A 243,793-nucleotide genomic window follows, 5' to 3' on the forward strand; every position below is an offset into this window, starting at 1 on the left:
CAAGTGATTCACTCGAGTGCACCGCCTTTCTATCGACCGAGAAATTCGAGCGACATAATATTCGAAAGGTAGAGTTTCTGTTTCCTAATACGTTCTATGCTGTTTAGAGATGACGTAGATAGACGTATCTAATAAAATAATAAAATAGGTTGAAAGTTATTAATTCTGTACAGATCATAATCTTCCGAAAATCTATTGTAAAACAAGTGCAACGAATGAATAATTAAATAAATTAAACAAAATCGTTTGGGGAATCGTTGCGTCGTCTTCTGTTAAAGTATCTTTAGATAGTAGACAACTTGTGACCAATAGCAGTCAATGCTAGTTAACGAACAATAAATGAACAGTAGCAAAAAGTTACACATTAAAACCCTAATTTTATAAAAATCGATACATAGATACAAAAATAAAGAAGATTAAAGAAGAGCGTTCGGACGATCAATATTATTGTCGGTATTATCATCGATATCTAAGATTTTTAACGTTGTATTGACAATAATATCGGTCGTCTGAACGCTCCTGTATGATAATCCCTTAACCACGACAGAATTAGCGGAACTGTATTTGAAATTGATAAACCAAGCGTAAGTAGTCACAGTACGTATATGAACATACAGAGTGAAATTTTGTGGTACGAAGAGTTTGTTCCCTGACACGTAAATGAACGTGATTTATAAACGAGAAATGGACGACATTTTGAATGAATAAAACATAGGAAAAGAAGGCAGTTTTCTCGTCGAACGAACGCGGTTTTCTGCACGGATGAGCATAAAATGTAAAAAATGGAAATTTGCGTGACCTAACGTTGGCCGTAAGCATTCTGTTGCAAATTTGCTCGGTGAGGACGGTGGGCTGCCGTGCGGTTAGGGAGAAATCACTTTGGACACGTCACGGTGCGCAAAGAGTCTTTCGACATCGCTATTCGTCGGAGATCATTACAGGTGTAATCGGCATTCGTTCGTTCTGACGCAACAGGCGCATTGTTTCCACCACAACGAAATGCATCTACGTCGCTCTTGTTCGCGCGATCTGCTTGTCGGCTCGCCTGACAAAGGACTAGGAGGTACGCGACGAAATTGAAAGCGAATTCTTCTTGTTGTTATTAGCGTTCCTTCGTTGTCTTCGCCAATTTCTATTTGACCAATAGTACTAGCGAAGTATTTCATAAGAAAAATATAAGATTCGAAGATCTTTCGTTCTTGAAGTTACTCGAAACGTGTAAATGTTTTTGACGAGACCATTATAATTGACTTTCGTTCAGGTAAAATTATAATTACATGTATATTTATATATTTTAATCCTTATTGTGATAGAGACATAGCTTCCAAGTTGTTTTTATAATTACTAGAAACAGATGCTCCTGGCAAAATTAACGTTGATATTTATCGAACAGAAACATAAATTATTCGTCCACGTGATAAGGATTAATTTTCGTATTTGGTTGGAGTCAGATGGAATGTTGTAATTAAACTTATCCAAATTCATGTTTTTATCAAGCAACGAGACATAAATTTACACATTTTTCCATCTACTTGATATTTTAACGAGTATTATACTTACAACGTGCCTTTCCTCGCTTTTAACTTTTTCGCATACTTTAATAAACTACCACGACCGATTTTAATAAAACTAGCCTTTTAAATTTTTCCACGTTACTTCTTGTTTACGAAATAATTAATAATTTATAGAAATACACATTTTATTGGAACGGTTATATTTCCCATAGATGTATAAATATCCAGTTTAATATTCAGTGTTAATGACGCCAGTATGAATATCAAGTTATAATTAATTCTAACTGACGCGGTATATCTCTCAACTACGGAACACTTGCACGATATTAATCGCCATTGCCTACGTATGCAGTATTGATTTGGAACAGTATAAGGGACGTTATGGATACTACTAGAATAATGATAAATTCGAGTAACGTAAAAAATTGTAAAGGGAGAAATGTGAGAAAATGTATTAGAAGTCGTATTTATTTGAGTTATGTCTCTTGTCTCGAACGTCTACTCGCGGACTGACTCTCATTCTTTTCTGCAAAATACGAGCTCGTGGTATTAAACACGAGTCAAGGTCGATATATTTCTTAGAATGTACTCTAGAAAATTGGTAACGTGCCGTGTTAAACTAGTACGAGTTCCAATATATTCTTACAATATAAATGAAATTATACAGTAGAGTAAAAAGAAATATATACACTTTAGTCGATAAAAATACTGATAAAATAAAGGATATTTCCCAAAAGATTACTTTTTAAACCATTTACAAAGCGAAATATATTTGGAATTAGTTCTCTAACAATTAGTTTGAACAAATATTTAAAGCAATGGGGCTTGATAACGTTAAAATGAACAGTACCAGGAACTTGTGAGATAACCAATGATATTCTGTCTATGATAAACATGTCAGTAATTACTTATACTAAGCGCTGTCTCAATAATTTGAAAACCGACGACGATAAGAAGAGGCACTAACAACCACGTGTCAAACGATATTTAAAATAAAAAGAAACAGTCCTTTCTAAAACAATGCTTATGTATTTAAACAACGATGTAACAAAATAGACAGATACGTGAGATAATATCAGAAAATAGAAAGATACGTAATCTGGTAACAATTCCGGACGACATATGTCAATTCATTCACAGATTCGCAGAATTAATTTAAACAGAAATTGAATGTAAACTTGTAACGATTCTACGAGATGATATAACTGATTGAAAACACGACCGGAATACAAATATGCTCAACCATCAAATAAATACAGGAAGAACAAGATTGAGTACGGTTGTTTGCTCGAGTAACATAGAGGAAGAGTGAAGTGTGACGTGCGCTCGTGCTTGTTCAACAGCAACGTACATGCAAGTAAACACTCCGACGAATCGATTTAAAGTATTTCACCGATTAGCATTGTAATAGCAAATCGTAACGGAATTTGTCAGTGAACGAGTTTACAGAGTCAGCCCTACGACTACGTGACACAGAAGGAAGCGTCAAATTTATAATATCGTAACGATCCACTTTGCGTATCTCTTTAAATCGGCAACACCGTTATTTGTTGCATGCGATGTAGAAACGAAGATTAATTATACTCGATTAATCCAGACTTCGTTACAGAACGTCACGCAAGGAATTATGAGAGAATTATCGTCCAAAGAGTATCGTGATTGCGACGTTTCTATCGATCTTCCACGATGTCAAGAAAAAAAGAAGAGAAAAAGGGAGGAAAAGGAAGACATCGCGCGAGGGGTTCCCAGAGGAAAAAGTGCACTGTTTGGAAACTTTTCCAATGAATAATGAATTTTTTATGCGTATATCGTACCAATAATGAATATGCACGAGGATTAAGTATAGCGTTCGAAATCACCATACCAACTTATGCGACTTTGGAATGACGCGGGTCGTTAATTTATCTCGATGGCCCCTGTATACACGCGTATATACGCGTACGTTTCGTATACGTGCGATAATTTGTAACCCAATGTAAGCATTTGGTCCACCGGTTTCAAATGGTAATAAGGCAGCGTTTATCAGACGTCGCAAAACTACTCGGTAGATCACCGGCAACTGGCCTTTCACTCGAAGTCGAAAATTCTTTACGGACAACGGTACACCTGATAACCGGGTTGCGGTTCCGATCGATATTATTCACCGGCGACAGCTTTCAATTCGCCTTTTCCCTGTCGACTACTTGTTTCAAAATTATTCTTTCTTACGGTCGCTGATTTCCCAGTAAATCGAACGATAGATGAACCCAATATGGCTATCCTTGATTATCGTCAATCCTGTAAGAACTTGGTAAATGTTTATCATATGAAATTTATGGGACGATACTGATATAAATTTTGTTGGCACGATCCACTTGTTTTATTTCTATTGGATCGAATTTGTAATGAACGTATGTACAATATATAGACTGAAGTCCATCGAAATGTATGAAGTTCAATTACGAATAAGTTACAAATCGTTTTCCGTCTGTCAAGTTGCATAGATCTGGCATATTTGCGAGTCAGAGATGCAGAACGGATCTGAAAACAAGTTTTTGTCCTATCTTGAAGAAATGAACCGACACGTTCACGAAACGTCGTAAATAATCATTGCTCGTGCGAACGTAGTCCGCGAATTTTCATTTTTGTCCCGAATCTTCGTTGAAATGCCGCCACGTGCGTCGGAACGAAGTGCAACGCGCTAACAACACAATTGAAAGCCCAAGTATCAACAAGCTTTAGAATCTAAAATTGCACCAAGTTATCTAAACTTCCGTTTGATTTTCTTCATAGACGATACACTACGTACAAACTTTACAAAGCACAAATAACTTTACGATATTACAACCACGACTGTTAACGATCACAATTCGCACCTAATATCGTTCCAAAAGCGATTTACACAGCCGTGGCTTGCCTTCGTCAAATTCCAAAGTCGACGGATCTCACTCGGCCGCGCAACGAACGAAGCTGTCATGACGTCGCCTTGTTGCAAGATCAACGCGATGGCGAATTCCATAACCACGCGATTACAGGAATAACAAACGACCGGGGGACGCCGCGTGACGCATGAAAACCGCGCGTTTATTAAACGTTCCGGGGATTTTTACGGTTTCGTCACGCGTGCGCGCCTTTCTATCTACGCTGCTCACCCCGAAGCCCACACCCTGCGCCGATCGGATCAAATCGGATCGTATAGATCGTTATCGTGGCAACGGGCCGCGTAAGTGCATAGATCACCGGGAGTGCAGTAGCACTGACAGTTAACTGCGCCCACGACATCGACCTCCCACGCGCTGACTTTTCTGAACATCGACTTGACCGATTACAAGTACGAGCCTGGCTGACGTGTATCCACGGATTTCGCGGCCACGTCGCCATCGCTAGTCGCGTCGGTTCTCATGATTTACGATTAAAAGGGTTACCAGAGACAGATTGTCGACCGAACGACAGTTCCAATGGTTGGACTTCGCAGAATTTTCTGGTAAACCACACGATGGTTTTAGCTGGGCAGCTTATTGCGTATGCCTGTTGTTGTCATGCGGAATATCGTTTGTCTTTGGATTTCAAAGTGAATAGACGCGGAATATTACGAAGTTTGATAAAGATTTTATGAGTGGTTGATGAAGAACATTGAGTTACTGATATTTCTTAGTACGTACGTTGACTATCTCTAGGGAATGAAGTTTATCCATTGGTATCGTACTGTTTACAAATTTTATTGTATATTTTTCTCTTTTCGCAAAGGTATATTGTATCCCTTTTCTTTAATCGAAATATATTACACGAATTGTGTAATTTTGAGAATAAATTCGAGTTTATATAGGTACATGTGAAATGTTACGAAGTTAGATAAGGATCTTCTAAACGATTGGTAAAAAGGTTGGGTATAGGTTCATGATGTTTATTGATATGTGGATTAACTAATTCTGGAGAATAAGAAATTTGTATATCGATATTGTATTATGTAACAATTTTGTATGGGTAATTTTATTTTATTGCAATGGTATATCGTGTTTCTCTTCTTTGCTTGCAGTACATTATCATATTGATTATGAAAAGTATATAATTTTGAGGATTAACTTAAACTTATATTGATATCATTTATTTATTAAAATGTAGAAATGTGATGCTGGAAATTGTACGTAATTATCTAATTATAATAAGTGTTACACGCTACTGGTACAAAAATTCTGTTCTAAAGTCTACGGTTGCAAAGAGGTTGCACTATCCGTCGTGAATTTCATTATACCAATTCACGAGAACAAATAATTTTACCATTTCCAAAACACGATTTTTGCATTAGTAATCTTCTAAAATAGTCAAACCAAAGGAACCATAGCCATCATAATAATGATATACTATACAATCTTTCTTGAATTTTTAAATTCTGTTCTCCGTGTTGTTCGAACAAGCAAGAAGACATAATATTTGTAGAAAACTTTCAGCGCAAGATTGAAATAAAAATTCATGCGTACTAACAGCGATTTTTGTATTTCCTTCAAACTTGAGAAATTTGAGAAATTGATTCGAAAATCACCTAAAAAATACCGGAAGTTTGATGTATATTCAAAGGCAAATTAACATTTCACAAAGCTTACTAAACTTCAAAGGAACGCGACAAAATATAGCGGCTTCTTTTATTCCACTACCGTGTTATATGAAATTATTTCTTAGAATTTTAGAATTCGCAAAATTGTATTGAAAACTATTCTCACCGTCTACCTTTCCACTTATAACAAAGAATCAAACAAACGAAACGACAAATTTTCTGACAATTTTTCGTCATAAAATGTTTTACAAATATTTCAAGTTATATTTAAAAAAAAAAACTCAAAATTATCGCCATAAAAATATAGTCACAGTTTCTTCTGTCAGTTTTTCCAAATAAAAAAATCGTTTTCCTCGTTCCAAGCGTACGCACGGTGACACAATTTCGCAGACAGCATGCGACTAATCTAAATATATCGGAAATGAGTGTGTCGGCGATTCCGTACAGAGGCCGTGAGGTCAAGACTGCCCCCTTTCTACGAGACCTTGGCGAACGTCCAGTCTCGTGCATAGCTAAACTAACCTCGCCCAACCTAACCTCACCTTGCGCAGACTCTCACCTTCTATTTCGTTCTCTTTCTCCGTTATTACAGTCGAGGAGAATCCCCCGATCGTTTCTGTCCCACCTTTCTATTCTAAGTTCTTGCGCCTCCTTTTCTGGAGGCTCGTGTCAGTTTCTTCTTTTGTTCCCGGATACTTTCACTGTGCTTCCTCCCTTTTTCTCTCTCGACTTCGCGATGGTTTTCCTTCTTTTTTCTTTTTTCCTCTTTTCGAGATTCCCGCTGCACGAGCTTTCTCTTTTAAACCTACCTCTATTCTCACTGACACCTGTCTGCTTCCGTTTTCGATAATCATTTTATCGAATCGTCGCTCACGTTTCGTTAGTTAATTTATTTCTTTGTTCAGGCATTTCATTATTCTTTGACCTCTTCGGTGATATCTCGATGAATTATTTTTTTCCTTTTGTTGGTTCGTATCATTTTCTTTCTCTTTTAATCGATATTACATGGAAACTACGGGGAGAACGCGGAAAATTATATTTCTCGCTGTATACATCAGAGCAATTTTAGAATTCAGTATATCGTCAATTAGTTCCGTGTTATGAAAATTATTCTTTTTATTCGATTTTAGAAGTATACTTGTGTTTTCCACTCCCCTTCGTAATTTTAAAAATAATGCTCGTCAAAATATTAAAGTATTGTTCTAACAGTTATATATCTACCTCTTGCAAAACTTCATCAACTATATCTCTGAACTTATCGGACCTTTCATCTTTATTTATTTTTGTTCAAGAATTTCTCTTTAGCCATAAAGTGGTGTTAAAATAAAAAATCAAATCAAAATATATTTATCGTGTTCTTTCCTATGATCTTTATATAATACAAAATTTGTCTTCTTATAAATTCACATTTTCCTATAGTATTCTTTCTCTGAACCATCGTATGCGTTGTTTTTAACTTTTTATTAATAATTGTCTTCCAATTTTTTCCGATTTGATCTGCAATTCTTCATTAGAGCCATTCACTTCGTTGCTTGCTCTCTCTTGATTTTAATTTTCCTTTCCAAGAAGGTTAAATAGATTTCTTTTCAATTTATGTCCTTTGTCAATAACGAGTAACTGTAAACTACGTGCAATATTTCGAATCAATCTATTCCGCGAACCATCGTTGATAGCGTGTCGCAACTGTTCGCAATTTGTACGAAATCGGTAAATTTACTTCAATTTCCTTTCAATCTCGACTATCCATCGATTGCAACTCTCGATTCCAACAGATGTGGCCGATGATCGTCTTGAATCTTAGATTGGATAGTCACCGAACGAGGAAATGCTTAAACACGTCTTCCTCATTCTTCCGTCATTCCGTCATTACTTTATTATCTGTAATATTATCCCGTCTAAATACGTATACGATGACTAATAATTTTGTTATACTGTATCAACGATGGTAATCTAAGAAATAAACCATGTATACGAATATTTATTTGCGCATGCATGTGTTGCTTCTTATATAAACCTTCTTTCGATTCCTACAACCAACGTCGAGAAAACTTTCACGTTTTATAATTTCTATTGAAAATTGGCTATTGCCATTAATTAGGACTTCAGGATATATTTCGCTAAATTGGCCGAAAAGGATTATTCTCCATGTACTCGTACAGTTAACGTAATTACGAAAGGAAAACTTGATTCCATGGAATATTTCTCATAATTGTATTAATATATAAATATACTCTGCGGTGAGTATGCTTTATATATTATATACTTTGTAAATAAAAAGGTCGTAAATTTTTTGAATATAATAATAAAGATCGTATCTAAAGCACTTGCTAATTTACCGAAATACCTTTGTTACGTACCTAACTATTCCAGATCTCTGATAATTTCAATAATAGCGTTATATTAGACTATAACATATATCAGTCCTGTTTTCTCCGTTTATGTAACAAATATAAAAACAAGACGAATTTAGAAACTAATTTTTTTAGAATTTAGAAATTGTTAGAAACTAATGCAACTGAATCCAACGCAACAATACTATGTCACTTTATCAATTCCGTTCTACCCTATTTTACCTTTCTCCTAATCGAATACAGGCTTGCGAATCTTTTCTATTAACCGAACTATTTCCATCGATTAGAAAGAATTCGTTAATCCTAAAATTATCCGAATATAAAAGAACAAATATCAATAACAGTCGTAGAAAATCAAGCTACGTAGTTAATTTAAATGCAAAGAATGTTCGTCGTAAGGATACGAAACACCGTGAAAAGTCGTAAAAAGGAATTAGTATGGAGGTGTAAATAATCGGGAGACGAAAGGCCGCTTTCCTTGAAGCGACGAAAGTTCGTCGACTTCCGCTATCGTTACAGCAAATACCGATCGATAGGTACTAAAACGCGGACGCCATTTACGGTGTTGACTGTTGACGTAACATTACGTCAGGTATTACCGTAATGACACCTCGTTGTTTGCCGGTTGACCCGTCAGAGAAGGATGACACGAACGATGAAAAGAGAGACACGCCATGGGGACTGAGCCGTTAGACAATACGTAATTAGACGACACAGACCATGAAAGGTGAAGGAGGTTGACCGAAGTGAAGTAGAAGGAGGAAGAAGAGAAGCATGGGAAAGAAGGAAAAGGGATAAGAGGCCTTGACCGACTCTGCGCCGCACAATTCCCCTCTAATGTTCAGATTGAATTCGTCCTTAAAATATAAACAGAAAGAAGACTAGCTCGAGTCTGTTGCATTGCACCAGCAACTGTATTTCTCTGTTATATAGTTGTAGTATTTTTCGTTACTTTTATATAGTTAATGTTGTATCTTTTATAAATATATGTATAGCAACGCGTTGTATGCAATTTAGGCATTGACACCGTTGTTTTAAGATTCGAACGAAACTTGTCAGCGTATCCTCGTTTTCCCATTTAGTTAAAGACGAATCTGAAGGAATTTTCTAACACGTCAATTATGGATTTCGTCTTGAAATCTGTCTATAACGTTAGACTAATGAAAGAATATGCAACGCTAAAAATTTGTCTTGATACGAATGTTGTTCATTCGTTGTCCTGAGCTGTTAAATAATAACGGAGGAACTATTGTCAAAATAAGAATAAACGCAAAGAATCTTGGAGGATATATTCACGTGATATTGCTGATTTCTTTTTCTTATGTATTTTTGTGTTTCATAGTTTTCATTTTATTTAGTTTAACGTAGATTTTCGATATATATCCATCTCTCGTTAAAGCAAGAATAGACTTTGATAATTTAAGAATTCGTTATTTGCTGATTCATTGGTGAATTCAAGGAATTCGTTAACAGTATTCAGGTTTTTATGCGCTTACAGGAAATTTGAAAGTGCAAAACTATTCGTAGACACGATAATACACGTGATGTACAAAAATATGCAAAGTGTAATGCTGGTTATAATATTTCATAGCTACAACTTTTCTAATCATTTCTATAAAAATACGAATCTGCATAAATATCCTCAGTGTTCTGTTCGTTAACACGTGTACTACATAATGCAAAGCATAAATTGGAGAAAAAAAGAAATGACGTGGAAATAGTCGGTGCTTTTGTAACATGAAAATTTATGTAAATCAAGAGGATTAAAGAAAGAACATAAATTTGTCATGTTGCTAGTTTAACACGATTCACCATAATGCCCATTTGTCAAACTGGTAGGTTTAAAAATGCGATAGAAGAAGTTAGAAGTGTATACGATGTTGCATAAAAGGGGGAAATCATAGGCGCGCGTGTAATCGTCATGCAGCGATGAATTCCTTTCTCGTAAAGCATAAAAAGTTTTTATTCTATCTTATGATAAATAGTCTGTTTATACTGTCACCATTCGGCGCCTCTGTTTATGAATCATTGGCGAACGCTTTCACTTCCTTCAGCTAGAAGAACAGCTTTTTATTACGAGAAATATTGTCCGCTGCGTAATTACATTAGAAACTTGTCAATGAAAACTCGCTAAATTAATTATCAAACAGCGCTCTGATTATTCGAAGCGACAGAATAATAAGTGAAGTAAATAATTCTCGATCGCTTACCCAAACATTTGAACCAAATATTACCGATCAATGCAGTTTAACACGTTCAATGTTTACAATGTAGATACGACAGCATTCGTATAGAATGCTGTCCATAAGTATTTGAGTACTTGATGCGATCACTGACAATTGGTGCAATAATCAAGTGTGTAATTAAATTGAATACTTGATGTAATTTAGTCGAAAGGTTGATAATTTTGTTAAATGACGTAGTAAATGTACATAGTAATATATACAGTAAATAGCGAAACATATTATTATTATGTTTTTTTGCTAATTAATTATATAGTCTAGCGACTCCGCAAAAAGGTAGCAGGTAATGTGTCTAATTACTAATTCACCATCAATTTCGTACGCTTTTGTAAAATTCACGTACAGTTGCTATAAAACAAATAAAATCTGTGGATAGTTACGAGCTGATAGCACGTGTAAAATTTTACGATAAAACGGTAAGTATCGTATGAAAAGTATATGCTGTGAAAGAGTATCATAGAAAACGTAAATCAGATCCTCGAGCAAGTTATTAAACGCGCTAACGCACAACTAAAAAATACGAACAATAAAAGAAACACAATGAACATAAATATATGCATAGAGAAAAGTATAGTCATTAACAGCAATTCTTAACACTAATAACACTCCTGTGTAAATGTTAATCACACGTTTCTCAAATATAATTCTAAATGTAAAAATCGATTTCAATTATCCGCCCACGCGTTTCACAATCGGTCGTTACCCACTCGTTAATAAAACTTAATCTTTCATCGTTACTTTTACACTTACACAAATTCTCCACTCGACACAAATTCCTCCCATGGAAAAATAAAAAGCTGGGATACCATCAGGTCGGTAAACCCGGCTGAAAATCGCGTAGCGTGCATGCGTTTCGATCGATTCAGCCTCGCCTTGGATCGTTAATCAGACAAGGATCGAGGGACACGAGAGCGGGTGACACGATCGATCCCGACTGATTACGTTAAACAATACATAATTAAAGAACGTAAATAACGGAAGGTGAAGGAGGCTGACCACAGAAGTGGAACGACGTCGAGGGAAATGAAAGCGAAAAGAAGAGAACGATAGGAATTTTATAAAGGAGATACAGAAAACTTAATAGCGAAGGCGATAAATAACTGCGAAAATCTCAAATAAAGATCTTGCACGTTTGCATACTGGATATAGCAGATTTTAGTTAGAGTTAGATTAGCAATAAAGTATGGTGCAGCCTCTGTCGATCGTTTCAGCACAGACAGGTTGCAGATATTTCATCAGAAGGCGATTGAACGCGAGAAGCACGTTAGGTGTTTGAAACTTAGGAAATATGTAACTTAGAAACGCTTTCTCCAAAATATGCTAAATCTGCTTCAGAATCTTGTTCGAGATTTCCATTTGTTTCAAGACTTAATAAATCAAATTTTTTGTTTTTTATGCCACTTAAAAATACATTAAAAAGAGATACATCGCTACAATACACTTGGGCAGAGAACAGTTTTTTAGATCCAAAGATACCTCGTATAATAAAAATAGATGACGCGAGTACATTTGTGAATTATACAAATCCAACGATTGGTAATTAGTGCTATGATTATCAATGCTTCCTAAGCGTGGAAAATATCGACAACAATACAGATGTAGTTCGAGGACTATATAAAAATAAGATTAATTAGGTCCTCGTATGGGAGCAATATTAAAATCCAATATTCTTTATTTCTAAAAATTATTTTGTTGCCTATTTTATTAATTCCTATATAATCCTGCGCTGACTCAAATGATCCTACCATAAGGGTTAATCGAGTCATTTTTTCCTGTTCGATATTTCCTCCTCCACCTAAAGTATACGATATTTTCTCATTCTTTCGTTATTATATCGAAGATTAACGTCTCGTAATATACAATAAGTTTGATCATTCTATGCAAAGTTCAAGACTGAATTTTAAGATGTCGAATCTCGGGTTCCCTGTTATCTTACCATACTTCAATTAATCCGCGTATTATTTAAGAAATTTTAAGACCAGAACTACACCGGAGAATCTCGTTAAAACGATATCGTGAACAAGGGAACTAACGATATATTGAAGGCAGGAGCGGGTGACACGATCGACCAGATTCCAGCCGATTATGTTAGACAATACATAATTAAAGAACGTAAATAACGGAAGGTGAAGGAGGCTGACCGTAGAGGTGGAACGACATCGAGGAGAGGGAAAGCACGAAGGAGAGAAGAAAAAAGGTGGAGGAAGGGCCTTGACCGAACCGATGCGTGACCATCGACTATAGACAACACAATCGGCCAAGAAGACTGATTCATTCAGCCAGGAATGTCTGCCCGTACCGTTATGCCATGATTTTGCTGCCACGAGGATAAAATGATCGATCTACTGTGCCGATTGATCAACAAACCAAGACCCAATACCAGGGCAATCGCGTAACGAAAACCATGGAACGTGCTATGAAGTACGCATGAATCTTTTATTTTTATTAAAAGTGTAAAGTTGGAAAGGTGTCGCAAGAAAATTAGATTCTCGATTGCCTGCAGCGTGGAAAATAACAGGAAAGCAGAGCGGAACAAAACTCGGACTTTTTTTACATATGAAATTGTAGAGAATAGAAAGAAAGAGAGAGCGGCGTACTATTGTAGAACGACGCGACGATTATCTGTGACGTTGAACGTTCATGGTCGAGGATAACGTAAACTTACCGAGTTCTGTAGTTTTTTGCGTGAATATGTTGCGTGCGACGAAGGTTGTGAATGAAAGGTAACTAGTAGAGATAATTGGTTGAATTAATGAAGCAACAGTGAAATAGTGATTTAGTGATAGAGTTAACTGTATATAGAGTGGTTCAGGAAGGTATGTGAACACACATATCGTATCTATCGTATAAAATATTTTGAAATTTTATTGTCGTTGTAAAGGAACGGGCACATTTTTGATGGTAAATAAATTAATAAAAATTTGCTGGTAAAAATAATTTTTAATCTCTTGTCGTCGAAACATATCGGTATTCAGCTTATGTTTGCTTGATTATATAGGTCGATCTAATTTTAAAGTTTACGTATAGAGGTATTTAATATTGTAATTTATATTTTGATGCTAATATATTTAAATGAAAATCTTAATACAATGCTCGATGGTATAATACCAGAACTCGGCAAGTGAAATCTTTTGAAAACTAATGTTTATTTCCATCGAAAGTTTAAGTATGTGCATTTTTATGATCCTACAAGTAGGAATCTGTATATTTATAACTTTTAATATTTTGAATACAGCGTACGATTCATATCGTACATATACATATTCGAATCATAAAAAAGAAAAGGAATTCTAGGTTACGTACCGTAGGAAATATTTGGATCTAACAAAGTTAGAGAGTACGTTCGCCTTTCAAAAACAAAATTTATAACTCGAAACTAACTAGCAACTATGTATAGTGACTGACAACAATATTGGCATGTTTATCACAGAAAATTTGTATGAATACATTTTGTACGACAGACGAAACATTTCAATGTTTCATTAGCATCACAGTGAGACATGGCTATCGGGTTATTGTTGCTAACATTTGAAATCCAACCCGAAAACGTATGTAGAAATTACAAAATTATTTATTGTAATACATACATTTAGCATAAAATTAGTACGCGGCATAAATAACAGTCTTAAACGTTAAACTCACGACACTATGCTTTTCTAACAATGAATAATTGACTGTTCAAATACTTTGATGATCTTTGCGAAGCGTGTGCTTGCCACGAACATCTTATACTTTCTATATAAGCTTCTAGATTCATTTCAAATTTTACTAATGTAATCGTAATAGTCGTGGCTCGTTACATTGCGAATGAAGTTTGAAAATTTCAGAAAGTATACGCATTATGGCATAACACGTTCGTAAAAGGTTTCTACGAGAGTGGAAATACATTCGTGAGATATTGTGTATGTATTTGATGGAACCAAACAATCTCTTAATCTACAGAAACTACCGTACAGTCGCTTTCCTTTCGATACTATGATTTACGATGGCCAGAAATAAAAATTCGACACCGCGAAACAGCGGTAGTCAATCAATTTATTAGCAGCGTTATTAGCAATTACCTGCAACAGGAGAAAGTGGTTTTAATCACAAGGAGGTTAGACCTGGATTTCGATGGTGGATTCCTTTTTCACACCGATCCTATGAGATCGCCGAGAGAACAAAAGGAGAATAACGGCGAGGCACAGATACCTGAATTATTCTCTTTTCTCCTCCGTGGCTTTAGAACAATACACTCGCATGCCCAATAATTTGTTTGTAATAACGATAACCGCAGTCTCCGCTACGGTCTCACCGTCTCGACTGTTTCGTCGTTTCACGGAAGCTATTAAATTACGCAACGAAGCGTCACTTCCTGGTTCTTGGTTAACGTGAAAAATGAGAGCCGAATATTGTAACACGGCTATCATAAAGATGATATTTTCCAAATACGACTAGTTCCTTTCTTTTTCTTTAATTTTACTTTCCTAAATGAAATTTTCCTCTGTTAGTTTTAAAACGCTCGAACGACAGATGTAAAAGCTGCTACCTTTCGTTAATGAATTATTTACGCGTTGCATTCGAAAGATATTGTTACGAATACCGAATAGATTTCACGGAATACTTTGGCCTGAAGCGGAAACAAAACGACTACCGCTCGGTGAGGACCGGAAGTATTGATTAATCAGGGAGCGCTCCCTACTAAGTTGATGGTAACAGGACGTGTATAAACTTTTGTAACATAAACCGTAAAATTATGTAGAGAGAGAATCAAAAGTAAACATACACCTTGCAAAAATGAGATTCGTATAATATTGACGTTTCTACGTTTCTACGATTTACTAATGTTTTTTTTTCATTTTTTTTAATTATTAATTTGTATTCCTTATATTCTTTCCAACCGTTTTATAATTTACGCGTCATTTTTGGTATCAGAGATTTTGACAAAATTTTGTGCCTTTAATGTATATACTATGCACCAGATTTTCACTGTACATAAAATTTTCCAAATTATACAGACTTGACCAATTTGGGCCATCTTGTACGATCAAACTAATAGTAGCATTATTATTTAAGTTTACAAGTAAATTTTATAAATTGTAAATCATCCGACTATGAAGAAATGAAATCTGACTATGAACTATGAGGAAAAGAGATCTACAACCTCCAACCCGTAACTTGTCAATTTATTAATGTTATTAATCGGTAAAATATTGTGCAAGAGATTTGCTCTATAGATAAAAACCTTTCGTTAAAGGTATCAAAAACCAAAGTACAGAGAATTATTATTAATATTAGCAACGTTAATTTCAGATTCATAACGAAATTATAAAAAAATTTACGATTGTTAGAACCAAAAAAGTGCATAAATTACACGGATAAACCATGAAACATGTCTGTTGAATTAATTTTTAACGTCTGTAGGTCGATTCGAAGAATGCCATCATATCCATAAACGTCTATAAAGAGTCCGAAATGAGGCCTCTTCCATCAGAAAGATCCTTGAAAGCTTGTAGCGGCCCAGTTTCGTTGATCGTGCGCTGTTTTAATCATTAAAATATGATTAGAAACGAGCAATGCCAAGTAGATTAATGTCAATGATTTGCCTGAAGTTCCGGTGGAAGGTTCGCGTCTCTCGTGCCAAGCAGCATTGAAATCTCTTTCCCTTCGTTCTGTTTTCTTATTCTCTCTTTCCCCCTCCCGCCTCTGCTCTCACTCTCTCTTCTTCTCTCTTTCTACCACGACTCAGCCGGAACTTATGTTTCTTTATAGTGGAATAACGCGACAGACCAATTGAATAAACATTCTTTTTCGTACGAGGAGAAATATTATTTGTTCGTTATAGGCGAGATACATATCGACTTCGATATCTCTTGAAGGCCATCGATTCGAAACGAAAGTGGAACACGAAACGGTATGCGAAAAAAGGGAAGCTAGAAAATAATACGGAATGAAGATTGAAACTTTCGATGCTGGGATGCACCTGTGAACGTTGACTTTAATCGTATTAACGCGATTGTGTTTCCATCTGAACGAGTCGCAAGCCTAGAATCGTAGATCGGGTTCCTGGTAAGCCGAGCATTATAATCTGAACAATTACCAGCTATCCAAGGATCGTGCTGGCTGAAGTTCGAGAATCAATCGCGAAACACCATTCTGAAGTGTGGAAAACGGTGAAAGGAGAAACTTCGAGTTGAAGAGAAATTGAAGCGTAATCGAAATGTGCAACGGTAGAAACGTGAGTTCTACGAAAGATCTATTGATAAAAGGTTCCTGGAAATTGTTGCAATATTTCGATGGATTGAAAGTATCGTACAATAGTATCTACAGTAAGATGCACTTCCTCGTATGAAAAGTATCATTATGATTATATTTGTAACGAAAAGGCGTGCATATTTTATTTTATTTTATTATTTTATAGCGATCCACGATGAGTTTATTCGTATGCTTCGCTTTATATTTTTATTGCTACAGATATTAACCTTTTATCTTTAAACAAGTCATTATAGAAGGTTTCAGTTCTATCGTAAAATATGTTTTTTAGTGAGTTTAATTATCGTTTATTTTGCCAACGATCACGTAAATATCGCATATAATAATAACGTTACCGAATTATAATTTTACAACTACCTTATCTGTTTCAACTATTAGTAGATCTTGGAATTTTGTCTTGAACGTACAAATTCACGAAAATGCTTCGCCATATTTTTGATTGATTCCAGTTAATTATCATTTTGTATTCCTGTGTTTATCGTGGATTTACGTAGTTGGCTAATTATACGAAAGACTTGATTTAACGTTATTCGTATTTATTCCACGTCGGCTGGCGCGTTTTGTTTTATCATATAACATGACGTAAAATTTCAAAGAGATACCTCATTAAAACATCACTCCCAAAATAAAAACGGTCCGTATTAATCTCGTTAAATCAATATTGGAAACAACTTCTCCTCTGTTATTGCACGCGATCCTTTCGTTCTGCGTGTTACTTTCAACCGAAAAAGGAGCAAAAGTTTTTGCTGGCGTATAAAATTTCAACGAGAAGCATGGGTAATGGCAGAAAGATGAAATAACGGTAAAAGGTAAAATGCAATGGAAAGTTGGCGAAACGAAATACTCGTTCGTCGCTGGTAACGTTTGACAACATTGTAACACAGAACTTGGACGAACTCGATCTTATCTTGGCAACTGGCCACAAGTCGAAACCGAATGATTGAATTACACTTTGCACGTCTTACGCATGGTACTCAGATATACGGTTTTTGCATTATAGAACGCAACAAATATCTACCAATCGTGTGACCAAATTGAATTTTAAATCGAACTGAATTGAACGTAATTAAAATTGAATTTTCCATACCCTTCGTTTCATTATGAACACACTATGATTGATGGTTTTCCATCTGACCGACAATGAGAAAAGACAATCTACAATGTTTCACGAAAGTAGTTGCAGGAACTTTTTATGAGTATACTATGTATCTTATGCGAAATATTTATTCATTAGCACCAACTATCGCGTGTATATCGGTGAAGTTTGAAAGACATTTGAAAATGTACGTAGAAGCTATATATATATATATATATTGCAGACATCAGAAAAGTTTTTAAACTGCCAGCTATCGATTATATTAATAAGCCTCTGTATTCAATCGGATTATCATTAACACTTTTAATATGTTTAAAACGGGTGTGCGTGATGTATATTAATGTTTTATTAAGCGTATGTTAGCGGTAAATGTCTGGCAACTTCTATGTATATTTTCAGATGCGTATTAAATCTATCTTGGTTTTACTATTTACAACCATCATACCTATATATAATAACATATAAGCCTATAAAATTGATTTTCGAAAACGAATATTTAATAATAAATGTGGTATTTGTAATTGTCCAAACATTTGTCTCATAGACAAACTCGTATCTTCGCCTTTTTTAATTTCTATATTGTAGATTAAATTAAGAAGCGTGTTGTAAACTGATAGAAAGATTTCTGCTGTTAATGTAACCAGTGGTGTTTAAATGGCAAAGTAGTATAATAATATACGTACATGGTAAATGTAATAATAAAATATATGGTTGATAGGATTTTTAATAAGTGGTTTACAGTCTGGTGGCTGCATAAAAAGAAAGTGGGTACTGCTTCTAATTACTAGTTCATTATTAATTTGTGCTCTTTGATAAAGTTTACATACTGTTATTACAAATCAAGCACAGTGTGTGCTCATGAACAGTAAAGTATCCTGAAGCAAGTCACGAGTTTGCGATTAATTACGATCGCTGCAAATGACGGCAATTGCCCGAACAGTTCGTGTAAAAAGCGAAACATAAATGGGAGGTTATCGATAACGGGGAAAACGAGGTGAAAAGTAGTCTCGCGTTAGTTTAACGCGCTCACCGTTACAAATTAAACGACGGTGCTCGATTCCTTGCGTGGTAGAGCCGAGTAGAGCGTAATATAGCCGACGATTTCGAAACTATAAAGTATCGCTTCTGATAATTACCGATATTCGTCTGGCTAGTAATTTATAAAACATCGGAGACTCGACTAAAAACTCAAGGAAGAGCGTGTGTCCCGCTAATGACACGATTTCCTTTTCTCTTAACGCGTTTCATGCAGCTAGATAAGTAAGCGTTTGGCCCATTATTATCTTTTGTAACTCAACAACTGTTCGCAAGCTGTCCAACCGTTTAGCTGAATAAACTTTTAGAAAACGCTATACTCTTGTGTACGGTATCGAGCGGTTGCAATTATGCGATCGTAATGGAATTACGTATTTCGTAAATATTCGCAAGATCGAAAGATATTTATTTACCAATGAAACTCGCAGAGTATTCGAAATAAGCTATTTGTAATTTTTCATAGAAATTTTATTGATTTACGGTGATGTATTTCTAGGGATTCGCATGGTGTATTTTTATAAAGTGAACATATACGAGTGAAGACTCGTTTTCCTCTAGTATTATGTAGTTTTTCATATAAGTAGCTTTCATTCTGATCTCTTTCGGATAAATTTTATAGTTGCTTCGCACGTTCTTTCAGCGCTAATGTATTATCTTTTCAGATCAGTAGAGCTGGATATAAATATACTAAAAATAGGTTCTGAACTTACCTGGGACGTTTTGAATAATATAAAAGTGAAGAGAAGAAGAAATACTTTAAAGAATATTTAGATCCAGACGAGATAGATTTCAACTCTGTACGTATACCTAAGTGTTTCGAAAAATGTACATAAGCAGTATCTTTGAAGATAACCGATTCTTTACAAAGTATTAGATCATATCTCGTAAATAGTCATTAAAAATTCAGTTTGGAACAATATTATAAAAATATTATGATAGCAGTAATTCTATAAGAGAGCATTAGATACCTAAATACGCGATAGAAAGATAGCAAACTATAAATTGTAAAAGCATGGAAAAATACATCATTGATTAATTTCTGACAGAGAGTTATCTACTTGTGGCACGATAAAATAAATTTTATATGTATTTTAGCCAGAAGCTTGTTAGATCTTATACTGTACGATATTTGTATGTATTCTACTTGTGGTATGCCTGGCTTCCTATCTTTCAAGGTTTCAATACATTTAGAAAGTTCCACTTTTTCAAATGTTAAAGTACTTGTAAATGCACTCTCCGACCTTACTTACTTAGATACTGTTTTCGAAGCTCGAGTCCATCCTATATCGCGAACCAAGTACTTTGTAAATATAGAAAATGTGCGTGAAACATCATTTTAGATGAATGATAATTGAACGCCACGAATTAAAATTTCTGTGTCGAAATTGTTTTAGATTCTTAAATACACGTAAACATCAAATCGTGGACGTGATCTCTCTTCAAAAATTATTTCATTTTGTAAAAAATTCGGACAATTCGGATGAGATCGATATCCTAAACGGTAAAATATAAAATACGTATTGTAACGTACGCTCATAGAAATATCCACTTTAATTCAAGTAGGTACGCGATATATTTATGTGATGTTCACAAACGATATAACGGTGTATAATACTTTCGATTAATATAAATAATTTGACAAAAGAAATTGTTTCCTGCAGAGAAACAAATGTTCACGATCTTATGTTATAAATAAAATTGTCCCGATGACCTGGTATTTAATATGAAATTTGAAGACGAGAACCGGGAAAACTCATTAAAATCACATCGTAAACAAGAGGACCGAAGGACTATTCGATTTCAAAACGAACCAGCCGAGAAGTAAGCCTTCCCTTAGGGGGGCGGGAAGAAGAAAGAAAACGATTTAAATAGCCGTCTTGGAAGGTTCACGTTTCCCAATTTAGGATGAACAGAACCGGTTCCAGAAGAAGGTTCAAGGAACCCCGATAGATTTCTGTGGATTATTCTAGAAACTTAAGGGTAACCATAAGTTTCAGTATTTCGTGATGAATACCTTAATTTATTTCATCCAAGATGAACTCGCTCAAATAGCCATTTTTGTTGCGTTTCGTCGTCATGGATCGTATCGTCTTTGTTGTTGTGTTTCGTTGTAAATTTCGTGAATTGATGGTTCCACACAAACTGTACGAAAATACACTACTGTCTATAAATATTTCGACTTACGTCCAGATTTTCACATTCCTTTCAAATTTTACCGATATAATCTCGATAGTCGAGTTTCATTACGATGCTAATGAAACTTCAAAAGGTTCGAAGCGTAACAAACGCAGCAAAAAGTATTGGCGCGTCGTTGTATTTATCGTAGCATTTGTCATCATACCAATAAATTAGGTCTAAATATATTCGCATCATTTATCATTACTCTTACACGACTACGAAGATTCGCCACTACAGAAATAAAATGTAGAACCTGATAAAAAAAAGAAAAAAAACGCTACATTGAAAAATAAAGATGCTTGGCAATAATTTTTGTAGCCACTGTATAATATACATTCGTAAAAGATTCCTACAACGATCGGAATAATTTTGTGAGCAATAATTCTCCGTGCAATAAATTGCAAGTGTTCAAATATTGTTGAAAATGACAATGTGAGTTCGCGCTCGCCAACCATATGCAGATGCGCTGGTTACAATAAATAGTAACTAGAAGATAGACTATAGATTTAATCGATAAGTTTAAAATATTCTTTTGTTTTTATCCCTAGTCCGTGTAAGAAAGTGCAATAAATGTTTTTCGGCTCAGAACGGTGTGATAGATTTATCCAAAAAATAAAATAATAACTATTGCGATGCTACCTCTAAATACAGAAATAAGAACAAATACTTATGAAGGATAGTGTATTTTTGAAACGACGGGTTTAGTCGACATTTATGCGCTTGCTAGGTAATTTTGAACGCTATTCATTGGGAAACGTTGCCATGGAGGTGATCCGTTAAGAATTTGGTTAAAAGCGCAACGGACGCGCCCAGCATGTAATTACGACTCGATGAGACGGCTGGAAAGTCGAGTCGCGTCCTAAATAGCTCCTTAATCCTTTTTATGTTTTTGTTGATATTCGAACATAGCTATCGGCGATTCGATTTCTTCCTCGGTTTTCGGCTCGTTCTTATCTTTCCGTTCGTTAAGTATGTCCGAGTTGAATAGTTCAAATCAAGTAGGTGTTAATTAGATTTTACGAGGTTTTTATCGTCCAACACAATGATAAAATGCGACTCATTAGGTTTGAATAATTGAAATAATTTGACATTCCTTGATATATATACATATAGGTATCTTGCGAGTATCTATTTTTAATAATTTAATACGAATCACCTAATCGAATAGCTTCGTAGAATTTTCTACATTATCTTTCCCGTGTTTCGGTGTTGCGCAGTTGTGAACGTGAGAATGAAAAATTTATATTTCGCGTTAGACAAGTTTTAAATATTTTATTTAACATAAGTATTTGACATATGCACACGTTACTTTGTTTTGTAAAGCGTTATCACTATTCTGGTAAGATAATAACACAACTGCGAGAATGTAACTTTTCAAAAGATGAAAGGAATCAATTTGACTTATAATACCCTTTATAATACATTTATAATACTTTTTACACTTGTAATTAAATATGAAAGAATTGTTTATTGTTATTGGAAGAGCTACTTTTAATATATTTCGATTACTTTATTTTATTGGAGAAAGTCGATGTTTCTGACATCAATCACGCGTTATCCAATTTTGCGACAATTTTGCTGTTACGTTTCTATCGATGTTTAATCGTATTGTGAATTTATAGAAACAGAATTTATAAATCAGTCAGTAAAAATCTAACGGTACTGGTCGGTGCACATTAACGTGCACATTCCACAGTTTAATTTTCGCTCATCATTTCCTAATTTTCCTATTTCTCACTGCTCGGCGAACATTTAAAAAATTGCAACCGTACCATCAATTTTAACTTTCTTTCTTAGAAAAGCATAGAAAGCGGTCATCAAACGAGTCGCTGCTGCTTGTAATTCCGAACGAAATGATCACGATCAAATGGTTAGATCGTTCGTGCCCGGCACGCACATATTTTCACGTGTTTCACGAGCCGTTCGAAGCCATCGCCAGGAAAGCACCTGCACTCCGGTGACGAACGCATCGTTCACGCAGCTCATACCGATAATCACGTAGAACCAGCTTGACAGAGGTGGAAACTCATTCCCACGCGTGTCGTGGCTTTGAACAGCTTACCTGTATTTTTCTTTTTCCTCTTTCACCGACCAGTTCGATCGACGCACGACTCGACGATCCGACCGATCCTCCGAAAAGATTTGGTCGCGTGGCCCGTCATGTCTACCTTCGATCCTCGATTAACCGCAAGATCGTTGGTTTAAAAGCCTGCAACGATCATTTGTATAATAATTAGAAGTTAATCCTAATACTTTAACCTGTTGTCCAAATCGTTCTAATTACATATGTACATATGTTAAATAAATAAATAATAAATATGTATAAATACATGTATTAAAAGGTTAAACGATGAGATAAATTGATGTTATTTCGGTCAAATTTAATCACTATAAATGTATATTTGTATTTATGTAATTATATATTATCATATGTTTTATTAATAATTTTATTGCAATATTTTTATTGTATTAAATTTAATCACGATGAGAGCGTAGGAACATAAAATGAAAGCATAAAATAAAATGGAAGAAATATGGGGTTCGTAATTATCATGTTAAGACATTTACATACATTATAAGAAGTTAAACTTTGCTAGGTAAAATATTTTATATTAATAGGAGCTCGTTTATTATAGAACTTGATTAACTATTGTATAAATGATGACAATTTATATCTTTCAAAATGTCTATGCACAGATGTATTTAATAATATTTATCGACAGTTTTTCTTAGAGAGGTGGTTGCAATAAATAAATAATGCAGGTGGTGATGTTTTAGAAGAGTTTGAAAAGGATACGATAGATTATATTCACTTGACATTAACTTAAGTTATGAATAAATATAGAATTTTACATTTGAATTGAGAAATCACGAATTTAATTAAATTTCCTTTCATTTTAAATCCTGAAAGAATGAAGACTATCTAAGCTACTAAATTTATAACATTTTTTGAATGAATAAAGACTGGGCAAAATAAATACTTCATTAATCATTCAACTAAAAAAATGCTAATTAATTAAAGAAGAAATAGGAATGTCCCATGGCTCTTCAATATAAATTTATTTTCGAATGATTTACATTCTGACTACCGTGATGGCAGTTATTGCCAATTATGTAAAATTCTTCTATGAAAGAACTTATTTAGGATTTCTGCTTTTAGGTCATCGTGAGTCGTGACAAACTATTATAAAACAGACTAGCTCGTCGAATCGTTTCAACTTTCTCATCGACTTCGATGGAATTATCGAGAACGCAAAAGTTGATTATCAAATTAGCCTGATTCATCAATCAAGAAGCTACTTTAATCAGGTTCCGTACTAACATAGAGTTAGTAAATTAATCTGAACAAAAGATCCTAATTACATTTCTCTCGTTAAAAACAGCGTAGTAAAATTTCATAAAATATGTTAAAATATAAATATAAAATCTTCTCGATGAATTCAAACATTTCTACGATATAATTCACGACAATACTATATCAAAGCTCGATTCTATAAAACATACTATTTCTATTCAAGAAAATATATCTTTAAAAAGTTGATAGATAGAGGTTGACTCATATCTACCGATTCAATTTTGCTAAAATAAATCTCTTCTCTCTTTTCTTAAGAATTTTCAATACTTTTGATTTATATTCTTCGTACAAAATTTTCTTCAAATTTTACTGAAACGAGTTTCTTTATTGAAAACACTTGCCATTCCTTGCCTCGACTTTAATAAAATACCTACGTACCGAAATCTAACTCGCCAATGAAATGAAATGCAAACTTCGGACTGAATCGAAACTAAGTAGATGCTGAATGCACGAGAAACCTAGCGACGTTGAAAACCGGAAGTTTCTCTTTATTCAACGATGACCGATAGCCACGAATCAGGTGTGACAATGACTTTCTTGCTGCATATAAATTAGAACGAGGCTACGACTTTCCCTTTCTTTTTGCGGCGCGCTGCAAAAATCTAGATTTTGTCATGAGCCACGGAACGTCAGTCGCAAAAATAACGAATGTAAACAGGGTGAAGTAATTTATCGTCGCGACTTAAAAGTTGCCGCGTTGCCTGCCGCTCGTAAATTAAAACGCATTTTCACGGAAGAAGAAACAAAAACCTTACGCGTATTTCTATGTTCCATGACATAATTTCGAGCGCATAAACGTTCTTGCTTCATTCTCGGAATCGTTCCTGTCCGAAAGTAAACCATCGCGAGATAAAAGGTATTTTGTGAGGAATATTGAACTGTAGTCAGGTTTCATTCTTGGAATCGTTCCTGTCCGAAAGTAAACCATCGCAAGATAGAAGGTATTTTGTGACGAATATTAAATTGCAGTCAGGTTGCTGACTTAAAGAAAAACTATTAAACGAGTAATTATTAAAAAACAATTGCACATATAGACGAGACATAGAAAGCCATGATAAGTCATCCTTTTTTAGAAGAGGAACTTTGTAATTCGGTACGTTGTCGATCAATTCCACGCTAAACTTATCTCTTCGTTTGATTCTGCGATTGAATAATATGCTTTTTCGTACTTTTATTGAATATTTAATTAGACAGAAATATTATTTATTGCTTATAAACAGTGTAGATTTATGACGATTATTATAAATGAGATATTCCCTATACTTATAATTACCACTTACTAATTAAATAATCTCTTGATCCTGTTGCGTTCCGCTGATCATTTTCGATAAGCTAATAGTGTTTCTCTATCATCAAAGAATCTTTACGCGTGTAAAAGAAATATGAAATAACCGTTATTAATGTGCGTAATTTCGTTTCTATCTTATGCTAAAAATCTTTTTGAAAACATACAAAATTGTCTTATCTATCAAAGCGAGAAGAATTTGGGTTATAAAAATTCGAAGATCGAAGCGGAGTTAAAATTATGTGACGCAAATTACGAAAAGTTTCCTATATTTTTCAAACACCGACAGGTGTATATCTTACTCAGACTGAAGCACTTCAAACGTTTGCTATCTCATAAAAGATAATAACACAGTCGAAAGTATCTATATATATATATATAAGTTAACGTAATACAGTTACAGCAACGATGCAAAATATTCAGATGGAAGAAAATTGAGGAAATACGATGTTCGTGAAAAATACGCGAGCAAGTTTCCCTTTTCAAGAAGCTGTTAATACCACTATTCGTAGCTTAACGATCGCGTAACCGGGATCGTGCCAAAATGAAAATTTCACTTCGGCTTTTTGTTCGTTCTCGTGTAACGCACACGTTCATCGCTGGCAAGCAACTTTCTTCGTTCGCGAGCTGCTCCTGGAATGTAGTCGTGTTCACGCACTAATTATTTTAGATAAAAAGTCGATGATACTCGGGCAGCACGCGTTGCAAGAAAGGAAGAAAGAAAGAGAAGCTTGCGTGTTTATGTTTGGAAAGAGGAGAGACCGCCAAGTAAAGAAAAGAGAAAATGATCGGAAGCGGAATGAACTGCGGCAACGTTTTCTTAAACGTGACGAACGCGCTTTCTGAAAGCTCGGGACAATCGCCTCTCTTCTTCTATCGAACATGAAACAAACGACACCCAGATACGTTTTAAGGATATGAGGATGTTTTTTTTTTGTATCTGTGTATAGAAAATATATAGAAAACAAGCTTCGTATGCTAAAATGGGAAAAAGTTGCTTTGTGACATTGACCAAATTGAAAGATTTTCATATTTCTAGGAATAGTATTTAACTTTTGAAACAAAAAATATTGAACATGTTAATTTTGTTATAAAGGTGTTTTGATGTTTTAAGTTTTGGAGATACTTTTTAATAAATTGAAATATAATTTTGTTGTTAGAATAAAATTTCACCTATGTATAATAATATCTTATAATACGATAACTGTAACGTGTACACGAGAAACGTTATCTATTCTCAAAAGTAATTACGTTTATTCGTTCTATATTTATTTAATCAGAGTATGAGCAGTTAAAAATATTGCGTTATTACATTAGCGTTTAGCTACCGTAAATTAAAGGTACGTGTTATATCATCGTAACAATTAACGTATGTATTTGCAAATAGACAACGAAGGATCATAGTGATCTAAGTCGATTCATTGCTACATTTCGCAAAATTCTGTCCTACGTTTATCGTTGTAAAAAATTCGTTATATCTTCTGCAACTCGTAAGATCGTACGATAGCGAAGAACGAAGTTACAACTCGATCGATCATGAAATTAGAGAGATAATATTTGTAAGAATGGAAACGTACTTATGCGAGTGTATCGAAATTCACAAATTCTTGACTCGCACCGCTATAATTTCCAATTCATCAGATGTGTCGAGGTACAAGTATCCAATTAACATACTAACATAGTGCTCGTACGAAATACATAGAATCAATTACATAGAACGATTTATGTAATCAATATCTAAATGTTTCAAATTAACATATTCTCTTTCGGTTTGGACGACGAGAAACATTTCTATCGCTGATAATATGTCAGCAATGACAGAAAAAAAAAAAAGAAAAAGAATGAGATCTATCGAGTATCAATTAGACAGTGGAACGTTCAACCATAGCCTACTGGAATATGCTAAAAACGAAAAAATCAGAGAAATTATTCGACATTATCGTGAGTCACCGATTCGAGACGAACGGCTCTCGATAACCACGCCTCTTTAATTTATTCAACCAGGCACGAGGGAATGTAACTTTCTTGGCTTCGTTAAGTCCGTTTAAATCGAATATGATAATTTTATGCGAATATTTCACGTAACGCTGGTAGCGGTGAAGTACGCCGTGAGTCGAAGTGCGAATTTTTTTTATTTTTCCATGCCACGCGCATAGACCCGAGGAAGAAGAAAAGAAGGAGAGAAAAAGAAAATCGAATATACTTTATGTTATCGCACGCACTTTCTAATCGTGTTTCCACGGTGTGAATTATGCTTGCTGTCGCGAACTATGCACGACGATTGTGCACCTTTTATAAAAGGACACCGCGTACACGATCCCTCTGCTGATATTAATAAGTACAGTTATAGAAATACACGACAATTATTTCATTACGTAAATCTGTCCTGTCGCTGAACAGTGGCATAATATTTCCTCCAGTGTCATTCATTTTGTGAGGAACAAGAGGAGATTTTCATTCATTATTTAAATATTTTTCTGAGAAGCGTGATACATACGATATGACACAGGTATGTTTATTCCTATAATTTACGTACAACTTTTTTCCTTTATTTTAAAATTCTTTTTGTAGGACAGACAGGCTTGTCTCTGTCTTTGTTCGTATTTATCCTGAATTCTTCTAAGTCGTAAACTTTGGACTCTTACCATTTCTAAACTATACGACAAGTATAAAATGCAAATTATACGCTTACATAATAATATCCTAATGTTATAAGAAGTGATATTTTTTAAATTACTATCTAAGATTACTAATCAAGAAACTAAATATAAGAAGACAATTTTGGTAACATCAGACTGATCGACGATGTATAGAATTTTAAAACTGCTCGCGTATAAAAGAAAAATGGAAAATATGATTCATCGCGTTCTTCCTCTTTATGGTTCAAACTCATCCAGTTATAGATTGATCACGCTGTATGTAACGACGACAAACGGCAAAATTATCGACTGGTAGCTGGGAAACGAGCGAGAGAACGGAGCCGATGCGGGTCATTTTCGATCGTTATTATTCGTTCAAATACAATAACGAGCAATCAGTTTGCGTACGTAAGCAGAAGGGTGGATGATCGGAAAAGGAGAGGAGGAAAAAAGAAAAGTAGAAGGAAAAAAGAACTACCGACAGTCTCGTCTTGCTATCTGTTTTCAAGTGGTCGTAATTATATCGTAAATTTAACAACGCCAGGGCAGCATCGACTCTCCGTTTATGGCTCGGTTCGTTAAAACTTTCCTCGAAATGAATTCTGAGCGAACGATGCTCACGTAACGATCAAAAAACGATTGTACCTACTCTCATTTTGTGACTCCTTTTAATGCCGACTCCTTCGTTCCCCTCGCTACACCGCCTAAGAATTCCTGTAATCTTTTAATCTTGAACTTTCACTTCTACCCTTTTTTATCCTGTTTTTATATTAGGTCGCCAGTAGACGAATCTAAATGGCACGGCGCGAACCGCAAAGAAAAATCAGGATATCTCGGGCAATTTAAAAAGTATCGTTCAATGCGCTGATAATTGAACGAGATACCGCTGCCAGCGACGTTATAATGCACGCGTAGAAAAACCGATGAAAAAGCGGGAACCAGAAAAACCGTGATACATCGACGCGATACTGAATTTGCTTCGAGTTACGAGCCACTTTTTTTCAAGTTCGTGTGGTTGCGCAAGAAAAAGTTCGGCTCCATTTCAAAGGGCGTAAATCTTCTCTCTCAGCAACGTAATTAGAATTCTGAAACTCGTATGACTATTTGGTCGATCGTTTCACTTTGTTTAAATCATGTTATATGTGGCACGTAAACGAATAACGCAAGTACTTGTTATAATAAGAATATTCAGATACGAAATAGGCAAAAGATTCTCGCTCTTTTTCCATGCTGGTTTAATTTGCAAATTAGTGTTTAAAAGATCTCGTATAACATTTTCATCGATTTTGAAGATGTCTTTACAGTGAAACCTAACTACAAATCTTCCAATTACGAATTTCTATAATAGGTCACGAAAATTGCTTTGAAAGCTTGATACGATACTACGTATGTGATTTTACACGATACCTCCTCTTCAAGATAATTACGTTACACTAAAATCTATGAAATCTTTCCAATTAACCTGATAGAAAATTGCAGGAATTATTTTCAAAACACCTGCGTATCTTATATTTTGGTATTTAGCGCGTTACATTCCCATACTATCCAAACATGTAATCCACGTCAAATGAAAGAATCAGAGAAAATGTGTCACAAGGGAAAAATACTTAGATCTGAAGAAAGACTGTAACTAGAATTAAACGAATATAAATCAAATAATTTATATAAACCAAGAAATTCATAACTCCTTTATATAAACGCGGATTTCACGTATCATTTTCCATGTTTATCTTATTTTTGACGAAAAATTCACTTGCACATCTTTTTCATCGATAAATTGAAATAATTGCACACAATTATTTTGCACACGATCGCTTCTCGAGTCAGTGGACGCGTATTTGTCGTATACATCGAACGAGCGTACATGTTCGATACATCGAACGACTGTACAATACGTGAAAAGTGGAGAGGCTGACAACAGGTTCAAATAATTATTACGATTAGCCGTATTTTTTGCCTACTTTAGCCACGGCAACGAGGTACAAAATGTATAAGTTAGGAATTGCCGACAGGCTCAGCACGCGATAATTGTGCGGTTGCACAACGATCGTTAAGGTTTCACGAGTTGCTTGTATTTCATCGAAAAAAGGAAAAGGAAAAGGAAACTAGACGAAAGAAAACGAGAATGATTTTCCATTTCACTAGGCACCCGCTTCTGCCGCGAAACCGTTTTGTTTCCGCTGGCCACCGATACCGATCGACGTAAACGTCCAACACGATACCACACTGTCCGCACCATGAATAAAAATGTCTGAACGAAAGTTGCCAGGTAAACGTTTAATGATGCAAAGCTTCCACGTTGTCCTGGATTCGTTTCGAGAACGTTGCAAATGACAGATGTAAAATACGTCCAATTACCAATGAGAAAAGAATCGAAGTATATTGGGAAAAAAATCAGGCTGTCGTTTCGTTATTGCACGTTATGAAATGAAATATGCAGACAGATTATACATATACAAAGATTCATACAATCTACAAAGATTGTTATAACAACAAGATGGCTATAATTATATGTATATATCATTTTTTTTTCAAATTACTATTTAGGTTCTCTCGTAATGTATAGGGAACGATATTACACCGTGTTGTTAATGATTACACGAAATGGTGGTTGAGTAATTTGTTACGAGATAAGCGATCAAGAATATATTGAAATTATTACTCGCGTCGATCGACGTTTATGTGTATTTGTAATATGAAAAAAACAATTAAAAATTGATATTTTTGATTCGGCCTCGTACTTTGATGTTCGTAGAAAAAGATCGGAATAACAATCCTCGGTTTGTATACAAGTTTGCTGTCGTCGTGTCAAGGAACTTCGCGATCTTCCAGAAATTCCAGATGTACGTCGAATGATACCGAGAATAGCCGGTTCGAAGTTTCGAGCGCCTTCTACGAAGGTAAACAAATAGTTGCGGATTAATGAAACACAAAAGTGGCTATAACATTGAATCAAGATCAAATAGGACACGTATTTATACGAACATCTTTGTCCCGCATGTTGTGAAACACTCTGCATATGTGTGTAATAAAAATATTGTCATTTCTATGTATATTAGGTTGTCCGAAAAGTTTCTTTTGTCTTATAAGGAAATAATAGACGCACAATGTTTTTGGTTTTATATTAGTTTATTGAATTATGCACGAACGTAATAATAGTAATATAACGAAATGGGTCATACTTAATTCAATAAAATAATATAAAACAAAAATTGTTGTTCATCTATTATCACCTTATGAAATAAGAGAAACTTTTTGGACAATCTAATACATACGTCTTTATATTTGTTTGTCAAACATTGCCAATAATCGTAACATCTTCTGCAAAATCTTCAACGTAACATACACGTTTATATGTAACTTCCGTAAGCGTACACTTTCACGCGTTTCAGCTACAAAGCGGCAATAATAAAAGAAAAGGTAATTTCTCGGAAAAAGAAAAATTGAAAGTAATCATTCACCGATCCATTTTGAAGTAGGAGATCCTACGACGGTCGAGAAAGAAATTCCGGTGATCGTCGAGGAATTTTATCCCGAGACGAGGTCAGACGTATTTTCCCAGGCCGAATCCCCGGAGTCGAGCAACTACTTTTCCCAGCCTGGGAGAGGCATTTCCTCGTAGAGCGGCGTCGTTACATTGTCAGGAAGAACATTTGCATTGACATAGCAAAGCGCCGCAAATGGACAGGCAGCAGAAAGTCGCGAGGCGTTGGCCGTCGTTTAAAAGTAACTTTACGGTGCGCGCCGCGCCGCCGCAAAAAGATCTGGTTCACGTCGTTCGGTAAAAAGCATTGAATGCCGATACCGGGCTGAGGCGGAGGCCCCGAGTGAAATGTGGCATAGCAGAGTCGATAACAACGACACAAGCCCGGGGACCACAGGCCAGGACTTTCACGCGTCCTTCGACGAACATGCTCCTTCGAGTTCTGCACGCGCTCGGCCATTCGCAAAAGTTTCCCTCTTATCGTTCCCATATAACGCACGCCACGTCGCTTTTTGTCCGGTGCAACCAACCCAACGAAAACTTATTACTTATCCCCGCTGTCTCGTTGTATTCGAGCGTCGCTATCGTTCCCGCGATTGAATAATTGCACCCGTGAGCCGGTATACCCGGCCAACCGTGCACTTTCCTCGGTTCTATAAAGGGGATTTTAAAATTAGAAGGGCGGAAGAGATGCGTTTCGATAAGCATCGATACAGACGATTGACGATCGAAGAAGACGTTTTTAATGATTCGAGAGAGAACTGTTAACGACGCGTTCGTAACGCGATCACAGGATGATCCTTTTGACGGATAATTATTTTTGTGAATTTGAGAGGGCTTGGAGAAAGAGGGAAGTGGATATTGTTGGAAATGAAAGTCTAACACTCTCAGCGATCGTGTAGTATTTATTGGAAGAAATGAAAATTGTTCGAATACGTTGAAGTTGAAATTGATTCTTTCTATGATATCTGTGAAGATTAAATTATCGAAAGAAATGCAGGTTTGTCTGCTACTTGTTCGTATATTTATTGAACTTTCTGTACGATTGCGAGTATACGGAAGATAAAAATTGTCTCGATAAGAGACATAACTTTTTGAAAATTTCTAGAAGAGATTGGGAAGGCAATGGAGCAGAAATATATTCTATCGAAATCAAATTATCGAGAATCAAGCAAATTTTGCCGACACTGTTTCTTAAACTTAAGATGATAATTTTGGAAATAAAAGGATATACCGATAGCAAAGCGAAAGTTTCCCATTCACGCTTTTATAACGCACAATTTTTTTTATAATAGAAAACAATTTACAACGCAGATATACGATATATTTTTCATAAAACGTATATATATTAATCGTAGCTTCTAGCTCCATAAAGATCAATATCTAAAATAATTGGCTAAACTTCACGGACGTTTGCGTTAATTGGTAAAAAAAATCCAAGGAAATAATTTCGTAAAAAGCAAAAATACTGCGGAAGAGTCAACACGCGTTGAACTTTTACCGAAATCAAGCGATCTCGATGATTCATTGCTAGATTTCCACCGCTCGAAGCGCTCTTGTTCTGATCGTTATTCTATCAGACTATAAAATAGCGTCGCGCCAGACAATCACGCTCTCCTACGTGGACGTTGTAATCGTAAAATATGGGGCGTCGCGTCGTAGCCGCAGAATCCAAAGTGAAAAGTTATTGCTTGTCGTGCTGCTCTGGTGATTTTGAATGGGGCTAGAGTTGAACGATTGGATAATTATGCGCTCGATACTTGAATAATTCGAGACCCTGTTATTATATGCGGTTATAGCTTCGCAGAGTATTTATAAATCGACGATTCTGTTTGCCTCCGTAATTGTTATCGAATCGTCTATTTTATCAGCGATCACGTTTGTGGTCACTGCCAACAAAACTTCGTCATTGATTATCAACTCGTACGCGTTGTACCGAATGATTTTGATTTAATGGAACGAACGATTTCTCTTCTATGGATTCGTTAATTTAATTTGTTTATGTGTGCAGATGTGTAGGTGTATATAACGGAGTGAAAAGTTACTGGAATATTTATGCCATCTATGTTTGACGAACTGCTAAGAATAATCTATTTAACAGGTGAGTTGCAAACGATAATCAATTTAACTGTTTGCAGTTTGACAAATTGCAAGTCGTAGTGTATTTAAGTGTGATGCTTAAAAATTAGTGAAAATAATATTACTTTTATTTGATAATTAATAGTTTATCGTTTAATTACCTACATTTGACGACATGATGAAAATAAGACGAATTTTACTAATACTAATTTCCAAATCTAAGTCATCGTCTTTGAATTCATTATAGTTCGCAGTTAACGTAACAGCAAACAATTAAATCTCTCTTTCTCTTTAATTTAGATATGCTACATTTATAATATATAACAACGTGTACCTATTTTTAATATAATAAATTTAAATATATATCAATGATAAGGAAAATCAACGCACTTGTTCGACTTAATATGTTTGAAGCCATGAAACGCTACATTATGCTAGCACAATTATGAAAGACAAGATTCTTATTTGCTTAACATCGTTGAAAATGGTAATAAAAATTTCTCCGATTTAGATAAAATATTCAGTTGCAACAGATTCATGAATGCTTAACGATTCGTTAAATTTATTGTAATTATATAATCATTCATGATATCCTTTTATGAATAGTCGACTTCAGATATGTAAATATAGCTTTTTAAATTCGCTTCTTATCTAGAATAATAAATTATTTTAAAGTTAGCGTATCGTGACTAGTAGTATTTATTTATTACAACGGGAGATGACCCGTGAAAGGCGAATATTGTTTTCAGAAACATTGCTCACGAGTTAACTATGCTCGCGACCGCATTAAGAATTCACGTCACTTAACAATTACCAATTTCATACGTTCACCTGCAACCACCTACGCTAACATTAAAGTCGACTGGCATCGACAGGTACGCGAACAACTTTGAATACTAGTCTGTTATTACCAATATCATTTATTGTGTTTTTTATAATGCACGCAAGGCCAAAAGTGTTAACCATCAAACGATTTAACCACTGCCATTTTCTTGCCCTTAACAATTTTTTAGCGGAAATGAATTGCTCAACCCTTGTTAAAGTACTATATTTCAAAGTATAATACACAAAGTATATAGTACCGAGATACGAAACTATTTCGTACAATAGTTTACGAATTTGTATAAAAAAATTAATAATACGTATAATATTATTTATTGTAGATAGTCATCCAGGAAATTTGTATTTTAAATAAAATGCTTCAAAATTCTAAGGGTAAAGTTGATGTGTTCTATACCAAGTTAGTCACGAGCTGCGTTATTATCGTCTTAATTGTGTTACGTATTATGTTAAGAAATATAATATATATAAATGTTATATATGCTTTGTTTAAATCAACATGCCCTTTCTGTAAGATGTACTAAAACTTTTGTCAGTGATGATATTGCAGAAGGTAAACTCGTAGCAAACATTCGCAGTATTATATATATATATATATAATATATATATATATATACATATAAAACATAGCATTATATAAGATAGAATATGATGTACAAAATGTAAGAAGTTGCAGAAAGATCGTTCAAAATAATTACAGGATCTCGTCTTACATACCAGGAGGACATTATTATTACATGATAAAAATTTATTCAGCGTATAGTAGTATCTAAATATCAGAATAAAAAGCATACTAAGAAAAATATTTAAAGAAACGAAATAACCAACGATATCTAATTTGAAGATTAGAGACAGACGTTTGTAATGATTCTACAATTTATACGTAAATGTATCCATAAATTAAACTTATGGTAAATTATGACAGGCCAATAGTCGATAGAAATTCTGTAAAGTTCAATTTTAACATCAACTCTTAGTATTTACCTCTTACCGTGTATCCTTGTTCTACAAAGCAACTCCAAGATATGTACATTAAACTAACAACTGCGTGATGTAGAAACTACAGCCATAGAATTCAGCAGAAGACACTATCGTTTGCGTTTAATATCCTTAACGAACGGGTAAATTGAATTGGATAATCAGAATCGACGTACAACAACTGCGCGTTAATTGACATTGCATGCGAAATCGGATTCAGACGCGTATGTATGTATTGTACGTATGTATATAGCGCATTTAGAACGATGGCCAGTAACCGCGTTTACCGGCAAATAATTGTTGGCCTTAATTAGAAAAAGCATATTTCTTGATTACAACGTTAAATGCAAATCTCGCGAGGAATCAACACAGTTAATACACAGTGAAATTGTGAAAGTCGATTAGATTTTTCAATGCACGAAAGATAAAAATTGACTTGATGAAGATGTTTCGACAACTATGTTGCATGAAAGCGTGCATTGAGCAATTTTTAAAGAACATGAATTTCCAATTAATTCTAGTAAAATTGCATTTCCAACGGTCTATCCGACTTTTTAAAGTTTGCAATAGGGAAACTTAATCTTGTGACTATACTTACTATAATGCTCTATACTTCCAATGTATTGGGTTATTCGAAAAATTCCTAAACTTCTTAGTATGAATTTCTATGTAATAATAAAATATTCAAACAAATACAGTACCCAGTTGGATGTCAAAGAGAGCTAAGGAAAGATATCTAAATTTCGTTAACAGAGCAGATTTCTTTTTCCCAATGACACAATATTGAACTTCGTATGTACGAGAAATTTTTATTTGCTATAATTTTTGTAAAATTTATTCGCAAGGGCGAGATAAAAAATTTAATTTTTTGAAAGCTTGTAAGAATTATCTGAAGGAATTCATTAAAGAAGAGTAGGAGAGATTTTACAAGAAATGATTCGTAAAATTATAAATGACAAAACGTCTAGCTGTTATATTTAAATCTTCGTTAGGTTTCTCTATGAATTTACCGAGAAACATTAAAAATGTGAATGTAGTTATAATTCTTAAGAACTCTCGTGTCTTGCTCATAATTCTCTTTCTTATAATGGTGTTTAAAAGTATTATAAATGTATTTGAGGAAATATCACACTCAACTCGATGATTAATATTAATATTAATAATTCATAAAATATGTTTGTCAATGCCTGAAGAAATTCGAATTTCCGATTTGAAGCGCAGTTTATACAGTTTTTCTTTGGAGATGAATTTAACGACATCCACGTTTTTAAAGTGTGTAAAAAGGAGACGATAAAACATTCTAAAAGAATTATACCAACGAATAAGGTCCAGTTAATAATTTCCATTTGATGATATTACATTTCCTAACAAAATTATTTATCGTACGATGCACAGTACGTAACTGATTCTACAATTTCTCTACTGCAGAGTTTACAGTAACAAAACTATTAATTGAATATAATTTAAAACCCACAGAGGTGGAATCTGTTATGATAGTAATTTACTGCATTAAAGTAATAGCGTACAACTAGGTTCTTCGCTACGATCAGTGGATAGAATTCTACTTTAAATTTGTTTGACGCGAGTAAATATACGGCGTGGCCTAAAATAATAGGAATTTTGTCCGTTACCGCTATTATTAAATCCTGAATCACTTAGTCGTACGACAAGAATACTCGCAATAAGACAAGTTCTCGTTTGGACGAGCATTAAAGCGTATTCATTTCCAGTAATGAGATACAAAATGCAAAAGCAAACCGTAAAATTTCACGAAACTCGTCGACCGTTTCGTTGCAGCGAATTTGTTGCGGACGATCAAAACGATTTTGTGCTTCGATAAACCAGCCATCGGTCAGAGTAATGGAACTGCAATAAAAACAAGGCAAAAAAAAGCGTAACGCGTAAGATAAAAATTCTACATGGTATACAAATAATTTCATCACGCTGAATGGCGACAAATTATAATATGTGACACGCGAGGCGTTAGAATATATATACAAAAAGATTAAAAGTAATAATTCAACGATAGATTACGGAAGGTTATCTCTAGACAGAAATAGTAGCCTACACTATATAAACGTACTTAAACACGTTTCCATAATTAATACAGTTAATTTCAAGCCACTGAATGACCAAACGTCACAACAGACAATGCGATTCGTGTTTCCAATACGATAACCTTATCTGGAGGTTTATTCAAAGCAACGAGACAGCAGAGACCGACGGACTTTTAAGAAATAGTTTTCATACGTATCGCTTGGTCGATGCTTGGCAATAGTAATTTCAAGGAAAATACAAGTCCTCATTGTTCGTGAAGAAAACGAAACACATCGAGTAACCCGCTTATCTCGCCGACCGCATGGCAATTATAAAGAAGATTTGTAAATGAACTCTAAAAGAACAAACAGTCTTTAGCGCGATCTAGCTGTATTATTGTTAACGAGCGTCTTGACAAACTTTCGATCCGAAACAAAGAACTCCTGATTTGTCTATCTTGCTAATTATAGGCGAAAAACGAACGTTAACGCGCGACTTTATTTAACCCTCTCGGAAATCAGTGTGCCACAGGCATTCTCCTTTCCCAGAGTGATTCTCACGATCTCGTTCGTACGTACATATATACACATCAAAGTGAATTTCATCGACGTGAAAAACGTCGCTCAACGAACGAAGAAAAAACATACAGCTGTATGTAACGATACGACAACATTTGAAACTGAAACATCTAAACCTAAAAACTAAAAGAAAGAAGCTAAATATTAAAGATGAAACCTAAAGAAACTAAAGAAAACTAAACATCGATAAGGAACATCTTTATTTAGTCGTAGACTAATCGGGTAGAGAGCAACGATAATGTTCGATAAATGACCGAAAAATATACGCACGATATCAGACATAATTATTGGGACGATAATGGATTCCAATTTAGCTCCCGTCGTACGATTATTGTTCGAGATGATGAATTTATTTTTGAAAAAACGGATGAATGGTATTTTTCTGTTGCCAAACGAAAACATCTTTGTTCGACGTTGGATTAGGAAATTTTATTTGAACTCTATTAATGTATCTTTTGTTCGTTGATAATGATCGTAATTACAATATAATGTAACTATAAATTTAGTTGGTAGAATCGGGTCACTCGTTAAGCGTTAACTAGCTCAAAATATTCTCTTCAGCTTTTCGATCATTTTATATTATTGCATTCTACATTATGATATCACGATTACGAAAGGGAATTCCAAAGATTTGCTTAATACTTTTTATCGTCGTTATTCCTTCTTCCATCTAGATGCTGCAATTATATGAATTATTTATGAAAGTCAGCGTAATAGTAACGTGAAAACAATCTTTTTTAAATCATAGAAATTCCATTTTACGCTTCTAATTCTTATAACGTGTGCCTATAAAATATCTATTATTCTAATAATTTTTTCGTACTTTGATAAATAATCTGTAGGTTATTTTATTTCTATTTTCCAATAATACGACATTTATTCAACTTTTACATAATATTTTACTGCCTCATCTTTAATGGTTTAACGTAATTGTGGGAACTAGGTTTCTTTACGATTATTTAATGTTACGTACTCATATGGCTTTTGAGGACAGAACAAGTAGGTTTCCTTTTGTTGCTTTTAAAATATTAATAGGTTAATGCGGCCAGAATCAAGCAAAAACTCTAACAACAAAAAACCATCATAATGATGCGTTTCAGATAGTTTGTTGATCGTATCTATTACATCATGAGTAGCTACAAACTGGTACTAGTTCAATAGAGACTACAGTTAAGTTTAACGCACCATAACATGTTTCCGTCTAATATTATACAATTGAAAATCGCGCGTAACATAAATTAAAACAGATAACAGATAAAATTACGCTATTTAATTAACTAAGATATCAATTACATTGAATCTCATTAACCAACATTATACGGAAGTTCACTTGTATAATAACTTACCAAAGTTACTAAAAGTATTTATATCTGTTTTTGAACGTTATATTTTTATTCGTTTCTCATAATGTTTTTAAATTCTTTACATTTGTAAAGTTATTTGTATAGCTGGCCAGCTAGAATATCTGAGTTTATCGAGAACGTTTACTCAAAATATCAATATTTGATATTGTCAAATTGAAGATTTTAATTTAGCAATGGTCCTTAGCTGGAAATTATATGTTGTTTCCCAAAACAAAGATGTAAGTTTATTGAAAGTTTTGAGCTGTTTTTCGAATTTAAGAAGCACAAACGGAAGTCTATCGACAGAAAATTATGTTTCTTGAAAACCGAAGATATAAATTCATTGGAACAGTGTTTTGTTGTTCCCAAATCTAAAATCTAAATGTGTCGCAAATCTTTCATTCAAAATTGGTTTGTTTCGAGAAACAAAGATATAGGTTTATTGAAAACATTCAATTACTGTCAAATCTAACATTTAAATTTATCAGAACATTTTAACTCAAAATTATATCGCCTGTCAAAAGCAATTTCGTTTAAAATGACACTCAAATGTTAAGCTGGTATTTTCTATGAAATCTTCTACTACGAAAAGTACGTAAATATTTTATAAATGATTATACAATCGAAAAAGAATATGATATCACAGAACAAAAGAAGCTAAAGATATAGAAAAACATTTTTCATTTGTTTGTGACAAAATTACGTGCTATCTGTTGAATACGTATGCATTTAACTACCCTCTGTCTAGACTTGATGATCCTATCGTAGACTAATATCTCTACGTATTTGTGTTTACTGTATTGAGTAACGAAGAACGCACGATAAAACAATTTCTTCACGCACAATAAATTTTATTAATTTAGAAATTGTTGGAAAAGCGTTTCTTATTCCGTTGAATACAACATTTTGCTTTTCGTGTCATATTAAGTTTCTATGAACCCTTTCTACTTTTTTCTAATATTTTATTTTATCAAATTTTTTCTTTTTAATTGCTCGGTGCTTTAACTTCTTCGGAGTAGGTTAATTGATTTAATACGACTGATATATAATTATGAAGTATATTAAATATATAATTATGTCGAAAATAAATACATATTATTTACATAATCGCGATTCTACTGCAATGAAACTCAACAATAATTTTTCCATAAGCACTTTTTAAGCATATTTCAGTTAATTGAAGAAATAGAAACTCTGAAACTCGTTTGACGGATTTGCTAAATGTAGAATAAAATACACAACTTCAAACACGATCATTTGCTCAAAAAGCACAAGTATACGTTTACTACAACATACGATCGTTTTTATTCCCTTGTACACTATAATACATCGTAATTAATTATTGACTTATTATTCGATACAAAGTATTTAGATGATATTCGCGTGTATGTTTTTGCTTTGACCTATATATATATATAGCAGAAACGTCTTTAGTTCTAAGAATAGCGTACCGGAAGGGTTGAAGAACGGTATTTAAATTCGTACACGATATTCAAACCCACTTAACTTCTGCAACCGCAAACAATTCAGCATCGTTTCATACATCCTTGAAACCGGTCTCGTCTATGCGCACCAAACCGGGCCAATAACCTAAGTCTTTGCTGTTCCAGTGAACTACATAAACCTTCCGTCTTAATGCTTACGTCTCAAACGTAATCCTTACTTTCCCCGACGCATAAATCGCTGCAGCCAATCGCGAACCAACCCTAACCTACTTCCATTCGGTTATGTTAAAATTGCTAAAAAAGGGTTATTTGACTCGCATCAATGTTCAACGTTGATCGAGCGCAAAGTGCAGTCACCTAACAAAAGTCACTTGCACTTAAAAACAAATACAACGCGCGACATATATTTTGGTAGATTTTTTGTGTAATATAATGTAAACATAGGCTTCTATCTACAAAATATTATACTCGCGTGTATATTATCAACTTTTTGTCCCGTGAGCTTTGTTGCTTGCTTCCTCTTTATCTGCTTCTTTTTATCATTTTCAATAACATTTTTAATATTAATATCACATATCCAAGTTACTCAGCTTTTGACTTTTTTCTAACATCCTCTAATTACCTAATATCTGATTAATCGAACGCTTATCGATCCAATTATCTGAACACGAAACTATTATTTAAACGACAAATCATCGATAACGGAACGGAAAAGGATTTCCTATTACATAAACTGCTATCTCTCCTCCGACAATTTCAAATAAGTAGAATCCTACCGTAAGAAAATCGCACGTTCTATCATTCAGAGTACCGAAGATCGTAGCGATATAAGTCAAGATCATTGGAATTTGAATTTAGTCACGTACTCAAACGTCATCCCTTTAATTTCGTAATAAATTATTTCGTGATCTCATTCTTTGCCACGGTACGTTTTCACCATTTGAAAGAATATAATATATTTTGCGTAATAGCAGAACACCATTTTATGAAAATTAGCGATACTATTAGCGCGTCTATTTCATGGCTAGAAACATAAATCTGGCGAATCGTACACGGTCATTGCAACGAAATCGTATCGAAATCGTAACGACGTCGAATCACTCGACGTGCATTACGGAAAGTAGCACATTTCAGTTGCCTTAGGAAAAAGAACAAGTCTATGTTTGATATGTTTGAACGTGCGGCTGCCTGTTTGGCCGCAACAGAGTCATCGCACCATGTGCACACTAATATTGCCTGACGCTTGAGTTTGAGTTATTGTATTTATTTCTTCAGGTAAAATTACCTTGTTATGGGTAGCTTTGTATAGGCCATAGATATTCTAAAGATATAACATAACCTAGTAACTGAAATAGATACGGAAAAGGATTGCAAAAACTAGCACTTTATTTTTACAAGGGTCAAAGCATTGAAATTATCAAATAGCTGTGCGATTTCGAGCAATCCGCATCAATCCAGATAGCTTTACTTTTAAAACCGAATATCAAATATTCGTTCTAAAAATGATTATCTTTGAACGTATCTATTCAGAGGCGTCGTCAAATCTTTGTAATCTCTTTATTACGAATCTTAGAAATGCGCTTTTCTCTACATATACATGTAATACATAAAACAATTCGAAAGATAAGTGGTATTCTCTAAGACAACAAAGACTTCTACGTACATGTTTTTTTTATAAGCAAATGGCTTTTATTTAATTCTAATTAAAGATCCTTACAGATTTACAAAATACAAAAAGCGCAAAAATAGAGTAACTGAAAACGATCAGAATTATGAGTTTTTCCCTGTTAGGCAGTCATTTTAAAGCACTGTGCGTGGCAGGGATCCGCGCCAGGGCTAAGACGCGCGATCTCGTACGCTGGATTGAAAGAGCAGAGGAACCAGAGCCGGCGTATTTCGGCCAGAGCCGGTTCAAGGTGGAAAGACCGTGTTGCGCGTTTGCTCTGTTTGGATTCGGGCGGGCGCAGTATCGGTGGCGGCGGCGGTGGCGGCGGCGGCGACGGCAGCAGGTGGAAACGCTTCTGAAGCGGAGCCGACGAAGGTGGAAGTGGCGAAGCGCATCGAAAACTGGTTTGGAGCGGGAGTTCGGCGGCGCGGCGGCGTGGCGCGACGCGACGCGGCACGGCGCGGCGTGGCATGGCAGTTGGCGAAGTGGGGAACGATCCGTTTCGTGGCGGCCGGTGGGGGCAAGCTTGGCAGCGACAAGTGATGGTTTACAGTTATAGTCAGTCCGGATCGGGCGTTCGGTCAGCCGAGACTACTTGTGCCAAGCGTTAAGCTCCACAATCGATTCCGATTTGTCGAGCCGGTGTATTAAACGCGACGTCGCTTATACGCGCATACACGCGCGATCGTATCGAGACGAGAGAGTTTGAGAGTGAAGTGTCGTCGTCGTCGTCATCGTCGTCGTCGTAGTCTGTCCACCCCTGTCGACGTTTCTCTACTTTGGCCACGCAACGAGCATCGTTCTTATCCAAGGATCGTACGTTCATTCTCGGCCTCGACGATATCGCTACAGTTGCACCGTGTGGCCGTGCAACTTTTTTTCAAACGAACGAGTTCAAGCTGGAGCACCGAAACCCTCTGTGAAACTTGACGAAATCGAATCGAGCACAATTAACGGTATATACCAGACTGGCGGAAAGGAAGATCCGCGTGGACGAAACGACAGCGCCGTGAATATGTGTACGTCATCGTTCGTGGGTTCATTGTGCACGATTAATTGGATACGGGCGCACGTATATCGGCCCGTCGTTCGCGTTTCTTTTTACCTTCCAGTTCGATTCTTTTCGCGTTTCGATCTCGCGCGACTATCACTGCCTTGCCTGCCTCGTCTCTTACCGATCGTGAGAGTTCCCCGATGAATCGTCCCGTTCTAACTTTCTTCTCGTACGTTTATTTAGCCTGTATGCAACGTAAAAGAGAAACAATCTTCCCGTCGTCTTTATCAGATAGATCGTCAGAACATTCCGGATCGATAACCAATCGGAGAGCGCGAGAAATATTTCTCAATCGTATTCCACGACGAGTAAACGAACGAACGATTCGAGGAAACGACCATACTCTTTCGCTCGCCAATTCGATTCCTCCGTTTGTTTCGACGAATTTCTTTTGTATCGAACGCGCGACATCCGCGAGAAAAGCGACGCCTCGATGCGCGTAAGAACGCACGCGAACGAATACGGTCACTCTCGTACGCGGATGTGACCTCGTAACACTCGGCGAGGACTTCGAGACGATCACGATGGAAATGGGAAATGAAAACGCACACGCGGAGATAATCCGCCTCGTAGCGAGCGTTTCCGTCGCGTGCTGCATTTTTCTTTTCTTTCCTCGTTCTGCGCGTCCTACGCGCTCGCCAAACAAATACGCTGACTCAATGTACGTTGCGTACCGCAAGAAACAGGAATTCCCTGAAAAGCGTTCAGGCTCATGGGAACGAGTTTCGTTCACGCAACCAACGTTCGCGAAATTCCATACACGTGACTCGAAATAGCTTTACCAAACTCGTTATCTCCGAACATCGTTCTTGAAAGTCCAATGCATTATTTCTTTCCTACAAACCTATCGAATTTTAATACATTCGTTATATCGTTCGAGAGATTTTCCATAGTTAAATCGTTTTAAGAAAAAGAGAAAGGAAGATTCTCAGGGATAAATTAGAACATAACACGATCTTATTTGTATTTAGGGTGAGAATGATAGTCGCCGATTTAAGAGGCTTAGAGAAAGAGGAAGCGACTAGTAACACGGTGAGAAGAGAAAATCACCTCTCGCGTTACATTGTTGAACTTGAATCTAGCGTTAAACTCTAAATTCTCATTCGGCTCGTGTCGTCATCGTTAAATTCGATCGGAGCTGTTCTTTATTCGACGCGCGAAAGCTAAATTTCGTGGATGCGATACTACTCGCCGATCTTTTTCTAAATATAAACGAAAAGAACTCTGCGAATATGCATAGAAGCGATGTGAACAACATTTAGATCAGATTTCCGATTGCACAGTATTATTTAGAATACAAAGAATGAATTGAAATAATGAATTCGATGGTTCCAATTATCATACGACGTTAAAAGTTTTTTAAACGATCCACCGATATTTCAAAGGTGCGGATCGATCGTGCAACGATACTACTAAAAATGTTGGAACGTTCAGTTACACGATAATTCTACAGATGCCACAATAAGGATGAAAAAAAGCGAAAGGAAGCAATGATGGCAGGGAGAAAGGAGGAAAATCCCGCTAGTCGTACAACTCGTTTCTTTGGTCGTCTCCAACGGAGGTTCTTCTCCCATTCATAAATTCGAATCAACAATAACAACTCGCGGTGTTGTGTTGCTACGGTCGTGTATACGTGAAAACGTATTCCGTCGCGCGATATCGATTCACCACCTTATTTACGATCGCTGAGAGAGAAATTAACCCCCTATAATTGCATAGTTGGTTATAGTTTGCCACGTTGATAAAAAAAAAAAAGAAGTAGAAAGTAGCACGTAAATTATTTGATGGAAATACGAGGGTATAATAATAATAAAAGAAATATATATACAAATGTATGTGTAAAATAGAAGTAACATGATAACGTATCGTATCAGATGTGTAAAAAAAGATTCCGTGCTTTTAGTTTTATGTCGATTTACGATTTTTGTGTCTTTCGTTCTTAATCTTATCCTTGGTATAGAAACGACTAAAATAAAAATAACACAGTGTATATGTATATTAGGCGTAGAAGAAAAATTCTGTACCTTTAGTTTCACGTTCTTTTGTGAGCAAAATGTACTTTCCAATTCTTAAAAATTAAAATTATTTCCTATCTTCTGATTATTCCAATGTTTTCTTTTCCATTCTTTCAGTCGTTTTCACCCAGCTGTTTCTGCATCTCGAACGTTTTACGATTACTAGAACGCGACGTACGAAGCATTTGACGAGTAAAAGATTTTACTCAAAATCTTGTTTAAATAATCTCCGATATTGTTTCGTATATGTTATATTATCTATCAGTATTATCGCCAACAAAGTATATCGTTCTTACAACTTCGATAGATAACTGCAGGAGGAACATACTCATAAATACACGTTTTATCAGAGACCATTATATTTGCAATTATTATTTTAATTATGTCAGAATCAGAATATTAAAGGACACGTTAAGGCAGGCACACGCCATGATATAAAACTAAATATAAGACTGAAGCACCGAATTTTTTTTGCATCTAATAGATACATAAATAAAGCATATAACTTTCAACTCACATAACATTAGAAAGCATTAACATTAGAACTATCAAACCAATCAAACCGACTGCTATCGGATTTTTCCTTTTCGATAATATTAATATTTACTTTTACCAAGATAGAAACGTGATTTCATCGAATTTTTATTATCGATCAAAAACGTAGTGAATTTCGAAACTGTTTCTCCGCGAAAGACAGGAAATTCCGTACTCTTCACCTCTAGCCTTCTTGTATAACGTATTTAGGTACGTATTAAAGATGATAGCTCTAACGTTAAAAGAAGGACGATAACATTCTGGGTTCTCAAAGATATTCTTTGATCCGTTATTTTGTATGACTGAAGCTCAAATTCGGGAGCAGGCACGGCGCGCGTAAATTTCTTCTCACGACGACTGTTTGCATAAAAATATCTTGCCCGCGATCGTTACGCCGTCGAAAACTTTCAAACAAGAGAGAAATAAATCCCGTTTAAACGAGTTTGAACGTGGATTGCTAAACGTTGGCGATGCAAAATCGACCGAATCGGGTGAACGCGCAACAGGTCTCCTATCCGAACGAAAGAATTGTCAATTTTCTGTCGTTTCGTTCTCGCGGCTGCGAGATAAACCGTGGAAGTCTTCTTTTCTTCCATCGAAATACGCGATAATACGCGACTTTCACCTCGTCAGCCAATATAATTTCCACGTGTTGCGCAGATAGTGCCTTCCTCCGCTGGCAATCGAAGGTAATTTCATCGGATGCCCGAGAGATCCAGCTGGGAATCCCCGAAAGAAACTCGAAGCACGAGTTATTGATCAACTCTGGCCGCGAGCGACAGGCAGAAGAGGAGGAGAAGGATTCGTTGGACGAAGGAACCTGAATGACGGGATAAAACTTGTGTCGGTCGAAGCGAGAAGGAAAAGTGTCGTGTGTTAAAACAATTTGGAGCGAACAAGAAGCAAAGAGGAAATATTTTTTCGTGAAAGAAGAAAACGTAATTAAAAAGAAACGGAAGAATAATCGAGAATTTATATAAAGTGTCAATTGGAAAGTGTCGATTGTTCTGCGTGGAAATAGGAATATAATAGAATTGATATATTTAAGAAGATTGGCAAACGGGATAATAAACGGATTCTTCGAGTTCGTCGAAGGAGAAAGCATCGATTTTCATCGAATTCGAGTGTCGTAGAGAACGAGAGCTGGTTTCTTCCATGGACGCGCGTCGAAGATAATCGAACGCACCTCAGCCAGGACCGCCGACATCCAAGGTAAATATAGCACCTGTTTTCCCGTCTTTCTGTTTCACCTTTAATGCCCACGCGTTTCTTCTGATCGAGCAGAAATACCGGTGCGTGCGTGCATTCACCTACGTTTGCATAGCAATGCGCATTTTTGCATCGCGGCCGTGCGCGAGCGCCAGTGTCTCGGCAACGAGAGAAAAAAGAGAGAGAGAGACAGAACGAAGAATGGACGAAGAATCGAGTGAGAAAGAGAAAAAGGCAACGTGTGCATGCGTCAGGTTTTCTTTTTGCTCGCGTATAGCGAAATGTAAATGACGTATGTTGCCGTGATACGACATTATTCCTTCGTTGACAACGAACGTAACAATTTCGTTACACGAGTCGATCGAACTCGCTTTCCATTTCTTTCCAGCGTTGCCGCCAAACATTTATACATACTTTTATTCTCGATTTGTCACGGCGTTGCAATGAAATATAAAAGCAAGATTACGCGGTTTCGTGATAAGTTCGCCGTTCAGTCGAAGGTTATCGTTCGTTTGGTAATTACTATCGGCGGCCGTTCGATCATTCATTAACCGCGTCTTGTAAAACCTTGCACGAGAATGTCCTCGGAACATTTTCTCTCTCCGTCTCTCTCTCTCTCTCTCTCTCTCTCTTTCTCTTTCTCTTTCTTTCCCTCTGTTCTTAGTCTCCGTTGGTTCTTTCTAAAATTAAGCGAGCCAACGATCAAGCCAACGAGCGAACTTTCGTTTCACGAACGAAGCGGTGTTTACGGGAACGGTTGCACGTTGCCCCGCTGTTTTCCGGTGTATCTGACGTTTCGAAAAATCGGCTCGCGTCGCCTTGCCGTGTCTGCAATCTGCTCGACTTTCTCCGGACCGGAGCGGCTTAGATGAGCGACGGAATTTGTTACGCGGAGACTCGCGTTAGAAATTCAGAAAACGGGGCACATTACTTATACAGGTACAGAATACGACGGCTCACGAAAGTACTTGAACGCTTGTAGAAATTTTTTACGAATATATTATGTGTGTCGTAGGAAACATTTTAAAATTTCATTAGCACCGTTATGAGAGTACACTATCACGATTACATTGGAAAAGTTCAACATAACATAGAAGTTGCAGGATATATATACCAAGCTTACAAGCATATACAACGGCTACAAAAAATGTTTGCGCAACACTGTATTTACATAGCGATCATACTAATCATACTTACTATTTTACGAAAATTTGATACTATGAGAAACGATAATGTTTTCATACTGTTAGCTTGATAACGAAAAAGTGTTTCATTGAAAAATGAGAATACGTGCATGTACTTCTTGTAGACACTGTGCTTCGCAATGATCATCAAGATATTTAAACGGATAATTACTAATTATATTAGTAAATTAGTATTACGATATTTAGTGAGATCAATTTTAATACCAATTATATGTTTGAAACTTCTATGTACACTGTATATTAACTTTTTATTAATCGTACGTGTATGTTTGTATCTTTTATGTACGTTTCCGGATTGATTTCAAATTATACCAACATAATCACGATAGTCGTGTTTCGTTAATGAAATTTCGGAAAGTTTCATATAACACGCGTAATACGTTGATTAAAATCTTCTACGTCACTATATATGTTTGCGTACTTGCGTGAGCCAGTGTATATTTTGAGTATATTCTTATGAAAAGTAGTTTCGTACATTCGTATTCTTTTGCCAAATGATCTTTAGAATAGCATAACAGAGCTTTTGTAGGTAAAGAAAGGGAAACGTGGATGAAATGATATATATATATATCTATACTATAAAATAGCATAAGACTTGAAATTATAAAATACCGTTAATAACGAAGTGCCATAATTCGTTTTCAATAAACACTTGAACGATGATTATTTCGTTTCGTGTATTGCGTACTCTGTTCGTATAAAAATAATTCTATAACCAAGGGTTTCGTTGTTGAAGTACGTTTTCGAAACCCACAATTATTGACAATTCTTTTCTTTGCTCGGTGACTAACATAGCATTTCTAAAGATGACATACTGTCAACGTTAAACTTCTTGTATTATCCGCATTGATAAGGAAATAAGTATGCTGAGATTGGAAAATATCTGGAGAACAAAGTGGGTTATCCTTCCAACATAGGTTATTGAATATTTCCGTAAACATAACGCTGGTATTATTAACTATATTATCATACGTTTAAAATCTAACACGAGATTCTCGAAATTTATATTTTATTTGTTCACGTATTTTCTTACATTAGTATCATTTTATTTATATCTTATATAACGACAAAAACATAATTGTTGAAATATTATCTTCCTCTCCCTCGCCAATAAATGTTATTTTTTATTAACACGAGTAATAAAAATATTTAACGAAATTGAATATTATTTATTATTTAATAAACTCAAAACTGTTTATTATCCGATAGCTGATATATGTAGGTAGAAAATTGCCACTGAATTCGAGTACTTTGGTACGTACAATCGTTAATTATCGATAAGCTTTCTTATTGCTCCATTTTAATACTCTCGATTTCCTCTATTGTAAAACATCATATTATTATTAAAGAAGAATTTTAAAAAAATATCAAATCTACTTAATGTTCAAATGCTAGCCAATGATAATACAAACAATAGGATTCCCATTGAATAACGAAGTCTTGTTTACATCGATTAACACACTTGTGAGAATCACTCCCTGTAAAGATTCCGAATATGCATTCTCGTGGAACATGATTTAATTAAATTGACACGCGTCATCGGAAACTGTTTCCTCACATCGCATTATTGCGAAAACAAGCAGAAGGTAAAAGGAAAGTTTCTTGTTTAGTAGCGTGTGTTATCGTTTTTATGTAGAATTGTTATCGTTATCGCAAAAACCCAACTGTTTGTACAAACGAGAGCAACTAAGTAGCACGTAAGAAAAGTCAAATAGGTTTTCGAAGTATAGTATCACGCGGATAGTGTTTACTATCGATATTAGAACACGACCAGCCCATTAAAACGTACACAGGAAACAACTTTTGGCTTAGATTAGTCCCCAGGAATTTGCATATAGAGGCTGTTCCTCCGCAGCGGTTCGATATACCAAACAAGACGAGTGTACACTTGAAAAGAAAACGTTCGTATTTCAATACACGCCGTTAAACATCGTAATTTACTGTTTACCAAAATTCCATTTCGTTTTGAAGCGTGTGAGTATATAAGGAAAAACGATTGGTTGATCAAACACCGTGGAAGCTAAGTTTAAGTTGTTCAGTTTGAAAAATTATTTTTGAAACTTTCAATATAGCAAGAATTTTATCAGAATTTATACAATTTATTACAATTTACTTGAGTTTTAATATCATGATATATGAATTATTTTGAATATAAGAGAAATACAGCAATGAGAGTAACAAACTTAGGCATGAACAATAGGAAGAAGTATGTGCAATTCACATGATTACAACAAATTACGAACGTAATTATATATATAGAATTCCTATTCTTGTTTGTCAGACGAAATAATTATTACATATTATTGTTACAACTACGTAAACACTCTAATGCTTAAATAACAGTTACCCCTCGATACAATTGCTGATGTTCTATTTACATTCTTCGATACACATCCGCACTTCTATTTTTATATGAGCAAACGTTTAAAAAGTACACGATGTTTAAAAACAAAGTAACTTTTATCAACTCGTTTCTCCGAGTATTTTATCTTTTAAGAAAAATTCTATCGTACAGTTTGTTACGAAATAATGACCAAGTATTTCAAGTTGAAGTTGAAAGTGGAAGATGGTGCGAAGAAGATGATAAAATTTCAGTTATCTTCAATTTCGAAATCATAGGGCGTTTTAACTAAGGAGGACAAACTCTAGTACGGTAGAGTTATTTTTAAGTCACCTAAGATTCCACACCTTAACATTCGATCTTCAACTTTGCTCAAAATAATCAAACTTGCGTGTGTAGTATGAAACGCCACCAATATAATATGTTAATCTTTAACGTATATTATCCTATCTATCTTATATACATATTAATCTTTAATGTATCGTAAAAACGAAAGAAAATATCGTCTACTTTAAATGTAGCAAGAAGAAGCATCAAAAGCCGGAAAATGACACGAATAACCCTATGATAAAGTTGAAGGTAAAAATAAATACCCTCCAGAAATAAAGTGACATACACACTGAATTGATACCTACAATCGAGAATATTAATTTCAATTGAAAGAGTTTTCCTCTTCACGAGCAAAAGACATAAATATAAAAATAAGTATAAAAAAATAATTATATATATATATATATATTCTTGTCAGGCTGTAAATATAAATACAAGATATATTTCATTGTTTAGCACGCGACTAATGACGAGTTAAACTAGTCCGGCTTTTAAATACAGATCGCTTAAAAGTGATTCATAACCGAATTTGTCGAATCACAACACGAATCACTCAGCTCGACTCAAATATCCTTCTGACCCAAATATAACCGTAATCTCAATAGCGTCCGTTCTATCCGTTATATTAGTAACATTTCGTGTTTTAATAATTCCGCGGTCATCACACTTTCTCTTATCATTTCACTCGGTTCCGTCACTCCGATTGAAGCGACGCTCGTCGCTCGAATTACTGATACCTCGTCGTGGCACGTGAACGTCATCGTCGAACAAATTTCCTACTTTAAAAAAATGATGGACATGCGTTAGTGTACTTCGTCGTTCTATATCTACAAGCCATTAATTATAGCAATAATTAACTGCAACGCGCATTAGCAATATGTGTAGACTAAGTCACGGACTCCGGTCGGTTTTAAAATACTTTCGTGTCGCGAGTGTCATAATAATAACGAGAGTTTAGGCCCGTAGTCAGGAAACCGCGCGGCCTGATAACATCTTCCATCGTTCTGCTTCCTTAAAACCATTTGTCGAAACGCGACCAAGAGGAAGGAGGGCGTGCTTGAATTTCGACCGAAAGTTGAAATTCACTCCACGACCGTGGTCGACTCGTCCGCTTTCACGAACGATTTGCTTGCAGCGAATAAAATCTTCACGGCGATTCGTGAAATTTTGACGTCGTTAAAACGAGAATAAATGAATGGATTTTTCGACGCGCCACGTCGTTCCGGTTGATTCGAGTGCACGTTGAGAATCTTTGATGAGAACCCATGTAGGTCATTCGCTATGATTAAATTAGCGGAGAATAATAAATTGATACTATTATTACCTTATCTGATAACTGATCTTATTACCTAGGATAGTAAATTGATACTATAAGTATTATCTTATGCAGTTTGTCGAGAAAGTAAGGAATTTTATAACTTGTTTATAATCTTTTTTAAATATAGTGAAAATTTTATTATTGAAATCTTCTCTTGGAACATTATTGTTCTGTGTTGTAAGTTTGGAAATTGTTGATATGAGCGAGATATAACTGATAATTCTGAATTAACAACTAGCGTGTAAAATTACATCTACTTGATGATTGACTCTTTTTTCGTTGATAACTGATTATCGCGATCGAATAGTATTCGGTGATTAAAAATGGAAACTTGTTGGCTAAAATGGCATTCGATTCCTAAAATTCTTCTTCTGTATTTCATTGGATGTACAAAATTCCGCAATTATTGGAGGCAAAATGGATTTTTCCGAACAAGGGGAAATAGTCAAATTTAAATTATTTTGGAAATTAAAACGAAAACATATAATAATTATAATTGTATAATTATATTAATTTAGTAATATACTATTAGTATACGATATAGCATGTAACAATTTATATTTTTTGTAATCAAACCTGTTCGAATCACAAGTAAAATTTTATGCAAATATACTTATTGATTTATATTATTAATTCGACATATGAAAATGAAAACAGACGCTTCAAATTTAAAATTCTTCTTTTCGGTAGACGTGTGCTCTTTAAATTCGTTTCACACCAATAAAATATCCTAAAATCTTTCACGAGAAAAAACTTATAGGTAGCTAAATATTCACAGTGCAGCGAAGAATGAAATAAAATGATGTTTATGAAGATAAAGGAATTCTAGAAGCAAGCGGATGTGACATTCTTTGGTTCGCTGTTCCGTGTGCTCTGTACACTTAATGGTTAACTCGTTGAGTGTGTCGTGTTTTTATCAGCGTGACGTTATCTTTGACGATATTGATCAAAGCTGAAAATAATCCGTTTATTGAAAAAGTCCTTAACGCAGTGTTTCTGGATTGTCTCCAAATATATAATATTCGTTCATTTATTAAACGAAACTTTTATGTTTTCTTTATTAAGCAATGCTCTTAGCTATCGCAATTTATTTCGTTATTTAAAATCGTGTCGATCGTTATATATTAATAACGAAAATTTTACATTTTTCTGGCTGGAAAACTACCGGAGCAGAGATTAGAATGTAAAGAGCCGTATTCCATAGAATGAAACTGTATTTCAAGAAAAGTTTTTTATAATCAAGCGAGATTCAGTTCTGCGTGAAATTATAATATTCGTCTTCGACGTATGGAACTCTTTCAAAAGAGAGCATTAAATATTTGGGAGAAGAACTTGGATAACATTCCACGTGAATGAACTCACAAACCGGATCTTTGAGGTGAGAAAAACCACTGTTATTTCCTGTCAGCAAAAATATATTTTTAATGAAAAAACAAGAAAGAACAAAACGTCGTCCGATCGATAACATTGAATATCTCGCTAATTTTCTGACTATTTCTATTCCTTATTTTGAATAAATTCTAGTTCCTTCGTCGATATTTTCATAAAATATTCGACTCGTCGAAACATTTGCGTTTTAGTAGCTGTTTCTTCAGGCGTGTCGTGTTCGGAACAGTTTCGCATTGTGAACATGGTGCTTTCTAAAATTCCACTTACGATGCTAAGAATTATCCAAATAACTGTGCACAGATATTGTCGAAACTACATATTCAGAAACGTAATATATTATTAGAGATGCTATCCGATTCTAAAATATGTTGAGGATCTTAAGTAACGATTCAAATATATTCAAGTTCAGAAATTCGTTCGATGTTATCTCTGCAGCATTACAAAATTCTATTGACAAATATCGTCTAGAAAATAATTGAAAGGTTTCATTTATACGCAAGATGAGAAGAATGAAAATGCCAGATAATTGCAAGCTACTGTGCATCATTCCGAGAAACATTTCTCTTTCGATTAGTTTGACATGTACACTATAATTCAGAAGTATCCTAATACTTACTTATTTTTTCGAAACTGTATATTTTAATAATAAACGATAATTTAATAATATATACGTATATATTGATATATTAACTGCCATGAATATTATTCTTTGTAATCATCGTAGCTGCATAAAACAGGATATTAGAACCGAATTAAATTTGGACTTTCGAACGACAATATGAAATAATAAAACTGGCGTTTGTAATTGATAAACATTATAAAACTAGTTTGTCATTTGATAGCTTAGATATTAGGTTGTCCGAAATGTTTCTTTGTTTTATAAGGAAATAATAGACGCACAATGTTTTTTGTTTTATATTAGTTTATTGAATTATGCACGAATATAATAATAGAAATAGAACGAAATAGATCGTACTTAATTCAATAAAATAATATAAAACAGAAATTGTTGTTCATCTATTATCACCTTGTGAAACGAAAGAAACTTTTCGGACAACCTAATACTTGTTAAGGAATCTGTTGTTCTTAATTATTTGTAGATATTTAGATGTAGTCATATACGATTCAATCGTACACAAGCAGAATAATATTTACAAACTGGATTTAAAAGTCACAACCAAGGAAAAACGTAAAGGCATGTGACGTCGAGAATTTCCACTCCCAGGAAGCGAGGTAGGAACGATACTCTCGAAATCATTGCTAATCTCACATTGAAATTTTACGTTTCTACGCGGATATGATATCGTAATGTCTGCAATTTGTCGAAACGAGGCATCGCTGTACGGACAAGTACGTTCCTCGAAGAGATTCGAAGTAACGAGACTTAGGTAAATACTGTACTACGCGAAAGAAATTTTGTTCTTAACTAACTAACTTAGTCCTAACGATGGAATTAAAAATTAATAAAGACAAAGTTACGTTCGTCGATTTTATTTCGTGCAGATGCGAAAAGGATACGATTTATTTTTATCGGGAAGGGTACAGTGCATCAAACGGTAAATAAGCGAACAAATGACTAAAAAATTATTACACCAAGATTATGGTAATCTGAACGAGTTCACTCGCCTTTCTAAGTTATGGAATTGAAAGAATATCACACTGATATGATATATATACTTTGAGAGTTTGCTTGTACGAAACTTACAAGTCGCATTTAAGAGCTATCGACAATCGAGTTAAAGATAACATTTTCTGTAATTAATCGTAGTTGACTGAGACTTGCAGAATCATTCGTGACAATTTTTCCACGAACGCAACTATAAAAATGAAATATAAGCAGGTATTCATAATAATATCTAATACGTCTGTTTACGTTCCACTTTTATAATCATGTCTATAGAAATACGAATTTGCGTAAACATCTGCAATTTACTTTCTAGGAATATTCAACGGAGCATACGAAACATTATCATCGAGGATTCTGACAGTCTTAGTCAACTTATGATTAATTACAGAAAATTGTAAACTTACCTACTCATAATGATATTTAATAGGTCTAACTTCGGATGTTTTATAACATTTGCGTATAAAACCTGCATATCTTTGCGCATGAACATTTTTCATAAATATACAAACATTTAGCCTATTAGTAAATACTCACCTACACGCAAGTAATGTTTCACGAAAAACTTCTATATATATATATACCACCTAGCTGATGTCCCATCATGTGCCATTAATTTTACGTGTTTTTGAAACGCTACACTGGCGTATTATATTGCCGGCATACGAAACATCGCAAAAAGTGGTTCAAGTCCCACGAGTTTGCTGAATTTTCGAGCAAACCAGTCAGTTTCTTTTTCCCGACTTGCTTCGCGAATATTGCGGCTACATATACAACACGGATAAATATGCCGACATGTTTCGCCAATAATATATATACAAATGATTCCTGGTGTGCAGATAATAATGTGATCCGGTGCATTATATCGCTAATGAATAGACGACACACGTCCAACTGCGAAGGACTTGACACGCGGCGCGACTTAGATAACTCCGGTAACGTAACGTTCACACAACAGAGTCGTGTGTGTTCGGTGTAATGGTCCCACGTGATACACCGTGTCCCCGTCATTAATGAAGTCGCAGAATGTATTCGCATTGGGTGCCATTATACGCGAGCTTCGAACATGTACTCGGCCGTGAGCAAGAATGCTTCTGTGAATGTCGTCAACAGAACCGCTGCGGTCTGAGGTCGATGACGGCGCAAAAAAGAAAAGAAAAAAAAAACAGAGGGTAAGAAAAAAGAAAGAAAAGAAGATAAAAAGTAACGACGACGAGAGAAGAGTAATCATTTTCTTTGGCCGTAAAGAAATGACGTTTATAATGTCAATGGGAATATCGCAGAGGAATTTCTTTCTCTCTTTCTTTCGATTCGACCGAGCCGCAATTCATCCAACGCCGATGGTGTTCGACGAACAGAAGGATGTATTACCAATAGATTTGACGAAGATTAATATCGAAGGATGCTCGAAGGCATCTCGCGAATCGAGCCATCGAGTCAAGTTGATGTCTCAGTTGAAGTGCACGCTGAAGATCTTATTGTGACACTCGATAAAGCGTGTAAGACTCGCCGAGTTTAATTGCCTTTTTCGCATGTAACGATGCTCGGTGCTCGGTGGCTCTCTGCAAACGTGTTTTTAAACGAGGAATCTTGCATGTTTATTCGGAAATCGCTTCCAGACATTTCGATGGGAGATGATGACATCGTGTTAGACTTTTATTTGGTGTTGTAATTTTCTATTATGTGTGATCTGATAGTGTTGTGAAATTATCTTGTACAGGATAATCGAATGATATGTGTGTATATAGAAAAAAAGAGGATTCGAGACTGATTTACGAAATAGTAAATAATTTACTTCGGTTTATTACCGAGTCATTAATCTTGTATAGATTAATTCGCGTTAATCTAGTTAAGAAATGGTTTTCTGTCTAATGAGTGGTATTTTTAAACCACTTGAGGAAACTTACTTATAGTTCGTTAGAAAGAATGTTTGAATTTCTAAAAAATAAAACTCTAGAATATCACGAAATTGTCATACTTTTATAAAGAAAATTGTAAAATTGAAATTTTCATGGGATTTTTCAAGAAATGGAACGACGAAATCCTTTCTAAATAAAATTTCAACCAGCCGCAAGGTAATTTTCTTTCTGAATGACAGCTCTTTTCCTTTCCATCTTTCACACGGTTAACCTTTCTCGAGCAAGAATATTTCACTGAGAAAAAAGGATTCGCAATATTCCACTTCCTGGCTAGCTGGAATCCACGTTCTCTGTGTCAATATGTACGTAGCCTGTGCAATTATGCTTCTACACTAGATTCTATGGAAATAATAGGTGCCTTCTGCAAATTTTTATTGCACCGTACCAGTATGGAACGCTGTACGAGCCAGTACATTAGAAACAATTACGATAACAGATTATAATGTGGAATGTATAATTATTTTCACATGATCGTAAGTTACTCGCTAACGTAACAACATCGACAATCATGAATTTCGCCAGTATATTATTTCGTAACTTACTGCCATAATTATTTATTAGCTCCGTTTATCCTATGTAAAACGTTTAAAAATTATCGTCTGAAATGTTAAAACTCCGTTAGCGTTAAATCTGTTCAGTGTTAGATACCTAGTTGGGAATATTCAGCGAAGAGTATAAAAACGCAGAATTATTACGAGTCAGTTTCCCCAACGAGAAAATCGAACTGACCAATCCAGAAGAAAGCATCAGTCGCAACAGGCTTTCTCTCCATATTTTCTTCGCTGCTTTTTCTCTTCAAAGTAATACTCGAACTTAACAAACGCTAGAACTTGTCTATTTCTTCAATTCTATACATATATACACTAGGAATTTTAATTACCACCGTGTTTTGATAATAATTATACAACGTTATTTCAGTTTCTACGTATATTTTTCTTTCGGATTTTGTAAACTCGTTGTTTGTGTTCAATAAAATAATCATTCGTATGTATGTACAATATACAATATGCATTTATACCAACGCACGATATTTTTAGTAAATTCTTGTAATATATATATCTACTAAATACTAGAATTAAACATAGTAATATCAGTGAATTTTAAATTTAATTTGTCGATCGTTCTTATCATAGTGTAATTAAATATGACGTATTAATTAAATAATATCGACCCGATAATAACAGTCTATCGAAATATATACATGTATATATATCGTATTAATAATAATAAAAATACCATTTGGAAACCATCTTTCCCGATTCAAGCATGCAGAAAAAATAGAGAAAAATGAAAAATCAAACAACGTTACGAACATCGAGAATAATAATTAAAAATGGCAGAAATCGTGATTACATTATTTTCTTTAGTCGATAATTCCTCGACCTATAACTGTCCATACGTCGCGCCGGGTCGTCGCGTTGATACACACAATTACTTAATCGCAGATCGTAGAGCACAGCGAACGACGTAATTGTGTGCGAAGAATTCTTGGCATTGAATCAAGCAGAGTCAGGGAAAACGGGATATCCTAGTTCGATTATCTCTCGGTTTGCGTGCACGTCTCTCGTGCGAGTGGTTCTTGATTGTCTTGAAATGTTTATACATACATCCGTTCAAATTATCGGGAGATCCCCCAGTTTGCTTATCTGTTTGCTATGGCAATCTTCCACTGTTTACATTTGTACTTCCCCATTGATTTTAAAAGTTGAACACTCTAGACCTTTCAAATTTTTCTATATAGTTTTCCACGCGTTTTTGATCGATCAAAATAATAGACAGACAGTTTAGAATTTCGGTATGCTTGGAATTCGACGAATGCTGGATACCGAAATTAGAATTTCTCTTTACAAACTGTTAATATGCGCGCAGTATCGTTGCGTATTTACTGTGCTTACCTCTAGTTGACATTAGGAATCGGCGACTATTGCAACAACGAATTATCGAAATTCTTACTGCGTACGTTTGTCTTCTCGTAACTTACAGGAATTCACAGTTAGCTTCACCCAGTTCATAATTGATATCGAGTTAACACGGTTACGCGTCGAACTGTTAAACTACTTACGATGGTTTACGAAAATATTTGAACACTTATCGACGAAAATTTTTTAAGAATGTTACTATTACACGTGTTATATGAAACTGTCTGAAATTTTATTAGCACCGTAGTGAAACAGTCTATGGTGATTACGCATGTGCGTAGACTGGTAAAATTTCACACCAATCTGAAAATATGTATAGAAGTTACAAATTGCTTACTGCAAACCTAAATAAACCAAAATACGAAAGACCTAATATACATTATTAAAAGTAGAAATTACAATTCTAATTCCTGCGCATCTTCAAAGTTTCAATGTTACCAAATAAACCGTAATAATTACGTCTTATTATAACGCTAATCAAATTTCTAAATGTTTTATGTAAATGTTTAAATATTTTCGTGGCACACTGTGTAGAAAAAGGTTGAAATCCTGCTATCTCCTGCTATCTAACGAATCGATTCTCCTGAAATCCGATGTAGCCCAACGAATATTTCTTAATCTTATAGAACACACTGAGGTTAAGAAATCGCCTATACTATATGTCACGTTATAAAGTATACATTTTTTTAACTAAATCCTTTTCCCAAGATATTTTGGACCGTTGATATTAATAAAATAAATATACATATACCCTTGAATCTTTACGATTATTTTCCACATGAAAACTTATAGAATAATACTAAGCTAAAGAGGTAGGGGTAATAGACCTGTCGACAGGCCAGACGGTACACTGATGTGATTTTTCCTTACGTCTGCACTGATGTGATTGTTGTCTACGTGTGCACTGATGTGATTTTTGTCCACCTGTGCACCATAGGATTAATGACTAACAACAGTCGACTTACTCAAACGCTTAGCTATTATACAGCAACATACACGAGAAGATCATTTATTGCTTTGTTAAACCGCTTAACGATTACATAGAAAAAAAAAGACAATGACCTGCTGTAACTCAAGAAGATGAATTGATTCACCTGGAATCCAATGTAGTCGAACGAATTTCTTAATGACTAACAACTGACGACTTACTTAGACACAGCAATTAGCAATGTAATTACACGACAAAATTATCGATTCTTTTCGCGATACTTTCTACGAATACTAACGGAACACAACGAAACACTAGTGACAATGAATCGGTGAATATCAATGATGAAATTAGCGGTATTTAAATATTTTCAAACGTTAAACGGAGATTAATGTTGGATCCGTGTACGATTGCAGGGGGTCCAAAGCGTAACTTTCCTCAGGATAATGCGAAGCCTGGAGAGGTTATCGGGTAGCGATCAAGACTGCGATCAGGAGATGTATATCGACCTAGACGACGCTTCCGTCGATTCGCTTACCGGAAAACGAAGTCGCCACCATGTCGTTGGCGCGGAGGTAAGGACTTTTCTTCTATTTTCGGTGTAATTAAGTCCGACGTTCTAGCGGAGGCACTTCGAGGCCGGATAAATTAAATTCTACTCAAACTAAAATAGCCTGTGTTACTCGTTTCTTTGCGCTTGGGCACTTCTTATAGCACTGTGCAGGAATAAAAATGCGAGAATACGTGGAGTTGTATATATATATAAATTATACGTGTATATTGATGATTAAAAACAACGGCATAAATCGCGTTTTCCAATATTTTTAAGTTTTTTCTAAGGTACTGTGCAAGAGTAAACATAAGGACACGATAAAATTCTGCGAAGAAAGCATAATAAATAAAAATTCTCACATGGTGTACATCATATTTTCTTGGTATGAGTTGTTATAATATGAAATTTAATAATTCATATGGATTGATTTACCTCACTGTAGTTACAGTATTGATTGATAAAGTTTATTAAGCAAGTATCGAGTCCTTAAGATTCGAGATTAATTACTAATTCAAGAACTTTACCTCGCTTATTATATGAAAAGTCATTCATAAAAATGAACAGATTTTTCGTCGACGGCAGCAGAATAAGATGAATAATATACGAAGATAAATTGTCAATTATTAATATGTCTGTACCATTAAAATAATACATGCGTATATTATGCAGTTAAACTATGATCACTGCATACATGTGAGAGTTACGCGTAAAAGAAAATACAAAGATAAAGTTATCACATACTGAGCTTTGTAAACGCTCTGAACAGGTTATTTTAGTTCTTGTAGAAGCATACAACATATACAGAGATAACAAAGAGGATATATTTAGAATAATATATATTCAAATGAAATCTAAAATTGCAAATATTTCTCATTATCATCGATTAAGATTCGGTACGTTCAACAGAGTTTCTACAATTTCACAATAATTTTGTTTCCAAGAAGAGCCGTACAGGTGCAGCAACTTTCTGTTATCTTCCTTTGATTAGAGATAACGTTTGTTGTAGTTCCAATTCAATTAACGTAACTGATATACGGAAATAAGTACTCGTGTACTTATTCTTTATAAATAACGATAAGACAATTAACTTGTAAATGAAATATTGGAACGATACGTGGATTGCTATACTCGCAAGAAATAACACCAGTAAATGTATCTGTCGATACATGTCTTTTTCGAAAAAAGGACTCCAAGCGAGAATCTAATTACGTATCATCGTAGTTTGTACAGAGAATATACGTGTAAGTGTAGCAGCAAATAAAATTATATTATAGATATCAGAGCAATCTTAATCTTATCTGTTACATTACGAGTAACTTGAATTTCCAGAGGATATTAGAATACGACTCGTTATATAATTCCGTGATTATACAGTACATAATGAAAATACATCGATGAAATGCGAGGATCAATGCGAGAAGTTTCGCCTCTGATACGTCTTGGAAAAAAAATGGAGAACACAGTTTCATTAATCAGCATTGTAATCAGTGTTTCTTATTAAAAGTAAACAGAGGTCACTTCAGAGGAATATTCCAAATAAAATTAATTTTTCTCTAATATCTTCTTCCATCGATCGGTCGTACATATAAATTCCATAAACCTTTCGTAAGTTTGTTTTCGTCGTTGGAATACTCATAGTCGATCCGGGGAAAATTGTTCCCTGCTAATTTAGGAACGAGAAAGAGAAATAATTAGCGAAGTAATTAGAATAGTGGAAGGAGCGAACATAACATTAATGAGTCTTTTCGAAACGATTAAAAAGGTGGGTGAGGAGAGTGACAGTAGTGGCAGCGAGAGGAGCCCGAAACAAGCGAAAAGAAGAAATCGCGGAGGACCACCGACGACGAGAAGACGAAAAAGTGGAATTTCTGCGCGGGAAAGGAACTTGAGGAGGCTCGAGAGCAACGAGAGAGAAAGAATGAGAATGCATTCCCTAAATGACGCTTTCGAGGTAATTTTCCACGCGTTACAAAATAGCTACGATTCGTGAGCAGCTTTTCACGACACACTTCAATCGTCCTAAAAAAAAAAAAAAAAAAAAAAAAACAATAAACGTCCACGGTAAATTTACTCGTTTGAAAGTTAATCGTAGGAAATCTGAAAATCTGAATTTACGCTAACTCACAAAGATATTTATATATTTGAATACTCGTTATCAAAATCTTTTACAATTATAGCATAACCGTTGCTTATGATGAAAATAATATTTATAATATATTATAAATATATATACATATATATATTTATTTATTTTATTACATATATATTTTGTGTCGATTCTATCGAATTGTTATATTCATGATATATTACAACGCACGTAATACGTTCGCAACAATGAGACGCTATATATTGAAAAGTACTCAAATTCAATTCAGTCTTTCAATTGGTATCTTTTTATCTAGAAAAAAAATTACACGTCAATTCGTGATATTATCAAACTACAAAATCTCCAACTTCTATTTCCAATATAATAAAGCACAGTTACCTAAGTCGATAGGAAATTTCATTTTTCAAACCACGTATTGAACGCGGTAACTTTATCCTTTCGAATACCTCGTTCCAATACGATCTTATTATTTCATATCCCCAAAGGCTTTTTCTTCCATGCTCCGCACAATACTCCGTTCAACGGAATAATAGAAGCGTAATATCTAGGAGATGTTGCCAGTCAGTGCCGGATCTGCCGTGAGCGTGGGCGATTCGTGTAGTACTTGAGATGTTATTTAAGGGCGGAGACGCGCGGTGGGGTGTGAAATAAGGGAATCCAGAGTTGTAAACTTCATATGGTAGCTCGTTGCATCGCCTTATGCAAAAGTCATCTTTCCGCAAAGAGGTCGAGGAGAAATAGACAGACAACGAGATATGGATATCGTAAGACATAGAAACATGTAGACATGTACAGGGTGTTGAGAACATTTTGAATATTTATAATACGATTGTAGATATCAAGGATATTGAAGGAATGAAAAAAGTTCATGTACAAAACTATCGTTTCAAATTATAAAGAATTTAGAATTTAGAAGAATTTAGAGATAGAAATATACTGATAGCTAAGGAAGGAATCGGCTGACGAACTTTTCTCTCTGTTTCACTCGCACTTCGCGTTTCTCGCTTTGATGACAGTTGGAATCCAATTATCATCTATTTCCTCAGAGTGAAAAACATAGAGTATGAGTGAGATAGAGAAAAATATTCGTTAGCTGATTCATTAACCTGCGTAATAACCTAACTATTTAGTAGTATACTTCTAACGTAAAGTCGAATGGTAATTAAAAAGATAGGTTCGAAGCGATATTTTTATACGTGAACTTACTTCATCGTCTAAAATCACAGCTTATCAAATGTCATTTATTTATTAACACCCTGTAAGAATAAAAACTTTTAAGGAACTTTTCTATGTTTAAATGGTTTCTATGGATAGATTCTCACTCGTGTCTTTATTTTATTAATCTTTTCTGAAATCTTCTCTGTGATATAAATATCTAGCTTCTCTAGCATACACAACTTCAATTGTAATTGAAGTGTCGACTTTATCGGGAATAATGTTATCATTTTCAGCAACTACGCGAAGTGATACCACACGTAAAAATGGAAAGGAAACTCAGCAAAATAGAGACGCTTACGTTGGCCAAGAATTACATAATGGCCCTGACAAACGTCATATGCGAAATGCGTGGCGAGGAGCAACCGTATACGTAAGTAGTTTTATCAATTCGTACGCGAATCCGTTTAAAAGGATTGTACGTAATAATAAAAAAAGATAAAAAAGAAAGCAGAAGGACAGAATCGCGATTATCGATAAGAGAAAATAAGACATCTGTGCGGCAAATCAATTACACTTGATTAACTTCGAGACTATCGCGGAATTCTGTTTTACCTGAGCGTTCTCGATAATCCACGGTAAACGTAATCTGTTGATAAAGATAATGTCCGTAGAGATATTCAAATTTCGTATTTTAAAATGCCACTCGAAACGTAATAACTTATTTTCTAGTTTCTAGTGTAACGACAGCTTGTGTTTCACGTTCACACACACATTCTATACGTCAGAAAAAAAAGTAGGACAGTCGTTAAAATATTTCTCTTTGGTTACTCTTCCTTTGTTATATCGTAAGAATTCTATATTTTATATGTATGTACTTCATTTATATTTCAATTAATTATTAAATGGATTTTCGCGGTTCAAGTCGAAGGCATGGTTTTAATGCACTCTTTTTTCTTTTCCTTTTTTTTTTTTTTTGTGTGTATGTTTTAACATCACATCAATTGCGTATAGTGAGGATAATAAAGATTGAAAATATTACGAGGATTAGATCTTGTTATGTAACGTCGCGTCTTTCAGAAAAAAGAAAACATGTGGTGATCAAAGCAGTTGAGACTTTTATTTAGAGTTTCCTTAATCTGGAATTTAAAACGAGACTCTCTGTATCTAGGGCAATTCGATAGGATGGGTTCAACGATAATTTCAAATATCACACGTTGGTGAGTGACGTTTGGAAATTCTTTAAATAATCGACTTTTGCAAGACGCGTTTCGAATGTCGTGTACGTCGATGTAACCGAGTTAGAGTACAACGTCCGATTGCCATTAAACGGTCGAAGATGCACCGCTTTTTCTTTATTTTCACCGTTCTTTCAACGCCTCGATGCTTTCTCGTCCGTTGCACTCGCATACTTACATATTTCCAAATATCTTGCTCCTTTCCTGTTTATCATTCTATCCCACTAATCGAAAACTATGATATAATTTCAAATAGGGTTACAGAATTCTTCTTTTGAATCCATTTAACAAATTATTAACAGGTACGTCAAATCTTTTGTATCGATATAGTCTCGATATTAGCAAAGATCATCAGTTTCTTCGTGGCATTATTATACATATGGTTTTTCATTGAAATTTTCGTAGAAAGTTTTGATCGTATGCAGTGAGAATTAATTTCCAAATTTTTTATTAAAAACTTACGAGTAAATAATTAACGATATAGTTTAATATAGATAAATACCTATCCAGTAAATTGTAAGTAAAGTAAATAATTATTCTGGATAAATTAAACTTCAGTTCTATGCTCTCGATGAATAATGAAACCGGAATTATTCTAGCGAAATTAATTGTCTTAATTCCGTGTGACAAATGCTCGAATCTGATATGATCGACAGGTCATTTAATCGATCTGTACCATCGTTATCAAAAATGGGAAGACTGTACAAAGACAGAGATTAAAGTAAGAATTTTATACGGCTTCGAACACGTAAAATACTCGTCGAAAATTCGAATCAGCTGAATTACTTTCCTTAACGCGTATACGTCATTTTATAAAGCGTTAAACTGAAAATATCGTTTCGAATATCGAAAGATATTCATACATATGAAGAACAAGTATATTGCTACGATTTATAGTTCTACTACCAAAAATAAATCAATTAAAGTCAAATAGGGTAATCATCAAGTAATCGATTAAAAATATTCAATTCGCTTATTTCGTTATAAAAATGGCACAAACTTTCTGTCTTTCCAAGTGCATTCAGGAAATTCCGATTTCTCAACGCGAATGAGGATTTTACAAATATCTCTATTAGTAATCGATTTCTGAATTCCCCCGACCTTCTTTCATTGATTGTAAATATCCGTTGCCGTGACATTATCTTCTAATTGCAAAACGAACAGCGAGCAGTAGTTGTTAATTCTGATAGAAGCTGTGCATACCAAGTAAATTAGTTACATGAACATTTATATTCCGATCGTACTGCGACTCGTTGCCACAAATTTCACATTTCACGGCGATTGCGCTCGCTGAACCCTAAATGGTGCAATCGAAATGTCTTCATTAACATCGGATTCGCGTTTTATCGAATTTGAACGTTCCGTGTGTATATATATATATATATATATATATATTATATTCGCTAGCCGACCACGTTCAAGATAAATAGAATATTATTCGTTATTATTTATTAACGTTAACATTTGCCGATATCGAATCGACATTCGAAAGCAAAGACAGCAATTTTATCGGCGACCTTTGCTTTATCCGTTGTCGGAATACTCGTCTTACTGGCATTATCTTTCCTTCTGCCGCGAATAAACTAAACACCGATTAACGCTTTGCTTAATTTTTGACTTTGAAATTCTTCTTCGGCGAAATTTATCGATTTCGCGAATATACAAAAATTGAATGCCTCTCTGTTTTCCTTTCTGCTCTTCCTTTCTTCGGATGATCAATCGATGTTTCATCGACAATCTCAGGATCGACACTGTTCGATGCGATGACACAAAGATTTGTTCGATCGTTGGCGAAAAAGGAAAACGAAAAAGCGAGAAAGATGCGAAGGAAAACACTTGGTCAACATCGAAATTATAAGATAACATTGTAAGATAACGGGCAAGATAGTGGCATCGTGTCAGCTTAATTGCATCATAGGCATCGAAGTTGTAATGCAGCGTCAGTAAATATTGGAAAATATCAAAAGTTGGTCGGTCGACATGTACAAACTTCGTTTCACAATTTTAAAAGATGACCGTTTAAAAGAAATTCGCCAATAAATATTTAGCGTGAAATCAAGAACGAGTTCAATTTTTTTAACATCCGTAATTTACGGAGCCACTCCGCTCCTCTTGCCTTTGTCGCGTGTTCAATGAAAGGAGACATCTCTCGCATGCACCGTACAATTCGTACCCAAATCCGGAATAATTAACGAAGAGAAATTCGAAAGTGTTTTCGGTAACCGCGTTAAATCACGACAACTCGATTTATCTCTCAGTCGTTGGCGTAGAGCCAACAGCCTGTCTTTGCCACAAAAACAGGCCTCATCAACGGTACATTGACTAAGAAAACAAAAGATAGTGACGCGATGTTGTTTCTTTCATGCTTACGTTTTTTTCTTTCTCGTGTGAGCGTCACAAGGCCAAGGTAATTAATTGCATTGTGATTCATTGCGTTTGAAAGCAGCGTCGTATCGTAACATGCAAATAACGTTAATAAACTATGGCATACCTTACATATTGTATATATAATGCTCGCAATATTGGGAATAGTAATGTAGTACGATTTAAACATAGTTCGATTTAATAAAATTGTCCTATTCCGAGAGGAGAGATATTGTCACAATGCGAAGCTATCGAATCTTGTTCGTAATTCGTAAATTGTTGGAAATATCATCGAATTTTCGATTAGCGTTCTATCTACTGAAAATGTTTTAAAATGCCCTTTAAGACGCTACAAGATCTATCGGACTGAGAGTAGTAAATACACGGAATAATACACCAGAAATAAAACGCATAATTATCTCTCGTCGTATTAAAGATATCCGAATAAGTACTTGAGATAAAAGTTAAATAACTTTGTAAAATGTTATTTCTTTCGACTTCTTTCGGTAGTATTTTATTTCAAAGCTTTTATTTCTGATTAAATCAACTATTTTTTTATTGACTTTAATTATTTATTTGTTATGTTATTATTTTCACTATTTACCCTTTTTAACGAATAAAAGAAGTACGTGCTGATAATTATCTTTAGACGTTCAATTTTTCTCTTACAAAGGTAAGGAAAAAAGTATAATTTTATTTCTAATAAAATATTGTCGATAGTTTAGTTTATTTTTTAGTCTGAAGGAGATAGACCTTTCGAAAACAAGCAAGAACACTTTGTGCTTCGTTTAAATGGTGCTCTTAATATTTCCCTGTATCTCTTACAAGAAAATAAAACACTTTAATATTTTGTTTCTGATAATTCATTCTGGGTGTACGATATTCATTTTAGAGACTTCGAAAGACCATGAACTTTATATCTCAGTCGATTGAACGCAAAAACTGCAAATATGTACACGCACGAGACATTTAAACGCGTTTAAATTGTTTCTCTATAAAATAGAAAGTAAATTAGCTAGTAAGTACCACTAGCCACGCACTACTCGAAATATCAATAGGATCGCCCACTCGAATGTTTTGCATTTCACAGAGAACTATTCAGCTCTTTGGTCGTTAAAAAATATTGCTATATCGTATACACTGTTGTCCATAAATACTTGAACAATTCCAAATTATTACAAAGATATAAAATACGCTTGAAATGGATCTCTTTAATATAATTTTCGCCTTTGATCTTATCTCGAGCAATCATATACAATTAGCAGATATTGATCGAAATAACAGTTAATATTAATTAATATAAACGAGAGAGCGATATAATTGAAGATTTATAAAAGTTGACGTGACAAATAGATTTGCAGTATTTGGGTCTTCGAACAATTGAAATATGTGTCTCGAACCACTTTCTAAACGTTTATATAGATTTCGTAAGGTGTTAGCTGCTCGTTACAGATACATAAAGAACTTGTACAGTACAGAAATATTCCTTGTTACGATTTAAATTTACAGAACGTTTGATTCCATCGATGGGAAGAGAAGGAAGAATTAATAATAAGAAAATGTTCTTCGATCAAGAATATCGTCCTTATGATTGATTTGCGCTAGATATTTATAGACGGTAGTGTACGTTATATTCTTGTGATATCTAACGTGTGATTAAACTGTCGAAGAACTATTTGAATACTATAATTATATGCTGTGATGTTATTAAAATATTGCAACAAGTTTAAAAATAACATTGAAACAATAACAGCTACAATGATAATTAGCAAAGCAATTATAAATACCAGCTTCGATATGGAGTTAACTAAATTTACAACAGAACAATCGTATTATGTCGATAATTACATTCCAATCGTACGTCATACGGTCTGTCTGGAAATCCCTTTGGCGGGCAAGGGGCTGTTACGAAAACAGAGAGCAATTAAAATAACACGAGACAATTGAATTTCAGATTCGTCGATGGCGAGTGTGGCTCTAGCAGCGGCGACAGCACAGGCCAATTAGAATTAAGTGGCGGTGAACAACCGGAAGAAGCATCTCCAGCATCGATGCACGAAACTAACAACAATAGCCTACTTCATGAAGATTTAGAGCGCAGGATACCGTAGCTGGTCCAATTGCGTGCGAAAGTGATCGATCCTCGTTGACAAATCCCAGTTCGATGAAGCTAAACTTCGTTCCAAGGCTGTCTTCTGGTAACGAACCGTGAAGAAAAAAAGAATCGGCCATGAATTTTAAAGCTTCGTAAATTAAAAGGAGTAAAAAAAGAAAAGAGAAATCATAGATAACGACAGTGACAAGAAAAGAAAAAAAGAAAAAGAAGAAAAGAAAAGAAGGCTTCATCGAACCTAAGTAAAAGAGGAACGGGAAAGCTAAGAGAGAATCATCGTCGTCGAAACGGTCGTGTTAAATAGCCACTCGAGATTTATCGAAGAAGATGCAATTCGGCTTTTACGAAATGATCCGTCCAAGGTCGACCTCTGGAGATCTTTCGAAGGCCAACAAGGTGCGAGGATGACAGAAAAAGAAAAAAAGACTGACTTCACGGCCAGTCCGGCTGCAGAATTCTCTGCTTCTTCGTCTCTTTTTTTTCTTTTCTCTTTGTCGCGAACTTTTTTTCCTCCTTTTTCCGGTGACATCGGCCCGTTACCTTGAAACACCTCGATCTTTCGACCACAAGCGACACCGATGTAAAATGGCTGAGACTGTATCGATTGTCACGGATCCGTACCATCGTTGTGCCCATTTTCAATGTATTAATCACGTGCCAAAGGTATCCGAACAGAAACGAGGAACGAGCAAACATCGAGATAGTTTAGTCGGTTCGAAACGATCGAAAGAAATAGAAAGGGAGCGAGCTTACTACTCTCCTCGAGATTCGCGATTGTTTGAAAGAAGATAATTCGAAGGAAGATTGGAAGATTCGCACGATGCTTGGCTGGAATTTGAAGGATTTCGAGGTCGACGCCGTAAGATCGGATCGCATCGACGACGATAAACGATCAGATTGCGACTCGATGAAAAATAAAAAGATATAAAGTGTGAGAAACTGTGATAGAATTTCGTATTAGAACCTCGTTGCACATCGTGCCGCGCGCGACACTGTGCTAAATACTTTTTTGTTTCTTTGTGGTAATCGTCTACGGGCTGCAAGTTGAATAGAAACCGATGGGGACGTTCGTCAGGCCGGAACGAGCCGGAACGAGCCGTCTCCGGAAGAGACGATCGAAACAGGACGACACACGACAGCCGTTGACCGCTGCAGAGCAACAACGAACGAAAAAGATGGAAGTGACCGCGGTAAAAGAAAAAAATATATATATTCGGTTCGTTTAACGCGGTTTACGCATCAAACGGAACGCACCGCTTCGAAAGTTAAAATATTTCCTTTAAAACTCGCTGTTACTACTGCCAAATGATTTTGATCGGAACGTAATGACGTTTAAAAATTTCGAAATGAGAAATTTTAAGCGATTCTCGTGTCGATAACTATGAAAGTGGGTAAATTGTTAATAGAGATAAAGATGACAAGGGGAAAATGATATTAGTGGTAGTAACAGTAAGAGAATTGTAACAAAAATAATATACGAAAAAGCAAAGGGCTCCGTTTAATGTCTGAATCGAGTAGAAAGAAACGGGCGTAAGTATATCTGAAGACACGGACTTCGAAAAATAACGCGTACCTTAGACATATACATATTATATATATATATATATATATTAATATATACGTGTGTTGATATTAGCACGTTGGTGATTGATGCGATGTATATTAATCACGAATGTGGTAATATAATAATTTACTGTATTATCTCGAGAACGGGGACCAGAGACATCGACTTAAGTTACCAGATCTCGCTGAAAGGCGAGGTACACACGCTTCGACTAGCTTCGTACGATCGACATCACGAAGTTTGCGCTTCTCTCTTCGGTAAAAGAGCGGGCGATGCATTTAATCGATAATGTTCACGGTCGATGCACGAAACTAGTCGCGCACGATTTTCATCTTTCGCTTTAAATTCGAGGATGTTTCCTTCTCTTTTTTTCTTTTATTTTTTTTTATTTTTTTTTTTTTTTTTTTTGTACTTGTCTCCTTTTATTACTTTTTTTTTTACCGATTCGAGCGCGAACAGTCGCTTCCTTTCGACGTTTTTCGTACGATTACTGTTCGATTGCGCGTAAAGTGGTCGTCGTGCATAGCTGAATTCTATGCGTTGGAGTTAACGAATAGGTTTCACGACCAAGTGAAAGTAAAATTAGCGAAGGTGAACGAATTTAACGAGAATCCGGATGTTACGCGTACGTCTGAAAATTGTGATACTTGCCTTGCGCTGAAATCAGCGTTTCTACCGAAAAAAAGAAAAAAAGAATTAGAAATTTATAGATAGTCCTCGTGACTCGTGCAGTCTGGATTTTTCAAAACTTCTAGAAAGTTTCAAACGTGAGCTGCGTCTTCTCATAAAATGACTTGAACGTTTCGTCAGTATTCCAATTGACCTGATCAGAGGTCCGAATGTCAAATTAAAACTGCATTCTTGGACCTCTGACGAGGTTGAATATAATTCGAGTGAAACGTTGACATTACTTCGTATAAAAGAAAATCAAGCTACATACATATGTCTAAGAATTTGTGTCAGTTTTAACTACTTAATATATAAATTTGTGATGTTTCGAATGGCCTGAATATAGTAGAGACTTATAGCAGTGTCAGATAAAAATTTCACTGTTTTTACCGTTAAAACTGTCGGATCGTCTTCCTTTTATTAATGCTTGATTCGAAAGTTTCGTAAATATTTCTTCCTTAACTTTCTACGAAACATAGCTCTCCTAATGTAAAGGAAAAGAATACGCGACTACTCTAATTGTTACGATATAGTATGTACTTCGATCTATGGATCATATTACGATGCCTAAATCATGCACAAAAGAATGTTATAAAAGAGTGATATCGCTCTGTCGAAATTTAAATACAAACGAATCTTATATTTGTGTGTGTGAAGCTTCCAGCTCTGTTTGACGTAATATACGATTACTATATAAGAAAGTGATATGCATGTTAAATCCTTAGTAATTAATAGTGTCGCTACGATTTTCATTTAACATATTGACCGAGCACGAAACATTCGAAAAGAGAAAAGCAGAAATAGCTTCAATATTTCATCGTATCGTATCACCACTTTTATATTGTTTCCTTGATTTTCGTCATTTTTAACTATAATAGAAAAAATTATACGTTTCGAGAGCATCGATCCTATCGAATTACTAATGGTTTTCAAGGATATACGCGATTAAGTACCATAAGATACGAGTAAATATAAAAAAGAAGAATGTATATATATAGGTACTTGAGTTATGTTTCTATGTAGTATATATTATGTATATGTACACACATACGCAAAATTATCTATAACATAATTATATATATATATATAATTATATTATATATATATATATATGTATGTATGAAAATATATTTTCTAAACGAAAGAGTTTTATAAGTGACCATATTCTGCATACGCATTTGTGTGCAGTCGTGTGTATACACGCACAGCGGTTGTGCGTTTGTACATGTATCGTCGCAAGAAAAAGAACGTAAGAAACAATATATGCATATGTAGATATGTATACAAATGTAACGGAGTATATATTATGTACATTGTATTCGATTCAAAAGTGCACAATCACTTATTTCTTAGTCTACCGAATAAAAAGTTTTATCGAAGATCTAATTTAAAAAATGAAAGTAGCAAGACGGTAGAAAATTTAATATTCTTTTTTAATTTCTATAGACTTAAAGAGTAAGTCTTTTATCTCGTTTAATAACTATCTGCATTTTTATTGTAATCATAGTTATCTGCAGATATCGGATCTAAAGAGAAAAAATTTAGTCGAAAGAAATCGACAACGAATTTCTCCCTCTCTCTCTCTCTCTTATTCTTCTTTTTCTTCTCCCTCTGCTTGGTTCATCTATAACCGCAATACTTGCAAAACTACCAAAACACTAAATTTCTCTTACTATTGATTCGGGGAGAAAGAATCTCTACGAATTCAATTCTCAAATCAATGTGAACTAACTTGATGTTTCAAATAATTTAGATCGTGCATGGATATTGCTGTTAAAATCGGGTCTATTAAATTAGGTACTATTAGAATAGTACCTAAAGATTATTTATCACTGTACGTAATTAATTTAGCATAAATGTTCACGCGACTCATAATTACATTGTTCAAGATAGAAAAACTGCACGAGATTAATGAAAAATACCGATGGCAGCTAATAATTAGAAAAAATTGTTCGATTTCATCGTTAGATTTTCATACTGGAAAGTTTTTTCTCTCGCGAGTATGTTTGTTATATCTACGATATCTAAGAAATAATTGAATGTGTACGACTAATCCGGATGTAATGTACAAACACACAAAGGCACGTACGTGCACGAAGAGTTTGCGCACACGTATATAAGCATACGATTAAATAATGGACACGAACGTCGCGAGAAACGGAAATATATTGTCTTACAATGATGAGTCTCAAATGCGGGAACTTCCTTTCGTATGTAAGAAACAAAATTAAATTATCGCGAATTGATATTTTTCGTTTAGGATACGTATGAATGCTAACTCTTCTCTACTTCGCTTCTTTCTTGCGTTTTTGTTCGTTGAAAAAAATCCCAGAAAGAACCAATATATATGTATATCGTGCAATCTTGAAACCGAATTTAACGTTAACGATAGAAAGTATGAAGAAGTTCCACGCCATATTTTTCATGGTTCTCTAAATGTAATTGTGCTCTTTCGAAGGAATATAACGATCGAAGCTAACGGTGATACACATTTACCATCCATTACAATTTCATACTCACGATCAGAATTGCATAATTCAAGAGAAAAAAACATATTCCTATGCCACATATTAGATTATATTGCGCACCATATTATTGTTATCGCTATGATTACTCTACGATTTGTATTATTATTATTAATTATTATTATTAATATAATTATTAATATTATTAATATTTTATTGCTGTAGTTTAATGTCACGTTAGTACAATTCTTGTCATTTCGAGTCGATCGGCGCACATACGCGAACTCTTTGTTTCATGATGAACATAGATCATGATATTATTTATCGCTAACAATGAAAGGAACTGAGTAAAAATAGTATTTGCAATAGAAAATAATCACGCACAAAGTTTTCTGTGCTTCTCATTCGATAATCGATATATCGTATTTTCTTGAAAATTGATCGTAACTGAACATACGAATCGACCATCATTTCTTCCTGTTTCTATTCCGAATGCTATTTTGTTCGGGTCTCATAACGAGTTACAGAATTTTACTAGCGTACGTACATAGACGAACGAGGGGAAAATTTTGTGAATACGGTAACAAATAGATGATACGTTGATCGAATATTACACGTAAAGCATAATATACTTGTATGTAGATACTAAAGGAATTTTTCGAAACATATTCTCCCTCGATCGAACAACCACTATTCATCTAACATTTCAACACGCATAAAATACGCGCTCATATGTTTTGCGATATAAAACGGTATGTAAACGAACTTTTAAGCGAATCAGTCTCGTTCGTTAATATTACTAAGGTACTTAATTTCTGAAAATAACAGGGTGCAATTTTCTACGGCATGTATTCATCTTTTAATGTTCTAAATGGAACTTCCTTGATTTTGTACACGAAGAAGAAAAGGATTATTTTATAGTCAGACGAAAGAAACTTTGACGAAACTTGGAAATAGCTATGAAAAAGAGAATTTGAAGTTTCTAACGTCGATTTTGTTTGACATAAATATGTAAATCTCACCATTGACACACGAAATGGAATATATGGGCAAAATATTACGTAAAAAAACTTTGACGACGTTCTAAAGATTGTATACAGCGCTTTAAATATACATATGTATATATATATATGCATATATATATATATACGTATACATTGTGTACAAAACAGAAATATAAGCCTCCTAAATAAAATGAGCTGGCCTCTGCAAGCCCTGTTTTACGTAAAAAAAATGTCTTTTTATTTTGTAGCCTTTTTATTCAGAAATATAAAATTTTATATCAATATAAATACATATATTGGTTTTTATTTTTAGCATTACAATTTAATCGTTTTAAATTATATTTGAGTTTAATATCTCATTTATAAAATTTATACACTGTTTTACGAAATGAATTTACATGCTTTTTAAAAAACTGCATGTTATTCGTAAATATTATCTAATATAACAAAAATGATCGTTGATTCAATTTTGAATAACCTTTCTGTGTAACCTATATGATTAACCTGACATATGTAGAAATTAATGGTGAAAACGTGTTCTACTAATTACTGTTGACTGACAATTTCGTAAACTTCCTAACATAACATTTTTTTGAGTTCAGTATTTTAATATTCATTTTCTAATTACAAGCTTTGATTAGTATCAAAATAGTAATGAATTTTTTTGGAAATATTAACATGACGATGAAATTTATATAGACTTGTAATTGAAAGTGTTACTTTCTATTAGGTTATATTTATATTGAATATAACAAAAATCTGTTCTTTCTTCTATCTTAATCAATTTAGTATATTATAATTTTCAGTTTATTAGTGTCTCTTTTTTTATGTGAAACATCAGTTAGTAATTAAATTTAAATGAAATATTAGTAGGTACTTAGCTATTAAGTTAAGGTAAATGTTGATATATAAAAACCTTTCCTATAGAATTCTGTATACACATCACTTGACCTTTATTTTGACTTGTTAAAATGTTTTAACTGAATTTTATGTAACATAGATATAGTATAAATAATATAGTTTTACATAGTTCACAATAAATATAAAGTATATAAAATATTATTTTGAATTGTTTGTTAGAGGTAATACAGAAACAGTGGACTCAATGGATTTGTTAAAAGACAATGCTGCAGCAAATGAAGCGTCTTCTGACAATAAATTAAAAATGTCATCGGCTCAAGAAAATAATAATCATATCCCAAATGCGACAACAAAAGAAATTTTTGGAAATATATCTTTAACGCAAATCAACTTACATGGTCTTCCTAATGGATTTATTGAATACATATCAAAACTTGTTGATCTAGATTTGAGCAATAGTGGCCTTCATACTTTACCAAACTCTGTTAACCTACTGAAGACAGTGGTATCTTTAAATTTAAATAGCAATCAATTTTCATCACTCCCGGATGTAATTTGTGAATTACATAATCTCGAGAAATTATGGGCTTCTGAAAATAAAATCGTATCTCTTCCATATAATTTAGGATATTTAAAAAAATTAGAGACCTTGTCTTTAAATGTAAATCAATTAGAGGATCTTCCAAATTCATATGCAAAATTAAATCAGTTAAAAGTTTGTCGTCTTAGCACCAATAAATTTAAAAAGATTCCAAATTGTATAGCCAGAGGAATGGAAAGTTTGCAAATCCTTGAGTTCTCACAAAATAATTATGTAAACTTAGATGTCTATCCCAAGAGTACTAATTTAACCACATTTTATGCAGAAGAAAATGAGATCTGTCCCTCATTTCCAAACTGGATATTGAGCAGCATTTACCAGAAGCTTGAAACGGTGTCACTGAATAAAACAAGGTTTGAAACATTCTATCAGCCAACGAAGATATCCACATGCTATGTTAAAAAGTTATTTATGAAAGAGTGCGATCTCAATAGCAAGATCGTTGAATTCATAGTCGCTGGAATGATAAATCTTGAAGAGTTGGTACTTGGAAATAAAAAAGTGCTTTACCAAAATTATTTCCCAACTATGCCCATTAATACAAAACAAGGACCATGTAGTCTTAAAGAACTTGACATACAGAGCACAGGACTTCCACAAGTACCCAGAACAATAAAAAGATTTTGTAATCTAATTAACTTAAACTTAAGCTGTAATAATATTTTCTTCTTACCTAAAGAAATTTGTACTTTGAAGAATTTGATTACATTAATAATAGACAACAACCATTTGACAACTCTTCCTAAGAATTTTGGAGAATTAACATCCCTAAAAGAGTTAAAACTATGTCACAATCAATTGAATAAATTACCTTCGAGTATGAAATCATTGTACAATTTGGAATATATAGATCTGTATGATAATGAATTTGAAGTATTACCAGAAGTAGTACTGATCTTTCCAAATTTGAAAGGATTGGATTTAGAACAAAATTACTTCCCAACTGAACATACAGCGGTAAGAGTATAAAAGAAACACAATTTTGTAGGTGAAACTAAGCCAAATTTCATTTAAAGTCAATTCAACAGTTGACTTCACTTATTTTCAAAAAATTACCATGAGTTTTTTATATTAATGAATTTAATCAATAGCAAACTAGGTGTCCTCGTTATAAAAATATGAGAACAGCTTTGAGAAATTATTGGATGGATTTCATGCATGGTAGTAGATCCTTCAACGGACACAAATGGAAGATATTTATGGATAATTCAAGTATCTTGCCATTGCCGAGCTCTTCTGATAGTAATTCAGAGTGTTCTTGGAACTCGTAAGTTAAAAATAATATTTACAGAAATCTTAGCTATATATATGAATTCTACTAAAATATTACATTTATTTCAGAGCAGATGATACACATACTAAACATTGGGATTCTTCGGAAGATTCGGCCGATGAATTTGATCCCCACGGTAAAACAAAATTATATGAATTTAATAATTCTTTTCGCATGATAAGAATTTAATTAAAATTGTATGGATGTATCGATTGTTAAACCGAATACATTTTAAGACACGTATGAAATTTAATTTAAAGAAGTATACTTCATCCTCATTAATTTATAAAAAATTTATATATCGTGAATAAATCATGTGTCAAAGAGACTAAAGATTATATAAATTAGTGATATATCTTATTTTCAGAATGTAGAAAACCAAAGCAGCGATATTATCCCCCGTTGACGTTTTATCAACCATACCAAGAAGTATATCGTCCTTCGGACTTACACGAAAGCAGAGTTCAGACACGAATTAGGAAGATGTTAGAATGTGGAGCTATAGTTAGGCGATCAAACTACGAGGAAGGTCAATTCGAGGATGCCTGAATTAAAATAGTGGAACGGTATCTGATTTGACGATTATACTTTTAAATCTTTTGTAAGTTATACGTTTCTAAATGGCATATTCTAAATTAAGAGAATACAGAATAATCAAATATCTTCTAAGTTAAATATGTTTAACAGGATAACTCTGTCGTACAGGATACTTTCAAAATGTTAAATAGCTTACTGCGAGAGAAAAGAAATTTTAGTAATTGATTCTTTGACTTTATTTCATTCTTATGTTTCATTATTTAATTACTTGCATAATCTTACTTCAATTACAGAAAGACAAATGAGACTGTTAATGTGATCTCTAGACTAAGTAAATAATTAATTAAATTACATTTTTACATAATTGCAGTAATTGACAAAATTACATTTTCATGTAATTTTACAGAATTCATTCCGTAATTAATAGACAATAATTTTTGATAATTAAAAAATAAGCTTAACTGAATAAATATTTTTATAACTATTTTTAATTAATTAAATTAATTTTAATTTAAACATGAAAGTTCAAATATAAGAAAATGGTTAATGTAATTTAAACGAACATTTAATTTCATGATATTTGATTAATAAGAAAAATAATAATAATAACAGTCATGCTGCAATTTTTAAATAAGTATATATACTTGTGAGAGAAATTGAAAAATATTTTTATTTCTAATTACATTTTATAATACGACATACATAATTTGTAGAAATAGAGATCAGTGAGTAATTTTTATCTGTTCTTATAAACTTATACATTAACATAAAATAATCAGTTTTTTGAAAGGTATTTGATGTTGCCAAATATTAGTTACTAATATGCAATTTATATGTATTATTTTTGTACTTGTTTAATTTATAAGATATACAATTTTCTTTCAGTACAGTACAATATAGTACAGTACATTGTTCAATATAATTCCTACATTGTGCAGTATTATTTTCAATTCTAATAACAGTTATATTCTACTCATATATTGATATATACAGTATAGAGATTAATATCGATAAACATTTATTTCTTTCTAAATAGTTTTGATGCCAATATTGAAATATGATATCTAACTTTATTATCGTATAGTTAAAAGATTATAAATGATATACTTTATGACCGAATTTTTATAACCAAAAATTTTTCTAGACGAATGTATAAAACAAAGAGTTCTAAATACATATCTGTAATAATTAAATTTGCTACTATAAAAAAAAATATAATGTACAAACTACAATTTTGCAGTATTAAATATATTATCTCTTATCGTTCTTTAAAAACATTTAATTTTATCTCTTACTTACATAGATGCAATATGCTAGAGTATTTTTGGTGAAGACGATAGTAACCAACAATATCACAATCTTTTTTACACAGAACGGTATTTTTTAACGTAACGAACTCACTACTAAAAAGACGAACTACAAAACTGGTGTACAGAAATGCGCGCGAATTCGCCTTCGATAATCGAAAGATCGATATTCTCGACTTGGAAAGTCGAGTATCACACGATACTCGATTTAAACGCGGGATTTCAATATTTCTTTCATAACAATTAAAATCTAAAATGATTATATATACAAAAATATATTTATATATTACATTTGTTGAACATAAAACAATTAAAAACAAAAAAGAATTTCAAAAACTGATTAACGATTAATAGACTATTATTTATACATAGTTTAACTTCTGCAATAATAAACATCATATAACAGTATTGATACTGGAATAAAATATATTAGCGTAATAATATTAAATTTTCACTTTCATTAATTTTTATTAAGTATTTAATCGAATCTTAATATTTCTATGACGTTTCTCTAATAAATTTCCTTATTTCCTTTTCTTTTCCCCTCGAATGTTTTAAATATTTGTTCTTAAATAATATTTAAAGCACTCAAATAACAAATGCAATAGTAATTTATTTACATATCTCTTTGAAACATACATTTGCGAGTTGTTTTGCTCTCTTTGATTCTTCTTTCTTCCTTCTCTTTTCTTCCTTCTTTCTCCTTGCTTTCCACTTGCGTATTTCTCTCTTCTCACGTAATATTCTGTCTGTACACACGTAACTTGAATATAACAATACACATAATACCAGTTTAAATATAAAAATAGTATTCTGTTTACCTTTAGAATTCAAGGTACATCTACAACATTTACATTGATCTTTTTGAACAATTTGCGGCATTTTTTCACATTTCTTCGCGGCTACGTTCTCCAAAATTTTCCTTGATTCGGAATGAAAGGAATTGTTACTAATAATTCTATAACAGGATGCATCACGTTATTTTAAATAAGATTATTAGGATAAACGATCGTGATGCATCCTGCATATATTCAAATTCTATCGTACCAGGATTCCTCCTTTTTACGCACTTCCTATCCCGATTTTCCTGATCCTTTTCCTTTTTCTGACAGCTTCTCTGAAAGAAACTGAACCGTTGTCTTTTCTTTTCTTCCTTCTTCGGTTGATGTATACAACTCATACTTTTGATAGAATCGTCAATATAAATTCGATGATCCGCTACGTAATGTGTTTGACAATTTCGATCACACATTTCACATTTTCCTGTGCAAGCTTCCTCAATATCCGAACAAGCACATACGTCTTCGTCGTTCCATTCCAAGCAATCAGTGAAAGTATCCTTATCCTTTTTACTTTCGTCCCAGACGTACCTGAATTCCGAATATACAAATAAATTGAATTTATAAAATACCATACTGAAATTAATCGAATGTCACACATTAAATCAATTTATAGCATTATGTAGAATTATTTATTTCGTAGAACTATCTCTATGTTTTAAAGAGATTGGTATAAATAGGTATGCTTTTTCTAAAATTAATTCGTTTCAATTGATTATTGTATCGATACAATAATAGAATGATGAACAAATTTTGTACATCGAAATTAAAAGAACATGCAAAGTAAATTGCTGCAGTTGCAGTTAGATCAGGAAATGATCAACTTGATAATAAAGGAAAATATGTACGTTGACAAAAATGTACGATCAGATTACGCTTAGGTTTCTCTACGATAATTACTTGAATCGCGTACCGCGTGCCTTCGAAACATTTCGCTTGTAATAGATGTAGACAGCGACAAGGCAAATGATAATAAAGAATAGAATGAACAAAAGTAAACACCAGACCGATGTGTGCGCGATGGAATTAGTCTTCTCTGAGCGATGATTTTCTTTCTTTTTTAATTTATGGTTCTCCTCGCTAAAAGAAATGAAAATTACAAGCTTGAACAACATTTATTACGTTCGAAATATATTTAATTGCAAAGTTATAGATTGAAAGTAGAAACTAATTGAAAGTTTTTGACAGAAAATTGTTGTTTGTGTGCCAATGATTGTACTAATTTTGTTGGCTTGAATAAATAACGTAGTATCCTGAATTATAGTTATAATTGGCAATTATTTTATTATATGGTTAATCATTCTAAAGAAAGACAATTAAATTGAAAATTCTTACAGCGCAGTATGTGCTGCTGCTACCATTCCCTTTTGAACTCTTCTATTTTGCGTATTTCGATCGCATTCTTTATGTACATGACGCATACGTTTTTTCTTTTTCTTTCTCTTTTTCTTTTTCTTTTTCTTCCACTTTGCATGATTTCGTAAATTTTTGTCCGTCTCTGAAGTATGCCTTCTCGACAATCTGTGTCCTAGAAATCCTAACGTATCTGCTGCATCGTAATCCCCTGTATTAAGGGATTTACTCAATCTGGGATTTTCTCTCATATACTTTGCCAAATCGGGTCGTCCTAACCATCTTAACGTCATTTCCATAGCTGCCCGTCCATTAGGTATCATATTTGCTACGAAAAATTTCATTGTCTATGTCGTTTTCTTTTAAACTTTATTTTTAGGAATTCTTTAAAATTTAAACAAAGTATTAACATTACGCGTATATCGTAATTTAAATTATTTATCGTTTCATCAATCATTATTCAAATTTAAATATCTAAAATCTTCGTTATTGTATCCTATGAAGGATGATTAACTATATTTTTCGCGAATGTGTTTAAACTTAAAGAAATATCAATTATATTGTATAGAAACTGAGAGAATCATATCCACGCTTCTTTAATAGAAAAAATACATTGAATAAAACAGTTTCATACGATATACACATAACAAATACTATACTATACGAATAGCGGTTTAATAACAGATTCTTCATCGGTTAATTATTTAAGTTAATTCCATTTATTAGGTTTTACTTGGAAAAACATTGTCCCATTGTTCAAGGTCAAGAAGGCATTCCTTCGACGTAATTGGCATACGATTCAAGTCTTCACGTTGAATCTCGTGTTTTCTCACGTTACGTTCCGCTCTTACTGGAGTTATTTCGTATATAGCTTGTATAAGTTGCAAACATTCTAAAGGGTTTAATTTCTGTGACAGGTAGACGAGCTCGTTTTCTTTTATATTGGCGATACATCGAACCAAAAATTTGTCCTTGTAAAACAATATTATCTATCTTACACCGTCTCGTTTTAAAGGATATTTATTACAAAAGCATTTCAAAAGCAAGTAATTTTTATAGTACTCTCATTAAGGAAACTATCGAATATTTCGCATTAATATTTTGCTAATATATTTGTTCTTTTTTCCAAAAGATTTGCACGCTTTTATAAGTATAGAAAATTAGTATCGGGAAGATTAGAGATTGGGCTTCTAAGAAAAAAAAAAATTCTCAAAGGACATCGTGCAGTTGAAAAATCATTTGATTATCTTCACACTGTCTTATCAGTGTATCGTCAACGTGTTCCATTGTATGATAAGATAAGATATTGATTTGTGCTAAATTTTCCAAAACCCCTCAAATTTGTTCTACGTAGATGCTCACCTTATTCTCCGCTAAAACCACAATCAAAATGTAAATCGAGCATACAAGTTTCATTGTAAAACGAACACAGGTGACATTCACTATGAATCGGTGAATTACATTTTGCTGTCAGGCGAGAAAATATTTTTTTTTCCTTTTTTTTTTTTTTTTTGACAGATCCATAATCGACAGTCGTTTCAATGCTATCGATTACGAACCGACTATGGCATCTTTCTTCAGCTCCAAATGTTTTAATGGATCAATTCGAAAGATGATCTCTTTGACAAATTATTTAATCGTGCAACGTTAAACACTATATTCATGGCACACGTATGAGCGTTTGCGAGACACATTAACTTGAAACATGAAGTTGGATGTAAAAAATATTTCAGAGTATTCTGTTTGTTCTGTGTCGCTGTTCTTGCATAGTTAATAAACTAAGGACAATTCTGTACCATTATTTTACTAAATAGAATTGTCAGTTATGTTGAATAGTCTGTTAAAGGAAATATCATTTCTAAGGTTCCATCCTTTTTATTACTTCAGTGTTGCCTCGTTCTTTCATACTGCTATTTCTCACACCTTCTGCTATCTTAACCAATCGATTCTACTTATTACAGAATATTGAGAAGATTTGACTTGAACATAAAAATCATACAATCGATATTACTTTTCCGAAGACTGTAATGAATTAACGTAAAGCATGTAACGAAACCGTGTTAATTCGTCGAAACTCTCGATGAATTTAAGAAACGTATTGAAAGATGCACTGTTTCTTCTTCTGCTCAACCTTACCTGTTCCTTTCTCCAGGTATGTTGTATTTCATGTAGATTAAGACATGTTATAACGCAAACAAAAATTCTAATTGAAATGAAAAAATAACTTTGTAATTTTATAAATTCGTATCTTCGTTTTGTTGATGTGAAAATAACTGTTACGTAAAGCATCATTAAAACGATCATTCGCATTATATAATCTGATCCTCTTTCGATCTCATTATCGCCGTTAATCCAAGGAGAACATTTTCCCTAATATTCGTCAAAGAATTAAAATGCTGCAAATCGTTCGTTGTCTGTTATAATTAATAACGAATCAATGTGACAATTTTGTCTTAAACAATGATCGAAGAGTGAAAGTCAATAAGGCTGTAAGTCCTACAACAAAAATTTTGTGCGAAACAACGTATTGCTTGCCAAAATGTTACTTGTTAATAAAATATAACGAAACTTATCTATCATATGTACTGTATATGCACTTTGTATAACTTTACGATATTTCTATTTTAATATTTCAAACAATTGTTAATTAACAACAAAAGGAAGTTTATATTTTAAAAAGGAATGTAAGTCCATCGTGTGTAGCTCTCTTAAAAAGGCTACGATCGCCAGTACCCGCGGCGAGTGATGAAAATAATAATAACGTCTTTTCGGAATCAAAAACGCAATGCTTACGTCCAAGCACGAGGAAGCAGCTCGTTGGCACATGCCATCTTACAATCTAATTTAAGAAACCGATCGTGCAACGTATACGAAATGCTAAAAACGAATTATGGTGATAACGTTTCTCTTCATATTTACCGAGCTATTTAAGGAAAGACAAAATTTTTTTCAAATGGCACTTACAACCTTTTTTACTCTCACTCTTCAATTATGATAATTATAATTAGAATAATGTACAGACACAGTTGAAATTGCCAAAAACTGCAATGTATTGTTTTTTTCTTCGCAAAGATCATTACCGAGGTTGATGTGCCAGAATTGCAGCTGTTAGCGTCAAATTTAAAGCCCGAAGAGTGTGTGAAACTTGTGTCCCTAGATTCTAATAGTAAGTAAATATTACATTCGCGAATTAACACTATACCGTGTATACCTTTTTATACATTTTTTCGAGGAATAGAAATATTATAATAGTAATTCTTATTTTTAAATGTAATTAATTACAATCCCAGCATATATCTCATACGTATAAAATATTTTTGTTGTACGACTGCTACTAATAAATCGCTTCTAATGTACAGAAATTTCTTATGCCTATGCGTATATTACGTATAAATGTTCCACGCTCGATTTTTTTTCTATTAATTTGCTAAAACATTTTCAAGAAATATTTATACATATACACAATAATAAGGAAAATATAGCTAGTGATATGGTTTTGGTAAATATCATAAGCAAATATCAAGATTACTTAATTACTAAATTTGTCCGTATTACTTACTGTAAAAAATTCTTTTCTAATATTCATAAGGTTTTCAAACGATTAAAAATATAGCGCGAAAGGTATCGGATGATGGTATGAAATATTGTAACAGCTCAACTATCGGAAGCACAAATACAAAAGTTAGCTCGAGAACAAAGTTGCTTTCGAAGACTAGTGAAATGGATTTGTCAATTAAGAACGGTTACGAGGAACACGTATCCGATCTTGAACAGTCTTCTTGAACGCATCGGAAGGAGGGATTTAATCGCGTGTCTCGCAGAACTCAGCATGAAAACTTCCAAGTCACCGAAAGTAATTCGCGAAGCTCAAGCGGACGATTTGGAGTGAGTTATCGTCGTTTAACGAACAAAATAAGCTTTAGATATAACTCAGGCGTAGTTTTTAAGAAGATATGCATTATAATTCCTCAAACAGCAATTTCGAAATTTTCAAATTGAATAACTCTTAATATTTAACATTAATTCGTGAAAATGATCAATAAGAATAGATGATAAAATGTAACAGCGATAATAGTATAAATGATTGTAACGGTGAAATATAATTTTATCAGATAATGGTATTTTTACCGAATAACGCCGATAATTGGTAAATAATAGAAACGAGTTCACATCAGCAATTAGAAGTTTCTAATATCATTATCTATCTTATAATTAATATCTCTGATATCGTTATTGATTTTCAAATAACTTCCCAAACTGTGTACGATCAACGCTAATAAGACTCTAGCGATGAAAGTTTTACGCATTAAAAGAACAATTCGTTGTTTATTTGGAAGAGGTGAAAACAGTTCTCACAGTTAGGATTTGAAAACATATTTCTTGAAATATTTTGGAAACTAGAGGATATAGAAAAGAGTACTTAGATTTTGTTTTTAGATAAAAAATTCAATCGTAAAAGGAATTTCTTTAAAAATACTCGTTTAAAAATTTCTATCTTTTTGATCATTTTTCTTTGCTGAATGCTGATCGATATTCATATAAATTTGCATATATATACGGTGCCGACGATTATAAAAATAGCCTGCGTTCAAGAATCTAAGAAAAGTGAGTTTATCGTTTATTTTCGCGATAAATCTACCTACATTACAATAATTTGAAACCATCCTTGCAAAGTAGTAGATATCGAGCCACTGCATTGAGTTGGCTGTTGCGTCGTTAAATAGAATTCAACTCGTACGTTAAACGCAAAGCTTTAAATATCTCGAAACGATACATCTCGAATATATAACTTAGGCCATTTTCATAATTGCTAGCGCATACATAATAGGAAAGAATGCTAAAACTGAGAATATAGAATGTGTTTTTTTAAATTTTGACGTATTTTTAAATATATAAATATTTTTATTATTATTAAATATTTTTAAATATTGTCGTATGACAATAATTATTATATATGGATAATTAAACGATTCTAACAATACCATAATATTTTCTTCGCGGAAGATCTTTTACTTTGTCCTCCGTTCCTATCACGTTACAGATAAACTATTTCGAAATTTTTTCTAAATGTACTCGTGACGCAGGCGATAAAATTATAAGAAACAATACTACGCGCATTCTTACAATACCCTTTGCGATATTACGATATACAGACGTTCGTTTAATTTTATCACGCTGTCTTTTTCATTCTGTAACATTCCTCAGCGAATACGAAGGAGTCGCGACAACAGCCACGCTGAAAGAGAAAGATAGTAATACAGAACCTCAACTCTCGGAGCAGATGATTCAGAAGATCAGTGGTAATAAATGTCACATTTTGGCTGTAATAACTCCTCTTTAATCTTAATGTATTACGTTCGTTCGCAGGACGTACTACTATCAAACTGTCGTTGCACAGCGCAGGCATCGTTCTCGCTTCAATCATAGTCGTATCTTGTTTATGTACTTTACTTATAAGGAACAGACTGATGAAACTATTCGATAGAATACGAGGGAAGAAGAAGAAAGGGTGATTATAATTATTCTAATTTGTTCTTCAAATCGATACGCTCCGGGCAATACTAAGTAATACTAAATACTAAGAAACCATTAGAACATTCGTAAAACTCTTTTATAAATCTATTATGCGTTACACGAGATATTTTGAAAATTATTACTGTGATAAAACCTATAATCATCATGATTATGTAGTAAAGATTGGAACAATTCTGAAAATGTAGCGTAGAAACTGCAAGATATTTAGCGCAAATATACTTCACGAAGATTACAAAAATATTTAAACGATCGATTATACGTTATATTAATAAGCCTTAATATTTAACGGGACTATCTTTAACACTATTTATACATCTGAGACCTGGTCGTCAACGCTATACTATTGCTATGCCATTGCCATGTGCTAATATATTTGTATGTTTGCAATAAATAACTTGTAACTTCTGTATACGTACATATTTAGATCTTAAATTTTATCAGTACAATAATGAGAATCGTGTCGCATTAAAATACTAATATTTCACAATGTTTTATGCAATACACATATACGTCACAGTTTTCTATGACAAATATTCAAATACTTTCACGATCCACTGAACATGAAAAGGCAAATGAAAAATGTAGAGTATCATTTTCTTATACCAAGCTTAACTTTTCAATAGATCGATGCTGAAGATTAGTTAAATACGATTTCACTCTGTACTACGTACGATTTTACTCGTGCTTACATATCAACATTGGTATTTGAACTTATCGCATTATCGCATTAGATAGCAAAGGATGAACAACGAAATAGAAGTATTCTTCGACAAAGAATCTTTTTCCTTTGTCAATGGAAAGATTGTCAATGGAAATGATCGCCTTTGTTCTGCCAGCATTATTGTGCCACGCTTACAATATTTTTGTGAACGCATGTCAGAATATTTTCCATCTTCAAATGCTTAAATACGGAAATAATTTTCCTGTTAACTTATTCTGATTCATACAGTTAACGCGTCACCACAAGGAAAATTATATTAGAGTTAAGGCCGAAAATTATGATAACTGAGCTATTTGAGCCATTATAAACGATTCAACGCGGGTAAATATTTAATAATTTAATAACAAATTATTCAAACTATTTTAAACTTATTCAATGTTTTTATCAACGTGTAACGATGATAATCTATCTTGTCGAAGAAATAAATTTTTTTCATTTAAAAAGTAATAGCATATAGTCTGACCAACGAGACGAGACAGTAAACGAAATTTGTTTGCTGCGGCTGCAACTTTTGGCTGGCGATTAATGAAACGTGTATCGCTAATAATAGCGGCTACTACGAAGTAGTAACATAATAATAGTAGTAGCATATTTTCTAATAACTCGAACGAATTATTGTCAAAGGTGTGCATGCTCGACGAACGCGTAATGTGGATTTATTCGAAAATGAAAAATCCTATGCAGCTACAATCGTTACTCTACATTTTGAATTTATTTTTTCATATAGATTTATTCTTTCTCTAGTTGTACCACTTATTCGAAGATATTCTACATAGTGAACTTATCGAGTAATAATTGCTTTCTGATCAGTAAATTTATCGCGATCGGAGATGACGTAGAGGATGTGTCTAGAAGTTACTTCATTCGAAAGCCACGAATAAAAAGGAAACGACCTCCGTCGTACGAAATGGTGCACACAGCCACGCAAAACACCGTGCCACTTCCATCCGTATCACAGGAACCGGAAGAACCAGAGCCGATGGCTTGTTACAGGTGTTACAAGAAGAAACGGAAGAAAAGCACCAAAAGACCGAAGAGATGAAACATGTAATTAAATGTACCATTTAAGATAAACGTGAAAAGACTCCTGCATGGGTTGTATAAAGCTCTCATTAAACGTTCACGCGTGTAATTTTTCTTTGCAATGATCGTACACTGGCTCACGAACACGTGCCATAACAAGTTTTCATCAACACGCAATTTGTTGAAATTTTAATCGTAATTATATTATTGGTCAAATTTCAAACTAATTTATACACATAGTACGATCTCGAGAACCAGTGGACGGATTTTCATGCGATTTTCACCATTTTTAAAAAGCATTTCTCCAGTAAGATTTAGGTTCGTGAAATGTTACCCTATGACAAAAGGAAACAGGAGTCGAAAATATTTATAAACCAGAGACAATTTACGACCATTCGCAACGCAACGGTGTGACCTTCTACGTTGGAATTGTATTTTGTTTAGAATCGCTACCACTATACATATAACGAGGTCATGCGATCCCCCCTCTCCAAGCAGTGTCTTTTTCTCTTCGGCGTGCGGCATGTCAGAAACTGCTTCGCGACGATATTGTCTCACGGACTATAAAACGTTTACCGAGCCAATAGAAATTCACAAAATCGTTGTCCATATTATATTATATTAATTATATTAAAACGATTATATTAAGGTTCAGGACAAAGACCAGTCATATGAACTGATTAGAAAATATATGTAGAAGCGACAAGATATTTATTGCAAACATGCACTTAGTAACTTAGCATACAACGGGAATAGTGGTTTTAAATAAACGATTAATACTAGAGATGATCTCATTAAATACTGTAGTTTCCTAATATAATTAATAATTGACCGTTTAAATACTTTCACGGTCTTTGCGAAATGTATACTTGCAACAAATATTCTGTAACTTCTATAACTATACATTTTCAGGTACATGCCAAATTTCACAACTTTTTTGTACAACTCGCATAATATGTCTATAAAAAGTTTCTTTAAATATCCAGCTACTTGCATGAGTCGCTGTGTGTCTATTTCATAAAATATAATTTGCCACTCGACCATGTATAACTGCATTCCAGCAACTGCAAATTATCGAACGATGAGCGAATCATCCGAAATTCGTCAGAGTCGTCTTATTTGAAACTCATCAAAGTCCGTCAGCCGTGAAATTCGCCGAAGTTAATTTCTCGCGAAACAATGCAAAGGACGATCATTTTATGTCGCCGTTTCGAGACGTTTCGTTTCGTGGACCTCGCAATGAAAGAATTATCAAGGACGCACGAATGGCCTACAAGGTTAAGCCTCATCGTTATTCTATTGCGATACGATGTTCTCGGCACGATCGACGTCAATTTAAACGAGCTGGAATATTTAGCCGCACGTCTTAATCCTTTTGAGTGTCGACGCTTGATAGCTGCGCTTCATTATATCACGTACGATCTACCGAACAATCTCGCAGCTGCTGGTAAATCGGTCAATGATCGAATAGAATACAATAGCGACCATATCAATTCTTCTTATTGGAAGAAATATATTGTAATCGTAAAAACAGTCGAAAATTGAAGTATATCCATCTCGAGTGGTATAACGAAGAGATTGATAGACGCGTCAAAAAACATAAGCTTTAATTTCAATCGAGATGTACATATTAACTTCTTCAATTCTTTCTATTGCTTCTGGGTGGGATTCAAGTCGGGAGATTGTTATAACTAGATCGTGAAGCGAATATTTATTTATTTTATGCGTATACGAAACCGCGTAGAATGTATATAATACTTAAAAATACAGAGTATAGTCCCGTGTAACATCGGACACGTAAAAACGATAAAAAGAGTTCGTGTAAACGCATGCGTTATTTAACTGCGTTTGCGAGCTATAGCAAATTTTATGTTTGGAATAATTTTCCCGTTGACAGCGTCGAAATACTTCGCGAGAGAATCGAGCAAGGCTTCCAGAAAATCAAAACAATACCTGGAGAAATAGAAAGGGTAAGACAGTCAATGGGTAAAATGTCACTGGGCTTGTGTTCGAATGCAAGAAGGGCATTTTCAATATCTTTAGTAAAGTTATGCAGATATAGTTCGTTAAAACTCGTAACTCGGAAAGTAGGTCAAATGGGGCATACGAACTTCTTTTTATTGTTCACGTGCAGAATCTATCGCCGAAGTAAGTCCCCGATGCTATGAGACGCCCTGTATTTAAAATATCCAAGGTAGATATAGTATAGTCTAGTTCGTTCTAATACTTAGCGAGTGATACAAACTTCTGCTTGTGTTTCAGTTCTTTAATCGTGTTTATAAAGATGTAAATTTGCATAAACATCTGCAATCTAGTTATGACTACGTTCGTATTTACGATAAAGTATCTGCTTGTTTTAATCCGAGATAATTCTGAATTATATTTCGAGTCAGTTGAAAGTACTTCAATAACGATTACTCTAAAACAGCATATTGTGTATATTTAATATTATATTATAATACTAATACTAATTAATTATTATATTTACTATATTACTATATATTACAATATTAGTATTATAATTATGCTAAATATAATAATATTATATGCGTTATACTTCTTCCATTAAAAATAATAACTTTTTTAATGGCTGATAATACTATTGATAATCTTGTGAGGAAGAACGTAACGTGGACGACGATATCCCTTGCATCCGCCATCTTTTGCACTGGAATAGTTCTCCAGCTGAAGGCAAAGGAAACACTCACGAGGTTTTAACACACAGACTTCGTCAAATAAATCGAAATGATCTGGCAGATTGGTTAGGAAAATCCTCGTTCGTGCAAATAGGGAAAGATCTCGACAGGGCACTGGTAAACACTTTCGATGAACTCGTCAAAGAGGAAACGGAATTACCGTAAGTTGCGTGTATCGTATCAAGATGAACGACTCGATAATCTTGATGAAATTTTTCGATTATCGTTTAAATAACGGTACGATATCGGTTTAACAAATTTTTCCTTCGATAGAATAAAACACGCCTGAAGTATCACAAAATATAAATACGAAGTTCTTTTTCTTCATCTAAATAAAAATTCCATTTAGTAGAAAGAAAACTCCCCTCTATAATATTATCATATAATACATCACAATTTTATATTTTATTTTAAGTAGATACTATTCCGAAATTATTTTTGTATTTTACAATCAACTTGAGAGTATTAATTATACATTGTTTTACAATCTTGAACATTTAGTGTATCATCCTTCAAAAATATGAGTTGCCATCACCTCTATGTCTATTTAATAAAATATAATGTTTCTTTAAAAATAAAAATCATAACCATGAACAGTCTTGATAGTCGGTACATTTGCATTTATCGTTTCAAATTTCACAGTCATCCAGTAACGCTTGAACCATTCAAACGCCATGAAGAAGAAGATCCTTGGTTACAAATTGATGTTATTCTCATGGCAATCTTATTAGGACTGCTAGGAACCCTATTAACACTGATATGTTACACAGTATTGCAAAAGATCAGACAGCACTTTCGCAAAACCAAATACAAGTACGATTATTATTCGATTATCATTTGCTGCATATTTTTGCCGTGTTATAGATACCAATAACAAAAATTGTCCATTTGTTTCGTGTTTCGTTTTACACAAATATATATAAATATATATATGCAGGATGTGCAAAAAATGGGGAAAATACTTTGACATAGTGTAATACTCATGAAAACAAGCTACGAGATATTTTTCTCAATAAGACATTACCTCTACGGTATATAATCAATATGCCTCTCGTTCATTCAACACACACTTTGGCACACTTTTTTCATACAATTGTGTACACGACGACATATCCTGCCATTTTTCTAATCTTTTGGCGGCAGTTTTCGATTCGTTGTATCAACACATTTCACGAAGCAACTACTGATTTACTTATATACTATACTTTTATACATTAAGCGATAACGATGGAACGGATGGTTTTTCGACCCATGTTTATTAAAACATTTTTCCTTGTTTTCACGAGTATTATATGCTCCTAAAGCTTTCCCCCGACTTTGTTTTATACATCCTTTATATACCCGTGCTTAATTTACAGAAAATTAAAGCAGCAGGAAAGTGAAGACGAAGAATATAAAGTGCAAAGGGAAAAAAGAAAGAAGAAATACACTACTGAAGCAAGCAGTGTAGCTACTGATTATATACATCCAGATAGCGATAGCGATACAGATGCTGATTAAAAAAATCGTTTAGTGGTTATACACTTGCTATATCATATCTTCGCCTTCGAATATTTTTGAAAATAAGACATCGATCGCTTTGTCCCAAGCGACTTCCACTTCGGTGGTAAATTTCGATCCAAACGCGCCCCTCAGTGCGTCCATCATCACTCCTTTCAAATCCTGAAATGTAACATAATGATAGTATGTAAGGACCGAGTAATAAATAATAATAATATAGAACATGTACGAAACATTTCATTTGTAAAATAATGTAAAGGCAGTATCCTGTATTATTCAAATTTTTGTGTCTGAATCACGATCTCATTTCAATTTTTGATTTTTTAAGGTATAATAAATTTAATTTCTAATAATTTTGCTATTCGAGATACTTTTAAGTTTAATGCATACACATAACAATCGTTTCATTTTTTCTCTTAACCTTAAATTTGTTAACGACGAAAAGATACAATTAGGTCAAAAATAGCTCTTATCTTATATTAATAGCTAAATCTTATTATCTACAAACTGCAATATTTACTGACACAATTCAAGAATCATTGCAGTACTCTGTAATTCTATAATACTTGAAGATTAAAACACGTTAACCTCGCTATGTTAACCTTAACGAGAGTATTGACAATATCTTTCGTCTCAAAGACATTACCAATAACCTATCATCTTTTATACTCTACAGTATTAAATTCGTTAACGATTATCGACTTGTACAATCTAAAAATCTTCGATATTTAATCAAATAATTAATATGGTACCTAATAATTAAAAAATTATCGATAACAAAATTTATTAATGTATTAATGTATGATATTATATCATTAATATTAAATGATTGAAGAAATAATCGATATTGAATTATTTCTATCTGAAAACGCTTAACGTTCTATCTTACTTCGGTTGTCGATACAACGTCAGTCTTGGTCTTGAAGCTATCATTATCAACGCGAACAACCTTGCTCGTCACATCTTAATATCCGGAAGTCTGCAAGCTATCGTTGATGCATGTTAAAACCATCCAAGACTTCCGGTTGCAAGTTTTGACCTTGTAGAAAAATGTTTCGTCAGCGTCGTTTCAGTTTCAATGCATTTAAAGTAGCAGTCTTAGCGAACGATAGTGCGGATTGCTGGATCTGATATTTTCCTCCCATTTCTTACAGTTAATAGTAATAATATTCTATAATTTTTCGGTGTAACGATAGACTAATTTGTTTTTAATAGTTAATGGTTTGCATACTTAAAAAAAAAAAAAAAAAAGCAAGATGAGGAATATACTTAGAAGAAAGAAGAATTATTATATCAAAAAAGGAGTAATTATTTCATCTCATCCTATGCGATAAAGGTAAAAGTCAATCAAACTGAAAATTAACATTTTAACAAAAAATGTTAATATCGACGAATAAATGAAATTGTGATTGGTTCTATCATCTTCTATTGATCATCCATACTTTTGCTGTTACGTATACATATAGCGATAATGATGTCATACAATATTCAGCGATAAATGATGACTTTAAGGTTTTATCTCTACCCAAGGAACATCGACGACTATCAATTTGCGCAATTAATCTAATCGAATCTTTATATCTGATACATAACGATAATATTGTAAGAAATATTTTCGCAATATTGAACGGCAATATATTTGGAACTAGAATTAAGATACACGTATAGCTCAAGAGGAATATTTATAATTTATAATTGCACTATATCATGCGCTTATTAAAAAGTTCAAGAGGTAAATTAAACAAAAAAAATTTGTGTTTTTGATCTTAGTACACGGACACTTTAGACAAAGATAATAATTGTTTGAATAATTTTAATTATTTCATTATCCTCAAAATTTAATTTATTCTACGTTATTGTCATGCGTTAATCTCTATGTTATTTAATAACAATACGATAAATATTTCACCAATTACATTTAATAAATAAATTATTAATAAGGAAATTCATAAGTTACACAAATAACGTTAACAAGATTAAGAATAGAAATCTTAATCGGACATATAGTAGTTAAAAATAAGAGACTTACAATAAACTCTTGTCTGCCCTGACCACGTCGTCCATGTCTCTTGCCAGTGGTATGCAATATCGCATCCATTAAGTCAACATCATCCAAAGCATCGATCGCATCGTTCAATGTACTCATAATACCCTGACAATGAGCGTGAAACTTTTTATTACCTACTAAATTATCTGCCGGAATATCTTTAAACGGAGGGAAAGCTCTATGATGCTGAGGAAATCTTTTAAAGTAACTGAAACAAAATAATCCCGTATACCTATACGTGACACACGTTTCGTCGGACAAGAGTTTCCATATTAAAATCGTATCACATTATCTCTTATATGGTAGTATTAATATTTCAACGATCAATATTTTATCTTATCGTTAACATAGTGATTGAATTTCGACTCTAACAAGTATTGCAAAATGTTACATTATATAATTAGCGCCAAAAAAAAAAAAAAAAGAATGATGCAATACGTATTTATATACATTGTCTTACCTTATCATAATATCTACGCCAACTTTTACCGAATTAGCACGTAATACACCCCATGTTTCTTTTATAATTCTCTTTTCTTTATTAGTCAAACCAAGTTTCGGATCTACGACATCATCGTCTGGATTGCCGAGAAAATAGGTTAGCATAGAACCCATCTTAAAAGGTGCCTCGTACTTTCTTTGTTATCAACTTAGTCTACTTACGATCTGCTTTCTATCAACACACTGTAGTTGGAATTTATTGTATTATAACTTCATTATTATAGTATAATCGATTTATTATAGCGAGCATTTATTGTACCTTCAAAATTGTATACCATAACACTACACGTGTCACATGTATGCATCGACTGGAATATTGCTAGTAATAAATTGCTACTAATAAAAATCAAGTAACGTACTACTTCGTCTTTTTTTTGTCTTTGATCATGCACATAGATGAAGATGTTGATAATATGTAGTCGTTTATTTCCACTGATGACTGGAAGAGTTGCTTGCGTAACGGTAACTCGAAAACGACTGTTCTTTGGGCCGAAGTACATGCTGCTTTAAGTGGACTAGCCCACTGATAATGATCGTTAAAGGTAAAAATAGCAGGAACCAACTTTCAGTTTCTCACGTACGATTTTGTAATAGAGAATCACATCAAAGAAAAATGCTATTCTGTGCGAATACCGAAATATTTTAGAAAATAGCTAATAGCTCTAGAGCTGTTTCTTTTAATATAAATGACTGTTTGTAGCATTTATAAAAAATGTATAAGGACTATTAAAACTGTGTGTAGAAAATATTAAAATATTATTGAAGTACCTGTGGAATTTATAAAATAAATGTATTGTGCTAAATATAATATAATAATCATTTGGCGATAGTCCTAATAATTGTGAACGTTCTAATACCTATTACATAACAAATTTAATACGCTATTATATAACTATACTATTATGTAACAAATATTAATATCAATAAAACAGAATTCTAGTATTAACGACATGTATTTTCTATATGCTCTGAATTGTGTTTTGATTTCGTTATGGTCTTACAATTAACTAAATTAACAATTTCAATAATTTCTTATAATTGCTTATACTTCACTATCAGAATAAGATAAAATAAAATAACATTGTTTTAAATCAGATTAATTTCGATGCTACGTACAAATAGAATAACTGCTTTGAGGATGCTAATGTATTGCTTAATACTATTATACTTAATAATAGAGTAAAAATAGTACGCCTTGTCCAATAATATAACTATCATGCTTTTTTTGCTGCAGCACAATCTGAGCAATTATTAAATTGAACATTCAGAAAATTCAACTATAATTCTTTCTGAATAAGGAAGTGGTTTTATTTAAATCTGCAAACAAATGAATTACGTACACTAATTTTATGCTGAAACGTATATATTGATCTTTCCGTTTAAGTCTTCCTGACTTGAAAGAACGGAGTTATAGTTATAAAAGCATAAAGTTATCACGTAACAAGAAATCTCGGCGTAACTTTTTAAGATATATTGTATATACCCAATGGAAAAGAATATATAGCAATAACTAATATGGTTGACCTGGAAATATTTAATTATCATAAGAATGTAATGTCAAAATTAATTAATTTTGTAAAATTATGTAGGCTTATGATTTATGACACGACAATCGCCATTGAAAGCTAGTTAATATTTCAATTTCTTCAAACTTTTATTGGTATTTACAGCTTTTCTGTTTGATAATTAATCCTGCCTATGGAACATAGCAAAAAGGAATATTCTCGCTTTATAGAGAGTCTCATTAAATTACTACCCATGTCGATGAATTACCCTAGGGAATGACAGTTTTTAAGGCGATTTCATTTGAGATAAGAACGTCTAACATCGAAGACGATGTCATTTATCCAAGAATTATATCTGATAGATAATGATAGATTATTAATATAAAAATTAACGTAGTACATAAAATATTACTGATAATACTACCGGGTATAACGATACAGTGAAACAGCTCATTCTACTATAATAAACAATATTATCTAGGCAAAAAGTAATTGATAATTTTATTGTCGGTTATATCTATCATATATATCATAGACAATGATGTAAACGCTGGAAAAGGGAAACCAATTGATATCGTGAATATACAGCTTTGCGAAGATCGTCGTTGCTTCTTGTGTGGAAAAATATCCTTATCTGATTTTGAGTAATCGAGAAAGTTTATAAAGTGGATAGATCGTAGCAGTTAGTATCAGATGTTTAACGTGTCCCAGAATTACACCAATGTTTTAATAGTGTCCAATTTCTGCAGCCCTTAACAAGTTATATATTGTTTTACTTACGATATTTTGTAGCAGGTGAGTAATTATTTCTTACGTTTTGGAGTGATCGTGCGTCTCTTCGTATACTTCTGATTCGTTTTGATAGTATTTTCGTTTCATCACGCTCTGCAATGTTTAATATTGAATTGCAATGCTGGACGGATGTGAAACTTGTGCAGAATTTCCAACGTTCCACCTTCTTCTTCTTCTTCTACAAACGGTGCGCTTCGCTTGTAATGTAAATGTGAATAGTCTTCTATAGAACTCTAGATGACACTTGACCCCTCTACTTATCCTGGAATTCAGTGCTTTTGATTGCACGCGAAAAATACGCGTCCCGCCTGGTTAGATCGGCATCGTACAAGTATTATGACACAATTTGTACTTAGTTTAATTATCTATCCGCTGTGATCGACCACGCTCAATCACCTGTTAGTTAAATTGCTCTTTCTGAAATATTTATTGAAGAAGCACAACTTAGTCCGATGATACCAGATGGTAAATCTTGTTTCCGAAGAAGAGACGTAAATTGAAATATGGTTATATTCTGGATGTGATAATAAGAAAGATGGCAATTTTATTATCTTTAATGGTATAAGAGATTATACTAAACACGCTTGCAAAACCCCGAAAATTACCTGCTAACACAGAAGATGTAGTCATCGTACATAACGTAAGATGCACAAAAAAAGAGATATCTTGTATATTTCCTTTGGAGTCGTTGCGTGTTTAAAAAATTATAATCATTGAGAAATCAACAGTCTAAAAATTATAATTCTCCTACTGTCAAATAGAATTTTATAATTCAAAATATAAATAATATCTAAATTTACAGACTCATTGCGTAATAAGTACGATTGCATTATATCTATCGGGTGAACGGATAAAATAAAACGAAGACAAAAAAAAAAATTGGAAGAACGTGAAAGAAGAAAAAGTGAAATAAAAGATTTATACATTTGGTTTAATAAATTGACGTGCAACTTTAATTCAAATATTCAATGGCCCAACATGCGTTACATGAAGTCGAAAATAATAAAATAATATAAAACCATGTCCATATATACATGCATTATACGATACGTTAACATTAGTGTGCGCAAAAATTTATTAAGCGTTGAAGATATAAACGTATATATTTTTGTTCGATATTCACGGATAATTTGTGAAACATTTTTTTCCATTTTCATCCAACGTAGCTCTAGTGATTGTAACTGTGCAAACATGTAAAACAGTGCATTTTATGTACAACATTTAATTCTTAACAACTATTATGGAGATTCGTTATTTAGGGTTAATTATATCAACGAGATTCATCTTTTTCGAGCGCGTTCAATCGTTTCGTCCTTCAAGAGGCGAAAACCTGATATATCTTCGCAAATACCCCTTCCAAGGTTTTGCTCCACGCCTCGGCCACTTCCGGTGTGTATTGTTTCCCTAGTGCTTGAGAAAGCACCTTCAACACTACTCCTTTCAAATTCTAAAAATCGAAATCAAATATACGATAAATCGTCATTATCGCTCGTTGATTTTTTTCAACAAATTTTTATAAATCAGATTTATTCTACTAATAAATTTTTAATAAGCGATAAATAACATTTTATCGGTTGCCACGTACAATTGTAGTTCTGAAAATTGTATAGCGGAGTTTTCTATCGAGAGAAACGTTCATCATTAGCACGTTGACCGCCAGGCGAATTTTATACAGTATCTCGCTCTATAAATCGCAATAGTTTAAAATATACTACTTTGTAACATTCAATTTTCGTAATATACGATATTGTATCTACGCGTCTGTTCCCTTACAATCTTATCTGAGTAGTTCACGTTATTGAAAATTTTTTAATTTCTATGAAATTTATCTTATTTTAATCATTGTAAAAAATTTATTAACGTGAGTCACCGACGATTACCGTGGCAGTTTTCGATCGTAATAAAAATCAATAAGTACTTCTTTTCGTTCCTAAACGACACGAGCAGAACTGCGTTGGATTTTTTACTGTTATTTTCGTACTCGTACCTCAAATTCTTCTTTCGTTTGGCCACGTTTTTTATGCCTCTCACCCAAGCTGATTAGGCTCGCCTCCATTAATCCTGGGTCGTGCAAGGAATCGATAACACTATTTAAGGCCGTAATTACACTGACACAATGAGCTTGAAACCGTTTATTAGCTGGTAATTCGTCTAACGGAACGTCCGCGAAGGCGCTAAAGTATCGCTGATATTCTGGGTATGTTTTAAAAAATCTGAAAAGAATTACCGGATAGTCGAGTTTCGTTATCGTCAAAATGTTTAAATGGACGTTAAATTTTATAAGCACTATATCACGTAGGAAACATATGATAGATTTATCATATCCATTTTTATCGGTTTTTTGACCTTTATATCGCTTGATGACTAAAAAGAAGCATTTCAATATGGAATAATTGAGAAGGAGAATAATCTAATAGAATTGAAAATATAAACCCGAAAATAGGCGATAAATCGATATTTTGTAAGTATTTATATATATTATATTAATTATTATATATTAATTTAATAAAAATATAAATAATTATATTAATTTAATTGTTGCGTTCATTTAAGATTAATCTGTATAACTAAAGTTATTAATATCTTTTTTGTGTTCCGGAGATTGGCAAAATCAAGTGTAGCGACAGTCTTGATATGAAATTGACTAATTCTAATTACTAACATATTGAATATTATATAAGACGCAGCAGATGTGAATTATTACGTTTCTCAACTATTGCATGCGTAATTTTAAAGAAATGTCTGTCGAACTTAAGATAAATCAGAGCAAACAAACGGAAAGTTAAAATCGTTTGACTAGGACGAAGAACTGAGTTATATAAATATTTTATATCGAAATTAAAACGAGAAAAAGAAAGAAATGACATAATAAGGGCAAGAAAAAAAAAAAGAAAACTATGAACTCATCAGGCTTGCAGATAACCACAAATTATAATCAACACGCTGTTTATTCAGCTGTATTCTTATCAATTCAGTAGTTTTCTGAAATGTATCTTCTTCGCTTTCTTAGATTCGCAATAGTTGACTAAAAGATATGTATCACTTACGTGGTCATCACGGCAATCCCGGAAGCCACCTCGTCCTTTCTGATAACAGCCCACGTGTTCTGTACTAATTTCTTCTGTTTCTCCGTCAACCCTGTAGCTTCATCGATTCTGTTATCGTCCGATGACGAGATTCCGAAAAAACGAAGGAACGTTCCCATGTTCGGTGGCTGGATATCGTCGAAAAAGAACGAAACCCTTCGCTGAAAGAGGATTAATAATTTTCGTTTCCCGAATCAAAAGGAACCACTGTATAAGTGGTGAGATGGTACGCGGTTCCACGATATGACATTTCGTTTAAGAAACGAATGAATGAAAAATGAAAATAAGAACGTGACAGAGGGTCTGAATGCACGTTGAATAAATCGATTCGATGTCTAGATCACGTCATGATCGCCGGTTATCAGTGTGCAAGCGGTGCACAATTACCGTAATTCTGTATGATATGTCACGTGCCACGTACTGTCGTTTCAATTCGCTCAATCGCTGACACGGTTGGACGACGACTACTCGTTCTTCGAGTCCGACTGACGGCACTGCCTATGTATCTAATGCTATTTTAAATCCACCCCCTCCGCTTGATCGTCGCTATGTACTACTAATACCACGCGGTTAAATGATTAAAGAATTAAACCTCTTTACACGATCTGCAACCAACTGGTTAAGTCGGTTAACCGATTCGACTAGTTAACGCTTATGGTCACTGAACTCCTCGCTCGTTCACCGAACACCAATAACGTTCGATCGTTCGATCCTTGCTGCAAGTGGCTTAGTGACGACGACCGCGACGAATGCCCCTACTTCGTTAGCCCCTAAATTGATTTACGATCGTGCCACCGGCATCCGGTTAATTAATTCATATCGAGTTATCTCGATATGGTAAACTCGTTACTTTTAATCGATTAACCTTGCGCTACACGTTGCCGCAATGCATCGACGATACATGCGCCAGTTGCTCCGCCAGATAAATGTTCCTTGTACACGCTTCCTTTTTGCTGTTTATATCCTTTTTGCCTTTGATATCCCTACCCTGCTTTTAATGCATCCCTTTCATCGATATTCGTTTTTCCTTGTTTACTATTTAGGAAAAGTTATCTGAAGTAAGTAAAATACTTTTTATAACTCTATATAGGTTCTGCTTTTTCGATTGTGAATAAGAACGCGAATCGGCACGGAGATCCACTACTTATTACGAATATCTTAAGGGTACGACAGAAGAAATAAATAAAAAGAATTAAGAAATTAAACATCGAGGAACAGAATATACATAGATATTTAAACAACAAGACTTGTTACAAGAGATCAGAAAAATGATAATTACGAGCATAATAAATTATGGCAGAAACATTCCAAACGACTTGATATACTCACACCAAAGTAACGTACTTTAAAATTCATTAGGAATATTATTCTGTGATACAGACGCGATTCATTGCCAGTCTAAGAACGAGCCAATGATATGATATAACATAGCATAACATAACATAATATAACATAAGAGAAAAACATCAAGATGAACCGGAACGTTAGTGACCGAATTTCCTGCAGGATCGTTCATTTAAATTGGAACCTGCGCCCGCAAGAACAGGTAAAAATGGCAACAATGTAACATGTACTCTCACTACCAAATCATGTGTCGATACATCTGCCATCTATGAGCTGTCCATAGAAATATAGAGTTATAAACATAGTTGTATTCAAATTAATTTCTAAACTAAAATCTTTAACCATTTTAAAGCTAGTTTCTCTAAATATGAATTCCCTGAGGTGTTTTGTCGTGCACTTCCCTTTGTTGAAAGGACTTATTTACTTTCCTTGCTTCTATTCGTAGCAGACCGGTCCAAAGTCAGATAACAGCGGCTAACTTGTCGAATGTCATTGTTACCTTTAAGTTGCAACGCGTGAGAGAAAATATTTAATATGTTAACAGTGAAAAATACTGAACGAAGAAGGAAGAAGATCAAAAGTTATGATGTGGACACGTTTGCTTACACGAAAGCTTCGTGAGCACGCAGGGAGATGAATGCTCGCTTCTCTTTGTGAGAAGAGTATACAGAAAGGCGATCGTCTTCTCCACCACTTGTGACGTCAAATTTACAGTTATATGGCGACAACTAAACTACTTTGTGTTCCCGCCTATCATCACATGTACATGTTACACCGTTGCCGTTCTCATCTGTTCTCACGTGCGCGGTTTCCAATTTAGGTGGATGATCCTGTATAATCCTGATCATAATTTTTCCCACTGACGTCACTCTACGAACTATATTAGACAAACCTAATCCCTTAAAGCTCTCATAGGATTCCCATATAGAATACAGAGAGTTATACATTTCGATAAATGTCGAAAAATCAAGAGGCTAAAAAATGTTCTGTCAAATAACGACAATGAACGATAAAATCATCGTTTCGTTTAAACCTTTGACAGATGTCTAGTACAAACAAGAAATTAAGGATTCTTAAAACGACATGATAACGATGAAACGATAATGATGATTGTCTCTCCAATTATGATGGAACGTGCTGTGATTGATAAGCATATTCCTCGTGACAAATACGGATTGATGTGCACCTGTCAGGTGGCAAAATTACGACATCATTTTAATTATTTCGCATGAGATTCACGTACAATAAGAAAAAGATGCAAACTAGTCATGCCACATAATCATTTCGAAATAAGTCGCCTTCCATGCAAGGGAAAATCGTCGATTCGGTCGATTTGTACTGTTTTATATTGCTAGCGATTGAATCGAATTTCAAGTTGCATAAAATAATGGAAAGTTTTGTTTTGCAGACAAAGGAAACAAAGACAGAAGCAACGAGCATGACGGACATAGAAGTCGATTTAGAAAAAGTAGACGATGGTGCCGACGAGAAAGTTAAGCCCGCCAAGGGGGAAAATAGTAGAATTTATTTACAATTAATATCAAGCATTGTAGGTAAATATCGTTAATTTGAACATATAAGACGAGTGGAAAAATTTTGTCGATTTTAAGCAATAAATGATTCGGCAAATCTCTCTCTCTCTCTCTACTTTAGTGTTACCAATTATCATCGTTCATCGATAGAATTCAATAAAAGATCAATAAAAATATCGACAGAATTTTTGTACTTGTATAATAGTCTATGAACATGATAATAGTGAATATAGGTATACGTTTAACTATACAATTGTAATATTGTCATCAATTTCATATTATTTAGTAATCAGAGACGATGAAAATATGCAGCTTCTGGAAGATTTTCGAATCTTGGATCTTAAAATTGTACCAATTTTCTGCTGTATATGTGCACATTATGAATATATTTTGTATAATGAAGTAATTTCCATGAAAAAGTAGTGTCTGATGATTCTAATCACGCCAAAAGAAACTTATCACATCTTGTCATGAAAAACCTGTCGAACTTTGCTTCTTAATAATAATCATTATCATTATCATTATATATTACAATATGTCGCAAGTTTTCTCAATAGCACAAATGAATGAGATAATTACATAGTTAAGAATTAACTATTGATAGAATAACGATCTCGTTAAATTCCTCAAAACTTCGACCTTCTTTAATTCTAGTTCATTTGAATATATCCGTACAGTCCATGAAAGTCTTGATGAAAATTAGTATAAAATTATAGTATACTTTGAAGATCACCTAGAAATGGAAATGGACATAATTTCTTGCATAATTGAAAAGTTTATAGGAAAAATGGTGCGAGTGATAAAATCTTCAATTTGGGAAAACTGTGTATTAAAACGCGCTAGATATTCATAAGGGCTTGGAAGTTCATAATAAAAAGAGAGGCATAAAATCCTCTGAATAAATACGGTTATTATGTATCATTTTCTGCTTGTTATCTTCCTTTTAGAAAAAGAAAGCAATGCACTTATACCACTTTTCCACTGAGCCTCTCAATTAGTGTAATCTGAATGTAATCGAGAAATATAATATATATCTTTTGTTTTTATTTTCTTTAAGTCAACCTAACACTACTGGTTTCTGGAATATGTTTCTCCTGGTCAGCAATTGCTATAGAACAATATGAAGATCTACAAAATGTCGACAATGCAGGCTGGGTAGTTGTTGCGTTGAATATTGGTGCCATCTTCGGACCTATTTTATCTGCATTACTGCTAAATCGCATCGGCAGGAAATGGCTCATCTATGCAACGAGCGCCCCATTTATCGCCTGTTGGGTACTCACGTATTTTGAAAAATCCTGGGTGTATCTTTTTGTGGCAAGATTCTGCGCTGGTATATCGATCGGTATCTTATACGCCGCAGTCCCACTGTACATCGGAGAACTGGTAGAGACAAAAATTAGAGGAGTGTGCAGCTCGATGATGCCTGTGATGCTTCAGTTGGGATATATGTTCGTATACGGCGCTGGTCCGCATGTGGATAAAAAGGTAATTGTTTCAGATTTTCGACTAAAAGGTTATGAAATCATTATGGAATCAAAACAAATTGTTAAAATAATAATCACGCGAAAATATGACTTTATCGTCTTAAGTAGATGAAATGTACGAGTACAGAAAATAATGAAAGAGAGAAATATAATGTTTGTAAATTTGTATATGAACATTGATAAAAATGTTGAAAAGAATCAGTGATCAAATTCTAAACGATAAAAATCGATAGATATTACATATTTCAACTTAAGAGTAATCATAAACGAGACAATATATATATATCGTATTTTACACTTGTTTCAGATATTCTCATTGCTGAGTATAATACCAACAGCCATATTTCTATTAACTGCTATATGGTTACCGGAATCGCCTTATTATTATTTAATGAAAAATAAGGAAAAATCTGCCACGCTAACCTTGGCATGGCTAAGACGTAAGAATAACAATAATGACGAGATGGAGGAAATGAAGAAATCGGCAGAAGCGGAAGGACAGGGTGGCTACAAGGAATTATTTATAGTGCCGGCACACAGGAAAGCGCTTTTTCTCGTGTTATTGTTACTCGCGGGTCAACAATTTTCCGGATATATGGGCATTTTATCCTACGCCAGCATTTTGATTAAAAGTTTCCATACAAATTTCGATAATAATTCCATTCTTCTGATAATAAGTACGGTGTCTATGATTACATGCTTAATATCTTCGTGTGTAGTCGACAAACTCGGTAGGAAACCCGTTTTCCTGATATCGTCGTACGGTAGTTCGCTATGTCTTATCGTCATTGGAGTGTATTTCTTGCTTGAGAAATTAGATATGGACGTTCGTAACCTCTCTTTGGTACCATTGATCGCGCTCATAGCTTACATTATTAGCGTCGGATTTGGTCTAAACTCGATTCCAGCGATCGTCACCTCGGAGATTTTTTCAATAGACATGAAAAATTGGGCAACCATGGTCACTAATGTTTACGGATCCGTACTCGGCATAATCGTGGGCAAATGTTACCAACTCGTATCAGATCATGTTGGAAGTCACGTAATATTTCTTGCCTTTGCTAGTATCGAACTTGTAATTGCTATCACTGCGTCCATCATCATGCCGGAAACGTCACGAAAGACTTTCGGACAGATTCAGGAAATTTTAAATAAAAGCACAGCTAAACATTCGAATAAGACGAAAGGCGAAAAAGAAGAAGAAGAAACGGAATAAAAAACCTATGCATTCTATTTATTTAAACTTCTTCTGTGATTTTCATTGCATCATTGAAACCCTATTTCAAACTGTTCAATTACCACGGGAAAGTGTGAGCGTCTCATATACGTTCATGCATGCAAATTCTTCAAACCTCTGGAAATGTTAACACGAAATAAATGAGTAGAATATTAAGAAAAAAGAATAAAAAACATTTTATTATATGCCAATACTAAATTTCAAACACCGAAATGAGTAAGATAGTGACGCATTCGTTTACGTTCTCTTGCCGTCTGGCTCACGATCTTTGCATTTGTATCTATAACGTAAGAATTTTATCTCGTGATTATATCAGTTGATAAAGAAATAAAAGGAAAATATGAAAATCAAATATGAAAATCAGATATGAAAATAAAGTATAAGAATATACGTATGTATATATAATATATATTTACTTTCCTGCAATTCCGCAGAAAATTGTTTTGAGTTCTGCGTAGTTGTCTCATTTAAATTTATCGGATCATTATTGCCATCACGGTCACTTTCCACCTTAAGGAAGAAGATATTACCAATACTGTGTCTATTTTTAACATTAATGCGTTATACATGTAAAATAATAAATTGTCATTTCTATAATAAAAGCAATACAAGCAAAGATTGTTTGTCTACCTCCAGAATAAATTCCATTGGAGAAAATTTAGATTTATCGTTTTCTTCAGTTTCTTGTCTTTCTTTGTTTCGTTTCGATAGTAACAACGAGATTCTTGTCGACTGGCTGATGCGACTGCTTCTTCTTCCTTTCAATAGTATAATCAAAAGAAAAAGAAAAAGATTGGAAAAACATTTTTAATCTCCTTAAAACTAAAATTAAAAACTATTCCCTTAAAAACTATTTACTTTACTGATTATATGTATATTCATAATTATGATTAATATTCATATATTACATACGTAACAATATCTGTAACAGTCTTAAATCTTAAGTAGTAGAAATAGTACAGCGGAAAATTGCATAACTTGAAATATTGCGTTACTTTGTCTTGGTTGATCCAACGTGTTGCTATCCGAACTTATGGTTATTTTTGGTGTTTTCGGTTTTATTTGTTTCTTACGATACAGTCTGTTGTTTTCCATAGACTTTTGATGAAAATCTCTTCTTTGAAAATTGCTTGCATTAGTATCATCCGTCGAATTTGTCAACATATCTGCTTCCATCGATGCCCACATCGCTTTCCGATATTCCCAATATCGTTTACCATATATCCAATATTTCAATGGCAAACCATATACAGTCTGTGACTCTGGATCAGATTTGCACACATAACACTATTTAAAATTTATTCTTAATTTTATACAAGTTTAACATTCCATCTCCCAACAGGTTCGTGAAATGAAGTTTTTTCTAAAACATATACTTTTCTTATTCCATTTTTCGTACGTAGTATTTGTGACATTCTTTCAACATAATTGTCCATAAGTTCTATCATTATCTCAATTACATTGTTAGAATATTTTGTCTGCGTCGCAATATACTCCTCGGTCATTAAGTATGGTAACTCGGTAATTAACGCTTCCATTAGATCTGACATAAAGTTCTGTAAATGAAATGTAATTTACATTATATAATATTTCTTCACCTATTTTATATGCACAGAATATAACAAACTGTGAGATCCCTAAACGTCAATCCCATGTCCTTGTGAACCATTGCGATGTAGCCAAGAAAATAATCTCTGCGAGACGGTTTATCGTAATAACTTATAAACAGAGCACATATGATGTCGCATATAGTAATAAATTTTTTTTTAATTATAGCTTCTTGAACGAATTCCGGAATTGAATCATCTTCGAAATACTTCATGTATTGCGGGTGATTTTTAAAAAGCCTGCGAGTTAGTATATTTCATATTTTATCTATTCAATAAATTTATATGCACTTGCATTTATAAAGATTACACTGAAATAGTTTATAATTACATAGTACAAATTGCAAATCCATAATGCGACGTATCCTTTTCCACGGCCAACCAAATTTCTTTTACTTTCTTGAGATCTTCGCATTCGTCTTGAACACATAGTTGCGTATCGCAATCTTTAACCAGTTTTAAACCAGCAAACTTATAATTAAGGAAATTTCCCATTTCTTTGGAATTTTAAATACTCGAAGGTATGGGCATATTGTGACACGTGTAATATTTGTACAAACTGAATATCGCGCTTAACACTGCTACGAATCTTGGGTATTTTTCAACAAATTGTATTCTCTTTGCATAGAAAGATTCTCTAATGTTAAGAAAAATATAAAAAGAGGTTATCCTATGCGTGTTTCCTTATTATGCTTTAATGCTAAAATTTCATTTTTGGAAGAAATTCATTTGAATAAACGAGAACACGATTCGATCGAAAATTTATATGTCCTTAGCTGCTTTCATTTGATAATGAAGGTAAACTACAATCATTAAAATTTAATACAATTAATATTGCTTATAATAAATTACAACATTTAGCAATTTCTACATTGAATAATTTTATTTTAGACACAATTTATTACATTAACATTGTATTTATAAGTATAGATGTGTAAAAATGCAATTTTAGGTAGTAACTTTCCCTAACGTATCCGCATATTGAAATTCTGTACTATTCTCATACTCGCACATGTCCAATGCAATTACACAACTTTCTCGTACAACTCTTTTACTGTCGTTTAAATATTCATTTAAAATATCAAAACAATATGGAGTAGCAATAGAACCCAATGCTTCTGCACATTCGTGACGCACCATTTCATTTTCGCTTGTGTTCCTTAAAGAAGCTTCTAAATGTGGGATAGCAATCTCTTTCTGAAGTTGTCCAAGAACAAAAGCTATCTCATGTTTGAACAAAGCACTGGCTGCTTTTAAACCTAAAATTATAAAAACAATAAATTATAAAAATATAGCTGAAAAAGGAAAAAAGAATCATTATTATTTTATTTACCTTCGCTAAGAGCAAGAATACTGTCTGGAGTACATATATTTCTCAAAGAGAACATGGCTCTGTATCTTTCAAACAAAGAAACATTTTCATTTAAAAGAATCTCTTTTAACTCCTTCACATCAGTAATATCTGCTGGTGGTGCTGGGTCCACGGACATATAAGGACTTTTTTGCAAATTTGTTGAATGACTATTTAATTTTAACCATTGCAATCTGCATAATGCTAATTCACATGTTTCTGCAACCTCTGGTACACAATCTTTGCTGTATTCTTCTAATATTGGTATTACAGTAGGATCTCCAATTGCACCTAAAGCTTCGCCTATTATAAAGAAATATGTTACTTATTATATATAATATACAGAATTTGACATAGAATAAAAAGTAAATATATAGTACCTGCTTCATGACGGACCATTGGTTCTTGTGTAACGTCTTCCAATATTTCTATAAGAATTGGTATAGCACGGGAATCTTGCATTTGACCAAGACAATATGCAAGTTCGTGCTTTAACAAAACTGATTTATCATTAAAGCAATTATTAATTTCTTGAATGGCTTTAGCTCCACCGATATTTTTTAATGTAAATAAAGCACGAAATCTTTCTTTTAATGGTCGATTTTGGTTATTTAAGATATGACCAATTGCAGATATTTGATTCTCATTTACTTGCAACATATTTTCAGGTTCTTACTGAAATTAATTGAAGATATAAAATTTGCTAATGTTTTATAAAATTTATTCCGTTATAATTACAATTGATGCCACTTTTTATAAATTCTAAACAAAAAAGTATTATATGTACTAAACTGCTGTTATATAGAAACATTTGAGGTTAAGTATCAAATTGAATAATGTGACATGGTCAAAATTTCGCGGAAAAAATAAGAGGATATATGTATACACAGTGTACATCAATTAAATACTACAATATACACATAAAATTATAATTCACGAATTATAACGCTATATTTAAAACATGGCACAGACTAGAACAGAAAAAATTGGAACAATATTTACAAGGTAAAATTATTTTGCAGATGTTTATGGAATTTTAAGGAATATATTCTATATAAAAATTAAGAATTGTACCATTACATAAATTGTTTATTATCATATAGATTATTTTTGACGTCGTATATTATACACGCTACTATTTATATACAAAATTAATGGCAACAATAAATATTTCCATTCTATTAAAAATGATAAATACGATAAAAGGTTAAAATTCAGTTATCTTGAAGTTCTCAGGATAAACAATTATCCTAAGGAAAACAATTTTATTTTAATCAATTACCATAGCTATATGAGAAAATAATTTTTTAGAATATCAAGGTAATTTTATTTTTCTAAATTATTTTCAGAATAACATCATTGTTACGTTCAGATGTATTACATCCTGATAATTTACCAATATGGTATGAGGTATACAAAGCCCATCCTCCAAAATATGAACCAGCTTTTAGTAGAAAACCATCAACAATGAATATACAAAAAATATTTTATGAGGAAGATGTTATAAGAGCGTAAGTAAAATTTCAAATAATATGTAAATAGTTGTAAAATATATATTTATATTTGTAACATACATTTACATACATACATAACATATATTTACATTTCAAATGTGTAATTTTGTAGAAAATTTCACAAAGATGTATCACTACCTATTATAGATATGAAAAGAGATAAGATTACCCAAACACAAATCTTTTTTACTATTTATGATTGCTTATTACAGGTAACATAAAATAGAAATTCTATTAAACATAATGCTATATGACATATATAATCATATGACAATCAGATTACAAATTTATTCTAATCGTTATAGGGTGGTGTTAAAAAAGAAGAGGTGTATAAGAAAGCATTGAAGAGTTATAAAATAATTTTTAAGACTCAAAAATCATTAGCAAGTATCACCACATCATCACAAGTACCACCACACAGAAATATTGAACATAATAAAGAACAAGAAACATAAGAATTTGTATATATTGTATTTATAATGATATACTGAATAGAGAAAAATATAATATTAAATTAGATGCAAAATGTGGATTTAATCATCACTGTGCATACTATCTCGTTTTTGTTAATATTATACATGTTGTTAATAAATATAAGGATTTTCCTTATCACTTTAAACATGTATATAATTTTGTAATATATCATTGCCACAATAATTTACACGCTACTATGCTACCTAAAACATATCAAATTGTATAAACATTTATAAACCTAGCTCTTAAGTCGCTAATAACCCATACAAATGATTGATGTGAGGTTAAATTAAAATAAAAAAATGAATAATTTAATAAAAGTGCTAATCTGCTTTTTTATTATAAATATTAAAATATAATTAGTAATACAAGATAAATTAAGTAGTAAAAATATATATTTCATTATAGAAGGTATACCATCATCAAATTTTCTACAACACTTCGGAGGATATAATATGTGCAAACGTACGTTCAGAAACTACCCTTATTGTTAGTGTACTTTAAGCATTCTAATAGCAGCATAACCTTTCAAGCAGTTCAACTACGTTCAAATTAAAGCGTGAAATTTTATATTATACAATAACTCTCTTATTGCAAATTCAACCTTTATCTAAGAAAGAACCAAAATTTTCAACTTTGAATTGTACAAAGTTAGTACTATATGAATGTATTACTGTTGTGATTTTCCAAAAGAATTTTATCATATGCAAAATAGAATAAAACTTCAAGTTTCTAGATAAGTTTATAGATCAAAATGTCTACAAAAAAAGTTTTTTCGTTAGTCTTTATTAGAAAAACAATAGAAATTTTATTGGGCTTCAAAAAAAGAGGATTCGGAAAAGATAAATGGAACGGTTTTGGCGGTAAAGTCGAACCAGGAGAATCAATTTTTCAAGGAGCTATGCGGTAAATAATTTTAAATAACAAACTGAAATTACCTCATGTAAATCGATAAGAAAAACGTTGTGAATTTCAATTATCACTGTAATACTATACTATATATAAAGTAAATAATACAAACTTTTTAAAAGAGAAATTATTGTTAGTAATAAGTTGAGAATATTATATTCAACAATATCTTATATTTCATAATAACTGATACATTAAATAACAACGAATTTTAACAAAGATTTTTATCACTTTGTTTAATTATATACAGGATGAGTCATGAAAATGATAATAATATAAATTTGACAAAGTTAAAGAAAAAATATTTATGAATATCAGAGATCTTTTTATTTAGAATATAGAAACAAAATTGTTATACACAGGATTTTTTATTTATAGTTTCTAATAACACCATATATCTAAAAAGCGTTATATGGCATTAAATTGTTCATTTAATCCTATTTAAATCTATTTCTGCACATAATACATCTACAAGATAATTCTAAACTATTTTTCATGAATCATCATGTATACACAGGTACAATTTTAAATAATTAAATAAATACAAAATATTACACTTAAATTAAAATTGTAATAGTAATTAGTAAAAATAATAGAAAAGATATTTGAGATAAGCTAAAAGTAAAATGTATGCAATATAATATGATTATTGCATGTAGTGTTTTATAATATTGCTATCACACATAAACAAGATAAAAATTAAGGTGTATACTTCTTAAATTATCAGTGTATAATTTTATAGTGAATTAAAAGAAGAATGTGGTTTATCTGCACAAAAATTAAAAAAAGTTGGAATTTTAGAATTTGAATTTGAGGGAGATGAAGTTCTATTAGAAGTTCATGTTTTTGAAACATATGAGTATTGTGGAGAGATAATAGAATCTGAAGGTATTTAAATTTCAAACATTAATATTATAACTAAAATTAATATTACATTATTATGAAGTATTTATTCTTATTATTAATTATGTATATTTTTATGTGCAATATTAATTATTATTCCATGTCTCTATATTTGTTTATTTTAATCATACTGCAATAATATTTATCTAATCATAATCATGAAATTACTTGTTATTGTTTAAACTATGTAAACTATAGAAACAATTAAAAGGACAAAGAAACTAGAATATGTTTGAGCAAAATAAGAAGGTTTAAAAATATATCTATTACACTTTTTTTTTGTAATATCTAATGTATACCTACTTAAAAATATAATAAATACACTGTAATTATATTTATATTCTTTTGTTCAGAAATGCGACCAAAATGGTATAATTTGAAAGATATTCCTTTCAAACAAATGTGGCCGGATGATGAATATTGGTTCCCTTACATGTTACGAGGGGAATTATTCAGGGGATATTTTTTGTACCGAGGTCAAGACCTAATTCTTAAGTATAACATTGAAACTATGGAAGAACTACCAGCATTAGATCGTATCTCTTAACATTCACCTTTCATTCTTAACACACACCCTGCTATACATTATTAATAATTTTAATTGTTATTAAAAAAATTCACTTTCACATTTTTATAATTATAATAAAATTTGGCTTTATACTAATTTGATAATCTTTTTAGTAGTAAAACCATCTTGTAATCATTATTTTTTATCACTCATTAATCTTAGACTATATCAAGAAAGATTTTTAAGCAGACATTATACAAATATATTACATTGGTATTACATTAATTGTACCTGTTTGCCGATTTTCCATCAACTAAAAGCACATATGCTAAACTGTATCTGATATACAAATATTTTGTGATATTTCAGAGATCATTAAATAATTTTTCAAATATGTTGCGAGGCTAATAATCCCTTCTTCTACCTTTTCCTTTTTATTAAATGAATGTATCATTACTTTAAAAATCTAAGTACTTATATAATAAGTTATAAAACTATACTGTGATACATCACATAAAGATAAAAATATCCTGCTTAAATTATGATTATTTTGTAAATGAAGATTTGCAGAGAATATATCAATCAAGCACCATATAGCTTGGACATATTAAAAGATAAATATTTTTATCTTCAGCTCAAAAAATACAAGATGAGGCAAGATAGAAAGCTTAAAGTCTACAGACTAAAATATATCATGGACGTATAGAATTCTCAACCAGTTATATCACTTTTATCTTTGCACCATAAAGCACTCTTGGCTTTACCTTGTCATAAAAAATTATAATTAAGCAGCTGACCAATGTTCAGATCTCCATAAGAGAGTATACATACTATGCTTAAGATCTTCTGCATCTAAACTGTCAATCAGAAAATCTGTATATCGTGAAATTAAACTTCTGTAACCTTGGCCAACAGTTGCTAGTACTAATTTCTTTTCATCTGTTGATTTAAATGATATTATTTGACATACTTTACCTTCGAAAGGTCTGAAAACGGTAATCGGTCTAAGAGAGTTACATTCAGCTACTACAATACATCCCCAAGTAGTACCAATATATAACTGATTCCTACAAGCTTCCAAAGCTGTTACTTGGCACTTTTCTGTTGATAAATTTTCTTCTATAGAAATGGACTTTAAACTTTCTGAACAAGGTACTAATTTAGACATATCTAATTTATTTATTATTTGCCTAGTATCCACATCCCATTGATACACAATACATCCAGGATATGTGTATGATAACACAGAATTTTCAGCACTCAATAAATGTGTAGCAAATAAATTTTTAATAGCTGTTTCCCCAGTTACATGAGAAAGTTGTACTGTATCTATTAAGCTGTTGTCTTTTAAAACATAAATTGATACTTTACCAAAACTTTGTCCCACCCATAACTCCAATATTCGTTTCTTTTTATAGACAGCTGCCAAGGAATATGTCTTTATATTATCTTGAATATCAGTTGTAATTTCCATCTTTTTCATTTGTGTGAAAGAATTTGACAATAGAAATGTCTTACCACTATGCAGTGCTACTGCAAATTGTTTTATTTGTTCTAAATAAATTAGACCTACTATTTTAGATTCCATACTATGATCAGGTTCAAGATTATAACTGGCAACACAACCAAAATTACTGCCTAAATAAACATGTACTTGCCCTATATCATCACCAATCCATATGTATCCATCTACTCCACACATTGCATATGGTATTATAGGAGTTTCAATCCTAACATGTTGTAACCAACCTTTCTGTGTTCCTAATAACATATCAACTTCACCATTATTATGTCCAAACCAAATTTCATCTCCACTTAAATTTTCTTCTATAGTTCTGTTTGTCATAGTAATAGCAGTTACTTGAGTTCTTTCTGTTAATAATATGACATCTATAAGATGCGTAAATTCAGGTGCTGATGCAATGGAAACTATTTGACTTGCAGTAGGTCTATCTTTTGGATTTTGAGCCCAACATATAACCATTAAATCAAGAGCATAACAAGGATGAAATGTTTCCCTGTATGTTAATGGTGGTCTTCCACCTTCCAAAATACATTCTTTAACTGCTTCATGACCCTCAAATGGTTGTCTTAAAGTGATCAATTCATATATAAACATTCCAAATGAAAAAGAATCAACTTTTTCAGTATATTCTTCTTCGCCGTTATATTTAATAATTTCAGGTGCCATAAATCCTTCTGTTCCTCCAAATCCTTTAGCACCAGTTGGTAATGTAAGTCTGGATATGCCATAATCAGCTACTTTAACATGAACAGGATGTTCAGGGTAATCTTGAAATGGTAAAGGCATCTGCCAAACTAAAACATTTTCTGATTTTAAGTCTCTATAAATCACATGTTGTTGATGAAGATATTCTACTGCTTTTGCTACTTGGAGAATTATAGCTTGTAATGTGTATGGATCTAATTTAGCACCAGAACGTCTGTAATTTTTCAATACATTATCTAATGCACCTTCTGGTGCCAAATCTAGTACTAGTGCTAGTGGACTGACCACTATTCCAATTAGAGGTACAATATTTGTATGTCTGAGTGTCAACAAAATATTTAATTCTTGTCTTGCAGTACAGTAGGCTTTACAAGCATACTGTAAAGGATCTCTATCCCATTTACTTTGTGCAGCTTTATAAGCAAGAATAGCAGATTGTTTTGAATTTGGACCTGGTGGAACTGGTTGCAACATTTTGATGGCAACATCAACTTTGTGATAAGTTCCTGGTAAGCGACAGACACCTTTAAATACAAATCCAAATGCTCCACGACCTAATAATTTCCCCAATTTAACATCCTCTGATTTTATTAAGTGTTTTGATCCTAAATCCATAAAAATAATATCTGGAGCTACATGTGACAATGGTATATCAGAGTGTTTAGGACAACTAATTGGTTTATTACTATAGGCAGACAAAATGCATTCTTCAACCATCCAGGAATATGCTAAAATACCTTCAAACTGAGTGCTTTGTTTAATAATATCTGGATGACCCTCTAAAGATGGCATTCTGCTTGATGTTAAGCTATCATATCCTACACCGCTATCGCCATCAGATTTATAACTATCCTGGCTTTGTCTTTCTTTATTTATATAATATTTTTGAATATCTTCCGTCAAACGATCAGTATCACTAATTTCATTTTCGTTTTCTCCATTATTTAATAAACAGCGTGGACACGGTATTAATCGTGTGACTAATAGTTTACCCTCGGATGTATGCACAAAACGTGTTCCTAATGTAGGATACCAATCTTCTAATAAAATATCAATATGATCGACTATTAGCGCCAATAATTGTGGCATACTTTCTGGTCGAGGTTCTACTACAATTGCTTGATAGCCCATTGGTTCTTCTTCAGCCGAGTCTGACATAATGGGTTGTTTTATCACTAAAGTATCAACTGGAAACCAAATTTCTAAAATTGCCGAATTCTTCAAATCTACTGTACACCATATTCCATCTTGTTTCAGTTTAAATTTAAACTGTCTATAGTCATACGGTGAATTCTTTAAGTTATAATTGACTTCTTTGAGGCGTAGTAAAGTAATATTAGAATATTTTAACTCTATCCCTGTTTGCCAGAGTACCCACTCAGCTTGTGTATCTAACAAGCTTATAAAAATATTATCATCAACGAAATCTTTGAAAGGCGCTAGAAATGACATCACGATCTCAACAATAGCGTCGTCGGCTAAAATTCTAGTTATGAGCCTCGACCAAAAACCACTTGGAAAATAAGACATTAAAAGCAGCCGCGTGACAGAGCAATCTGGTTGTGACCTAGACGTTAGTACACATTCCGTACTTGATTTACTTTCTCCAGTAGAATTTTGAAATGTTATCATCGGAGATGTAATCTTTTTAGAACGTATATGCCAGCTTCGTGTTTTTACAGGAATTTTGATTATTTGATTATTTCTTAAAATATCTTCTTCAGTTGGCAATAAAGAAGGAATCAATAGAGTACGATAATCCCAAGTTAACGCAACTTCAAACTTATTTAACAAGCTAACGATATATCCTTGGGTATCTATAGACGATATCGTAGAGGATTTAAAAACATGTTGAATATCGTCTAATTTCATTATACCACATCTGGCAAAAGGATTAATTTCACGTATTGTTACTACATGTGCTAACATATCGCAAAGCCATTGTGGATCAAGAAAGTATAAATCCTTTAACGTAGCGTCGTCATAATGTAAAATAATACCATTTTCATGGAGAAAAAGTGTTGCTTGATGTAGTTCAGCAGGATCTCTAAATGATCTATGCAATTTTTGAAGCTCGTTATTAACTGCTGTGTAATACTGATCAGCTTTTAAAACCGGATCTGCACCAGACAATTTCCTATCATGTGCAAGCTGTATTACCACATCTTCCAAGGCAAGATAACTGGCAGGAACTTTTTGTTCAAGCAATAATTCTTTGCTTCCGGGTGATCTTAAACTAAATACAACATCGTATATCAAATTACATAGCATTTTTATATTGTGTTTCGTTTTACAGCTCACTTCAATGGTCTCCATGACTTTTGGTAAGCCACATTTTTCAGCGTCAACCACGTTTATAAACTTATCACGAATATATTGTTGTAACGCCTCGCTATGCTCATACGATATATCATAATGAGTGCCAACAATGATTACTGGAGAATTCGGAGCTCTGCTTTGAATATTTACTAACCATTGAAATATTTCAGATACACCTTTAAAACCATCGATGATTCTCCATACAACCAAATATAGACTTCGTTTAGATAAAAAGTATTGATGTGTTGCATAGTATTCTCTCTGACCACCAAAATCCCACGTTCTAAAATAAACTGGGCCATGGGATGATTGACCTCTCACTTTTTTTTCATAAATCCAGTCTCCTATATCAACACCAACGGTAGATATCGTTGTTCCTCTGGCAGTCTTCGCGTTAATATTTTTATTACCCATTCGTTTTGCCCAGTGTTCTGCAGCCTTTTTTTTATTTGGAACTTCACCCTCTTGTCTCAACTGTTCCAATAAGCTAGTCTTACCGATACCTTGAATTCCTACGATCATTAACTTCATGCGTGCATACGGTTTAGCGTCCTCTAAAATTGATTTTAAATATCCAATCACGTCCATTGTTTTATATTTCTTCGACTCGATCATTGTTTTCAAAGGTTCTTGCAATCTACAACCTTGAGTATTTAAATTCCACAAACGGGAAAGCAGACCCATCTGTGGTGGCAATTCGATGATTTCCGGATTACCGCTTATATTTAAAACAGATAGATTATTAAGCTCGTAAATGTTCTGGGGAATTTCTTTCAATTTGTTATTGCTAACGTCGAGCATACTAACATTAGGAAACAGAAGATACAATTTTGAGCCAGAATAAGTGATTCTTGTGTCCCTGTCCATATTCTCCTCTTCTAAATTTGGCATTTCCCCGTCATCGATCGATGTTAATTGAATTCTACTCAACAGATTGTTAGCAAGAATCAATGTTCTTAAATTCTCTAAGCGTAAGTGACGTCTATGCGTGCAAACCGACATGAGAACTACATCGCGTAATGATGTAGCCGTTTGTCTGTTACTGCCTGGAACGATTGGTGACTGTACATTTGTTGCGGGACAATAACACGCAGTGTTTGCTTGTTCCATCAAGTCAGCACCCTCCACTTGTGGTAAACTGGGCCATCGAGAAATTTGATTATTGGATAAGTCTAACTGTTTTAAACTCGCCGGATATGATGTTATATGGCTCATGGATCGAAGAGAATTATAAGCCATATTTAATCTCACTAGATTAACAGCTAAGCATGGCAAAGCTACTGGAATACTATTAAATAAATTATGCGCCAAGTTCAGGGATGTAAGCACCGACCTTGCTCCACTTTCGTTATCGTCTGAAACCTTTTCCGATACTTGAACGGATTTAGTCCAAACATGAGGGCGATCCATCTCGATAATTTGTGCATTTGCTATTTTAGTGAATGACTCAAACTCCAAGGAATCTTCACGTGATATAGCCAATTGCGATGCTAAACTTCGACTGCTAGGGCTATTGTTTAAACAATCCTCCCTTTGTGTTTTTCGTGAAATATTTTGCGAAACTTGACTAGGTAAAATCTTCAACAGATTAAACGACGCGTTCAATTCCTTTAATTTCGGTGCTCGCCATAAATTATCTGGAAGACACTGCAATTTATTGTTTGAAACATCCATAATCTCCAATGCAGGTAAATTCATTATGAATTCCGGCAATTGTTCCAATCGATTGTCCTGAAGATACATCTCTTCCAAAACTGGACACAATTTGTCTTTAGGACTTTTTGGTTCAGCTGTAAGAGTGTCTATTTTATTTTGAGCCATATTGAGGTATCGCAGGCTTTGTAAATAAAATATGATAGGTGGTACAGAAGTGATAGAATTAAGAGAGATATCTATCCTTGTGATAGCATATAACACCAAATCGTTATTTTTAGCACTCAGCTTTTTGTTTACGTGTAATACGGCATCTGTTAACCACTGAGCACGTATTTGTGAAAGATGACATTGTTGATCATGCCAATTAATCATCGTTGGTGTATTTGGAAATAGCGTCGAATACGTTACGTTTCCAAAAGAGGATAGTGCAGAAAAGTGAGAAGTTTGGGTACATTCGGTCATAGCCTTTTTGTTAATTTTGTATTCTGAATCAGGGTAAGCTTTTATAGATAAAAGTTTTGCCGTGAGAGGTTCGTCTCTGTTTTGTGCGGCGATTTTGATTGCTTTGCATGTATTATCTACAGCACTGTGCTTCAGTAAAAGATCTGCAATCTTTATGTCACGCTGTTGACAAGCTATAATTAACGCGCTAGAGTAATTACTTTCTGGATCACTCTGATCGTAAGGAACTTTTACAGGCAAATTAGGATCGGCACCTGCCAATAATAAAGCGGTAACTACTTCTGTGTGCTTGCCTTTTACAGCCGCATGTAAAGCAGTTTCGGTAACATTGTTGCAATACAAATCTAAGTTTAATGGACATATCATATTGTCATCCTTTTTATCGAACGCTTTGCTTCTAAAATTTAAACTAGACATCAATCTTTGTATACCGCTCGAAATCTTTCTTTTAGACATCGGGAGTGGCTGCGCCACCCCCATATCTTCTTCTTTGATTTTTCTTGCTTTTACTTTATAATTTAGTAGTAATTCTACGATTTTTATGTTTCCAAGCATACTAGATATATAAAGAACATTTTGTCCCGTAACATCCTGAGTATTGATATCAAATGGCATTTCGTATTCATACTCTCCGGATGAGTCTTTATAGCGTTGATACGTAGTTTGTGGATATTCAAATTTCAATAGTAAATCAATAATTAAATGATGACCATTTATAGTTGCCACATGAATTGGTAACCATTTTTCCACAGTTAAAGATTGTACTTGTTTAGGAAAGTGTCGGAGAAGCAATTCCACTATTTCTACTTTACCATTGTAACAAGCTATATATAATGGACAATATTTGGTAACAGGATGCATTCTGCAATCTGCACCATGATCCAGAAGCAAACGAACTATATCTTTGTGACCCATCTCGCAAGCTATAAAAAGTAGAGTATTTGCACCATTTGGTGCCATGTTGATAATGCATTCCAAATCCGAAGTATGTCCTTGAATAAGATTTTTAGCTGCTACAACATCTCCTTGAATACAGATTGCACGCAAAGAAGCATGTACTGCAAGTTTTTCCAATTCATACTTTTCAGCTGCTGATTTGAGCAAATTTATGCTGACATCTTGCTTAGCTTTCTCAGCCACATCTAATGGTCTTTCACCATTATTGTCTTGGATCATTAGATCTGCATCGAATTTTAAAAGTTTTTCAATGTTGGAACTATGTCCATGTTCTGCACAAATATGTAACGGTGTCCGGTAATGACCCCGTGGTCCACATGGAATATTTGGACTTGCCCCTGCAGACAGTAGTACATCCAAACATCTTGAATTTTCAGTAATAGCTGCAGCATGTAATGGTGTTCTACCCCATGAATCCTGACTATTTATATATTGTGCATGCTCTCCTCTTAGAAGATCTTCTAATAATTCTGCATTATCCCACAAAGCAGCTTGGTGTAGCAGACGACCAGGAAAATCTTCATCAATAGGAGTATAATCTTCCATGATGTAAACTATAAATATTTACATTATATTCTTATATTCATATTTTTATAATATATATTCTACTCGCAAAAATATTATTTTATACTTACTATCTGTATCTTGAATATAGATATCTTGATTACATGATTATAAATTCATCTGATCATCAGTTATGCAGTAATATTGTTTGTATACTCTTCTCTTGTGATATTTTGCATATGACTTTTTATTCTCAATTTGATCAAAATTGAATGTTTTATATTCAATATAATTTAGTATGCAAAAAATTGCACCATTCTTTATAAATTTTAGATCCACTGTGTCTAAAGTGGAAGTTAAATATTTAAAATTGTTTACATACATTTGTAAAATTTCGATTATTTATTTACGTGTTTTTACATAAAAATTTTTATATATTTTAAATAGAATCTTTGAATCTTGTTACTTTCTTCTCATAATTAAATAACAACCTTGTTTATAATTTAAAATTTAGTGCATAAATACAAAACTCACATATATGTCAAAATACATCAATTGGAGTACGGTTTAAAAATATTCACAAAAATCATGTTCGATTAATATTTTCAAATTTTTCACTGTTCACTGTACATGCGTAATTTTTTCTCATAATTTTTAATTGTTTCCTTTTGGACTGACAATTAAAATAGTAGCTTGTTTTCTATGATAGGTTTGGAATAAAAAACTAGTATGATATTAAACATAACACTTAGCGACCGCCATTTTGTCAGTTCTCTTTATCGACTGTACGCACCTAACACACCTTTAGCTACAATTTTATGCATGAATAACATCGGATCGATTTAAATAAATATCATTACCACAGACGAAATACAGAGTATATATATTGCCTTATGGGGCTTTGTGCCACACAAACTGAAATATCGATCGTGTAAAAAAAAATTAGAGGTTTTGTTATGCCTCCTACGCTTTAAAGTAGTGGATTTAGAAAACATAATCAGTCCAATCACCGACTGATAAAGTCAGTGAATGTAGCAAAAAAACGTCTTCTGTTGCACCTACGAGTAAAAATTTTGTATCGTGTAGTTAGAACCATAGTAAACTGTTGACATATTGCACCCCACACGTAATGAATCATTCATGAATGAAAAATTACATTTTCATATTTCCTATTGTATACAGCGTAAAGAGAACATTATTAATAGATTTATAAGATAGTATAAATTCAAACGCGACCTTATTTGAACTCGTTTTAATCATACATATTATCATAATATGCACTATTACATTATATATATGTACATATATAAGTACATTCATAGACATATGTGTGTGTATATCGTGGTATTTTAGCAATTCACCGGTGATAGTTTAATTGTTGATATAGTATGGTACATACGAAATTTAAACCCTAAATCGATTTTTTTTTACTTTCTCCATAAATTAGATACACATCTAACAATAAGTACATGTTTTCTATAAGAGGAAATTTCACACTGAAGACACTACGATCATTGAACGAGCAAGTTATATTAATACTGTAAATTGTAGAATATTCCCAATATTATTTCGTGATACTTATCTATTTATAGCTCTTAGATTTATATTCTATTTCACATATACTCACAATAAAAATTCAGTCTTCTACAGAACGGTAAAAAGGATTAGGATTTTTATCTAAAAAGTCAAAATTTATGTAGTCTTTCCTCGCAATTATAAAAAAGCTGTTACCATAATCATTGCGTAAAGTGTTCGCGTAAAGCGAAACAGTTTTCAAATATAAAAGCACATTCGAACATTTGGAACGCTATTCAAATAAGATAAATAGCGTTTAGACACATTTTCACGTGAAGTACCTTACCTATTCCTTTTTTATCTATTTCTAATAGTTTTACGAAGATTCTATGAAAAACAATAATTCAAATTTTCACTGACGACCTTTAATTAAGATTGGACCTTTTTAAATTTGTTGCGATGATTCTTTTTCGTAAAATAAAATAATATAAATAATATAAATAATATAAATGTGTTATCATTCATGACTTTAATCATATAAATAATAAGAGGTATATATTTAATGGAAATAATATTGAAGTAGCGATAGTTACGTACAATTATGAAAGTAAGGAAGACAGTAATTTATGTATACGAAAGAAAAGCGGTCATGTTTCTCTTTTACGTAAAATTTATTCAAATTTCGGATGCACAAGGTAAATATTTGTAAAACCAAATTTAAGAAATAAGTTATCTAAAAAACTATAAAATGCATGATTTTTGGATTTTTTTTACATTTCTACTTACAATTATGTGAATCGATTAATTAATTTTTATGTACACATACTGTATATATATATATATATATGTCTTGTTTGTCATATTTTATGGTCAGATTTAATTTTAATTCTATCTGTTACTAATGTTGGAATCTATGTTAAAAATCGGTAACACGAAAATGATAATATAAGCTATATTGGCCTCGAAACACCTATATTATTACACCTATATTGAGTGATACACCTCTGTATACCGCGTTTGTGGTATTATGTCTGATATTACGTAACGTGATTACTGACTTTTTTTATCAGTTGATTACATTACATATAGTGCATGATAATAGCACTACATAGGTAGCACTATGCAATTACTTTTACTACCATTGAATAGATTATTTAAGTTAGAATATGTAATCTTTTTTTTGTAGATACACAAATTGCAAATTTTTATTAATTGTTTTTGTAATAGTGCATATTATACTTTAAGATAATAAGATTATTTGAAATTATATTCGTCTTAAACAATTAATGTAATTTGGTATGTATTAAAATTTAATTCAATATTGTGTATGTTAATTATAAGTGAGGACAAACCTTGGTCCCAATATCAAATGTGTGAAAACCAATGAATTTTTACATGTGATATTTTTATAGTTACTTATATGTATATGAATAAATATTAATAATAGTATTCTATTACTACATCTACTACTAATATATTCATATTTTATTAGAAATTTACCTTTACTTTTTATTAGAATTTTATATATTCTATTAAAAATCTATTTCTTATTAGATGTTTATCATAACGAAATAGTGTTAATAACAGAAAAAAAAAAATCATATTTGAGATTGAAATGTTAATGAAATCCATTGTCATTGTTATAAATAATTTTAATCGTATGTAAAAATATTTATTTACAAAATTTATCGTTATATTTTTAATATTAAAAAAATGTACTATGATTTAATGGAATACATTGATGATTATGCATGGAAATTCTTTTTTAATTAAAAAAATTAAAAAATTCTTTAACATAATAAGTTGATAATAAATCTTCTAATGTTCCACTTGGCAGCCTTCAAGACTCAATGCTCGAGCTAGATTCCTAGCAACGGCTAGTCGGAAGATTTCAATTTTATTTTGAAACTTTAGATCATCTCCATGTGCTTCTACACAACGTAATAATTCAAAACAATCACTGGAAGATAAAATTACATCTTTGGCTTCTAATAATGGAATAGCATCTGATAAAAGAATCGACCAAAAGCTGAAATAAAATTTTTCTATTAAATTACTTTTCAATTCAAAGTTTGGGTGTAGATATATGGATAGCTTACTATTTTGGTGTTAAATTTGAAACTAAAAGGGACACTAATAAACTTGCTGCTTCTTTAAATTCTCCGATTCCATACATTTGATGAAATTCGCAATACTTTCCTATTGTAAAAAATAATGAAAGTTATAATTGAATAAAAATTCAACTTTTTACTAAAAATTTGCTTGTGTTTATCAACTCAAACTCCAAAATTGATTTACCTAAGAATGTGAGTCTATCACTAGCCATCATACAGAAACCTAAATTTTCTAATAGATCACGACAATCTAATTCTCCGTGTTCTGCATAACGCTTCAAAAACTGATCTGCAATATATGTTATAAAACCACTATCTTGTGCTTTTAATGCCCATGCAAGTGCATTTCCCAATCTTCCTTGCCTCATAGATTTTAGTCCTTGAATTTTACAAATGCTAGTAACTAACAAAGAGAGTTTTTAGATATAGTAATATGTTTTATATTAAAATGAATTATATATATGTACATAATAATTTGAGAAACAATATCAACCTATATGATCCATCTTATTATCTCGTGCTATATCAAGAATTTTATTTACTCTTGCTTCTGAGCCCATTGGAAGTGACTGTAACAATATTTCTAGTCTAGCTAAGCCTTGAATAGGACAATGTATTAAGTAACTTGCACCACATTGCCACAAAGAATGATGTGCCATTAATGTATTCCCATATTCCAATATAAGAGATTCATGAAGTTGACTGCTAACTCTGATAAAAAATAAAATAATTCTTATTTCGTAAACTTTATATAACACAAATTATGTACTAACTTACTTTATTTGATCTCTATCCAATATTTTAAGTTTTCCACAAACATATAATAGATCTACCAAATGAGTAGCAAACCATCCATTATCACCCATATATTGTATTTCTTTAATAACATGGTGTAAGTCGCTTTCCATAACAGCACGTATAGCATTATCAGAAGGTCTATTAGCTTGCCATCTTTTGGAAATACTATTAGCATGATGAGAAAGTTCAGGTTGCTTACAACATGGAGAAGTATAAAATAACTTTGCTGCTAACAGTTCATACCAAGCATCTGTATATTGTGCAAATTGCCACAATACATCTTGTTCTCCTGCAATTAACTGCATTAAATGTTTTTAATAATTTAAGTAACATTATGTCATTGTATTTGTACACGTATATATTTATATAGATACCTTCATAATCATTTCTAAATAAGTATCAACGATAAAAGCTTTACTATTTAAATTTGAACACAACTCTAGTTGCCAACGTTTCCAACATGTAGTAAATCCATCTATAGAATAACCGCCATACACATTATAGATGGGCATTGTTTTAAGAATATTTTCTGCCATTACAAAAGCAGGATGATCTGCTTTGCTATGTAATGCTAATAAAGCTCTTACTAAATCTAACTTTCCATGTAAAGCACAGCCTATTACAGCTTCCCAATAATTTGGATACTCCAAATCAGCACCGATTGTCTTCTGGGCTAATATTTTAACTGCTACAAGTTCTCTAGATGGAAAGTGAAATCTAATCCATTCTAACAATTGTGGTAATACTACATCACCTAAATTAAAAATATTATATATTAGGACTTTTCGATATATATTTGCCATTTTCTGTTTTTAATAGATAATTTAAACAAAATAATTTACCTGGTACTATATCTACACAAAGGATTTCAATCAAGTGCCATACACACTCTATTTGATAAAAAATTGTCAGAAAATTTTCTAGTGATTCTTTTTTATCACTCAAACATTTTCCACATATATCTTGCAAACTTTCTATACATGCTCTTAAAATAGACCTGTATTGTTTGCTATGTTTTAAAAGTTCTGGTCTAACATCTCCAGAAGAAGATTTTATTTTTTGAATGGACAGAAAGACACCATTACTTTCGTTTACTAATTTACGTAATTGTGGAGAAAACAGAATTACTTCTGGCTTTAAAATATGTACCGTTGGCTCATATTTCTCTGAACTTTTTTTAGTTGAATTCTGAAATCTTTTATTCGTGTATATACTGATTCTGCTACTATTTACCCAACTTCCAGTAATACATAAATGTTTAGGAGTATTTGGAATATCCTACAAATAAAAAATATTTTTCTTAATATATTTTTATAAATGTAACATATAATTAAAATATAAAATATGATAATATTAAAATGGAGTAAGCTATATAACCTTATACATTTTAAATAACTCGTATAAGAATAAAAATATTAAAATAAAATTATAAATATTTTATCATGCCAGATGAGTTTTATAAGATCCGGACAATATTAATTGTATTAAACGAAAGAAATATAGGTTAAGTGTTAATTCAAAGCATGCATGTGGTTCACGAAGTTTTATTACTTACGATTGTAGGCGGACTGTAGTTTTCGTCCATACTTAATACGAGAAAGAAACTATTAGTCCAAGTATACTTTACTGTATAATGACATTCACGTCAATTTATTCGTAATTAACTTTATTATTTCTCCACAGAGTTAAATGCACGGTATTGTCAACTATTGGTACCTATATTTGATTGGGAAACAATCGATATATCGTATAATTCTGTACTGTACCTACATATCGATACTCGACAAATACTATCGATAATATGAAAAGAAACGTTCTATCGAAACCTACAAAGTCTATGTACCAGCCATATTAAGATTTTAAGAAGATTCAAAACTTTGACAGGATATATAAATGAAATTTTTATCTCGTAATTATATTCAACATTGTATTTTATACGTAAAAGTCTATGATTTCATACCTTTGATTGATAATTATCAGTAAATATATAGTCTGAAATTGGCGGGAAAAGAAACATCGATCAAAAAGATCAAAGTAAAATGTAATACCAAAGCGTAAGTAGCTATTAAAATATATTTTGATAATAATTATTATTCACATTAATTACTTATTTTTTCATTATTTACAATAATTACATCCTAATTTTTTTTAGTTTCTACATGTCCAATATTCTGCCGTATGTTTTTAAAAATTCAAGGATTTAAATTTCAATTATCAAACAACCGTTACATCAATTACCAAATAACCAATGTATTATAATGCCAGTGATTTATAGAATTTTATAATCACTATCGAAAATCAATATTTTTCAATATCACTTAAGACATATATATATATGTATACTGCATATAATTGGATCTATCATATACATCGAGTTATTATCAATCAACGAAACAATACACTATATAACATTGAAATTATTTCAATACTCATTACACGAATATCAAATATAAATTGAACATTCATATCCAATAATGTTTGTTTATATTTATAAATATCATTTACAAATTAAAGCAATACAACGTTGCTAAAACGAAGGTTAGTTCAGTAACATTTTTCTAAGCTTTTGTAATTTTTAAGCATAACAAAGCAGGAGTCAGTCTCACACACAAAATTCTTAGCAGGTCGGGTTCACCATTGGCGGTCGAACGTAGCCGAGGAGAAACGACCCTTAACACGATCGTGGATATCGGGTTGTGCACGAATAGCTTGAGCTTGCGCGGTGCTTTCGAAAGGCGCGTCCTGGCTTCGTCGTCTGATCGCGGTTGGGCTTTTATTCGTCGTCGAGCTTTCGTGCTGGAGCGTGCGCGTCTCTCTCACCGTAGCGAAATAAAAAGAGAAGAAAGAAGGAGAGAGCGGTCTCGTTCGCGTCCGGCCGGGTCACCACGTACTAATCTCACAAGTAGCAGAGACGCTGTATCCAGGAAGACTAGATATAGGGTCGTTTCGCACGCGAAAATGTAACGATCTCAGTAGTGGGGCCGGTTGTCTGGAAAATTGGTTTAGACAGAAGGGGAGAAAGAGGTGATATCCCTTTCCCCGCGTCGCGGCTCGCGAGTGAAGCATCTTGCAGAGGGGATCCATGGCGTGAAGCATCGGTTGGTTCATCCAACTATTTCTACACGGAAGTCTGAAGCTCGAGAAAATTCAGGTAAGTGGATACGCATATACGTTCTTTCTGTTTTCGTTTGTTCATCGGGTAATCAATCGCTCGGAGAATTTACGATCTACATAGTTGCTTCGCTTTCTTGCCTCGCTACCGGCTTCTTTGACCATTTTCGTTTGTTCGCGTAAACGGGCAAACGCTCGAAATCACTTGCTATATTGTATTCGAACGAAAGTTTGTTGTAATTTGAGGACGAGTCATGTTTTCAAAGGAGATGATGTAATTTGATATCGGCTTTTCGTATTGGCTATTAGGAGCATGAGTAAGAATATCGAGTTATATGAGTTTTTAAAAGTCGTGGTGATAGTCACAGTTGGCGTTTTGCGCAAAATTCCGCCCGACTGCGTGGTTCACTACGTACGACGCAGTACTTCGTTGGCCTCCCCTTTCACCTTTCGCTGACATGTCTTAATTCTAGCGACTATAGCTATATTTTAATACTTTTGCCAAAATAATTTATACATTACAATTTCGTATTAATGCTTGTTATAAATTTATTCGGAATTTTTATATAATATATATATATATATGTATATGAAAAATTAATATTAATAAATAGAGTATATATCTGCTTAAAATGAAACGAGACAAGATCAGAGTCACACAAATTTGTCTAATACTCGAAATAGTATTATGATTTATTAATCGATTATTGGACTTTCTTGTAGTAGCGTCCGTATATACAGTATATAGATTTCGTATATACATGCAGTATGTTGTATCTTGAATTTTCGCAACAGGTTATGTTTATAGAGTTCGAATAACGTAAGGAACAGTACGCAAAAACAATTTACAAACGTAAATAGACAATATCTGTCAATATATCTCACATAATTGAGTCGGTCAAAGGATATTTCAGACTTACGTATTACCTGTATACTTTGAATCCATCAATTTTTATAGAAAGTTCGGGGAATGTCATTTCATTCTTGAGAAATAATTTGATTATTTCTATATCTATTACTAAACCAAAAGACTATTATTTTAGAAACTACTAAGATACATAAAAATATCTAAATATTATTTTGAATTATTTTTCGATTCATTATCTATATAATTAAAAATCATGTATAGTTTTTAATGATATTTAACCTGCAGCATAATTTAATTAAATGAAAATATTATATAAGACCTTGTTATCAGTGTATCCTTACATCCTTTAGAAAGAAAACTATAAAATCGATGATTCTTTAAAAAAAATTTTTAACAAGATATTCCATATCACTAAAGTAACAGGTTGTTTTAATCATATATAAAAACATTTTTTTAAAAATATTATTATATATAATATGTAATTACTTTATTGCACTCTATCCAGGAAATAATTTTTTAATGTGAAAAATGTGTATGTTGTGTTTCAAATATTGAAACAAGTTCTCTATAAAATTGATAAACCATTTGATATTTGTTTTACCCAAGGAAGTTATTTCTACTTTAACAAAATCAAATTTAAAGTGCCTTATTTCTGGTGCAATGGGTAAATAAAATTGTTGTTCGTCAAGCGTCACATATCCTTCTTTTTATTCTTTTTCTTAGAGTCATAGATAAGGGGTAGGTTAAAGATCTCTGAATACGTAAACACTACTTCGGTCGATGACTGCTCGGGGGTGAAACAAAATAACAGAAACATTTTATTAATCTTGTTTCGCTTATGTTTCTTTTTTTTTTTTTTTTTGAACGATTGGTGATTTCTTGGAAAACTTTCTTTTGTTTATTATTTATTGTAACATTTTGATTGTTATTTTATTTTATTTTTACTAATCTTAACGTAAATTTCTAGTAGTAGTAACTTGGCAAAGTAAATCTGGCAAAAGGTGTTTTACTTGATGTAGCATAATACGAAATTAATTAAACGTATTATAATTGTTTTATGTGCTTATTTGGTTAGGAGGGTAAAATAAATTAATAAATGCAACGAAAATGTACTGCAACTTGCACTTAGGGACCGCAATTTTCTTTATTCCCCGTAAACTATGGGACGAATGTGTGAAGTATGGTTGGGGTCTCGTCATTCTCTCGGAATTCTTTAATTAACTATGCATACAATGCTTCGGTGCTTTCCCCTTTCTAGCTGAAAATAAGAATATTTAATTAGAAAAATGTGCGATACAGCGTATCGCATCAAAATTTATAGCCAACAGGAATCGTGATTATACAAAGTTTTAATATATGTATTAAGTTTTATTCTGCTTTGTATATTTCAACTTCGCTTTGTTTTCCTTTCTATCTGTGGTATATAAAAATTTTGCAAAACGTTATAACAATTTTATATTCAAAAAACCTTCATTTTACGTCAGAACGTTGAATATTTTTTAATTTATTACTAATTAATAACGTCTCCGAGTTATTGCGAAATAAATGAAATATATACCTTTAAATTCATAAAAGTATAATTTAATAATCTTATAGATAATACTCTTTACAGTAAGCTTTTTGATAAATATTTATACTGTTGCTAATTAATTATAATATATGTTAATTATGTACTATTATATATAATACTATTAATTATAAATTATAATTTGTGTAGATACATATATAAGAGAAGGAGTAATGTTACGAAGGTTAATAAAAAAAATTCGATTTCATTAATATGGAATCTACGTCGATACTGTTTCGTTAACGAGTAAATGTATAAATGTCAGACTTTTCAAAATTACCTACTGTGAACTTCGTAAAATGTTTACCTAAACTAAATACATGTATAGATATTTCCATGCACATAGGTAAACTCATTTTAATTTCGTCTGATTCACAAACGATAAATGTTACGAGTTCTAAACAATAGATTTCGTTAGAAATTCTACATTTCTAGATTTATAAAACGAGAACATATTACACAGTTTATGGTATTTTCCACGTTGACTGATTTTCTGATATGACTTCTTGTATGACACTTAATACATTATATATAAAAGAATTCAAAAGTAGAAATACAGTAGCTTCTGGATGTTTCCGATTAAACATCATAGTTCTCTTTTATGGATGACTCATAAGTAATATCTAGCAGATATTATGACTTGTAAAATAGCATTTCATTAAATTGTCTGCAAGAAATATTCCATTAATTGTATAATGATTTAGATTAATACAGTTTGACGCAGTAAAACAGTCCATAAAGTGAAAATAAATTTAAACATTTGCGTATTATAACAGTTTTTTAAACCTATACATACAGGCGCATAATAAAAGAAAAAAAAAAAAAAATAACTAAAACAACATAATAAATGAACTACGCACTTTCAAACATCAAATAACATGAAAATCAGAAAATTAAGAAAATTATACTTACCGTATCTTCGTTTCCATCTTTTTACTTATATTCCTAAATATTTTTGTATAAAAATCGATAGTCTACTTATAAATGAACTTCCTAACTAGCGTGCAGTAATATGAATAATTGAGAATCGGACGGATAAATTAAGCGATTATTGGATTAAACCGAAGAGGTTCGTGATGTCGAAAGTCGAGTGTTCGGCACACGTTATTCTCGTTGCGATCGAACTTTCTCCTCCGCTGTATCCTCGGTGTTTTTAGCCACGGTACACGACCTATCTCTCGGTCTCGTTTGATGTGATGGTATGTCCTCTGTTAGCCGTGGATCTCGGTGCGCGTGCCTCTTTTGTCAAATGCATCGCGTCGACGCGATGAAACACGATGAATCCAGGGATCAAAAGAAACGGGACTCGGAAATGTCTCGAATACAACCGGTTCTATCGACTGCTTTAACCTTTTCCTTGCAATATACTATACGTCGCGACGAATGCAAAGAGTTTCACCCTTCCACGGATTTCAAAACAAATATTTTCTTTGAAAGGAAACGCCGATAACGATACAGCTACTCACGAAAGTATTTGAACACTTATAAAAACCTTTTACGAATATATCTCGTATACTATATTAAAGATTCTGAAATTGGATTGTCACGATTATAGATAAGGTGGATGTTGGATGAAAGTGTCCAAGAAATACTCTTCATGTTCAACAAAAAAGATTTATTTGACAATTAACAGACATTTATTACAAGTATACACTTCATATAAATTACCAAAGTATTTGATCAGAAAATTATTGATTATGTATACCAGTAAACCACAACATTTAGTAAAACAATATATAGCTATTTATTATTCTATGTTTAAGACCACTATTCGTGCTGTGTATTAATTCTTTATATACGTTTAGTATACGTTAGCAACGATTGTCTCGTAATTTCTATTAACATTTACATCGACTGATTTCAAATTGCACCAATATAATTACAAACAGTTGCATCTTATCATAATGTTGATCAAACGGTTTCGTACAACACGTAATTTATAAAAATTTTCTATCGTAAGGATTCGAATAATTTTATGAACCACTGTATATTGAACGAATTGTACAGAAATGGTTTTTAGCTTTAGCAACGGGGAAAATCAGAACGGGCATTGACGAAGTACGAAATTAGCGCTATGAAAACGAGGCGAAATTTAGTGTTATTACTAACAGCTGGTCAAGACAAATGAAGAAATCGAGCCTTTGAATTGAAACTTATTGTAGCAATAAAAGTTAACATTATTTTAGAAACGAAGATCAAATACAGTTGATTCTGTGGACTGATTTAAGTATTTTGTCGCTGAAATACGTGTTGAATGTAAAAGGTCCTCCACAAGTTCATTGTATGTATGTAAATATTTTGTTGGCGGCAATCGTGTATCGTGTATCGTACGAGCTATCGCGTGTTAGGGAAATAAAGAAATCGTTTTTTAGCATTGGAAAAAATTGAGATGTGCTTTGACAAAATAAAAAGTAGCATTGTTGTTGAAACGAAGCTGAGTTCGAATACAATCGGTTCTATGGACTGTTTTAAACAGTTTTTTTTTGTCGGCATGCATAGGTTTTCATTCTTCTATAGGTTTGGAATAAATATTTTATCGGAAATCAAACGATGGCAATCGTGTATCAAATAAACTATCACGTGTTAAATATACAAAAATCATGTTTTAATATTGAAACGCATGTATATCTATAAAAAATATAGCGAAATTGTATTTTATCATTGGAACGCACGTCTAAATTGGAATACGCGTAAAAAGACTGATTTCGTTGAAAAAGTAAAAAACGAAACTCAGTTAACGAAATTCAGATCGATTGGATTTAAATCGTTTATTTAATGCGAAATAATTTATATTTTTTGTTCGCTTGTCCAATTATACGCGTGACATTAGGACAATACACATTTAAAATTATGTTTGATAATAGTGCACATTGTTAGTAAACATTCTGTCCAGTTAGGATATTTTTATACTTTATTTTAAGATAGTTTTCTATTTTGAGAAAAATTATTTATCTGAGGATTTATTCAAGTAAAACACAGAACGTTACCTAATATTGAAATTAAAAGAAATTTGAAGTAGCTTTTTTGTCTTATAAGATTGACGTTTAGCTATAAAAAATTACGAGCATTCTGTCTTTAATATAATCGAGTGTCTAATTATCATTTGGAAGATAATTTTCGTTCTACATACTTCTCAATTCAATACTTAATTAAAATTGTTATAAAACTTATTTATTTATTTATGAACCGAGGGAACGAACGTGAGGCACTTAATATAATTGCTATTTATCCATAAATCAATATACTTTATTATTTTAGTACGCATCATACATCGTTTATTTTATTTAAAGCAGAACGTGTTAATCAACTATTTTTAGAAAGATTCTCTTTTTCGTGGAAAAATTTCGACAGGCTCGAACATTCGTGGAAATCAAAGCCAGTTATCTATTAAACTACGTATTTTGGAGTGTACTGCGTGAACTTCAAGATGCTCGATTTCAAACTCACGCTCATCTGTCGTTAATAGAAATGCAATCGATTTTGAAGGACCACGACGATTGCTGCCAAATCGAAAATGTTATTCGCATGACCCATATTCAGCTTCTCCACGCGAGATGAATTTTCATACGGACGGAATAACGTGAATTGGTCAAACATGATCACACGGTTAACTAACTGCCCATTAAAATTTGACAGTGTCTAATATCTGTTCGATCATTCATATTGATCCATCGATAATATACTGACAGACGTAGAAACACGAAAATGATATTTCTTAAATTAGATAAAAATGTAAAATATGAAAAAGTATTTTATTTCGAGCGATTTAAACATGTTTATACGAGGTTGGAGCATTAAATATGAAAATTCGATTCTATAACAAGTCTTACTAAGGACGACGGTGGCGATGTGGTTAACGTAGTTGGCTGTTAACGCCCAGGACCTGAGTTCGAATCCTTGCACCGAGTTTTTACGTTTTTCATGGATCGTCGACGTTAGGGATCGTCCGGATGGAGGAAAGAGACCACACACCCCCCACTAAACAAACCGATGCTTAGGGCTTCTACTACACCATATACTGGCTTGCCATCCTGCGTGAAGCGCATTACCGGTATGGTGGATGAATTTCGGAGAATAAAGGGGAACCATGAGGGGGGGGGGCTCTGTTTTCCCATAAGGACACACCATCGTACACTCTGCTGTCCACCAAAAAAAAATGCGCCTAGGAGTCTGCTAGCGCTCTAAAAGAACCAAGAAAATAGGTAAAAGATATAATATCTACCAACCAAGAAAATTCGGGCAGCAGAGAAGGAATCGAAACTCCTGAACGGGGCGCAATCAGTACAGTATGAAATCAACACCCTGTGGCCGTTGATTCAAAATCTGTCCCTTCAGACCCATTCAGAAAGCACTTCGTGGAATTGCAGAGATAGGTGTCAGGAAAACAACCCGGGTTCTCTAACGTTTCCTAGCCAGCAGCGTGCGCCAGCCGGGTTTCGCGAGCTCGGTAAGCCGTCGTCCATTTTGCATCTTTTTTCAATTTTTGTAAGTTAATAAGTAAGGTTCCTCCATTTTCTATCAATCATTTTCTCTCACTTATATCCCTATCTTTTTGAAGAATTTTACAAGTAACGATTCAGGAATAGCTCTGACTAGAAGGTTTATTTTAATTATTATTATTTTAATAGATTTGTGTGAATATTTGTTGATGATAATGTATAATTATCTTTACAAATTTTATATTAATTCAAATTTGTCAAGGAAGTCGAGTTAGTCAGCAATGTGACAGCAAAGGAGCCTTATAATGAAATAAAAAATCCTATTACATATAATTTATTGTATTTGTTTGCCAGAAAAATTAGTTACAAGCCAAGAATATTTTACTTCTCGTGAATATGTTAGATTACTAATTCTTCTGCAGCTGCAATTCTGAATGATCTTGGTACATATTTGACAAAAATGTTTGTGTAACTTCTATCTCCAAAGCGACGTAACAATATATACGAGTCTATAAAAAAAAATCGGAGTAAGTTTCAGAGCATTTTTCATTTAAAAAAAAAACACCGTTTCTTTTTAAACTTCTATTTCTATTTAAGGAGTACTTGCGGAGTTCTGCTTTTGTTTTTTTATTAATTTCATACGTATACGGCCCCTTGTTATTAAGAACGAAAATTAGACTATGATTTATGATCCATGATTTATTTTTCAAGTACTAGAAACTTCGCGAAGTTAACGAACTAATGAATAACGATATGGTGATAGTTGATGTATCGATTGATTGTCTTTGAGAGCTTGTATTTCTTGAAACTCTCAATCTTTCACGATTACAAACCGTACTACCTACTTTAGTTATAGGTTAAATTATGCAGTATGATAAAAGAGGTAAGTTCGAGAGTCTCATAGTATGGATAAGACCAATTAAGCTGAATATAGGTCAAAAAGTTAACAGTGCCAGATTTACAGGAAAATTTCTCTGTTTCTAACGTTATCTTAATATATAAAGGCGTAAAATAACTTTATTTATTATATAATCCACTGTAAAACGAATCATTCTAATAACATTGATTTTAGAAGCTGTAATAAATTCATTGTCCATTTGTTATTTTATCTGATGTGTACTATCCAGTCTGCGAATCTTAAATTCTTTTCCCTAACATCACTTTGATCTTGAAAGAAGTATATTTTTGCTCGCATAAACTAGCTTTAAATCTTCCTCACTTCTTGATCCTATTTCAATGGAATTTGTATTCGTAGTTACGATTAGTCTTCTCAAAATATTTTGTTTCGCCCTATATATATATGCCACTTTCGTATTATATACTTCGTTTCTCGCCTATATTAATCGTGCTTGTAGTACAACTTTCTTAAACGAAGTTATAGTATCCTGTAGATAGATACAATATGACGCTTGATTGTACTTAACTTTTATTCGCGATCATCTTCATTTTTCTATATAGCTACGACCAAAAATAAAATGTACAAGCAGAAGGTAATTTCTTATATAAAAATAGATTAGAAGTGTAGAATGCAATTTATCATCCGAGCTGTGGACATGTATATAGAAATGATCGCAAGGATTTCCCAAGAAAGTAACATATAGAGAAGTGTTAAAATGTAATATAGTAAAAAAAAAATGTTAGAATATGATACATTTCTTTCTGTTGTCCTGACGCACCACGTGTCGAAAACTACCCTTTGCTTTTTTGGTCGGTGCACGCACGCGCGCGCGCACACACACACTCACATTGAGTCACGTCATGACTCAACCGTCGTTGCGTCGGCATCGGCGTCAATATCGGCTACTCAAAGATATTTTGAAGTGATATCACTTTTACCGCAGTTACAATTTCTATATACATACATGTATAACAGAGATACTGTTCATGAAGCTATTGTTTTTCTTATATATTTATAAAATAAGGAAGAATAAATAAAAGGAGAACTATTGTTTCTCCATATGATATTTACGTAACTTTGATAAGTTATTAGTTTCCAGAAAGTACAAAGGAAGATTTTATTGACAATACTTTACTTTATGAATTATCTTAAATTCGAGTTTTTTTTTAAACCAAGACTAGAGTGAAAAATATTTTACAATTTTGACTCATTTTTCCTATCTTCATATATTGTACTTTTCCTATAGTTATTATCACACTTGTTTTATACGAAAGTTGACTTCGTTCAACATCCATGAAACTTCAGTTATCTATGATTTGAAGTTTGAACGCTTGAAGACTACAGGAAAGAAACACGATCACGTAGTCCATCTATTTTAGAGGGAAGTTGTTTAAAGTTCAGTATGTTATTAATTAATTCCACGTTTCCAACATACTTGACATACTTGATTTTGGGACTAACCATATACTTTACAACATTTTTCATAATTCTAAAAATATTGCTTATCATATTACTGAAATATTGCTTGTCGTATTACTGAAATATTGCTTGTCTTAACTTTAAAATCATATCTATGTAGCTGCAAGACCTCGTTAATCATATTTTCGGACCTAGCAAATTCTTTTCATCTTTAGCTATTTTATACTAAAATATCACTTTTTAATTAGAATGCGATATTAAAATTTAAAAACTTATCATGTACCTATCATGGTTTTTTCGTTACGAGTTGTTTTCCGAAAAGATTAGTCTAATTATTCTAAAGATGTCGATACACACTAATAAAAGTGACAGCAACAACTACGCAAGAACGCCGTGTACCGGAGACAGTTAATGCAAATCGAGACGTATGCATCTGTCTTTCAAGAGGCACAACGACAGGCAGAAAGGATTGGCGCATCGCCAGTCTGAAAATAACGAAAAATAAGCAACGATCAGGATTTGCATAATAGCGGAGGGAACATCGTCCACGAACGGAAGTTTCGTGCGATGGGCGTCCGAGGCGTTGCGAAATATGGAACCAAGTATACGTTGGGTGCCTCGTGATTTTGATGAAAAACACCGTGTAACCCCGTGGAAAAATAGACAAGTCTGGGTACACGTGGTACGGTGGTCGTTTGTTATCTTCGCGCTAAAAACGAACTCCACAGTTCGCTACGCGTGAAAGATTACTCTGCACGGTTTCAATTCGTTTTTACGACCGACCCTTGTTTTATAGTCGATGCGCCATTACCTTGCCGAGAAGCGAAATCGAGGATGTTGTCGAATTTCTCGCAGATGTTCGTCGAATCGAGTGAATGCCACTGAAAAGAAAAAAAAAAAAAAAAAAAAAGGAAAAAAGACGCTGTATCGCGACGAAACCAGCGGGAGTTGTAGAAATGGATTCGTATCGATATTTGCAAAGGGAGATGGTAGAACTAGTATTATAGGATAAAATTCTTTGAGATTTTTTCTTGATTAGTCTTGATCTGCTTCGAATTATTTTTTGATCAATCTTTCTTGCAATTATTGGCTAAATGCGTGGAATATCGCTTGACAGGGAAATGCGTTGTTTCACAGATCTACAAAAAGGAGAAAAATAATTGTTATGGGTTTTGAAATTTTATAATGTAGATTTGTTAGACTAATGGAGTATTTGTGTGCCGTATAAAAATGAACGAAATACTTGTCAAGAATTATACGAATGGTTATGAATTATTTTCGAATTATTGAATAAATTATTTTCGATTAAATTTTTCGAATTTAAGCGTCTTAATGACTTTATAGAGAGAATACAAAAATCCAGCGATAAATATATAGAAGAATTCATCGTTCTGTTTGGAAAAATAGATGTGATTTTTGAATATTCAAAACGCCGTTCACATTGGATTAGTGTTTAATTTTATTTATTACTTTGTTATTTGGGGATATGGCTTGTCCTAGCAGCGTGGAATTTTACACATGAGAAAACCTCTTACATATATACAGCTTTATATATCTATAACAGATATTCGAAACTTAAAAGATATTATATGTTGTATCAATCTATGATATAAGTAAAGTTAGATTACAAGGTAGTTAGTAAGGTAGACTAAAATTTGAAGAAATTTCATTGAAAAAAGAAGGATAAGGAACATTTTACAAAATACTTAATTATAACAGGTTAAAAGAACTCCTATCGCATAAATAAGAATTTCATAGAAAATATAGTTTGAAATAAAAAAGCAGCTAAAAGATAAAATGATTTTAATGCATTAGGTATGCATATTATTCAGAAGGCAGCTATAGCATATTTTAGATCCTAAAACCACTCTTTACGATCACTCCAATAACGGAGAATTCCTAGTTTTAATTTTTAGAAGAATAATTTGTAAAATTAAGTATTTACGACATAATCGGATTTACGGTCGCGTGATTTGCTTTCACGCGATGAAGTACGCGTCGCGATGAATATCGATGAATCAAAATTTCCATCGTACACGGAGAATCTTTTAATTTATTATCTCTATTGCTGTATCTATGAGACTACACGATCGATCATGATGTCTGGTTAGAAGACACGTGGTTTAACCGAGAATAATGGCGGGAAAAATGCAGTAGCAATTTACGTGGCGGACGAATATCCAACTACAAGATTAATTATAAGAATTATTTCCTGGATTACGTTTGTTTCGTAGGGTCCTGATTTAGATTAGTCAGGCGATCGTTTCAAGATTTCTGCTAAATTAAATAAATCACGCACTTTCACGAACCGATTTGATTGTTACGTCGCTCAAGAGAATTGATTCGATTTGCTGCGTTAGTACCCAAGTATTCACGCTTGTGCATCGTGTTCGAAATAAATGTATCGAAAGTATTTTGATTTGGACTTTTTAAAAATGTTTCTCCGTGATATATCTCTCAAATTAATCAAATTAATTATTCACTGTAATTTTTGAATTATGTTATATAATTAATATATAATTTATAAAGATTACCTTGTAGTATATACCTTGTAGCAAATATTTTGTAATTTCTCTGTATATTTTCAGAGGAGTATCAAATTTTACCAATGTAATAATGACAGTCTTGTCTTTTAACAAGACTAGTGACAATTTTAAAATATTTTATGATTTATACAATAGATCAGTTATCAAAATAATCATAATTTTTCAGAGCAATTTAAAAATTGCGAGAAAACAAACATTTCTAGTAGACAACGTACAAGAATCATTCACTAATAAATACGATAAACTCAATATTTCAATCTTTTGAAGATATATATAATATAAATACGATATTACTTAAGGAATATTCTAATATTGTAACGTTACAAACTCATAACAATTTCTCTTCCTTTTCCCCCATTTTTTATTTCGATATTTATCACTTGCATCACTTGCACGCTGTTGAAGCGCGAATGCCTTTAACTTACCCAAAAATGATTAATTTTTGCGTATCGTTCACGAGGGTTAAGAATTGGCAGCGTGCCCCGTTTGCAGCGGTGTAAAAGCAATTCGAGGGTGTACTCGTGCAACCGTTTGTTACGTGTCAGACTTAATTAAAATTTGATAGACACGTCGAGCAAGAAAACGTTTTTTCACCCACGTTTTGTAGAACTGTGTTTTCTGTCGTCGATCTTTTTCTTCTTTCTTTATATAGATTTCAGCGTCCCATCAATTACACCTACGGTGAATCTTGATGGACGTGATTTTGCAGTTTCAATTGCGTTCACCTCGCTCGTTCGCGTTGTTTGATTTATCTTAGAAAAATGAGAAAAATTTCGAGAATACTTGAGCCGTCAAGCTTTTTGTTCCGTGAACAAAAACATCTCGACGGATATAGTTCCACGTTGTCCACGTATCGGTCATGATCTGCTCCGTTTTATTATTTGTTTGTTCAGGGGAACGAATCATTTTGGCGATCCGCCTCGCGTACCGAGAAACGTTTGAGAAGCGAAAATAAAATTGCTGTATAAACTGTTCCTCCGTCATCAATACAGAGGTAAATTATTCTCTGTTTCGTCATGTTTTGTATTCTGTAATTCTGCTACGTACGAATCAATATCAAGTTTGTTTAACGTTACTTGCATCAGTTTGTTTAACGTTACTTGCATCAGTTTGTTTCACAGACTGTTGCGAAATGCTATGCACCTTTTCATTGCTTCTTTGCATCGGCATACAATAACTATAGATATCATATGTAAGAATTTTTCCAAGAGTTTTGAAGAAGAGTTTGAAGAGTTTGAATGGTTAATTAATTAATTAGTTAGTTAATTTTTAAGTAGAATAAAAATTATGCGCGAAGTATACGAACTTACATCTAAATATATCATACGTTGAAGGAACGTTAGGTTTTAGTGTAACTAATATACGTATTGTTTAATTCTAGTAACAACAAAATTTCAATTCTTTATATATAATTTTCAACGTTTGACAAAAACGGAAAAGAACAAAGAGCGCGCAGTTATATATAGTGCATAGTACATACCTTAATTAAAAAGATCGTTTATCGTGAAAAGAGCAGTTATTCCTTTACGTTAGAAAAACTACTTGGATTTTAGTTAGATTAAAAATATCTTTCGTTCTTTACGTTTCGAACTCGGTAGTCGTTTCGAGCGGTTGTACGTGTTTAGTAACAGTATCTAATGTAGCATAAATTTTAATCAATGTGATGATACAGTTGCTCGCCACAGCTACTACTAATTTCAGTAATATAATCTGGAATTGCTATTAGCACTAATTGCACTCAGTATGCATCTATTTTATTATCATCCTTCAGAATCGCGTCGTTATTATCATGCAAATGATTTTTACAAAGTTCCCATGACGAAAGATTTACGTACATGCATAAATTTTATTAATTACATTGAACACTCTCAAATTAAAAATGCCTATAGAAAAGTATAAATTTTATTTTCGCTTGCAATTAACGAAAATATGGAATTGATACTTGAAAATTCTATTTTTTTTTTTTTTTTTTGGTCAGCTTAAAAGTGTAATAAAAAGATAATTTTCAGTTAAACTGAATTTATATCTTTATTAAAGAATAGCGAGAAAGAATATCGTTCACGATCGCTTTTTAAAAGAATTTTGTTACCTTTATGGAATTTTAAATGTCGCGTCCAAAATTTCAGAATCCTTTATATACGCTGTCTGCCTGTGAAACGTATCTTACAGTGAATGGCTTCTTTTTCCATTTGCGAGGCTTTACGAACTAACGATATCCGTAATCCGTCGTCCGAGTTGATTATGCTTAATTAAATTAGTATTGATGCCAAAATTCCGGCCGATAACGGGGAAATTTTGTTTTTTGGATATTTGTGCTTTTTGCATTGGATTAAATGGTTAAGTAGAAATTTAAGTAAAAAAAATTTGAAATTTGAATTCTTACTTGAACTTTTTTGGATTTGTTCTTTTCATTGATATTGTGTCTGTATTAACGGTTGGTAAAGAAGATGTAGTAATATTTCAGAGAAATTATACGATGAATGGACATTTTTAAAAATTTCTTATTTAATTGATTTTATTATGTTAGATATCAATCTACTTTGTTAAATCTAAGATTCGCTTACTTTTGCTACAACATTTTAACATAGAAAATTCCTGATCATTTAAATATTCCAACTTCCATACTCATTAAAATAATGTTATTCCTATATTTTCATGGAACAATTTTGTCAGGTTCGATAATTCGCGGATATCAAAGGTAGCATTACCTAGGATTAACTGCGTATTTCGGCGTGTACTGCGTGGACTTCAAGATGCTCGATTTCAAACTCACGTTCATCTGTCGTTAATAGAAGTGCAATCGACGTTGAAGGACCACGACGATTGCTGCCAAATCGAAAAGATTATTCGCATGACCCATATTCAGCTTCTCAACGCGAGATGAATTTTCATACGGATGGAATAACGTGAATTGGTCAAACATGATCACACGGTTAACTAACTGCCCATTAAAATTTGACAATGTCTAATATCTGTTCGATCATTCATATTGATCCATCGATAATATACTGACAGACGTAGAAACACGAAAATGATATTTCTTAAATTAGATAAAAATGTAAAATATGAAAAAGTATTTTATTTCGAGCGATTTAAACATGTTTATACGAGGTTGGAGCATCAAGTATTAAAATTCGATTTTATAACAAGTCTGACTAAGGACGACGGTGGCGATGTTGTTAACGTAGTTGGCTGTTAACGCACAGGACCTGGGTTCGAATCCTGGCACCGAGTTTTTACGTTTTTCATGGATCGTCGACGTTAGGGATCGTCCGGATGGAGGAAAGAGAACCACTAAACCGATGTTTTTAGGCTTACTACACCATACTGGCTTGCCATCCTGCGCGAAAGCGCATTACCGGGATGGATGTATTTCGAAGAAAAAAGGGAGAGCAGAGAACCATTAATGGGGGGGGGCTCTGTTTTCCCATAAGAACACACCCCATCGTGTTCACTGATCTGCTGTCCACCAAAAAAATTTGCGCCTAGGAGTCTGTCTAACACCACTTCTAGCGCTCTCTAGAACCAAGAAAATAGGTAAAAGATTAATATCTGCCGACCAAGAAAATTCGGGCAGCAGAGAAGGAATCGAAACTCCTGAACGGCGCAGTCAGTACAGTATGAAATCAACACCCTGTGGCTGTTGATTCTAAATCTGTCGGGGGGGGAAATCACCTTCAGACCCTTTCAGAAAGCACTTCGTGGAATTGCAGAGATTAGGTGTCAGGAAAAACACCCGGGTTCTCTAACAACGTTTCCTAGCCAGCAGCGTACGCCAGCCGGGTTTCGCGAGCTCGGTAAGCCGTATGTCCATTTTGCATCTTTTTTCAATTTTTGTAAGTTAGTAAGTAAGGTTCCTCCATTTTCTATCAATCATTTTCTCTCACTTATATCCCTATCTTTTTGAAGAATTTTACAAGTAACGATTCAGGAATAGCTCTGACTGGAAGGTTTATTTTAATTATTATTATTTTAATAGATTTGTGTGAATATTTGTTGATGATAATGTATAATTATCTTTACAAATTTTATATTAATTCGAATTTGTCAAGGAAGTCGAGTTAGTCAGCAATGTGACAGCAAAGGAGCCTTATAATGAAATAAAAAATCCTATTACATGTAATTTATTGTATTTGTTTGCCAGAAAAATTAGTTACAAGCCAAGAATATTTTACTTCTCGTGAATATGTTAGATTACTAATTCTTCTGCAGCTGCAATTCTGAATGATCTTGGTACATATTTTACAAAAATGTTTGTGTAACTTCTATCTCCAAAGCGACGTAACAATATATACGAGTCTATAAAAAAAATCGGAGAAAGTTCCAGAGCATTTTTCATTTAAAAAAAAAAACACCGTTTCTTTTTAAACTTCTATTTCTATTTAAGGAGTACTTGCGGAGTTCTGATTTTGTTTTTTTATTAATTTCATACGTATACGGCCCCTTGTTATTAAGAACGAAAATTAGACTATGATTTATGATCCATGATTTATTTTTCAAGTACTAGAAACCGCGAAGTTAACGAACTAATGAATAACGATATGGTGATAGTTGATGTATCGATTGATTGTCTTTGAGAGCTTGTATTTCTTGAAACTCTCAATCTTTCACGATTACAAACCGTACTACCTACTTTAGTTATAGGTTAAATTATGCAGTATGATAAAAGAGGTAAGTTCGAGAGTCTCATAGTATGGATAAGACCAATTAAGCTGAATATAGGTCAAAAAGTTAACAGTGCCAGATTTACAGAAAAAATTTCTCTGTTTCTAACATTATCTTAATATATAAAGGCGTAGAATAACTTTATTTACCATATAATCCACTGTAAAACGAATCATTCTAATAACATTGATTTTAGAAGCTGTAATAAATTCATTGTCCATTTGTTATTTTATCTGATGCGTACTATCCGGTCTATGAATCTTAAATTCTTTTCCCTAACATCACTTTGATCTTGAAAAGGGTATATTCTGCTCGCATAAACTAGCCTTATATCTTCCTCACTTCTTGATCCTATTTCAATGGAATTTGTATTCGTAGTTACGATTAGTCTTCTCAAAATATTTTGTTTCGCCCTATATATATGCCACTTTCGTATTATATACTTCGTTTTTCGTCTATATTAATCATGCTTGTAGTACAACTTTCTTAAACGAAGTTGTAGTTCATTGTGTTCATTTCTAGCTTATAGCTCGTATGATAAAGTTTAATGAATAATAGAGACTAAAAGAATCAATATTAAGGTATATAAGTATGAAATAAATGTTACAATGAAGTGTTCTTATTTAAGGTAAAATAGTTAAACCTTTAGACTGTTAGTTTTATTTCATACAAAGAACTCTGCTTAGTCTGTAGTCATTTATTTCTTCTTCAGAGCTCTTTGGTACAGCCTCACGATGCTTATGAAGTAAACTATCGCTAAAAGATGGTGCTCGTATGGGTGTGCTTCCTCTTTGTACTATTTGCCTAACGAAGTTTCGGTTCCTATCTGTACTTACAATTAGTATTGAGACTTAATTAATAAGAACACAAGTTTCCGTAGTACAGCTTCGCTTGTGAACGTTATTAAGTTATATAAGCGTTGATAACAATTGAAATAGTAGTATCAGGCTGGTTTTGTCTAAAATAATATAATGACCATGTTCAGTGCGAAAATAGATGTGGAACGACGCGGAAATGTTAGCTACATTTACTGTAGTATGTATTCACGCGTAGATCACGTTTATAGATTATTTCTAAGCTATATAAATCCATATTTACAGAATTCTATTAAAATAATTTATGTTATTTCGTTACTTTTTTAATTCTTCAAATATCGAATTTCTTAATTTTGGCTAAAATTTCATCCTGCTTCCCAGTCAAGTAATTTAAATTTCTAGTTAAATAATTTAGATTTATCTATCAGATAGATGTATAGATGGATAACATTATTAAATATTCTTTATTATTGTTTTATTATTGCGACATTTTTCTTTCATACTATTTTTCTCTTGATCGTCATATTATCGAAATATGCCTTCCAATATAACAATCTCAAGCAAACGATATTTATAAATGCCGAATACGATAAAACATTCAACGCGAAGCTTAAAATGTTGAAGCGTGAATGAATTTCATTTTCTGCTTGTCCATCGAATTTTCTTCGTTAATATACCATTTTTATTAAAATCCTTTTTCGATGAAGAATTCTTTCGCGATGATCCTCCTCTTTCGATTATCATCCTTGAATATTTTATATCGTTTTGCGCAATATCTACATTCTGTGCATTCTTAAATTTCCAACGAATGCATCAATATCTCCAATTTATTTATTATGCAAAATTATCCCAATAACGTAAGAATTTCCTTTCGTTCGAGATCAATTTAATAGTTATTTACACGAAAAAAATATGACAAACGATAAATTAGTTTATAGTTGGTGTGACGATTATTTTGCAATAGACAGACGATTAACGAAATGTCTCATGTACAATGCGTACAATGGTACGTACAATGTATCAAAATGCGTATTTTTCAAATTGTTACAAAAATAGACTCTGATGGATTTCCTTCGCCTTAACACGATTACTATTCAAATGACTAAAAATAAAAATTCCTAGAATTTGATAGACCGCCTTATCGGTTATTTTATATAGACCGTCTTACGCGTCGATACGAAAAGTTCATCGACAAAATGATCGCAAGAACCCATTGTCATGTAGCTACAATCCTCTCTAATCTCTTAACTGGACTTGTCGTTTTTTGGACGATCTCCTGACACGGTTGAAGCAACAGTTCTCAGCTGCTTTTATCTTCATCAGACCTATTTGATCCTCTCAAACGCACACGACAATAGCTTGGAAAGTTTCTTCCTTCCCCTTGTCTGTGTGTCCGCCCTTCTGTTCCTGTTATGGCTGATCATTCGGTAGTCTGCGAGCCTGGGAGAAGCCATGTGCGAATAGGCCTCGACCATGTCAGCAGACTAAAATCATTGGCTTTTCTTGCGCGACACGACGCTTGTTGCGCCCTGTAGATCCAATTTTCTCTTTACACATTGAAGCCACGATATTCGAACATGATTGAGCAAGTCGAGGATCGTTCAACGACTCTGTTCCATGATGCTTCACGACTCTATTCGCACTTGGGTAACTTTCCCAGTACACTTTTTAATCGTCTTCCTTGTTAAGAGCATTTTTCTGTATTAAGTATCGTGAAACTTTGATTGGTGTAAAATAATGTTATTTTCTGGAATCAGGTAAAATAATTTTGTAATTTCTCTGTATATTTTCACAGGAGTTTCAAATTTTACCAATGTAATAATGACAGTTTTGTCGTTTAACAGGACAAGTGACAATTTCAAAATATTTTATGATTTATACAATAGATCAGTTATCAAAATAATCATAATTTTTTAGAGCAATTTAAAAATTGCGAGAAAACAAACATTTCTAGTAGACAACGGATAAGAATCATTCACTAATAAATACGATAAACTCAATATTTTAATCTTTTGAAGATATATATGATGTAAATACGATATTACTTAAGGAATATCCTAATATTGTAACGTTACAAACTCATAACACTTTCTCTTCCTTTTCCCCCATTTTTTATTTCGATATTTATCACTTGTATCGCTTGCACGCTGTTAAAGCGCGAATGCCTTTAACTTACCCAAAAATGATTAATTTTTGCGTATCGTTCACGAGGGTTAAGAATTGGCAGCGTGCCCCGTTTGCAGCGGTGTAAAAGCAATTCGAGGGTGTACTGCTGCAACCGTTTGTTACGTGTCAGACTTAATTAAAATTTGATAGACACGTCGAGCGAGAAAACGTTTTTTCACCCACGTTTTGTAGAACTGTGTTTTCTGTCGTCGATCTTTTTCTTCTTTCTTTATATAGATTTCAGCGTCCCATCAACTACACCTACGGTGGATCTTGATGGACGTGGTTTTGCAGTTTCAATTGCGTTCACCTCGCTCGTTCGCGTTGTTTGATTTATCTTAGAAAAATGAGAAAAATTTCGAGAATACTTGAGCCGTCAAGCTTTTTGTTCCGTGAACAAAAACATCTCGACGGATATAGTTCCACGTTGTCCACGTATTGGTCGTGATTTGCTCCGTTTTATTATTTGTTTGTTCAGGGGAACGAATCATTTTGGCGATCCGCCTCGCGTACCGAGAAACGTTTGAGAAGCGAAAATAAAATTGCTGTATAAACTGTTCCTCCGCCGTCAATACCGAGGTAAATTATTCTCTGTTTCGTCATGTTCTTTGTTCTGTAATTCTGCTACGTACGAATCAATCTCGAGTTTGTTTAACGTTACTTGCATCAGTTTGTTTCACAGACTGTTGCGAAATGCTATGCACCTTTTCATTGCTTCTTTGCATCGGCATACAATAACTATAGATATCATATGTAAGAATTTTTCCAAGAGTTTGAAGTCGCTATTATTTTAAAATCTTTACACAATTTCAATTTTATATTGTAATTTTACATAATTTTACATATGGAAGAATTAAATGGTTAATTAATTAATTAGTTATTTAGTTAATTTTTAAGTAGAATAAAAATTATGCGCGAAGTATACTAACTTACATCTAAATATATCATACGTTGAAAGAACGTTAGGTTTTAGTGTAACTAATATACGTATTGTTTAATTCTAGTAACAACAAAATTTCAATTCTTTATATATAATTTTCAACGTTTGACAAAAACGGAAAAGAACAAAGAGCGCGCAGTTATATATAGTGCATAGTACATACCTTAATTAAAAAGATCGTTTATCGTGAAAAGAGCAGTTATTCCTTTACGTTAGAAAAACTACTTGGATTTTAGTTAGATTAAAAATATCTTTCGTTCTTTACGTTTCGAACTCGGTAGTCGTTTCGAGCGGTTGTACGTGTTTAGTAACAGTATCTAGAGTAGCATAAATTTTAATCAATGTGATGATACAGTTGTTCGCCACAGCTACTACTAATTTCAGTAATATAATCTGGAATTGCTATTAGCACTAATTGCACTCAGTATGCATCTATTTTATTATCATCCTTCAGAATCGTGTCGTTATTATCATGCAAATGATTTTTACAAAGTTCCCATGACGAAAGATTTACGTACATGCATAAATTTTATTAATTACATTGAACACTCTCAAATTAAAAATGCCTATAGAAAAGTATAAATTTTATTTTCGCTTGCAATTAACGAAAATATGGAATTGATACTTGAAAATTCTATTTTTTTTTTTTTTTTTTGGTCAGCTTAAAAGTGTAATAAAAAGATAATTTTCAGTTAAACTGAATTTATATCTTTATTAAAGAATAGCGAGAAAGAATATCGTTCACGATCGCTTTTTAAAAGAATTTTGTTACCTTTATGGAATTTTATTATTGTTAATTTTTCCAGTGTTATTATCGTTCATTTGCATTTGAATATTGTAAAACATTAACTACTTGAATCAGAAGCAGGACAAATCAGGTACCTACATTAAAAAAAGAATGAATAATTGAAGGCGATTGAAGTTTGTAACTGTAAGTAATTTGCGGACTGTATACTCGTTATTCATAAGGCAGAAACTTTCTTGGCTTTTGTACCCCGCCTTATTTATTAAAATTTATACTTACTTGCACAAATATGGAATAATATCAAATAAATGTTCTTGAAGTTAAAGCTTAAATAGGAATATTTCTGAACAATGAAACATTTGTACGTTCGTGATCCAACAATTTTTCGATATGTTTAATCAAATGATTAGTAATTTCACCACACTTATGTCTTAAAACTTTCTGAAAAGCCATGTTTCGAAATCCATAATATTTATGGATTTTTATTTATATAACAACCTTTTTCCCTTTCCATTTTTTGTTGCCTAAAACGAACATTTAACCAAAAATTTCTATTAAAAATTTTTTTGTACTAAGCACTCTTGTATCATAAGACATACAATTATGTTCTACATTCATACTTATTCCTAATCATAATTCAGATTTATAAAATTACAGCGTTTTCCTCGTTTTACTCTGTAAACTTTTGCTTCTCCGCCACCGTACACGTACACAGGAGTACAAAAAAATGATAATTTCTATAAATATAATTTTGATCAACTCTGTAAAATAGAGAATAAATATACTTCTATTGCAGATATAAAAAAATCGTAGAGGAATATTTGACATCGTATATCAGACACTATCATTGTGAAGTACCATCTTATTTAGAAATGCATCGGTATAGTTGCAAAGTTCGATCGTATTATTTTTTCTAAATGAAACTCTACGATCATTTCTGCATGAACTGATTCTTCGTGTCATTAAATGGTTTCCAATAAAAGAAATATTAGAGTAAAGTCAGGAAAAATGTAATACTGTTCGGAAAGATATAATTTTCTTTTTTATCGCCTTCAGCCTACGATTAATGTATAAAACGCTAAATTATTGCATTCTCTCACATATTCTGAAACATTTTACACAACTATTACATAATTCATTTGTACACTATTTACACTGAAGCAGTATCTTTCAATTCGTCGTTTCACGTCATCGATTGAAATAAAAGGTTTTGTATATACACTCTATATTTTAAAAAGCTCCACAATCAAAGAGATATAACACAGATGAATGTGTGTGGTCAAGACGTCGGAAGCGTCGAACCATTTTCCTTCGTGTACATCTACCACACCATTTGAGTTAATGTCGCACATGATGGAAATAACGAATACATCCACATCTTCGTTACTTGTAAAACCCATTGCAATGCGATTGTACAGTGTCGTGTATTGACGCAACTCTAACTATCGTAATGTTTAACAAGAGAATAAGGTGTACGTACATCTGAATATCAGGAAACATAAACAGAACACGAAAACACGAGAATTCTGTTGAACTGTAAGTATAATATCACTGTTGTATGTAAACATAGTATGTATGTAAACATAGCAGCGACGCGATGCGTCATTTTAAAGTTGATGGACATTGTATAAAATTTAAAATACATATCTCACGAAATACTAATTTTTTGCATACTGTAATCTTTTTTTTCCAAATGGCACGAGAAATCAATTAGTGTAAAAAAGGAAATCAGAGGATTCCATGCAAAACATGTGCAATTGCACTTCGCGACTGTGACGGTGCATTTCTCAACAAAATCGCCCTGCGAAATTGTCATTTCAACTGTCGTTTGATAAACGATGTATAATTTTCCTGTACAATTTTGTTATATCTGCGATATCAACAGAGCAATATAACCCGTTCCAGTTACTAGACTTACCCTTTGTATTTAATTCACTATTCTATAATTGATTTTTCTACAAAACAATACGCGAAACAGAGTGTGAAAGATAAATGCCTAAATGGAGCTTCGTCACCGCTGTCTGATCGAATCTAATACCTTGTGTCTTTTCATAGAACGAAATAAATGGCTTACTGTTCTATATAAGAGATAGTTAGCTTGTAATCCGAAGTTGAGACGTATTACGCGCTCAGTGGTTTACGAAGTTTTCAGGTGCGACGCGGAAATTGCTTGATTCACTTTCGACCGGTTCTGTCGTGTTTAAATAAAGCGTGTTACACAGTAGTTTGTGACAGCGATACGTTACTCTGGAAGAAATGCAAATTTACTCTTGTGCGATTAATCCTCTGTGCTTTTCGTCGTTAAATGTCGCGTCCAAAATTTCAGAATCCTTTATATACGCTGTCTGCCTGTGAAACGTGTCTTACAGTGAATGGCTTCTTTTTCCATTTGCGAGGCGTTACGAACTAACGATATCCGTAATCCGTCGTCCGAGTTGATCATGCTTAATTAAATTAGTATTGATGCCAAAATTCCGGCCGATAACGCGGAAATTCTGTTTTTTGGATATTTCTGCTTTTTGCATTGGATTAAATGGTTAAGTAGAAATTTAAGTAAAAAAAATTTGAAATTTGAATTCTTACTTGAACTTTTTTGGATTTGTTCTTTTCATTGATATTGTGTCTGTATTAACGGTTGCTAAAGAAGATGTAGTAATATTTCAGAGAAATTATACGATGAATGGACATTTTTAAAAATTTCTTATTTAATTGATTTTATGATGTTAGATATCAATTAATTTTATTAAAGTTGACATTCGCTTACTTTTCTTACAAAATTTTAACATAGAAAATTCCTGATCATTTAAATACTCCCACTTCCATACTTATTAAACGAAAGTTATTCCTACAAGTACAACTTCTTACATTTCTTTAACTATAAAGGTACTCTCGTACTATTAAAAAACTTTGCCATAAGAAATCCAACAATTTGTAACGTTTCCCAAATAATTACGTATAAATCAATTGTATTTTAATCATCAAGATTTTATTAAAATGTAAGGTGTTGTATAATTCTAATACTATCAAGTATGATACCAGATATAATAAACGCTATTTTATCATTCACTACTATTAAATATCGATACAATAATTAAAGATAATTGCTGTCACTAAATTTGTTAAAATTATTGCATATATTTTTCTAAAATATCTGCTCGTTCTGGCAAAAAGTAATTTTCGCGTAGCCGTATAGTCAGCCAGGTGAAAAAATGAACGCCAGTTCCAGAATTAGCTCATGTCTTCGACTGAATTCATCGCAACAAAAGCCCTCGCGTTGAATCGTTTCGACGCTATGCGATCCGTGCTCATTTCCGAGCATGTCTGATGATGAATAGGTTCACTTTCTGGCCATAAAGGCGATTTTACGGTGGTACGATATCGGTAATCTTCATTCTGTAAGTTTGGTTTAATCTTTAATTACATTATCGAGACAAAACCATAGAGTTTGTTGTGCGGCGAATACAGACCAAAGATAACGATTTATTTAATATATTTATTTATGTATTTAAACGCATTTACAGCGGAGAAATTCATTCAAGTGTTCTGTCAATTAATCATTCACAAATGGAAACTTATTTCTTATAAATTTGCATTCATTCTTTCGATGATATATTTTTGCAATTTTCTGAATATTAGTTTTTAAATTTACGAATATGATATTTTAGTTAATATCGAGTTAATTATTAGTTTAGTTAACCCTTAATGATCGATGATTCTGTAATTCTGTATAATATTATACGAATAAACGCTTATAATGCTAGAAACGTTCAAAACTATATTGAAATAAGACCAAGCAGAATCGTAAATAGCGATTAGCTTTTAAAGAATATAGATAATTTTTGTCTGTGTGATGCTATAATACTTATTATTCAAAATTGTAGCTACGGTAAATAAAAGTGTGAACTGAATTCTTCAATGAATCCTGTAAACTATTTCGAAAATAAGTATTTTGTATGTTTGGGTAAAAAGTAGAAAAATCTTTTCTGACAGAATTTATGTAAAAGTACCAAATATGCATGAGCATATTGCAAAGTATTATTTTTGTGACATCGAGTTGAGATATGCTACTCCCATTTATATTTATTCTTTGTCCTGTTTTATATACGTGACAGAAAAATGAATATTTAAAATTTCTGAATTGTACACTACTTTGGAAAGCAATCAGATGTTTCCAGTCACGTTTAACATTTGACGAGAATGAATTAAAAGAGAGATATCACGAGATTGAGAGATCGGTTGGTCAAAGCTGACGTCCGTATGTATGCTTTGAGAAATTTAAAACCCCAGTTAATTCAGCCTTCTCGAGTGATCCTTGACCTCAAAAAATTAGGTTCCGCGTTTGAATGAAGCAAGCAATTTTCTTTCGTATACGCACCATTCTTTCATTTTTCTATGACCGATTTTATTTCCTGCGTATTTTCATTATAGAGTTGCTAACTTGAACTACGTATGTATATCTCTCTCATTATATTCACAGTTTATTTCTAGATAGCTTTTTATTCCGTGGAGAATTTATCTGAGAATTTATTCAAGTTGAACACTTATCGTTATCTGATATTGAAGTTTTTAAAAAAATATGATGTGACTCGTTCTCTTATAAGGTTAACGTTTCTGTACGTAAAATCGCCAAAAAATTATGAGCATGAAATAATATAAAATATATACTATTCTTTTCTTCGTATAATTGAGTGTATCTAATTATTATTTGAAAAATAATTTATCATATTTCTCAATTTAATATCTAATTAAAAGGAATATAAAATAAAACGAACCAAGGAAATGTAGAGCACTTAAAATATTTGCTATTTTTCAAAATTGAATATTCTATTATTATTTTAGTACACATCATATATCGATTGTTTTATTTGAAATAGAATGTGTTAATCAATTATTTTTAGAAAGCCCCTCTTTTTCATGGAAAAATTTTGTCAGGTTCGAAAATTCGTGGAAATCAAAGCCATCATTACCTAGTATTAACTACGTATTTCGGCGTGTGCTGCGTGGACTTCAAGATGCTCGATTTCAAACTCACGCTCATCTGTCGTTAATAGAAATGCAATCGATTCTGAAGGACCACGACGATTGCTGCCAATCCAAAAGGTTATTCGCATGACCCACATTTAGTTTCTCCACGCGAAATGAATTTTCATACGGACGAAATAACGTGAACTGTGCAAACACGCATAATCACAGGCAAGTTAGCTGTCCATTAAAAACTGACGATGTCTAATAATGTTCCATCATTCATATTGACTTTTGTTGATACACTAAAAAAATATGGAAACACGAAAATGATGTCTATTAAATTAGTTAAAAATACAAAGTATGAAAAAATATTTTGTAATCGCAGTATCTATTGATATAATTCAATTAGTATGTAGGATTCTAAAAACGTGGAAGATTTGCAAAGGAATGTGCAGATAAAAAATGGGTAGTCAAAGATTTAAATATATGTATGTAACGCTAGAACCTTCAGCTTAAAAGGAGATTTTATAAATATAAATATCATAGGACGACGGTAGCGCTGTTGTTAGCGTAGTTGACTGCTAATGTCCAGACCTAGGGTTCGAATCCCGGCACTCATAGTTTTCACAATTCCTAGATCGAAAGGGAGCGTCCTGGATGGTTGGAAGAAAATTCCCCTCTCCGGATGAACACCAATTCTCAGTCAGCACCTAGATCGTTTAAAGTACAAATTAAGACTATTCATTAGAATAAGGAAGACGGGGAAGAGGAAGAAGAAGAGGGGAAAGAGAAGAAGAGCGGGAGGGATCCTGGATGGTTGGAAGGAAAATCCCCCACCCCTCCGTATATTATTCATCATTCATCATTGTATATTATTACATTAAACTTAGTTAGTAATCATCATCATCTACTCCATGGTATATAGCTTTAAACTAGAGTAAGGAAGACTAGAGTAAGAAAGACTAGAGTAAGGAAGACGAGAGGAGGAAGAAAAGGGGGGGAGGGTGGTAAATATTGTGGCTAAATACACGAAGTAATTAGGTGATTAATTACAACTTTGTCACCACCACCGTCCTAGGAAAGAGGAATGTTTTACAGTATTAATAATAAATGGGGAGATGTACCCCGGAACCTTATCTCTCGACAAATAATTTCGGCAATTAGATTAAGGAAAACGGGGTTTATGTTTACCCCATTATTATAGAAAACTGACAAATGGATTTCTTCTATCTTCTTCTACCTGAATTTAATAAGGGTGTGCTATATACATACATCCACCTTTTAGTGAAAAAGCGCAAGCTACTTCCAGAGGTGTTTGAAAACTCCTGTATCAAGTCAAGTCAAGAAAATCGAGCCTGGGTTTGGTCATTAGTAGCCCATTACGCGCGCTATTCAAGCCGTTGTCCTTATTTTGCACAATTTCTAGATATATCTCTGAATTTTTATAACACAATAAAAAAAAAAGAATTCCTTCATTTTCTGTAAATGTTTCATTTATATATATATATTTTTAAAAAATTTATAAGTAACGATTCAGAAATTAATTCGATATATTTTGATATCTATGGTAAAAATAGCAAAAGCATTATATGCTTAATGTTAATTACACAGACTAAAAGATTTATTGACAAATATTGTAATAGACTCGTATGAATATATTTTTTAATGAATATGTATAATTATCTTTACAAATTACATATTATTTTGAATCTATCAAAAAAAAAGTCAAATTATTAATCATGGAAAAGAAATCATTAATTATGAAAGTCATAAAAATTAGTAATTGACATATTGCTGGACCACATGGCCCATTGGGATTTCCCATTGGGATTTCCCATCCTTCCTAGCCCGTTAACACTTTTACTTTTCCCTGCACTATAGTTCCTCTTGTTTTTTACCAAATTGTTTTTCCACCATACTACAAGATTACTAATAGAAATATTTTATACCTATTTTCGATTGAAATGTTTTTCAAACACTTTTAAGATTATTCAAATACAAAAATATATATTCATCTCATTATTACGTTTTGTAAGTTATAATTTATTTTTAAAAAAGTAACCGTTTACTTTTTAGGTTTACACGATGGATTTATCGATCCACTGCTTCCAGTGTACCCTAGGTTTTAGTGGTTTCCCAGGCCTGCTGCCCTTTTTTTACAGACACGTTGCTCAGCATCCACAAAAAAGTTGGAAGTCAGAGTTTAGTCGGGCAAGTTGGAGTAAACTTGTGCTAAAAAAAAAACATATCGCTCTTCTTGCCTGGGGAACGTGTCTATAGATTTAAATTTTACCATCTCAAAAGTTGAAGATGAGAAATTAAATCAGCTGAGTCAAAATGAATTATCTTTCATAGTACTTATATTAAAAGAATTTTATAAATCTAATATTTCTTACAAACGTGTATTTAGTATTTTATGCTCTTTAGATTATAATATTTTTACGATTTTTTGAAAAACTTTCCTAAAAGTTATAAAGAAAGAAATATACAAATGTAGTATGAAAACATAATAACCGTAAAAATAAGGAAGAGTGATAAATTACTGATAAATAAGTAACAGAGAATCGTCTTTTTCTTTTACTTATTGTATGTATGCCTCGTAAAAGTCCGCGTTGCTTGTTAAGTGATTCAATACGAACCTTCCAGAAATTTTTTCATTTAAAAATTCTCTATTACGATAAAGGTAGTTCTTCATAACGATAGTTTTCCACCACTATACATTTCTCATAAATGAATGCATAATTTAAGAGATATGAAGAACATAACGAGTATCATAGAATCTTCCACATCTTTCTTATTAAATTTCGTAATTCACGTCTGTGTCATGACCAATATTAAGTAAATATAATTATCTGTATATGTAATATTTATCCATCTACTCCAAATCTGTTTAAAATGTATATGATACATTGAAATAGGGATTGAAAATGTCATGACTTTAACTACAATAAAATATATATTTCTGTACATAAGTACATTCTATATAACAAAAGATGTAACGATAATTGAAATTTATCATTACTAAATTTTTTATCTTTAAAAATATCAAGATTATTTTTGAACGGTTCCTTCTAAGTAGAATCTTTTAAAATGAAATGTATACATATACATTAAAAAATAGCAATCTAAGAAGGGAATTCTAAAAACACCAAATTTACTATTTCCCACATAATACACAAAGGAATATGATATATCAATTTACAAATCATAAATGATTTTTGCAACCTAAGATTCAAGGTGCCATATATCATGTCGTTGATTAATACTTTAATTTACAATATTATAAAGTACAAATATCTTTATCTTCGATGCAAAATCAAATTGAGTATCCTTTAACTTTCTAACGTTAGAAAAACACTGCCGAATTACGCATGACATCTTTTAATGGCCCGATAAATTTTCCAATCGGTTATATACATATATATGGTGACGAGAGAGCATATTTAATTCTGAAACGCGCGACAATCGACCATTGTGACGCAATTCGGATACGGATAAATGGAAAGCAATAGGAGCCTATATCTGATTTTTCGGTTGAATAAAGTTCGTCACTCACTCCTCGATGTTGTTATGGACACATGAAAATCTCTACTATCATCTAAACTAGGACAATGGAAATATTTTACACGAGCAATTTTTGAAAATAACAATAACAGTTTAATAATACCGTGATAACTCCGACTTTCCACATTTCCAATCTGTATTGTTTCCATTGTTTCCGGTTTTCTGCTTGTTCGCGAGTATAAAGCGTGTATAGTTTCCGCTTAACTATCCAATACATGTTTCAAAATGTTCAACATTTTGCCTCCTCCCCCACTTTTTTTTTGAAAAAAAGAAAGGGAAACGGTCTTTAGCTTTATCTGTCGTTTCTCTTTCTTTTTGCTTATTTTTTGCTTGAACGTTATCTTGTAATCTTTGTTCTTAATATTTCGTTTCTTGGAATTCTTTGTCAGTATTATTGTCATTCTTGAATATATAGTACAATTGTATCGTACACACACAATACAGCTAAACACGTACAAGTATGTATCCCGTCCCTAGTATGTATGTGAACGTCGAATGATGACCTAGGTCTCTGTTGCTACAAAACAGTGATGTGGTGAGCATAGTTGTGTAAATATTCAAGTAAAGTTCTTTGTAATACTTGTCCAAATTCTCTCCATACCTTAACATAGACTACCAGCCATATTAACGATGAGACTTGTTAACATTTGTTACAAATTGAATGCTTTTCACTGCGTTTACCTTCTAATTGTTTTATTATAAATGTTATTTCACTCGCATCATGTGTTTTATAATGGAAAATACTAAAAAGAAAGGATAAAATTTATTGAAATTTTCCAATATGTGTATCGAGTAAGTGTTCTAATATTTACAGAGCAGCAAACAAAAGAAGGTTTAAATATAAGTGATATAAAAAATATCATAATTTTATAAAGCAGGATTGTATTTGACAAGAGCTGTCCGGTAGTCTACATATTGTTTCAAAAACAGATTAGGAACTGTTAAACGTTTAAGTGCCTTTTAATAACGATTTTTAATTGTTTTTATCTCTATTTAATAAGATATAGGAATTACAATAGTAATTAAAATAGTACAATAGTAATAATGACAATAGTAATTTCCGAACCATAAATGGTCTTATTTGTTCAATTTATTCGGTTAAAAGGAAAGGAATTAGTATACAGAAGTTATTGAAGCTTCCTTTGTAAGGAGTTGATCAAATGATAAAGCTTTTACAGGAAGCTCCAATAACTTTGCTTTTCATTAAGAGCTTTTAGAGCTTCTTATATAGAGCATTTATATTTGATGAAGAAATTAACAAATGTTATATTTTCCCCACGGTGAATTTTTCCTCGTCAATTCATGTCAAACGAATTATCGATAATTCGATAAACTAGGGATTTAATATTTTCTTCCCCTTTACCTGCAAGACTGCAATTTGTGTCGATACTCTCCACGCTCGAGCCGTTATTCGCGCATATCTCGTTGAATTTTAAAGTTTGATACGTAGTACGAGAGGATAGAATTCTCCGACAGGATTTTTCAATCGAGCGAATCACGCTTCAGCATCATTTCTCACTTTCTTTTCCAGCTAGAAGAATAGTTTTCTCTTTTACCTCAGATTCACGATATATTACGTAGCTACGTGTGTACATGTATATGCGAAAGATCGATTCTTTATTGAGTTGAATACACGTACTTTTATTACGAGGTAAATAAAAAATGCGCCTACAGATTTATCGTATTATGCAAAATAATATTTTCCTTATTGTATTTTCGAAGAGTTCGCTCAATCAATTCAAAACTGTTCTTTAATTTAATATTTTTATTCAATCGTAAAAATAAATGACTTTAATAGTTTATTTGACAATTCGAATCCAGATTAAAGCATGAATTCTACGTATAATTTTAAACTAAATATAAATCTACATTTCTTAATAGAAAATGTTTCTCTATTTGTTAATTAATTTCTTATTGATCTGTATCGTTTATATAGAAAACTGTAAATAATTAAAAACGAATATTAGACAATGAAGTTTGAATTTAATAAAACAGTAAACTTCGTATAAAGAATATAAATTTCCCAAAGGATTACTAAAGCCGCTGAAATAAATCTTTATTTTATTAAATATCATTTTAGCTCGGAGTCCGATAAACAAACGTTCCATCTAAAAGTTTCGTTATTTAGTTAACTGAATTTTTAAATTTTCGTATGAACGCATGCCAATTGGAACAGCTAACCACCTTGCGCGTCGCTTACAATACAAAACAGCACCACAGACTTTCAACATCTAACGTGACAATTTTTATTATTTTATATTTATTATTTATTTTTTATAGTCTTCTTTCTCAAGATTAGGACGAACTCCTATTTGATTTACACTTATGGTTTACTTTACTAACCACCAAGCTTAACGTCCGTCGTATTTAACGTGATTTTTATTACATTCGGCAACAATAAATCAAAAGAATCTTTTGATGCTCTAAAATATTCTATAGGATCGTCTAATTCGAGTTCTCTGAGAAGGCTACTTGTAGCTCTAAACGAATTATTTCTGTTTTATCCATTTTCGCACCTATACACGCTTTCTTGTGTTCAGGTCTTTTTCTATTTCTTCTAGAATTCTTTCTATTGAAATCAGAGCAAGACTTCTGACAGCATTATACAGCATCGCACAACAATGCGTCGTCTGTCCATCTTTCGATAGTTCAATTGTACTTTGCGGATAGCTAAGCACTTACATGAATAGCTACTTGCCAATCTACTAAAATATTAGACGTGTCTGAACGAGCGTATTCAGACAGGTCGAACAAGGTTCGTTAAGCGGCGAGTTGGTCTGCTCGATCAACTTTAGACGAGCTGTAACAAGCTTTAGAATCGCTCAGTGTAATTACTAACGCTAATACCATTAACGATAATCTCTAATTATGGAAATTATGGATTATTATTATACTGTAGCCGAAGATATGGAATCTAATGTTGACGCGTACGAAGCAGCTAAGTAAATAAGAACACCGGTATACACGAGCTAAATATTACCAATCACCGATCCACACATGCCAGCTAACAAAATTAAAGTTCAATTTGAGTGCTTTCCAGTGAAATAATCAAATTTTAATTCAATGAAACGTTTTAATTAAATGTTATTTTCACGAATCACGTATTGATGGATTTTAATATTTTCAACAAATATTACAGCTTTCAAATTTTACTAATTAAGTGTCAAAAAATGTTTACGGTACTTTTAATTTGAATACCACAAACGGTACTTTGAATATCAGAGATAATAAAGCGTTTGTTCTTTCCATGCTGAATATTTACAAAATATATTATCGTGTGTAATATGTAATATAATATTTTCCCTGAATTATATACTTGTAATTCTGTGTTTTTACAAGCTGATCCAGGTTCACGCTAGAGCTGAATGATAGTAACTTTTCCATGCTGTATGTTGAAATAAAAAATTCCAGATCTACATGTATCAAATACTAACTAGATTTGCATAGATTAAGTATTAGCAATCATTCGAGTGAATTGGGTTAGCTAGCTTCATGCGAATTAAAAATATTATATCGATCAGAATTATAGTGATCTTTATTTATTATACAGATTTATTTACTGTGATTGAAACAGAGAACTGTGACCATTAATTAGAGCTATTTCTTAATGTAGTAATGTGATACATCTAAAACAACTAAATTTGTACAACTAATCAACTTACAACTCACAACTAATGAGCAACGACTAACTCGCAACTACTCGCAACTTCCTCGTAATTGACTATTCTCTCTACCAAAATGCCCTTTTATCCCATAGTTTTCGATATTACCACCATCTACTTGTGTTTTACAGCTATTAATGACTCAAGATGATCATCGATCAAATAAATTCTAGGAATAGAATTTCCTAACACGAAATATTTTTATATCGTTATATATCGTTATATATCTTTGTAAGAAGAAATACCTTTCAAGAATATCTTTTAAAGGAGAAGATCTTTTTCTTAGAAAAAAATGGAAAAGAGAAGACCTCATAAGAAATAGCTTAAAAAAAAAAAAAAAAAGAAAAAGGAAACAAACAATGTACGTCCTATGCTTCTAGCGAAACTCTCTTTCCGAAGTAATTGTTTGTTTTCATAGTTTACGTTTCTTTGCCTGGCAAAATGAACATAGAAATGAATTAAAAACGAATAACCTTATTACCTTTTGCCGGGGCCAATAAATCGATACAATGCTGCATTTCTTGCACAAGATGCAGAAATAACTCGGAATTAACTGAAGAAAGAAGGAGGAAGAGTAATAAACGAGGGTTGAAAAAGCAGTAATACTTTAAGTCCTATGAAAGAGAGCTGAGTAAGCAAATAAGACGTCTGTTATTAAGAAACATTAATGATTACGCCCACGAAGACGATGAAACGTGAAAAGTGGAGAACTATAGATAATAAAAGTGTCAAAAGACTGGGAGCAAATCCTGCAATTAGCGTTTGATAAATTGGCCTATCACCGTGCCTTTCATAAACAACAAATTGGTTATATCCATCAAAGCACTATCGAGGGTATTAATTTAAAAAATAGGTTCGAGTTACTTAAAGCGTGTTCGTTAAACATGGAAACATGAAAAGCGTGAAACACGTTTATTCGTTTAACGTTCTATTCTTAACTCAGCTTAGCTCAACAGATGTTATTAATTCGTATCTTCACTGATATACAATTTTATTAATTCCCATTTTTATCGATGTAAAACAAGCGATTCCAAGAGTTCGTTTTTAAGTATCTAGATGTAAATTACGCGTTTTCTTTGTTTTTATTACAAATTACAAGTTTTTGCACTATATTTTATCATTACAGCGAACATTATTAATATTTTATAGATGTCATTACATCTGAATACAATATAGATTTATGGTATTAGCACCTTATGCAACGATACATAATTCATACTTATTTTAATATTACAACGGTAAAATTTATGAAACAATGCAAGGTATAATTTTCCCTACAAACATAGCTAAAAACAATTGAAAGGTGAATAAGAATGTATTATAAAGTAACGTATTACGTTAGATACTCATCGTTAATACTTATTAACGTCAGAACTTATGAACCATCAATTTATTTATGCTATAAGAGGACAAAAGATCGTGACTGTATAGCAGTATGAGAAATGCAGAAGTAAAGTAAATTATATACTTGCTCCCTCGATTTAGAAATAACTGTAATCTCTTTCAGTAATTTCACGATAGTTTTCCTTATATCTATCAGAGTTTTTTTATTCCTTTGAATAAATTTCAGTATTTTTACTATTTGCGTATCTGATATTTAGAATTTCGTTTATGAATATCGGCAAGTTTAACATTCCGTTCAATGTGTGAGAAGCAACAAATTCTCCAACTTGGAAGGCGCTCGAACTATACGAGCATTAAACGATCAATCGAGTCAGTGAACCAAATATACCGAATACAACTGTTTGGAGCTTTGGTTTTGGAATTGCTGTATCAATGACTCACTATGTGGACCGTGATATCAAACTCAATCGTTATCTCAAAACGTCGATAGTTATCTTGTAGTTTCGTTGAGAACACAGATAAAATATAGAATGCAGATAGAACGTTATTCATTCGTAATGTTTAGCGTATTCTTATAATGAAAATTCGGATTTATTATTTTATCATTGTAAACAAATTTTATTAGAAACAGATCTTTGACAACGATTCACCACAGTTGATGTTAGAACTTCGATCAATGATATCCTTTTACCTTTGTTTAATTATTTTTATTGATAATATCAATTTTTGTTACGAAATTATTTATTCATTTATTTAACCGGTTACTCAATTATATTCACAACTTCGACATTTCAAGATATGATAAATGAACGATTATGAAAGCATTGTATCAATGTTAAATGACATTCAATTGTTATAATAACCAATGAAATTTTATTAGCCAGAGTTGATGTCATTGACTGCCGTTAAATATCATTTTTAAGATCGTTCATAGTATAATGGATAAAGGATAAAGGATAATCAATCAAATAAAAAGGAAATAAAAGAGGGAAAGAGCTATTGTTGCCATAACCAGCAATCTTCAATTGGCATATAAAATTCAGGAAAGCTTAATGTTTCTATGTAATAAAAATTTGATCAGAAATTTTATTGTCAATAACTCACTCTTCCATTGAAAGAAGTTCCTTTTATCATCACCAAGGTTTCATCTCCTCTCTCTGCTGACGAAATCCATTTGCCATTTTATGTAACTTCGTCTGCTTTTAACATCGATACTTTGGCGTATAAATCGATAAATTGCCATAGCAGCTGACATTTGACACAAATAGAAAAAAAAAAAAGGAGAGAAGTGAAATAAAGCTGAACGATCCATATAAAGTTTCCCTCTCAGGAATCCCCAAAATCTATTTTCAAATGCCTTTGCATTTTTTAAAGACATTTACGGAGATAAAAGTATTATTTATTTATTTATTATCACTTAGTCCGTGCCTTTCGGCTTTGGACGAGTTTTCGGTTTTACATCTTTTTTGCCTAATCACCATTTTTACATTTTCTCCTTTTTATGGCGTTATTACCTTATTGCCTCCTCCCTTATATCTATCTAACTAAACTTTTCTTTCTTTCTTTTCTTACGTATCCATCTCCCCTCTTATCTACTCCATTATACTGCACTTCGCTCTGTAAGGAGATAAAAATAATTATGTACATTGTGATTCAAATATACACAATATATTTACACGTTATCTATAAATTATATAAACGATCAAGCAAAGTCTCATTTTTTAAATGTTCGGTAATAGGAGCAAAAATATATATATTTAGTTCCATAACTTATTAAAAGAATAGTTTTGGTATTTATTATTATTTGAAATTTTATAATTCGTATCTTACTACAAAATTTTTAAAAATCTCTGGAAATACGTGCATAATCGAAATCCCACCATAGAGTTTCTTCAAACAAAGATCCTAACTATCTTGAGTATGGAAGTTGTATCTCTTTCATCTGATAATTATCCAAGCAGTTTCATTAAAACCATCACATTTTTCCATGCAGTTTATCTACCAGCTTTTCTTTTACCCGCTATTGGAAATTAAAGTTTAACGCACTGTAGGTATATTCATAATTCTCATCTTAGTAAAACTCCTTTCTCATATATTCTAAAAATCTCTTTTTCTCAAAATACCTGCATAATCGTTACGTTTTTGCCTGCTACCACTGTATTTGTAATTCATACCATAGTAGAAAATTTCTACAATTTTTTCCTTTTGAAAATGTATATACATAGCGATCTAAATTTTACCACAGAATTTCTCCACGCGCAAAATCTACCAATCCCTATGCTATCATGAAAATTACATCTTTTCCATCTGGTGACTATCCAAGGAATATCGACCACCATTGAACGCCAGCCAAGTTAAGAGCTCCACGTGCTGTCAACATTCGTAATTCCGAGTAGAGTGGTTTCTATCCGCATTGGGTGTCGTTTAACCGCTAACACATAGAAAGGAAGAAAAACGAGTAGAAATGAGCGAAGGAGAAGAAAAAAAAAAAAGAAAAATAGAAAGAGACGAGATGAAAGTATATTTTATGAACGATCGGTTGCGGCCGATGATTCGTCGAAACACCCCCGGGAGCCGATGTTTCGCATGAGAATTAAGGTCATTGCAGGGGGACTCGACCGTTAATTTCATCTTCTTCTCTGGCAAGCGACGAAGCGACGAAGCGTCGCGGCGCCTAGCATCCCACACAAGCTCACGCACTGATGCACGTGCACATGTGTGACCCGGTTGCGCGTGCTGCACTATCCCGAGCCATGTACTTTGCGTTTGCGTTCCGCAAAAGGGGATGGAGGATGGTTTATTGATCGCTCGAGGAAGAAACGATTCTGCGTCTCGCGTCTCGCGATCATCGCGAAACCCATCGGTTGCTATCCGTCCACCTTGCTCGACCAGTCTTACTTTTCATACTTTTCTACGTGGGAATCATCGTAGCTTTCCCGTTGCCAGTCGAATGACGTTACAAAGCTTATGGACGACCAGATTAAAACGAAGATTTAACGGAAGATTTCTCGTTTAAGATTCCTCCCTTAGAAAGTGCTATAGCAACCTGACAGTTTTAAAAAATTAAACTGTTCTTTTCGTCTTTTTATCCTAGTTACTCTCCACGGATCTATACGATCCAAAGTGGACGTTGTATTTCGATAGAAATATGCTGTTAAAAATATAAATAGTTTCTAAATATTTACAATTATTCGTATCGTTATTCACGCAATATGTATTGAAAACAAGAAGATATCTGAAGAGATACGAACGTGAAGGAGAAACGAGGCAGGGTTAAAAATATTAGGTTTAAACAGATAGAAATGATTTGTTATCCTTGAAACTCCCGTTTCCTTTCCGTTCCTACGATCATAAAAAGTCTTGAAAAATCCCACGTTATATCTTTGATAACTGATTCTAGTTTAGAAATCAAACAGAATTTTTTATTTCCAATGTCTTCAAACGATCGCTATCTATCGATATACTATCGGAACAGGTTTCACATATAACAGATAACTTCGTTATTTCGTAGAATGTTTCTTTGAAAAAATTGGGAAAAGAAAGCGATAAAGTTACATTGAAAGATCTGAACTTTTTGTTTGATGCTTTCCTACGAAAACTTAAAACTCGAAATTAATCAAATTTATATTCCCAAACTTCTATCTATTTCTCAAATGTCTCAGGGTAGTTCGTCTCTTTAGGAAATCACGTTCCCCGTATTTTCTGGGGAATGGAAGAGAAATGGACCTAATTAAGAAGAGATTTTATTACACCGAGGACGTAACTGCGTTGTTAGGCTGATACATTATCCCTGTAACACTTGGAAGAAGAGGCGGAGACAATATTTCGGTCGTTTCGTATCCGATATCGTAGATTTCAATCGAATTAATCGAGACAAATTGAGTTGCTCAAGAGAGAAGTAAATGTTCAACGAGTTAAATATAGGTTAGTTCTAGATTAGAGCTGACTGGACGGAGTTTGGAAGACGGGAACTCGTATTTGCGGAGAAGTTACTTGTTGCGACTCGTGTTGCGACTGATGTATGTACGTTTACTCGCATTTTCTGCTCTCGCTGTTATGCTGAATGTTCCGTTATGAGGAATTTCTGCTTATTTGATCTGTTGTTAGGAACTGTCTGGTATTTATTAAAGTTTCATAATAATTCGAATAGCTTTAACATTGTCGGGACGTATGTTTTCTTTCAACGATGAATGCAATAATACAATAGTACAGATTATAACATACTCAAGTTTGAAGAAGTATGAGTTAATTATAATTGTTTAAACGAGATACATAATTCTATTTATAATGGGATCTTATGCATCAATAGGTCTTAGTGATGTTAGAAAAATTATAACAATTCAGTCATTTTCATAAAATTATCTTGGGTCATATTACATCTCTCGTATCATTATTACTCACATAAGAGTTAGAGAAATTGTTAGAACATTTTTCCAAAATCTCAGTTTGTCTTAATTTATTTCTTGAAACACTGTTGCTATATTTTTCATTCAAAAAGCAGTATATATATATATAAGAAACAATATTTGTTTAATCTCATAAGTGTTTGGAACGAACCTGAAAATGTACGTAAGAGTTGCAAGGTATTTATCGCGAACATTCGTTTCGCAAAGTATTTGAACAGTTGATTATTAATTACGTTAGTCAGCTATAATATTTAGTACAGTCATCTTTAGCACTAATTGTGTACATATTTCAGATCGCTATTCGTACTGCATACTAATTTTTTACTGCTATATAATTGCTTTTAGCTGCTATATAAATCTTCAGATTGGTTTCAGATTTTACCAATGCGATCAGGATAGTTATATTGTATAGTCATATAACACACATAAAATTATGTTTTCTATGTTCAGTGTTTAAATATATTCGTAACTACATACTTAAGATCGCTTGTTAGTTCAAGAGATATACATGTTTGCCGAGGTATACTACACCATAACGTTAAAATAATTTTATTTTCAACTTCTAAACCACAAATATTTCTCATTTCCTTATATCGTGTCGCTATAACAGCGGAAATACGTATAATTTCAAGGAATTAAAATTATTTACTCAATTATCAATTTACGAGACAATTGTTTATCTTTTTCTGTAAGATTTAATACATCGTTTCACAACAAATATAAAACTTTCTGCGAGAAAAAAAGGGGATATTGCTATTGTGAAGTCATCTTAAGGATGAACGAGATGTCTTAACATCGTCAAACATCCTTTCGTATTCGAAGACTTTCAATTCAACTCTGGTACACAAGTACGCGTACAAACGTCTTAAATCGTACTTGGGAAAATGTACAATTTCTCCGCGTTACTTGTTAGGGCTCTTAAACGATAATTGGATCGACATGAAAACTCCAATTTTTCAACAATCGCGAATAGGAGAAGCACGTTCGAGACAAGCAAGATGAAACGCAGTTTCGAGACAATTTATGCGCGGTGCTGATCTACATGCTTTAATAACCGGAAACTGTTGAATATTTTATTCGACTAAAGAGATAAAGTGCTTCGAACGGGGACGCGCATCGAACAAATTGTATTTTTCGATCGTTTAATTACGTACAACGAAGTATTTTTAAATTTATTTAATTGGAAACTGGAAAATTTATATGGCCACGGATCGTTGCAAAAGTAAATTGCTTTTGAATGGGACTTTTCACCGATCGTTATGAAAAAGTGGCTGGAAAACGATGCTTAGTTTGCGATTAGTGCAATTAGAAAATAAATGGGGTTGATACTTTAAATCACAACGTTTTCGATCCGATTACTATCGCGCCTTTGTAAAATAGTATAGTGTTTTTATTTTATATTTTTATTTACGGCGATAGAACAGAAAACTATAATGATTTAACTAAAACTATTTCTTAATAAATTAATGTATTGCAATTAAAACAAGTATATCGATACTAATCGAACTAATTAACTCGTAACGATTAACGACAATTCATAACTCATGTCAACCAACGACAACAACCACCTTTTCCGCTAAAACGTCCCTTTTAACGGATTCCGTACTTAGGAAATATGATCACGTTCTCCTTCCAATGTTCCTGCTTTTCCGAAAGGACCACTTTCACCACAACACTTTCATGTTTTACCTGCACTGTAGTTTATGCCCCTTGCAAGTGCATCGAGTTTCACACGATTGTTTCTTGATACTACGATAGAAAATTCGAAAAAAGGCGCCAAGAGCATAGCTATTAAATGAAACTGAAAAATAAAGAAATAAAAGTGTGACTGGAAAATTTGTATAACGAGGGACTACTTTTACTCAGTTCATAAAAGAAATAACTTATTAAGTAATTAAACGTAAATTTTACGATCGGTTCGCGGAAGAGAATATCGAAGAGATTCATCGTAATTCTATAAGAAGATAGTTAATCGCTAAAAAATTTGTACGATTACAAGCCAGGACGAAAGTAAATTGAACAGGATTTGTCACAGACCGCCAAGAAAGAGTGTCCGCGAAATGGCTTTCTATTCAATTATTATTGCCTTTGAAAAATAGTAAATTTAAATAATGACGATGACGATAGTTGTAGTTGATAATTAAGAAAACAAAAGAAAAGAATGAGAATAAAAAGTCTTTCTAGCAAGAGCAGTGATCTTGTCAATTTATAAAAGACGCCTAAGAGATTAGAAGGAAACTTTATAATCACTTCGCAAAAGAGAACGTCAAAGATTCGACGTGATAATCCATGCACATTATCAACTCGGTTACAACTTTGTTCCAATAGTTAAGTACATGATTTAAATAATTTGAAATTACGAGTTAGACATGAATCTTAATAACTTATTTCCATAACGTTTAGAGTTCTTGGAAGAACAATATCAAAGTAGTTAGAAGTACCTAGTTTTTCCATTAAGTTACGGATTAGTCAAAGTCGAAAGATCGATAATGCTATTGAACAGCCTCTACAAAGTGTTTAAATATGACGTTATCAGTATTGGTACAATATGTCCAATGTTACAGATATAATGTATCTTTAAGATATTGTTTGATTGAAAAAGCAGAAATCATGCATACCAACAACAATTGTTCAATCTTGTATTTTTCTAACACTGGATGTGTAAATGTAATTAGATCGAAAGAGATTAAAAGAAGAGAACACATTAATCGTATTAATAAGTAGCTAAGTAATGTCTTTTATACTTCATAGTCGAGCCTAGTACTTCTAATAAACGGATTATATACAAATATCGAGTATGATGGCTTATTTGATGTTTTAATGGAACGACGAGTCGATAAAAGAAGAATATCACAAAATGCAAATAACGCAATAATTAAACATTGAGAGACACACTCGAAACTTCTGATCTGAATTTCTGTGTAATTACTGCACAGTCCTTGTTTGTATCGTTACTGTGTAAAAATATAATGTGTATTTCAACGAAAATTTGAAATACATTCCGAATTTTACGTGGAGGTATTTAATTAAAGTACATTTGTACTTGTAAGTACATATTTGTTAATGTAATTATGGTTTCTCTCTATATTCTGCAGGATTAAAAACGTAAAAAGTATAATGGAACTTTAATGTTATTTAAATAACGTTATTATAGTATTCTATCTTAAACTTTATCAATTTATAAATTTCGTTCAACGATTGCCATTACGGTTTAGAATTTTATATTTCTTCATTCAAGGATATTAGCAATGGATCATCTTTTTGTCTTACGTATTTTTTTGCGAGGAAATATTAAACGTCATTATTCCTCAAGTTTAATTCGAATATAATTCATGCATCGAATTTGTAATCAGTCTTAATATTTTGGAAATTTGTATTTTATAGAGAGTATGAAAAATGTTGTTCGGTATTAATTAACAAGTTCATTTCACAGAGAACGTTGTACTGGAAATTTAAAGTTTTAATTCGTGTCATTTATTAGGTATCGTGACTCGCTCTTTGATATTTTGGAAATATTTCAATAGCTATAGGAAAATATAGGTGAATATTACATTAATATTAAACGAAACAAATAAATGGATAGAAACAGAAAAAGCTATTACTTATTGAATCATTAAAATATACGATATTTGTGAGGATGGCTAGATTAGAAGTAGAAGTATAGCGACATTGCGTTAACATAGTTTGTTTTCTCGTAACGAAATTTGAAATTGTCGAATCTCAAAAATCCTTTCAGAAGCATAAATAATCACGTTTTTATTTCAATGAAAGTTAACATACTTCTACTATTTTTATTAATAACATTTGTGCACTTTCAAAAATGATAAAAACGAAATATCTGCATTTCTGATGGATTTATAGATCCACTGTTAAATATAGTTAATTCTCAAACTCAGCCAAGTTGTTCCTTTTAATAAATTACTAAACTAACGAAGAAACTCCACATAAATCTCCGATCTACAACACTTTTTGTGCCAATGTATTCCATTCTTTATTAATTGTATGTACTCAAGCTTTTCCGAAATTTTCTCTTATTTGTGTAACACTACACATGAATATTCAGGTAGCACGGCGTGTGAGAGATTATGGCTCTAGATATTTGTTTATAATAATGCAGTATATCGTCTATATATGTATATTATATAAATTACTATGAATTTTACACATATGAAGATCACAAGAGAAAACATTTTAATGTCATTTTATCGCTAAACAATAGTATTTTGATATGACACAGTTGACAATCGCCTACAAAACATTTATCAATTCCACGAAAAGCGTGACGACTCTATTATTGCAATCGTATGAGATTCGATCAGAGAAATAAAATGCCATGAAATCCGCATTCAAGTCGCGCGTGAACTTGACAGCCTTGGGTATCGTTCACCGCGATACCAATCGGCTCGATTCGATTGCAGAGAACGGGTTATCGTTGTTTACGACGGGTAACAGAGGCGCGAAGATAAAAATCTTATCCGCGAGCCTCGTGCGGGGTGAGTCTCTTCGGGCTTTCCCTATTGGAGCTCGACCTACATTTTGGTTACAGCGCTGGTAAATATAAACCTGGCCGCAAGCCGGAGTATGTTTCCTCGCTCGCGATTCGCGATAAAGAAAGTTTTCAGCAAAACAATCGGGCGAAACGCCGGGTGTATTCGAAGAACCGGAAGCGATGTATACGCTACTGAGTTTTCGCCAGAAACACGGCTCGACAATGCGCCATTGTCGAATTTCTGTCACGGGAAATTGAATCTGGTTCGTTCGAACCTAGGAAATTAAACATTCCCGAGGGAAACCCGAAAACTTTGAATTACGCATGGAATTTTCAGCGCACGCTACCGTCGAGTTAATTTTCACATGAGAATCTATGGCAAGATTCGCTGGCGCATCTTTTGTTGCTTTGGAAATAGAGAACTCTCGATGGAAGTTTGTTAGGAAACACGAGAACGAAATATAGCATGAGAGTTTGTTTTCATCTCTCGCTACTCGTTGGAGAACGTTTGGATGCTATTTTTTCAGTAGATTGATTATTGGAGGCGATTTAATGGAGTATTTTTAGTTTATTGATTCTTCCATGGTATTAAATAAAAGTGACTGGTGTTTACGCGTAGAAGACTGGAGAGGAAATTCGTGTTAATAAATGGAACGGAAGTATACTTTGTTTGTTAAGCAACTATAAAAAGAGCTTCTTTTAAATTCATGTTATATTACCTAACATCCTTTTTACCAGTTATGCGTTATCCATCTTCTTTTTTAACACGCAATATTAAGATTTTTTTATACGTATACTGTTCTTAATGTTCAATTTTTAATATTACGTGTTCGATCGTTCGCGGAGAGACGCGTTCACGGTAGATTGCGTCAACGAGAATCGTAAATTCTCGTTACGATTCGATAATCGACGCCGCGAATTGGTCGATCCCCTATTTCGATTAGGATTATAAAGGTGATTGACTGATTATAACACTGAAGTAACAGTACAGACGTGTTCTCAGAGACGTGTTAATAGCAAGTTACAACTGATGACTGATCAATAAACAAAAACCAGTCAAGACATTGATCAATGGATGAAAAACCAGTCAAGACATGTTGACTGATCTAAGAATGACAAGTTCAGTGACGATGCTGTCGTAAAGGAAAACTATTGCTGGGGGAGGGGGAGGGGCAACCATCGGTCGCTAGCGGATGGAAATGACCTTTAAACGTTCTTCCCATATTTACCATTTCGACAAAGATTTTCTGTAAAAATTGCGGTCCGACTAATTACATTTGCACGGATTAGTGGCCGTCTTGATCGAGGGATGGATTCTGGTTTATCTAAAGAGTCACCGGGCGCAACATTATTTGATTGGAATATTTGGAAGATTTAGTTTGTTTCATTTAAAAAGAACACTGGGAAAACATTCAACGTTTGAAAAGAAATTTCTAATTTAATCTAATTTATTTCTTATCACTGTTGTCTATCTCGAACGAAACAAACGATACAATTTCTCTGAATTAAACGGGCTTCCTCGCATGGATCGACGCGAACAAAGTATTACAATAAAAATCTCGCATTTTGTTATCATTGAGAAGAGATAAAGCAATCTTTTTTAAAAAATGGAAAGTCACGAAGTTTCGCTAGGATTCGAGAGGATAAATATATCCAGATTAGAAAGGATCTTAGATTCTGAATAGAACTAATGAGATTCTAATCAATATCGGGATAAAATATGAATATGCAATTTTCGTCGTTGATCCGTTAACAACCACATCGAAGAAAGTAGGTTGAATAATTTCCAGAAAGAAGAGGAGAACCAATTCGTCGATTCCGTTCGCGGTCTAACTTGTAAATCACGAAACAGAAAGGTTATATTTAAAGGAAGAAATAAATTACTTTAGAATAGTAAACCATCTGATATTCGTTCGGCATAACGTCGAATATAAAGGTGGATCGTGTTCAAGAATTGTATCACGCCAACACGCGATGTTTCAAGCCTTGATTTTCCGTTGAATCTATGAACGTTCTCTGAGAACCATTTATCATGGTTTTCATTAACAGAAATATCCATATAAATTCTCGTAAATAGGAAAAACGAGCTTAGGTTCTTCCTAAGATAACTTGCTGCATATTTTCTGTTGGGATTTTAGTTTTATCAAACTTGAAATTCCTTTCGAGATGTTCAAAATATTGGTTTTAATTAACTTGTTCAAATATAGATAATACGTTTAAAGACAACAGATAAAGGATATGTCTACGTCTTTGTTGATTTTAGATTTGAATGTCATCTTATGACTAAGAAAGAATATTTTAGCATAAAATAGCTAAAAGTGGAAGAATCAGGATCAATTGTCTAATTTTTGTAGGAGAAATTTTTGTAAGATTTAACTGTTAAGAGAAGCGGTAAGTTCAACGTCTTTCAACCTTTTAGTGCTCTGATCAAGAATAATATTTTTAAAGTTATAAAGGGACTGGAAAGATATATGTTTTAGCCTGAAATAAAATAAAAGGACAATTTTGATAACGTAGAATTAACAACATACTGAACTTTAAAACTGATGTAAGAAAAATGGACAGTTTCGTTGTAGTCTTCATGCGTAATTTTGCGTAATAGAAAAATACATGCGATGAAAACAACGCTCAATTCAAAGTCTTAGCTCACTTACAAATGGCCAGCCAAACATACAATGGAAATCTAAAAATTTTCTTTTTTTTTTTAATAATTAATTTATACTTTACAATTTGTCTAGCTGGACATTTGGTAAATTTTTCTAACTTAATTGCTAAATAATATTTCTTCAGTGAGATCAGTGGGGTGTTCTTTCCGTATTTTTTTTATGAGTTTTGCTCGCTTCAGCGACAAGATCTGTTGCTGCTCTTTCCTTGTATTTTTCTGTGTATCTCCCATTTCTTCTTTCATCATTGGTATTATTGTCTTTACGTATATCCTATTTAAAAAAGTGAAAAATACGCTGTTTTAATGATTCGAAAAAATCTTTCAAACGATGCATTGACAAATAGTATACCTGGATGGGTAGTTTTATGGATAACTAAAAGCGAAGAGAACAGATTTTACGTGATGTTTTCCGGGGCAGGTTTAGAAATTTTTAATGTATCGAAAGTAACGAAAGACATAAACTCGCCATTTTACGTTATGAAAATAAAGACGTTGAATTTTAGAAAAACTACACTCTCAACATCGTTGCACGATAACGAAAAGAGGAAGAAGTATAGCGGCAGAAAAATAACTCACACGGGAAAAGATTATTTTGGCGCCGTTAGCAACTATTTACAAGGGTACGGGAAGTATAGAGAGATTTCTAGAAAGATATGTCGCAGCGATGTGCAATTTACAAGAATCTTACCTTATGTACGCCCTGGGAGTACCAAGAGTAGAGGGGCTTTGTCGAAGGTCCATTAAAGCAGCCACAGCAGCGTCGTCATGGGGCTTCCTGCGAGGAAACGAGGGTATAAAGAAACGAGGATTACACTGCTACGTCGGTGACACTTACAGTGCCTCGCGGAAATATTTGAACACTTACAGAAATCCCTTATGCATATTGTATGTTGTGCTTCACGAAGATGAACACTTTGGAAACATCTTATAAATATGCATATGTACGATAGCTGACGAAAGTACTTGAACAGCCAGAGAAACTTTCTATGAATATCTTGAAATTTTATCGTCACTGTAACGGGACACATTCGCCGTAGATCGCGTCAACGAGAGTCAAATTTTCGTTACGATTAGATAGTCGACGCCGCAAATTGGCCGATCCCCTATTTCGATTAGGATCATAGAGATGGTTGAACTTATTATAACACTGAAGTAACAGATCACAGTATACACTTTACTCCGACAACTTTGTAGATATAGACAGTTGCGCGCAGTGCGTGTAGACGTAGTCTTAGCGAAGTGTCAGTAGTAAGTTAAACTGATGACTGATTAACGAACGGAAGAGCAGTCAAGACTGTTGTACGGACGAAGAACTAATGAAGTTTGGTGATGATGTTCTGGTAGAAGAAAGCTATTGGTGGGTGTATCTAACGCACGGAACAATCGGATTTATTGCTAGCAACTTTGCCTAGGAAAATGACAGTAACAGTCATTGTTTCTAATCGAATAAGAAAATGATAAGTAGGTCAGAAAGGGTTCTAGCCGTCTCCGAGAGAAAATTGCTAGCGGGAGACATTGTACGTGCGAGAAACCAAATTTCCTGTACCTTTCCGGAGTGGAGGATAAATCTAAAGAATACTTTAATTAGAAAGATACTTATTTGGTTTGAAGCTCCTTAACTACGAAAAGGCCAAGACTATTGGTGGGTCCTTAAGATCATCGAGGGTACGCAGTAAGAGTGTTTAGACATCTGATAGTTATTTTACCTGCGATATGGGGCCTGGTTTGGGTAGGAATTCACCGGATATAACAATTATATTAACATTTGAAATGTATTTGAAAATGTATGGGAAAGTTACACGATATGTACTGAAAGGTGTATATCTAATAAAAAGTTGTATATCGAATAAAAATTTGATGGCAACATGGATAGTCATCGTAATAAATGTTGAAGACAACGTGAACTTTCGTTCCACTGGATATCGAGGCTTGTTAATATAATGGACAACTGACACGCTAAATATTTTACACTAAATATCCTGTAGCTTCTACGTATATTCTCAAATCTGATGCAAACTGTAGCAATATGATCCTGATAATCGGGTCTGGTTACATGTGTTGATGAAATTTCACAAAGTTTCGTACAACTCACGTAACATGTTCATAAAAACTTTTTGTAATAACTGTCCGAGTTTTTTCGCGAGTCACTGTGAGACCGAAATGAACGAGGTGGGTTGTTTCCTATTGAGTCAGATTTTACGCGATTTTTTAAAGCTTTCTAAAAAGGAACTCCGCCACCCAATATTTGCTGCCAAATTTGCATGGAAGTTGGAATTCGCGAAATGGACAAATATTCAACGCGTTCGCAAAAAGAACGAATTCGTTGGAAATTAGAAGCATTCGGGGAAATTACAAGTATTCACGATACGGCGCCATTGAATTCAGACATGTATATATGCTCGTGAATGGACTAAAAACACATTGAGGCAGTAGGTCAAAATACACGGCTGTCGATGAAACTGCTAGATTACGAGTGTGTTTCTTTAAAAACGAAAAGTGATTCTCGTTCACGAACGAGTCACGATAAAGTTTGAAGGGAAGGAATAAAAAGAATGGAGCGTAGTATATCTTAGGATAAGATCATACCGTGGTCTTTTTATTGGACTTTGAAAATATGTAATTGTATAACTTGGATTGTATTTTTAAATTATCTTGATCTTTGTTCCATTTTGTGTAAAGTGTAAAGTGATCATTACACTGTGAATATTCGTGCATTTATGAGAAATTTTAACGTGTAAAAATGTACATGATATGCAAAAATATATAAAATGTCTAAGATATAGTACTTTTTATGACATTCAGTCTTTTGTATTTACTGAAATATTGATTCGCATAAACATCCGTGGGTTAATCATTATAAGATATTATATGGCAGTATAAAGCATCTAAAAGAACTTTAACTAATATTGTGTATAGGGAAACAAATAAACAGTTTCATGGACTGTTGAGTTGTGTAAATCAACTCATTCCTAGTTTCATAAAATAATATCTTGCATTTATTATTTTAAAAAAATTCATTATATTTTTTAAGTCATGAAAACGTATCGCTGCAAAGAATAATATTATCTAATTATGAAACTAAATGGATGATACTTTTAAAATTTGGAACACGTAACTAAATTCGAGTTCTGAAAATCTTGACTTGCATAACAATGATTTCTATTATATAGCATATTATATTAGTAAAAATTCCTTCAGATATCGTTCTTAAAACGTAAAATGAGAAATCTTCCTGGAAGAATACCTTCGTACATCGTTATAGAGCTATGAAAATTTTCCGATATAGTTCTGTTATATTGGATCGTCGAAATAACAAGTTCCTTTAGAAAGCATAACGCGAATACAGTAACAAAAGGAATTGTAAGATTCAATTCCATTTCTCTTCTAATAAATAAGAATATAAGGCATTGATATGGAAATTCCTATGGGAAATGCATTTTTACGATAATATCTGACGAAAGAGAAAATATCGAATTTTTAACTTACAATCAAGATTATTATATATATAGAGCGAAATTCTCAACGAATGTTGAATAATTATTGCATATAATTATTATTTACTATACTATATAATCTCTAGAGTTTTTATTACGCAATTTTTCTACCATACTTGTAATTTATAACGAAAAGAAGTTTATGCGAATTATCAAGAATGGAACTTTTACGATTAAAGTAGTATGCTTCGTTTAACTTAAAAAAGAAAACTATAAAAAGATATAAAGGAATTAATACATTAAAAAAAGTTAGTGTTCGTATAAATTACATGTGAAATATTTACACGTACATGTATCAACATTCTGGAAGATTGTAAAGTTGTTAGGAGAGTTTCATCTTATTTATAGCATCTATGGGAATATCGTTCTTGTACCTTGTACCTCCAATGATTATATAGAGCGTGAGTCACGCAACGCATTACGAGTAAATATCTTCGTAACTACTTCAGAAATTGTAACAAATGTTGTTACTGACTACTGGATATTGCTTCCTACAAGTTATGTAATTCTTCTATATCGTTCTTCTATAACGTAAGAGTTTTCGAAGGAAACATCCAAGATAGAATTATTTGTAAATTCGTATATCTACCAATTCACCAAATAAATTTTTATTACTTCTAAATTTTCGAAACAATTCTCAAAATAATAGAATATTTTATAATTAAAAATTGAGTGAAAAGCAAAAAACAATTAAAGTGCTTATATTCAGTGTATGATAGAAACTATATTTTTACGTAACTTCGAATAAGAATTTTTAACGTTAATGAAGATTTTACGTATTTTCAGAGAAGATTTTTAATATTTTCGTTGAAATTTTAGAGAGTCCAGAGTATTCTTCAGACATCTTTGTTTTTGCGTGGAAATTTTTACTCGCTTCAATAAATTCTCTGTGTGAGAAAAACGTATTATAAAATTACAATTTCTACAAGCAGCAACACTGTAAATTAGCGTCATTGTAAATCACAAAGAACACAGACTGAATCTTAAATTACTTGTTCAAATACGTATGTTTATGTTTCATAAATTAGAACCAAAAAATACACTAAATCGAAAATAAAATACGTGACATACGTACGTACATATTTTTTTTACTAAAGGAACGATTCAACTGTAAAGATTTCTGAAACAACAAGAGACAGAAACATAAAAGTTTACTTTTACTGTTACCACTTTTGCTATACGTCCACTATACCTATTTTATTATACTTGCAACACGTCCAAAATTGTAAAGACTATGACATTGAGAAGTTACTACGAAAGTTTTAAGACACCAAAGTTCTTTCTACAACGATACAATGAAGTCGCAAGGAAAGATACGCAAACAGTGACAGTGAAACGAAGGTTATTTCGAAATATTAAACATCACATTTTTATTACGTCTATCACAGTAAAGTTTTATATTTACGCTGCAAACACACGATGCACTTTTATGCTGATAAACTAAAATATGTTCATAAACGTACCATTTTAAAAAATATTCAATTTTTGTACGAGAATTTGAATATTCTTATAACTATCGTAAATTTTAAAAGCTAATAGATCGTGACATATAAAGCATAAATTTAAATACGCAGCGACGTGACATTTTGATACTTACATACGTACATAAAGACTCACGTCACATTTTATTCGTCTCCTAGCTCTTAAATTTCCTTAACAACTGGCATTTACATTTCGAATCGATTCTGGATGATATTTCATATTCTTATCGCGTAGCATACAATGTGCAACGTTTTCTCTCGGAAAAATAGAATGTTACTTGTACAAAGATGCGAGAGGAAATAAATAAGATAAAAACGTTAATACGAAAAACATTTAATCTGCATTTTCTTAAATCTCATTTTTATACTTGAGACGCTGTTGATCTTTTGAAGAATTAATTTGCCAAATGCAATTTATTCTGTACTGACAGAGAAACGTATATTACTGGAAAATTACTGGAAGAGCAAACACGATGTTCGCGTTATTTTCATTCCACAGAGTAGTTTTACATTTTATACCTGGAAATTTTATTATACGCACATTATTTGTATTATGTCTTTACTTTATCGGATTCTAATAAATTGTTTGTCGCATTAATTAAATTACGCAGTTTTACTTTGATTAAAAAGGAAAGATACGGTGAAATACGGTTTCATTTTTCGAACTGAACTTTTTCATACTATTTCACCGGAGAAATTAACCGCGGAAACTGTCCTATCCAGCTCTTTTTTAAATGTACCGTTTTCGACCGTAAAAGCAAGCGTAATAATGATATTACGACGAAAAGGAACGTCAGAAACGTTTTTAACCTCCCTTCAACTTAATTTCCCCTAAAGTAATATTCAATATATCAAATTATTCTACACACAGACACACATTCATCCTCGTTTCACGTAATTTCTTTACCACGATTTCGCGGAGGGAACAATTTTTTACGAGATTCTTTGAAATATAATTTATCACTTGTATCTTAATCGCGATCGTAAAAGAATATTTAATTTGGAAAATTTAGTACACGTTTTTCTACTGAAATCAACGTGAAGTTATATTTACATTATTATTATAAAAAATATTAATTTTGATATCAAATATACACGATATTAATGTTTATCTGTAAATGAAATAAGTGAAAAAGTATTAATTTATGTTATGAATTTAAAATGTTTGGGATATAAAACATTTGAAAATAAAAAGAAATTATTTTTTTATCGTGGAATAATATATCAACCTTCTTGAAATAATATATTAGTCGTGCATGATGATTCTTATTTAAAATTAAATTTCAAATATCTTAATACATTACATGTTTATAAAATCACTTTTACTCGATTCCTTAAGAAATTTCTATTGATTCATTCATGAAACACCGAATCTACTTTGCTTCGATACCTTTTATTCTACTTTGGTGCACTTTGGTAACTTCTTTACTCGATTAAAAGCGCCGTAATTTATATAAATAATATAACAGTATGTTAAAACATTTACGCTTTTGCTTGATGAGAGAAGAGACTTACCAAGAAATCTTGATTTACGTTCACACGTGTAACATTATTTTGTCGTAATTCACGTAGCAAATACGTCGATTCGAAGTTAGTCCGTGGCGACTTTTCTCGATTTGTATTTGTCAGCCGGACATTAGTCTGTAAATTGGTCAGCTTCCGGAACACATATCGAACCGGAAGTGGAGTACACGTCAACGGGAGAGAATCGTACGCCAGAACCGAACTAATTAGAAATTCTAACTAGACGACATCGGTAAATTGGAGCAGCAACTTTCGCACCACTTTATTTACGCAAAATATGCGAAACGAATAACTTCCTTCCAATGAATATTCGTTGTAATATAAAACATGGAACGCGTATTAATTAAAATGTTTAACAACGATTGTGATTGGATCTCGTGCAAGCTATCCATTGTAATGCTTATACGTAAGCACGAGCAATAGAAGAAAAAAGGAAATGAGGTGTAACAGAATAATTAAAAGTTCCGCACAATGGAGCCTCTGACCTACACTTTCTGGTTTTGCGAGTTTTAACAAAGAGAACAAAACATTCCGCGTAAGAACTGAAAACGCCGAAGTAATCTTTTATCTTTGCTTGCACTAAAAAGAAGGACTGTAGCAGCTTCAAATTAAGAAGATATTCATCTCATCTCCTTTTTTCCATGTCGCCGACCATCACGCCGTTGAGGAATCGAGCAGAGACGTGCAAGAAGAGATTTTCACAGGTTCAACGACAGCGGCAGAAACATTTTGGTAATTCATTTATTGCGAAAAAACGTAGCGATTTTAACGCGGCGATTCTATCGCAGTGCATCCTGTGAACCCTGTGAGCGAACCTTGTACAGCCTTTAGAGTTACGAACGTATCTAAGCGATCGATAAAACCCGAAAACGCGTAAGAGTTCATGGAGACGAGCATCGTCGTCGCCAAACTAGAAGCACGATAAATTCCCTCGAGTACGAGCAACGTATACGCTTCGAGAAATAGGAATCGACATCGTTTCCTGCCTTCAATAGATCGTCGACTGTATTACTGCCTCGTTATACGATTATTAAACGTCAGAAAGATCCTCTGCTTTTGTAAAAACAGCATTACACCCGGGCGTGCGAGTCCAGTGCATGTGATCGAACACATAGAAAGAACATACACGTAGAGAAACTAGAAATTAGCGAGCAACCAACGATCCTTAGCGCTTCAAGTTCTAACGAATCCCATCTTCAAGATCGCATTGTACAAATTAGCGATGCTCGTCTCGGCGTATCGACAGATTTGCCTAATTAACAATTCAATTAGAAATTCGATCTTTCGAAGAAAATCGAGTGGAAATTCGAATAGAAGAAAAGAACGAGCAAAAGACACGGTAACGGTAGTCAAAGAAATAGAGAGAAAGAGAATGAGAGAGAGAGAGAGAGAGAGAGAGAATGAGAGTTGTAGAGGATTGACTGAGCAAGGGTTGTCTTTCCGGTGTTGCAGGATGCACGCGGTTGGATTGCACTCGGCGCTGGCCATCAAGCGTCAGAGAAAACGCCGGGACGAGCAGCGTCGTGCCCGCGAGCGTCGTTATAGCGCGCAATCGGGCGAGAGCGGCCTGACGTCGCCCAGGGCTTCGACCGGTTCCTTGGATCAACAACCGAGACACCATAAAACCGGACATCCGAATCGTTCTGCCGGCCAGGGTATGTTGGATTCGAAGGTGGTCACGTCGGTGGGAATGCTTCACATCGGCGTGGTCTTCCTGGTATTCGGTGCTTTTCTTCTGATGAGTGGCCTGTTGCCGGGAGATCTCGCCCAATGGGGAACCAAAGCGTCTGGAGGCTGGTGGAACGAGCTGGTAGCCATAGGTCTGTTCGCTATCATCGTCGGCATGTTCCTCATCATTTTGAACAGGGTGATCGCGAAGAAGGAAGAAAACGACCTGGAAGAGTACGTGCAAAGGCAATTAACCAGGTCCAAGTCGGGACACAGACTGGAGAGAGACGCGGAAACTGGAGGACTGACCACCAGGCAAGCCAGAAGAGCGAGGCAACTGCAACAACAGGCAGCTACCGCTGCATCTATAGAAACGGAGAACGAGAAAGAGTCTAGTTCTCCACCGAGAAGTCCTCCGCCTGCTTATTCGCCGCCACCGACGCTCAACGGGGATCACCAGACTGCTCAGTCCGCCCTATACCTCGAACAGATCACCGAAGAGGAGATTATCAGTGACCGCGTAGAAACGTCGACCACTAACAGCCTGAGTCCCGGTTCACCGAGCGAGACCAGGGAATTATTGCAGAATCCTCGCCATTCGAAGCAAAACGGCAACCCTCAACAGGTTCATCGGCCGCTTTACGTGTCCAGGATTTAAATTACGAGGGAAAGTTCGGAGCCCGTTCTGGCTTGAAGTTTGTACGATCGCGAGGATCTCATATATATCGGGAACAAACTTGAGTAGGCGGTTTCTGCGACGGCGACGATGATGACAATGGAGCGGCGTTTTTACAATTTGGTATCGCGAAAGCTTCGAACGTGTTTCGATCGAATGGGTAACATCTTGGAAGGCGTAGTTTATCGATGGGATTTGTAAATGGTTTTCAAATTCGAGGAAAGGGAAGAAAGAATATTTAGAAACGAGAAATTGAATCGTCCAGTTAAGAGATTTTCTTTGGAATTAATCATCGGTTACGATGAACTAAGACACACGAGCCAATATCGATAGTCTGTTTTTCGAAGTTATCGAGATTTCGTCGATTTCTTGTAGCAGCCGTTTAAATTTAAATATCTCACTACTGTCTTACAGCTGATTCGATTCTTCCCGTAAGCTATCAGTAACGAGGGATTTTTCTTCCAAAACAAGGATCTCGTCGTTAAACGTTCGCAAAACCTGACCAATGGGACCAAGGTTTCGTGCGTGACATCAATTTTCTTTGAACCAACTAAACAAAACGCAACACTATCATTCATCAAATACGATAAGAGATTATCAAAATACGATTCGTTAACGAAAACATTCCCGAAATAAAATTCATTGTTCGACACGTCGAGCGTTTAACAATTCCATTAATCGAACTCTACGGTTCAACTTTGCGGATGCTGAATGAGGGCAATCGACCGTAAAACAAGCAACTAATCGAAAGCATCTCAATCGAACTACCAGTCGACGAAAGTGTAATCTACATAGTCGAAAATGCAATTTCCCGTGCGCTAATTTCGATTCGAGCACAGCCGCCTCTATCTCCTTGAAAGTTTCGTATTCTCGAGGAATCGAGTTTCACAGAGCGTATTCACCGAGCATTCCACTTGGCGCCGAACGCAATTCTGCCCCGAGCAATTTCCCGTCAGGAAGTCCAGCGAGAACCGATACCGGCTCCTGTCTACAGGGGCAACGTGTCTCTTTGTGTATACGCTTCGGTTGTTACAAGGAAAGGGAAATTTAACAAGATACAGAGAGAGAAAGAGAAAGAGAGAGAGAGGGAGGGAAGAAGAAATCCTTCCTAGCGAACGCTCGATAGGAAATCAATTTCCTCAACGAATTACAGCGGTGGTGAGATCGTTATTCGTGACATTGTCGCTGCTTGTAGAAAATGATCGAGATCTCGATAGTTTCAGCTCAGACTGTGAGCTGAGAAAGTCAAGTTTCCCCTGTTACGGTGCGAAAGGTGCAACGACACGTGTACAGTTTTTGAATAGTTTCCTTATAGTTGTTCAGACCTGCTGCGTTCTTTGCATCATTTTAGATTCGAATTTAGATTGAATAAAAAAAAAAAAAAAGAAATAATTTCTGGTACGCACGATGTCTCGTTTCAACTTAAAGTTGAACATCTTCGTGAAGTATCGCAAATCTTTTTTATTTGATCAATGAGAACAAGAAATATGGAATTCGGGAATCGCAGCAGAGTTAAGAATGAAAGTTTTTAAGACACGTTAGGGTTAATCGTGTGGTTAACCGTTAACCTCTTAAGGGATACTGGCACATATTTGTGTATTTAGCTTTCTTCTTTATCAAGGTATCGATCCAAAAGACAGTGCAAGTATGAAGAATGTACGCGTACAAAAGGTAAGGACAAAGAATAAGGAATGTCACAAAAGAACTTTATTACGAAAATTAAGTAATCTTGAATATCTTGGTATACCTTTCGAAACAAACTTCAACGAATTGAACTATATTCGTAATAAAATTTGTAGTATCGTGAAAAAGTAATTATTTCATATCAAGTTAAATACTACAGAATACTGGGAGAAAGTAAGAAATGTCCAATACTGTTATTGTCGAAATAAAAATATCCGCCAATTTTACTAATATTTAGATACTTTGTTCCTGACGTTCGTGTTACGCATGTCGCTTTATTATTTAACGATATGCAAACATATAAAAAGGCAAACTTTCTGTTTTCAATTAATATACCAGATCTCCAACGAATATTTCTGTAATTCTAATTACGGTTGCTAACGACTATTAGTCGACGATAAATAAATAAATAACAATAATAATTTCTGTAATTTTTCATGTTCTAAGAAAACTTCTAAGTGCCAGTTGCCGTCAAAAAATACGCCACATCACCTTGAAATCGTTTAAAATAGACACTTCCTATTCTTCTTTATCCTTGTCTTTCGTACGTGAACAATATTACCAATTTAAAAATTATTACATTATTTCTCTTCAAGCAAAATAACGATAAACTAGAGTAATTATCCTTCATCGACTTCCAACATCAGCAAATTCGTTCCTGAAGAGGTTAACTCGTTTAATGACCTCGACTTTTCTCGATGATGAACATACGGAAGAGCGAAAGGGACGATCCGAAAGTTTGCGGTAGGAATCACGAAAGCGAGAAAGCTATTCGTCCATCGAAGCTTCTGGTCAGAGTTACGATTTCTCTTTTTTCGAAGAAAAGTTCGGAGAAGTCGCGGAAGTTCTCGACAGAACCAATTTAATCCTCGTTAAGTATGAGGAAGTAAGTAAGAGCGAAGAATCGATCGAGTTGTCAGATTTTCCAAGTTCTTTCGTGGTATTGTCGAGAACGCGGCAGGCTTTGAATCGTGCCATATTATCGAGAATATGACAGGATTTATGTTTTGCGTGCGATAGGGGTCCTCGTGGTGTACGTGTGAGGCGAAGAGTATGCGAAGAGTACCATGGAAAAATTCCGGAGAAACGTATTGGTTCGCCATTGAAAGAGGAAGTCGAATAATCAGATTGCGTTTCATAACCATAAAACCACATAGACTTTCGATTATTATATATTAACGCGATACGGAACGAAATATGATACTTTAGATCTTAAAATTTAATCATTATCGGATGACATATTTGTGGTCCTTTGGGTTTCGATCGTGTTTGTTCCGAGGTTTTGTGAACGTTTCACTTCTCTCCTTCTGGGCAGAGCTGAAACTGAAGTTACGATGTCACTGGATATTTGTATGCTCGCTGTGTACAAAAATATGACACGTTTGAAATCGCACAGAAAGACAGTTTGTCTTTTCCAACATTGAAATTTCATTTGAAAATCATAAAAAGGCAGAAAATTGATTTAATCTTGTTTCGTAAGCAAACTACAAATGTTTGTACAAATTCACTTTTTTCTGAATATTATCAAAGAAATAGAACGTGAACAAAGACACGCATCATTTTTGCTTTATAAAAGAACATTATGTGCATTTTTGTACACTTTTGCGTTTCTGAATCTGCCATAAATGCATGAACAGGGATATAGGACCGATGTAAAAGAATATTCTGGTATACGAAAATTGAATTTAAGATACGATAAAATAGAATTTTAACGATAAGTTTTATAAGTTTGTCCGTCCGATTTCTTACATATTTCTAAATAGATCTTATCACTGTGTATCTCGTAGCTTAATAAAAATTCAAAATTTTACTGTGGTCTTATAGTTATGAGACGCAGCTTGTAGAAAGAAAAGGATAGAATATCGCCAAACGCGAAGATATAAAACCATGCACTCAAGGACCAAGATATAATTAATTCGAAATGGTTGAGATAGACAATTTTAAAGAGGATCTCGAAAAAGACGAAGAGGGAATAGAAAAATGACGGGCGAGAAAGATGATACCGCATGATGGCTGATATGTTTCTTCGGCCGCGGGATATCAGTAATTGAATTCATCGATTAATCATCTATATCCAAAAAAAAAATTCAATTTAATAGATGTATAAGAAACTATACAGAGGTTTTCGACGCTAACATACTCATATTATACTTTAATATTTAAATTGTAAGTAAAAACGGACCCGAGATCGGGACTACGCGTCTTTAGAGAGTACGATTTGTCGAAAACGAATGTCCTTTAACGTTTAAGCATGTCGTTCCCGATATCGATGGTCTGATATCAGTCATTGTATATGCAAAATCGTTCGCGTTCTAATCTAATTTCACGATTTATTCGGTCTGACGAGGGAGTAATAGGATTATTAAAAAATCATTTTGGTTTCGTGAGCGTATAACATTTATCGACAAAATGAATAAATAAGTGTATCATCCTGCCATTCGTTTTATTAGGTAAATCGTCGAGTAGTAAATTTCGTTTTGAGGTGAACGGTATCAACAAGTCTGTAACTTGTTTCATGTGAAAAAGTAAGAACTATTTCGAATCGATGCATATCTCTTTTATTTTTTATTGTCATTGTATTATCGTTATTATCAGGGTACCATTGCACAATGATTTATTAACTCTTTAATATTAGCAAATTGAAGAGACACGAGTTTCTCTTCCATCATTTTATAATTTTCCGTGAAATAATACGATCAGATAACATGTAATTTGTACAATTTGCGTGAACAATTCCGTTGATTAATTACTACATTTGTTCCTGTGGTATAAGAAAATTTATTACAGTCGATAACTCGTGATTTATAAGATTTCATTAATTTCAATCGTGCAAGAGAATCTAGGTTTTGTATAATCGAGTAATATAATTTTTAAATTTCATTTATATTTAATAGGAATTTTTCGCCACGCATCGCATAATTAATTATTCTCCTTATCTCGTATTTCATTTTTTGAAGTATTTTTCATACGTGCAATAAATCTCCTTCGTAATATCCTCCATTATCGCAAACTTGTACGAAATATCATGTTTTCATTTTTTTCCCCGAAAGATTTATTAAATCTACAACACAGTATGAAATATGTATTCAATCGCGTCTGCGTGCACAAAACAGTTATACAATCGTTGAACGTGTCTCCTTTCTTTTTTACCACATCTGTCTCATGTAATCACTTAGCTAATCGATTTGATCGGTAAAAATAGCGATATTTAACGGAGAATCGACGCGATGAAACAATCCGCTGCTCTCCGATCACGAGATCGCGTTATTTTCATCCCTTAAACATTACATTCCAATTTTGCATTCGATATAATTAAACATTCCATTCGAAGTACTTACGAGTAGTCACTTATAGCCTTAATTCTTCGAGTTGAATTCACGGTTTTTCGTGAAAGAATGGTCGAATTAGTAGGAAGTTTAGGTAGAGCATCTAGTCGAGAGAGGATACTTCATTGTAGAAAGTGTCACGAATCTCAACCGATTTTTGACTATAGTCAAGGTGTAAACTAAAAGTATAAAGTTAAGGTCGTAAATTGTAACAGATTACGAAGCATTTCATTACATTTTCCATTACGTTCCAAAATTTTTTCAAGAAGAAGCTTAGCGTTCTGTATCACAATTGAGATAGAATAAGATTCGTGAAAGAAAACTGTAACGTTTCTACTTTTCCACACGTTATAGTTTAGTCCAGAGATATCGATCGTTTAGGGTAATTCAATCGCTCCATCCATTACGTTAATCAGCTGTTCGTCTCTTTTTAACACCTCGAAAGGCTCTAACGGTAAGAATGGAACAAATATTATTCTACGAAGTGATATAGACGGAGAGTATGATATTTAACAAATTCGAGGCCGCTGATTATACATTGCGTGACCCGTGGTATTCGTCCAAGCTGTAAAACGATGAAAAGCAGACAAAAAATTTATTAAGGAAGATAAAATGGTCTCGAATGATATATCACGTGAAGTCTGCTTCTAAATTGGGAGCGTTCCAATCTTTTAAAAGTCACTTACTTACATTTTTTATATACCAATTAATATTCGATTCTCTATAAAAGGAGGTAATAAAGTATTTGTATGTGAAAATGGTTACATTAAAAGACGTTCTACTTTCAACACGATATCTAGAATGTAAAATACAATGTTCGAGTTTGTATTAGGTCGTCCGAAACGTTTCTTTCGCTTTATAAGGAAATAGTGGATGCACAACATTTTTCGTTTTATATTATTTTGTTTACAGATGCGTCGTTGTAAAAGACGTGTCTGTAAAAGAAAGACACTTTTCGGACAACCTAATACTTCCCATTTCCTTTAACGTTCTTGGAATTCTTCAAAATCGTATCCTGCAATATAAAACCTGGTGAAAAATTAATATCAATATTCAACTTGTCGAAAGAATTGAACTGTACTATATTATTTTATAATGTTGCGGTAAATTTTCTAAATGATTTTTCCAGTTTTCTGTTAATAAATTGTTTCGAAATTGCTAATTTACGTGTCACACAGCTACGGCACAATAATTGAAAACATCCATTTTCTTCCCCACGCGTATCTTCGTTTGGGAAAACGATTCCCTGGTATACGTATACAACGTATAAATAAATCACAAACTATAGTTATCGTGAAGATACAAGTAAACTTCGTACCTTGTTAACCGTTATCTTGTTATATCGTATATTCGCAGTCGCAATTTCTAAAGCACTGTACACGATAACACTCTAAATATAAAAGAAAGTAACAATTACGACTAATGTTATAAAACATTCCAGCTACAACAAGCAAGTTCTTTCATTTTACTTAATTACATTGACATTTTATAGTTTGATAAAACGCTATGCAAGGAATGTTACGTGTTTGTTATATCACGAGATATATACAAATGTATTATCAAAAACCAAAACTATATCTGAAAGTGGAAATTAAGGCAGACTTAAGGTGAAAAACGAGTGAACCACGATCATAGTTATTGGCATTTAGGGTAACGTAGAGTTATTCGACTCAGCTAAGCTTCTAAACCATAAAAACTTCACTTTGAACATTGAACAGAATGATCAAGCCTGCTGTATATCACGAGACGCTATTAGTCTCTGTAACAACGGAAGTATGAGAATATACCGCGTGCTTAAAGTTGAGCAAGGAAAAGTATCAGGAAGGAGAAAATAATAGAAACAACCATATGGAAAGATACTCTACCATACCCTATAGCAGGATCTCGATCTCGAATTCGTTAATATACCATCGAAGGAAAAATTGGGACGTGTAACGATAAGAAAGTACGTATTACCTGTGATGTGTTTGCAACCTAGTTGAGGCACATAGTGCGGCCGTGAAATGGGTGTGGTATCTGACGTGGCGCAAGAAATAACCCTGGACGATCGAAATGTTGAGGGGCGATGGTTAAACTTGAAAACTGCGTCGAGATTCGTGCACTGTATTTCGTATCTTTGTATTTCGTTCAACGACGTCGTCGTAATCTCGACGTTAGTTAGATTTACGCTGCGTGTATCAAGTGCCGCTTTTCTCTCATCAGCGTATTCAATCTCGAGATTTTCGAACCCATGAACGTTAACATTTAACTATAATTAGTCGAGACAGCTGCAAAAATCTTTTCCGGCGTCCTGATTTATCGATAGTGGGGCGTTCATTGTCCAGTGACTGATAGCGCAGTACATGTTAAGATAGTCTGTAATTTTAATATGCTATATTCCATTTTGTAATAACTTGGGTATTTAATTACATATGCTAGCTTTAGACGGCGAGATTTTCGAAAACGACCCGATACGCGATGTTCATTTACATACGTGTGATTGATATCGTAATTATGCCATAACGGTCACACGAATGGTGTACGATTAAAAGACAGGCAGTGAAGCAGAAAGAAAGAAGAAAAAGCGAAAAAAAGAGAAAGACACGACGAACTAGAGTGGAAACGATTTCTTTCTTTCTCTTTTTCTTTTCTTCTCGCGAATGCATTGAGAACGACGTTCCCTCTTTTCATCGATCGGTCGTTTTCGAACGTCTTCAAGAAGAAATTGCCACGCTCGGGCGCTACCATTCTGTGATCCAATGAAAAATTAATTAATTAATCTCATACCGAGAAAACGTGAATGATGTTCTTTCGAGGAATCTTACTCTGTACATATATTATATTATTATACATCTCTACCTTTTTTAAATTGGGACACCGTGTATTTATTAAGAAGAGAGAGATAGAATGAAGAAGGAGGAGAAAGAAGAAGGGAGACAGAAAGACAAAGAAACGAGATGAACTAGTGAACGAAATCGAAAATAAACATAGAAACAAGTGGTGTCTCCACTTTTTCCATTCTACGCAATTCAAACTTTTTGTATACTCTTGCAAAGCTGAAGAAAAACAAGGAAGAGAGAGAGAAAGAGAGAGAGAGAGTGAGAGTGAGAGAGAGAGAGAGAGAAAGCAAGAGAGCGCAAGAGTAAGAAAGAAAGTAATACGAATGATGATAAAGAAACGAATGCCGTGAGTAGAGTTATGAGAAAAGTAAGCATAAAAGACAAAAAGAAAAAACAATGAATAAAAAGAAGGAAGAAAATTAACGAAGCGATTTGGTTCGATTGAATGTTGAGTGAAAGTGCCTTTTGCGATGTGTTTCGTATTTCGTATAGCTTTTCGTCGTTGAAGGGAACCGATTGCTTTCGATTAACAATTCTGTGCCATTTCCACTTACTATAAAGCAAGAATTGTATGGGTAACGCGTATTTATGAAATATTCGATAACGAAAGGTGAAACCTTAATTTTCCTAATTTTTCACGTTTCATCGATCGATCGATAAATCAATTATTATGTAAACTATTGTGTATAATACTTCGACGTATAGAGTGTTTCGCAACATATGACAAAATGGTCAAGTAATAACATATGGTTTTATTATCAGTGTTATTGTTGTTGTATAATATTTCTGTTCATTCAGTCACTCGAATTATTTGGTTTTGTAACACATAACTCTCCTCGTATCATACCTCTACGATAGTCGTTGAATTTTTGTTCCTCCAAGTGCCAACTTCGCCTAGAATATATCGCCCAATGTTTCTCAAACATCCTGTACACGTTTAAAATATATTTGAAACGTGAACCAGCAATTATCAACATTTAAATACCTTGGATTGTTCTGTTCTATGCATCAAGCTACGTATGTTTTACGATCGCTATAACAAATATGCGTATAATTAATCTGCAAGCGCAGAATGTTATGATATCCTACACGTTAATGTACGAATTACATCAAACTCTGTAAATGAAAAGAGAAATAAACGGAACAACAAGAATAGGACATAAACTACAAAAAATACCAAGAGATATGGTTAAAAGCTTACAACAAATAGGATCCAGAAACGAGCTGCATAAATTAATATAAACTCTATATAATCATATTTGCCACATACCATGCAAACTTATTCAAGAAAGTATTCCAATCTTCTAGATTCATGCGATATTTCAAATACATTTGAACAACGATAATTACTGGTTCATCTTGTACATTTTATACGTTCGAAGTTACGATACTTGCTATTATAACATCGTTTAAGGTAAATTAAAAGGTCTCTTTTTTCGAACGATTAATTTTATTCTACCATTCTACCTTCGAAACTGAAAGGCTGAAAGCGCAGATTAACTTTAGTCATAAGTAACCCCTGCACTTTTCTCGCGTTCATTTAAACGATCTATATTGTGTGTTCATCGAACGGTGGACTTATTCTATTATACCATATCGTATTAAATTATAACGTTTTTTCTTTTTTTATTGTTGTACATTGTAATGGATTTTTAAGGTACGACAAATCTCCCATTAGGAATACACGCTTCGCGTATATTCTACGATCAGGGGAAAGAGGACGTTAAATGGGGGATGGAAAGTGCTATTGAAAGGGACGGGTTCCACGGCACATTAATTTCAGGTGCAGAAATATCTTAAAATAAGTGGTACAATTACATTTATGTAGTACCTTGCGCATACTTTTAGAGTGTGAAAGCTTAAAGCTTTAAAATGTAGGGAGGAGAAGGAATGAAATTCCGTCTTAAAGTTAAGGGTCCCTTCCAAGAATCATCCAGTATGTGAGAATTTTTGGTTATTCGAGGATTCTTAGATAATTTACGTCGAAGAGTGGAACAACGATAATTTTATTTGAATAATTCCTTCGCGGTTGATTTTACGCGCACCAACTTGATTTTGTTTTTTTTTTTTTTTTTTAATAAATTAGTACTTATCTGATACTGTACTGATAAGACTGGTTTCAAATTTTAGTAGATTATGTCTTTACAAGACTGAAAATTGTGCGAGAATTGTGTTTCTATTACTGACGATTAATAGAAAGTAATTTTTCTCACAGACTAAAAAGAATTTGGTGCTGAAAGAGTTAAAAGTAAAAATTATTTGATCATTTCATAAAAAATTATGCCTTGGTAAAAGTAATCTTGTTCTTGGTAAAGATTAAATTTCCGTCGAAAAATTTCTAATAAGAGTACATTCCTCTCGATGAAAACATTAATTTTAAAATTATAATGACAAGTTTAACAAAAGTTAGATTCAACAAGAGAGAGAGAGTAACAAGAGAGTTGATGAAAAGTAATTTTACGGTCGAGGAGTAAAGGTAAGGTACACGCGAAAACAAATTAAAAATATCTGGTTGTTCCGAAGTATCTTGTTTGCTCTGCTACGTAATTTCATCCAGTTTTTTTTTCTCCTGATATAATTATAATCAAGGTTTCCCGTGAACATGTAATTGGCTTTCTTAATTTATGAACGCTATTTATAACGTTGTCTCGATACCTTTATCGTTATTATCATAAATTATTCGGTGATACCAAACTGGACAGTTGAAAATGATATAATAAATTCTTATTACAATCGACATATTCGAACAAAATAATTATATGTCTTCCGATAGAATTAACGCAAGATCTTTTCACTTTGATCAATTTTTCTTTATGAGATCATTAATTATAAATTGTCTTGTAAATTTTCCATATAATGTAGGTAAATATATTTGTAACATCGTAAAACTACAAATCGCTCCTTTTCTTTCGTTTTCCTTTTTCTCTATTTCTTTTAGAAATTCCTTTTAGTAATATTTTACATCGCGGTATTAAAAAAAGAATCTAACTCTTAAAAAATTGTTTAACGTATCTAGATGTTAAGAGGTAATACTCTTTTAGTGTAAATTATAGTTTGGTGTCTTCTTTTAGTTCCATACTTTTAAACAAATTTTATTTTTTCATTTACAATCTAATATTGTTCAATCACAACAATAAGCACATGTGGTACAAGAAAGGAATATTTAAAATTACACATACTTAATTCACAATCTGCACATATGACTGTTGTATTCAAACGGGAGAAAGGAAATACATTTTTGTGTTCTATTTCAATCTTTTCTCGATATTTTCTCCTAGCCTGCTGTAATCGTCTCTAGACTATTTTCTTTATTCGCATTTACCACCTTACCACAAAACGTGCTTAAATATAGCAAATATAAAAAAACAAATTTAGAACTATATTTTGCTTTAATGTCACAAGAAACATCGACTCTCAAAGTCTTGTACCACACAGCAAAATTTATTTTCTAATATCTTCTACATTTCGATTACATATACCACATATCCTTCTCTACATGTCGAACATTGAAAATCTTTTACGAAACCTAAGAAAAAAGGGACAATGAAAAAGAATTAACAAGTATAGTTAACATCGACGAACAACTCACGAAGGGACCCTGAAGCACGGAATATTCCAGAAAAAAATTCGAAAGCTTCGCGGCGGAATTAAATCGAGCATTTCTTATCGGTAATTTGAAAATCGAGGCTCGTTAAAAAAGATACTCGGCAGTTAATTACCGAGCGACGTAAAAGGCGTTTATAGACGACGTGTCACTCGTCTCTTCGTTGTTGATTCTCATCTATTATACGATCACACAGACGTACTTACGTCCATCGAGAGACTCGTGGATGTTTTATTTCTGTATGCGAACCGTCTCGTTCGCCTCAAGGACTAAACTCGACGATGAAACTGGCGTTTTATTCGCTGCGAGAATGGTCCCATTGGGGCGGTAATAGACCCGCGAAGTTCTTCGTTCACGGCATATCGATTCGAGACTGGAAAGGATGGCGGAAAAGCTTAGGGTAAGCAGAGGAGAGAGGAATTCCCTCGTGTGTGAAACAGAATTTTTTAGTAATAAGGAATCCGTCGATCTCTAGGGGACGGATAAGCAACTCTGTATCGGCGTTTCCTTGTTGGTCGCGCTTTGAAATGTCGAGAAACGTCGGCTCGAAACATTTCGTGTAATTGATTAAGAAAGCGTGTTTATTTCTACGACGAGTATTTAGAGAGGGATAAAGCGTAGACTGATATGGAAGCGAATCACTTTTTAATCGGCGAGAATACGTAATTACGATGTTTTCTCGTCTCGCGAGGTTTTTCTCCTTCGAGTTGGAAATCCGAAGAAAAAGACTCGTCTCTGACTAATCGTTTCAATGTTTGCTATAAGATATACATATGTAAGGAGGGAATGTGCGTGTGCGTGCGTATACCAGACACACAGTTTGTCTTTTGTAATTTTTTTCGACCCGAAGTATGCACGTCTAATAGTTGTAAAAATATGAGAAATATATGTGTTTTATGTAAATGTGCTAAATAACCATTCACGAAGCTGAGACGACATGTTATAAATTCAAGAGATCTCTTATCCTATACGATGTATGAATACGTTGTGTGAACACAAGTGACACGGAATCAGAATTGAATTGAATTAAACATGGTATTCCTTGAATACGAATGATTTAACATGGATGTGCGTATTACGGATTAAACACAGAAATGGTAGTTTTTAAGGAAAAGAAGAAATATTGACTTTGGATGGAGGAAAGGATCAGAAGAACGTAATCCATTCGAACGTAAAGTAATTTTACGCGTAATCTTACTGTATGTACAAGTTCTATTAGGACGTAAGATAGACGATAAGAATTATGGAGTATGTGGCTGATTGTGGACAGCGACGATCTTTATCATTGTTACAATTATTGTAGCTCTTGCATACACTATTGCAATACGTATTACTACTGCAACTATTATAAATAGGAATTAATAAGCTTTCTTATGCCGTTTCTCTATTGTACCACTTATATACACCTGATGCACGACTTTTCGAGAATAAATCTTTATGAAACGCTCCAGTCTTTGTAACTGGGTTGTTCTTTCTAGACTTTTTCATACCGTTACGTATCCCAACGCGCTCACGGAAGTCTCATTTATTGGTATTAGCATTTTTTATACCGAGAAATCTAAGAAATGAAATCTGAGAAATCTGAGAAATCTAAGAAGTTTAAGAATAAATTTAGAACGAGGAAAGATTATTATATATCATTCTTATATTATTTATTTCGATTATTTCAATTTCGAATAATTTTTTGTTATTTTCTCCGAATTTTTAACAATATTGGACAGATTGTAACATTCGTAGAGAAATTTGAGAAGAATATAAAGGCAGATGTATTTTCTTAAATAACTCATATCTTTTGCTATCTTCTCGATCTTTTCAAAAAATGATCTTTCTTTGAATTCTCTCCTTTTTACACATCTCCCATATGTTAGAAATAGTCTTTCTGTTGCTAAAAGAATTATTGTAGAAATTAAAATAGATAATAGTCCAAGTACATATGTTCAGCGTGTAAAGTAGACAAAGTAGAATATGTTAGTTAAGATCAAACACATTTTGTTCGCTTTTCATTGATATATGAGATTTAATATCGTCTGTCCAAAAATATCATCTTTTTTATTGGATCAATCTTCTGTTCTCTTACACCTACTTATATCTTCTTTTTATTTCTTTTCGACTTCGATGTAATTATTAATAATAATAATTCGAGTTACTTGACAGAAGTAACAGTATTATAATAAATCATTCTCCTATGATCCTGTGAAATACACGCCGAAATTTAATATCGATTGAACTTTCTGAACAATCCAATATATCGAGATTGAAAAGAAATCGTACTGACAAATTGTGCGATAGTTTACGATACCGATGGAAAAAAAACTTATCGGAAAGTACTTAAGCGTAAAATAAATGACGATCCATAATCCTATATAAGAAATTCTCACCAACTATCTTGGATATACGATATACTTTCACAAGAAAAAAATTCAAGTTAAAATTATGCGAATTAAAAATATGAAATCTTCCAATACGTTCTGAATCGAAAACGTTTCCCTGCTAAACATTTTTAAGATATTCTGAAAAGAAAACAGCATCGATGACTACATAGGACAAACGCGACAAGCGCATTTTCCTCGATTTTCAGATTTTTATATTAGTCTAAAGAAAAGTATTCTAGTGTAAACTTGAAATAGGTATAATCTATTTCAAGTTTATACAAATCTACGAAACATTGTAAAGACGCTAATGGCGTAACTATTTTCATAACAATTAATATTTTTGAAGTATTCGTATTTCGAATAGTTTAAAAAGTCTGACTAGTTTTTCTCTTGTAATTTCCAATTTTCAACGTAGCAATCAAAGTGTCTAAAAACTGAAGCAGATAGGTGGTCTTTTTTTCAAGAAATATCTTCCAAAATTCTTAAGAATAGTTTACAACAAATTACAATGTTTAATCGCAGAATGTTGGAGTATTTAAACGTTAAATTTGCGCGAGAAATATCAAAATATCATAAAATAAATAAAGTACAAGACAGTGAAATACATCGAACAACGAACTCACGTTAGAATCTCCATTTTATTTAAGATATTCTTAAAATCAATCCTCACGGAGAAATGCGTTCGTCGAAAAGCGAAAAACATCGAACGAATAGCATGTGTATTTTCTATACGACTGGAAACGATCGGACGTGACGTTACGAGATTTCATACTGAGCTTCGTCTACGTTTTATGTTCAATGATCTTAGAGACACGTTCGAGCGGTTCGGAGTAGCCGTCCTTTCGCTTTAAGTGAAAAGTCCAACAACGTGAAAGATGTACTGTGCTCTTGGAATAAAGATGTTATCAGTAGATATACGCCATCGTGAGGTATTTGATGTCGTGATAGCTCCTTAAAGTCGTTTGCGGAAAATATTTAAAAAACAGATTGGAAATGTCGACAGTTGTCTTTAGTTTCTAGATAAAATTTATCAACATTAAAATCATTAACGATTAATGTATTTTTATATCTTAATATTTTAAATGTCTCTAAAAACAGATTACTTCGATAGTTCTTACGTAGATGTAATATTCTGATCTCTTCTGGACTTGCGTCATCTAATGTTTTAATCTATCAAAATTCATTCTGACGTTCTTTGTATTGTATACTGTACAGTGTACTATAAGTAGTATTAGATTTCCTGTATATCAATTAATAATATTGATTTCTTTGTATACTATAATTAATTTTATACTATTTCGATGGTTTTTAGTGCAACTAATATTTATTCTAACATCCTCTGAATATTCTTAAAGTATAGAGTTTATCAAACGCAATTTAATTTGATAATAAAATTCTGAATTCCGAGAATATTTGTGATTTAAAACATATAAATTAATAGATTATTCAAGTATGCTAATTATTGTGCAATTTATATGTAGATTTTGTCGAGAGATTAATAATGGAACTTTTAATATCGTACCCGAAACATTTGTTTCATAGCGGATTAATTAATATTAGGATGAAAGCACGGAGAAGGTTAATTGAGTCTGACAGGAAAGGCGAAGACTCTAGATTTTCCTGTATATGATAAATTACAGAAACAATAAAAATTTTAAGCTAAACGTAATTCTTTCTTCTATCTTATACTTGTAATATTTAACAATGAATCGTTGAAATAAATTATAATACGTATTAAATAACTTTACTATTTCATTTGCATGGTGTTTGAATTTAATTTATATTTCATGGAGAAAGGGAAAGAGCGAGACGGGGGAACAGCGAAATAACACATTTATTGGTCGTTTAAATTATTCTATAATTATATTTCTACCCCAGGGTGAAATTTCAAACATTGAATTAGCCAGGAGCCCGATAATGAAATAACAATTATTTAGCGCTACACTTTGATGTTATCCTACCGTATCTTCCCTATTTCTACTGCCATTCCTCTGAGACATTCCTAAACGAGAATCTAGAAATTTATAATTATTTTTGTCAAACTATATTAACATTAGAATGCGTCATGTCCTTCTAGATATCGAGATACAGCATCCTCGATACTCCTATGATTTTAATATCAAATTAAATTATAATTCAATTATAAGATGGAATGGGGGTAAGTCTTCAAGTGCATGGATTAAATCTAATAATATAAAATTAAATAATTTCGTCCAGAAAATAAAGACATGTACAAACGACATATGTTAAATGCATAAAACTAATCCAATAGTTCCTAACAATTGATTCGTCTCGAGTGAAAATATAGAGTAATGGAAAATATATTGATTTATCATAGAATTGCAGACGAATAACAAATTGATGCTTCTTCAGTCTTATCACGAATGATTTACGTCATTCGAACGCTGATGCAATGAATGCAAATCTTTTCGATGAATTTCTTTGATACCGAATACCGATCAAAGTATCGAACGTAGGTAGCACATTTTTACAATTTGCATGACACGCTAAATTGGTTTTTCATTCTTAGAAAATCAATTTCACGAAGGATTCGTTTCGGCTGAGGCACTGATCAGTGAAATCTGATGATTGAAATCTAGTGACAAGACGCATCCCACAAAAAGTTAATCAACTCCTGAAAAAGTCGTAATACGCCCCTGCGCTCAGTTTCTAAGATTCCATGAATCTTTGTCAAGAAAGAATTCCAAGGCTATCATTAATCTAATTTCGTACCAAATTTTATCGTCCTTCTTCGTTCCCGTGCCAACTGAGGATCTTAGAGGAAAAATAGCGCAAATGCGGCACAAATCATATGGTGAGGAGGTAACAAGTTTTCATTCGTTACAGAGTACATTAATAAATTAATGGAAATAAACTATTTGATATATTGTACTAGTACAACAACATTCGTAGAAGTATTCGTTTAGTTCTTGCCACATTTTCATCTCGCAATTAAAAAAGAAACATGTTTGGCTAAAAATTATTCAACGATGTAGAGGACGTAAAACTACAGGTGGACAAATTTTTTCGATAAAAGGGGAACATGTTTTATTTTTGTTTAAGAAGGGAAAACTTTTTTTAAAGGAGAAAACAAATTATATTTAATACGATTGCATAGTAACGCTAAAAGAAGTTAAAATACGCGATCATCGGGCAATTAGTTTATCACGATTTTGCATGAATGCGACATAACGGTGCAAAAATTTTGTAAAAATTTGTAAAAATATTTTCACAAATTTTTGTGAAAATAAAAATTATTTTGTAACAAGTTTGTAAAAGTCACAAGAAAGTAACGAATTAAGCGACATTCTCGTTGGCTTTGACCATCCCTTAACCAAATCCCATTGGGAGGATTTTGTACATTGTGCATGAAATGCGAAACAGAGAATTTACCTAAAATCTAAATTGAAATTTGGAATTAAACGAGGACGTATATCATAGAAAAGTTAATAATACGAAGAATTAGTTAAAGAACGAATCTGTCAGAGGAACTCGGTAAAGCAACGATCAAGAAACATAAAAGATATAAACAAGAAGAAATTTAACGTTATTATACATAAACATGAAATTTTTATTATAACGTTGAACGTATGAATCTTTTTGTTCATATATTAAGATTACACAATTTCCATCTGTTCTTACATGCTTTTAAAGGGTCCTATCGCGCGATTGAACTAACATTATTAACGAAATTTGGTTTATTGCTATTAATAACTTCTCTTGCATCGCGGTAACAAGTTTTATAGTAAAAGAAATGGAATCTTAGAAGTAAATTTTACAACTTACATGTTACCCAATTGTTTTGTCTGACGAAAAATTGCAGAAACATAACAAAAAAGTCTACAACCTACGGTTCGTAACTTGTCCAATTACTAATATTTTTAATTGATAAATTATTATGTAGGAAGACCCAGATAATAATTGTCAAAGTTCTTAGTAACTTATTATCCATTTTTGAAATCTATTCCACTTTCTGTAATACTTACGAATACTTACGATTGTACACGTAACAATTGTCGATGTTTCTCTTATCGAACCGCAAAGTACTTACTGTTCAACCTAATATTCATCGGATCAACGGTATAGAACGCGGTATACGAATATAATTGATGCAGTCATTTTTGTAAGTCAGATTTATTGACACATACATACATCTATCCATCTGTTTCGTTTCTGTTGAATTAATCCCAACATGGAAAGTGGCTTTGAAACAGCTTGTTAGTAATTTGTTGAAATCCATAATGGATCGTCTCATTGGCAGATAACAAACTTTTACGAATTGGAATTGCAGGTATTTTCGCGATATATGTATTGTAAAAGCTTTTTTGTATGATGTTTACTCGGGATATGGATTTTTCGATGGTCGAGAGTACTGCGCAACGAGACAGATTCAACGACCTGGATAAAAAGTTGCTTCGTTCACCGACTCGTGCTTTAGGACTCTTCGAACTAAAGCAAACGTTCACGATATCCGGCTTTTGGAAGTTATTATACTCTTTGGCTCGACAAGATATTCGAAGAAGAAGGTCATCGCCAGACACAGAATTTATGGTTAGGATAATCAATTTCCAATTGTTTTCTGACATCATTCCTTTCGTGAAATATAGCGTTAGAAATGTTCCAAAATTTAGTCTTGGACGTAATATAATGTATCTTTTTCATGCCAAAGAAACTTGCGTAAGACAATCCTTTGTACGATGATAATTATTGAAATATTTTTAAGAGTACTATACTTCAACTTTATATATTTTTACATAAGGATGATAGTAGGAATATTTGGTATTTAATATTTTCATTATTTTCTTATTTTTTCCTTCTATAATTTTCATTTACGCGAAATTTCCTTTTTAAGATTTCTTCTGAATCCTAAACAAACAGAAGTAAACAAAAATAAGAAGAAACGTAATAGGTACCTATAAGTTCTTACAATGTGCTTGAATATGCATTTAAGAGTAGAAAATGAAAGGTTTAAATATTCATAAATTGAGATTCAACAGGATATACGTTTTAAAATATGGAAGTAACGTATTACACGATACGTACTATAAACTATTTTTCATTGCATTTTATATAAGCGATAATATAATACACAAACAGTGATAATATTGTGAATTATTGATATAAAAATTATGAACAAGCGAATGAAGAGAAAATAGGATTAGCATACAGAAATTCTAAAGGGAATCGATAATGGGATTGGTTTACTCAATAGCTGAATAGTTGCTGGCGAAATTTGAGAAGAAAATGGTTTTAACCTTTTATCGACTCGCATCGAAATAACCTAATGACATTTTTAAGCAGGACCTAAAAGAGAAACTTCTTGCATTACGTTTTGTATTTTCGTCGCAACTCTCTCAATCTCACGCCTATGTTTATAAGACGTTTATTTTCCTCCAAATTTAAGTGAAGTGTGCTTTATGGCAAATGTGTTCTCGAACGCTTTCCTATATCAAGATTTGACGAGAAAATGTTTCACGACGGAGCTTCCTCGCGGAGACAAAGGAAAAAACAATCTCAAGAAAAATTATCGAATAGAAAAGAATATTCCCATTCTGTTAGATCTATATTCTAATTCGGAACGAGCAGGAACAATATGTTAAATAATATTATTTTTTAGTAAAAAACTTGTCTTCCTATGTCAGTTAACTTTGTAAATAAATTCAAGCGTTATCTTGTATATAGCAAAAAAGGGGGCAGATATAAAGAGAAGATGAAAGTCTCTGAAGGGAGCCTTACGAGACGAGGATTGCTGCTTTGAAGGTCCTGTTTTGATGACATTACGAAGTCCTGCTGAAGTGCAAAGTTGAAACTCAAGCAAAGAGATGAATTCACTTGTTTATTAGATAGATTTCTTTCATCTCCGGCTGCCTCGTATTATTCGCTTCATTTTAAAACAGGAAATATCGAATTACCAGAAGATCAGAACTTTCACGATGACTTGTTCCATGGCAGTATACCGTTTTTTTTTTTTTTTTTTTTTTTACTGTCGTCTGAGTGGAATGTTCTATTAAGATAAACTTGTTCTGTAACTGTTCTGAGCGATCATTAATTTATATTTTATAAAATAGTTCGTTACTTTAATAGAAGATTAATGTAATAATTTAATAGAAGGAAAATCAGATTCGAAATTTCATAGAAATTTTACCAATGATCACGTGTAACTCTTTTTAGAAAAAGAAAAAAGATATGTAATAAATCGAACGTATGATAAAATTTAGTCTTTATTTCAATTTCAAAATTTTCTTAAAATCTTCTTAACATTTTTCATCTACAGTAAAAATAGAAAAAAAGAACACTGAATCTGGTCCATCAAATTCTGCTTGCTATCCAACAAGATAGAAAGACGCTGTAATCGTTAAAAACAACATAACCCAATAAAGAAATAAATTTTACGTGAACTGATAATAATTAACGTTTAAAACGAAGTATTCCTTGTTTCCTTGCTCCTTTTTATAAACGGCCGACATTTTTGAGCAACCGTCGACATCGAGCGAGCGTCATTGTTAAACAAGAACAAAGCTGGTCGAATGTCGATAACTTTATATCCAGATAATATGTACCATGTAATACTACCTTAACGACCTACTCTACCTTGATTTTCCTCTATTTAATAACGCTATCGAATCTCCATAAATTTTCTTCGACTTTCCTTTCCCTCTTTCTTCTTCTTCTTCTCTGTTTCATTTCTTTTCTCGGTCGATTACCACAAGTCGATTACCAAAATCCTCCGAAGGAGTCGGATGAAAAGGTTAAATGTTGCGAGATGACAGCAGTCTCGGTTCTTTTATTTATCGTTCGATAGCGTTTACTTTGTTAACAAAAATCTCCGGGATAACAGGGACATATGCACGAAGCCGATCAAAAGCATCGCAACCTCGTTTTTAACGTCGATCGGAGCAACCCCATGGAACCCGGCTAGTTCGAGCTGGCTGGTGAGCCAGCAGGGCGAAAGGGGTGGCTGTAGTGACGTATCGACCGACGGGGTCACCTGGGGTCACCAAAGTTCATAGCGTCTCCTGGTTCACGAACTCGCCGAAAGTGCGGCCGCCATTCTGTTTCGTCAAACGACCATTTCCACGAAATCGAAATTTCGTTTTCTTTTTTCTCTCCTCTGTTTCGTGCATTTTTGTCAAAATCAATGCACCAATAGGTGCCACAAGAGTTTGCTGCGATTCTCTAACTTCCATAGTTTCACTTTGGTTCGCTGTAGTCATCCCTTCGCGTAATCAAATTCGTATCGATCGTTGCGAAATTAAATTCTTGATTGGCTCACGTTGTTTTTAACGATTCGTCTGTTCTTTTTCTTACGGATAGCAAACGGTATTGGATTAGTTTCGCTATCTTATCTCCTTTTTTACACGTGTTCCGTTCTCTTCTGTTCCACGCATTTCTGTCAAAATCAATTCATCGATAGACACCTCAAGCCTATCGAGATTCTCGAATTTTTCTATTTCAACGTTGCTCCCGTTTCAACAAACAAAAGGGACTTGTAACGTTTTAAGGGAACGTTTAATATATATACTAAATGTATCTTTCTTTTCGAGAACAATGATATGTAAAGATAAATGATGTGTGTCAGCTGCAGGTTTTTGAGATATTTAAGTGAATTTTTATGGAACATTGCAGAGCTTCCTGAAAAACAGACCTATACTAGGTGTATGGAATCTATTTTAGTAAATTGTTAAAGTTTTAATTGAAAAACTCGATGGTTAAGCGAAACGAGCGCGTTTATTTTCAAAAACCAAATGAGTAAAGAAAATACATCACATTATTACGTATTCATGAGAATTTTATAAAATGTAGGAGATATAATATGGTGTACATACATATACTAAATATTTAAAAAACAATTCTCATTCTAATATTTGATAGATGAAATAGATTTCCATTTAGTCTTCATTTCTTTAGTTACGTTCACAAATATTTGAATTTGCATAAATATCAGCAGTCTAATTATGATTTTCTTAGTTTTCTAAGTTTAGGGCCGTACAGATTTCTTTATGGAACTTTATCCACAGTTTTGTTAAATCAAATTGAAATTACCATTTGTATCATTTTTGCTTGTTCAATTAACTATCGTGTATCAACAAATCTTATCAATATAATTTTACTGTTTTAACATGATTTTCTTCATAGTACTTCTTATGATACAAGATCATTTAATCACATTTGAGAGATATACGATTAACAGGCAGAATGTCAGCGGCGAATTGTGTCTTGTTGAGTTTAGTATGTTCGACTATTTATGTGTTATTCTACTGGCTATCATGTTCGTATTATCAGAGAATGGAACCAATGGTGCTGTTGCTGAAATTTTAGCTTAAACACCATATACCTGAATGTTCAAATTTCTTATAAATATGTCATTGAATAAACTTTAAGAACTATCAATAAACTGTGGATAATTATTAACACAAAATATAGTATATAATTTTTAAAAGGAAATATGACGCACATGAGCATACAATAGAAATATACGACAGAGATACGTGTAACAATCGAGCAAGTAATTTGCAACTGTACATATAAATAAAAATAACTCGAAATGGTATAAACGAAGACATAAAGTATTTAAACAAATTCACTTTTGTTATTCTAATATATTAACCATGTGCTACAATTTTAGAAGTAAATACACAAGAATATATTATATGATATATGAGTCGCGTTTAAATTTCACTTAGCGTAATTTTTTACTGTTTAGCATAATGCATAAAGAAAAAGGGAAAGTGATTTACCGTTGATATCGTATAGCGAAAGATAGAGCTATCAGATTATCAGGCACACCTAGAGTAGATGTAAAGTAATCCCTCCTGTTATCATCACTTATTCCCTTGAAATATGATATAGCATTTTTATGCGTCGTATATCAGAGATAAACGGTAAAATCTTGTGTAAACTTCGGGAATTGGGGCAAACAGATTCATCGACACGCATCAGGTGCTTTTGCACTTGAAAAAAACGGGGTAAGTGAGTCGTAGCGTTCAGCCTAGAATTTTCTAACAGGACGTGTTTCATTTTTGTATAATAATCTTCTCGAATTATATTTTGATGTATCCTCGAAATAATAATTCTTGAAAATATTTTAATAATAATTCTTGGTTTTGAAAATATTTAACATCAACGTTACTAAAAGATATTCTCTCGATAAAACGAATCGAATGATTAAAAACAGAATATATATTTTATACTTGTTATCGTGAAACGTAACATGCTTATGATATATTGTAGTAATTTTCGTTGAAATATTTAACTTATGTATAATTAAGTTTCAAACGATCATGCCATTGTGGTTTTGGTGCGAAAATACTTTTATGTATTCCTAATTCCTACACGTGTGTTCTTAAGACGTTTCTATAAATATAGCGTTTAATAGCAGAGTCAAATACCGTATATTTGTCGAATACTGGAATTTCAAAATAAACCTGCGTAGAATTAAAATAAACATAGTCATGCCGTTGGGTTAAATAAAGACTATATCTTACCTACTTACTTGAACGAGGTCAAATTGACTTCCTCTTACTAGTCGTACGTGTATTGCAAATATTTTATCCATCAATTGAAACTACTAGTTTCATAGTCGAAAATTCACGGTATAAAGAAAGATAAAAGAATAGAAAAGCATCACTTAAGATTAATACAGGATAATCTACGGACGTAACAAAAATGAAAAAAAATGTCCTTAACGATGATGTTTCTCAATTTTTGCCTCTTCATTTTTGCTTCTTCTAAGATCAATATAGCGTCTACAAGGAGAGAAAACTTCATCTAATAAAAAATTACAACGCATTAGTAAATAAAAAGAGTTTGTTAAAAATGTTAAATACGTAAGCAGTCTTACTTTTTATTCAATGAATCAATAACTGTGTTACAGAATTTCATATTTAAAAAAGAGAAATTTTTATTTAAAACCATCAGCTCAGTTGTTTATTATAATGTACGTGTGAGTAATATATATATATATATTCCAGCCCCCGGTTTTACCTCGTCTTGTTACCAACTTACATAACAATTATGTTAGCTATAATGACGCGATTCACGCTGAAGGGAAACATACACTAAGATAGAATATGCACAATTATCATTGCAACAATTTCATATATTTTTCTTATAAAATATAATGTAACAGGACATTTTCAGTGAATTATATATGCAATTTCGTAAAATCGTAACAGAGTTTTACCACAGACCAGGTGGAGAATAGACGTGAAATGCTTTTTCGTGTCCCGTTTTTGGGGATCACCTGATCCCCCTACCATTTTCGTGTTACATGCGACGTTATTGATTGAGTATAGTACTGTTCTGAATTAAAACTAAAGTCTTGTATGAAATTATAAATAAAATATAGAACGACATATCCTGTAACCGGAATGAAGTTTAAAATTCTATACTCCTACAATACTTCAGAAAACATTATACACCATGAAAATAATAAAATACTGTAAAAAGAACAACGAAAATAGCAAAAAGGTCATCAATATCTTATTTCCGTGGATAAATATATCGATCAAAGAAATCGATTTTCAAAAATATATTAAAACCAAGACATAGAACAAACGATACGATTTAAGATTAGGACTTGACAATAATGTTGGAAACAAAGAACATAGAACTAAGACTTGAAAGAACGGTTGAATACATAAAGAAGAACGACTTAGAAGATAAACCTAAAATTAATTAGATTTCAATTTAAGTGTAAGTGTAAAATCTAAGACCCAGAACAAAGGATAAGCCTCTTCTTGCCTATCACCATACCTGGCCGTGTAAAGAATGAGGCTAAAAATGAACATAAACTAGGTCTTAGAACTAGAATCTACTTAAACTAAAGTAGATTAGATTACTATTGACAGCATTTCATCTCAAAGACTCAAACTTGGAGCAAAATTTTAAATACTATGAATTTGAAAAACTATGAACACTTTGTTGAACCACTTGTAAAATTTCATACTTTAACATTTAAAACGATTAGACAAAGGAGCTATAAACTTTTCACTCCAAGTCAGTCAACCAATACTTATTTACAACTATAGATATATAAAAATACTAAAGAGTACCACAAATACATATATCTTAAAATTAATGAAAACTGAAACGTACGCATTCTACGGTGTCCCATGGTGACCCTGCGATATTCCACGATATCCCCACGATGTCTCACGGTATCCCACAATGTATCACGGTGCACCTGCGGGAATTGTTAATCCAGCCTAACTGTTAGCCTAATGTTAGCGTAGTTCTCAGCTTGATACCGTTTTCCAAAAATTAATTAACTGACATGGAAACGATGTAAGTATTGTGCAAAGAAGAGATTAGTTCTTGGATAACGATACCAATTACCAGCTCTCACCACGAGGGGGTGATTACGAACGAGACCCGCTCATGAGTTATTTAAAGTTACACATCCATCTCGACATTCACGCTATCAGCAAGAATGTCGAGTTTTGACTCTACTTGATCATGGGCCTGCGTAAAGAAATAGTTTTATCTCCTATGCAGCGCTTACACGAATCTTCACAAACTTATAATATAAACTATACATACCTCGCAACATCTATCTCCAACACGCGAATTACATCGATCACTACATTGTACAATAAGTCTAGACAATCCAAAATTCTTTCAGCGGCGTTTGGAGATTCACACTGGACCAACGTTGACCAACGTTGTCCAACGGTGTCCAACGATGTCCAACGGTGTCCAACGATGTCCAACGTTGCAGTCCAGTCTAGATCATCCAAAATTCTTTTCGCGGCTTTTGGTGACCCGAACTGGACTGGTGCGTAGTTCTTAGCTTGGTATCGTTTTCCAAAGATTAATCAACTGATTAATATTTGGAAAGCGATACCAATTACCAGGTCTCACCACGAGGAGGTGACTACGCACGAGACCCGCCCATGAGTTATTTAACATTATGCATCGGTCTCGACATTCTACCTATTGGCAAGAATGTCGAGTTCTGACTCTACTCAATCATGGGCCTGCGTAAAGAGATAGTAATTTCGTAGCCTAACCGCGAAACACCTATCTCCTACGCAGCAGTTACACGAATCTTTACAAACGTAAAACAAAGCTTACACGACGCAATATCTATCTCCCACACGACGCAACATGTATCTCACACACAACGATTACATCGATCGGTACAAACATCGTACAATAATTCGCAACCCTATCGGCAACATTCCGTATCAAAGATACGTTTGTCTAACTTGGAACGAAAGAAAAGAAATGAGGCTACTATAGAAAAGGAGCCTCAACAATCAGACGATGAAAGAAAAATCGCGGCTCGCCCCGAACCAACGTAATCGCGATCTCTCGAAAGAACTAACAAACCTACGTGACGTACCCCCGTGCACCAGATAACCCTAAGATTCAGTGGAAGCGCAAGCATTGACCTTCGCTCGATTCCTGTCGCGTCGTTTGGATCTTATCACGGTCGATGGCACTTACCGATCATACCAGTGTCCAGCAAATGGGCCTGCAATTTAACACACTCCAACTGAACAGTTGAACCCGGGGAGGGACCGCTGAACAGGATTACAAAGGCAAGGCCCCAACTGAACAGTGGGGTCCACCCCCGCGAGTTCGAACAGAATTACGGAGGACATTAAATGCAGGTCCCCTGTCCAAGTACCGAAGTACCAATCGGGCAGGATTCCGGACCTGTGACTCAATCGTCAACAGATTCACAGGTATCACCAGCGTGATGACAACGCCCGCGATTCGAGGCAAACGACGAGCAGTCGTCGAGTAGTCACCAAGACTAGAGGTGTTCTTGGGCGACCAGCGAATCCAAAGAGTTGTCCAGTGCACATTGACCCACACGTACCCGGAATACGCGCGAGCGAGTACGCCGCGCGGCAGTTTGAAAGAACTGAGTGATCGTGAACCGATAAATCGCGGGAACAATTTTTTCAATGTGTTAAGCGAGGGAATCAAGAGAGACGAGATTTATATTTTTCGTTCCAAGATGGATAAGTATCTTTGTACGGAATGAGCTTACAATGCACATAACATAGGTATCTATCTTATGATTAATTAAGGCTAAAACGCACGCATCCCACGGTGTCCCCCGGTAGCTGTCCCACGATGTCCAACGTTGTTCCACGATGTCCAACGTTGTCCCGCGGAGTCCAACGTTGTCCCACGGTGATCAACGTTGTCCAACGATGTCCAACGTTGTCCAACGATGTCCAACGACGTCCAACGTTGTCCAACGATGTCCAACGTTGTCCAACGATGTCCAACGTTGTCCAACGATGTCCAACGTTGTCCAACGATGTCCAGCGATGTCCCACGATGTCCAACGCTGTCCCACGGTGTCCAACGTTGTCCCACGGTGTCCAACGTTGTCCCACGGTGTCCAACGTTATCCCACGGTGTCCAACGTTATCCCACGGTGTCCAAAGGTGTTTCACGATGTCCCGCGTTGCAGTCCAGTCTAGATCATCCAAAATTCTTTTCGCGGCTTTTGGTGACCCACACTGGACCGACGGTGTCCAACGATGTCCAACGCTGTCCAACGATGTCCAACGCTGTCCCACGGTGTCCAACGCTGTCCCACGGTGTCCAACGCTGCCCCACGGTGCTCAACGCTGTCCCACGGTGTCCAACGTTGTCCAACGGTGCTCAACGCTGTCCCACGGTGTCCAACGTTGTCCAACGGTGTCCACAGATGTTTCACGATGTCCCGCGTTGCAGTCCAGTCTAGATCATCCAAAATTCTTTTCGCGGCTTTTGGTGACCCACACTGGACCGACGGTGTCCAACGATCTCCAACGCTGTCCAACGATCTCCAACGCTGTCCAACGATCTCCAACGCTGTCCCACGGTGTCCAACGCTGTCCCACGGTGTCCAACGCTGTCCCACGGTGCTCAACGCTGTCCCACGGTGTCCAACGCTGTCCCACGGTGTCCAACGTTGTCCAAAGGTGTTTCACGATGTCTCGCGTTGCAGTCCAGTCTAGATCATCCAAAATTCTTTTCGCGGCTTTTGGTGACCCACACTAGACCGACGGTGTCCAACGCTGTCCAACGTTGTCCCACGGTGTCCAAAGGTGTTTCACGATGTCTCGCGTTGCAGTCCAGTCTAGATCATCCAAAATTCTTTTCGCGGCTTTTGGAGATCCACACTGGACCGACGGTGTCCAACGTTGTCCCACGCTGTCCAACGTTGTCCCACGGTGTCCAAAGATGTTTCACGATGTCCCGCGTTGCAGTCCAGTCTAGATCATCCAAAATTCTTTTCGCGGCTTTTGGTGACCCACACTAGACCGACGGTGCCCCACGGTGTCCAACGCTGTCCAACGCTGTCCAACGTTGTCCAACGCTGTCCAACGTTGTCCAACGCTATCCAACGATGTCCAACGGTGTCCAACGTTGTCCCACGGTGTTCAAAGGTGTTTCACGACGTCCCGCGTTGCAGTCCAGTCTAGATCATCCAAAATTCTTTTCGTGGCTTTTGGAGAACCACACTGGACCGACGGTGTCCCACGTTGCAGTCCAGTCTAGATCATCCAAAATTCTTTTCGCGGCTTTTGGTGACCCACACTAGGCCGACGGTGTCCAACGCTGTCCAACGTTGTCCAACGCTATCCAACGATGTCCAACGATGTCCAACGATGTCCAACGATGTCCAACGATGTCCAACGATGTCCAACGATGTCCAACGGTGTCCAACGGTGTCTAACGGTGTCCAACGGTGTCTAACGGTGTCTGACGGTGTCCCACGGTGCAGTCCAGTTTAGATTACCCAATATTCTCTCCGTGGCTTTTGGCGATCCAAACTGCACTGTATTAGCGTAGTTCTTAGGTTGGTATCGAATTATTGTACAATGTTTGTGCTGATCGATGTAATCGTTTCCCAAAAATTAATCAACTGATTAATCTGCGAAAGTTATTACATCGATCAGTACAAATATTGTACAATAATTCGCAACCATACTGGCAGCATTCGGTAACAAAGATACATTTGTCTAACTTGGATCGAGAGAAGGAAAATGAAAATACCGATACTATACATATACAATTTAGAGTCTTGCAAAAGGGACATACAACTCGTTGTACTAAACTTTTGAAGATATCGAAAGTTATAAACTCTGACGGTACCGTAATATACTTCTCTTAATAATGTGATAACAAGAACAATCAGACTATGAAAGAAAAAACATTTGGGCCTCTAGCATATATATTTAATATGCTATGAAATGTTGAAATGTGTAACTAAAATGTATTTTCTGTAAATTAATAAATCTGAAACATTTACTGAATTTGATATATAAAAGAAACAGGCATCTCTAAAATGAGATATATGAAATATATGAAAAATAAACTACTAATAATGGTCAATTATAGATCAAATTACTATTGATTAAATTTTAGCAAATGTAGAGAATCATTTGTATCTTTTTAATCGAAAGTAGGGTTACGTCGAGAACAAGAATTTTAAATAATTGAATTTAAACTGAATTAAAACTTGAACATTTCATTTAAAATAACTAAGATGAGAGAAAATCCGATTATTATAAAACCACTTGCTTTGTCTTTTAACTTTTAACGGTATCTGTTACTTCCTACAACAACATAGTGACTTGCAACATAGTGAACCGAAAGATATGCGCATAAATCATATTTTGCAGAATTTTTGCTACAGACATGACGATGATCGCGAATGAACTTTTGTTTCATGCAAATGAAATTCGAATATTTATAAAACTACTGTTACTCATATGTTACTGTTAAAAGATTGAAAATATCGCGGCCGAAAGGATTCTAAAAGTTATGGTTCTAAGAACGAACAATCATCAGCATTAATTCTAATAGCAATGAATTAAATTTTTTAAAATATTTCAAGCCTTCGTAGCAATATTAAGATATTTCATTATAATACTTTGTTACGCATGAAATCGTTCACAATTTCATACATGTATATATATATATATATATTACATTCGTAATAAAGTACTGTATTTTAACAAATATGGTAACGTTAACGCTGATACAGGAATAAGTCTTTTAGCAGTACTTTCAGTAATAAACGTACTAATAAGGGGCGCATTGATAAGGGGCGCTGAAAAAAAAACAAAGCAGTAGCCAGAAGGGCTACAAAGATTCGATCGTTTTCCACTCTATATAAACCCGATCAACAAACCGTGAGTGGAACGGAATATTCTTGTTTCGCAATGCTAATTTACTATTAATATTTATGAAACAGAAAATTCTCAAAATAAAACGCGACGAGTGCTTCATTATGTCTGCAATATAAATAAATCTACCATTAAAAAAAAAAAAAAAAAATTCCGAAGATTCCCGAAATTTGATACGCAACGCTAATAAATATAAATTTATGCACTCGTATTTAAGCAATACGCAACACTAATAGCAAGAGATCGAAGTGCAACCATTTAAGAGGTTGCCGATGAACGATCACGCTTGTACAGCTCTTGCAGCTGTACGTGTGATCCAGGAACAATGTCCGACAAATGCAGTCGGAGGGTTTGGGTATTTTGTAAACGCAACTCTACTTAATAAAACGCGATCATTCGTTATCGCAACGCTAAAGGAAAAAATTAGTAGAACTCGCGATGGAACAGTATCGCAACGCTAACTCTTACAGTGAATTTAATAAAAATTACTATTTATTATATGAAAAATATTCTGGTATTGCTACTTGCAATACTATAAAATTAATTGAGAACTAACATTTTTACAATCTAATTTTAATCAATAGAAAACAGAATAAATTCTCATACGTATAGTTCTATAAGCAATTCTAAAAATTCATAATAAAAATTGCAAAAGACAATCGCGCTATCGTAATTCGCAACTCTAAAGCAAACGCGATTATCATTTTATCGCAACTCTAATTCAAACCGTAACCATTTTCTCGCGACACTAATAGAAATCCGCGATGTTGTTTCGCAACTCTAATTCAACTCGTAATTAATCTGTCGCGACACTAATAAGAAAAATCGCGAATGGAGGGCCGATATATCGCAGTGCAACCATTTAGGAGGTTGCCGACGAACGATCACAATTGTACAGCTCTTGTAGCTGTATCGTGTGATCCAGGAACAATGTCCGACAAATGCAGTCGGAGGGTTTGGGCATTTTGTAAACGCAACTCTACTTGATAAAACGCGATCATTCATTATCGCAACGCTAAAGGGAAAAATTAGTAGAAATCGCGATGGAATAATATCGCAACGCTAATTTTTACAGTGAATTCAATGAAACTTACTATTTACTATATGAAAAAGTTACTTCAAATATTCTGGTATTGGTATTCGCAATACTATAAAATTAATTAAAAATTAACATTTATATAATCTAATTTAAAAAAATAGAAGACAGAATAAATTTTGATACGTATAATTTCTATAAGAAATTCTAAAAATTCATAATAAAAATTGCAAAAGACAATCGCGCTATCGTAATTCGCAACTCTAAAGCAAACGCGATTATCATTTTATCGCAACTCTAATTCAAACCGTAATCATTTTCTCGCCACACTAATAAAAATCCGCGATGTTATGCCGCAACTCTAATTCAACCCGTAGTTAATCAGTCGCGACACTAATAAGAAAAATCGCGATTTGCCCAATGGAACGATGGACCGATATATACATCGGCCAAAAAGCAAAGACTACTACTACTACTACTACTACTATAAATACTAAAAGCGAGCATAGTGACAAAGTAGTAACAATAATGACTTCCCATGCTCTGGATGACCCAGAGGATGGGGAGCCATTAGTAGTTGCCCTCTTGAGTGGCAGTTTGCCGGGCCTCTTCGGCTTATAGCCTCTTCTTTCTTCGGGCGCAATGCCCACTGAAACTTATATCTAAGCTCGAGACTTCTAAATCGCAAACAAAAAAAAAACTTATAAAGGTAAAATAAAAATATAAACCGCGGAAGCTGATTGAAATGCACATGGACTGACCAACGATCACAGCGGTGATCGTTGCCCACTCGTACGTGCGTGCTCGAGCGATAAACGTTCGTTCGCCCACTCGCGACCGCGACCGCGAAATTCGAAAAATCGACAGACAAAACCAGAGACGAGAGCATGCTCTACTCGTGCCAGTTTCACCGTCGATTTTTCAAATCAATTTCCAGAAACAGGTTGGTCACACGAAAATGCGCCTACCCGACCAGAGACTGTGCCAACCTGTCCGGCCCTACCTACTTATAATTAACAGACACACCAGAAAGTATACTACCTATCCTACCTAGCGCTATATTTAAAAAATAGCAAAGCAGGCACACCAACACACTCGCTCCACGGTTCTCACGCAAACGCTCGGGCGCAAAGGTCCTACACTAGAGAGGACGTCCCGGGACGCCTCCGACACCCGAGCTTAGCAAACATGCACACTCTAAGGTACGTACCTTTTTACTGAAATCGACTGACGAAGGCTAGTGACCATCGCGTAAAACGTGATAATTCACGTCTAAAGAAATTATATTTTTAAAATAAATATAAGCAAACTTGGAATTATAATTGCAATTGATAGCAATATTAAGACTGTGATTACACTTAATCGTGTGGATGATATTATCACAAATTGTGATTGTATCGAGACGTAAACTGAATCGATATATGTCTCGACATTTTTAATAGTGGACATTTTTAACGAATGAGAAAAAGCGACGCAATTCCACGGCCTAACAACACACATACACAATGTGGAAAATACGTCGTGCACGATACACTAACGCGTCGTCAGTCGCTGAAAAATTATTACATCACTTAATTCTAGATCATCGTGCCCAATGTCTTTCTCCCATTCAAGTAGCACCTGAGCACGTGAATGAGGTCCTGACAATGGGCACGGAAAGGGTTAAATCTGAAAATCCTGATCTAAAAAGATGATTAGTTCGTGCAATTTTTATTTAACGGCCTAACGTTCTTTGATTTTATATTTTACTACCTCGTTTCTGATTAACTCTACTTTATTAATTTAGTAGTAACTAAGTAACTCTACTTTTTAATTTAATAAATCAGAACAAAATTTTAATATTGCTAAAAAGGTAGCGTTAATTAAAAAGACTGAGACTCGATCAAATGAAATAAATGACTCTAAATATATTACCAAGAAAGAAATAATCTCAGGCGATCTTTTTATCAAAGCACATATTCGAAATTGCAGAAGCAGTGTTCAAAATTATTGCTTTGATTCAAAAATCTGCCTGTCGCGAAGTGTCTTCTTGCACGTAAAATTTCAAACATTATTGTACGGGAAAAAATGAATTTTAACTCATATTTTAAATTCTAGTCAAAGTGAAATAAACGAACATGACTTAATATTGTCACGATCAATTCATTGCTTAAGATCAAGTAGAGTACGTCATACAGGTATATTCGTGTAGATATATTTGCAAATATTCATACGGAATATTAACATGCATATTTATAAATAACACGAATATATTCGGAAATGTATATGTTTAACCTAACTATTAAAAAACTAATTATTATAATCGCGATGTGCAAGAAGACCTATCCTAAACTAATAAATTTGAAAAAGAATGTTACTACTCACGGGTATAAAAAATACCCGCGGTCACTATGCTCGCAAAAAATTCTACGTAATACAACCGGTCACCCGTGCCGATTCGGACCTTTCATCCTACGACATGATTGAGTGACCGGAGGAACAGAAACGCATGCGACTCACCGTTCGATGCGGAGAAACAGAGGACGTAACATGGATGCTGCGCTATCCTAGCGAATATCATCAGGGAGACTAACATCAAGCAGGTACCGTGTAAGGTCCAATGGTAGCAATGGGGGTTGCGAAAGATCTGTTACAGAATAAAAGACGATGAGTGATCGCTGATTGTTTGAAAAGTTGGAGATAATGAAAAATGAAGGTTTATTAACTGTAGTAACTTTAGTAATAATAAAGCTTGAAAATCTAATAAACTTTGATAAGTATAAAAACCGAAACTATAATATGAAAGTTGAAAATCTAAAAATTAAGAATTTAATGATTTCTGAAATATGTTAGTCATTTGTTTCGTAATTCGGTATTAAGACTTTAGCACTTATTTTATTTTAATAAAAGAATAACCTCAGAAGATGCTAACCTCCACAATTTTTAATCAAATTGTATTTTTTAATCGATAGTGATCAAAGAAAAATATACAGAATAGATATAATAGAAATACGATATGTAAAGATACTTACATTCTTGGCTTTTGAGCCACTGTTAAAAGATTCCCAAAGAAGGTGAACTAGTTGAAGCAGTGATATGTCTATAACAAAACATAAGATATCATTAATATCGTTAATACATAATAACAAACTCGAAACTTTAGCAATAATAAAGACTAAACTCTAATAAGTATGTAAATTGGAATTCTGATATAAAAATTTGAGAATAAAACATTCATACGTATCAGATAGTTTTATTGTACTTTAATGCTAAGACTTTAAGACTTTATTTCAATTAAAAAGGACATTTACAGCTTTCTGAATTATCAATCATTTTTATTTTATAATTAACAATATTTCAAACAAAATATACTAAATAGAACAAATTGAAATACAATATATAAAACTACTTACATTCTTGAGCTCCTGGAGAGGCTTTATCCTCTTGAGGGTGGCACTGACTCTAATACCGAAAACGAATATTCAACAAAATAAATATATAAAGAAAGAAAAATAAAAGACTACGTTACCGCGACCGCTTAAATTATAATCGGCGAACAAGAATTCTATTATCGCGTACAAATTTGATTGATAAAATTTTATTACTTTCGCGTGTGATTATTCGATCGAATTTAATCAAAACTATCGTGATTTTAAAATATTGAAAAGAAACTGTTGCGTAACAAACACTGACTCTACAACCGCATTGCGCGCGGTCACAAATGTTCCCTGAAAATAAAGCTGTTTAAGGAAGGGCGGGGGGGGGGGTGGAAAAGAAGCGAAACGTCGTTACGACAATTTTCTTCTTTTTCCTATAGAACGTTTATTTAGAAAATACTGCTATTTCTTTATACTTAAAAATTATTATTAAGAAAGTGGAACAAGTATGAAAATGTAAGTTGAAAATTGTGAGATGTTTCTCGATAGCTAACAAATGCTTACGGATACCGCGAATGCAATGCAATCGTTTGCAAGAATTATACTGTTCGCAATTAGAATATATACTATGAATTTTCGTTATTAGAATACGAAATATACATTCCATTAAAATACACTATAGTCGCGAGTTATAAATATTGAAAAATATTTGCAAGAATTCAAAAGTTCACTAAATATACTTAAAGAATACTCGATAAACGCGCGCGAAACCTTGTATCGAGGTATTTGAATCTAACTGTTACTAAGTTGCAAGTTTATGACGTTAACTCTAGCAAATTCACATAATACAACAAAAGAAATTGAATTCCATAAGTGAATTATTGAGATATAACTCAATTTGAAACAATAAGATAATTCCTTAAAAATTCTTTTGAAATAAGAGAATGATTTCATAAATGGGAAATAGAACGATAATTTATTTAATCGAAGCTATTGACACAGCATATACAAAGTCGCGTCTTGCGAAAGGAACATTCGAGTCATTGTGCTAAAGTGTTTAACATTCTCTAACATCACCACAATAATCTTCCCTTAAAAATGAGAAAATAAAAAGAAGCCCGGACAAATAGACAATAAAAGACAAATCGCGGCGCGAACTCGTTCGTTCGCGATCTTTCGAAAGAATCAATGGACTCGCGCGACGCACTCCCGTGCACAAAATAATCGCAAGACTCAGTGGCAAAGCATAATCGATTTTTATATTTCATTCCAAGTCAGATAAGTATCATTGTACAGAATGGGCTCAGAATGGATTTGAGAATCAAGACATATCCAACGGTGCCCAACGGTGTCCAACGGTGTCCAACGGTGTCCAACGGTGTCCAACGGTGTCCAACGGTGTCCAACGGTGTCCAACGGTGTCCAACGGTGTCCAACGGTGTCCAACGGTGTCCAACGGTGTCCAGCGGTGTCCAACGGTGTCCAACGGTGTCCAACGATGTCCAACGATGTCCAACGATGTCCAACGATGTCCAACGATGTCCAACGATGTCCAACGATGTCCCACGTTGCAGTCCAGTCTAGATCATCCAAAATTCTTTTCGCGGCTTTTGGTGACCCGAACTGGACTGGTGCGTAGTTCTTAGCTTGGTATCGTTTTCCAAAGATTAATCAACTGATTAATATTTGGAAAGCGATGCCAATTACCAGGTCTCACCACGAGGAGGTGACTACGCACGAGACCCGCCCATGAGTTATTTAACATTATGCATCGGTCTCGACATTCAACCTATTGGCAAGAATGTCGAGTTCTGACTCTACTCCATCATGGGCCTGCGTAAAGAGATAGTTATTTCGTAGCCTAACCGCGAAACACCTATCTCCTACGCAGCAATTACACGAATCTTTACAAACGTAAAACAAAGCTTACACGATGCAATATCTATCTCCCACACGACGCAACATGTATCTCACACACAACGATTACATCGATCGGTACAAACATCGTACAATAATTCGCAACCCTATCGGCAACATTCCGTATCAAAGATACATTTGTCTAACTTGGAACGAAAGAAAAGAAATGAGGCTACTATAGAAAAGGAGCCTCAACAATCAGACGATGAAAGAAAAATCGCGGCTCGCCCCGAACCAACGTAATCGCGATCTCTCGAAAGAACTAACAAACCTACGTGATGTACCCCCGTGCACCAGATAACCCTAAGATTCAGTGGAAGCTCAAACATTGACCTTCGCTCGATTCCTGTCACGTCGTTTGGATTTTATCACGGTCGATGGCACTTACCGATGATACCAGTGTCCAGCAAATGGGCCTGCAATTTAGCACACTCCAACTGAACAGTTGAACCCGGGGAGGGACCGCTGAACAGGATTACAAAGGCAAGGCCCCAACTGAACAGTGGGGTCCACCCCCGCGAGTTCGAACAGGATTACGGAGGACATTAAATGCAGGCCCCTGTCCAAGTACCGAAGTACCAATCGGACAGGATTGCGGACCTGCGACTCAATCGTCAACAGATTCACAGATATCACCAGCGTGATGACAACGCCCGCGATTCGAGGCAAACGACGAGCAGTCGTCGAGTAGTCACCAAGACTAGAGGTGTTCTTGGGCGACCAGCGAATCCAAAGAGTTGTCCAGTGCACGTTGACCCACACGTACCCGGAATACGCGCGAGCGAGTACGCCGCGCGGCAGTTTGAAAGAACTGAGTGATCGTGAACCGATAAATCGCGGGAACAATTTTTTCAATGTGGTAAGTGAGGGGATCAAGAGAGACGAGATTTATATTTTTCGTTCCAAGATGGATAAGTATCTTTGTACGGAATGAGCTTACAATGCACATAACATAGGTATCTATCTTATGATTAATTAAAGCTAAAACGCACGCATCCCACGGTGTCCCATGGTGTCCCACGGGGTCCCACGATGTCCCACGGTGCCCCCGCGGGGGGGTCTTAGTCCAGTCTAGATCACCAAAACTATTTTGGATGATCAAGACCAGACTATATTCAAGTAGTTTTTAGCTTGATATCGTTTTTCAAATAATAATACTAATATTTAAAATAGTAGTTGGTGTATTATTATTTGGAAAACGATACCAATTACCGGGACCCACCACGAGGAGGTAACTACGCTCGGGTCCCATTTACATAAAGAGTTTTTAAGCATTGGAAGCAGAGATGTAAAATTATTTTATAACAAAGAAGTAGCGTGTATTGAAATTTATTAATTAGAATGGCTGTAGTACGTAGATCTGCATAATCATACTTAAATATTGAACTTACCATCGAAGAAACGAAACCATGCAAGGTACCAATTGTAGTGTGTAGGGATGAATGGTGAGTTGTCCCTGCCTTCGATTAAATTGCACTTGCTTCCTTCATTCCACGAATACGGTGCTGTTTCCTTGGTTTTGAGCAGTCGTGGAAAATTACATTCCATCCATAGACACTCAATAGGTACACTCTGCGTTACTACTGGTTTTATATGAAATAGTGAAATGAGAAATTAAATACTTTAGAATTTAAAATTAAAAGATAATACTATATAGAAATACAATAGCATTTCAGGGACTTGAAAGATTTCGTAAATATTAAATAAAACAAAATAAATCATTAATTTACTCACAACAAATTGATGGTATTCATTTAAATCAATGAATCAGAGTTACTTCCAATTAATGGTACAACTGTTATAAATTAAGAGCATAATAGCTTTGAATTAATGGGAGGATATGGTTATAAATTTTTGGTGTAATTGTTAAGAATTCATGGAGTAATTGTTTTAGATTAATGGCTTAAATGTTGTAAATTAATAGCTTAAATATTGTAAATTAATAGCTTAAATGTTATAAATTAATAGCTTAAATGTTGTAAATTAATAGTTTAAATGTTAGAAATTAATAGTTTAAATGTTAGAAATTAATAGCTTAAATGTTATAAATTAATAGCTTAAATGTTGTAAATTAATGACTCAGATGATATAAATTAATAGTTTAAATGTTGTAAATTAATAGCTTAAATGTTGTAAATTAATAGTTTATGTGTTATAAATTAATAGCTTAAATGTTATAAATTAATAGCTTAAATGTTATAAATTAATAGTTTAAATGTTATAAATTAATAGCTTAAGTGTTGTAAATTAACGGTTTAGACGTCATAAATTACTAGTTCAATGTTATTGTTACTATTTTTTGTTTATTTACCTTATATTTAAGTTCTTCTTCGATGTTCACTCTCCGGCAGTTCAGGCGCAAAAGAGCTCGCGCGCGATTTCCGTGTTCCTTATATACCTTGACAAAGTGTCGAGATGTCAATCAAACGGTAACGATCTTTTGACATAGCAAAAGGCGGTTTTTCCGTTATAACAAAATCACATTGAACAATTTCTTAATATTTATCGTAAATTGGCGCCTTCGACAATTTAATACGATATCAATTTTTATCATTTTAATAGTTTCTACAAGCTAAGACTAATTGCACACTTCTTTGACCCTAGTTTTCGATTATCAATTAGTTTGAACAAAGAGGAACAAAAAGCCTAACGGCAATCGATGACATTACTGTGAAATAAGTTAAGGTATTAAATAATCAGACAGATAAAATTCAAATTAAACATTATATTATATCATCGATATTGGTTCATTTACTCGTGCTAATTACAAAATAAAATGTTCTTTTTTCTTGAATAACACCTACATCACTGTGTCCGATATTTAAAATTCTTATTTAATGCTTATTTAAAAGTCAGGTACCTTTTTAATTCCTCTCAAGTTAAACGATTAAATTTACTCGTTATAGTTGTAACATAAAATGGCTCTTTTATCTTCAATAGCGCCTGCATCGATGTACGTGATACAGTTATTAATTATGTAGCAAATAATACAAACTAATTGGCTGTAATCGCGGTTAGGTATTTCTTCGTTAGATCTATCAAAAGATCTATTAGGCTATTAGCGAGAGACCTATTGATTCCTTGAAGAATGGTTTGATTGTTATAAATTAATGTTTTAAATGTTGTTAATTAATGTTCCCATTGCTATAAATTAATAGTTTAATTGTTATTAATTAGTTGCTTAAATGTTGTTAATTATTGGTTGGATTGTTATAAATTAATGGTTTAGAAGTTGTTAATTAATTGTTTGACTGTTATAAATTAATGGTATAACTGTTATTAAGTAATGGCTTAAATATTACAAATTAATGCCTTAATTGTTCTTAAGTAATGGTTTAAAGGTCGTTAATTAAGAGTTTGATTGTTATAAATTAATGGCTTAAATGTTATAAATGAATAGCTTAAGTGTTATAAATTAATAACTTAAATGTTATAAAGTAATAGTTTAAATGCTGTTGAGTGATAGTTTAAATGTCATAAATAAATGGCATAAATGTTATGTTCTTGTTTCGCAACGCTAACTTACTATTAATATTTATGAAGCAGAAAATTTTCAAAATCAAACGCGAAGAGTGCTTCGTTATATCTGCAGTTTCAATTAACCTACCATTTAAAAAAGGAAATTCTGAAAATTCCCGAAATTTGAGACGCAACGCTAATAAATATAAATCTACGCACTCGTATTTAAGCAATAGGCAACACTAATAGCGAGAGATCGCAGTGCAACCATTTAGGAGGTTGCCGATGAACGATCACGCTTGTACAGCTCTTGTAACTGTACGTGTGATCCAGGAACAGTGTCCGACAAATGCAGTCGGAGGGTTTGGGCAGTTTGTGAACGCAACTCTACTGAATAAAACGCGATCATTAGTTATCGCAACGCTAAAGGGAAAAATTAGTAGAACTCGCGATGGAACAGTATCGCAACGCTAACTCTTAAAGTGACTTTAATAAAAATTACTCTTTATTATATGAAAAATATTCCGATATTGCTACTTGCAATACTATAAAATTAATTGAGAACTAACATTTTTACAATCTAATTTTAATCAATAGAAAACAGGATAAATTCTGATACGTATAGTTCTATAAGAAATTCTAAAAATTCATAATAAAAATTGCAAAAGACAATCGCGCTATCGTAATTCGCAACTCTAAAGCAAACGCGATTATCATTTTATCGCAACTCTAATTCAAACCGTAACCATTTTCTCGCGACACTAATAGAAATCCGCGATGTTATTTTGCAACTCTAATACAATCCATAATTAATTTGTCGCAACACTAATAAGAAAAATCGCGATTTGCCCAATGGGGCGATGGACCGATACATACATCGGCCAAAGAAACAAAAACTACTACTACCACTACTACTACTACTACTACTACTAAAAATACTAAAAGCGAGCATAGTGACAAAGTAGTAACAATAATGACTTCCCATGCTCTGGATGACCCAGAGGATGGGTACCCATTAGTAGTTGCCCTCTTGAGTGACAGTTTGCCGGGCCTCTTCGGCTTATAGCCTCTTCTTTCTTCGGGCGCAATGCCCACTGAAACTTATATCTAAGCTCGAGACTTCTAAATCGCAAACAAAAAAAAACTTATAAAGGTAAAATAAAAATATAAACCGCGGAAGCTGATTGAAGTGCACATGGACTGACCAACGATCACAGCGGTGATCGTTGCCCACTCGCATGTGCGTGCTCGAGCGATAAACGTTTGTTCGCCCACTCGCGACCGCGATCGCGAAATTCGAAAAATCGACAGGCGAAACCAGAGACGAGAGCATGCTCTACTCGTGCCAGTTTCACCGCTGATTTTTCAAATCAGATTTCCAGAAACAAGTTGGTCACACGAAAACGCGCCTACCCGACCAGAGACTGTGCCAACCTGCCCGGCCCTACCTACTTATAATTAACAGACACACCAGAAAGTATACTACCTATCCTACCTAGCGCTATATTTAAAAAATAGCAAAGCAGGCACACCAACACACTCGCTCCACGGTTCTCACGCAAACGCTCGGGCGCAAAGGTCCTATACTAGAGAGGACGTCCCGGGACGCCTCCGACACCCGAGCTTAGCAAACATGCACACTCTAAGGTACGTACCTTTTTCCTGAAATCGACTGACGAAGGCTAGTGACCATTGCGTAAAACGTGACAAAACACGTCTAAAGAAATTATATTATTAAAATAAATATAAGCAAACTTGGAATTATAATTGCAATTGTAGCAATATTATGACTGTGATTACACGTAATCGTGTAGATGATATTATCACAAATTGTGATTGTATCGAGACGTAAACTGAATTGATATATGTCTCGACATTTTTAATAGTGGACATTTTTAACGACTGAGAAAAAGCGACGCAATTCCACGGCCTAACAACACACATACATAATGTGGAAAATACGTCGTGCACGATACACTAACACATCGTCAGTCGCTGAGAAATTATTACATTACTTAATTCTAGACCATCGTGCCCAATGTCTTTCTCCCATTCAAGTAGCACCTGAGCACGTGAATGAGGTCCTGACAATGGGCACGGAAAGGGTTAGACCTGAAAATCCTGATCTAAAAAGATGATTAGTTTGTGCAATTTTTATTTAACGGCCTAACGTTCTTTGATTTTATATTTTACTACCTCGTTTCTGATTAACTCTACTTTATTAATTTAATAGTAACCAAGTAATTCTACTTTTTAATTTAATAAATCAGAACAAAATTTTAATATTGCTAAAAAGGTAGCGTTAATTAAAAAGACTGAGACTCGATCAAATGAAATAAATGACTCTAAATATATTACCAAGAAAGAAATAATCTCAGGCGATCTTTTTATCAAAACACATATTCGAAATTGCAGAAGCAGTGTTCAAAATTATTGCTTTGATTCAAAAATCTGCCTGTCGCGAAGTGTCTTCTTGCACGTAAAATTTCACACGGAAAAAATGAATTTCAACTCATATTATAAATTCTAGCTGGTGAAAAAAACGAACGTGACTTAATATTGCCATGATCAATTCATTGCTTAAGATCTAGTGTATTTATGTAGTACAGATATATTCGTGTAGATATTTGCCATTTGCAAATATTCATACGGAATATTAACATGCATATTTATAAAGAACACGAATATACTCTCAAGTATATATGTTTAACCTAATTATTGAAGAACTAATCATTATAATCGCGATGTGCAAGAAGACCTATCCTAAACTAATAAATTTCAAAAAAGAATGTTACTACTCACGGGTATAAAAAATACCCGCGGTCACTATGCTCGGAAGAAATTCTACGTAATACAACCAGTCACCCGTGCCGATTCGGACCTTTCATCCTACGACATGATTGGGTGACCGGAGGAACAGAAATGCATGCGACTTACCGTTCGAAGCGGAGAAACAAAGGACGTTACGATGGATGCTGCGCTATCCCAGCGAATATCATTAGGGAGAAAGCAGGAAACCATGTAAGGTCCAGTGGTGGAAGGCTTTATCCTCTTGAGGGAGGCACTGACTCTAATACCGAAAACGAATATTCAACAAAATAAATATATAAAAAAAGGAAAATAAAAGACTACGTTACCGCTTAAATTATGATAGACGAACAAGTACTCTAATATCGCGTACAAATTTGATTGATAAAATTTTATTACTTTCGCGTATGATCGAATATGATCAAAACTATCGTGATTTTAAAATATTGAAAAGAAGCTATTGCGTAGCAAACACTGACTCTACAACCGCATTGCGCGCGGTCACAAATATTCCCTGAAAATAAAGCAATTTAGTGGCAGGGGTGGGGGGTGGAAAAGAAACGAAACGTTGTTTCGATAGTTTTCTTCTTTTTCCTGCATAACGTTTATTTAGAAAATACTACTATTTCTTTATACTTAAAAATTATTATTAAGAAATTGGAACAAGTATGAAAATATAAGTTGAAAATTGTGAGATATTTCTCGATAGCTAACAAATGTTTACGAATACCGTGAATGCAATGCAATCGTTTGCAAGAATTATATTGTTCGCAATTAGAATGTATACTGTGAATTTTCGTTACTAGAATACGAAATATACATTCCACTAATACACCATAGTCGCGAGTTATAAATATTGAAAAATATTTGCAAGAATTCAAAAGATCGCCACTAAATATACTTAAAGAATACTTGACAAACGCACGCGAAACCTTGTTTCGAGGTATTTGAATCAAACTGTTACTAAGTTGCAAGTTTATGATGTTAATTGTATTGAATTCCGCAAGTGAATTTTTGAGATATAACTCAATTTGAAACAATAAGATAATTCGTTAAAAATTCGTTTGAAATAAGAGAATGATTTCATATATCGGAAATAGAACAATAATTTATTTAATCGAAGCTATTGACATTGCATATACAATTTGGTATCTTGCAAAAGGGACATTCGAGTTATTGTACTAAATTCTTTAACATCCTATTTTCGCGACTCTAAACTTTTAAATATATCAAAAAGTTATAAACTCTAACATGACCGCAATAATCTTCCCTTAAAAATGGAAAAATAAGAAGAAGCCGAACATAAGGACAATGAAAGAAATATCGCAGCGCGAACTCGTTCCTTCGCGATCTTTCGAAAGAATCAATGCACTCGCGCGACGCACACCAGTGCACAAAATAACCGCAAGATTTAATGAAAAGGAAGAATCGATTTTTATATTTCGTTCCAAGTCAGATAAGTATCATTGTACAGAATGGGCTCAGAATGGATTTGAGAGTCAAGACATATCCAACGGTGTCCAACGGTATCCAACGGTGTCCCACGATGTCTCACGTTGCAGTCCAGTCTAGATCATCCAAATTTCTTTTCGCGGCTTTTGGTGTCCCAAACTGGACTGGTGGTAATCAACTGATTAATTTTTAGAAAACGATGCCTATTACCAGGTCTCACTACGAGGAGGTGACTACGCGCGAGACCCTCCCATGAGTTATTGAACATTACACATCGATCTCAACATTTAAGCTATTGGCAAGAATGTCGAATTCTGACGTTATTTGTCCACGGGGTTGCGTAAAGAGATAGTTGTTTGATGTCAGTGATCCACTGGTGATCCAGCCGTGGATCCATCACATAGGCCGGCAACTTAACACACTGCAACTGAACAAGTTGAACCCGGGGAGGGGCCACTGAACAGGATTACGAAGGCAAGGCCCTGAATGAGCCAAGCAACTGAACAGTGAGGTCCACCCCCGCGGGGCCACTCGAACCGAATTACAGTTTAAATATTGAAGATTAATAATTTAAATGTTATAAATTGATAGCTCAAATGTTGTAAATGAACGATTTAAATGTTGTATTTAAATTCGAAATTAAGTTGTTAATAAGTAAACAAAGGTTTCTTACCGATCTTCACTTTAGGAAGGTTCAAGCGCAAATGAGCTTGCGCGCGAGTCGGATGTTCCTTATATACATGATGATCAACCGTTGACAAGGTTACGGATAATTGGTCGAAAGGTGACAATGCACAATATTCTGTTGCACCGATGTCATGAAAATTGATTTTTCCATTATAACACAATAAAATTTAATTACTTTGAAATTTTTATTGTAAATTGACCCCTCCAACAATTTGTTACAATAATCACTTTTATAATTTTTATATTTTTTACCAGCTAAAACTAAATTTACACTTTTAAGGTACTATTTTTTCATTTAGAACTGTGTTAATTTATATTAAATGCCAGTTTATGAAAAGGATAATTTTATTATAATAACAAAACATGAAAGTGACCAGTGATCAAGAATGATGATTCATCCCAAAGGGAAAAGAATTTATACGATATTTTAGTTTTTAACAATTGCAGACTTTTCCGGATTCTTTTACAAGATTTTAAATTATTATATTTTACAACAATTTATAAATGTTCTTAACTTAATTCTAAGCATATACCATCGTTCATTAGTTAATTATTAAATATATAAATCTAATATGTTTTCACACCTACAACTCTATTTTACTTTTTACAACTAGAGTATAATATAAACACATATCCTCGTTTTCCAAAATGTCTATCAGATTCTGTGTAGCCTGTTTTTTTTTTTTTTGTGTCTATCTGATACTGATTTCATTCCTGTAATATCAAATTTTTCAAATTATGCAACGTCTAAGGATGTAAGACTTCATTATTATATAAATGTTATAGTAAATACATCGATGTATCAACACTTTTTCTAGCCACTGACCATAATCTTATCGTGCGATCTTAACAATCTAGTTGAAATCATTGAAACGAACTTTTCTCAAAATTCATCTATGAATTACAAAGACACAGTGGTAAATTTACGAAATTTCAAGGAAAGCTTATTTGCATGTATAATATTTTAATTATCACTAACGTTCGCCGACTGTTTTGCAGGATGATCGGTGCAATGCCTGCGGTGGCAGTTCGCCACGAACGTAAACGACAGGAAAAAAGATTAAAACGTCCTAGTCAGCTTTACCTAGGGGGCCAATGGATGCCACCGCCTCAAGGCTCACCGCCTACCCCCAGTCCTCATGGCCACAACAATCACCTGGAACCTTTACCCGAGTTGTATCTTTGTGGCAAGGTAATTTTTCGCTTAACATACGAACATATGTACGTACGTACATCACAATGTAGATGGATATCGTCGCGCTAACGTGACTATTTATTGATCTCAACTGACCATACGCTACGCATCATGGATACACTTTATGACAACACGAACGTTCGATTTCTATGTTCTTGAGTTATTTCACTGTGTGGAATTTATGTGTGCCTGTGTGCCATTTATAGGTTTGCATATCTTCTTATAATACGTATTTCAACGACTTGGCAGAACACTCGAATCACTGAAACTCAAGAATCAAAATGATCGATTCTATTTTCTGAAATTTTTATGTTGAAAGAAATTGCTTAGAAATCAAGGTGATCGAGTCTGTAATATTTACGACCAATCAAATATTTCTGAATCTAAAGAGAAATTTATATGATTCATTAAATGTTATAGAACGAATCTTTCTCTAGATATTACACGCGTATATTTTTGTGCTTATAAATTTTCCATAAATGTCTGCAAATCGATAATTGGTATTTATTTTTTCGAAAATAAAAATATATTTAATCTCGATAGAACTGAACAGTTTGTTCTCTGCGTGGATTAAGTAATGTTCTAAATAGATTTTGTGGTTTGGAAGAGTTCTATGTTTTGTTAGAACAGAATTAAGATTAATAGATTAAAAATTAAGCATCGAACAGCGAAAATCGTCTTGAGATTAATATTATAGTATGCATTGACAATATAAGTATGATTAGGAGATTAATTAAAAAAGTCCTTGATAGAGATTATATATAGATTTTGATAGACTTACCAGATGCACGACGTCAGTTACATAATACAGTGGATTGAAAGCTCAAGAAACAACAGAGTTACTACTATCCATTAAAATCTTGCACAAAATTTACCGATTACGTTATACACCTAAATATTTACGACTAAAATATTAACATAATAAAGCCTTGTAATAGAAAAAATAATATCATAGACAAATCATTCATGCATCTAATTTTCCAATTTTTTCATCATCTTCTTATAATATTTTGATATGTCCTTGAAATAATAATTATTGAAATTCTTGAAAATATTTAAGATTATTAAATGGTATTGTTTTAATAGAATTAATTAAATGAAATAGAAGATTATTTTATACCTGTCACGAAACGTTGCATACTTCAGTTATCCGTCTAATTTTCCAATTTTTACATCAGTTTAACAATTTCTTATGCTTCTCCATATGAGTTCATATTCTCATAGTCAAATACAGATGACCACAACTAAAATATTTAAAAAATACGAAACAAGTACAAGAATTAAAATGTAAAATCATGATTGTGTTAGCAAAATGCATAATTAATTCGGAGATGTACATAGAGCTTACGACGCACTTATTGCAAATGTACATTTAGTAAAACAATAATATACAATACGATTAATGAATGGTCTTAGACATTGCTATAAGGAATAATTGATCGTTTAAATACTTTGGTAATGTCCACGAATCGTAGGTTTGCAGTAAATAATCGCAAACAAAAACAACATGCTACATGCATTTTCAGACTCGTTTCTGCTAACATAGTTCTCAAATAGTTTGTACTATACGTTATATGTACACTACGTGTTCATAAACAATTTCTATATACGTTCAAATACTTTCGCAAGCCACTGTACAAAGGGTAACGTATTTTAAAAACTGAATATATGTTATAACGTGTTTTGTATTACGCATATTATAATATATTCGTAAGAAGTTTCTGTAAGTGTTCAAATGCTTTCGTGATCCGCTGTATGAGCCGTAGTATAACTTAAAATATAAAAGAAATAGCGTACAGAGCATTTTAATTGCGAAAAGCAACACAGACCATCAGAATTATCCTGTAACAGGGAATCATTCGAGAGGAACACTTTCAGGATGATGAATAATTTACACCTTGCACGTGGAATCACCAGCAGATGATTCCTATGACCGTTAGACGTGGCAAATGATTTAACAAGGACATTGTCGTTTACAGATATCGGGGCTACACGCGGTGGTGGTGTGCCTATTGTTAGGCGCAGTGGTGCTAGTCGTTGGTCTAGTCCAACTTGCCCCGGGTGCGACGACCACCGACCATAGACTCGCTTTACTCGTAGCGGGCAGCATTCTGCTTCTCCTAGGTGAGCCATTTTTCTCAGCCCATGAAACCGTACCAAGGAAACTCTGAATTTCTGTCAGAACGATCCGGTGTGCTCGTGACGAATGTCCACCAGAGAATAATATAAGAGAATAATGGGTCAAAGAAATACATTCATCTCAACTGCAATGCATATGTAAAGAGAAGAATAAATTCCCAAGCATGTTGTAACTTCAGTTATAATCTTGTATAGTTAAAACGAATTTAAGAATATTCCAGTGAAATTAATTACATCTGGAATTAGCGTTTCTTCTCAAGCCTTCTGGAAGCTAAATTTTTTAGGCTGTGGGAACAAAGAATTTATTATTAATAATAGAAACACACTTTTTCTGATATTTTTATAAAGGAAGGTCACTAATTGACCCAAGACTCACTAACATCAATTATATTTGTCGGTTAGTTGATTAATAACGATTTACTACGGTAATACACTGAGCGTGAAAGAGACAAATATAATAATACGGAGAATTTCAAATTTGTATAATTTTCGTTTATTTTTGGTATAGGTACACGCAAATGAATAATATGTTTTAGAGAACAATTTTGAAAAACGAAATAAATTATTTTTATATAGTAGCGCTAACAGAAAGCAAAGCAAAATTATACATAAATCGCTGGTTTGATGGATTTAATACGTTATTTTTAAGTATTACCTGCTGTTATTATATATGTGTATTTTATAACGATTTAATTTCATTGTACAAACAGACGTATAGTATTTTCAAAACAAAATATCATATCGTAAAATATAATTCTATTGAGTAACTAGGCCACATTTTTCCGCAGTTGAATACTCTCGAATAGGATCTATTATCATGTAAGTTGACTTCAAGTAATTAGGCTACATATCTGTGGTAGAATGATGACGTTTTCAACACATGACATTTCGACTTGTTATATTGCATAGTTAATTTCATCGAGTAATACATTGATAACGAGCGTAGGGATAATATTTTCAACAGAATATTTAATTATACATTTAATTATGTATTCTCAACAGGATATGTAATTCCATTGACCAATTGGATTACATCTATAGTTAAAATGTGACATTTTCGAAAGAACATATCACGGTAACATGATTTCATCAAATAATTGGAATGCATGTATTGTTCATATTTACATATTTTTTGACAAAAATGTAATATTTGTAGCAAAATATTGATTTAAGATATTAACATCCACTTATTACGAATTTATTATACAACACTACAGTTTGTAATTGAAATATTAATGAATATTCGTAAAATGGTAAATCAAGGAAATACGTTTCATAATTATTCCTTTATTTGAATATCTTTCATATTGGACACGCCTAATTAAAAAATGCTAATTTAATAAAATGGAATGAAAAGGAAATGATACGAAGAAAAACAATTTTTAATGCATTCTCCTTTTAAATTTTGCAAATTCGTACCCCGTATCTCGTCGTGCAGCTCTGAATTCTGTAACTTTTGAACTTTAGAACCACCAAGTTTATGCTTGGAAACTTGCGAACTGAATAGACTCAATCATACTAAATACTAACACGCCTTTGCAAAATTTCAAGCGTTTGTTAACCAGTATTTATGTTCGTTGCAAATGCTTAAATAACGATTCAAACTTGTATAGTATACCAGACAGTTACAATTACAGTATACCAAACACTGTTCTCAAATCTCACATAGGGAAATAAGGAACGAATGAAGTTATTTAAAATATCGCGATATTTTGTCTTTTTCGTTTTATTGTTTCTGAGGTGGATAGGTCGTGATAGGCGCTGAAGAATCCCTCGAATATGGTTAACAATATATTTATTAACGAGTAGCTGTTATAAGTTAGACTTCGCGGTTATAAGTTAGACTTCTAGGCGATGCGTTACGATAGTGATTCAGGTTCGGATAATGATTTTTCAACTATCGACTTTCGGCTAACGGCTATGGACTATCAACTGCTGACAGGAGACTCTCGACTATCACGATCATGCTGCAGAGGAAAACTATGATGGAATGTGTCTAAGGATACGAGATCATCAGATTCGTCGAGGGAAATCTTCGTTAGGAAAGTGAGGGAAATGGACGTTGTTGTTAATAGCTTGATCTTTAAGTCGGCGGTTAAGGAATGATGCTAACCGCCCTCGAGAGAAAATTATTAGCGGGAAGCATCGTACCTGAGAAAAACCATATGTCTCGTATCTTTCTTTCTTTAGTAGGTAATAACTTTAGGAAATGCTAAAACAAAGGCTATTTGTTCATTTGAAGAACCTTCGCTAGGGAAATCCTAAGGTTTACAGCGAGTCCTTAGGCTAGATAGAAAATGTGCTATAGAAATATTTCGACGTTTGGCAATCATCTTGTCCGAAGGATACGGTCTTCGTGTAGCGGGTCATGGGACAGAAACCGCTGGAAAGTTTACTGTCGAGTGCCGCTACATTTCTATCTATTCATTTCATATCAAGTAGATATAGTATACTGATTAATAGAAGAATAAAAATAAGATATTCTAAAATTATGTCCCTCTATTTAACGCTCGAACTTGAAACAGATCCGACTTTTATTAAAAGTTCTATTAATATTTTACTTTCAGAAAAAGTTTCCAACGATATTAAACGTTTATCATGTTCGTCCTCGAGATTATATTATTAAATCTCCTACACAAAAATGTAGGAAAAGCGAAGTGCTTCTGATGAAATATTCACGTTCTTTTATTTATCGAAATTTTAATAAAATATTCCGAATGCTTTGTTATTGAAATAATGGAATTCGCGTATAAACTCGTTTTATTTATTCTATAGTTAGCAATGAGATATTATACAAGACAATTCCGAGGTAATAAGAAGCAGTTTGGAAAGAACTTTCTCTTCTTCAGAGATTTTATGACAAAATCATATTACTGTGAGCTATCCATTCAGAGTAATCAAGTTAATGTCGTTTAACATCGTGGTCGTAATAGAAGCGATAGCTGTTCTTTGACTTAGCTAAAAGGAAGACCTTCAAGGATGGAATATCCTCTGTATAAAACGTTAAATACATTTATCGTCACCAATTTATACATTCTTGCAGCAGAAATGTTTAACAAAGTAAAGTTAATTTTATTATAAGTACGCTGCAAATGTTTATAAACACATCTGAGATTAAAATATACTCGCATATATATAAAAATTGCGTGAGTTTTACAGACGAGATAGAATAGTTTCGTTAAAACTCCCTCAAAAAGTATAATTCTAAACAAAAAAAGAATAAAAATTAGCTGAATTTTCTCTGAATAAGATCCAAAATCGTCTTGTATCCTTTTGCACTTTTATTCGCTTCAAAAAATTTTACAAAACTAATCCGTGAACATTCCCAACAGCTTATTAAAAGTACTTACCATATTTAGGTCGACTCGAACTTTTTTCAACAAACATTTTCAGTTTTCCATAAAATTGATCATTTTTCCCCCAACTGCTTTTAACGAGTTATTAGAAATCCATGTACGTATATAAGTGAATAGAAAATTCTGGTAGAACAAAGTCACTTTGAAAGAAATTCTTCCCTTGTTTACTTCTCCACTTACTTTTAGTTACACTCTCCTTAAATGAAACATCGAGAGCGAAAGTGGACTATGCCACGTTTTTTCTGAATTGTGAATTTATTAATTTATTCCAGTAAGCTATATTAATCGTGGAAAAGTGGCAAAATTTAGTTTTTCCAAATCAAACCCAAATAATATGGCGAAATTAATTGTTACGTTGAATATTTTTGTACTTGTCTATCTATTTTTAAAAATTATTTTTAAAAGTAAAATTGAAACAAAAAAATTTTTTAAAGTAAAAGAATTAAAAGGAGAAATTGGAATGTCGAATATTATTACGAAAAATAAGTATACAATTACATAGCAAACGTTATTCGATATTCTTGTACTCGAATGCTTCTTGTCAGATACGTTTAAGTGCAGATCGATCGGACGCAATAGCAAGAATCTCCATAACATTTGCATGAACGATAAAGTTGACCGATGAAATTCACATGCATTATATTATCAACACGATGCCATGCTCGTAAACTTAGCAACAGATAAAGCGGTTGCTTCGGAATTAAATTGTCAAAGTACGCTGCATAGAGTATTAATTACACAGTATAAACGCGAAATATATTGACGTGTAGCCGGAAATTTATAGTACAAATTTTGATCGAATTTTCGTTACACTAAACTAATTACATTCCAGCCTATGAAAATTACCGCAACATAAACCAGTAAAGCTCATTTTCATCGTCAAAGTTCCGTTAAATTAACAAATCTAAATTTTATGTTGTATTGAGAATATGTATATCGGATCAACATGTATAATCAAATAATGCATTTTAAAAATGAAATGGTTTGTATTCGAAAATTTTATTGGGGAGATTTATAGATTGTTATAAATATTTCAGGTAAATATAGAATATATAAGTACATAAAGATATAAGAAAAATAATTCAAATTTAACTTGGACATTATCTCCTCAATTCACTTAAATAACAAAGAAGTTTCTTTACGTGTATCATACGTGCAACGTGTTCACAATGCACGATCCCAGTATTTGTCAGACGCTCAGTGACTTGTGTTCTTTCGTATTGTTTCGTTCACTCGCGGAGAGACGCGATCGCCAGGAAGCACGTCAACGGGAGTCAAATTCCCTTTACGACTAGACAATCGACGCCGGAAAATGATCGATCCCCTATTTCGGTTAGGATAATGGAGGTAGTTAAATTGAATATGAAACTAATATAACAAGTTATAAGTTATAGTTTATTCCAACAACTTTGTAATGAAGATAGTTACCCTGGTGCGTATGTATAAGTTAAGTAGGTGACTGATCTTAGGATGGAAACCCTTTCAAAGGTGTTGACCGTTCGAAAGATGGAAAATCAGTGAAGTTCGGTGACGATGCTGTGGCGGAGGAAAGCTAAGGATGGGTGTGTTTAGCGCACGGAACCGTCGGATTTGTTGATGACAATTTTGGCTAGGAAAGTGAGGGCAATAGACATTGCTTCTGATTGGATAGTAGACGATTGGTGGACTAGGAAGGATCTTAGCCGCCCTCGAGAAAAAGTCGCTAACGGAAGATACTGAACGCGAGAAAAACTAACTTTCCCGTGTCTTCCCGTAGTAGACAATAAACTTTAGAAAACAATTCAGTGAAAGAATATGTGTTCGGTCTGAAGTACCTTAACTAGAGAATTCCTGAGATAAAATGTATAGAAATAACAAATAAAATCTCTGATTAATTATTATTATTATCCGTTATTTGTTTAACGAGTATGTCATATTCATCTTTCGAATTTTATAATTTTTTGAATCAAATATTCATCGTTCACATTGTAAATTCGGTAATACTTGTCCCTAAGAAGCTATTTGTATTAACAATAACATAAGATATGGAGCAAAACAAAAACTAGGAATATTATTTAGTATCAACTTTTAGGATTAAAATCACGAGCAACAGAAAATATAAGAAATAAATATCCACCGTATAAAATAATTATATCACTATTATTACCATTACATCGATATCATTCGTACTTATAAAAGTTTAACGCTACAACTATCAGAGTAGTCGAACTGACCAATCCATAATTCTTTATAAAGATCGTATATATGTATCGCGGTACATTTTTAGAAATTTGTAATGATCGTTCGTAAAGTAAATAGACGAAGACTTGTCTATCAGCTTATTTGTGTTTTCTTCATACTCCAGCTATTTTAATGTCCGTAATTCGTTGTAAAATGTTACACTTTAGTATAGAATTAGTCTAGTTCTAGTCCGATAATTTTAGTGCTGATATCTCTAACAAAAAATAATGATAAAACTTATCACTTTTTATCAAACCCTAAAGTTTCCTTTAAAGACATTTTTATGAAAATTTTATAACGTAATTACCAAGTTACGAATAGATCAACGTTCATCAAGAAGAGTTTCGTTCTTGTTCATATTTGTAACGATTCCCCTTTTAAATTCCACAATTAAACGCCTACATTTCGCAAAGATCGTAGTGAGTTACAAGCGAGTAGTTAACTTACAATTAGTTTAATAATCCTCAACGTTAAACGATGAAACGATCCTATAAAATACCATCATATCGAAAGCTCGATGATCTCTAGGCATTACCCTCGCGTTATGTATAGCTTTACTTTAACTACATTTTGAGCTGCTTGGTACAAAGTTTACATTTTAATCGTCAGTAGTTACAACGTTAAACAGTCAAACTACCTCATAAAATATCATCGTAACAAATATCCAATGATCATCCTTTGAATTCTAATGATCATTATGTACCCTTCCGTATTCCTCTCGTTCTTGATCCATTTCGTACAAGTTTCACACTTTAGTAATAAAAAAGAAAATACTAGTGTTAAGTGGTAAAACAATCGCATAAAGTGTGTTAATGACTAACAAAAGTCAATGTTTTTTAGGTATCATACTAGCCGGTGTTAGATGCTACGTGTTGCACTGTGTGCCCTTACCAAGCGAGTCGCCCGTGGCAACTCCACTTCCGCCGCCAGTTAACGATCAAGCTGGACTTCCACGAGGCACGCTGGACCTGCTGGTGGGCCATCAGAATCAACCAGAAACCGACGCGTTGATGCACACCGATCACCATCATGAACACCATTCCCATCATCATCACCATGGAAACAATAAGAAGAAGCGTAGCTCCCAAGGCTCTCACTCCGACGAAGCCTAATGATCGACGTCAGAGAAACCGGCTAATTAATTGGATCCGGTTAGTCGATGATGAAAGTACATCCGCTGATAGAGAGAAACTCCTCAGGCGTTCCAGACTTAAATTAGAAAAGGAAAGGAGAAATGAACGATGAAGATAAGGAGAGGGAGAATGAGGAGAGAAATTGGAAAACGTATAAATCGAAGCTTTTGAAAGGAAAGTAAAACGGAGAATAACCGTTGAAGACAGTCTATACATCGTGTACATTATACTCGATTCTTTTATCTTTTGTAACTTTCTATATATATATAATTATATATATAATTATATAATATAAATATATATATATATACTATCGACATGTAATGCGTAACGTGTACTCAGCTTGAATCGTCGCTGAAGAAAGTGCACTTTTCTATCCTGTATGCTGGGTGTTCGAGCTTTATCCGATCCACGATATCACTTCATTGGCCGTTGATATTTTACCTTTACGTAAACGAAATACAAACTGTTTGGAATGTTATCCTATGTTTCGCAGCGAACCATTCTTTCGATTATTTCTGGATGCAAAGTGCGAAACGTTGAAGAATTCCACGTAGAGATAAGGGAATAGGACGGGGTAACTTTGTTATCGCACCTTCTCTGGTCAAAGTCAGTGGATATAAATCCTTGAGATATTGCGAACAAGTCTTTGTCTTTTTATGTGTACTTGAAGCCAGAAACATTTTGCTTAAAATTGCTATTTTGTTCATTCGCAATTCGAAATCGAAGAAAGAAGAACACTATGAATATCGATGTAAGATTCTTCTATATTACTTTATGGTTTACGTACGTTTCAAGAGGTTCTATTTAACTCATTAACTTATTAGTAGAAAAATTTCTTAAATTTATGGAAGATAAGAATCGTTGTACGTTAAAACGTTCTGGTTTTGATTTTGCGCTAAAACGAGTCCTAAAATTCTAGGAGTGTCTTTATTTATTGAAACGAGAGCGAGATTGGCATACAGAAATTCGGAAATCGTAGAGCAACTAAAATTTTGTCGAGATATTTCTCTGAGTTGTTGTTATTACACTGGAAGATGCTTAACATCGTCTAAGTGGATTTAACGTGAACGTAAGTGGATTTGAAACCTTCTTCAGGTTTCTAAGAAGTAATCAACAGTTATGGTTCTTCTACGATGGCAGGAATAAATTTAAATACAGAGCGAACAGAAAAAAAAAGAAATTGCCAAACCGAACACCCTGCATTCAATCGAAAACAGTTCGTTATCACTATGAAAGACTAATTCCTTCTTCTCGAAAACCAAAGAAAGCTCTGTACAAAAAAAGAAAAAAAATAATAACAAACGTGTATACATAGAATAGATGCATTATACATATATATATATATATTTCTCATGCGACTAAATCGGAACGTTCTACGCACGAGCATAATGAGACAGAGGATAACAACTATGAATTATTGAAGACGCGCAAAGAAGGAGAATCTCGGGAAATATTGGAATATCGTTAAAAGAGGAAGGACATTTCGTTCAAAGAAGAAAGAGGAAACGGGTAAAACTTGAACGAAAGAAATCTAATGAATTTAACAAATCATCCGAGTAATGCTCTTAAATCTGATAAGAAATATTAGGAAAAGTTGTTAAGTATAATTTTTACGTGCCAATCTAAAAGTGACAACTTCTATGTAGATGATTCAGTTGCATTTGTAGCAGCACGAAATGATTGTATCGTACCGTCTCGAGTATTCTCTTTTTGTAACTCTATGTTCCTCGATAGCTTGGCATATGTGTTAATCATTATACATAACGCGCGCATGTGTGTGTGTGCAAATGAAAATTCTAGGATAAGTATCGATATTAAAAGGTGTTTTAGAAGTCTAAAAGAATTGGCCTAGCGTCGGTAGTTTTACGGATATTTAGATATTTTACTGGCAGACATTTTTGGAATTTTAAAGATCATCGCCTTGAATTTTCATTGAATTTCAATTGTTTAAGGTATTTATATTATTTGACAAACATATCTAGTCTGTTGGATCTGTGCGTAATGTACTAAATGGCCCATAATATCTTGCACCAGTTATCAATATCACACACTTGAATATTTTAAAGTCAATATTTTAAAGTCTTGATAAATTATTATTGCACCCTAGGAAAAGCTAATAATTTACGGCGAAATATCAGTCGTTATCGAACAAATGAAATTCATTCGTATGGTACAAGTAAAATTTGTCTGTTAAGAAGTCTATTCCAAAAAATGACTTATTACTATGTTAGATATTTGCTGTTTTAAATCAAGAAAATTTTTGTATAATATTTTACACAGTCATGATATATGGACCATTCTGTATATGGCAGAACTAGGGCACCTGTTTATTAAGAAATGCTTTTATTCTACCACACCATAATTCATCTGAAACTTATGGCGCATTTTATAGGGAAAGAATTAAAGGAAGTGAAATTTGAAAGGGATTCTGGCCAAAAAGAATTCTATTTGAGCTTATCTCGGTAATCATTCAACATTTTCTACTTTCCGATGTTGAATAATTTTGATACCACGAAGTCGAAGGAACTTCAGAGAATCTATTATACGAAATAAATTATTAAAAGTAAAAGCAGTACGCGTAAAAGCTTCGAATAAAAATTTGAAAATGTCTTTTCTTCCCAAAATATAATACGCTTGATTATTTTAAGAAATTATTGAAAAATGTACAAAACAAATATTTCAAGATCCTTAGATTTCTTCCTGTTTACTTGTTAATTTACAAACTAACTGCTTGTAAATAAACTTGATTATTTTCTAATAACAATTTTCTTCTAATAAATACAAAGATATTCGTTTCTAACAAACGAAGTTCCTTCGAACGCACACGATCGTTCGTGGTATGATTCACGATTTCAACTATGGGAATACAGTTTAAAGTTCACGATATGATTCTACCTCTGTCTTGAATTTCGTCTTTCGTGAGAAACTTCTGTCTCGACCAATCGCGTATGTGGTAGGTAGGCCTATTAAAACGTACTGTGGTCGTTCCGTGAACAACAAAAATTTAAAGAATAAAATGGTACTTAGAATGTTCGTAGCACGTTGGTATTTCATAGAAACTGTTAGATTGATTTTTATATGTATATCGTTACCTTTATGGATAAATTTCTGTCACGACCAATTAGACGTTTACAATAACTATTCTACATTCAGAGAAATTCGATCGTATGATTTCTATATTTCGATACACGACAGAAGTATAATTACGTGATATAACGTGTATCGATACGATAATTGAACGATTGAACATTTGATTTCCTCGGTGAACTTCACCTCAAAAGAACTTTTTTCATTGTTTCACACCTTAAACAGGTGTTCGGATAATGTGTCAGGAATAGACTGCGGATGTTTATGCATTTATGGAAAACTTAAAGTGCACAAGTATACAAAATATAGATATATCTACTATCCGAAGATCTAAT

At 33.5% G+C, this 243,793-nt stretch overlaps 15 protein-coding genes and 2 long non-coding RNA genes across 31 annotated transcripts; 9 read left to right on the forward strand and 8 right to left on the reverse strand.

Moving 5' to 3' along the window:
* The first annotated feature begins 43,289 nt into the window (after window positions 1–43,289).
* Window positions 43,290–73,234, forward strand: LOC139998199 (uncharacterized). Of its 2 annotated transcripts, none has more exons than XM_072022562.1 (6): window positions 43,290–43,885; window positions 47,193–47,744; window positions 61,131–61,289; window positions 63,030–63,218; window positions 64,826–64,962; window positions 70,086–73,234. In XM_072022562.1, exons 3-6 carry the CDS (start codon window positions 61,161–61,163, stop codon window positions 70,240–70,242), a joined length of 612 nt encoding a protein of 203 aa, XP_071878663.1. In that variant the 5' UTR covers window positions 43,290–43,885; window positions 47,193–47,744; window positions 61,131–61,160; the 3' UTR covers window positions 70,243–73,234. The 2 variants fall into 2 exon arrangements, with proteins under 2 accessions (XP_071878663.1, XP_071878664.1); XM_072022563.1 differs by having other exon boundaries at window positions 47,197–47,744.
* Window positions 73,235–76,458: 3,224 nt separating this feature from the next.
* On the forward strand, window positions 76,459–80,251 carry LOC139998189 (uncharacterized). 2 transcript variants are annotated; one of them, XM_072022541.1, is made up of 5 exons: window positions 76,459–76,542; window positions 77,027–78,365; window positions 78,500–78,675; window positions 78,750–78,817; window positions 79,049–80,251. In XM_072022541.1, exons 2-5 carry the CDS (start codon window positions 77,052–77,054, stop codon window positions 79,228–79,230), a joined length of 1,740 nt encoding a protein of 579 aa, XP_071878642.1. In that variant the 5' UTR covers window positions 76,459–76,542; window positions 77,027–77,051; the 3' UTR covers window positions 79,231–80,251. The 2 variants fall into 2 exon arrangements, with proteins under 2 accessions (XP_071878642.1, XP_071878643.1); XM_072022542.1 differs by lacking the exon at window positions 76,459–76,542 and adding an exon at window positions 76,645–76,840.
* Window positions 80,252–80,912: 661 nt separating this feature from the next.
* LOC139997891 (uncharacterized) lies at window positions 80,913–84,133 on the reverse strand. Its single transcript, XM_072021938.1, has 7 exons — window positions 84,080–84,133; window positions 83,451–83,706; window positions 82,700–83,045; window positions 82,265–82,444; window positions 81,596–81,895; window positions 81,347–81,447; window positions 80,913–81,274 (listed from the first exon to the last, which is right to left on the reverse strand). The coding sequence occupies exons 1-7, from the start codon at window positions 84,131–84,133 to the stop codon at window positions 81,138–81,140; spliced, it is 1,374 nt and encodes a 457-aa protein (XP_071878039.1). The 3' UTR covers window positions 80,913–81,137.
* Window positions 84,134–86,397: 2,264 nt separating this feature from the next.
* Window positions 86,398–90,094, forward strand: LOC139998025 (uncharacterized). Its single transcript, XM_072022223.1, has 4 exons — window positions 86,398–86,602; window positions 87,923–88,017; window positions 88,085–88,226; window positions 89,784–90,094. Exons 1-4 carry the CDS (start codon window positions 86,547–86,549, stop codon window positions 90,013–90,015), a joined length of 525 nt encoding a protein of 174 aa, XP_071878324.1. The 5' UTR covers window positions 86,398–86,546; the 3' UTR covers window positions 90,016–90,094.
* A 1,021-nt stretch (window positions 90,095–91,115) lies between these two features.
* On the forward strand, window positions 91,116–92,928 carry LOC139998026 (uncharacterized). Its single transcript, XM_072022224.1, has 2 exons — window positions 91,116–91,443; window positions 92,619–92,928. The coding sequence occupies exons 1-2, from the start codon at window positions 91,176–91,178 to the stop codon at window positions 92,855–92,857; spliced, it is 507 nt and encodes a 168-aa protein (XP_071878325.1). The 5' UTR covers window positions 91,116–91,175; the 3' UTR covers window positions 92,858–92,928.
* An 808-nt stretch (window positions 92,929–93,736) lies between these two features.
* LOC139998024 (globin-like) lies at window positions 93,737–97,227 on the reverse strand. The gene is made up of 4 exons (XM_072022222.1): window positions 97,000–97,227; window positions 96,700–96,923; window positions 96,222–96,447; window positions 93,737–94,354 (listed from the first exon to the last, which is right to left on the reverse strand). Exons 2-4 carry the CDS (start codon window positions 96,852–96,854, stop codon window positions 94,220–94,222), a joined length of 516 nt encoding a protein of 171 aa, XP_071878323.1. The 5' UTR covers window positions 96,855–96,923; window positions 97,000–97,227; the 3' UTR covers window positions 93,737–94,219.
* Window positions 97,228–98,847: 1,620 nt separating this feature from the next.
* LOC139998030 (facilitated trehalose transporter Tret1) lies at window positions 98,848–107,729 on the forward strand. Of its 5 annotated transcripts, XM_072022231.1 has the most exons (5): window positions 98,848–99,040; window positions 103,214–103,287; window positions 104,876–105,020; window positions 106,057–106,487; window positions 106,794–107,729. In XM_072022231.1, exons 3-5 carry the CDS (start codon window positions 104,906–104,908, stop codon window positions 107,700–107,702), a joined length of 1,455 nt encoding a protein of 484 aa, XP_071878332.1. In that variant the 5' UTR covers window positions 98,848–99,040; window positions 103,214–103,287; window positions 104,876–104,905; the 3' UTR covers window positions 107,703–107,729. The 5 variants fall into 5 exon arrangements, with proteins under 5 accessions (XP_071878332.1, XP_071878329.1, XP_071878331.1 ...); XM_072022228.1 differs by lacking the exon at window positions 103,214–103,287 and having other exon boundaries at window positions 98,851–99,040; XM_072022230.1 differs by lacking the exons at window positions 98,848–99,040; window positions 103,214–103,287 and adding an exon at window positions 100,339–100,426.
* LOC139998033 (cytoglobin-2-like) lies at window positions 99,963–102,816 on the reverse strand. 3 transcript variants are annotated; one of them, XM_072022238.1, is made up of 4 exons: window positions 102,511–102,816; window positions 102,085–102,284; window positions 101,025–101,250; window positions 99,963–100,484 (listed from the first exon to the last, which is right to left on the reverse strand). In XM_072022238.1, the coding sequence occupies exons 2-4, from the start codon at window positions 102,240–102,242 to the stop codon at window positions 100,353–100,355; spliced, it is 516 nt and encodes a 171-aa protein (XP_071878339.1). In that variant the 5' UTR covers window positions 102,243–102,284; window positions 102,511–102,816; the 3' UTR covers window positions 99,963–100,352. The 3 variants fall into 3 exon arrangements, with proteins under 3 accessions (XP_071878339.1, XP_071878338.1, XP_071878337.1); XM_072022237.1 differs by having other exon boundaries at window positions 102,085–102,279; window positions 102,545–102,814; XM_072022236.1 differs by having other exon boundaries at window positions 102,085–102,279; window positions 102,511–102,811.
* Window positions 107,704–110,088, reverse strand: LOC139998031 (uncharacterized). 2 transcript variants are annotated; one of them, XM_072022234.1, is made up of 5 exons: window positions 109,662–110,088; window positions 109,351–109,570; window positions 109,100–109,279; window positions 108,797–109,010; window positions 107,704–108,481 (listed from the first exon to the last, which is right to left on the reverse strand). In XM_072022234.1, exons 1-5 carry the CDS (start codon window positions 109,823–109,825, stop codon window positions 108,315–108,317), a joined length of 945 nt encoding a protein of 314 aa, XP_071878335.1. In that variant the 5' UTR covers window positions 109,826–110,088; the 3' UTR covers window positions 107,704–108,314. The 2 variants fall into 2 exon arrangements, with proteins under 2 accessions (XP_071878335.1, XP_071878334.1); XM_072022233.1 differs by having other exon boundaries at window positions 108,719–109,010.
* Window positions 110,089–110,186: 98 nt separating this feature from the next.
* Window positions 110,187–111,341, reverse strand: Nero (deoxyhypusine hydroxylase nero). The gene is made up of 3 exons (XM_072022235.1): window positions 111,062–111,341; window positions 110,664–110,984; window positions 110,187–110,589 (listed from the first exon to the last, which is right to left on the reverse strand). Exons 1-3 carry the CDS (start codon window positions 111,339–111,341, stop codon window positions 110,279–110,281), a joined length of 912 nt encoding a protein of 303 aa, XP_071878336.1. The 3' UTR covers window positions 110,187–110,278.
* Window positions 111,342–111,565: 224 nt separating this feature from the next.
* Mrps23 (mitochondrial ribosomal protein S23) lies at window positions 111,566–112,722 on the forward strand. The gene is made up of 4 exons (XM_072022240.1): window positions 111,566–111,686; window positions 112,031–112,192; window positions 112,308–112,407; window positions 112,501–112,722. Exons 1-4 carry the CDS (start codon window positions 111,643–111,645, stop codon window positions 112,648–112,650), a joined length of 456 nt encoding a protein of 151 aa, XP_071878341.1. The 5' UTR covers window positions 111,566–111,642; the 3' UTR covers window positions 112,651–112,722.
* Window positions 112,723–113,143: 421 nt separating this feature from the next.
* LOC139998034 (oxidized purine nucleoside triphosphate hydrolase) lies at window positions 113,144–115,384 on the forward strand. The gene is made up of 3 exons (XM_072022239.1): window positions 113,144–113,575; window positions 114,321–114,466; window positions 114,835–115,384. Exons 1-3 carry the CDS (start codon window positions 113,424–113,426, stop codon window positions 115,026–115,028), a joined length of 492 nt encoding a protein of 163 aa, XP_071878340.1. The 5' UTR covers window positions 113,144–113,423; the 3' UTR covers window positions 115,029–115,384.
* On the reverse strand, window positions 113,599–124,239 carry Lrrk (Leucine-rich repeat kinase). Its single transcript, XM_072022225.1, has 3 exons — window positions 123,652–124,239; window positions 123,249–123,461; window positions 113,599–123,167 (listed from the first exon to the last, which is right to left on the reverse strand). The coding sequence occupies exon 3, from the start codon at window positions 123,157–123,159 to the stop codon at window positions 115,774–115,776; it is 7,386 nt and encodes a 2,461-aa protein (XP_071878326.1). The 5' UTR covers window positions 123,160–123,167; window positions 123,249–123,461; window positions 123,652–124,239; the 3' UTR covers window positions 113,599–115,773.
* A 2,052-nt stretch (window positions 124,240–126,291) lies between these two features.
* Window positions 126,292–129,287, reverse strand: Nup75 (nuclear pore complex protein Nup75). Its single transcript, XM_072022226.1, has 8 exons — window positions 129,100–129,287; window positions 128,387–128,822; window positions 127,919–128,298; window positions 127,524–127,843; window positions 127,240–127,457; window positions 126,931–127,149; window positions 126,732–126,831; window positions 126,292–126,661 (listed from the first exon to the last, which is right to left on the reverse strand). The coding sequence occupies exons 1-8, from the start codon at window positions 129,127–129,129 to the stop codon at window positions 126,451–126,453; spliced, it is 1,914 nt and encodes a 637-aa protein (XP_071878327.1). The 5' UTR covers window positions 129,130–129,287; the 3' UTR covers window positions 126,292–126,450.
* A 1,012-nt stretch (window positions 129,288–130,299) lies between these two features.
* On the forward strand, window positions 130,300–241,176 carry LOC139998196 (uncharacterized). 5 transcript variants are annotated; one of them, XM_072022556.1, is made up of 5 exons: window positions 191,578–194,099; window positions 195,147–195,272; window positions 231,325–231,517; window positions 233,500–233,644; window positions 240,076–241,176. In XM_072022556.1, exons 3-5 carry the CDS (start codon window positions 231,326–231,328, stop codon window positions 240,345–240,347), a joined length of 609 nt encoding a protein of 202 aa, XP_071878657.1. In that variant the 5' UTR covers window positions 191,578–194,099; window positions 195,147–195,272; window position 231,325; the 3' UTR covers window positions 240,348–241,176. The 5 variants fall into 5 exon arrangements, with proteins under 5 accessions (XP_071878654.1, XP_071878656.1, XP_071878657.1 ...); XM_072022555.1 differs by lacking the exons at window positions 191,578–194,099; window positions 195,147–195,272 and adding an exon at window positions 130,305–130,695; XM_072022554.1 differs by having other exon boundaries at window positions 191,578–195,272.
* Window positions 212,862–213,975, forward strand: LOC139996148 (uncharacterized). 2 transcript variants are annotated; one of them, XR_011802149.1, is made up of 6 exons: window positions 212,862–212,960; window positions 213,141–213,226; window positions 213,397–213,482; window positions 213,523–213,608; window positions 213,659–213,744; window positions 213,865–213,975. It is a non-coding gene; the product is annotated as an uncharacterized lncRNA (long non-coding RNA). The 2 variants fall into 2 exon arrangements; XR_011802150.1 differs by lacking the exon at window positions 213,397–213,482 and having other exon boundaries at window positions 212,865–212,960.
* LOC139996155 (uncharacterized) lies at window positions 213,903–229,775 on the reverse strand. The gene is made up of 3 exons (XR_011802152.1): window positions 229,712–229,775; window positions 221,540–221,625; window positions 213,903–214,015 (listed from the first exon to the last, which is right to left on the reverse strand). It is a non-coding gene; the product is annotated as an uncharacterized lncRNA (long non-coding RNA).
* Window positions 241,177–243,793: the final 2,617 nt, after the last annotated feature.

This window comes from Bombus fervidus, chromosome 2, assembly GCF_041682495.2.
Source record: "Bombus fervidus isolate BK054 chromosome 2, iyBomFerv1, whole genome shotgun sequence".
In the NCBI taxonomy this organism is placed as follows: Eukaryota; Metazoa; Arthropoda; class Insecta; order Hymenoptera; family Apidae; genus Bombus; species Bombus fervidus.

Coding starts and splice junctions, on each gene's coding strand:
- Mrps23 (XM_072022240.1), top strand. CDS start 111,643: ATGGCACAGACTAGAACAGAAAAAATTGGAACAATATTTACAAG. Junction 111,687..112,030: donor ATTGGAACAATATTTACAAG/GTAAAATTATTT, acceptor AATTATTTTCAG/AATAACATCATTGTTACGTT. Junction 112,408..112,500: donor TTTATGATTGCTTATTACAG/GTAACATAAAAT, acceptor TAATCGTTATAG/GGTGGTGTTAAAAAAGAAGA.
- Nup75 (XM_072022226.1), bottom strand. CDS start 129,129: ATGGACGAAAACTACAGTCCGCCTACAATC. Junction 128,823..129,099: donor ACTACAGTCCGCCTACAATC/GTAAGTAATAAA, acceptor TTTTATTTGTAG/GATATTCCAAATACTCCTAA. Junction 126,662..126,731: donor TCAAATTTAACACCAAAATA/GTAAGCTATCCA, acceptor ATTTTATTTCAG/CTTTTGGTCGATTCTTTTAT.
- LOC139997891 (XM_072021938.1), bottom strand. CDS start 84,133: ATGAAACTTGTATGCTCGATTTACATTTTGATTGTGGTTTTAGCGGAG. Junction 82,445..82,699: donor GCAGCAGCACATACTGCGCT/GTAAGAATTTTC, acceptor CATTTCTTTTAG/CGAGGAGAACCATAAATTAA. Junction 81,896..82,264: donor GCACGCGGTACGCGATTCAA/GTAATTATCGTA, acceptor TTCGGAATTCAG/GTACGTCTGGGACGAAAGTA.
- LOC139998026 (XM_072022224.1), top strand. CDS start 91,176: ATGCAAAGGACGATCATTTTATGTCGCCGTTTCGAGACGTTTCGTTTC. Junction 91,444..92,618: donor GAACAATCTCGCAGCTGCTG/GTAAATCGGTCA, acceptor CTTGTGAGGAAG/AACGTAACGTGGACGACGAT.
- Lrrk (XM_072022225.1), bottom strand. CDS start 123,159: ATGGAAGATTATACTCCTATTGATGAAGATTTTCCTGGTCGTCTGCTA.
- LOC139998189 (XM_072022541.1), top strand. CDS start 77,052: ATGGATTTGTTAAAAGACAATGCTGCAGCAAATGAAGCGTCTTCTGAC. Junction 78,366..78,499: donor TCCCAACTGAACATACAGCG/GTAAGAGTATAA, acceptor TTTAATCAATAG/CAAACTAGGTGTCCTCGTTA. Junction 78,676..78,749: donor TCAGAGTGTTCTTGGAACTC/GTAAGTTAAAAA, acceptor CATTTATTTCAG/AGCAGATGATACACATACTA.
- LOC139998034 (XM_072022239.1), top strand. CDS start 113,424: ATGTCTACAAAAAAAGTTTTTTCGTTAGTCTTTATTAGAAAAACAATA. Junction 113,576..114,320: donor ATTTTTCAAGGAGCTATGCG/GTAAATAATTTT, acceptor ATAATTTTATAG/TGAATTAAAAGAAGAATGTG. Junction 114,467..114,834: donor AGAGATAATAGAATCTGAAG/GTATTTAAATTT, acceptor TCTTTTGTTCAG/AAATGCGACCAAAATGGTAT.
- LOC139998031 (XM_072022233.1), bottom strand. CDS start 109,825: ATGGGAAATTTCCTTAATTATAAGTTTGCTGGTTTAAAACTGGTTAAA. Junction 109,011..109,099: donor CGAAAAATGGAATAAGAAAA/GTATATGTTTTA, acceptor AATTTTAAATAG/TGTTATGTGTGCAAATCTGA. Junction 108,482..108,718: donor GTTGGATCAACCAAGACAAA/GTAACGCAATAT, acceptor TACTATTGAAAG/GAAGAAGAAGCAGTCGCATC.
- LOC139998196 (XM_072022553.1), top strand. CDS start 184,771: ATGCACGCGGTTGGATTGCACTCGGCGCTGGCCATCAAGCGTCAGAGA.
- LOC139998024 (XM_072022222.1), bottom strand. CDS start 96,854: ATGGGTTCTATGCTAACCTATTTTCTCGGCAATCCAGACGATGATGTC. Junction 96,448..96,699: donor GGCGTAGATATTATGATAAG/GTAAGACAATGT, acceptor ATTTTGTTTCAG/TTACTTTAAAAGATTTCCTC. Junction 94,355..96,221: donor AGGGCAGACAAGAGTTTATT/GTAAGTCTCTTA, acceptor GTTACATTTCAG/GATTTGAAAGGAGTGATGAT.
- LOC139998025 (XM_072022223.1), top strand. CDS start 86,547: ATGAAAACTTCCAAGTCACCGAAAGTAATTCGCGAAGCTCAAGCGGAC. Junction 88,018..88,084: donor GATGATTCAGAAGATCAGTG/GTAATAAATGTC, acceptor GTTCGTTCGCAG/GACGTACTACTATCAAACTG. Junction 88,227..89,783: donor CGAGGGAAGAAGAAGAAAGG/GTGATTATAATT, acceptor CTTTCTGATCAG/TAAATTTATCGCGATCGGAG.
- Nero (XM_072022235.1), bottom strand. CDS start 111,341: ATGTTGCAAGTAAATGAGAATCAAATATCTGCAATTGGTCATATCTTA. Junction 110,985..111,061: donor AATGGTCCGTCATGAAGCAG/GTACTATATATT, acceptor TCTTTATAATAG/GCGAAGCTTTAGGTGCAATT. Junction 110,590..110,663: donor TATTCTTGCTCTTAGCGAAG/GTAAATAAAATA, acceptor TTATAATTTTAG/GTTTAAAAGCAGCCAGTGCT.
- LOC139998033 (XM_072022238.1), bottom strand. CDS start 102,242: ATGGGAACGTTCCTTCGTTTTTTCGGAATCTCGTCATCGGACGATAAC. Junction 101,251..102,084: donor GGGATTGCCGTGATGACCAC/GTAAGTGATACA, acceptor AATTCTTTTCAG/ATTTTTTAAAACATACCCAG. Junction 100,485..101,024: donor AAACGAAAGAAGAATTTGAG/GTACGAGTACGA, acceptor TTCGATTTTTAG/AATTTGAAAGGAGTAGTGTT.
- LOC139998199 (XM_072022562.1), top strand. CDS start 61,161: ATGCGAAGCCTGGAGAGGTTATCGGGTAGCGATCAAGACTGCGATCAG. Junction 61,290..63,029: donor ACCATGTCGTTGGCGCGGAG/GTAAGGACTTTT, acceptor ACGATTAAAAAG/GTGGGTGAGGAGAGTGACAG. Junction 64,963..70,085: donor GGCGAGGAGCAACCGTATAC/GTAAGTAGTTTT, acceptor ATTGAATTTCAG/ATTCGTCGATGGCGAGTGTG.
- LOC139998030 (XM_072022227.1), top strand. CDS start 103,595: ATGAACCGGAACGTTAGTGACCGAATTTCCTGCAGGATCGTTCATTTA. Junction 103,670..104,875: donor ACCTGCGCCCGCAAGAACAG/GTAAAAATGGCA, acceptor TTTGTTTTGCAG/ACAAAGGAAACAAAGACAGA. Junction 106,488..106,793: donor GTCCGCATGTGGATAAAAAG/GTAATTGTTTCA, acceptor CACTTGTTTCAG/ATATTCTCATTGCTGAGTAT.